Here is a 259161-nt window from a genome sequence, read left to right as displayed (position 1 = left end):
TCTTGTCTGAGGTAATTGGAGTGTAAACATAATTGCCCTTTTAGGGATCAATAAAGTTGTCTGAAAACGCATTTAATTATGGTGAATTACTATAATTTGTTGATTTTCAATTCAACAGATTTATAGACAACAGTACAATTAAAGGTGATTAATGGTGTATGTCAACATTCATGTTTATTTTTTTTGTAAATTGAAAACTGGATCTGGTTTGTTTGCTATTTGAAAGTATTCCATTTATTTGTGAATGTTAAAATCAATTTAGGGTTGTAATATACACCATCTATTAATATAAAGAGGAACAATGGACCTTAGGACTAGTGTGGACCCTCCCTGGCTGGGAAAGTAACCTGCATTGGACTGACATCTTGTCCAAGTAGAGTCAGACTCTTACCCACTTAATGATGCTACAGAATCCAGGAACAAACACTGGAACCAATTATGGGCCTCAGCACCTGTATAAGACTTAAGAGCACTTCTTGTATTTGAAAAGACCAGAAATTCATTTAAAACTGCTGACACTTTGAAAACAAACTTATGAAGAAGGCAAGCATCTTACTTAAAACAAAACAGGTCTCACTCCTACAAAACAATTTTGAGTGGCCTAACCTCATACATAGATCTGTCAGTGTATGCGCCCATCTTGAGCTGACAGCAGTCAGGTGACAAAGGTACACAGGGTTTGTGTGAAGATGCAATTGCAGATTAACAGGCTAAAAGTGAGTCACCATATCACAGGAGAAGTATTATGCAGAATCTGTGAAGTGTTGACGGTTCAGCAGCTGAAGCAATTAATGCAGATGGAAATGACACAGTTATGTAAAACCTGAGTGTATGTACCTTGGTTCTGTGCAAGCAGCCTGACAGATATTTTGGCCAACAAACACTAACACCATCTGCCTGTTGCGCTACGGCCTGAGCGGACAAAAAGGATACTTCTTCATCTCTGAACGTTACCTTGGCAACACATTTAAGATTAAACCGAGGCTGTGATGTGAGCTGTCGGAGTCTGAACACGATGTTGAAATCTCACACTGTGATCTTGACCTCTGATAAGTACCAAAACAGTTGTAAATGTGTTCAAGTGAGTTAAATTTATTTGTAAAAAGTTCAACTTTAATGTCACCACCTAACTCATCTTTCGACAGCTCAGTAAGTGGCTGTTAAACTGCAAGTGTGTCTCTTTTGTCTGAGCAGAGTCGTACACAGACTCTCAGTATGGTTTAAATAACAGAAAGAACTATTTTTTAAAATGGGAAAATAACACTTTATTCGAGTAAGCAACATTGGAATTATGTAAGAGCATTGGCGGGCGCAGTTCAGCTAACAGCCAATTAGCAAAGCTCCGTTCTTTCTTTATAACAGCTAATTATCAAAGCTAACTTTCATAAGCTGATTAATTTTCCAGCGAACTTTGAAAGCTATTAGCAGACCAATTAGCTTCCAATATATAGTTCCACTAACTTTAAGTCGGCTAACTTTTGCTTTTTTACTAAAGGTTAATGGTCAAAAATATTTGTAGATCCTCAAATTATTATTATAGGTTTGTTCCTGTTGGAGCTCATACGCTAATCCAGTAAGCGAAATGTATGCATCATTTGAAGGTATAAACATAACCAAGAAAATGGATGAACATTAGGTCAAGACAAAGTAAATACATTATGTTAATTAGAGCATAACATTTCTATATGTATTTTTTATTTATTTATTATTCATTTAATACTTTCTGTAATTGTAAAATGTATGTTGACTATTACTGTATACTTTTATTTGTTAATTTAATTTTATTTTTATCTTTATGCCAAATATTAAAATAACACCCCCCACCCCCACCCAGGGTTTTTACCATCATAAATTCAACATGGCTAAATAAAAGTTAGCTGTTAGCAGTTGCATCAGCTACACATATTAGCAGTTTAGCGTGATCACATTTAGCTTTTCAGCTAGCCGACTGGTGGCTAATGAAGCTAACTTTTAGCTTAGCTGTACCCACCACTGCTGCGAAGTACATTAAATTATGTAAGAAGTCATATTTATTCACAATAAGTAGAAAATACAACATATCATAAATAAAAAGAAAGTAACTACTTGATCGTAACAAACAAAAAAATTTTAAAGAATACGTTTTTCGTCGTCACTATTTTACAACTGGTGAACTTAGCACTTGCGCTCAACAATTTGACAGGAATGAGAACAAAAGAAACACAGATGAGGAAAGAGAAATGTGCAACACATATTATGACTGTTCAAAAGCAGAAACACATTTTGTCAGCTGGTGTTCTGTTAATCTCAGACATTTGTACTGCACAGATTTAACATCTGTGCAACAGAAACTGAGGCCTCATTGTCCAAATCTCCAAAGAGTCTCATTCAGAATGCTGGTGGCGACTGTGCTGGTGATGAGGTATGAACACAGTGAGAACCGGCTTTGAACCAGCCATCTGCTAAAAGGCCTTTGGCTTCTGGCACATGTCCATATGTTGCAACTGCTGCGCAAAGCCTTAAAACACGAATGTGTTAAGTTCCTACAGTACAGAGAGATTATGGCAGGACTTTGACTTCAACCAGAAAGCCATACTTGGATTGTTCTTTGCCACCATCTTGTTGAGGAAACGCTTGGCCTTCATAGGAAGGCTCTCTCGGCGTGAATTAGAACTGATATATTGCCGGCGCTTGTTGGCTTCCTTAGAGTCTCTTCGCAGACGCAGCTGGCGCACTATGCCATGGAAAGCTTCCCAGACATTGTGCTGCATGGCGGCGGAGGTTTCAATAAACTTGCAGTCGTACACTGCAGCGCATGCACGACCCTCTGAAACAGGCAGAACACAATAAAGTCGCACATCTGCAGGAGTATCAAAGTTCAACAGTGCAGAAAAATCATCTGCTGCACTCACCGCTGGTAGACACCTCTCGGCGTCGCACCAAATCACACTTGTTTCCCACCAAGATGATGGGTGTGTGGTGGGCAGGGTGGTAACGGCGCAGGGTTATCCGAAGCTCTGATGCCCGAAGGAACGAGGCTCGGTCGGTAATAGAGTACAGCAACAAGTAGGCGTCGCCCGTCTGCATGTAGTGTTCGAGAGCCCACTCGCTGTCAGCCTGTCATGTGCAAACAGGAAACACATACAGTACTTACACGTGCATACAGGCTGACGTGAGTCACAGCATTTTTATTTATTTTTTTATGTCACCTCTGCATCCCAGGAGTCAAGCAGAGTTAATGTTGCCAGCTCGCCATCCACTTCTACTGACTTTTCACTCACTTCATCTGAAATGATGTAAAAGCAAGCATGAGAACAACTGGAGGCCAATAAGAAGCAAATCTGTGGTGGCTCAAAAGATTTTTTCTTTTTTTTTGCTGGCTGGGATGGGGGGGGGGGGGGGGGGTGTTGGTGTTCAGTCCATGGCTATCAATGTAAACTTCAAGTGCCTACTATACTTATGTTGCCAAATCACAGAAACAAGATACAACATATAGAGCTATCAAGCAAAATGCTGAGCAAATGTTCAAAATTCATAATCACCTTGTTGACATAACAGAAATGCAAATTTGGAAAACTTGCAGGCAGAAAAACAGAAGGAAAAAAAAAAAATCACACTGCTAACAAATGACAGCTACTCTCCTGTAGGCGGGGCTATTCTCCTTTACTCTTTCTGAATATTTGGAATGTAATCCACATCATGTTTCTCCAGTCTGGATGAAACCAGAGCCTGAAATGATCCACTTTAATTATACTAGCAATAACGAAGTAAACAGCATAATGGGAAAAATATAAACACATCTCGTTTTTTGATCTGAACTCTATCAGCTGATCCCATTGCTATGCATTTAAAAACAAACAAAAAACACTCTAGTGGCAGCTGGGGGTGCTGTAGAACCAGATTAGTCAGACATTGTAACAGTGAATTTTTGTGGGGTTGTTGGGGGTTTATCCCCATGTAGACTCACCTTAGAGCAGTCTATGCTCATTAGGCTGTGTAAGTTTGGCAATGGCCAAATTTATTTTAAAATGTTTATACATCTGGCTGCAATATCGCGAATTTACCCCAAAATTTGATAGTTTTCTATTCAGGTTAGATTTACATTTTATCAAGTTTTGTTACCAGCTAACAATCTAAAGATGCATGTAAACATGAACTCATTGGCAGCAGTAAAAAAAAAAAACTACGAGGTCTGTCAATAAAGCAACGGTCCTTTTTATTTTTTTCAAAAACTATATGGATTTCATTCATATGTTTTTACGTCAGACATGCTTGAACCCTCGTGGGCATGCGTGAGTTTTTCCACGCCTGTCGGTGACGTCATTCACCTGTGAGCACTCCTTGTGGGAGGAGTCGTCCAGCCCCTCGTCGGAATTCCTTTGTCTGAGAAGTTGCTGAGAGACTGGCGCGTTGTTAGATCAAAATTTTTTCTAAACCTGTGAGACACATCGAAGTGGACACGGTTCGAAAAATTAAGCTGGTTTTCAGTGAAAATTTTAACGGCTGATGAGAGATTTTGAGGTGATTCTGTCGCTTTAAGGACTTACCACGGTGCGAGATGTCGCTCAGCGCTCTCAGCCGCCGTCGTCAGCCTGTTCAAGCTGACCTTAACCTCCACATTTCAGGCTCTATTGATCCAGGACGTCGTGAGAGAACAGAGAAGTTTCAGAAGAAGTCGGTTTCAGCATTTTATCCGGATATTCCACTGTTAAAGGAGATTTTTTTAATGAAAGACGTGCGGACGGGTCCGCGCGTCGGGACGCAGCCGATGCGGTGCGGCGGCACAGGAAAAACACCTCCGTGTTGATAACCATTTGTAAAATCCAGGCGGCTTTTGATGGCTTTCAGTGGAGTGAGTATATGAGAAATTGTTCAACAGCAGGACATGTTCCAACTTGTCCTTAAGGCTTTCAACAGAGGTGTTTTTCCTGTGGCGGAGCGTCGCGTCGCGACCCGTCCGCACGTCTTTCATTAAAAAAAATCTCCTTTAACAGTGGAATATCCGGATAAAATGCTGAAACCGACTTCTTCTGAAACTTCTCTGTTCTCTCACGACATCCTGGATCAATAGAGCCTGAAATGTGGAGGTTTTCAGCTTGAACAGGCTGATGACGGCGGCTGAGAGCGCTGCGCGATGTCTCGCTCCGTGGGAAGTCCTTAAAGCGACAGTATCACCTCAAAATCTCTCATCAGCCGTTAAAATTTTCACTGAAAACCAGCTTAATTTTTCGAACCGTGTCCACTTCGATGTGTCTCACAGGTTTAGAAAAAATTTGGATCAAACAACGCGCCAGTCTCTCAGCAACTTCTCAGACAAAGGAATTCCGACGAGGGGCTGGACGACTCCTCCCACAAGGAGTGCTCACAGGCAAATGATGTCACCGACAGGCGTGGAAAAACTCACGCATGCACACGAGGGTTCAAGCATGTCTGACGTAAAAACATATGAATGAAATCCATATAGTTTTTGAAAAAAATAAAAAGGACCGTTACTTTATTGACAGCCCTCGTATATTGTTAGTAAACTACACAATATGAAACAATAACACATGAATGAAAGTGCTTTCAAAAGGCATCACATTTTAATTGTACTAGTGCTTTGTACTAGGTACTAGGGGTCCACAGGTTCGAGATTAGGTAAGTGATATGTCTGGTTGATTAATGGTTATCAATGTTCATTGTTCACTGCCGTTAACTAATATCCCTAATTAGTCCTATCAACCTTCTGTTTTCACAGCGTTCATCCTTGACCCAAAATATAAGTATACCAAATGGAAAATGTCAGCTCTCCCCAGTTTCTCCGTGATTGAAGTTAGACACCTATACACCTAGAGACCACTTCACTTTTAATATATGGAGTTCAGTAGATTGTTGAAATTCAATTTACACTTTACTTATAAATTAATAGTGACTTCAAAAATATATCAGAATCAGAATAGCTTTTAATTGTCAAGTATCCACAGAATGGGAATTTGACTTGGGTTTGAGTGCACTCATATAAATATACACTAAACACTGAATAATTCACAGTAATAAAATGTGTAAGAAAAATAAATGTGCAATAAGAGAAAAAGAAAAGGATGTGTGAGACAGACCAGATTGACGTTAAACTGCTATGGTAGATGAGTTAGTGAGTTTTGATATAAAACAAAGTCTTGTTTTCTAAATAAATTAAAATTATATAACTTTTGTACTGTGTTTCTCACCTCCACAGAGCTCGCAGTCATCACTGTCCATGCTGTCCGCGGCGCCGGCAAAGATGCTGACGAAAGCCGTCTTACCGACCCCGCTGGCTCCCAGCAGGACCACCCGGTACGGAATCCCGCCTCCCAACGGCTCCCCGGCGGAGTCAGTGGAGATGACCGAGTCTGAAGACGACCAGCAGCTCCCGTCAGACTCCCAGGCGGAGCTGGCGCACGACTTGGAGCGGGAGATGCAGGCGGGGACCCGGGCGAGGAGACTGTCCCGGAGGAGGTGGCTGCCCGGGTCGCAGATGCTCCACCGATGAAGCTCCGTGTGCAGGCGGAGGCTGTGCCGCCGCACGCTGGAGAGCATGGCGGCGGTTAAACAACGGGACGGGATTTAACGGTTATAACCAGTAACCTCCACGGAGGAAACCGTTCAGGAGAGGAAAAAAAAAAAAAGTATTTTCTCGCTGCTTTACATCTTAAAAAATATGGAATTAACAGACCTTCCTAACGTCAGTTTGCACAACTAAATTATTCCCCCCAAAAACACAGCTTTGCACGATGAGCATCACTTTAAAATACATACATACATATTATCTATCTATCTATCTATCTATCTATCTATCTATCTATATATATATATATATATATATATATATATATATATATATATATATATATAATTTAAAATAATAATTATGTTGTTAATCCAAGAACAACATTCTCGGTGTTTTTACGATACAAAGTCAGAATAATATCCAGAATAATTTTGGGGTTTCATGCTGTTTATATACAGGAGGTGGAGGAGGAGGAGGAGGAGCAGGAGGAGGTCATAAACCATCAAACACATTTGAAGACATTAGTTTACATACACCAGGATAAAATCTTTTCAACTTATTTCTCCCAACTCCACATATTCCGTTTTAACAAACAATGTATGTTAGTCAATTATAATTACAAAAAGTAGTGACAGAATCTTTTTTTTGTTCTAGTTTTTCTTCACCATGTCAAATTTTCAGTCGCTCAACAGTATAGACAGAATGGAAGGTTTCAAAAATTTTTAATTGAATTCAAAAATAAAAGCTAACTGGGGAATCTTTGGCTGTATTTAAATATCGACCCCTTGAACCTGCAGTGCCTGCTGTGAGGAGCTGGGGGATCTAAAGAATTAAGCCAATAATACCCAGAACAAAATGTTGCATCTCTACAAGGTTCCTCTTAAAAAGGCACCTCTAAAAGATTCATGGGACCACAAGCAGTGGGACAAAAATATAAGCAGCGTGGGATTGTACAGACATCACTGAAAAATGAGGCCCAAATTAACAAACCTAAAGGTCCAACAGAACCTCAGGATCACAACTAAGGAACTGATGAAGTTGTTGGCGTTAGTTATTTTCCCTTTCGTATGGCTAGCATACTGGCATAGTATGTTTCTATGCTTTTTACTCTTTTAATTAATTTTATTAGGAAAAGGAGCGGGCCGCGGCCTCAACTTTATCTAAATTGTGGGTCCTTTAGTGAAGCTTAGGGCTAGTGGCTGGCAATCACCTTAGTATTTCTTTTGTTTTTCTTGTTACTTAATGCTGACAAATTATACTTTATTTGTTGCCTTTCTGATACCTGATGGCTTTTTTTTCTCCCTCCATTTGAGGTGCAGCTCCATCCAGAGATGGGTGTGGTGTCTGCTTTGGAAAACCTCCTGTCCTGTGCACCAGCAACATTTCCTCTATATTTTTTTTTTAATAGTTTTGTAATTCGTGTCTGTAGCACGGCCCAAGCAGAGGGTCACACCTTTGAGTCTGGTCTGCTTGAGGTTTCTTCCTCAGAGGGAGTTTTTTCCTTACCACTGTCACCTGTGTGCTTGCTCTGGGGGTTAGTAAGGTTAGACCTTACTTGTGTGAAGTGCCTTGAGGCAACTTTTTTGTGATGTGGTGCTATATATATGAAAATAAATTGAAATGAAAATAAACTGAAAAAGTTATCAGAGAGAAATGTGACATTGTAAACCATTAACTCCAAATTTACCAAACGCTTATTAAGTGTTGTTAGAAGGAAAGGTGATGTAACACAGTAGTAAACATACCACTGTCCCAGCTTTTCTGAAACGTGTTGCAGGCATCCATTTCAAAATGAGCAAATATTTGCACAAAAACAACAAAGTTTATCCGTTTGAACATTAAATATCTTGTCTTTGTGGTGTATTCAATTGAATATAGGTTGAAGAGGATTTGCAAATCATTGTATTCTGTTTTTATTTACATTTCACACAACATCCCAAGTTCACTGGAATTGTATTAACATTTGATCAAACAGATTATGTGTAGGTAGGGTAAAATCTTTCACTGAAAGTGTATGTAAACATACGAGGTCTGTCCATAAAGTATAGGTCCTTTTAATTTTTTTCAAAAACTATATGGATTTCATTCATATGTTTTAACGTCAGACATGCCTGAACCCTCGTGCACATGCGTGAGTTTTTCCACGCCTGTCGGTGACATCATTCGCCTGTGAGCACTCCTTGTGGGAGGAGTCGTCCAGCCCCTCGCCGGAATTCCTTTGTCTGAGAAGTTGCTGAGAGACTGGCGCTTTGTTTGATCAAAATTTTTTCTAAACCTGTGAGACACATCGAAGTGGACACGGTTCGAAAAATTAAGCTGGTTTTCAGTGAAAATTTTAACGTCTGATGAGAGATTTTGAGGTGATACTGTCGCTTTAAGGACTTCCCACGGTGCGAGACATCGCGCAGCGCTCTCAGGCGCCATCATCAGCCTGTTTCAAGCTGAAAACCTCCACATTTCAGGCTCTATTGATCCAGGACGTCGTGAGAGAACAGAGAAGTTTCAGAAGAAGTCGGTTTCAGCATTTTATCCGGATATTCCACTGTTAAAGGAGATTTTTTTAATGAAAGACGTGCGGGCGGATTGCAGCGTCGGATCGCAGCCGCCGCGACGCTCCGCCACAGGAAAAACACCTCTGTTGGAAGCCTTAAGGACAAGTTGGAACATGTCCAGCTGTTAAACAATTTCTCATATACTCACTCCACTGAAAGCCATCAAAAGCCGCCTGGATTTTACAAATGGTTATCAACACGGAGGTGTTTTTCCTGTGCCGCCGCACCGCGCCGGCTGCGTCCCGACGCGCGGACCCGTCAGCACGTCTTTCATTAAAAAAATCTCCTTTAACAGTGGAATATCCGGATAAAATGCTGAAACCGACTTCTTCTGAAACGTCTCTGTTCTCTCATGACGTCCTGGATCAATAGAGCCTGAAATGTGGAGGTTTTCAGCTTGAAACAGGCTGATGATGGTGCCTGAGAGCGCTGCGCGACATCTCGCACCGTGGGAAGTCCTTAAAGCGACAGTATCACCTCAAAATCTCTCATCAGCCGTTAAAATTTTCACTGAAAACCAGCTTAATTTTTCGAACCGTGTCCACTTCGATGTGTCTCACAGGTTTAGAAAAAAGTTTGATCAAACAAAGCGCCAGTCTCTCAGCAACTTCTCAGACAAAGGAATTCCGACGAGGGGCTGGACGACTCCTCCCACAAGGAGTGCTCACAGGTGAATGACGTCACCGACAGGCGTGGAAAAACTCACGCATGCGCACGAGGGTTCAAGCATGTCTGACGTAAAAACATATGAATGAAATCCATATAGTTTTTGAAAAAAATAAAAAGGACCTATACTTTATGGACAGACCTCGTATGTCCACAACTGTGGCTACTGCTAAAATATTAAAAGGTAAAAAGGAATGGTTATTTAACAAAAGTCTATTTAAATTTTTGGTGAACTTGTGTGCAATTTTTATGATTTGTTTTTAAGTATTGTGCTTTTACAATTGAGATTTCCATGTTTTATTATAAAGCACTTTGAGGCTAATGTTTAGGAGGCGTTACATTTACTCAATGAATAAAAGGAACCCAAAGTTCTGGAGCCATCTAGTCAAAGTCATGACTTGAACCCTATTGTGGTGCTGTGATGAAGCCTTTAACAGGCAGTTTCTTGCCAAAATAAATTATTCAAAAATTGGACCAAAATTCCTCAGCAGCAATGTGCAACACTGACATCAAGCTGTTGGATGTGTTTGGTTGCTGTTGTTGTTGCTTCCAGTTATCACGCTCTGAATTTGTTTTGGCATAATCCAGGCAGTTTTTTGTTGGTGATGCAGTACCCGGACCACATTAACAATAATCAGCTCAGCACATTTGAGAAAAAAAATGCAGGACATTGTTTCTTCTGCAGAAAGGTAAGTAAGTAAAACACAGAAACCAGGAGTGCATCTTTAACAGAAAACTAATAGTTTTGGGAGAACTTAACCCGTGCACGCTCATATTCTGATCTCAGCTCAGTGCAGTTAAACATCAGATTTTAATTTTCAAAAGCACTTTGTGCGAGAGGAAGCGAACAGCAAGAGTTATTATAGCGATTGTAGGATTATGCTGTTTTTCAGAACTTGTGGCGTTTTGGCCTAAATTGTGGGATCACAGCTTTGATTTGATCTGTCTGACACATGACTGAGCAATATTAAATCCTTGTTAAGTGCTGGAGCAGTACCATGGTCGGGGTGGGATAGCTGGGGGCTGGGCTCCAGTTGACTGTAGTTCAGTAGGGTGATGATGGCAGATATACTGGAGATGGTTGCTGAGGGTAAAAGACCCTTTTCTTTTTACAATCGCACTGCTCAAATGCAGGAATAGGGTACTGTGACCAGTTCCATCTGTGCAAGTCCCCCAGCTCAAAACTTAAAAACTATTAATTGGTTTGAAAATTTTACATAGGTAGTCACCATCCTCTTAAGAGGCAAGAGGACTGAGGCCCCAGTCAAAAGAAATGACAATGGTACCATCTTAATATAATCTCAGGTCTCAGAAGGGAAACTGCATTTTTAGGTAAACAAAAAGTACCTGGTAGTGACTCCTGTCTCCAGGAGCTTATCCAATGATGTCAACACACATGGACCACATTCAGACTGGGTTGGCAATCCATCTTGAGTGGGATTCGAACTGGATAAGTTTTTTCCTGATTCTCAATGGCACAAATTAGATTTGAGCCAGATTTGAATGGGACTGGCTGAGGTCTGAATGCAAATGTGGCTCAAATCTGGCTATCTTGGGGATCATGATGTCAAACTTCCTCACTATGTTCATGCACCCACAGCATCCTCTCCACTGTGGTTGCACTCAATGGGCTGCAACAGCAAGGCCAGCAAACAACCTTCAAACACGCCCGCCAGGTGCATTCCCTTTCACATGTCACATCCAGATCTCACACACCACACCGTCATGTCCAGATCCACATGCACAAACTCCTACGTTCAAATCACACACCCATGCTCACAAGTCCAGATACACACGCACACACACCACGGTGTCATGTCCACATCCACAGGCACATCAACACCCTTGCTTCCAGACATCTTTTTCAGCTTGAGCCGGATTGAGTTTGGATGCATGTGTAGGATGAGCCGGATTTGAGAAACAGGTCTGAACACCATCTGGCTAGAAAGCAATCCGGATTGAATCCAGCCTGAGCCAGATTGCCAACCCCAGTCTGAACAGGGGTACAGAGCTTGGAGGAGCTCATGGAGTCATAGGTCACTTGACAGAAGCATTTGGTGATGCCGATACTTTTACAGGAGGCCACAGGACCAAGTCTTTTCGCAGTGCGTCCAGTCTCACTGCATAGCTGTGAAACCTGACAATAGTCAGTGATCGAGGTTGAGGCTGGAATGACTATCAAATGAGAAGTTAAGGAGACCCAGATGAGGAATATCACTTGCATTGTGAGGGAAAGCCAATTACAGCAGTGCAGCCATGTTACGCATTTTCCTGAGCATGATCCAGCACACAGATACCTCAGAAACCCACAGCAACTGGATGAGGTCAAGGCCACACCTGTGCATCGCTTAAGTACTACAGACTGCAGTACTGTGGATGGATAGTTGGTCCATCTGAGTGGTGCTAATCGGGACTCGGGCTTCTTAAAGTGGAAGATGCAGTATTAGCTCAAGCTCCTAGACCTGACCACTGAAATCCAAAGTGTGGAAATCAGGACAAGGTAAAGAATTTACAGAGACAAAGACTGTCTGCAAAGTTCTACAACAGTCAAGAAGAAGAAAGGAGACAAGTGCGGGAAACATCAAGACATCTATGAGAACTCTGAAGCAGCTATATTACTGAGACTGGAGAAACTGTGCACAGCACAACGTTTTTTGTTTTGCATCAACATACAACTTCATAAAGTGACATGGAGGAGTTTCTTTTTTTTTTTTTCCCCCAATGGAGGAGTCTCTTAAACTGAAGACATGACATTTCAGTTACAGTTCACCAGAAGGCACAAGACAGACTTGAACGTAGATTGGAGCTGGTTTGTTGTATGAAAGTCCTCTGCTGTTCTACGCCACCATGAAGCTGCGTTTGGTTTTGCAATTCATAAATGTTGCACTACAAAATCATGGCAACAGAAGCCTGTAACTCCTTCAGAGTTGTTCTGGGTGTCTTTTTGTAGCTTTCCTTGTGAGTCTTCTTGCATGGTCACTCGGTTTTTGAGAACTCCCTCCTTCAGACAGAATGACCATACAGCATTACTTTACTGTTTGTGTTTCTTAATAGTTTGTTGCCCCTGATTTCTGCTGTTAGTGATTCTGAGACCACCAATGAAGTATGAGAACTGTGACTGTTCATACTACAAGCTTTCACAAACTGATTTCAGTGTTCAGTTATTCCACAGATGTTCTGAGATTGCAGCGAATATACGTGCAACCTGTGAGGCAGTCTCGCCATGAGAACATCAGTATGTCTTTTTCTCGATCCTGCAGTGTAATGACATTTATTCAATAGCTACGCCAAGTTTTTGAGCTGTCAATCTGGATTGCAGGGTTTAACAGCAGGATTGAAAATATGGCTGGTAGGAGCTTAATATACAGACAGATAAATTCCTCCTCATGCACTCATGTCCACTGAGACTATTAGATTTGGATCAATATTTGCTTGGCCATGTGACATGTGTCTGTCAGACACGTGTCCACTATCAGTGAGTGCTGCGAGACAAAATGCAACCAATCTGGAACAACAAACAGCATTGTATAACTCCCAAGGCAGTAGATTTAGTAAGTTGCTTGGTGACAGTTGCTATGTCACCGCTGGTTTCTGTCTGAGCTACACATGATCCCTTTTAATCACTGGACTCGCACCCAAAAATGCACTAAAACAGAACTGAAGGTCTACTGGTTTAAATACCAACAGCAAATATGCCGCATCTACACAACCACAGAAATCTAAAATTAATTATCAAGTCTTTTAACCAATTGGAAATAACATTTAAAATGCATCTGCCTTTATGCCTCAAATTTGTGAGACATTTAAATGTTGTAATGAAATTGTAGTGACCACAACAAAGAATACTTAAGTAACAGTACTACTTGTACAGAACAGCATCTGATAACTACAAAAGACTGAAAAAGCATTTGGTAAAATTACAAACATTAACTTCTTATCTACTCAGGGATAATTGTGGCCTTTGATTGGACTGCCAACCTGGAGAGCACTGTACCTGCTGCTGAATTTACAACCCCAATTCCAGAGAAGTTAAGATGTCGTGTGATATGTAAATAAAAACAGAATACAATGATTTGCAAATCCTCTTCAACCTATATTCAATTGAATACACCACAAAGATAAAATATTTAATGTTCAAACTGATAGACTTTTTGTTTTTGTGCAAATATTTGCTCATTTTGAAATGGGTGCCTGCAACACATTTCAAAAAAGCTGGGACAGGGGCAACAAAAGACTGGGAAAGTAGATGAATGCTCAAAGAACACCTGTTTGGAACATTCCACAGGTGAACAGGTTCATTGGAAACAGGTGAGCGTCATGACTGGGTATAAAAGGAGCATCCCCAAAAGGCTCAGCCGTTCACAAGCAAAGATGAGGCAAGGATCACCACTTTGTGAACAACTGCGTGGAAAAATAGTCCAACAGTTTAAGAACAATGTTTCTCAATGTTCAATTGCAAGGAATTTAGGGATTCCAACATCTACAGTCAATAATATAATCAGAAGATTCAGAGAATCTGGAGAACTTTCTACACGTACGCAGCAAGGCCGAAAACCAACATTGAATGCTTGTGACCTTCGATCCCTCAGGCAGCACTGCATTAAAAACCGACATCATTGTGTAAAGGATCTTACCGTGTGGGCTCAGGAACACTTCAGAAAACCATTGTCAGTTAACACAGTTTGTCGCTACATCTACAAGTGCAAGTTAAATCTCTACCATGCAAAGTGAAAGTCATACATCAACATCCAGAAACGCCACCGCCTTCTCTGGGTCCGAGCTCATTTGAAATGGACAGATGAAAAGTAGAAAAGTGTGCTGTGGTCTGATGAGTCCACATTTCAAATTGTTTTTGGAAATCATGGACATCGTGTCCTCTGGACAAAAGAGGAAAAAGACCATCCAGATTGTTACCAGCACAAAGTTCAAAAGCCAGCACCTGTGTTTCATATCAACCCCAGAGAAACGGTTACATATTTACATAGACACTGGTGGGGTAAACTGTGGTTATGTGACTGCCGAGTTGATGGTAAGTACTCTGTGCATGTGAAGAGTAGGTTGTAGAGACAAAACAGCAAAACAAATGAGCGGTGAAAACTGGATCATCCTTTGACCCAGTTCAGCAACCTAACGACAGAATAAAATGGTAACCAATGGTGCACCAGGTGATAAAGGAAGACATTCGCAAGCGTCATCCCTGGACTTCCATGGGAGTGCTCATTTTTCTAAATACAACAGTGTATTGTTAACAACAAAGGAAAACCTGAACATCCCAGAGACCCAGTTATTAGATAATAATGTTGCCTAAAGATTATGCAATAATCATAAAATACAGAATAGTTACAATGCTTATTGAAATGCCACATTGTACTGGAGGTGACTCAGACTGAGAGATCTGTGCACAAACAATACATCAATTCAGGACACTTAGAAAGACACAAACACAACTCCATAACTCTCACGCAGCAGCTTTGTGCCTAAGAGCATGAACAGACCAGTGTTATCTAAACTAACAGACAGGAAACAGACTGCAGAATGGCCCACATCCAGACCTCAGCTGATTCTCTGGTCAATAATGTGCAACATGACCATGTCGAATACGCACAGTACATCTAGAAATTATTCACAGTGCTGCACTTTTTCCACATTTTTAAAATATGTTACAGCCTTATTCCAAAACGGATGAAATTCTTTTGGTCCCCTCAAAATTCTACAACAAGACCCCATAATGATAATGTGAGGATATGATGGTCTAGTGGTTAGCGCAGCCGCTGCTAAACTACAGACTGAACACCCGGAAGAATTCATGATCATTACAGGTGACTTTAATCATGCCTCACTGGACAAACATTAAATAACTTCCACCAGTATGTTGATTGCCCCACTAGGGAAAACAAAACATTGGACTTACTGTATGCTAATGTCATTGATGCATACAATGTCACAGCCCTTCCCCCCCTTGGCAGGTCAGACCACAACTTAGTCATGATGACTCCTAAGTATGTCCCCCTTGTGAGAAGGCAGCCCGTGTACACCAGGATGGTGAGGAGGTGGACACAGGGGGCGGCTGAGGCACTGCAGGACTGCTTTGGGTCAACGGACTGGGAGGTGCTCTGTGAGCCATATGGGGGGGATATCGACGATAAGACTGACTACATCACAGACTACATTAGATTCTGTGAGGACACCATCATGCCAGCCCGGACTGTGCACTGCTTCTCGAACAACAAGCCCTGGATTACAAGTGACCTGAAGGCCCGTCTAAATAAAAAGAAGATGGCGTTCAGGTCGGGAGACAGAGAAGAGCAGAGGAGAGTGCAGTGTGAACTCAGAGAGATTCTGAGGTCATGCAAGGACAATTACAGGAGGAAGGTGGAGTTCAAACTCCAGCAGAACAATGTGAGAGAGGTGTGGACAGGAATAAAGCACATCACGGGGATGAAGGGGAGAGACAGGCAGACTCCGGGGAGCCTGGATAGGGCAAACTAGTTCAACCTGTTTTTTAATAGGTTTAGCTCAACTCCTACTACCCCCCTGACACCCCCATCCCCCCACACACCTACACTGTCTCAAACTGCTCAATCCATCCAGCAGTGCTCTCCTGTACAGCACCTCTCCATCTGCACCCCCTCTCCCTCCCCCTCCCCCTCACCTCCTCCCCCTCCAGTGTAGACAACTGTAAACACCTCCAGCTAACGGTGACGACAGGCCAGGTTAAGAGGCAGCTGGAAAGGTTACATCAGAGGAAGGCAGCAGGCCTGGATGGCATCACACCCAGGATCCTGAAGACCTGCGCTGACCGGCTGTCCCCTGTACTGGTACAACTGTACAACCTGAGTCTGAGTCAGGGGAAAGTCCCGTTGCTGTGGAAGACATCCTACGTGGTTCCAGTTGCCAAGAAGTCAAGGCCATCGGACCTCGAAGACTACAGACCAGTCGCCCCCACATCTCGTGATGAAGGTCTTGGAGAGACTGGTCCTAGCCCAGCTGAGGCCATAGGTGATGTCATCTCTGGACCCTTTGCAATTTGCCTACCAGCCCCATTTAGGAGTCGAGGATGCCGTTATCTACCTGTTGCAATGAGCCCACATGCACCTGGATGGTGGAGGAGACAGTGAGAATCACATTCTTTGATTTCTCGAGTGCCTTCAATACCATTCAGCCTTTGCTATTGGGTGTGAGGCTGCGGGGGATGGGTGTCCATGACTCAGTGGTCTCCTGGGTCACTGATTACTTGACGGGCAGGCCACAGTTTGTCCGTCTGGGCAGTGTCCTGTCTGATGTGGTGGTCAGTGACATAGGAGCTCCTCAGGGAACTGTGCTTTCCCCTTTTCTCTTTACCTTATAAACCACTGATTTTCAGTACAACTCTGAGTCATGTCATCTACAGAAATTTTCTGATGACTCAGCTGTTGTTGGGTGTGTGTGTGTGTGTGTGGGGGGGGGGGGGGGGGGGGGGGAGTACAGGACATTGGTGGACAACTTTGTGGAGTGGTCTGAAAGAAATCACCTGAGGCTGAACATGAGTAAGACCAGAGAGATGGTGATTGATTTCAGGAGGAAGAAGACGACTTTACAGCCACTTAGGATCAGGGGGGAGGTGGTGGAGGAGGTGGAGGACTACAAATACTTGGGAGTGGTGATCGGCAACAGACTAGACTGGGCATCTAATACTAACGCTGTGTGCAAGAAGGGGATGAGTAGACTCTATTTTCTGAGGAAGCTGAGATCCTTCAATGTGTGCAGCAAGATGATGGAGATGTTCTACAATAGTGTTGTTGCCGGTGCCATTTTCTTTGCTGCTGTGTGTTGGGGCAGCAGCATCAGAGCCAGGGATTCAGATAGACTGAACAAGATCATTAAGAGAGCTGGCTCTGCACTTGGTCAAGGGCTGGAGTCGCTGGAGATGGTGGTGGATTGGACACTGAGGAAGTTGTTGTCCATCATGGATAATGAACAGCACCCTCTCCACCGTACAGTGGTTGGACAGCGGAGCAGCTTCTCACATAGGCTGCTTCAGTTCCACTGTCGGAGGGACAGATACAGGAAATCTTTCCTGCCACATGCACATTGTATAATAAAAGCTGATCCATCCTTTATTAGTATATTGAGACACCTCATGAAATCTGGTGTATGCTAATCCATATATCGGCTCTAATATACTGTTACTGTACAATATAACTGTACACTGTATATTATTATTGCACACTTTGCTGTACATATTTATTTATTTTTCTTTATTTCAAATTTTAATTTTATATATTTAATTTCTATTTTATTCCTTTTATTCTACTATTAATAGTGGGAACAAGGGTGCACTGTTTAAGTGTAAATGCTGCTACTGCAAAGAAATTTCCCAGCCTGGGATGAATAAAGTATTTCTATTCTATTCTATTCTATTAAATGTTGGGCTTGAGACCAGAGGATCCTTGGTTCAAATCCCAGCCTGACCGGAAAATCACTAAGGGCCCTTGGGCAAGGTCCTTAATCCCCTAGTTGCTCCCGGTGTGTAGTGGGTGCCTTGCATGGCAGCAGCCTGACATCGGGGTGAATGTGAGGCATTTGATGTGTAAAGCATTTTGAGCATCTGATGCAGATGGAAAAGCGCTATGTAAATGCAGTCCATTTATTTAAAGTGATTTTTTAAAATTATTTTTGCAAGTTTATTAAAGATATAAAAACTAAGAAATCACATGTACATGAGTATTCACAAGCTTTGCGATGAACCTCAAAATTGTGCTCAGGTGCATCCTGTTTCCACTGATCATCCTTGAGATGTTTCTACAGCTTAACTGGAGTCCACCTGGGGTAAATTCAGTTGATTGGACATGATTTGGAATTGCACACACCTGTCTCTATATCAATCAATCAATCAACTTTTTTCTTATATAGCACCAAATCACAACAAACAGTTGCCCCAAGGCGCTCCATATTGTAAGGCAAGGCCATACAATAATTATGAAAAACCCCAACGGTCAAAACGACCCCCTATGAGCAAGCACTTGGCCACAGTGGGAAGGAAAAACTCCCTTTTAACAGGAAGAAACCTCCAGCAGAACCAGGCTCAGGGAGGGGCAGTCTTCTGCTGAGACTGGTTGGGGCTGAGGGAAAGAACCAGGAAAAAGACATGCCGAGAAGGGGGGCAGAGATCGATCACTAATGATTAAATGCAGAGTGATGCATACGGAGCAAAAAGAGAAAGAAACAGTGCATCATGGGAACCCCCCCACAGTCTACGTCTAAAGCAACATAACCAAGGGATGGTCCAGGGTCACCCGATCCAGCCCTAACTATAAGCCTTAGCGAAAAGGAAAGTTTTAAGCCTAATCTTAAAAGTAGAGAGGGTATCTGTCTCCCTGATCTGAATTGGGAGCTGGTTCCACAGGAGAGGAGCCTGAAAGCTGAAGGCTCTGCCTCCCATTCTACTCTTACAAACCCTAGGAACTACAAGTAAGCCCGCAGTCTGAGAGCGAAGCGCTCTAATGGGGTAATATGGTACTACGAGGTCCCGAAGATAAGATGGGACCTGATTATTCAAAACCTTATAAGTAAGAAGAAGAATTTTAAATTCTATTCTAGAATTAACAGGAAGCCAATGAAGAGAGGCCAACAAGGGTGAGATATGCTCTCTCCTGCTAGTCCCCGTCAGTACTCTAGCTGCAGCATTCTGAACCAACTGAAGGCTTTTTAGGGAACTAAAAACTAGGGAACTTATAAGGTCCCACAGTTGACAGTGCATGTCAGAGCACAAACCAATTATGAAGTCAAAGATTTGTCTGTAGACCTCTGAGACAGGATTGTCTCAAGGTACAAATCTGGGGTAGAGTACAGAAACATTTTTGCAGGTTTGAAGGTCCCAATGAGCACAATGGCCTCAATCATCCATAAATGGAAGAAGTTCTGATCCACCAGGACTCTTCCTAGAGTTGGCCGCCCATCTAAATGCAGCGATCGGGAGAGAAGGGCCTTAGTCAGGGAGGTCACCAAGAACCAGATGGTCACTCTGTCAGAGCTCCAGCATTCCTCTATGGAGAGAGGAGAACCTTCTAGAAGGACAACCATCATTGCAGAAATCCACCAATCAGGCCTGTATGGTAGTGGCCAGACGGAAGCCACTCCCTAGTAAAAGGCACATGGCAGCACACCTGGAGTTTGCCAAAAGGGACCTGAAGGTCTCTCAGACCATGAGAAACAAAATTCTGTCATCTGATGAGACAAAAAGGTAGATGCCCAAAGGTAGATGCACCAAGCTTGTGGCATATTCAAGAAGAGCTGAAGCTGTAATTGCTGCCAAAGGTAGTCAACAAAGTATTGAGCAGAGTGTGAATACTTATGTACACCTGATTTCTTAGTTTTATTTTTTAACAAATCTGCAAAAATTTCAAAAAACTTTTTTTGATGTCATTATGGGGTGTTGTGAGTAGAATTTTGAGGGGGAAAATGAATTTACTCAACTTTGTAATAAGGTTTTAACATAAAAAAAATGTGAAGTGGTTTGAATACTTCCCGTTGCACTGGAAACTGGTGATATAGCCAAAAAAAAAAAAAAAAAAGAGAGCCACACTAAATAGACTTACCTTTGCTTCTCCATGTAAAAGTGCATTTTTTCCCTTGTATTAAATGTCGTTCAAGATAACTTGGTCGTACATGTCAGACAACGCAAAATAATTCAATTCATTGTTGTACAACCCCAATTCCAATGAAGTTGGGACATTGTGTAAAATGTAAATAAAAACAGAGTACAATGATTTGCAAATCCTCTTCAACCTATATTTAATTGAATACACCACAAAGACAAGATATTTAATGTTCATACTGATAAACTTTATTGTTTTTGTGCAAATATTTGCTCATTTTGAAATGGATGCCTGCAACACGTTTCAAAAAAGCTGGGACAGTGGTATGTTTACCACTGTTTTACATCACCTTTCCTTCTAACAACACTCAATAAGTGTTTGGGAACTGAGGACATTAATTGTTGAAGCTTTGTAGGTGGAATTCTTTCCCATTCTTGCTTGATGTACAACTTCAGTTGTTCAACAGTCTGGGGTCCGTGGTCGTATTTTGCACTTCATAATGCGCCACACATTTTCAATGGGCGATAGGTCTGGACTGCAGGACTGGTACCTGCACTCTTTTACTACGAAGCCACAGTGTTGTAATGTGCAAAATGTGGCTTGGCATTGTCTTGCTGAAATAAGCAGAGACGTCCCTGAAAAAGACGTTGCTTGGATGGCAACATGTGTTGCTCCAAAACCTGGATGTACCTTTCAGCATTAATGGTGCCATCACAGATGTGTAAGTTGCCCATGCCATGGGCACTAACACACCCCATACCATCACAGATGCTGGCTTTTGAACTTTGCGTTGGTAACAATCTGGATGGTCTTTTTCCTCTTTTGTCCGGAAGACACGACGTCCATGATTTCCAAAAACAATTTGAAATGTGGACTCATCAGACCACAGCACACTTTTCCACTTTGCCTCTGTCCATTTCAAATGAGCTCGGGCCCAGAGAAGGCGGCAGCATTTCTGGATGTTGTTGATGTATGGATTTTACTTTGCATGGTAGAGTTTTAACTTGCACTTGTAGATGTAGCGACGAATTGTGTTAACTGACAATGATTTTCTGAAGTGTTCCTGAGCCCACATGGTAAAATCCTTTACACAATGATGTCGGTTTTAAATGCAGTGCCGCCTGAGGTATCGAAGGTCACAAGCATTAAATGTTGGTTTTCGGCCTTGCCGTTCTCCAGTTTCTCTGAATCTTCTGATTATATTATGGACTGTAGATGATGGAATCCCTCAATTTCTTGCAATTGAACATTGAGAAAAATTGGCGATCTTCGCCCCATCTTTGCTTGTGAATGGCTGAGCCTTTTGGGGATGCTCCTTTTATACCCAATCATGACACTCACCTGTTTCCAATTAGGTGTTCTTTGAGCATTCATCAACTTTAGTCTTTTGCTGCCCCGTCCCAACTTTTTTGAAACGTGTTGCAGGCATCCAATTCAAAATGAGCAAATATTTGCACAAAAACAAAAAAAGTCTAACAGTTTGAACATTAAATATCTCGTCTTTGTGGTGTATTCAGTTGAATGTAGGTTGAAGAGGATTTTCAAATCATTGTATTCTGTTTTTATTTACATTTTACACAACGTCCCAACTTCACTGGAATTGGGGTTGTATAGACATTTATTACATACCAACCATTTTTATGAAGCTTCAAGATATGTCAGAAAAACCCAAGTCCCCTCACTGGACATAAATAATACGAGGACAGTAAATTTCACACAGTGAAAGTTTCCTGGCAACTTTCTAAAGATCGAAGGACCATTGGTGTGCCTGAGAGGTCAGGGTCCGGGGTGATTCCTTAGAGTGGGAGAAATGGGTATGCGTGGAAACTAACAAAAAAAAAAAAAAAAAAGATTACCGTTAAATTGCTAAGATTCTCCCAAAACATAATTGTGGCAAGTGCATTTTCTTATTTTTTGAGTTTGCAAAAGGTGTTTCTGTGCTTTATGTTACATATTCATGATATTGTTTTGGTCATTAATAAGCTTTTGCCTTTGTTGCCGTTATCTCATTTTCTATTTAAGCATAAAAATAAAAAAATAATGTACACTGTTCATTTCATTTATTTAAAGGAAATATACAAAACTTACATTTCTTTTAGGAAACAAACTCCACAAAAAAAGTGGGATGAAGAGAAAAATCTCACTGCGATGTTTGAAACTGTTAGGAACTTTACTGATGTTGGCTAGAGACATGTGTTTGTGTGTTTAGTCAGATGTTGGTAACCAGGCTGCAGTCAAAGCCCAGAGTGCCTGAAAACAAACAAGCAGTAGAATTATGCGTGCCGTACATGAAGGTGCAGCGGATTTTGAAAGTTAGTCCACAGACCTCTGAATCGGTGTTGTTTAGTGAGCTGTGTGAGAGATGGTGGTCTGGAATGCAAAGGTGATGTGGTTTCGTGCATGATCGAGGTAGGGGTCTGAAAACGTGTGGGTGTCACCAGAGAAATGTCTCCACTGCATCAGCTCGGACATGCTGAGATGCTTCTGCACTGCCCCGCTTCTGTCACCCTGACGGCCGAGCTGACATGGCCTATCGACAGTCTGTTCTTCCACGACAGCTGAGAATGAAGTTAAAAGTGAACATGAGTCTCTCTTATTCACGTACTGCATGTATGTATGTATGTGTGTGTGTGTGTGTGTGTGGGGGGGGGGGGGGGGGGACTATACGTCTACCGTGGGCCGATCCATCCATGGCACAGGTGCAATCCAGCAAGTCATGAGTCAGACAGAGCGTGTCCCTCAGACTGAAGAGATCTCGCAGCTCATTGGTGGAGAAGCTGATGTGCTCCGCCCTTTTGCCCAGGTCAACCACTGACCCAGAAAGCCCCTGTTTGGACACTTGTCTCTGGAACATTCGCTCCTCAATGGTGCCTGAGATGAAACAACAAACAACGGTAAATCACTCTGATCCAGAGCGTGTTGAATTTTCTGGCTCACTGCGTGCGTTTGTGTGGTCTTGCCTGCAGTGAGGAGACGATAAATGTGCACAGACTTCATCTGGCCATCTCTCCATACTCGAGCCATGGCCTAGTCAAAAAACAGAAGGCAGCCACACTGCTGTGAAGAATGACATGTAGACACTGCCATCTACTGGACAATCAAGCGTGGCTCATGTGTGATAGATGTGATGCTTTTCAGACTAATAAATATGACAGTTCAAACCCTCATCTGCAGTTGACTATTGACAATATTCATCATCATTCACCTTTGCAACCTTTCTCCCTAGCGGAGTTGCACTTTAGACTGACCTGCTTGAAGTTTTCATTTAAATGGGTGACAGCATAGGTTTTAAAAGCAAAACCTCATTGGTTGATTGAAGACATTAACCAGTAATTGTGAACATTTTCTCAAACTCACAATTAGGAAACATTTATTTAACTGAATGCAAATGTGCAAGAATTGGCCTTCTGTTCCGCTGAATGGAGAAGTGTGTTCAATCTTTTGAGTGATAGTGTGTATGAGGTGTAATCAAATCAGTGTTCATAATTGTCCTACTAACAAATAGCAGTGGCTTTAGTGACCATCAGACGTAAGATTTGGAAATGACAGAAAAGGATGAGCTCATTTCAAGCTACATGCAATGTCAACAATGCACATTGACAGGAAAGAAGTCTTTTTTGGCTAAATTCATGCAAAATCCTTTCAGCAGGGTTGTGTGAACATACAACTGTGTTTTTTGAGTGTTGGGATCATCTTGCCTATAAGATTAGGTAGCACCAGCCAAGCCTTGCAGCCAGCTCACAGTATTGGTTTAGGTTGGGCACTTAAGGATGTTGGCCGCTCAGTCTGTTCTGCAGCTCCACATATGATGGAGTTGGAGATGTGTTAGAATGCTACTGCTGTAAAACAAAGTATCCAATTTCTCTTCTGATTTCATATTACGTTCACAGGCAAAACAAAACTGATTTTTGAGTGATCTTGTGAATAAAAGTTCACCAGATTTGAAAGATTTTGTTCTGATTTTACACCCTTTTAATCAGGTGAGATATAAGATGGTACCATTTATTGTTTTTGAGGGGATGAATTCAGCTCACTGCAATTTAGATGATATATGCTTTCCTAAATTCTGGAGAAAGTAAAACAGTGAGGTCAGCTACAGCGAAACAGCAAGACAATGACTGAAAGTCAGAGGCGACCAACATGTTTAGTTAGCTAAAACTGAGGTGTGCTCTGACACCTTCTATGCAATTGTATATGCATGCGTCTTACCTGAATGTCATTGGCAGGGTTCCAGTCAATGTCGTACAACACCAGGTGGCAAGCACCAATCAGGTTCAGCCCCACCCCACCTGCCTTGGAGCTCAGCAAAAAGATGAAGTTTTGAGAATAGGGGCTGTTGAAATTGTCAACTAGCCGCTGCCGCTGGCTGATGGGGGTCTGTCCGTCGAGTCGACAGAAAGTATAGCTCATGCTCACACACAGGTCCTGCAGCAAGTCCAGTGTCTGTGTATAGTTGGACACTACAACCACCCTACAGGGAACATATACAATCCTCATCAGAATTACTGTCATACCTGAATTTTACTTCCAGCACAGAATTTAAAAAGGCAATTTTTTTTTTAGTTTCAAAATATTTTCTAAAATGCTCAAAGTTATTGAACAACAAAACAAAATGGTTTCATATTTTGAAATTGAAAAAATACAGGAAGGATATATACACAGTAGTTACTGATACACATTAATGAATTTACTGTAAGTCACTCCTTTAACTGGCAGATTCTTTAGACTAGTCAGGGGATGAATACATGAACATTTCCAAGTCACTGAATAGGGCAGTGCAGTCTCGCTTGAACCCCTGCATGATATCGTGGGATTTGACCACTTCCGGGGACAGCCTCCCATTGCGCAACACAAATGCAGCATCACTTCTAACGGAAAATGGTGTACAGTTTCGTTTTTGGCTGCAATCACCAAAGCAGTCATGAAAAGTGCAGCTTTTTTTGGTTCCCAGTGGAGAAGGGAAGACAAAGCAAATGGGAGAGGTCATGTCAGTAAGTGTTAGCCTACACAACTAACCAGAGTAGCTGTGTTCTCTCACCTGCACAACCACCTCAACATGTTTGAGCTCCAGGTCATAAACAAACCGCAACACATCAGAATCAGAGTCACCTTTATTGTCATTGTAATTTGCATTACAATGAGATTTGAGTGCAACTCCCAAAAGGTGCTTTCCATGGTGCGAGTAATTTTTAGCCAATATAAAAGATAGTGAAATTTAACGGTAAATTATTCAGAGTATATGTACAACTAATATAAACATAAGGTAAAAACAAAATAAAATAAAATGTGGACCAAGTAAAATGTAAAACGAGAATTATATACAACTGTGGAATCATATTGCATGGGAATATTGCACATGGTTTACAGATATTGCACAAGAAAGTTGAAAGGTGCGGATTAGAGTGATTTGTTATTGTTCAGTGCAGTGATCGCTCTGGGGAGAAAGTTGTCCCTGAGTCTGTTTGCCCTAGTTTTGATTGACCTATACCATCGGCCGGAGGGTAGTAGGTCAAACAGGTGTTTGCTGGGGTGGGATGTGTCTTTGCTGATGCTGGCAGCTCTGCTGAGGTAGCGAGAGCTGGCAATGTCTTCCAGGCTGACAGAGAGCAACCAGTGATCCCCTGGGCCGTTTTGATCACCCTCTGCAGTGCTCTTCTGTCTACTACTGAGCACCCCCTGTACCATGCTGTGATGCAGTACGTCAGGATGCTTTCGATGGTGGCTCTGTAGAACAACACCAGCAGCTTCTCCTCCAGATTGTTTCTCCTGAGCACCCTCAGGAAGTGGAGTCGCTGCTGGGCTTTCTTCATCACCACTCTGGTGTTGGCAGTCCAGGAGAGGCTGTCAGAGAGCTGCACTCCCAGGAACCTGATGGAGCTGACCCTTTCCACACAGTCCCCTTGTATGTAGAGCGGGACTGGGTCAGCCCTGTTCTTCCTGAAGTCCAGGATTATTTCTTTTGTTTTTGTGGTGTTCAGCGGCAGGTTGTTAGCTGAACATCACGCTGATAGTCGATTGACCTCATCTCTGTAGTCAGTCTCATCCCCCCCTGAGATTAGCCCAATCATGGTGGTGTCATCCGCAAACTTTATGATGGTGTTTGTGGGATGGGTCGGAGAGCAGTCGTGCGTGTAAAGGGCGAACATGAGGGGGCTCAATACACAGCCTTGAGGGGAACTGGTGCTAAGTGTGATGGTGGAGGAAAGGTGGGGGCCAAGTTTCACGGACTGTGGGCGGTTTGTGAGGAAGTCCTTGATCCAGGCAGAGGGGGGTGGAGATGCCCAGATGTGTCAGTTTCTGGACCAGGATCTCCAGGATGATGTGGTTGAAGGCTGAGCTGAAGTCCAGGAAGGGCATCCTCACATAGCTCCCCTGGTGCTCCAGTTGGCTCGGTGCGGTGTGGAGAGCTGTGGTGATAGTGTCCTCTGTGGAGCGGTTTGCCCTGTACGCAAACTGGTGGGGGTCCAGAGGGGGAGGCAGACAGGCCCTGATGTGCTGAGAGACCAGTCTTTCAAAACACTTCATGACCACAGGTGTAAGTGCAACAGTCAATCAATCAATCAATCAATTTTTTTATATAGCGCCAAATCACAACAAACAGTTGCCCCAAGGCGCTTTATATTGTAAGGTAAGGCCATACAATAATTATGTAAAACCCCAACGGTCAAAATGACCCCCTGTGAGCAAGCACTTGGCTACAGTGGGAAGGAAAAACTCCCTTTTAACAGGAAGAAACCTCCAGCAGAACCAGGCTCAGGGAGGGGCAGTCTTCTGCTGGGACTGGTTGGGGCTGAGGGAGAGAACCAGGAAAAAGACATGCTGTGGAGGGGAGCAGAGATCAATCACTAATGATTAAATGCAGAGTGGTGCATACAGAGCAAAAAGAGAAAGAAACAATGCATCATGGGAACCCCCCAGCAGTCTACGTCTATAGCAGCATAACTAAGGGATGGTTCAGGGTCACCTGATCCAGCCCTAACTATAAGCTTTAGCAAAAAGGAAAGTTTTAAGCCTAATCTTAAAAGTAGAGAGGGTGTCTGTCTCCCTGATCTGAATTGGGAGCTGGTTCCACAGGAGAGGAGCCTGAAAGCTGAAGGCTCTGCCTCCCATTCTACTCTTACAAACCCTAGGAACTACAAGTAAGCCTGCAGTCTGAGAGCGAAGCGCTCTATTGGGGTGATATGGTACTACGAGGTCCCTAAGATAAGATGGGACCTGATTATTCAAAACCTTATAAGTAAGAAGAAGAATTTTAAATTCTATTCTAGAATTAACAGGAAGCCAATGAAGAGAGGCCAATATGGGTGAGATATGCTCTCTCCTTCTAGTCCCCGTCAGTACTCTAGCTGCAGCATTTTGAATTAACTGAAGGCTTTTTAGGGAACTTTTAGGACAACCTGATAATAATGAATTACAATAGTCCAGCCTAGAGGAAATAAATGCATGAATTAGTTTTTCAGCATCACTCTGAGACAAGACCTTTCTGATTTTAGAGATATTGCGTAAATGCAAAAAAGCAGTCCTACATATTTGTTTAATATGCGCTTTGAATGACATATCCTGATCAAAAATGACTCCAAGATTTCTCACAGTATTACTAGAGGTCAGGGTAATGCCATCCAGAGTAAGGATCTGGTTAGACACCATGTTTCTAAGATTTGTGGGGCCAAGTACAATAACTTCAGTTTTATCTGAGTTTAAAAGCAGGAAATTAGAGGTCATCCATGTCTTTATGTCTGTAAGACAATCCTGCAGTTTAGCTAATTGGTGTGTGTCCTCTGGCTTCATGGATAGATAAAGCTGGGTATCATCTGCGTAACAATGAAAATTTAAGCAATACCGTCTAATAATACTGCCTAAGGGAAGCATGTATAAAGTGAATAAAATTGGTCCTAGCACAGAACCTTGTGGAACTCCATAATTAACTTTAGTCTGTGAAGAAGATTCCCCATTTACATGAACAAATTGTAATCTATTAGACAAATATGATTCAAACCACCGCAACGCAGTGCCTTTAATACCTATGGCATGCTCTAATCTCTGTAATAAAATTTTATGGTCAACAGTATCAAAAGCAGCACTGAGGTCTAACAGAACAAGCACAGAGATGAGTCCACTGTCCGAGGCCATAAGAAGATCATTTGTAACCTTCACTAATGCTGTTTCTGTACTATGATGAATTCTAAAACCTGACTGAAACTCTTCAAATAGACCATTCCTCTGCAGATGATCAGTTAGCTGTTTTACAACTACCCTTTCAAGAATTTTTGAGAGAAAAGGAAGGTTGGAGATTGGCCTATAATTAGCTAAGATAGCTGGGTCAAGTGATGGCTTTTTAAGTAATGGTTTAATTACTGCCACCTTAAAAGCCTGTGGTACATAGCCAACTAACAAAGATAGATTGATCATATTTAAGATCGAAGCATTAAATAATGGTAGGGCTTCCTTGAGCAGCCTGGTAGGAAAGGGGTCTAATAAACATGTTGATGGTTTGGATGAAGTAACTAATGAAAATAACTCAGACAGAACAATCGGAGAGAAAGAGTCTAACCAAAAACCGGCATCACTGAAAGCAGCCAAAGATAACGATACGTCTTTGGGATGGTTATGTGTAATTTTTTTCTCTAATAGTTAAAATTTTGTTAGCAAAGAAAGTCATGAAGTCATTACTAGTTAAAGTTAATGGACTACTCAGCTCAATAGAGCTCTGACTCTTTGTCAGCCTGGCTACAGTGCTGAAAAGAAACCTGGGGTTGTTCTTATTTTCTTCAATTAGTGATGAGTAGAAAGATGTCCTAGCTTTACGGAGGGCTTTTTTTTATAGAGCAACAGACTCTTTTTCCAGGCTAAGTGAAGATCTTCTAAATTAGTGAGACGCCATTTCCTCTCCAACTTACGGGTTATCTGCTTTAAGCTACGAGTTTGTGAGTTATACCACGGAGTCAGGCACTTCTGATTTAAAGCTCTCTTTTTCAGAGGAGCTACAGCATCCAAAGTTGTCTTCAATGAGGATGTAAAACTATTGACGAGATACTCTATCTCACTTACAGAGTTTAGGTAGCTACTCTGCACTGTGTTGGTATATGGCATTAGAGAACATAAAGAAGGAATCATATCCTTAAACCTAGTTACAGCGCTTTCTGAAAGACTTCTAGTGTAATGAAACTTATTCCCCACTGCTGGGTAGTCCATCAGAGTAAATGTAAATGTTATTAAGAAATGATCAGACAGAAGGGAGTTTTCAGGGAATACTGTTAAGTCTTCTATTTCCATACCATAAGTCAGAACAAGATCTAAGATATGATTAAAGTGGTGGGTGGACTCATTTACTTTTTGAGCAAAGCCAATAGAGTCTAATAATAGATTAAATGCAGTGTTGAGGCTGTCATTCTCAGCATCTGTGTGGATGTTAAAATCGCCCACTATAATTATCTTATCTGAGCTAAGCACTAAGTCAGACAAAAGGTCTGAAAATTCACAGAGAAACTCACAGTAACGACCAGGTGGACGATAGATAACAAATAAAACTGGGTTTTGGGACTTCCAATTTGGATGGACAAGACTAAGAGTCAAGCTTTCAAATGAATTAAAGCTCTGTCTGGGTTTTTGATTAATTAATAAGCTGGAATGGAAGATTGCTGCTAATCCTCCACCCCGGCCTGTGCTACGAGCATTCTGACAGTTAGTGTGACTCGGGGGTGTTGACTCATTTAAACTAACATATTCATCCTGCTGTAACCAGGTTTCTGTAAGGCAGAATAAATCAATATGTTGATCAATTATTATATCATTTACCAACAGGGACTTAGAAGAGAGAGACCTAATGTTTAATAGACCACATTTAACTGTTTTAGTCTGTGGTGCAGTTGAAGGTGCTATATTATTTTTTCTTTTTGAATTTTTATGCTTAAATAGATTTTTGCTGGTTATTGGTAGTCTGGGAGCAGGCACCATCTCTACGGGGATGGGGTAATGAGGGGATGGCAGGGGGAGAGAAGCTGCAGAGAGGTGTGTAACACTACAACTCTGCTTCCTGGTCCCAACCCTGGATAGTCACGGTTTGGATGATTTAAGAAAATTGGCCAGATTTCTAGAAATGAGAGCTGCTCCATCCAAAGTGGGATGGATGCCGTCTCTCCTAACAAGACCAGGTTTTCCCCAGAAGCTTTGCCAATTATCTATGAAGGCCTGTAGTTATTTATGTTCTCCACTGCTGACTTCGTTGGGACTGGAATGATGGTGGAGGATTTGAGGCAGAGTGGAATGATGGCCTGCGATAGGGACAGGTTGAAGATGCAGGTGAAAACTCCAGCCAGTTGGTCAGCACACGCTTTGTGTACCTTTCCTTGTACACCATCAGGGCCAGCAGCCTTCCTGGGGTGCATCGCCTTCAGCACACGTCTCACTTCGTGTTCCTGAAGTGTTAGCGTGCTAGTGCTGGAGGGTGGTGGGTGTGGGGTTGCTGCTGGTCTGTCTGCTTCGAAGCGGGCAAAGAAGCGGTTCAGCTCCTCTGCCAGCGAGGCGTCAGACCTAGCATTTCCTGGGTTGCTGCTTCTGTAGTTGGCTATATAATTTATTCCCTGCCACATCCTTCTGGGGTTATTTGCAGCAAAGTGGTCCTCTACCTTTTTCTTGTAGGCAGCCTTGGCCTCTCTGATGCCTCTTTTCAGATCGGACCTGGCCGCGCTGTACAGGGCCCTGTCCCCTGAATTAAAGGCGGTGTTGCAGCTTTTTAATAGGGACTGGACTGCACTGTTCATCCAGGGCTTCTGGTTTGAAAAAACTCTGACCCTTTTGAGGACGGTGACAGTGTCAACACAGTTCTTAATGTAAGAGAGTACAGTGTCGGTGTACCCCTGCAGGTTGTGGCTGGAAAATGTCCACTTTCCACCATATCGTCACTTTTTCTTTGCATTTTTACTTTGTTTGCTGTGTAATTTGCCAAGAAACCCAGAAAAAGTGCCATGTTTCTGATGGGGACAGATGAGGGCTGTCCCCGGATGTAGGATTATTGCATCATATGCGTCATATTTTAACCCTTTAGCGCCCACCCTCAAATGAGACTGCGCCGCCCAATTATGTTCTTGGAGTTTATATGTTGTAAATCGATCATTCAGAAATACAAACATGTATGGCAAGTCTGTCTGGAGCAAACAGTCCTCAAAAACAGAGTGTCCGTGCAAGAAAAAAGCCAAGAGAGGGAAGTCACCAAGACGCGTATGATAATTCTGAAAGCATTATAGGCTTCTGTTTATCTGACTGGAGAAGCTGTGCATAGTGCAACATGTCTGTTGCATTACCAGTCATGCAGCTTCATGGTTGAGTGGAACAAATATGGATTTTCTTAAAAAGAATACTATAAATTATGGATACAGTTCATCAGAAGGCTCCTGGGAGACTTCACCTTAATCTGATCTGTTTTTCCCATATTTAAGTCCTTCTCTTCTCCTCTCCACCATGAAGCTATGACTGTTGACGCAACAGACAAAACCTGCACAATGATCCAGTTTCAGTTTTTGTTGTTGTTCAATGACACAGAACATTTTATTAATATTCTGATTATACAAAATTTGACCATTTGAAATTATTTCTGAACATATATATTTTTTTAAATGCTGGACTTACAATACAGTGTGGCAACAGTTCTCACGAGAACTGTATGCACTGATATATTTACAGAAACACAGTACACAGGGCCAAACTTTAAACACATATTAACCTGTCTGAAGAACTGAGTTGTCTGATGGCGACCAGTAAATCCGACAGCACCAGGAGTTTTCCGGAGTCAGCAGTGCTGAATCTACCTGACGAGTAGGATTCTGGGAAGAGATTTGCCAAGCCCTCATATAAAGTGCTCTCCACTGAACCATTGTCAGTTTTCTCCTGAAAGCATAACACACAGTCAGGACTTGGATGCAAAGTCAAAAGTAGTGTGCATGTGTGTATATATAATTGCCTTGACAGTTGAGTAGAGCAAGCCTGGGTGGTTACAGAGCTTTTTTAGTGCAGTAATGCAGACAAAGTGTGCGTGAGTTTGCATGGAGCCCTGTAGGCACGCTCTGAAGACTCGATGGCACAGGAGGTGCTTGTACAGGTTACACTGGAGAGTGGAGGGCTCACAGAACAAAGTCCAGTCGAGGCGTGGCGGCAGGTAGTGATTGATGATCTCTTGTGTCCGTCTCAGGATGAACATACCAGTCAAGCGGGAAAGCTCAGCTGCCCGCTCTTCTCCCAGAATTCTCTCTTCCTATTCACAGAGGTAGACCAAGTTTAATAACAGATGTGGGAGGCTGTATACAAGGGAATAATTTTTATATATAGATAGACAACCACAAATCACACAGGAAACTTTACTTCATGACAGGAAGGCTGTCTGGATCGCAGTATCGGCTCCTCATAAACTTTCCTATATGCAGTTGTTGACCCGAGAATCCCAGGGTTCACAAACTCTATAATAGCGTAGAACTCCTGCAGGTCATTCTGTACTGGAGTTCCTTTCAAAAACCAAGAAAATTTCAAATAAAGCATTTGCCAGACCTTGTAGTTGTAACTGTAAACTCATTTATCACCGTCTCGCAGCACATCACCGTACCTGTAAGTATGACTCTGCGATTACAGCTGAGGCTGCTGAGGGCAGAGGAAGTTTTGATGTTGCTGTTCTTTAGTCTGTGACCTTCATCACAAATCACTAGTCCAAACTCCATTTTCTGCACCTGAAAACACAAAATTTAATATCAGCTGATGGATGCATTTGCAACTCGCTGCACACAACTGATAGACGATTTTAAAACAGAATACCTGCTCCAAGCTGCGCAGCAGCATCTCATAGCTTATTACGAGAACACTGTGCAGAGGAGAAACCACAAACTGCTCTACCCTGTGGTCCTACAAACGCAATAAAAAAAATTCTTAATACAGGCCAGATTTCAGAACTGAGTAAATCAGCTATTTACAGAAATGGAAGCAACACAATGAAAATGACCTGGAATCACTCACCTGTCAAGTTTTTTTTAGTACAAAAACAGAAAAACCCATCTTCCTCACCTGATCCACAGTGAAAACGCTGATCCTCTCACGGCCCAGCCATTTGTTAAATTCTGCACTCCAGTTCTTCACTAAACTGCCAGGAGTAACCACAAGGACACGATTAGCAACTGGCTTTCCACCGTACGGCCCCTGCCTGAGTAACGTCCAGGCCAGCGCCACGCTCTGGAGGGTCTTTCCCAGACCCATTTCATCAGCAAGGATAGCCCCGTAACAATCCACAGCTCTAAGGAACACATTGCACCACATTAAAAAAAATTCATTACAGGACACCTAATGAACATGTCATGATGTGTCACAACTCTGTCACCTCATGCCCATGACACACTCATAGAGAAATAACAAGCCGTCTCTCTGGTGAGGACGAAGATGAGCGGTCATATGTGGGTCCACAACAACATCAACTACAGGAAGCCCCAACTTATTATGAGACCACTGGTGATTTGGTGAAGGACGTGGCATCACCAGTGCACCTAAAAAAATAAAAAAAGCGGATAAAAAATATGAGAAAACATCAATACAGAGTGTGTCTTTGTAAAAATATGTCTTTAGATGTTAAACAACATGTACTAGCAAGATTTCTTCTTCAACTAGATCAAAAGTGCTGAAAGAGCACAGTGACACCCCGTAACCACATACCCAAGTATCAGGCAAGCAGCAAAAATGTTATATGAGCTTTCAAACAATCAAAAATAACTGAAGTAATTTCCATAAAATTAGCCAGTATTCTATATAACAGTATGAGGTTGAAAATCTGACCTTGACAGCTGACCGACTAACAAAAATAAATAAAAATTTATAATCACTTATTTAGATGCACAGGTCCAAGCTTGATCAAAATCAGATTGGATGTTCATAAAATATCTTACTAACATGCAGACATACGAACATGGTTACATGTACATGGTTACATGGAGACTAAGGCGATCACAAGATACTGATAATATCGAGACAGATATAATGAACAAATGAGTGTTTCTCTTTGGAAGATAAACGAGAGGTAATAAAAGGATCTAATGTATAGCGTCTTGTAAACTAATGACGTAACTTTGAAATCTAACTTGAAGTAGTTTTAAAATGGTTAATATGTTTCAGTCAGTCACCACTTGTGCAGCAGAATTTTGAATTAACTGAGAATGGGTATTTTTTTTTGAGGGGGGGGGGGTCCAGATAAAACAGTATTTCATGTTCTAAAGATCATAAAGTGTTGGTTCTGACATACGTCTGCATAATAAGGCCCCACAGTTTAATTTTGGGTCAGTGATTACTCTGAGGTTTCTACAACCCCACTTTCAATGAAGTTGGGACATTGTGTAAAATGTAAATTAAAACAGAATACAATGATTTGCAAATCCTCTTCAACCTATATTCAACTGAATACACCACAAAGGCAAGATATTTAATGTTCAAACTGATAAACGTTGTTGTTTTTGTGCAAGTATTTGCTCATTTTGAAATGGACGTCTGCAACACATTTTAAAACAGTTGGGACGGGCAACAAAAGACTGGGAAAGTTGATGAATGCTCAAAGAACACCTAATTGGAAACAGGTGAGTGTCATGATTGGGTATAAAAGGAGCATCCCCAAAAGGCTCAGCTGTTCACAAGCAAAGATGGGGCAAGGATCACCAATTTTTCTCAATATTCAATTGCAAGGAATTTAGGGATTCCATCTACAGCCCATAATATAATCAGAAGATTCAGAGAATTTGGTGAACTTTCTACACGTAAGCGACAAGGCCGAGACCAACATTGAACGCTCGTGACCTTTGATACCTCGGGCGGCACTGCATTAAAAACCGACATCATTGTGTAAAGGATCTTACTGCATAGGCTCAGGAACACTTCAGAAAATCATTGTCAGTTAACACAGTTCAAAAGGGATTCAAAGGATTCAAAAGAATTTTATTGTCATATGCACAAAAGAACATGTTCCCTGCACAATGAAATGTGTCTACTGCATTTAACCCATCCTAATTGCCAATTAGGAGCAGAAGTCGCCATTAGGCGCCCAGGGACCAGCTCCAGATGTACATCCCTGCCTTGTTCAACAGCAGGGCTGAGCAAACCAAGACCGACCCATAACAAACGACACACACATAACACACAACACACACAGGCCGGTCCGGTACATAAACACATATAAAAAAGCACACACGAGGGAAGAAAGAGAAAAAACCCCTCATAGCCGCTGCGTTACACAGCAGCAATGAGGAAAAAAAAAACCCCCATCAGCACAGAAAAACAATAATCACACAGACAAACAAAGACGCAGGACGACAACCGAGATTTGAAGGTCCAGTTTATCACAGTTCGTCACTACATCTACAAGTGCAAGTTAAAACTCTACTATGCAAAGCGAAAGCCATACATCAACAACATCCAGAAAAGCCGCTGCCTTCTCTGTGCCCGAGTTCATTTGAAATGGACAGACGCAAAGTGGAAAAGTGTGCTGTGGTCTGATGAATCTACATTTCAAATTGTTTTTGGAAATCATGGACGCTGTGTCCTCTGGACAAAACAGGAAAAAGACCATCCACATTGTTACCAGCGCAAAGCTCAAAAGCCAGCATCTGTGATGGTATGGGGGTGTTTTAGTGCCCATGGCATGGGCAACTTACACATCTGTGATGGCACCATCAATGCTGAAAGGTATATCCAGCTTTAGGAGCAACACATGCTGCCATCCAAGCAACATCTTTTTTCAGGGACGTCCCTGCTTATTTCAGCAAGACAATGCCAAGCCACATTCTGCACGTGTTACAACAGCGTGGCTTTGTAGTAAAAGAGTGCAGGTACTAGACTGGTGTGCCTGCAGTCCAGACCTGTCGCCCAATGAAAATGTGTGGCGCATTATGAAGCGCAAAATATGACAACGGAGACCCCGGACTGTTGAACAACTGAAGTCGTACATCAAGCAAGAATGGGAAAGAATTTCCCCTACAAAGCTTCAACAATTAGTGTCCTAAATTCCCAAACGCTTATTGAGTGTTGTTAGAAGGAAAGGTGATGGAACACAGTGGGAAACATACCACTGTCCCAGCTTTTTTGAAACGTGTTGCAAGCATCCATTTCAAAATGAGCAAATATTTGCACAAAAACAATAAAGTTGATCAGTTTGAACATTAAATATCTTGTCTTTGTGGTGTATTCAAGTGAATATAGGTTAAAGAGGATTTGCAAATCATTGTATTCTGTTTTTATTTACATTTTACCCAACGTCCCAACTTCATTGGAATTGGGGTTGTAGGTTATTTCCTTTGGGTAAATCAAAATATGTTTTGTGAAATTTTTCTCTCTGTGAGCTATGTTGATGACACTGAACTCTACATGTCTCGATCACCTTATGATATTGGGCCAAATTAGTCAGTTTTTAACCATATCTGTGACATAACCTCAACACCACGTTTTTTACAGCACAAAAATTAAATAAATAAATAAATATTCTATAATAACCAATAATGATTATATACTTATTGCTTCAAATGCTAATGGAAAGCAATGTCACATGACAAGCTGTAAGGTAACATATCAAAATGCAGCAGTCCTAAAATTAAACCTTGAGGTACTTCACAGGTTACTGCATAGAAGAGGAACAGTAGTCTCTTGCCACAAAAATAACAAAAGTCTTTCTGATGAATAGTAAACTATTTCAATACATTTCCAGACTGGTCTACATTTATTACAAGGATCGGATGGTCCACAGAATAAAAGAAAGCATGCACACCAAGCAGTAACAAAAGTTATGGTTTGGTATTTGTTATTTTCTAGAACAACAGTATCCATTCCCATAATCATGTCTGTTTCACTCTACATACCTGGAGCTAGAGGATCATAGCGAGGTCTGCATGTTTGTTGCATCTCTGGTTTGGATCTTGGCTGCTCTGCCCTGCCCACCATTGTTGGAGGGCAGAAAGGTTTTGATGCTATGCGATGGCAGGGAGGTTGAGCTGGTCTTGTATTTGACTCCTCTGTCTCTATTTGGACTTGTTGGAAACATCTTCCTTTCACAAAATCCTCTGGAGAAATGACTCCCATAACTTCCACCTCCTTCCCACCAATCATCAGCGTCTCACCCTCACACAACGAGGCCAGTTCTGACACCTTGTAACCACTACCTACACACAAAAGATTCGCAAAACTATTCTAATGATTCTCAATTCAAGCCACAAATACAAAACTACAAACCATATATGGAAGAGTGTCCACCCCACCTTTGCCAATGTCCTTGCCCTCCATGTCTTTGAGCGTGGCTGTACGTCCTCTTGTTACCAGGACTGCATCACCCTCCCACCGCTTGTGTTTCTTCTTACTGGCCTTACACCACATCACACTGAAGTAGTGCACTCCATCCTGACTGCAGCCAGAGTTTGAGCCCGCTGCTCCAGAAACACCAGCTGGACTTGAAGCCCCCAGTGGGAGGTCAGGAGACCCAGGAGTCAAATGAGGGGAACCTGGAGCTCCTGAAAAACAAAAACATACAAAACAGTGGCTACAGTGAAAGACACCCCCCACCACCATCACCAATTCCAAAGGAGGTCATCACTGCTGCACTGAGCCTCCATGTAAGAGGTCATACATGGCACCATCACCTCCACAAAAAAAGTTAAAAAAAATTCCATAAACACACACAGACACTCATCTTCAACCGCTCTTTCTCTTTTCTCTTTTAATTTTTTTATATAGCGCCAAATCACAACAAACAGTTGCCCCAAGGCGCTTTATATTGTAAGGCAAGGCCATACAATAATTATGTAAAACCCCAACGGTCAAAACGACCCCCTGTGAGCAAGCACTTGGCTACAGTGGGAAGGAAAAACTCCCTTTTAACAGGAAGAAACCTCCAGCAGAACCAGGCTCAGGGAGGGGCAGTCTTCTGCTGGGACTGGTTGGGGCTGAGGGAGAGAACCAGGAAAAAGACATGCTGTGGAGGGGAGCAGAGATCAATCACTAATGATTAAATGCAGAGTGGTGCATACAGAGCAAAAAGAGAAAGAAACAGTGCATCATGGGAACCCCCCAGCAGTCTACGTCTATAGCAGCATAACTAAGGGATGGTTCAGGGTCACCTGATCCAGCCCTAACTATAAGCTTTAGCAAAAAGGAAAGTTTTAAGCCTAATCTTAAAAGTAGAGAGGGTGTCTGTCTCCCTGATCTGAATTGGGAGCTGGTTCCACAGGAGAGGAGCCTGAAAGCTGAAGGCTCTGCCTCCCATTCTACTCTTACAAACCCTAGGAACTACAAGTAAGCCTGCAGTCTGAGAGCGAAGCGCTCTATTGGGGTGATATGGTACTACGAGGTCCCTAAGATAAGATGGGACCTGATTATTCAAAACCTTATAAGTAAGAAGAAGAATTTTAAATTCTATTCTAGAATTAACAGGAAGCCAATGAAGAGAGGCCAATATGGGTGAGATATGCTCTCTCCTTCTAGTCCCCGTCAGTACTCTAGCTGCAGCATTTTGAATTAACTGAAGGCTTTTTAGGGAACTTTTAGGACAACCTGATAATAATGAATTACAATAGTCCAGCCTAGAGGAAATAAATGCATGAATTAGTTTTTCAGCATCACTCTGAGACAAGACCTTTCTGATTTTAGAGATATTGCGTAAATGCAAAAAAGCAGTCCTACATATTTGTTTAATATGCGCTTTGAATGACATATCCTGATCAAAAATGACTCCAAGATTTCTCACAGTATTACTAGAGGTCAGGGTAATGCCATCCAGAGTAAGGATCTGGTTAGACACCATGTTTCTAAGATTTGTGGGGCCAAGTACAATAACTTCAGTTTTATCTGAGTTTAAAAGCAGGAAATTAGAGGTCATCCATGTCTTTATGTCTGTAAGACAATCCTGCAGTTTAGCTAATTGGTGTGTGTCCTCTGGCTTCATGGATAGATAAAGCTGGGTATCATCTGCGTAACAATGAAAATTTAAGCAATACCGTCTAATAATACTGCCTAAGGGAAGCATGTATAAAGTGAATAAAATTGGTCCTAGCACAGAACCTTGTGGAACTCCATAATTAACTTTAGTCTGTGAAGAAGATTCCCCATTTACATGAACAAATTGTAATCTATTAGACAAATATGATTCAAACCACCGCAGCGCAGTGCCTTTAATACCTATGGCATGCTCTAATCTCTGTAATAAAATTTTATGGTCAACAGTATCAAAAGCAGCACTGAGGTCTAACAGAACAAGCACAGAGATGAGTCCACTGTCCGAGGCCATAAGAAGATCATTTGTAACCTTCACTAATGCTGTTTCTGTACTATGATGAATTCTAAAACCTGACTGAAACTCTTCAAATAGACCATTCCTCTGCAGATGATCAGTTAGCTGTTTTACAACTACCCTTTCAAGAATTTTTGAGAGAAAAGGAAGGTTGGAGATTGGCCTATAATTAGCTAAGATAGCTGGGTCAAGTGATGGCTTTTTAAGTAATGGTTTAATTACTGCCACCTTAAAAGCCTGTGGTACATAGCCAACTAACAAAGATAGATTGATCATATTTAAGATCGAAGCATTAAATAATGGTAGGGCTTCCTTGAGCAGCCTGGTAGGAATGGGGTCTAATAAACATGTTGATGGTTTGGATGAAGTAACTAATGAAAATAACTCAGACAGAACAATTGGAGAGAAAGAGTCTAACCAAATACCGGCATCACTGAAAGCAGCCAAAGATAACGATACGTCTTTGGGATGGTTATGAGTAATTTTTTCTCTAATAGTTAAAATTTTGTTAGCAAAGAAAGTCATGAAGTCATTACTAGTTAAAGTTAATGGAATTTTGGAAATGGAATGGAAGGTTAATTGGACCGCTTAGTCCAATTAAGGGTCGCGGGGTGCTGGAACCTATCCCAGCGGTCATAGAGCGCGAGGCAGGGTACACACTGGACAGGACACCAGTCTGTCGCGAGGCCACATATAGACAAACACATTCACACCCGCACATCATTCCATAAACAGTGTCCACTAATTCAAACCTTTGGAGTATTAGAATAAAAGCAGAACACAATTTAAAGCCCTCACAAGGGGACATTTTAACTTTGAATAAATTTGATTGTGTGCTCCTTTAGCCTTTAAAACTCCACTGTGGATTTCACATAAGAGTACAGACATAAGATGACCTGTCAGCCAGAAAGTTCCACTAATACAAAAGAAATTTGACAACTGGATCCATTTCTTTCAACTGGTGAAAATAATGATCTTCGGAAACACCAGTCAAAATAATGCAGGTGGTTCCTCTTATTACCAAATTTTGGCCCAATTCCAACATTCCAGTCTGTGAAAAATGTAGATCAAAATTCAAAATTCTGGCTCCAGTAGTTTGTAGCCCAATATAAAGGTAGAAATTTCAGAATGATTAAAAAAAAAACAAATTCAGAAATGACAATGGAGAATCAGTAATACTATAAGCTACACTGATAATGCAAAAATAAATATAATGTCTGCTGACTAGGGTGGTCCATAAAAATGGTCAAATTTTTTTTTCAAAAAACTTCAAGTCTCACCCTCTAAATTTGTTGTACCTAACATAAAAACACATGTACAATTTCATAAAACTCTAATTATTTTTACTGGTAGCACACAGCCCTTAAAGATTTTGCTGGCAATAACTTTGTCATATAGTATGGTCATTTCCAGATATTTCCAAATTATTTCTGTCAGTTTAATATTGATATGTCAGGACAGAAATTATGGCAATACATTGGAAAATCAAATCTTTTCATATCCCATAAAATAGTTAACACTAAAACATGAATTGTGAGATGCAGTTCTTCTCGTACATGTATCATGCTCCTACAATACCTACATACTGGGGTAGCGAAGATTTTGTAACAAACATTGCATTTTCATTTTATTGATGAAATACTGTTTCATTATTGATAAATTTAAATAAGTCTATGCTTTATATATTTCCACATATATTTTGATCTAGCTCCAAACAATAATATTCTTTATGCCTTGCAGTACTTAATATTCAAAAATGTATGAATCAGCACAAGAACCAATTATACAGCTGTGTAACATAAGAGAACATCCTTTACATGATAATGATATTTAAGTTGCTTGCATCATGACCAAGACTTGCTGCCGTTTCAGTCAGAATATAGGTGGCACTTCTGTGTGTTGTTTTGGTCCTATCCAATGCTGCTGCAAGTCCTGGTGTTACAACAGCTTTAATTTTACTGGCTTTTTGTGGCACTGGCATAACAAATTCTTCATCTGGACTTTCTGTGTTCTCTTCACTCTGGCTGGAGACAGTGTCAGGTAGTGAGACATTAGATGGTCCAGGCTCCTCCAGTTTCTCTTTGTATTTTGCTTCTGCAGCTTTCCTTTTTTCTGCTCTTTGTTCTTTGGCAGTTTCTATTTTATCTATGCCTGCCATGCATCCCCTTCTACCTTTCTCTCGCTGAGCAAGTAGGAACTGTCTGTCATCTTCAAACTTTATCATTGTTAGGACATCCTGATGTGCCATGTCAAACAAGTCCTCCAAAGATTCACAAAACACTGTTTCATCTTTCTTCTGCTTGTCTGTATTGCGATTCTTGGTCTTTTTCAATGTTTTCCATTTTCCGAACACCTTTTCTAACTTTGTGATCAGATGCTGCTTTGCCCTCAGTGGGATTCTAGCTCTCTCCCAAAAAGGAATTGCCATGTCTATAGAGGTCACAGCAGCATCATGGACAGTTTTCTTCAAATCAGTGTGTTTGAAGAAAAATACCTTGAGTATTTGCCCATTTGAGGGCAATTTGTTTCCCTTTATTTCAGTCGGTGGAACCAATAAGGTATACAAATGTTCTACTTCTAGTAGCTGACATGTTTTACTGAAGTTTCCAGTTAATGGTTAAGCATGTTAAGTCAGCAAGTGTCTCTTTTTACATTTATCTAATGTTAGATTCACCATCACCAAAGATCTGAAAGAAAAGAAGCTGTGAATTGAAGCAAAATTTTCAGCTTGTAGCCTAAAATAACATTTTTGAAAGTATGTTTGTGAGAAATATTTAAACCCAGGTATAGTTTTAAATTGAATATAAAATTATACTTTAGTTACACTCAGGTGGTTAACTTCTATCCTCTTTATAAGTGATGTGATTAGATACTGGATAATGGATAACCTATTGCACGGGCACTCGGGCAGCGATAACATATATTTACAACCTTCAGCTATGATGTGCTACCTCTAAATATTAATGTATGACAAAAATATTTGGCAGGCTTTCTTTTTTCCCAAAGCATCATAAAATGAAGGGGTGAGAGTAATGAATTTCCAACTTTTATTTTTTTGAACCCTACTGCTGTGTAATAAACACAAACATTTTATTAACCCCACTTTTAATGGAAAATGGATATGTGAACACACTGTAAAAGACACTGAAAAATATTTATACACCAACAATTACATCACAAATGTAAAAATCATAAATTCAGTAATTCCCTCTTTTAGTCCTTTAAAGGGTCGTCATTTTAAACAAAGAGGATTCTTACTTGTTTACAAGTCATTTTCCCCATCTCAGTTAACAGGCTCTGTCATCATTATCATCATGTGTGAGGGCCTTCCAACAAGTACCTAAATATGCTTTAGTTCAAGGTACCTATATTTCCAAGTTATTTTACAATAACTTTGTTTTAAACTGCTGGATAATCTGAAATTTTTCTTTTAAAATCACCAACAAGAGAAGTATGATGGCAGCAAAATCAGTTGCAATCTGCAATATAGACAAAAAGGCCATTAATGTTTGCAACAGGCACAATGATTTGAAACGACTCTGCAACATGAAATGAACTAATGAGTGAACTTTCTTCTCAGTCACATCTCTTTAATGCATAAAGATTCTCCCTTAATGCTCACAATCATCTGCTGTGCATGTCGTTATTTGCATGCACACGCGTTTGTTACAGAGGAATCGGCAGCCCATGTCTAAGCCGAGCAGCCTTCATTTTCTCCACTTTGATCTTTGCTCTCAAAAGTTCCTCCTCCAGTTCCTGCTTCCTTTTTAGCCCCTCCCTCTTCTCATCAAGGTACAAAGACACCTTCCTGTGATTGGCCAACACCAACTCATGCTCCTCTCTGGTCAGGCGCAGTGGGCGAAACCTGTCTGACTCAGGATGAGGGTAGATGTCATTAGAGTAGAGGTCATGCCGTAGGTTCAGCGGTGAGGTGGATAGGGGGATGTTGACGGAGGAAGCAGCAGGAGACAGGGAAGCCTCATAATCTTGAGCACTGCCCAAGTCCTGCTCCACTTCATGCTCTTGGTCTCCCTCCAGCCCTGTGTGTGTAGAAAGCGTGGGAAGATCTGGTGGGGGTTTAACGTCCTCTTCAGCGTCCAGCTGGACCACCTCACTGGGGATATTAGGAACTGCTGCCGAGTAGTCTTGAAGTCCAGCAAGAGAGGAGCTACTCCCAGGATGGTCGGTGGGAGAGTTGTGCTTGTTGTATATTAATCTACAGAGGGAAAGAGATATGAAGTATAATGACTGAAACACATTAGAAGAATAGTAGGTGGTACAAGCACTTAGTTTAATTGCATACATGCTCAGTTTGTGGATGTGAGCTGCTGCTGATAATTCACTGGAGATTAAAGGTCTCAAACCTTTTCCATAAATGACTCAAGTGCGCCCATTTTCATTCTAACCATAAATTCCATCAAATGATTCAACTTTTTTACACTACTTTATTTAGCGGTGATGTGAACATCACCATGAAAACCAGCACCCTCTTGCCCCTTTATGGAAGACGCTATCGAGCCACGCTGTATACAGTCAACTAAGTTAAGGTGCCCTGACACTTGCACGACTTTGATCCATGCACTTGCACGCACTTCGTCGTGACGATCTCACCTGCCGTGTTCCCAGCTGGATGCCGTCCTTTGTTCCACTGGATGCCACGCGTTGTGCGCTAGTGGATTAATCAATTTATCTCTGAGGTGGCTGTTGAAAACGCCTCTAATCGCTTCCAGAATAACAGAGGACTGTTCTAGCTGCCGCTTTTCTCTCTCTCACTCTCGAGCGCTTAATGAGGTGGAGAACGAATGTGGAACAGTCTAAAAAGGTAATTACTTGTAATGTTTATATTGTAATAGCTTGGTAAAACAGTTGCATGTTCATTCCTTCTTGTGAGCACCTGTAAAAGCACATTTATGATAGATTTAACATCTCATTATAATCGTTCAGACAAGCTGCGCTGTGACGCGGTGCACTGACGCAATCACTCGCACTCACACGCAGTGTTTTTGAATTGTTTGCGCAATGTTCACTTGACGTTCATGTAATTAATGTGTGATGGAGATTTTGAACATTTCAAAATTTTCTTTGCACACATGCATGAAGCCACGCAAGTTTACAACAGTTTACAATGAGTTTCCTCTCCTGCAAGGCAGAGTGCGTGCAAGTGCGCGGATCAAAGTCGTGCAAGTGTCAGGGCATCTTTAGTTGAATAACAGACAAACAGCTAACAAAACAAAACGGCTCATCTTTGCTTGTTAATGAGTCTCGTAAATGTTTGCTCATCAGAATGACAAATACACTTCATAACTATGGGCTCCAAGTTATGGGAGGAATTTGTCCTAAAACATATTTTGCACTAAACAATGAAAACCAATCAACAGTAACGAAAGTCAATAAATTTGTAACTCAGCAAAAAAAAAAAAATAAATAAAATATATATATATATATATATATATATATATACGAGGGCTGTCAATAAAGTTACGGTCCTTTTTATTTTTTTCAAAAACTATATGGATTTCATTCATATGTTTTTACGTCAGACATGCTTGAACCCTCGTGCGCATGCGTGAGTTTTTCCACGCCTGTCGGTGACGTCATTCGCCTGTGAGCACTCCTTGTGGGAGGAGTCGTCCAGCCCCTCGTCGGAATTCCTTTGTCTGAGAAGTTGCTGAGAGACTGGTGCGTTGTTTGATCAAAATTTTTTCTAAACCTGTGAGACACATCGAAGTGGACACGGTTCGAAAAATTAAGCTGGTTTTCAGTGAAAATTTTAACAGCTGATGAGAGATTTTGAGGTGATTCTGTCGCTTTAAGGACTTTTCACGGTGCGAGACGTCGTGCAGCGCTCTCAGGCGGCGTCATCAGCCTGTTTCAAGCTGAAAACCTCCACATTTCAGGCTCTATTGATCCAGGACGTCGTGAGAGAACAGAGAAGTTTCAGAAGAAGTCGGTTTCAGCATTTTATCCGGATATTCCACTGTTAAAGGAGATTTTTTTAATGAAAGACGTGCGGACGGGTCCGCGCGTCGGGACGCAGCCGCCGCGACGCTCCGCCACAGGAAAAACACCTCTGTTGAAAGCCTTAAGGACAAGTTGGAACATGTCCTGCCTGTTAAACAATTTCTCATATACTCACTCCACTGAAAGCCATCAAAAGCCGCCTGGATTTTACAAATGGTTATCAACACGGAGGTGTTTTTCCTGTGCCGCCGCACCGCGTCGGCTGCGTCCCGACGCGCGGATCCGTCCGCACGTCTTTCATTAAAAAAATCTCCTTTAACAGTGGAATATCCGGATAAAATGCTGAAACCGACTTCTTCTGAAACTTCTCTGTTCTCTCACGACGTCCTGGATCAATAGAGCCTGAAATGTGGAGGTTTTCAGCTTGAACAGGCTGATGACGCTGCCTGAGAGCGCTGCACGACGTCTCGCACCGTGGGAAGTCCTTAAAGCGACAGAATCACCTCAAAATCTCTCATCAGCTGTTAAAATTTTCACTGAAAACCAGCTTAATTTTTCGAACCGTGTCCACTTCGATGTGTCTCACAGGTTTAGAAAAAATTTTGATCAAACAACGCGCCAGTCTCTCAGCAACTTCTCAGACAAAGGAATTCCGACGAGGGGCTGGACGACTCCTCCCACAAGGAGTGCTCACAGGCGAATGACGTCACCGACAGGCGTGGAAAAACTCACGCATGCGCACGAGGGTTCAAGCATGTCTGACGTAAAAACATATGAATGAAATCCATATAGTTTTTGAAAAAAATAAAAAGGACCGTTACTTTATTGACAGCCCTCGTATATATATATATAATGGAATGACTGATAACTGATTATTTTAAGTTATTTAAGGCCATATACCTCAATTTATCTCTGCTTCTGTGTTAATAAAAAGAATTTCTCTCTATTTAGTGTAAAAAAATGAAAACGTGGTAATTCGAGTCATTTGAAGATGTTGCTTTTACTCAATAGTCAACAATCAAAATGGATAGTTGTAGTCCTGCTGATCAACAGTATTCAGCATCTTTTTTTAGTTGGAATGACAATCCAAACCTTCAAACTCTATTTGCTGTAATTACAATATTCAAATTCATCTAGTTTTTCATATTTATTTGTTTCGTTATGACATCTTACCCTGCTTTAATTTTATTTTTATTTATTGTGCTTTAGTTGGCACACTAAATGTTCTAATCATGTAAACCTGGCCTGCAGTGTGTGCCTGAGCTTGACTGGCGTTAGAAAACTCCTCCCCGTCAGATGGCTGACCCCGTATTGTGAATAAACAGTGTTTTGGCGCTCACTCAGCTCTTGCCTAATCACGTGCCTTCACTTTTACAGTGCAATGTGCTGAGTCATGCTGTACCTGCGCAGTGCCTGGTCCTTTTCGTGGATAGGCACGTGTTGAAACAGGTGAGGAATCATTTCCATAATCCTCCTGGTTGGCTCCGAGATGCTCGCTCTGTACTCAGGCTGGGCGTGTCTCCGCTGCATCACTTCCTGCTTGGCTGATTCTTTCAGTCTCTTGTAGAGGGTCCTAAGGCCCTGCGCCGTGCGGTGGGGTCTGTCCCCTCCCAAGCTGTTGTACTGCTCAGCCACAGTGTCCCAGCATTTGTTCTTGTCCACAATGACTGCGTGCTTGTTGGTGTGCTCCTCCAGGATGCGAATGTGAGGCCGAACGAGTGTCAACAGGTCTAACTTCTCGGAAAGGGTGAAGTTAGATGACCGAGCTTTACCCACCATACTGGACAGAAAGACCGAGCTGGATGCCATCGTAGCGCATAGCAGAGTCGCACAGACTAAGTCAGGCCTAGAGCTGTCGCACTCCGCACTGTGGCTCCTCACTTGTCGTTTCTTTTTGTCCCTGCTGATGGCTTCTCTTGGCCCACGCTGATACAGATTACACTGGCCTAACTGTCAAACTATTCTCATTTTCCTTCCCTAAATCAGCCATATGAAGCTGTGTATAACATGCATGGGAGCCAGTCACCGCACCTAGGTTCCCTCGCAGCTATGTTGCACAACAAAAACAGGCTGTGCACACAATAAGAATCAGGCTTAACTAGGCCAGCCTCGTTTAGGCCCCCGCCTACCGCGGAGGGCTTTGGCTGAATTCCTCCCAGCTTAGGCTGACGTAGCTAAGCCTCTTAAGCCCAGCCCGACCTACTTACAGCTCAGTCTCTCTAAACCCCAAACCAGGCACAGCACTGACACACGCAAATTTAACACAAGCAGCTCTTTGTGCTGCACAAATGAGAAAAGCACTGTCCAAACATTTGTTTTTAGAGGGTATTTTGGGGTCAACAGCCTGTTTTACTAAAAGTGAGTGACGCTTTGAAATAGTGCAGGCTTAACTAACTGAGTGGGGGAGGGGACCTTTGTGCATGCTGCGCATGCCTGTCAAAGCGGAGCACTACTAATCCTCAGAGAAGAATAAAATATCAGCTCGGTGCTGATTCATATTGCCGAAACGTCAGAGAGCAGGGGACGAAATGCAGAGAGCAGACTTAGTGAGACGCGTGTCTGTGGGAAGGAGAACAGAGGAGGCACTAGTTGCTCTTTGAAGAGGAGGAGGCAGCTCAGTGATCCTGAGTGGAGCTGCACCACCCTACTGATTTGCATTAATGCTGGACCTGCTGCTGTCCAGCCCCAGTCCGTCTGGTTTAACAGACATCTGTATGTGATATTATTAGACACAAACAGCAAATGAAAGCTTGCCAACTACTCTTAAATCTAATCAGGGTCACATGGTTATTATTATCTCTGCAAGAACAAGGACACTTTTGTTTCCCTCATTGCCTGACTGCTGGTAGGATCACTTCAACTAGAACAGCACATGCACTGAGTGCATACCTCCATCATGAAGACCAACAGTTATTAACCTCCACCAACCAACAAAGGACAGTAGTCAGATTTCTTAACTTTTTTGGAAGAAGTTTAGATCCACCAGGACTCTTCCTAGAGCTGGCCGCCCGTCTAAACTGAGCGACTGGGGGAGAAGGGCCTTAATCAGGGAGGTGACCAAGTACCCAATGGTCACTCTGTCAGAGCTCTAACATTCCTTAGTAGCAAGAGGAGAACTTTCCAGAAGGACAACCATCTCTGCAGCAATCCACCAATCAGGCCTGTATGGTAGTGTGGCCAGACGGGGAACCATGAGAAACAAAATTCTCTGGTCTGATGAGACAAAGACTGAACCAGGCACCATTCCTACAGTGAAGCATGGTGGTGGCAGCATCATGCTGTGGGGATGTTTTTCAGCAGCAGGAACTGGGAGACTAGTCAGGATTGAGGGAAAGATGAATGCAGCAATGTATAGAGACATCCTGAATGAAAACCTGCTCCAGAGTGCTCTTGACCTCAGACTGGGGGGACAGTTCATCGTTCAGCAGGACAATGACCCTAAGCACACAGCCGCGATATCAAAAGAGTGGCTTCAGGACAACTCTGTGAATGTCCTTGAGTGGCTCAATCAGAGCCCAGACTTGAATCCGATTGAACATCTCTGGAGAGATCTGAAAATGGCTGTGCACCGACGCTCCCCATCCAACCTGATGGCTGCTTGAGAGTTGCTGCAAAGAGGAATGGGCAAAACTGCACAAAGATAGGTGCGCCAAGATTCTGGCATCATATTCAAAAAGACTTGAGGCTGTAATTGCTGCCAAAGGTGCATCAACAAAGAATTGAGTAAAGGGTGTGATTTCTTACTTTTTTATTTTTAATAAATTTGAAAAAAAAAATGTAAAAAAAAAAAAAAAAAAAAAAAAAGAAAAGAAGAAAAAAAATGTTTTCATGTTGTCATTATGGGGTGCTATGAGAATAATTTTGAGGCAAAAAATAAATTTATTCCATTCTGAAATAAGGTCGTAACATAACAAAATGTGGAAAAAGTGAAGCACTGTTAATACTGTCCGGAGGCACTGTAGCATTGTTGTTTTTGATTTATTGCCTAAACAAGCTGCCTGGGATGGACTAACTTACTCATTCACTCATCTAGATTTTGGCTGTCCAAGCCCTACGCTGTTCCCAGCACAGGGAACAATGTACAAGTCATAAAAAACATCCACAGGGAAGAATAAGACAAAGATCAACACCCAAAACGTGATCACAGAAGACCAACTGCTAATCATAATGGCCAAAAAAGGGGGGTTTTAAGTTTAGTTTAAGTACTTTATCCAACTGTAATTTCAAATGGCAGAAGTATACTTATATTTGTTATATCTGTAGTCATCTAATATATAATATACTGGATAATGGTTAATATACTGTAGTACAGTAGTGTTCAGAATAATAGTAGTGCTATGTAACTAAAAAGATTAATCCAGGTTTTGAGTATAACTCTTATTGTTACATGGGAAACAAGGTACCAGTAGATTCAGTAGATTCTCACAAATCCAACAAGACCAAGCATTCATGATATGCACACTCTTAAGGCTATGAAATTGGGCTATTAGTAAAAAAAAAAAAAAAAAAAAAAAAAATAGAAAAGGGGGTGTTCACAATAATAGCAGCATCTGCTTGTATAACCACAGTTTTTCATGATTTCTTCACATCTGCGAGGCATTAATTTTTTTGGCTTGGAACCAAGATTTTGCTCGGTTACTAGTGTGCTTGGGGTCATTGTCTTGTTGAAACACCCATTTCAAGGGCATGTCCTCTTCAGAATCAGAATCAGAAGAAGTTTATTGCCATTGCCAATGAACAGGATTCACAGACTAGGAATTTGCTTCGACATAATGGTGCAACATTAAACAGAGAGCAATATAAAATGCTAAGATAAAATATAAAATATGTGCCAAAATAAGACAAAATATAAGATAAAAAAATGACATATGAAATATGAAAGGCTGTGTGCAACAGAAAAACAGAAAGAAAGAGAAACAGAAAAAACAGTGCAGTGGGAGGAGTGCAATTAAAACCAAAGTACATTGTCTAAAGTGACCCGTGATAAAATGATAAAGTGACAGAGTTAAGGTTAAGGTGACTGAGTTATGAGGTGTTCATGAGTCTAACGGCAGAGGGGAAGAAACTGTTCTTATGGCGGGAGGTTCTGGTCCGGATGGATCGTAGCCTCCTGCCCGAGGGGAGTGGTTTGAATAGAATGTGTGCAGGGTGAGAAGGGTCAGGTGTGATCCGACCTGCTCGGCCCAGAGTCCTGGAGACGTGCAGGTCATGGAGAGATGGAAGGCTACAGCTGATCACCTTCTCAGCAGAGGCTACAATGCGCTGCAGTCTGTGTCTGTCCCTGGCTGTTGCCCCGGCGTACCACACCGTGATGGAGGAGCAGAGGATGGACTCAATGATGGCCGTGTAGAACTGCACCATCAACTGGACAGGCAGCTTGGCCTTCTTCAGCTGCCGCAGGAAGTACATCCTCTGCTGGGCCTTCTTGATGAGGGAGCTGATGGTTGACTCCCACTTGAGGTCCTGGGTGATGGTAGTGCCAAGGAAGCGGTGACAGTCCACAGTGGTGATGGGGCTGTTGGTGAGGGCGAGGGAGGGCGGGGGGGCTGTGGCTTTCCTGAAGTCCACGATCATCTCCACTGTTTTCTTGGAGTAGAGCTCCAAGTTGTTGCTGCTACACCAGGTCACCAGCCGGTCCACCTCCCTCCTGTAGGCAGACTCATCCCCATCCGAAATGAGTCCGATGAGGGTGGTGTCGTCCGCAAACTTGATGAGCTTTACGGAGTCGTGGCTGGAGGTGCAGCAGTTAGTGTACAGGGAGAAGAGCAGAGGGGAAAGGACACAGCCCTGTGGAGATCCTGTGCTGAGAGCCCGAGTGTTCGAGACATTCTTTCCCAGCCTCACATGTTGACTCCGGTCCGTCAGGAAGTCTGTGATCCACCTGCAGGTGGAGTTGGGCACGTGGAGCAGAGAAAGCTTGTCCTGGAGCAAAGCTGGAAGGATGGTGTTGAATGCAGAGCTGAAGTCCACAAATAGGATCCTAGCGTAGGTTCCTGGGGAGTCCAGGTGCTGCAGGATGGAGTGCAGGGCCAGGTTTATGGCGTCGTCTACAGACCTGTTGGCTCTGTAGGCAAACTGCAGGGGGTCCAGGAGGGGGTCGGTGATGGATTTCAGGTGGGATAAAACCAGGCGTTTGAAGGTCTTCACGATTACAGACGTGAGAGCCACAGGCCTGTAGTCATTAAGTCCAGTGATGCGTGGTTTCTTGGGGACTGGAACTATAATGGAGGACTTGAAACAGACTGGAACATGGCATGACTCCAGGGAGGTGTTGAAGATCCCCGTGAAGACTGAGGCCAGCTCATCAGCACAGTGTCTCAGGGTGGCAGGAGAGACACAGTCTGGGCCCGGGGCCTTACGTGGATTCAGCCTTTTGAAATGTCTTCTCACGTCCTCCTCTTGGACAGAGAGGGCAACGGGGGGAGGGCAGCGGTGAGAGGGGGGAGGTCCAGGGTGTTTGAATATCCAGTTGTGTGGGGGGTGGGGAGGTGTGAGTCTGTGTTCAAAGCGTGAATAGAAGACGTTTAGGTCATTGGCTAGCTTCAGGTGGTCAATAGAACGAGGTGCTTTGGGCTTGTAGTTGGTGATCTCTTTCAACCCCATCCACACAGAGGCCAAGTCGTTGGCAGAGAACCTTTGCTGCAGACGTGAACTGTACATGGATTTAGCCTTTGCCACCTCCGTGCTAAATCTGTACTTTGCACCTCTATAGCTGTCTCTGTCTCCTCTGAAAGCCACCTGTTTCTGCTGACGGAGCTGCCGCAATTTAGGTGTGAACCAGGGCGTGTCATTGTTATATCTCACCCTGGTGTGCTGTGGGATGATGCTGTCTTCACAGAAATGAATATATGACGTCAGTGTCCGTGTAGTCATCTAGACTGTCTGTTGAAGCCTCAAACATATCCCAATTCGTAGTGCCCAAGCACGCGCGTAGCTCCTCCACAGCTTCATTGCTCCACACTTTAGATGTCCTCACAACAGGTTTAGAGAGTTTTAGTCTCTGTCTGTATGCGGGGATCAAGTGGACCATCACGTGGTCTGTGATCATAGTATCATCAGCATAAAGCAACATGACCTCTTCAAGTATTCTGACATATCCAAACTGATCCATGATACCTGGTATGCGATATATAGGCCCAACACCATAGCAGGAGAAACATGCCCATATCATGATGCTTGCACCACCATGCTTCACTGTCTTCACTGTGAACTGTGGCTTGAATTCAGAGTTTGGAGGTCGTCTCACAAACTGTCTGCGGCCCTTGGACCCAAAAACCTGTTTGTTCCACAAAATTGACGAACTCACTGATGCCACACTACTATTATTGTCAACACCCCCTTTTCTACTTTTTTTTTTACTAATAGCCCAATTTCATAACCTTAAGCGTGTGCATATCATGAATGCTTGGTCTTGTTGGATTTGTGAGAATCTACTGAATCTACTGATACCTTGTTTCCCATGTAACAATAAGAAATATACTCAAAACCTGGATTAATCTTTTTAGTCACATAGCACTACTATTATTCTGAACACTACTGTATATTATCCATCTCCTCTGTCTACCTGACTCCTAACTGTACACATTACTCAACTGCACCTGTACTCTGCACAATGACAAAGTTGAATCTAATCTAATCTATGCGCTCTCTGAGTGCCTTTTAGTTTGAAGAGTTTTAATATTACTATCAAGATATGTCAGAAAATAACACTTAGCAGTCATCAATTCTTGAAGGCACAAAGGCAAGAATCAATATCAATCACTGACAAAAACCAGTCTAATCATAGCAATACTATGCAGGTTAAAGTGGCACTTCTAGTCACCTCTCGAATAACCAAGCCGAAAGACAGAGAATGGGTAAAACATGATACCAAGATTTGTTAGCCCTTTCACTGTGTTAAATTCTGAAAATATAATCTCTTTGGCATGTGACCAACCACAAGAAAGAAAAATCAAGCTGTTAAAACTCAGTGGGGTGTAAAGATTGTTTTATAACAAGGCTGATAGAAAATTTGAAGTTAAACCACAAAATATGTCAAACCCTTTTCTTAAGAGCTATGTGAAAATTCAGTAAGGTATATCTTATATATTATATTCCAATTCTAAGGTGGAACTATGCTAGTATAGGTATGCTAGTATAGCTATGTTACATATATCTAAATATCTAAAAAGGAAGAGTAAAATAGAAGAGTAGAGTAGAGCCACTTAGGTGCCTGGTCTTGAGAACCACTACCGCCAAAGAAGTTGGGCGTAGAATAGAATAGAAAACTTTATTGCCCCCAAAGGGAAATTTGTCCTGGGCACACTGCTACATATTGCTTAAAACAGTACAAAAAAACAATAAAACAGATACAAACAACACACATTCAGCCACAGAGTTGGTAAAGTGCAGGTTAAGTACTGTGCAGAGAATCTGATGTACGTGAAGATCTAGTGTTCAGCAGTTTAATAGAAGATGGGACAAAGGACAACTTAAATCTGTCAGTCCTACACTGTGGCACCCTCAGTCTCCGTCCTGAAGGCAGCAGGACATATTCACTGTGAAGAGGATGCTCTGGGTCATTTGAAATGATTTTCCCTCTTCTTACCACTGCCTCTTCATATAAGGCTTGAATAGGCAGGTAATCTTTTAGCCCTACTACTTTCATGGCTGTTTTATGGATGTGAGCAAGCTTGTTTTTCAGCTGGACAGACAGGGTACCAAACCACGCTGTAGGTCATGTTTTTGTCTGTTTGTGCACACCCTGGAACCCAAAATTCGTCATATCTCATTGTGGATTTTTTTTTTTTAACAGAGGGTTCATATCCTGATAGGCAAAAACTGATTAAATTTTCAAGGTCATAGGTCAAAGATCAAACTCAGGAAAAGTCTTGGAAATTTGGAAAAATCCCTGTCATTTAACACTGAACAATTTTTCAAAAATTCATAACTATCAAAAAAGATCAAATTACTTTCATATTTGACAGCGTTATGTAGGGTGGTAACCTTTACTGACTAACAAAGTTTGATCCAGATCTGTTCTGGATTACAGATTTTGTGGGCATTTAAATTTAACATTGAAAACCTCATTTAATCTATATTTTACATTATATCTTATTCAAACATGCTCCAATCACTCTTATATTTGAAAATGAGGTGCAGACTGGCACTCACTATCACCTGACAAAGTTTGATCCAGATGGGATCTGGACTGTGGATTTTGTGGACATTTGAATTTAATATTGAAAAGCCCATTTGGTGTACATTTTGCATTATATCGCAATCAAAAGTGCCTCAATCACTCTCATTGTTCTGTTATAGATTTACCTACACCACCAAAATTGAATGGAGGTTCCAATTTTATGCCTGTTTGTCTTCCAGTTATCAGTCAGAAACCAAGTGCCAAAAAGCAAAGACAAATTGTGCATATCAGAGATAACCAATGTTCTGTGAACATCTAAAAAACAATTCAGAAACCGAAAAAAGCCTGACAACACCAAAAAAAACAAACAAAAAAAAGTAGATTCATGTGCATGAACTAAATACGTACTCTGACATTTGATCACATCTAATTTAGCTTATGAAAAGCCACTTCTAACAGTTCTTTGACCTTGAAAGTTTTTTCCAAGGTAAAACTGTGTGGAATTGGAGACTAGTGTTGGCAGAGATTTGCGCTCTACGAGCGCGGTGCTCTTGTTTTTAATTGCCATTGTCCTTGTCATTCGTTCTGTCTTACCTGCTGTTGTGTCGTGTTCAGTGAAGTCTCTTGTAGTAGTATGAAAACTTTCTGCCTCAGCCTCATTTTCTTTACTCTCTGTAGCACTGAGAACAAGAGCTAGAGCTCGAGACAAGGCTGGAGCAGCCTGACCAGGTCTGGGCTGGACATCACAGTCCAATGTACTGAGAGCAGGTGCTGCGGGACTTCTATGGACCTACAACATTACAGTAGAACTACTGATCTGATGTGTTTGAATCAACACAACATGCAGTTAACAGGGAATAAGTCTGAGAATAATTTACCTTTTCTAATGCGTTGTCTAAACCATGTTTAAGGGTCAGGGGTGCAGAATGAGCAGCAACAGGATGAGTAGTAGATGCTCCAGGAGGTACAAATCGAGGCTTTTTCAGCGCATTTCCAAAGAGCTGGCTGGGAGCTCCTGAACGTCTCATTCTGATTTCTGTTGGAAAACCACAACTAATAAGCAACAGGTAACGCCTCTGGCTAACAGGTACCAGGTAGTAGTACATGTCAGAATACAACAGGGGATCTTTAATGGAACGGTCCTAACATTTGATAAAAATAAATAAAACTCAGCTTAATTCAAAACTTATTTACTTGTTTGAACTTTCTTCTATAACAAATGCAAAGATGCAGAGAGAGGATGCTGCATGCAAGCACATGAAATACTGTGCATATGGCGACAAGAGTGATCATGAGATGACGTATCCCCAGTCCCCACAAACCAGAATTACAAAATGTTGGGGGATCACCCAAGTACATCCTTAAGATAAACATGAATGAAATTGGTCAACTAGTTCTTGAGCTATCACGCTAACAGGGGTAGCAATGACAATATCTTGAATATCTCTCAGTGATCTTGAAATTGACCCCAAGGTCACCATAATCAATGTATTGGTGGATCACACAACTGACCCAAGTACACACTTGTGTTAAATATGAATTAAACTGGTCAGCTGGTTCTTGAGATATCACACTAACAAGGGTGGCGATAACACTTGAATCTTACTGTAACCTTGAAATTGACCCCAAGGTCACCATAATCAACTGGTGTCAGGTGATCACGCAACTATACCCTTGTGCTAAATATGACTTAAACTGGTCAACTGATTCTTGAGGTATTGCACTAACAACCGAAAACAGATGGACAGACACGCTGATCGCTATATGCCCCATATTTCATACCGGGGGGTGTGTTTATTTCATACAGTATGGTTTGGTAACACCGCAAACAAAGAAAAACGAGCACTGCACAAAGTTGTCTGCTCGGCCAGCAGGATTACAGGTGTGGAGCTGCCTGATCTGGAGGCCTTTTTAAAAAAAAAGACTTCTTTCTCGGGCATTATCGATCATTAATGACCCATCTCATCATCCGGCTAGTGACTTTTTTGACCTGCTTCCATCTGGCAGAAGGTATTGTACCATTAAAAGCACAACATCCCGCCATAGCAGGAGTTTTTTCCCACAGGCTGTGAAAATTTTAAACAATGCACTATAGTAAAGCATTTTGGATCTGCACGGGCACTTAAGTTTTTGATATTTTAAACTACTATTTATTGACTTTGAATTACCTTCTTTTGAGATTTTTATATGGCTTGGGGGGTTTTAATCATGCTGTATATGTTGAATGAATGGCTTGTGTTTATGTGTTTGATGTGCACTGAGATCTGCTCGCAATTTTTTAATTCCAATGTGGTTTTTCTACTGCAAATGGCAATAAACTGAAACTGATAAAACAAGTGAGCTTTTAAAATCTAAAGCATTTGTTTTCCCTCAGTTGAAATTCTTATTCATAGATCATCTAGTAATTAAAACCAGACATATAAGCTCTCAGCAAATTTGACATGAACACATTTTTTATTCAGACATTCAAATGTTAAACAAGCATTTTCATGTATGTTAAAAATTGAAATAAGGAAGCTAAAAGTTTGAATGGAAGACTAGGCCTACAACCTGCATAACATTGACATTTTTTTGCGGCTGTGGTAAATTTCTGAGCAAAAACGCATGGTAAGGTTAGATCTTACTTGTGTGAAGCGCCTTGTTGTGATTTGGCGATGTATAAATGAAAGAAACTGACGTGATATGGACTATCAGTTTTGAATATTAAATGTTTATTTTTACTAAGCGCTCAGTCCTGCAGCAGCTACGATTCACAAATTCAGACACTAGAGGGCGCCATGGTGGATGCTTCGAGTATTTCAAAACAGTGAAACATTTCTTCCGACTCCGAGACTCGACACCGGTAATGATGTGATATGAACCAATTCTGAAGTGAGTGATTCGAGGTTTTAAACAAACATAAGGATGTATTTTTTTCTTTCCCCGTTACCTAAGATGACATCTTTCTCATTATCAAAACTGATGCCTCACTTTCGTTAACACAGTTGAGACGGTTTAATGTCGGCTGCCGTATCGTTTTTAATAACGGGTGACAACATGACATACATACCCGAAGGAGATTAAAAATCCAATGAAACTGTTTTAAAACCGACAAAATTATAGCTCTTTTAACCATAGAATATATCTAACTCTTTCCTCGTCTGGGTCTCCCGCTGAATGATTTACAGAAAGCGATTGGCTGTGCCCTGGGTTGTGGGCGTGGTAAGAATAGACAGGGGTGTGTTTGATTTTAACATCAGAGCAGTTTGGGGCCCGACTAGTTTCCGTGTTCGATATGTAGCCGGTGATTACTGATGAACAATTCGAGTTTACACACAGTTTTGTGTCAGCGACACAGTTTACAAGGGGGGAAAAAAACTACTAATTGTAACTGTAAATTTGCTTCAATTTGCAAAAAAATTGCAAAAATAAATAAAAATAAATAAAACCATGTCCACAATTAGTTTGACAATGACAGTGAATTTGAGCTCTCTATCACGCCACACTGGAGTTGTAAGCAAATGAAGACTATGAGGTCAAAGTGTAGGCTCTCAGCTTTCATCTGAGGGTCATTAACATCAAAATAATTTGAAAGGTGTAGAAAAACAATTTGTGAATGAACTCCATTTTTATGGGACCAGATATAATTGCATAATTCCCAGGAAACTGTTAATCATTTTGAAAACAAAAAGTCATCACCCACGTGTTTGCAGTTATATGGGTGGATATGCATGCACAAAGTGATGAGGAAGCGTTGTTAGAGAACTTTGCAAACGGTGCAATTCGACTTGACCGTGTATTCAGGAAACACAAGGATTTTTTGCAAATGATGATAATTGACTCATAAGCTGATTTCGATTACCAAGGCCACTGTTACTGGAGTTGTGTGCACAACTGTGGCCGGCCCTGGAGCGCAGTACGGTGAGGTGCCAGGGGCTGTTTGTGCCCACACAGGGGCATTCCAGCACAAGCTGGCGGATCAGTCAGGAGTGTGCCAGTCAACCTTGAGCTGGGCCATGCCAGCTGTGTGGAACGCAATCATTCGAATGTCTTCCAGGTACATCGCATTCCAACATTAAAGTGCAGTTTGCAGCAACAGTCGGTTTCCCTAATGTAATCGAAGCTATTGACTACACACATATTGCTAAAAAGGCTCCATCACATGATGAATTTGTTTTCGTTAATAGGAAACATTTTCATTCCGTCAGTGTTCAAATCATATATGATGTGCAAATGCATTGGGTTGAGAACAGGCTACAGGCTGGCATGGATGCATGATGGGTGGCTGCTTGGTGAGTAAATAGTTTATTTGTGTAATTGTTCCGAATGAAAACCACCGCGGCCACATTTGGGCATCTGCACATTCCAATATGTTTTTGTAATTATTATTGTAGTTTTTTTCCTTGATGGTGAAACTGGAGCTGTAGAGCTTCTTAACAGGCCCCAATTGTCTCCTTGTGTTCAGTATTTGTCAATAAACGTGTGTAAAGTTGTGAATGTTACACACTGTCAGCCGCGGTGCACCTCTTTTTTTATGCTGAATTCAAGTTGCTGTTGGTCTTTTTAATAAAACTGGTTTTAAATTATAAAAAATGTATTTTATGTTGTATATTGCCTGTGTGTGTCAATGAACAGACACATAATTTGCTGATAATTTTAACATATTTTTTGTGGTATCAGAAAACATGTTGTTTTGGAGTGTCAGAAAAGGAGATCTGTGATCCATTTGCATATAGCAGCATATTCAAAAAGAGAGAAAGATGTGAGAACAAGAGTTATTAAGAGACACAAATAGCTGATGGCTTCTTCATGACATCCTCATTGGAATGGCGGTGAGTAAAACGTATACAGTAACACTTTAGGTTTCTTCTGTCTGACAGCTGCCTCCCTGTGTGCTGATCTCATGTTGCCAAGGATACCTCTCTATAGAGATGCAGTCTCAAAGGCTTTGTGGAAACTCTTACCTTTATGATGCAAGAAGGAAAGACCAAAGTGAAGCAAACCACTCAGCCAGCACTCACCTGTTGGGGAAGGAACTGAAGACAGCAGAAGAAGAAAGAACAGTTTCACAGAAAAGGGAAAGTTATTGCATCAGGTAGGAATATGAATGAGTTTATAATCTGTGGCATGTTTGTGCAAGCTTTGTTTTTGCCATGCACCAGGCACCACAGTGAAGGTAATGAGCGTGTTCTCAGTTGTAAAAGACAAAAAAAAAGAATATTTATTTTTTCACTTGGTATGTAATGCCAAATTTAAAATTTGAAAGCACTTAGCAATTTTTAAGTGTTTTTTTAATAGCCTAATTTGAGCAATCATGCACAACTGCTACAAATACTCCTGAAAAAATTATATCCAGTATTTTTAAACTTAATATTTTTAGGCTTTGCTTTTTACAGTAGGTAGCATTAATCTTATATCCTTCTGACTACCAGGACACACACACACACACACAAATATATATATATATATATATATATATATATATATATATATATATATATATACAGTGAGGAAAATAAGTATTTGAACACCCTGCGATTTTGCAAGTTCTCCCACTTAGAAATCATGGAGGGGTCTGAAATTTTCATCTTAGGTGCATGTCCACTGTGACAGACATAATCTAAAAAAAAAAATTCTGGAAATCACAATGTATGATTTTTTAATAATTTATTTGTATGTTACTGCTGCAAATAAGTATTTGAACACCTGTGAAAATCAATATTAATATTTGGTACAGTAGTCAAACTTTTCCTGTAGTTTCTCACCAGGTTTGCACACACTGCAGCAGGGATTTTGGCCCATTCCTCCACACAGATCATCTCTTGATCTGCCAGGTTACTGGGCTTTCGCTGAGAAACACGGAGTTTCAGCTCCCTCCAAAGATTTTCTATTGGGTTTAGGTCTGGAGACTGGCTAGGCCACTCCAGAACCTTGATATGCTTCTTACGGAGCCACTCCTTGGTTATCCTGGCTGTGTGCTTCAGGTCATTGTCATGTTGGAAGACCCATCCGTGACCCATCTTCAATGCTCTAACTGAGGGAAGGAGGTTGTTCCCCAAAATCTCGCAATATATGGCCCCAGTCATCCTCTCCTTAATACAGTGCAGTCGTCCTGTCCCATGTGCAGAAAAACACCCCCAAAGCACGATGCTTCCACCCCCATGCTTCACAGTAGGGACGGTGTTTTTGGGATGGTACTCAGCATTCTTCTTCCTCCAAACACGGCGAGTGGAATTAAGACCAAAAAGTTCTATTTTGGTCTCATCTGACCACATAACTTTCTCCCATGACTCCTCTAGATCATCCAAATGGTCATGGGCAAACTTAAGACGGGCCTGGACGTGTGCTGATTTAAGCAGGGGAACCTTGAAACACTTATTTGCAGCAGTAACATGCAAATAAATTATTTAAAAAAAATCATACATTGAGATTTCCAGATTTTATTTTTTTTTGGATTATGTCTCTCACAGTGGACATGCACCTAAGATGAAAATTTCAGACCCCTCCATGATTTCTAAGTGGGAGAACTTGCAAAATCGCAGGGTGTTCAAATACTTATTTTCCTCACTGTGTATGTGTGTGTGTGTGTGTGTGTGTGTGTGTGTGTGTGTGTGTGTGTGTGTGTGTGTGTGTGTGTGTGTGTGTGTGTGTGTGTGTGTGTGCGTGTGTGTGTCCTGGTAGTCAGGAAGATAATAGACTGTAATATGATGCACACAATATCCAGTATTTTATGTACTAAGAAAATCGAATTGAATTCGAATTCCTTGGACAGCATACATGTGGCACTTAGGGAAATACACTATATTGGCACGGCCAGCACGAATGTAGAGAACAGGCACACTACTGTCGTGCTGCATTCAAACTGGGGAATATTCCTACAGCGGTCGTACTGCTATGTGACTGCTAGCTCAAATGGCATTCGAACTGGCATATGAAGTGGCATCTGAAATGGCAACCCACCAGCATTCAGAGCAGTCTGATCGTGTCGCAATTGTGCCCCGATGAGCCGGACACCTCCCCGCGCGCATCCTGTTTGGGATGCACAAAGGAAATATTGTAATGTGCAAAGTCTTAGACACACAATCATCATGTGCACTAGATGTGAACGTTGGGCAATCACACCGAATACACCATGTGTCAGTAGGTCTCCGTGACACATTGACGAGCGCTGCCGCCATCTGGACGGGGTCTAACAGCTATGGGAACATGATAATACAGGTACATCCTCTGACACATGAGATGGACAGATAATGGATGTACTCATTCTGGACATTATACCGTGATCACAGGTGATGCGTCAGCAAGTCAGTGCATCTCATTGTCGGGTGACCGGGCTGTCACTGTGACGCTGAGCATCACGTGCCGTGTTTGACTGTGACATAAAACAAGTTTGAAAGACAAGAAAATAAAAGATGACAGGTTGAATCTGCTCCTCCACTGAGGAAGAGGAGACCGTGGAAGGTGAAAATGGGGCCATCTGTGCTCTGGACTCCAAATGCACACACGCTGACGCACACACACGCACACAGATCGCCTCCTGCTGGAGTGGAGCACATGTTAACACACACTTAAGGGAAAAGTTCAGTACCGACAACACTAGCCAGGGTGGCTGATTACTTTTATTTATTTTATTTGAAATTTTCAGAGAAGTGCTGAGTAAAAGCAGCGTTGCATTTATGATTTGAGAGTGCAAAGAGCGCTGTGTTTGGTTGCTTTGCAGTGGTTGGTGGTGATGCTTGCAAAGTTGTTTATTTTATTCCTCAAATCTGGCACAACTGTGTAGCTATAAATGACTGTTCTCCACCCTTCTACGCCAAATGCCACCATTAGTTTTACCAGCTCCAGGTTCCCGTCAATGACGGACTGGTGGAACGTTGTGTGTCTTTGTGGGCCGAAGGAGTTGATGTTTAATTCGCAGTTTGTCATGTTCTGCAGCAACGAGTACACCTCCTTGGTGCTGCCTCTCTTTACCGTTTCTTGGAAAACCCTCTGTGGTGTCACCGCGACCGCCTGGCTCATGATTGCAGCTCATCTGGAAGGTGTTGGGCAGAGTAATCCTGCCTGCGCCGTAAAACTAATAATATCATCTTCCCCTGTTGAGTGTCTCTGCTCAATGCCACAGGTGGGTTAAGAGCAGTCTTTATATCCTTAATATGATGCCACTGCAACACCCAGCACTGTGACATGACAGGTCTTCAAAAGAGCGGACCACAGCGCTTGCCGTACCACGCCCCCTCTCCCCCCCACGCTTGCTTTGCGCCCAGACCTCGGGTGCCAGCATTGTGGGGTTTTGTGCTGTGTTGTTTTTATTCCTTTTCTTTTTTATTTTATTCTGTTTGTATTTTTTCATGGGGCGGTGGTGGCTGGCCCATAGGGGGGCGCTCAGGCGCTGCCCTCCCAGATGTGGAGAGGGAAAATTATAAAATATATATATATATATATATATATATATATATATATATATATATTCCTATATATATATATATAGGAAAAACACCTCCGTGTTGATAACCATTTGTAAAATCCAGGCGGCTTTTGATGGCTTTCAGTGGAGTGAGTATATGAGAAATTGTTTAACAGGCAGGACATGTTCCAACTTGTCCTTAAGGCTTTCAACAGAGGTGTTTTTCCTGTGGCGGAGCGTCGCGGCGGCTGCATCCCGACGCGCGGACCCGTCCGCACGTCTTTCATTAAAAAAATCTCCTTTAACAGTGGAATATCCGGATAAAATGCTGAAACCAACTTCTTCTGAAACTTCTCTGTTCTCTCACGACGTCCTGGATCAATAGAGCCTGAAATGTGGAGGTTTTCAGCTTGAACAGGCTGATGACGCCGCCTGGGAGCGCTGCGCGACGTCTCGCACCGTGAAAAGTCCTTAAAGCGACAGAATCACCTCAAAATCTCTCATCAACCGTTAAAATTTTCACTGAAAACCATCTTAATTTTTCGAACCGTGTCCACTTCGATGTGTCTCACAGGTTTAGAAAAAATTTTGATCAAACAAAGCGCCAGTCTCTCAGCAACTTCTCAGACAAAGGAATTCCGACGAGGGGCTGGACGACTCCTCCCACAAGGAGTGCTCACAGGCGAATGACGTCACCGACAGGCGTGGAAAAACTCACGCATGCGCATGAGGGTTCAAGCATGTCTGACGTAAAAACATATGAATGAAATCCATATAGTTTTTGAAAAAAATAAAAAGGACCGTTACTTTATTGACAGCCCTCATATACACGAGGTCTATTAGATAAGAAACTGACACTTTTATTTTTTTTTTTAACTATATGGATTTGAATGACGTGCGATTACACCAATCATGCTTGAACCCTCGTGCACATGCGTGAGTTTTTTTCACGCGTCGGTGACGTCATTTCCCTGTGGGCAGGCCTTGAGTGAGATGTGGTCCAGCCCTCTCGGCTGAATTCCTTTGTTTCACACGCTGCTCAAGACGGCGCGCGTTGCTTTATCAAAATTTTTTCTGGACCTGTGAGGAATATCCGAGTGGACACTATTCGAGAAATTTAGCTTGTTTTCGGTGAAAAGTTTAACGGCTGATGAGAGATTATGGGGTGTTTCTGTCGCTGTAAGGACTTCCCACGGAGCGGGACGTCACGCAGCGCTTCCAGGCGCTGTCGTCGGCCTGTTTCGACCTGAAAACATTCTAATTTAAGGCTTAATTCACCCAGGACGTCGTGAGAGAACAGAGAAGATTCAGAAGAGGCCGGCATGAGGACTTTATGCGGACAGTCCACTGTTTAAGGACATTTTGTAATGAAAGACGTGCGCGCAAATTCGCCGAGTCGTCACGGAAACGACTTGGCGAATTTTGTATGAGATGAACTCAAAGATCTAAAACTTTTTCCACATACACAATATCACCATTTCCCTCAAATATTGTTCACAAACCAGTCTAAATCTGTGATAGTGAGCACTTCTCCTTTGCTGAGATAATCCATCCCACCTCACAGGTGTGCCATACCAAGATGCTGATTAGACACCATGATTAGTGCACAGGTGTGCCTTAGACTGTCCACAATAAAAGGCCACTCTGAAAGGTGCAGTTTTGTTTTATCTGGGGGGGATACCAGTCAGTATCTGGTTTGACCACCATTTGCCTCGTGCAGTGCAACACATCTCCTTCGCATAGAGTTGATCAGGTTGTCAATTGTGGCCTGTGGAATGTTGGTCCACTCCTCTTCAATGGCTGTGCGAAGTTGCTGGATATTGGCAGGAACTGGTACACACTGTCGTATACGCCGGTCCAGAGCATCCCAAACATGCTCAAGGGTGACATGTCCGGTGAGTATGCCGGCCATGCAAGAACTGGGACATTTTCAGCTTCCAAGAATTGTGTACAGATCCTTGCAACATGGGGCCGTGCATTATCCTGCTGCAACATGAGGTGATGTTCTTGGATGTATGGCACAACAATGGGCCTCAGGATCTCGTCACGGTATCTCTGTGCATTCAAAATGCCATCAATAAAATGCACCTGTGTTCTTCGTCCATAACAGACGCCTGCCCATACCATAACCCCACCGCCACCATGGGCCACTCAATCCACAACATTGACATCAGAAAACCGCTCACTCACACGACGCCACACACGCTGTCTGCCATCTGCCCTGAACAGTGTGAACCGGGATTCATCCATGAAGAGAACACCTCTCCAACGTGCCAAACGCCAGCGAATGTGAGCATTTGCCCACTCAGGTCGGTTACGACGACGAACTGGAGTCAGGTCGAGACCCCGATGAGGACGACAAGCATGCAGATGAGCTTCCCTGAGACGGTTTCTGACAGTTTGTGCAGAAATTCTTTGGTTATGCAAACCAATTGTTTCAGCAGCTGTCCGAGTGGCTGGTCTCAGACGATCTTGGAGGTGAACATCCTGGATGTGGAGGTCCTGGGCTGGTGTGGTTACACGTGGTCTGCGGTTGTGAGGCTGGTTGGATGTACTGCCAAATTCTCTGAAACGCCTTTGGAGATGGCTTATGGTAGAGAAATGAACATTCAATACACGAGCAATCAATCAATCAATTTCAATCAATCAATTTTATTTATATAGCGCCAAATCACAACAAACAGTTGCCCCAAGGCGCTTTATATTGTAAGGCAAGGCCATACAATAATTACGTAAAAACCCCAATGGTCAAAACGACCCCCTGTGAGCAAGCACTTGGCGACAGTGGGAAGGAAAAACTCCCTTTTAACAGGAAGAAACCTCCAGCAGAACCAGGCTCAGGGAGGGGCAGTCTTCTGCTGGGACTGGTTGGGGCTGAGGGAGAGAACCAGGAAAAAGACATGCTGTGGAGGGGAGCAGAGATCAATCACTAATGATTAAATGCAGAGTGGTGCATACAGAGCAAAAAGAGAAAGAAACACTCAGTGCATCATGGGAACCCCCCAGCAGTCTAAGTCTATAGCAGCATAACTAAGGGATGGTTCAGGGTCACCCGATCCAGCCCTAACTATAAGCTTTAGCAAAAAGGAAAGTTTTAAGCCTAATCTTAAAAGTAGAGAGGGTGTCTGTCTCCCTGATCCGAATTGGGAGCTGGTTCCACAGGAGAGGAGCCTGAAAGCTGAAGGCTCTGCCTCCCATTCTACTCTTACAAACCCTAGGAACTACAAGTAAGCCTGCAGTCTGAGAGCGAAGCGCTCTATTGGGGTGATATGGTACTATGAGGTCCCTAAGATAAGATGGGACCTGATTATTCAAAACCTTATAAGTAAGAAGAAGAATTTTAAATTCTATTCTAGAATTAACAGGAAGCCAATGAAGAGAGGCCAATATGGGCAACAGCTCTGGTTGACATTCCTGCTGTCAGCATGCCAATTGCACGCTCCCTCAAATTTTGCGACATCTGTGGCATTGTGCTGTGTGATAAAACTGCACCTTTCAGAGTGGCCTTTTATTGTGGACAGTCTAAGGCACACCTGTGCACTAATCATGGTGTCTAATCAGCATCTTGGTATGGCACACCTGTGAGGTGGGATGGATTATCTCAGCAAAGGAGAAGTGCTCACTATCACAGATTTAGACTGGTTTGTGAACAATATTTGAGGGAAATGGTGATATTGTGTATGTGGAAAAAGTTTTAGATCTTTGAGTTCATCTCATACAAAATGGGAGCAAAACCAAAAGTGTTGCGTTTATATTTTTGTTGAGTGTATATATATATATATAAAATCTACAAATAGATAGCTCAGGTACTCTACCAGAGGCCTGGTAATTTGAGGGTTCTGTGCAGTATCTTAGCTCTTGCTAGGACTTATAGTCCTATAGGACAGAGATCTCTGATGTTGCGCCTGGAATGTGCTGGAGCCCCTCTTCCAGTTTGCGGGCTACAGATCCTAATGCTCCTGTTACCATTAGAGCAGCTGGATCATGTAGTGGTAGAATTACAGTATTTTGTAGAACAGATCAAGGGTTCAATCTCTTATCAGGATTTATCCAGTAAGGGTCCCCAGGCTACACACTACCCCCCACCCCACATTTTAACATTAGCAATAAGCTCTACAGTTAATTAATAAAAAGCCTCAAACTGTGATATGGGCCTTTGAAACAAAGATGTGCTCAGTGTGTGTGACTGTGTAATAAAACTACATAATGATCAGTTTTTTGCCTTGACTGTTTATACTAACCACAGACAGTTTTTACAATAGATGACGTGCTGTGAGCTTGTATGAGTGTTGCACTGGGTAGCTTATGTCTCTCACGCTTGCTCTGTGATGTCATAAATGTTGCGTTTATGTGTTCATAGGACATGGGCTATGATCTGGAGAGGTTTGTGTGTTACGTGAACGATGGCCTGCTTTGCTCAGTGTGTCGAGGCGTATTGGAGCGCCCCCTCCAGGCACCCTGTGAGCACGCATACTGCAGCATCTGCATCAGCAGCTGGGTGATCCAGCATCACTACTGTCCCGAGGACAGACAGCCATTGGAAGTGAGCAGCCTGAAGCCCCTCTGCAGGTCTGTGCTCCCCCTTTTTTGTTTTTGACTCCACGCTTGGCTCCTGCTCTGTGGTACGAGTGTCTGCCCTTTGTGCATTTTGTGGCAGGTACATGCGTAATGACTTGAACCGTCTGCAGATCCGTTGTGTGAACGCAGCACAAGGTTGTAAGGTGATCTGTTCCTTGGAAATCCTGGAGAAACACGAGGATGAGTGTGAGTTTGGCATCATATCCTGCAGTAACCCAGGTACACAGCCCACACAGAGATGTGTTCCATTTGTTTGACTCTACTTACAGTGATACGGCTGTGCATGTGAATGAGTGATATTAAAATAATGTGACACTCGTGTGCAACAGGTGGCTCTCACGTTGCTATAGCTACCTTATAAACCATCACCTGCACAGGATTGGCCTTGCAGGACTGAAAGCTCACACAGATGTCTCACAGAAGATCTGGGGGTCGTCTTTCCATTATTCTTTAATAAGCACACCAAGCCTGTATTCTGTGTGTACGTGAATGTACACATGCAGCCTTGTTCTCGCCATATGAGTATGACTTATCAGCAGGGAGAGAATACATGTTAGTCCCAGCATGTAAGCAGGCCCGCAGCCGGGGCTGAAGGTTCACTTTTGACAACATGCTTTAAAGACATCTTTGCATGTTAAAATTAAAAAGAATGTACTTGATGTGCAAGCAGATCAGAAAAATTATTGTGCATTTTTGTGACTAAAACATGAAATTTGGCACACATTTTCTAAATTAACTCATGCTTATTTTCAGATGTGGAGGCATCTTGGAGCTGACCTCTAATGACCTACAGGGGTCAATGAAGAATTGCACAGGGGTCAAAATTAAAAGATGCTCCAATCATATTGAAAACTATACCACTTTGTGTGATCACAGAGATTCCAAAAAAGTATAGTTTGTACCATGTATGACTAAATGTTATGAGGTAAAAACAGTGAGAATGGTGACAAAGGTCAATTTCAGTTTGTACAGGGGTCATAAGTTAAAGTTGCTCCAATTTTGGTAAAAAGTGGTGCACATTATTGGTTGAGCTAATAGGATTAATAAATAGAATAGTTTAGTCTGTGTTATATGTTTGGTCTACAAGGTAAAGGTCAAACAACGTTGACGTCCATTGGATTCTATAACATATATGTTACCCTGTAACATGATAACTAACATGATAACCCATTAATTCAACCAATAATTTGCATCACTTTTTACCAAAATTGGAGCAACTTTAACTTTTAACCCCTGTACAAACTGATATTGACCTTTGTCATCCTTTTTGCTGTTTTGGAAAAACCATAAATCCATAACAATCAGTCACAGATAGTCCAAACTATATCTCTTTGGAATCTTTATGATCAGACAAATAATATGTTATACAATTTAAATTTTTTCAATTTATTTTCATTTATATAGCGCCAAATCACAACAGAGTTGCCTCAAAGCGCTTCACACAGGTAAGGTCTAACCGTACCAACCCCCAGAGCAACAGTGGTAAGGAAAAACTCCCTCTGAGGAAGAAACCTCAAGCAGACCAGACTCAAAGGGGTGACCCTCTGCTTGGGCCATGCTACAAACATAAGTTACAGAACAATTCACGGACGAATATACAAGAAATGCTATTGGCGCACAGGACAGGAGGATCGCCAACACGAATACAACTCCCATCTCTGGATGGAGCTGCACCTTAAACGGAGAAAAAAACTGAATCAGGCATTAGAAAGACAAAAATACTGAATTGAACAACAAGAAAAACAGAGAAATACTAAGGTGATCGCCAGCCACTAGCCCTAAACTTCACTAAAAGACCCAGAATTTAGGTAAAGTTGAGGCCGCAGCCCGCTCCAATTACTAATAAATGAATTAAAAGAGTAAAACAAAACTGTACCAGTATGCTAGCCATATGAAAGGGAAAATAAGTGCATCTTAAGTCTGGATTTGAAAATCTACACAGAATCTGACTGTTTTATTGACACAGGGAGATCATTCCACAGAACAAGGGACCGATAAGAGAAAGCTCTGTGACCCACAGACTTCTTATTCACCTTAGGGACACAACGCAGTCCTGCACCCTGAGAACGTAAAGCCCGGGCCGGTACGTAAGGTTTAATTAGGTCAGCTAGGTAGGGAGGTGCCAGTCCATGAATAATTTTATAGGTTAGTAGCAGAACCTTAAAATCTGATCTCACTGGGACAGGAAGCCAGTGAAGGGATGCCAAAATGGGTGTAATGTGGTTGTACTTTCTGCTTTGTGTCAAAAGTCTGGCTGCAGCATTTTGAACCAACTGGAGACCCCTAATGCTAGACTGCGGTAAACCAGAAAGTGGAACATTGCAGTAGTCCAATCTAGAAGAGATAAATGCATGGATCAGGGTCTCAGCATCAGCCATAGAAAGGATGGGATGAATCTTCGCTATATTTCACAGGTGGAAGAAAGCAGTCCTAGTAATGTTTCTAATGTGGAGGCCAAAGGACAATGAAGGATCAAAAATTACCCCAAGGTTCCTCACTTTGTCAGTGTGATGTATGACACATGAGCTGAGGCTGAGCATTAACTGGTCAAATTGATGCCGATGTCTCACTGGACCAAGAACCATCATTTCAGTCTTATCAGAGTTTAAAAGTAGGAAGTTTCTAGACATCCAACTTCTCACTGCTGCAAGGCAATCTTCTAAGGATTTTATGTGAACGAGATTACCAGCAGTTATCGGCATGTATAACAGTATCATCTGCATAGCAGTGAAAGGTAATCCCAAAACGCCGCAATATGTGCCCAAAGGGTGCTATATAAAGGGAGAAAAGCAGGGGGCCTAAGACAGACCCCTGTGGATCCCCAAATTTCATGTCACTAAGGTTAGAGGTAGTGTTACTGTACAAAACACAGTGTGAATGACTGGTCAAGTATGACGTCAGCCATGCAAGGGGACTCCCAGTAATCCCAAAGTGATTTTCCAGCCTATCAAGTAGAATATGATGATCCACTGTATCAAATGCAGTACTGCGATCTAACAGCAACAGAACCGTAGTGGTGTCTGAATCCATTGTAAGCAGAAGATCATTCACCACTTTAGTGAGAGCCGTCTCTGTGGAATGATATTTTCTAAAAGCAGACTGCAGTGGCTCAAAGAGATTATTCTCAGTAAGATAGTCTACGTACGAGCTGCCATGACACCATTTTTCCAGAATTTTAGAGAAAAATGATAGATTTGATATCGGCCGATAGTTTTTCAATACACTGGGGTCAAGATTAGGTTTCTTAAGTAATGGTTTAATCACTGCAGATTTGAAACATTTAGAAATAGATCCAGAAGTTAAAGAAAGATTAATAATTTCCAGCACAGTCGGCCCAAGAGTGGGCCACAGGTCCTTAAACAGTTTTGTTGGTATAGGATCAAATAAACAGGTTGTGCTTTTTGTTGACATTACAAGTTTTGTCAGTATGCCTAGTGAGATACTATCAAATTCTGTAAATCTAGGTAATATTTCAGTAGTGGCGCGCACCTCAATAGCAGGGTGTAGTGGCTGGGTTAAGGCATGCCGGGATATGTTTAACCTGATGTCTTCTATTTTCTTCCCAAAGTAATCCAGGAAATCTTGTGCTGTAAAAGGAGCGCAAACTACAGGTGGTTGTCCATGAAAAAGTGTTGCCACCGTGTCGAACAAGATCTTTGAGTTATGCTTGTTTTTGTTGATCAAATCAGAGTAGTAGGTCCGCTTTGTAGCCAATAATGCATGCTTATAGTCAAGATAGCATCACGCCACGCAAGGTGAAATACTTCTAATTTTGAACGACGCCATTTCCGTTCTAGACCTCTTGCTTTATGCTTGAGGTCACGCAGATAATCATTGAACCAAGGTGACTGTGATTTGGGGGAGCGCGATTTTCACACAGGTGGTGCAATCATGTCGAGTGTAGTTTTGAGCACTGAGTTTAAACTATCCACAAGTCTGTCTACTGACTGGGTATTTGTCAAATGTGAAGCTAAGACATCAAGCAGTCTAGCTTCGAGTTCAGTCTTAGTTGAGGAGTTGATGCATCACCGTAATGATATATAAGGTTGTTGTTCCACTAAACACGGCAGCGAAACTGTAAACTTAATAAGTGAGTGATCAAACACCACTGATGTAAGAGGCATGATGTCAATATTCATGACAGCAATACCACGTGTGAGAACCAGATCCAGGGTATTTCCACTAATGTGCGTCGAATCCCGAATGCATTGCCGAAATTCTAATGCATCCACAATTTCCATAAATGATTTGCAGAGGGGATCAGAAGGCTTATTTATATGAATATTAAAGTCACCAATGATCAGAATGTTATCTACACTAGTTGACAAGTTAGAGATGAACGCACCAAATTTATATAAGAATTCAGAATATGGGCCAGGAGGCCTATATACAGTGACAAGGTAATACGACTATTTTTATTCTTCTGACCTTGGCAATGTGTAATATCCTGAGCAGAGTGGAGAATCAGATGCTCAAATGAGTTATATTTGTAACCCCCAACAGCTAATAAGCTAAATCTAGATTTATAAATAAGAGCAACACCCCCATCTTGCTTCGCATCACGAGGGACGTGACTAAATGTATATGCTGGTGGGCAGGCCTCATTTACTCACTCTAAGTGATGATCAATAATTAGATCATTGATCAACAATGATTTTGAGGACTGTGATCTTATGTTAATGAGACCCAGTCTAAGGACCTCTGTGGGGTTGACAGTTGAACTGTTTGGGTTTAGGGGTGGTTCCAGAGTAGCATATATAAGATGCCTAGAAGTAGGTTTAGGTTTAGGTGAGACATTCCACGCGCGTTGTAGGTAGCAGACACGAAATCTTTGCTATTGCTGGAACAACCACTGGGCCATCCTCAATTTCAACATCATCCAATATAGTAATGGGTATTAAGTTTGGAAAGCATATCCCTCTATGATTTTTATGGACACGACGACAGAAGTAGGCCACAGTCTCAACTGGTTGAAATTCCCTCCCTGGCAAATAAACTGCAATATCACCATAGTGGATACTGTTCAGTATGATTGAAGCATCTTTTAATTTTGACCCCTGTATAATTCACCACTGCTAGTTTTTAAAGAAACTATACTGTTTATTGGCAAAGAGGTGTGGGTCTTTCTTTTTCTCAATCTGGTGTGGTGATTCGATACAATGAAGCACCACACCAGCACACAGTCCCAGACTTGACTTTACACACGCACACACACAGACATTTTGTTTCAGGCTGTTCTGTGCAGGTGGAGAAGTGGCGTTTGAAAGCCCATCTGTCAAAGTGCAACTTGCGCTGCGGTGACTGTCGCAGTGCCTGTGGCCTCCTCTCCATCGACAGGTCACAGTATGACAGTGTTGTCAAGATGGACACTATTAGGTATGTTCCTAGAGCCAGGTCCATATATATTTGGACTTTGACCATGTTTAGTATTTTAATTCTTGAATAGAAAATGTAGACAATTTACTGCTGATCTGTTTCACCTCCAGGTGTTATTTCTTCATTATGAGATCAGTTAAAGAAGAGCTAGGGCCTAAGTATTACATTTCTCTTAGAGTTCTGTTAAATTGATCATTTAATAATGTAAATAACGTGTCAAAGTCAGAATGGCCCGGAAAAGCTAAGTAAGAGCATGAAGACGACAAGTGAAGGAAGCCACCAAAACACCATGCCAACTGAAGAAGTTACAAGCTTCAGTGGTTGTGACTAGAGAGACTGTACAGTACATTCTTGTTGCTTCATTAGACGCAGCCTTAATAGCGGTGACAAATGACACCGATGTTCTCACATGCTTCAAAAGCTGTGGCAAACAGCAAAAATAGACTCTGTCAATGTCCAAATATTTGTGGATGTACTGTAACTGCATATACAGCTGTTCCTGATACAGAACACAGAGATAATTCTATGTTGCATTGGATTCATTTTGGTGTTATTAATTGTACGTGGTAGAGCAGAGATGCTGTGTGTGGTGGAAGAGATGAGTCGAGCACTGGAATCTCAATTGGACTCAAACAGGAGACACATGATGCAGCAACTTCTGCAGCTGAAGAACGAACTAGACAAGATCAAGGTGAGAAAGAAAGCAAACCGCATTTAACTACGAGCTGCACTGAAGAAGAATCATGAAATAGGTGGCTTTACCAATTCACTCTAAAGTTCCCAAAAAAGTTTATATACCTAAAAGAAAAAGACGACACTCTGTTAAGGAAAAATATTAAGAAGCCTTTAATTAAACATAGCAAAAAGATTATTTTCACCTGCGCCTAAGTATTGCAGCCATATTCGCCTTCATCAGGGCACCAATGATGTAGGCCAATGTGGCCGCAATTCAGAACTAGAGCACCGCGTTCGTAGAGAGCAAACCTCTGCCAACACTAAGTACCAATTCCACAAATTTTTACCTTGGAAAAAATTTTCAAGGTCAAAGTCCTGTTAGAAGTGGCTTTTCATACAAAATACAAAACATAGACCAAAAGGGCTTTTCAATGTTAAAATGAAATTTCTGTTAAATCCACAATACAGATTAGATGCAGATCAAACTGTCTACTCATTGAAAGTGCCAGTTTGCACCTCATTGTCACAAGTGAGAGTGATTGAGGCACTTTTGATTGAGATATAATGGAAAATGTGTTGTGGCTGGCGTGCCTGGCTGGCTTTTGTTTGTCTTCTGTTTCTGTCTTTTGGTTTTCCTCCCAGGTGGTGCGCATTTGGGACTGAGTGGCTGTGTAGCTGAGTTTATCAGGACCTCACCCTGATCACCTGAGGCTGATCACGTGCAGCTCGTCAGGACTCACAGCTGTGGTGCATCTACACGGATTGGAACATGGTGGCATTTAAGTCTGGAGTGCACAGTGTGTGTTTTCCAGAGACTCGACCTTGTGACCAGACGGGTGAGATAGTCGTCTTGAGAGCCATCTCATCATCAGTGGATGCAGAGAACGTCCAGGTTTGATGCATGGTCTGTGAAAGAGGAGAGGGTGAGGTCTCACGCTCGTCAGCACACTTCCTGAGGTACGTTGGGTTTTGTGACTAACATTTGTACAGTCAGTAAATGTGGTGTCCCTCACACCTTATTATATTGAGCTGTTATGTTAGTCGTTTTAATCAGCTTCCACTGCAGTGAGTTTGTGAACAAGGTGTTCCATGCCTGCAGGGTGGGAAGCTGATTAGTAATTAAGCCAGGAAGTGTTTGCTGTTTGTACACCTTTGAGCGGTCCCTCTGTGTGTAGAGTGTGGACTCACATGATGATTTCTTCATTCACAGACTCGGTTTGTCGCGGCCACCTGGGGGGTGTCGGCGGGGTCCTTGGGTCCGAACTGGTTCTGGCTCCGGACCGTTAGTGCTGCTGGGAGCGCACCGTTTACCACCTCGCCAGACCGCGCACTTATTTGTTTGTATATTTATCACATCACTGTTATGTTTATTAAACTCAGTTATCCTTTGTACCGTGCTCTGCTTATTTTATACTGGGTCCTTCAAACGCTGGTCGGTTCTCCGGGCTGCGTCCGACACATAACAAAATGTACATCAAATGGGCTTTTCAGTATTAAATTAAAATGTCCACAAAATCCACAATCTGGATCAGATCCGGATCAATCTTTGTCACACGATAGTGAGTGCCAGTCTGCACCACACTTTCAAATATGAGAGTGATTGGGGCACATTTGTTTAAGATATAATATAAAATATACATTAAATGGGGTTTTCAATAAATTTAAATGGCCACAAAATCTGTAACCTGGATCAGACTTTGTCAGTCGATAAAGGGTGCCATCCAACATAAATATGAAAGAAATTTGATCTTTTTTGACAGTTATGAATTTTTGAAAATTCATTCAATGTTGAAGATGGGGATTTTTCCAAGATTTTTCCTGACTTTGCCCTTTGACCTTGAAAATGAAATCAATTCTTGCCTATAAGGATATAAATCTTCAGTAAAAAATTCATAACTATATATGAAAAACTGTGGGCACCAGGCTGTTCATAAACAAACAAATATGGGCGTAAACATAACGTCTTCCAACTTCGTTGGCAGAGGTAAAAAGTATATAATGTGAAAGAATGTCCCAAGCAGATGTCACAACACTGAGTTTGGTCTGCCTGAGGTCTCTTCCTGTAATCAAAAAACAATGAGGGAGTTGTTCCTCATTGCTGTCACCAGCATGCTTGCTCATGAGACGAGGAAGGTCCAGACCTTACTTGTGTATAGTGCTCTGAGGTAACCTATGATTGGGGCTTTACAAGTAAACTGAACTGTGTTGGTGGAATCATGTGGATCTGTGCTCTTACCCTGCAGGATCAGATCGCTCAGATGAAGTCTGACATCCGTTTGATGTTGGCAGTGGGATGTTTTAAGAAGCAGGAGTGTCCAGTAGCAGAGCTGCAGATAACCAGAAACCAGAATTCTGCTGAACAGGCACCCAGGGAGTAGCAGCCAGCAGGATGGGAACACAGTGAGCCAACAAGACTTCAGCAGAGAGTGGCATCCTTGTTAGCCCACATCAACTGTGAATGTTATCAGACTCACACTGGAGGATCAATCCAGAGCAGATCAGTGCTGGACAGACTCTTGGTTGCACCTTCATTTGTATGGGCAGTTTAATTCCCCCCTTGGATATTGTATTCGTAATTTCCAATTTAAATAAAACATTGCTTTTAATTATAGTTCTTAATTTCAGCATAAGATAATTTCAATTATCCTCATTAGTTATGTTTTCTAGTTTCAACCTCAAATATCTGAGTATAAATATTGCAGAGTGTCTTACAAAAACATTACTTCAACAAATGCTAAATGTTGTTTAAGGGCGGTCTCCCTCTGCAAATTTTTGGCCCCAATTCATATTACATATTACTCGTATTACCATAAGACTATTTTTACAGAGTACACCAGAGTATGTACAATTTTCATTACACGATTGCTTTTGCACATGCTGGCACAAAACTCTACTTTAGTCTTTTTCCCCACTTTCTTGAAGAGTTAAATTGTCTGTTAACATCTCAAAACTTGCTTTTCATGGGTTTCACATTGCAGAGGTGGACCAGGACCAGGTCCTGGATGCCACCCCTGACCATTTTCAGACAAGTTCTCTATTGGGGAATTGCTGACGTAAAGGCAAGATATGTTGCCTTGTCACTAAAAGGTTATAGGTTCAGCCCACTACTGGATGGACAAAATGTGGGTCAAAAAGAAAAAAAATACAGCACTTATCCTTACCCTTGAGAAACCCCAAAGTCCCCAAAACCACACCTTCCAGACACCAGTGTGTGTAAGATGCTATACAGAGTATCTGCATAATTAAGTTTATCTTTTAAATTTTGCATTGTTGTGTTTTGACACAGGTATGCACTCTGAGTGCCCTTGAGTCTGTGTAACATAGCTGAAGTAGGATTATTATTAGTATTTTTTTTAATGTACTTAACACATTCACTGTGTTCACATCAGGTTCTTAGTGGTGATTTCACTGAAGACACGTAAAACCTAGTTTTACTATAAGTTTTATTACAGGGCATGATAACAAAACATAAAACATCAACAAGAAATCTTTGCATCAAGAACCACCATGGACATGTTCCCATGGAAACTGAATATATACTATTGCGATTGGTCCATTTGTTGCCATGAAAGACTGCAGTCATTGCTGAGGTGAATTTATCGAGTGAAGGAGCGAACATGCCTGCCCCTCCCACCTCCACTTCCTCCTCCACTGCCGAACTTGCTACCCTGAGATCCTCTCCCCCCACCACCTCCTCCAGCATTTCCGCCACCTCCTCCCCCTCCACTAAGCCATGAAAGTCCAGTACCTCCTCTACCCCGAGGTGCACGGTCCCGTGGAGCAAGGCGATATGGACCTGGGCAGTAAGAGAGAAAGCACCACATATGTGTGGTTCAGTGCCTGGACGGTCACACAGCATAAATAATCCCTGAAAAAGTTTGTACATACTTGCAGGAGGTTGTCGGGAAGGAAGAGGTCCACGTGTGAAGTTGCTCTGGCCCCCGCGGGGCTCACTGTAGGTACCTCTGTGAGTGACAGCTGGAACTTGACCACTCCATGAAGACCCACGACCACCTTCTCTACGAGCATAGTTCCCTAACAAAACCAAAAATAAATAAATAAAGGCTTTAGCACCCTCTGCTGGACACCTCCTATTCTAGACAAGGGATATACTCCATTCTAAAACAAATAGCAAAACCCTATGCTATGTTCTCATCTTACTTGTGAAATGATTTGTGAATTACTGCCTGAGGTGTCACATACACAAGTATGTTGCACTGTATGAACGGTGCTTAAAAAGGACAAGATTTATCTGATGCTGCAAAGCTAGAAAGATTTCTCTACTTTTAAGATTAGGCTTAAAACTTTCCTTTTTGCTAAAGCTTATAGTTAGGGCTGGATCAGGTGACCCTGAACCATCCCTTAGTTATGCTGCTATAGACGTAGACTGCTGGGGGGTTCCCATGATGCATTGTTTCTTTCTCTTTTTGCTCTGTATGCACCACTCTGCATTTATTCATTAGTGATCGATCTCTGCTCCCCTCCACAGCATGTCTTTTTCCTGGTTCTCTCCCTCAGCCCCAACCAGTCCCAGCAGAAGACTGCCCCTCCCTGAGCCTGGTTCTGCTGGAGGTTTCTTCCTGTTAAAAGGGAGTTTTTCCTTCCCACTGTAGCCAAGTGCTTGCTCACGGGGTCGTTTTGACCGTTGGGGTTTTACATAATTATTGTATGGCCTTGCCTTACAATATAAAGCGCCTTGGGGCAACTGTTTGTTGTGATTTGGCGCTATATAAAAAAATTGATTGATTGATTGATTGATTTCATTAATCAAAATTTTAGCAAAAATAATATTTCCTGTTTAGTAGATTGTGGATAAGGAATAAAATAAGCACATCAATCAAAGCAATCAGAAAAGTGTTTCCTCCTTTCAGGCTCTCTGTCCTTGCAGAAAGCCTCAAATTAAGCTTTGTATCTAAAACCTGGTTGTTTGGACAAACTTTAACTTGTGAAGATACAAAAATGTACAGGTTCTGTACTTGCCCAGTATTATTTCAATCAAATATATTCTAATAAATGTTCCCATTTTTACAACTATCAGTTGTTCAAAATTTAACTTCTTTAATTTATGGACAACACTTTCTGGATTCCAAATTTAAGGAAACTTAAATTAAAGGAAACTTGAGGAACCGGTGAACTGCAGTGGAATTATTTTGGAGATTAGCAAGATGGAGATATTTTATTTTGCACAGCCACAACTTTACGTTTACAAGTTCAGAAAATGTGAGTTTCTAGTCAAATCTGACAAAAGGCAGTATGATGTGTATCTGTGTTTACATACCAGACAGCAGTACACCTTTAGGCTGTGGTGGAGTGAAGAAACGTGTTTGGCTGTGAAATGTTGCTCTGCCTCTGTTACCGGTGAACAGTCCTCTGGTTGGAGGTTTGGGTGAGTTCTTAGGGATGCGTTTGGGGGGTAAAAGTCCAAGAGGAGTTGCAATGTCTTTAAACTCAGCTGCAACAAAATCATCCACGTGCATACTAGGAGGACGAGAAGTGTTCTGTTTACGCTGGCGGAAAATATCATGTGGTCGTGAAACATTCTGTCCAAACCCTCCTCGTCCTCCGCGGCCACGTGGAGCAGCCATGATGTGCGCTCTCTTAGCAGGTTCCACGTAGTCTGATTTCCCACTGCAGAGACATGAATAAGATGGTGTTCACTGAGGTGATTAAAATGAGTAGAAGACTATTGCACAGTTTTAATTTTGCAAAGACAGACTGCACCTTGATGTAATAAAAGTCTCGTGCTTGTGTTTGCCCAGTCGAAAACCTTTAGGAGCCTTGGCGTGACCAGGAGATGATGGCTCCAACAGAAAGGAGCGCTCTAGCTCTGCCTTTAAGTCCAGCTCAGGACAACACTGCTGGGCCAGACCCATCAGGTCCACCTTCACCTACACTCATGGGGGGGGGGGGTAGTTAGCAGGATAACAGATGATGCTAGAGTTAAAAATAAACAGTTACAGCATTTTTAATGTGGGTTCCCTCATTTTTAAGATTGCAAAAGTAATGGGGCAACTGAACCCTCAGCTCTTTCATTGTTGGTGTGTTATTACTTCATGATTCATAATTTTCCATTTACAAATAAGTGTGTCAATGGTAAATCAAGATCAAACATTTGCATTTTTTTTACAGAAGGACACTGCTGTCATATGAAGGATGTCACTGTTGTAATAAAGTAAATGTGCAGCAATTTTTAAAAAACACAATAAGCATTTCCATATAAACTGGCACTTATGTCTATTTATATTTGCTGTGAATTACAAATATGTTTACAAGCGTGTGTGTTAAGATTTTTCTGAAATTGCGCCATACAGTCTTTGCACATGCCCGCAAAATTGACATGACGGATCTGTGACATGTAATACTTCCCACAACCACAGCAGCACAAAAAAGAACAGCACACATAATTTTAAAAAGGTTCAAAGAGACACTATGAGCTTTTTTGTCAAATACTCATGTTTGTATAACACCACTCGATAGGAACAATTGTGCTTCTTCAAATAGCTGGAGCACATGAAAACTACATACAATAGTGTTCAGAATAATAGTAGTGCTATGTGACTAAAAAGATGAATCCAGGTTTTGAGTATATTTCTTATTGTTACATGGGAAACAAGGTACCAGTAGATTCTCACAAATCCAACAAGACCAAGCATTCATGATATGCACACTCATAAGGCTACGAAATTGGGCTATTAGTAAAAAAAGTAGAAAAGGGGGTGTTCCACCATCGTTGCTACATCTACAAGTGCAAGTTAAAACTCTACCATGCAAAGCGAAAGTCATACATCAACAACATCCAGAAACACCGCCGCCTTCTCTGGGCCCGAGCTCATTTAAAATGGACAGACGCAAAGTGGAAAAGTGTGCTGTGGTCTGATGAGTCCATGTTTCAAATTGGAAATCATGGATGTCGTGTCCTCCGGACAAAAGAGGACAAACACCATCCAGATTGTTACCAGCACAAAGTTCAAAAGCCAGCATCTGTGATGGTATGGGGGTGTGTTAGTGCCCATGGCATGGACAACTTACACATCTGTGATGACACCATCAATGCTGAAAGGTACTTCCAGGTTTTGGAGCAACACATGCTGCCATCCAGGCAGCGTCTTTTTCAGGGACGTCCCTGCTTTTTTCAGCAAGACAATGCCAAGCCACATTCTGTATGTGTTACAACAGCGTGGCTTCATAGTAAAAGAGCACAAAAACAATAAAGTTGATCAGTTTGAACATTAAATATGTTGTCTTTGTGGTGTATTCAATTGAATACAGGTTGAAGAGGATTTGTAAATCGTATTGTTTTTATTTACATTGTATGCAACATTCCAAGTTCATTGGAATTGGGGTTCTACAAAGCACCAATCAAATGACAAGGATCCACTCAGCCGTTATACAACCCCTGGCAAAAATTATGGAATCACCAGCCTCGGAGGATGTTCATTCAGTTGTTTAATTTTGTAGAAAAAAAGCAGATCACAGACATGACACAAAACTAAAGTCATTTCAAATGGCAAGTATCTGGCTTTAAGAAACACTATAAGAAATCAGGAAAATAAATTGTGGCAGTCAGTAACGGATACTTTTTTAGACCAAGCAGAGGGGAAAAAAATATGGACTCACTCATTTCTGAGGAATAAATTATGGAATCACCCTGTAAATTTTCATCCCCAAAACTAACACCTGCATCAAATCAGATCTGCTCATTAGTCTGCATCTAAAAAGGAGTGATCACAACTTGTAGAGCTGTTGCACCAAGTGGACTGATATGAATCATGGCTCCAACAAGAGAGATGTCAATTGAAACAAAGGAAGGGATTATCAAACTCTTAAAAGAGGGTAAATCATCACGCAATGTTGCAAAAGATGTTGGTTGTTCACAGTCAGCTGTGTCTAAACTCTGGACCAAATACAAACAACATGGGAAGGTTGTTAAAGGCAAACATACTGGTAGACCAAGGAAGACATCAAAGCGTCAAGACAGAAAACTTAAAGCAATATGTCTCAAAAATCGAAAATGCACAACAAAACAAATGAGGAACAAATGGGAGGAAACTGGAGTCAACGTCTGTGACCGAACTGTAAGATACTGCCTAAAGGAAATGGGATTTACATACAGAAAAGCTAAACAAAAGCCATTATTAACGCCTAAACAGAAAAAAAACAAGGTTACAATGGGCTAAGGAAAAGCAATCGTGGACTGTGGATGACTGGATGAAAGTCATATTCAGTGATGAATCTCAAATCTGCACTGGGCAAGGTGATGATGCTGGAACTTTTGTTTGGTGCCATTCCAATGAGATTTATAAAGATGACTGCCTGAAGAGAACATGTTAATTTCCACAGTCATTGATGATATGGGGCTGCATGTCAGGTAAAGGCACTGGGGAGATGGCTGTCATTACATCATCAATAAATGCACAAGTTTACGTTGATATTTTGGACACTTTTCTTAGCCCATCAATTGAAAGGATGTTTGGGGATGATGAAATCATTTCTCAAGATGATAATGCATCTTGCCATAGAGCAAAAACTGTGAAAACATTCCTTGCAAAAAGACACATAGGGTCAATGTCATGGCCTGCAAATAGTCCGGATCTTAATCCAATTGAAAATCTTTGGTGGAAGTTGAAGAAAATGGTCCATGACAAGGCTCCAACCTGCAAAGCTGATCTGGCAACAGCAATCAGAGAAAGTTGGAGCCAGATTGATGAAGAGTACTGTTTGTCACTCATTAAGTCCATACCTCAGAGACTGCAAGCTGTTATAAAAGCTAGAGGTGGTGCAACAAAATACTAGTGATGTGTTGGAGCATTCTTTTGTTTTTCATGATTCCATAATTTTTTCCTCAGAATTGAGTGATTCCATATTTTTTTCCCTCTGCTTGGTCTAAAAAAGTAACCGTTACTGACTGCCACAATTTTTTTTCCTGATTTCCTATAGTGTTTCTTAAAGCCAGAAAGTTGCCATTTGAAATGACTTTAGTTTTGTGTCATGTCTGTGATCTGTTTTTTTTCTCTACAAAATTAAACAACTGAATGAACATCCTCCGAGGCCGGTGATTCCACAATTTTTGCCAGGGGTTGTATAATGATTAACGGTTCATGATTCTTAGAAGTGTGTACACATACAGACTTACCATGTCAAGATCTGTTTCTATGTCATCAGTTTGGAAGGGAGAGAACCACAGGGCTTTTAGCTGCTCGTCCAAAGCCTCTGACAGAATGAATACTGTCCTGCAGATAAAATGCATATAAGCATGATATAACAAGTTTTACATGCAATGTCACCATTTATTTTATGTGGTAATGCTCGAGGCTTATTATGGTTCACCTTAACTTTGTGCCATTCTAATTTAACAGCTGCATTGCTAAATATCATGCACACACCATAGGGGAGGTGATGGTCTAGTGGTTAAGGTGTTGGGCTTGAGACCAGAAGATCCTCAGTTCAACTCCCAGCCTGACTGGAAAATCACTAAGGGCCCTTGGGCAAGGTCTTTAATCCCCTAGTTGCTCCCGATGTGTAGTGAATGCCTTGTATGGCAGCACCCTCAGATCATGGTGAATGTGAGGCATTACTGGTAAAGCCTCTGATGCAGATGGAAAAGTGCTATATAAATGCAGTCCATTTACACCATTCAGTGATGAACATGTTAAATGTATATTTGCACGCAATGAGAAACCTATGATTTAAAAAAACAATCAAACAAAAAACAAAACTAGAAGGCATTCAAAGAGAGCATACCTCCACCAAGGCCACATATTGATTAAAATGATTACTATTATTAAAAATTACTGAATCCAAAATATGTTCCAGATCAAATTCAAAATAAAAGCCCTCATTTTCTAGGACATTATTCATCTGCTCATGAAATTCCATGAACTTCTTTTTACAACATTTTGAGTTAAATGTTATGTGCCAAATATTATTCTGGGTCTCACTTCCAGAATATATTCTGGATCACTTTCAAAACTGAATCACTTTTTTCCTGGAATATTATCTGCTCACCAAATATTACTGCAATCCATTAACCCCCTACCAACCACCTCATTTTGGCTTGTCAGTATCTCACAAATAAAAAGTAAAATTTCCCATCGATGGGATATACAGGCTTAGACGGGGTTAATTACTTTCTGAGTTATCCAACTAACAGCCAAACAAACAATTAAATGCCTGTGAAAAAATTTACCTCCTTGGCAGAGGTTATAAAAACAACAACAAACATCCCCCACAATGTAATTATGCCTCAAAGCAATTATGTCCTAGAGCCTGTACCTGTGATTAAACAGGGCTCCTAGGGTTTCAGGTGCTGGCAAAGTGGGCTCAGTGTCAACTGCAGGAGGCGTATCTGTGGCAGTCTCCAGCGTTTGCCTCAGAAAAACCACAGTCTCCAAAATCGTCTCCAGAGAATCATCATCTTTACATAGTTTCTGCACACAAAACAGGTGTCAGGTAACTGCCACAAGACTATACACTCCAAATTTGAACAAATCAACAAGGGAAAAAATAAATAAAATATGTTCACATAATTTGTACCATAATCTGTTTCTCCAAAGTGGGAAGTGGATGTGAATCTGAGTCCTCCCACTGCAGCAGAGATTTCATCTCAGAGCCCGTTAACAGCCGTGGAGGAGCAAATGAAGAATCCTCACTGGAACCACGATCCTCTTCACCACACTGGATTCAAACACAAAATCAGGATGCAATTGTTAAGAAAATAATCTGATGGGCAACATCATCTAAACATCCTATAATGTCATTTCTTGCTATAGTTGTCCATCTACCCATCTTCTATACCCACTTACTCCAATCAATGGTCACAAGGGGCCGTGAGCCTATCTCAGCAGACAAAGAACGACAGGCAGAGTACACCCTGGACAGGACGCCAGTATATTACATAGGCTAATACAGACAGGCAAACAGGTTCACACCCACAGTCACTTTCAAGTTTCCAATGCACCTAACCTGCATTTGTCTTTGGAAGTGGGAGTAAGCCAGAACACCCAGAGGGAACCCATGTGAACACAGGGAGAACATGCAAACTCCACACACAGAACAGCCCAGGTCTGAAGAAAACCCAGGATTTATCACTGTGAGGCAACACTGCTAACCACTAATCCAGCTTGCCACCGTTGTAAAAATCCTAATTAAACAAAATGTTAATTCGGCCTTGAAGCAGCCAGTCCTCATTTTACAAAGTAATACATATAATACACTGCTGTAACTCTGTAAATACACCAATATAGCTCTTTGAAAAAATTATGATGTTGATGAATGTGATAAAGAATGTTTAAGTGCATCAATCAATAAGAAGAAACTTCAAAATATCACCTGTATTCTGAAGACAAGATTTTTTTTAATGAACAATCACTTCCATAGTTAGTATGACAGCCTTTGCACATATACCTGATGTAAAACCTTATCTGAATTCTTCATCTAGTGGCTGCTCCCATTAAGGGATGCCACAACAAATCATAAATCTTCATCTATACAGAACTCCAATTTATGATGCACCTATTTGATTTGGCACAGGTTTTATACTGGATGCCGTTGCTGATGCAACTCCAGATCTACAAACACAATCTTAGTCAAAGACACTGACAAGAGCTTGGACCTTTGATGGTGTGAGAGAACCAGTATCTGGAAGTAACCCATACAGTCACATGCAAACACCATACAGAAACAAACTGGGCATTGGTGGGCCTGAACTAAAGACCTTCTTGTTTTGAGGTAAGTGTGCCAACCACTGTGCCAATGTGCTGCCCAAAACCTTACTTAAAGCATAATTACAGAAAATAAACAAGAAAACATCTGTAGATGATACTTACCACTGAGTCAGTGGTCAGGATTTGTCTGAGGAAGTCCAGCAAAGCTGAGATTAACTCTGCTGAGTCTTTGTTGAAGGGAAACACCAGCCTCTTCAATAGTGAGCTCAGCACTGCAGCATGTTTCTTCAGCGCTCTGGAAACAATGTTAAACATTTAAATAAAGCACTCCTAAACCAAACCACACGTAGACGAATGAGAGATCTATAAATAACAGCTTTTACACTTTAAGGTGGTACAGTCCAAAATCATGTTCAGTGAGGAATGACATTGTCCTGATACAGGTGAGGAGGAGTGGGACGCTGCTATCTGCACTGCCCAAAACCTCCAACAAGGAAAAGCACACTGATGACATCATCTCTCGCCCAGGAAGCGCATTGGCCAACTGTTCAGCTTCTGACACACAGCCTTCACCAGGGGGAGTGATCAAACAAATATCCTAAGGGAGAGTTACATATTCAGGGCTTCGTTTTCTGTTTTCCTCTCTCATTACAAGGACTTTTACCTTCATGCAAATAAATGACTTACCTGGTCACAAAGTGACTGTAGTATTGTTCCTACTATTTCACTGCACTGCTGCTGCTGTAATGAGTGGTCAGCTGGAGGAATCAACAGGGCCAACACAGAGGGGAAGAGATCTGACAGCTGTTCATCTCCGGTCACAGACCCAGAAAGCAGGTGTAACGCTGCACTCTTACAAGCTCTCTGTGACACCAGGGCGTCCGTCAAAGACAGTAGACGGAGGACCTGTCCCCAACAGACACTTTTCCCCTCCGCCCTGCAGTCAGGGCGTGATGTTAAATATATTACGACAAAATCAAAACCCACAAACAATGTCTTCACTCACGGTTGCAGATCTTCTAGCAGCATCTCCAGCACAGCCTTCATGATGAGTATTGCAGTGGGTGAAGACAGGTCTGCCAGCTGGACACACACTCTCCTCAGCATGGCCAGGAGTGGAGGGCAGCTGGTAACGCACACACACTTCAAAGCCTCGGAAAATACTTTCCACTGAGCCCGCAGGTGCATGCTCCACAACTTCCTAGTGTTTAAGGCCACTGCCACATCCTGGACTGATATCACCTGTGGAGGCAACAAGCGCTTATGACAACAGGTTGAGCTTCAGCTCACATCAGCTTGTGCAGGTATTGCACAAGCTGATCTGAATGCCATCATGCAAGTGTCTCAGCATGATCTCATGTTGAGGCACTTGCATACTGGAATTTTCATGCCAGTTGCATTAGGTAACTCAGTGGATAGACACGTACATTTCAAAGTCAATGAATATGTTCTGGACTTCATTTACATCAGTCATTAATAGATACAAACAGTTTGTATGGTAATCTGTCTGGAGTAGGCAGTTCTCAAAATCTGAGTGAACGTGTGAGAAAGAAGCGAGTGAGGGAAACCAAAAGACACCCAGACAAGTCTGAAGAGGTTTCTGTGGTTAGGCCTTGAGAAATGGTGTGTAGTCGATGTTTGTTTGTTGCATCACCAGTTATACAGCTTCATAGTGGATTAAAAAGAAGGTGTGAAATGTCAACTATACTTTGCCAATGGGTGCATGGAAGACATGAGCCTAGATTTGGTCTGGTTTGTATGATTGCAAATCCTTTTCTGATCCACACCACCATGAAGCTATAAATGGTGGTGCATCAGGTCTCATACTTGTGAGCTCTGGAGTCAAACCAGTAACCTAAGACAACATGTGTACATCATTGAAACAAAGTCCCTCTGGAGAATATCTGGCTACTACTGGAATGACCTTGTATCAAATACATGGTTACAATGGGAGAGTGGCATTAGCCATACTACTTTCATTGTGAGGAAACAGTGACTACACAATAGCCACTGAAACATGACTAGTGTTGAGGATGATAGCAATTGGAAAATGCTCAAAGTGATGTCCACATATCACCTGGTTGTGGCAGATGAATGGCTTTCTGGGGGTGGGGATGAATGGGCTGCTGGGTGGTTGCCAATCAAGAACTGGGGGCGGTCTCATAGCGTGGAAGATATGCTAATGCTTTGCATCAGGGCATATTCCCCACCTGACCTGAGTTAGTACAACCACTCAGGCAACACAAATTGGCAAAACTGTCTTTGTTGATCTATAAGGACACTTTATATTCCTTGATTCCTTGATTGATATTTGTAAATATAAAAACTGATGTGCAACAATAGCATTTCTTCCCAGAAGATTTGGCTTTGCAATCAATAACACCAAGTTATGCATATCCTGCATATAAACATTATATCAGAATGTGGCACTGCTGACTATAGTTACATACAAGTGATTCTTTTCTGCCTTGAGAATTTTTATTGCTAGGTATCGGTGTGGCATTTCAGCCTTTTCAACATTGTGTACACATATATGCCAAATAGGGATGTCCTGATACTGATATAGGTATCTGTATTGGGGTCATCACTGGCATTTTGACAGGATAGGTGTCAGGTTTGTCTGCCCCAAGACCTTCCTGAGTCTTTGTTTCCTTATCTTGCACATTCCAGCTGTCACACATGCTTTCATATAATCTAGCATTTGCTAATGTAGCTTTAAAGTAACTTGATTCTCAGCTGTTTTAACCCAGACAAAATGTATCATTCTAGGCAATTATGATAATACTGCGGGATTTAACCATGCTGAGGTCCTGATTTCTGCACCAGATACCAGAGCTGACACGACATGCTCGGCTTAACAAATCCTACAGGATGAGGGCTTTATAGCCACATAAAAGTCAATGTTATCCCGTAAGTTCTCCAAGAATATGTGAAGGTGCTACATTTTGTGAGCGCAACAGTTACACTTATTTAAATCATTGTAATATGATCTTAAAGAATATTTATGAGTGTACTGTGCAACCCCAACCCTACAATTAAATAGGAAAATAAATATTTTAAAATTACTACATCAGACTCGATATCAGTTAATACAAAATTTTAAGACTCATTAAATTAGACACTTTAAAAAGGGGAGGGGGGGGAGTGAGATGCAATCAGGACATCCGTAATGTAGACACAATTATCAGACAGAGAAAAGTGCAGAATATACTTGTGACCAGGGAGATATAATGAGAGAAGGTACCTGAGTGCTATGCATGGGCAGAGGAAGAGGCAGTAGCTCAGACAGCAACATAAGGCCAGAAAAAAGACCTTCAGGGGCTTTTAGCAGTGAGCTCAAAACTTCCTTCAGCATCAGAGACCAAGTGTTATTGGCCAGAGTCTCCTCTGTATGAGTCACCTGCACCAAACACACACTCATTCAGAATAATGACATGATTTCTTGGCTAAGCAGACATGCTGAGCTTCCACTGATTTACAGACCTCTTCATTGACACCCTGTGTGAAGGTGAGCAACACATCAACAATAAGCGCCTGCACTCTGGTCTCCTCCCCATCCAGACGTCCAGATGCCGGGATAGAGCACACTATCATGTGTAGTGTGACCAAAACGCTAGCCACACGAGTATCCCTGAATTGAAAAGACCCCCCACGGAGCAATTCTGTCAGCATGGTGCGCAGCAAACGCAGTGTGCTGATGCATATACTCAGGATCATGCATCGTTGTGGTGTGGGACCCATGTGTCCATGCATACGCCAAGGCTGCAGCAGTACACTGCACAACTTCTGCAAAACACGCACACACGTATCTAGACCCTCGCCAGAGAACAGCTGGACCCCTGCAAGACTCCACTTCAAATCCCTCTGTTGGCCTACAGAAAAGAGGGATGGAGAAAGTAAAGCTCCACAATGTAGGCAATATTTTACAAAATCTGTGGTCTGTATAATTGTTACACTCAACATTAAAATAAACATAAGTTTATGCTATAATTTTGATAATACAGTGAAAGAATTATACAAAACAGGTAGAGACAGATTGGATGAGACATGAAGCAAAGGTCACTCAGCTCAGGAATCAACTGCACGGTTTGTACTTTGACCCCCATATACACCACTACACCCTTAAGATTACATATAATATCAATTTTCAAGAGTAAAAATATCAATAATAATGATCAACCACATTTTTGTGAGGTAAACTAGTGCTAAATTTGTGCCTTGCATCATTACCCTCTACTGCAGACGGAGGGCAGGCGATGTGACAGAGGACCCTGAGAGCAGCAACCAGTCCAGTTCCCTCAGCAGTTAACACATTTTCTACATTCTAAAGTAAAAAGAAAATATGCTTTCAAAATAGCACGGAATACTGTGAATTGCATAACAGGTTTGAATACAGTAAATTACGCAGTAAAGGAGCTGTATGGCTGTGCACTGCAAGCAAAGATACTGTAGATTTCATTCTTATACCTTCATATATCATAGTAAATTATCTATCTTTATTTCCTCCACCGCGGAGGCTGCATTTTCATTAGAGGGTTTTTTTTTTAATTTGTGTGTTTGTCTGCCTATCAGCAAGATCATGTAAAAACTACATAGCCATTTTTCATGAAACTTGGTACAGGGGTGGAGCATGGACCAAAAAGAACCCATTGAATTTAGGAGCAGATTTGATTCAAGGGACAGATCATGGACGGCCTCCCAACTTTCTTCAACATTTCAAAGTAAGGCTCTCCCCTATTTAAACAGTTTAAATAATTCCTTGGGAAATATATATACTTTACACATACAACAAGAAGCTGTGCATCATACGGTTTGAATGTACGACGCAGAGCCTAAAACACCACGACGCAAAGTGCATTCAAACCGTATAATGCACGGCTTCGAGTTGTTTAATCAGCTTATACCATGGTCCCACACAGTGAGCTAAAACACAAATAGTTATTTAACTTTTTTCGTGTTCTCTTCTTCTTTCCCGTCTTCAGTCTTGTCCAGCTTGTCCGATGTTAAATCTTTATGCTGTTGCTTTTGCTGTTCTTCTCGTTTGCTCTCCTCCTCTTCCCATTCCTCAAATGTTTTATTTTGGCCAAAAATATTAAAATTCACTTGGAAATCCATGTTTTATCACATTTCTGACATTCACCTGTCAAAACACAGCTGATCTGCGCCAAGTGATTTGCATGGTGCTATGGTGATGACCAGAGCGAATATTACAGTGACTTAACTCGCCGAACTACGTGTGCGTATACACGAAAATAATGCACGCCAGTTAGACATGGAATTCTCACTGACCATGGTATATATGTGTGTGTGTGTGTTATTAGCAAGGTGTATTTGAAGATTCTAAGATTACTATTTACACAAAAATACACACAGATCTATAAAAAAAAATAACAACAATAAAAATAAGTGGGATTTCTGTACCTGTTTGATATAATCAATGAGGCTGGGAATGCTGCCAATCTCAAAATGTAATTTTTCCAGAGGCTCCAACCATTTACTAAGCTCTAAAATACAAATCAAGTGCAGAACACATTTTAGTAAAGTAATGTACACACACACACACACACACTTCAAATATATATAAATAAAAGTGTTACCATCAAGTATGTAAGTATTTGGGCAGAGACCATTTTTTTCTCATTTTGCTTCTGTACTTTATCACAGCTGAAATGAAATGACAAGCAAGAATGAGACACTAGTGTAGACTTTCAGTTTTTATGCAAAGTGGGGAAGGAAAATCTTGCATATTTTCATACAGTCCTTTTATTTTCAGAGGTCATAAGTAACTGGAGAAACTTAATATGAGGATTAGCGTTCACCAAAATCATCGCTTTTACAGCCAGTTTTCTGGTGCAAAAGTCGGAGGATGGATACATGAACATTTCAATGTCAATGAATGTCTTGGACTTAATTTTCATTAATCATTAACGTCTAAACTCCGCCAGGTAAGGCTGTGTGGCGTCATGGCTGCAGGTACACAATGCAGTTTGCACATCAACAGCAGCAGCAATTCCAAAAGTGGCTCTCTAACCTGTGGAGAATATGGGTTGAGTCTGTATTTGATGGATGCCACGTTCTCATATGCAGCTGATCGGCCAGTTAGGTTGTGTTGTCCACGATTCATGACATTTTCATAATCATTATCCTGTCTCATCACTACAACATGTTTTTAACAACTAAAACACACATGTTGTTTAGAAGTGAACTTTTACTGTATGAATTTTAAAGTGTAGGTGACACCAAAAAATGTGCACAAATAATCACTAAAAATGCTTAAATGTTGATATTTTAAAAAATCCTGAACAATAAAAGTTGATGATAAATGTGCAGGTGAAGGATAAACTACAGCTGTCTGAAGCATGCACTCTATTTCAGCCCTCAGCCGCGGCAATATTGTTGCTACGTCATCACCAGAATGGCACCTGCTGATTCAAGCTGAAATCAACTGTAAACAGGACAGAGGTCGAGCTGTTTTCGGATGATTTTTTTTCTAGCGTGGAGCTTTTTTAAAGTCCAGTTTGAAGGTGTTTTTGAAGCAGCTGTGGAGGACACAGCCTTATGGTGTTGAGCCTTATTTAGATGACAGTGAGGGAGAAGAAACCTTGGAGGAAAACCTTCAGTCTGACAATTAGGATAATGGATCTGGCGCTGATATCACTTCCCTTTCTTCTCCAATGTCGGGACTCGCCAGGAAGTTCTTGGTTTTTAGTGGCACGCAGTTCAAAATCGGAATATTTAACTCTTCAGTAACTGTGCACCAGGAAAGGATAAATTTCAAACTGTTGTTTAATTATAGTCTTAAATATACACACACACAAAAAAAACTACCCATCGTGTCACATACACTTTAAAGGCTACACAAAAATGAAGTAGAAAATATCCCTATTATTCATTAATTTTCTGAACCCTCTTATTCCAAAAAAGGGGCACTGGGGTGATGAAGTCTATCCCAGTGGTCACTGGGTGAGAGGTAGGGCCGACAAACTCATTTATACTCTCATTCACACCGATGGTTAATTAAAAGATTCCAATTCACCTAACCAGCATGTCTTTAAACGTGAAAGCAAACTGGAGCAACTGGAGGGAACCCTTGCAAACACAGGGATAACATGTAAATGCCACATAGAAAGGACCAGATCGAATGAAAACCACACTGCATTTCTTAAATTCATTGATGTGGAAATGTTTATGTATCTATTCCTTGACTTCTCTAAAGACAACTGGTTTCAAAAGTGAAGATTTGTATTTTAATTTGTCCAATTACTTTTGGGTTCTGAAAACAAGAGGGACTATGTATAGAAATAGTTGCAATTTCTTTACAGCTAATGCCACTTTTTTTTGTAGAATCCTTTGATTTAAAGCTGAAAGTCTACACTTTAACTGCATCTTGAATGTGTCATTTCAGCTCCATTGTGGTGATGTACAGAGGCAAAAATCACAAAAACTGCATTACTATCCAGATACCAATGCACCTAACTGTATATGAGATGACATATTTACCTTGTAACTTGGCATTAGTGTCATCTGCCTTGGCTAAGGACATCAGTGGCACAGCATGCTGTTCCATCATCCTTAAGTCATTAGAATTTTGGACCACCAGTAACAACAGCATACAGGCATAGTTATATGTCACAGCTTTACGAGTCTTAGCTTCTCTGCAAGACAAAAGTATAACAAAATGTCAAAACCCCAGCATACAGGCAAGTACAAGAAGAAGATGGTGACTCTATGACAAACATTACCGTACCCTTGTCCATCCTTGCTGTGGTGCTGGAGCAGCGTTACAAGACAGGACAGATTGTTTTCCAAGCTGAAAACATGGGCCACAGCGCTGCGGCCCGTTTGAGTGAAGGTCATCTGGTAGAGGGCATGAAGCAGGCCTAGCACCTCTGCATTGTCACCTTCTTCTAGCCCTGCTCCTCCCTCACCTCCTGTGGCTACATGATTCATAAGCTCTGACACACCCTGGAGTGCGTGCAGTGCCTGTATGAGCCAAACACCAAAGCCCTCTTCACCAAAACATGGCCCCGTGAGTCCTCCCTCTCCACCTGTAAAGACGGCCTCCTCACCCTCAGCCTCAGCCACAGATGCAAGGAGGCGCAGCAGCAGGTTGGTGGGAGTGGGCTGGGCGAGAAGGAAGAGCAAACCTGGCTGGGTGAGCGACAGGAAACGTAAGAGCTCTCTAACAGCTTGGGTAACACCTAAATGTCCGGCAGCTGCGCCCGCCGACAACACCACCGTCATACTCTCCAGGAAATGGCACGCATGCATGTACCTGAAAAACAACACATTGAAAAATCAATGAATCACAACTAATTTCACTTACACATTGATAGATGTCTGGCTTTGGATTCAGTCTGAGCTTCTACACCACACCATGGAGTAAGAGACTGTGTGCATTAATCCACTACCTATAAAGCGTTGGATAAGGATCGTCTCTCTCCTGCGGTCCTGTTATTCGAGAACTGGTAGGGAAAGCTTTCACCGGAGGCTGGACCATAGCGTGAGAGGCCGTCTCCAGCAGGTGATGCAACTCTTCTAAAACCCCTGCCAGTCTATCAAGTTCTGCCTCACTAACAGGTGAGGAGCTTAATGATTGCTCCTCCTCCATGGGGCTCTCAGCATCCTCTATCTCATCCTAAGGATGAAAAATAACCATGATGAATAAATTATAGTACAGTATAGTATGACATTCGAAATACACGCGTGTACCTGCTGAGGCTCGCTCCATGCTCCCGCTGCACGCTGTAGATCCATCAATACCTCATACATGTGACTCTTCTGTAATATGGCGTTGCCAGCTGTTATGACCCGTACTGTTTCTTCCCGCAGGAACTGCTCAACTAAACGCTGTTGCAGAAATGACAGTCAATGTTAGTCATTGTGAAAAATGTGATGTTTCCTTAGTGTTTTCTGAAAAATAGACAGTGGAATGTGGATCTCTTTTCTTAATCACATACTACAAGACCATTTCCACCATGCACTGTAGTTTAAATGTGTGTCAGATTTTCATGATATTTAACCAAATAATTTCTCAGTATGAGAACTAATGTCAGATGATGCGTTTGTTGCACTATATTCTTTATCTGTGGGAGCAATTTTGTTCTAAGGAGGTCTTCCTGAGAATGGAATGCAAAAACACTACATTAAAAAAAACAAAACTGTATGGTTTGTGTTGCTAACCTGATAGCCACTCTTCTCAGAATCATCAGCATGTAGGAAAGCCTCCACACCAGCTGGCGCACTAATCAGAGCATCTAGGGTCCTCAGAATACTTAGCTTCAGAGTGGAGGACACATGGTCCCTACAGAGGAGCTCCAACAGCAGGCCAAGGACGCTTTCACACAGCAGTGCTGTAAGACCCTGTGGACACTCAGCCAGGGATGACGCCAACTTGGCACCGGCTTTTAACTGTCTCAGGTTAAGAGCAATTGGTTGAGTGAGTGCTACCTCCATACTTAGAGCCTGGAGGGTCCACTGGACCAAAATTCTTACAGGCTCATTTCCCTCCCCCTGTCTAATTAAAATTGGCAACCCTTTAACAAGTAGTCCTGGTGCCTCTTCAAGAGCGGCCACCCAGCGGGCATCTCTGTCGCTTCCAATGCTAGACAGCAGCTCTCTCAGCTGTGCAACTGCTTCAGCCTCCTCTCCGCCCGTTGCTCCCTCTGTCCCATCAGAATCTTTGGGTTCCTCCACACTGGGTTTCTCAAGCTGGGCATCAAATCGAGTCTTGTATGGAGGGGTAAAGTAGACTAATGGTCGAAGTTCTCGCTCATATGGGTCATACTGGACTGGTGGAACAGATGCCAGGTCCTCAGGAGTGTAGTCCATATCAAAGGTGGGCAACTTAAAGGTACCATTATCCAAATCGTCCTCATCACTGGAAATTTGTTCATAGCCATCATCGCCTAGCAGGGAAAGAAAGGTGGGATATTTGATTATAAAGAAAAAAACTTAAAGCAGCTTCACACCTTTTTAGAGGCAATAAAAGATGAAGGAGAATAAAACAATAATTTACATTCCCTTACTGCTTTACTTACTGAGAACACTGACAAACCTATTAGCATCACTCCAAACATGCAAGGTTAGTTGGACATGCAGGATGTGACTACAGCACAAGCATCAGCCATGACTGCTGCGTGAGGTACACTTGCACACGTCAGCTTACGGATCATCACCATCATCATCATTATCATCATCAACAACCTTCAGAGCAGCGGGCTAGCTGGGGTCAGCAGCATCCAGTGGTTGTAGATGGAGGCAGCATGCCAGAGCACAAACACTCTCGAGCTATCACTCAGTCTCAAATGGACACTGCTCCCGTATCTCCCTGGGACATAACACGTGCAGATGTCTGTGACAACTGCACGTAGTGAAGCATCGACAGCACCCAAGGATCGAGGGCTGGGTATCCATTTGGGACTGTGGACTATCCTAGCCTCACAAAAACACTGCCCTACCTTCATCCATCTCCTCTTCCTCGTCCTCACCCTCATCCTCCTCCTCCTCTTCTTCCTCCTCCGGTGCACTCCCCTCGGTCCGCACATCTTCTTCTTCCTCCTGCTCCTCCTCCTCTTCCTCCTCATCGGCCTCTTCCTCTTGCTCGGCATCTGAATACGTTTCGTCAGCAGGCAAAGATCTTTCAGGTGACACAGCCTCCAGGTAATCATCACGACTCTCTCCTGGTTCAGCTTTGACGATACCGACTGTAGGCGTCACAACAGAAAGAGAGGGCCCATGACAGTCCACATGCACAGAGATCATACATGAATATGCAAATTATATAGTCATCAACATAGGTGTATTTATTTTCTGCTGTTTATTAGTTTGTTTTAAATATATCTGGTGTCCGTATGTTTTGTTTGAAATGAACACTGAATCTTAACTGTTCTTATACGTAGATGTAGAATTTTGTTAGTTGTTGCATTGTGATGTTTTATTATGATGAGCACTCTGTAAATGGGCAGAGCTAAATGTATGAGACATTTCCACAGTGCTGCTCCGATTACGCTGAGTGGCTACAAAAGAACTCAGCAGCGCCATGCAGTGGTTAACAATGTACTGCAGTACAACTACTAATTCAGGTTTCATAAAAATAAAAAAAATCTGTCGCAATGTAAACTTGTCATTTTCTGGGGGAATTTGTGTCGCCATGTTGAATTTTGACAATAATCCTGTGTGACATGAAGGAAATCCCACAAGATCATTTTTGCCCCAAGTGAAAAAGAAAACAAAACACAAAAACATCTAAAATTGAGCACAGGTTGAAAACTACACTAAATCTATTTTATCTAAAGCACAACCTTTGTCAATGCTGAGCAAATCAGTACCAACAGGTACTTATATACTGACCTGTAACTTGGACCTGCTCCTCTTCATCATCATCTGATGGTGGTGGTCCAGGGGGAGTACGAGGCCCTCTGGGTGCTGGCCTAGGTGGACTGCCATTGTACTGGTCATCTTTTTCCCACTCTTAGACAACAAACCAAACGGGTATAGCGTACAAGAAGAAATTTATTGTGAGGTGATTTAAGAGTATAGAATACAGAGCCAGTCAGCATTAATCTCTTCAAAGGATTTTTAATTTAAGGAACTGAGAATCTGAGGAAAGAAAGTGTTCTTTTCTTACCTTGTTTAATGATCCTCTTGGGCCCGCTTGGTTGTTGAGGGGGTGGGGGTGGTGGGGGAGGGGGTGACTCATGGTCATGGCCGTGTGAGCGCTCTGCTGTCCCATACACTGCCACAGTCAGACTGGTGTACCAGCCACGCAGCACCAGGCCATCAGTGTTTATCTGTACACATAAACCTGTGAAGTTATTATCAGATCAAAAGGGGGCAAAATGTACACATTTGAGCAGCTATTTACCTTTCCGCTGGGTCTGAAGACAATGGACTTGTTCTCATCATATTCCAGACTAAAGGAAAAAAGCAAGTATAGATTAGAACTGTTTCACTGCACCATTCTAAAGCCACTCACAGAGGATATTTAAAAAAAAAAAAATAAATAAATTGGCACAAAAAACAAGAGGGTCCTTCAACCAGCTTCGCTAGTGCTCGGACCCTAAATAAAAATCTGCGAAATCCTCTGACCAGCTTCGCTGACGCTCGGACCCAAACAATAAATAAATAAAAGACAATAAATACAAATAAGCACAAAAATAATAGGCTGGTGCTTGCCAGCCTATTTTTTTTAATTCAAGGATGAAAATGAAAAATCCAAATTTCATGCAAACATGAAAATTTGTGATGTAAAATGTAATAACTGGATTTTATTTTAAATAATAAAGAAATCTATACAGACACGAGTATCTGCTTTGCTTTAACAAAGCTGTGGCAGTTCCTCATCCTTTCCAGTATGCTTTATTACTAAATCTTTAATGACATTAGGAATTTCTCACTGCACTTCTCAGGAAGATTCAAAATGAACTGAAGTGTCAGCAAAATGTGACATTTAACCTAATTCTTCAAACTAATACAAGTACTTTTATTATTTTTCTTAATGGAAACACAATGACTTTTTACAGTAGTACCTTCCTATCCCATGCCCATTATCTTCAAATTCACCTAGCGCAGATACTGAAAGGAGCACTTGATACTAATTTTAAACTAAACAGGCACTCCGCGCACACATACCTCTTCTAGTTTCAGTCAAATGTAACAAATCCCCACCCCTGCCACATTTCTCCAAGTAATCTGGCAGAAAACGTGTGCCAAATCAACATGCAGATCCTCACAAAAACATGAAAACATGGGAGCAGCCGAAGGGACTTACTGACCAAATTTCTAGGTTAATTGTACAACCCCAAATCAGAAAAGATTGGGATTGCATGAAAAATGAAAATAAAATTTAAAACCCTGCAGTGATTCTTACATTTATATTGACTTCTATTTCCCTGCAGACAATATGAACCCCAGGTATTTTATGTTCTGTGGTGAACTTTATTTCATTTATACATCCATTCCTGTGTTTCAGGCCTACAACACATTCCAAAAAACGTTGGGATGTTCAAGTATCTACCACTTTGTAATACTGCCAATTCATCTCACAGTGCTTAAGACATTTTGGCACTGAGGATATGAAGCAATAAAGTGTTTTCATGCCAGCCCAACTTTTTCTGATTTGGGATTGTATGATAGGCGGTATAAGGGATGTGTCTGGCAGGCACTGTACAGTGGTAAATTTTTCTAGCATGGAACAGTTGGTGCTCTGTGGGATGTGTGACACACTTGTTAATTTTAAATTTGTTTTGACATGGTACATCAAATGTTTGATCAAATACAATTTTTTGACATTTTTTCATGAGGTTCCTAGGGGCACATACAGCAGTCCCTGGCAGGTAAGGTCAAGAAGCATGCACTGATGCCATACGTCTCTGCACCCATCACACCACACCATCACCGTGGATCCTCAATGGCACCCCACCAGGCAGACAACTGGTCCTTCCCCCACCTCTCAAAAATAGCAATCTATCTGCAGGTGAAACATGGTCATTTCTTTGGTCTTTTCACATCCAGAGAAACTCGCCACATGGCAAACAGTTCACCATTCCAGTGGTATCAAAGAGACTCTGAAGAGACCTAGTACCAAAGACATCCAGTCAACACTGGTAAACACCCGCATCTACACATTAGGTTACACAATAAATGCGCCTGTGTTTACCTTGTTGGTTTGAGCCAAACACATATTCTATGCTGTAGGCCTATAAATATATGCTGAATTAATTTCACTTTAACATCTTCTGAAACCAGACAATTCCTGAACTTGCTGATATTTATTTTTTCTTCATCAACCAAAAATACATCAATATATTTTTTTTAAACAATGAACACAGTCGTGTAGAATTCTTTGACACACCTCTTTATCACAGGCACATATTTACAGCATAACTGTTAAGTCTTAAAAATGATGATCAAGCAAAAATTGGTGATCAACCAATCTACAGCATATGAAATATAACCAACATGCTGGGATCTAAGAACAAATCTCTGTTCTTATATTTCCTGTCACACTTACTATTGTCTTTAAAGCTCCAAAAAGATTCTTAGGGCAACATTTACAGCATTAACTTTAATGGCAATCCTACTCTCAAAAAAATAAAATTCTCCTTCTAAACGTCATTCCCAGCAGACAAAATAAAAAGGGTGTGCCTTTGTATTTCCAACTGTCTATCATTGTTACACAATGGACTCTTCTAAATACAAGATGATCTGCTGCTAGTACACACACCTCTGTTATTATAATAATAATAACGCATGATGCAAACAATCTGCTTCACGAGAACCTCAAGGTTAGTGTCGCTTTCAACCCATATGGGTGGGGTTCAATTACTGGAGAGACCTGTTAACCAACATAAGAACAAAGACACCCAAGTATGGTTGGGGGGGCATGCACACAGCCGTGGCCCTGTTGTATGAAATGTCGTCAGATGTTACCATGACTGGTTTTGCAGGTGGAACAGAGATCTGCATCTTACTCACTTTTGACAACTACAAAAAAAAAAAAAACACACACACCACAAGAGCAGGACATGCTGTGATAGATATTGGAAAAAATGTAGGGGTGAGGCTCAAATGAACAGAGAAAGAAAATAATAAAGAACGGGAAGCACTCTAACCTGCCCAGTCTGTTAAAGGTGGGGCTGTTAGGTTTGGTCACATTATTGAAGAACATCTCCAGCTGGAAGGCATGAGGTGAAGTCTCCCTGAAGAAAAAAAGTGAAAAAAAAAATGTGTGTGTGTGTGTGTATATATATATATATATATATATATAAAAAACATACACACAATAAATCTAATGAGGCAGCTATGACTCAACTAGGAATGAGCGATAGGTTCATCAATGTAGTGTTCACACACACAAATCAATATTATGAAACTACAGTAAAATACAAAGAGAATGAGAATAAAGATATTCCATCAAGAAAAAATATAATTTCAGATATATGAAATAATAACTTTGCAAGAAAATTATGGAAAACCTTTGGGCTTCTCCCTTCAAAACAAATGCAGTTTTTCTTTGTCTCAGTATTATAGTAAATATGGTTGATGTGATGCTAATGTGACAACATATAGGACTTCCCTTATTTTTGAAAATAATATTGCAATAATTTCCTCCATTGTTGCCTTATAAGATGTATTTAAAGTCATACTGAAATGAAAAAATCTAATATATATATATATATATATATATATATATATATATATATATATAAATTAAACTAAGATTAACTATATACTGTATTTATAGTTTAAAAGATTTTGCATTCTTTATTTAAACAGCCAGTTGTTTTTAATATGTGCTCTGTCATAGGGGTAATGTCTGAGTTTTTGTTTGCCTTTGGTCGTGATTAGTCAATTAATAGAGTATCTACCATCGGTGAGCCCCAATCTGATGCTTGTATTTTCCTTGATATTTATTTATTAAGAAAAGTAAACAGACAGAATGTTTTCATATGGTTGTTATCAATTTCACTTAATTCAGTATTGTACTAGTAAAAGCAGAACACTATAATAAGTAAGCAACACTGATTGAACAGCATGGTTTAAAGACATGGCTGTGTTGTAGATGTTTAAAAAAAAAAAAAATCAGAATTAGAATTTAAAAAAAAAAATCAGAATTATTTCATTGTTATTGGTGTAATAGTAATAATTTATTATCACCATCATCATTATTATTAGGGGCAGCACGGTGGGTTAGTGGTTAGCACTGTTGCATCACAGCAAGAATGTCGTGGGTTCAATTCCCACCTGGCGCCTTTCTATGTGTAGTTTACATTTTCTCCCCATCTTTGCATGGGTTCCCCCCGGGTGCTCCGGCTCCCTCCCACTTCCACAGACATGCATGTTAGATGAATCGGAAACTTTAAATTTACCCTAGATGTGCATGCGGATGTGAATGTGTTTCTTTATCTATGTGAGGCCCTGTGATAGTCCTGGGTGTACCCTGCCGCATGCCCCATGACTGCTGGGATCGACTCCAGCCCCTACCCCCCCACCCCATGACCGAAGAGCCAGAAACATGAATGTCACTGTTGATCTGCTCAGGTTGTGCATGCCATTTACTCAACAGGTTCTGGAAGCAAGGACATGATCAACAATGGTGTCAGCCATTCACTCTTTCAGCTAATCACTCATTCCCACAGTACAACTCTCCAAATCTTGAAGACATATAGTACATCTCATATATCTGTAGAAATTCTGCACTGTTTTTGTGTTCTGTATTACAAGAAATTATGTGTGCTCCTCAGTGTTTGTGTGTACAATATAAAATCTCTTACCCAAAAGCTCTGTTGTCAGGTAAATTGCTATGAGCTTTGATTCCTGGAGGAATGACCCGCACCTCTGTGATCAGTACACCACAAGGGAACCGCACCACATCTATGTTGGTTAACTGAAGGACATTGAAAAAATAAAACCCAGTAAACCAAATATTCATTACATTACAGTTTTAATACAGTAGTGGTAAACAATCCTTCCTCTACTGACCTGAGGCCAGACCAATGTGGCCTCATGTAAGTAAGGCAGCACAGACATGCTCCTCAGCCACATCTCACACTTATTCTGTGGGAAATCCTAGGACCTAGGGCATTCCCAGGCCCAACAGAATATTTAAACTCTTCAGCATATTCTGGGATTTCACCAGGATTTCTTCCCAATTGGAGGTGTTCAGAAAAGCTCCACAAGGAAGAGCCTCAGGGGAATCTTAATCAATCACACACATACTTAGCATATGCAAGCTATTCGTTTGCCAAGTCAAGTCTGGAGCTAGGGCTGTAACTAATTATTTTCATAATCAATCAATGAACTGATTATTTCATCGGTCAGTCAGTTATTTGCTTGGTCTGTAGAATGTCAAAAAATGTCAATCAGTGGTGTCCAGAGCCTAAGTAAATGATGTAAATAAATGGTAAATGGACTGCATTTATATAGCACTTTTCCATCTGCATCAGACACTCAAAGCACTTTATAATAATGCCTCACATTCACCCCGATGTCAGGGTGAATGTGAGGCCTAAAATAAACAACAAAATTGCACATTTAAGATGCTGGAATCAAATGTTGGAACCACAAGATATCCCTGATGAAAACCATTTTTCACTGGTAAGGTAGCACAGATGTTTTTGTCTTTGGTATTTTTATTTGCTTTCTAAAATTAAGTAGATATTTGTTTTCACTGGGGGTTTAAAGGGCTAAATAAAAATAATATAAACAAATATTATTTTATGTCAAAAAATAAAACGCGTATGAAATTTGAGGGAACAAACTTTTTCACAGCACTGTAGCCAGATAATTTGAAGAATTCTTTCTTCAAATGTCAATATGACTGCAGTCTGTCTCTGAGATAAACAGCTCGACTGTGACTTTAACTTTAGCACTAGCCTGCTTGCCAACTAGCCAACTAAGCTTACAAATACCAATATAACCTTATATAAACATTTAGTCACGTTCCCGTGCGCATTCGTTAGCGCCACGTAGCCATATATAATTGTGTGTGCAAAGTAAGAAAATATAGCGTAACATTGTCAAAACAAGAGTACATCAGCTAATGTTAGCTTCAGCTAAATTAGGCACGTTAGCTGGGAAGTTGCCTGCCACTGTAGCATCTTTCTGGCTGACACCTGCGTAAAACAGATCTAAGCGGTGCATGCAGACATCTCTGAAAGTACTATACAATAATTTGAGCCATCAAAAAGTTACCTCTGCACTCTGATGCTTAAAAGTATCCAAAAAAAGAAGCTCCGTGGAAGTGTCAGCCGCCATCTCTGCTGAACCTGCGAGAAGTGAGAACACTTCCGGGGCACAGCGAGCCAGACAACAGCGGGTCACAAACGAAAGTACTACACACAGATAAAACATAATTACATATTTGTAATAATTATATTAAAGTAAGGAAAACCAATGAGTTGGGTAGACTGGTAGTACTAGCAAGATGTAAGAACGGTCACGCTCAAAAAACACTTGAGTGGTAGCCAGAACAGATGCGGAGCATGCTGCCTTCAGGGTTCATTACGGAAATGTCACGTTTCCGCACAAGATAAACTGCATTATTTACATTCATGTTACACACACACATATATATATATATATATATATATATATATATATATATATATATATATATATATATATATATATATATATATATATATATATATATATATATATATATTCCTTCCCACTGTAGCCAAGTGCTTGCTCACAGGGGGTCGTTTTGACCGTTGGGGTTTTTCATAATTATTGTATGGCCTTGCCTTACAATATAAAGCGCCTTGGGGCAACTGTTTGTTGTGATTTGGCGCTATATAAAAAAAAAGTTGATTGATTGATTGATATATGAGTCCTTCTCAATGTCCTCATTCAGATCTCTGCCAAACAAGTGACTTTTATCATACATTGCTCTAGATGACATTTTATTAAAAACATAGACTGACTGAGACTTTTGGGGTAATTTAAGGTAAGTTTGTACAACATTGTCTTGTTCAGATATCTGCTTAAGTATTTTACTCAAACCACTTCTTATTTGCAAATATATTCAAAATTTAGATTTATTTCATTAAAGACAATTTTTATTAATTTATTATGACATTATGACGTCAAAGTTTTGAAATCACAGTGCTATTTAATGCGAGCCTCAATAAAAATAAAATAAACGCAAATACTGGATATGGATGAAGAGAGCCGCAGGAATAGGTGAGTGGACTTTGGATTTTTTTTTTTTTTTTGTGCTGTATCCACTATAACCACCCTGGGTTCCTGATCCACACCACTTGTCCATCCCTACTTCCCAAAACTATAGTTTTTGTTGTTGTTTTTTGTTGTTTGTTTGCTTGTTTTTTGAGGTGATACGTCATTTTCTAGTTGCTGGGGTCCACACAGTGAACTTTACAGTGGGTCCACATCCAGCTGTGGTGGAATCTCCTCCGACCTCTCATGAAAACAATTCAACATCCGGTTTACGGTCGGCTGAACACCTGCACGCGCCGCGTGGCCGTGGTGTCGCGGTTACCTTCCACTCACAATGCCACTAAACCTGCTCCTGGAAATTATTATTAAAAAAAAAAAAAAAATTTCTGCTCCGCGCGGAAGGCGCTGCCACGTCTGTAAGCCACCTGTAGGAGGGAGGGGGCAGGTAGAGTGTCACGTGTTCAGACAGGTAGTTGCACTACACAAAAACGGGGAACATTTTCAGCCATTACTCCGCGATGGTTAGCGTGCGAAGCTTAACGCCCCGAGCCTGTATTTACTGAGCTCACCTTGACCCTCAGGTGTCAAAGGTGGTTATTCCCGTCTACTCCCGCAGCCAGCTCCTTTCCGCCGTGTCTTAACGCGCTGTTCTTTGGGTTTGGTGTGGTTTTGGCTCGGTTTTTTTCGCTTGAAGTTGCGTTTAGATGACGGCGCAGGTAGACTACCTGGTGGTGGTGTTCACCGCCACATCTGGCGCCAGCGGAGAGCTGCTGGGATCTGACGAGAAGGAACTTGTGCAGTTGGTTTGGCAGCTAGTGGATGTTAAGAACAAAAAGGTAAAATAATCCCTTACCAAAAAGTAGTATATGCAAGTATGTTTCAAGTATACTTCTAGTTTACTTTTTATATACTTATCAGTACTATTTTTTGGTAAGGGATATCCTGAGTTGTGGTGCAATTCCCCTTATGTTTACTCTAAAACTGCGGTTTTAGTGATAAATAAAGGCGTGGGTATGTTTAAACCGACCTCCAGTCAGTCCAGTAAACATTGCTCGGGTGTCTGTCTTTCTAGAAAAGTTCTATATTGTAGAATATCAGCTTATTTAGTCAAATGTTTGTCTCAGGATGTGACCTTTTCTTCAGCTACAACTTTTGTGGCCAGAAAAATAGACACACTTGTGTTATGAAGTGCAATCCAATAATCCTGCATTTAACGCCCCATCTAAAATGGATTTCGTTCAGACAGCTGTTTCAGTTGTTTGTGTGCTGATCTAGAGGTGCTATACACTTTAACAACTATTTTTTTTTTAGAGGTGTTGAGTTTAAAAGGTGTCTAATATTATGTTCATTGTTCATTGAGGGAGACAGACACCCTCTCTACTTTTAAGATTAGGCTTAAAACTTTCCTTTTTGCTAAAGCTTATAGTTAGGGCTGGATCAGGTGACCCTGAACCATCCCTTAGTTATGCTGCTATAGACGTAGACTGCTGGGGGGTTCCCATGATGCACTGTTTCTTTCTCTTTTTGCTCTGTATGCACCACTCTGCATTTAATCATTAGTGATCGATCTCTCAGCATGTCTTTTTCCTGGTTCTCTCCCTCAGCCCCAACCAGTCCCAGCAGAAGACTGCCCCTCCCTGAGCCTGGTTCTGCTGGAGGTTTCTTCCTGTTAAAAGGGAGTTTTTCCTTCCCACTGTAGCCAAGTGCTTGCTCACAGGGGGTCGTTTTGACCGTTGGGGTTTTACATAATTATTGTATGGCCTTGCCTTACAATATAAAGCGCCTTGGGGCAACTGTTTGTTGTGATTTGGCGCTATATAAAAAAAATTGATTGATTGATTGATTGTCATTTACAAGTAAGAGTAAAAAAACAAATGTATGGTTGCAACTAGTAAATGTTTTCATTGGTGAGTAATCTGGCTATTCTGTCACAATTAATTGTTTCCACTATAAAATGTCAGAAATTGTTAAAAATGGCTATTGCACATTTCCAGAATCCAGATGTCTTTAAATGATTGGTTTTCATTTTAAAAATGGCAAAAATCCAAAGATGCAAAGTTGTTTTTAGCTCCTAAAAATATTTAAAAACTATGGGCTGACTCAATAAAGTAGGTTAGTGGCAGTTTAAAACTGCCGCTGTTTTAGAACAGTTGTAACCAAGTTATGTCTAACTTATCCATATTTAAACTTTGTAATTTTAGTCTTATTGGAGCCATTTAAAGCTTTTGGAAGATGATTATGATATACCATAAATATAAAGATAATAATAATAAAGAAATGTCATTAAACAATGACATGTTCAAAATGCTTTTGAAGTGGTTTAAAAGCTGTTTAATCTGTCTTCCTTGTTGTGAAAATTAGACCAGTTGAAAACAAGATTATCCTGAATTAAACAGGAATGAAATACAATTCTCAATTGAGAAACTGGAATAAGTCAACCTAAGATTGAAAATACAACTCCAATTCAGAAAAAGTGGGAAAATGCAGTGATTCTGACATTTACATTGATTTCTATTTCATTGCAGAGAATATAAACACAAGATCATTCATGTTTTGTGTTTATTAATATACATCCCTTACTACACTCAACAAAAATATAAACACAACACTTTTGGTTTTGCTCCCATTTTGTATTAGATGAACTCAAAGATCTAAAACTTTTTCCACATACACAATATCACCATTTCCCTCAAATATTGTTCACAAACCAGTCTAAATCTGTGATAGTGAGCACTTCTCCTTTGCAGAGATAATCCATCCCACCTCACAGGTGTGCCATATCAAGATGCCCCCCCCCGTTATCCCAATCTGCTTTCTGGGTGATTAAATGACTAATGAGCTTTAGAAATAATTTTACACAATAACACATTTCATTTATGACAGCAGAGCTGGTTAACCTTCCTAACAGTGTCAGCATCTAATTACTACTTTAGTAAAGTTAGTGTTTATTGCAGTGGTGTTGTAGTGGATGTCGTTTTAAGGTACACAGGTGATATCGTTATGTAGGTAGAGCAACATGGAATCCTTTTCAAACTGTTCTATCTGTCTGGCAGTTTTTGTGAAGGTGACTGATTCAAGCCTGACATGTTTTGTTGTCTCTGAACCAGTTGGGCAGGGTGAATGAGCTCGTGCTTAAGCCCGATCTCTCAGATTTGTCAAGGGAAAAAGAAGAGGAGGAGGAGGAGGATTTGGTTGAGGAGAGTGTGGAAGAGGAGAATGGATCTGGAGCAGATTGTGTCTCTACAGCAACAAACCTTGAGGCTGCTCTGAACCAGGTAGGGGTTTATCTAAAATCAATGATGATAAGCATCTTGCGCTTGTATATTTGCAAGAACCTACATCATCAGAAATTATGTCAATGTCTCAAATGTAGCAATCCCCAGGAGTTCCCATAGCTGAGGCTAGACTGTGATTATTTTAATTGTTTAATTTGTAAAAGCTTGATGTCTCTCTTTGAAGTTTCATCTGCAATTGACGAATGAGGTGAACAACATGGGCGCGGGCACGTCAGTGTGTTTGTGTACACATGGGCAGCTCCATATCCGCCAAGTAATTCACCCTGAGGCAGCGAGCAAGGTGAGTGAACTGGGTGGGTTAACACCTTGGAGGCAGGGTGGAGGCTCACTGCTTCAGGAACTTTCAGAGCTACAAAGGGATGTGCTGCGTCAGCAATGTGCTGCCAGTTGAATGTAAAGTTCAGGTGAACGCTGGGATTGTCTCCTGCAAACCTGTCTGATTAGATGCATACACACATTTGGCATTGGTGCACACCTAAAAAAAGCCACACAGTGCTCGTGATGAGATTTTCTCATGTGTTTAAAATGGCGTTAAATATTATTGTGGTTACATGGAATGTGTATAACTTCTGTGATGTAAAAAAAATTCTCATCTGTAACAAGATTTTGCATAAGACTACTTGCTGTGCCTGGTTTGCTTGGACAGTTTGAAAGTAGGTGTGTCTCAGTGAGCACAGAGAAACATGGAGATGTATACCGTCCTGTTTGAACAGTGAAGTAGTGTTAGTGCAGCATCCTCCCAGTTCAGTTCAGTTTTTCCATATTTGCTCCATTACAGATGAGGTAACCAAAAATATGGTTTTATATGATTGCACGGGGGTCACCTGACCTGTAAATCAAAGGTGATTGGTTAAATAATAAAGGATTATTAACCGAGCGCGAGTTCTGTATGAGAAAATATCAGGCCGAGGTCTTAAATTTGGCTGTTCAGAGCTGTGTTTTCATCTTGTTGGTCTTCATTTTGCATGTCCACTTCGAGCTTGTTTGCTGTTAATTCCTCCAATTCAAACTCGTCAGTGTAATAAAATTCACTCGGAGAACCGTCCTCTTCCGTGCTCCTAATTTCTTTGTTCGCTTTTTGTTTTGTTTTATTTCGCACTGTGAAACTTGTAAACAAAGTCGCAAATCGTATACGCGATCCGGACTGATTGTCATGGTAATGGTCTGATATGGGAAAACATCAGACTGGAAATCAGCCAATCAGAGCGCGCGTACCATCATAGCCATATAATAATGTGTAATATTTGAGCATGGCGACTCAGGAACAATACATGGTAGGCACTTCATATTTACAACATGGATACCCTAAAGGGTGTAGATGAGCTGATTAGATATTAGAGGAGTTCGCTGCATAAATCTGCATATTAATGTCAATGAAGTCAACACAATAAATCATAAAGAGCGTGTGGTGTAAACAAGGTATTATTAAAAGGAAAAACTTACCTTAACGTGCCAATTTTCACACTACTGCATATGCTAGGGTACACAGGTTCCAGTGGTGTAGGGATACACAGTGCAGCATGTGCCATCGTACTGGGGCCTGGTACATATAGGGGCCCGTGAATTTGTCTGAACTAATCCACATTATCACATTATCCCAGTGACGTGCACTGTGCACATCGTGCACCTTACGCAGCTGATTCATTACCTTATAGCCTTGAAGCAACCCTATCTCTGTCATGTTTCCGAAATGGTGAAATAGTTAAGCACAATATATTCCAAAATTATGTTTTTTTTTTTGTTTGTTTGTTTGTTTTTTATGAATAATAGGCTAAATGTACAATAAAGAATACTCAGTTAAAGGAATAATGTAATGTCTGTTGGGGTATTTTATAAAATGCTATGCAGTGATGCTGGGTAAAGTAAACACTGCCTCCATGTCAACCAATGACATAGCTAGATTTATGGCAACTAGTGACACCAAAGACCTTGTGGAAAAAATGTCTTCCTACAAACATAAATCTGGCAGTAATAACAGAAAGGACAGAAGAGAGAAGAAGAGAGCAAAGCAGACTAAATTAGACAGTTTTTTTTTTTCCCCCAGCACTGTCAGTAGCCATCGCCAACAGCCCACTGACAAGTCCAGGCCCGGGCCGCTCCTCTTTCTGACGTTGCCGATGACAGTGAAGTCAGCTGAGAGATTGTTTTCCAAGTTAAAAATGATCCAGACATACCTGAGGAGCTCCATGGGGCAGGAGCAGTTGAGTGGATTAGCTATCCTCTCCATTGAAAACTCAAGAGCCAGGGAGTTGGACATTGGGGATGTAATAGAGGATTTTACCCAGCGCAAGGCTCACAAGATGCCCTTCCACTGAGCCAAATATTTTTCAGGGAACTTGGGGTATCTTATAATAATGTGACTGTGGTGGGTTGCCATGCCCCTTCCCTGTTTGATCACCGCTGTGCGCCGGGGGGGGGGGGGGGGTGTCTATCGGAAGATCTTTAAATAAAGCGTAAAAAACCCCCAATAATATCTCTCTTCTTCTGTCTTGTCATGCCGTAGGCTTTCATTTTCTTATTATCTGTTCTTGCCTTAAAGTTTATCATGCAGGGGTGCACTTTTGACTTTGCAAGAAAATTATTTAGTAATCATTTCAGCACTGCCATGAATTAGACAGCTCCTCTCCTGCTGTCTGAGTGATGATGAGGTATGTTGGCTGCTACAGACTGTTGTGCACATGTGATTCAGAGCTGGGGTGTTAAAGTAAGATTCTTGACCTTCTTGATACCATAAACCAAGTAATTTATTTGATTGTAAAATCCAGCACACTGTTGGAAAAAATCGATATAGACCTCATAGTGTCAGTGGGTGTGTGCATGTGCGTGATTGCACGCAATTACGCATGTACACCTAATAACTCGTAACATGCTCATAGGGTCCGTCAATATGTCTTTCACTGGGGCCCATGCTGAGGTTGCTATGCCACTGACAGTTGCACCTGTGTGCCTTTATCTGCTGATGTAAAAAAAAAAAAAACCAAGCACATAGACTGCACAAAGCGATTCAGTGATTTTGACACTAAAATCAATATGCCTTTTGGGGCTACCATGCAAATTTGGTGACAGTCAGGGATTGAGGAAAGAAGTTATTATACTCACAAGATTTTTTTTTTTATTTTTTTTATTTATTTATTTTTTTTTTGTACAAAATACGCCCCAGTGACCCTTTGACCTTTTGGTCCAAAGATCAGTAGGCTTCTTGGTTCACTGTGTATAATGTGTATCTCAAGTTTGGTGACAGTAACATGACACATGACTAACTCACCGACTCCCAGCACATAGTATCTAGCCTATTGGCTACCCTGTGGAAAAAACAAAGCGACAACAAAAAATTGTTTTGGGGAGTAGTCCACTGTATCACCACCACACAGGGTGACTGTTGTTAATGTAGCATGACAAAGGATTATAGCATTTCAGTCAGTAATCAAAATAAAAATGGGGAAAATTGGCAATTAATATGAATTGACTTACTCACGAGTCACGAGTCAAAATACACTCTAATTCAAGAAAAATAAAATGAAATGAAAGAAACTAGCAAACAAGATCAGTTCAAGCTACATGTAACTTCAACAATACCTGCTCCTAATTTTCATCATGCATGTGATAAGATTAATCCCAGACATGTCCAGCAGGTGGCACAGGTTTATGGTATATTGCATAAGCAAAACAATGGGTATTTTTTGTTTGTTTGTAATCAAGTTTGTCCCCATTATGTGCACTTGCAATTTACAGTAGAGATGTACAAGATGAGAGCATTGTTTCTGGGTTATCATGTTAGCAAACTAGAGATGATGAACTCATTCATCTGTGTATTAATTTACTGCATTTTATGGTGTACACTCCTAGGCTTTGGAAAAGCTGAGGAAACTCATATTGCTCGTATTCCGAATACAATCTAAGGGCCCTGTCCCACTGGCGTTTAGGAGGATTTGCGTATGGATTGCGCACAAAATTGGCCCATATTCGCCAAACATCCGCAATATCCGTGTAACATGCCTGTATGAGTCGGCCGTCATCCGAACACGCCCGTGATCATCCACAGAGGCACGCATGTCCGCAGCCAGGATTTGAGCTGTTCAAAAATGTGAATGCGGATGACATCCGCCTTACATACTCCATATATACTCAGTTCATACACAATACATACTCACTCTATGCGCTGTATATCTGCCGTTAACTGCTGATATCCGCAACTGATGGGGACTTGCGGTTTGGCAGCGGACAGGGACAGTGTGTAAAACAGATATATTGCGTGCCCATCATGTCAACATCACAAACTAAAATATGTTGTAGCGAATGCATACAAATTGGCCACGAATAAAGCGTTTTTATTACATCTGCTTTGCAGCTGATTTGCGGACAATCTGTGAATGCATAACAAACATGTCACGTAAACCCAAAGTACTATATGTAACCAGTGTCTAAATGTAAACATATTTCACAAAATCCAGGTGCCTGTCTGTTTGTATGTTTTTTTTGTGTGTGTGTGTCTTCATATTTGTTTCTGTATTTATTTTGGGGGGCTTTTATTTTGACAAGATGTATCTCTGTTGCGTGACCTTTGACCCATCCGCGATGTCATATGATGTAGATTCGTGCTATTTTCCTCAGTCGTCTTCCAGGGGTCGTTAAATGTGGTCTATTAAACATTAGATCTCTCTCTTCTAAGTCCCTGTTAGTAAATGATATAATAATTGATCAACATATTGATTTATTCTGCCTTACAGAAACCTGGTTACAGCAGGATGAATATGTTAGTTTAAATGAGTCAACACCCCCGAGTCACACTAACTGCCAGAACGCTCGTAGCACAGGCCGAGGCGGAGGATTAGCAGCAATCTTCCATTCCAGCATATTAATTAATCAAAAACCCAGACAGAGCTTTAATTCATTTGAAAGCTTGACTCTTAGTCTTGTCCATCCAAATTGGAAGTCCCAAAAACCAGTTTTATTTGTTATTATCTATCGTCCACCTGGTCGTTACTGTGAGTTTCTCTCTGAATTTTCAGACCTTTTGTCTGACTTAGTGCTTGGCTCAGATAAGATAATTATAGTGGGCGATTTCAACATCCACACAGATGCTGAGAATGACAGCCTCAACACTGCATTTAATCTATTATTAGACTCAATTGGCTTTGCTCAAAATGTAAATGAGTCCACCCACCACTTTAATCATATCTTAGATCTTGTTCTGACTTATGGTATGGAAATTGAAGACTTAACAGTATTCCCTGAAAACTCCCTTCTGTCTGATCATTTCTTAATAACATTTACATTTACTCTGATGGACTACCCAGCAGTGGGGAATAAGTTTCATTACACTAGAAGTCTTTCAGAAAGCGCTGTAACTAGGTTTAAGGATATGATTCCTTCTTTATGTTCTCTAATGCCATATACCAACACAGGGCAGAGTAGCTACCTAAACTCTGTAAGTGAGATGGAGTATCTCGTCAGTAGTTTTACATCCTCATTGAAGACAACTTTGGATGCTGTAGCTCCTCTGAAAAAGAGAGCCTTAAATCAGAAGTGCCTGACTCCGTGGTATAACTCACAAACTCGCAGCTTAAAGCAGATAACCCGTAAGTTGGAGAGGAAATGGCGTCTCACTAATTTAGAAGATCTTCACTTAGCCTGGAAAAAGAGTCTGTTGCTCTATAAAAAAGCCCTCCGTAAAGCTAGGACATCTTACTACTCATCACTAATTGAAGAAAATAAGAACAACCCCAGGTTTCTTTTCAGCACTGTAGCCAGGCTGGCAAAGAGTCAGAGCTCTATTGAGCCAAGTATTCCTTTAACTTTAACTAGTAATGACTTCATGATTTTCTTTGCTAATAAAATTTGAACTATTAGAGAAAAAATTACTCATAACCATCCCAAAGACGTATCGTTATCTTTGGCTGTTGTCAGTGATGCCGGTATTTGGTTAGACTTTCTCTCCGATTGTTCTGTCTGAGTTATTTTCATTAGTTACTTCCTCCAAACCATCAACATGTCTATTAGACCCCATTCCTACCAGGCTGCTCAAGGGAGCCCTACCATTAATTAATGCTTCGATCTTAAATATGATCAATCTATCTTTATTAGCTGGCTATGTACCACAGGCTTTTAAGGTGGCAGTAATTAAACCATTACTTAAAAAGCCATCACTTGACCCAGCTATCTTAGCTAATTATAGGTCAATCTCCAACCTTCCTTTTCTCTCAAAAATTCTTGAAAGGGTAGTTGTAAAACAGCTAACTGATCATCTGCAGAGGAATGGTCTATTTGAAGAGTTTCAGTCAGGTTTTAGAATTCATCATAGTACCGAAACAGCATTAGTGAAGGTTACAAATGATCTTCTTATGGCCTCAGACAGTGGACTCATTTCTGTGCTTGTTCTGTTAGACCTCAGTGCTGCTTTTGATACTGTTGACCATAAAATTTTATTACAGAGATTAGAGCATGCCATAGGTATTAAAGGCACTGCGCTGCGGTGGTTTGAATCATATTTATCTAATAGATTACAATTTGTTCATGTAAATGGGGAATCTTCTTCACAGACTAAGGTTAATTGAGTTCCACAAGGTTCTGTGCTAGGACCAATTTTATTCACTTTATACATGTTTCCCTTAGGCAGTATTATTAGGCGGCATTGCTTAAATTTTCATTGTTACGCAGATGATACCCAGCTTTATCTATCCATGAAGCCAGAGGACACACACCAATTAGCTAAACTGCAGGATTGTCTTACAGACATAAAGACATGGATGACCTCTAATTTCCTCCTTTTAAACTCAGATAAAACTGAAGTTATTGTACTTGGCCCCACAAATCTTAGAAACATGGTGTCTAACCAGATCCTTACTCTGGATGGCATTACCCTGACCTCTAGTAATACTGTGAGAAATCTTGGAGTCATTTTTGATCAGGATATGTCATTCTATGCGCATATTAAACAAATATGTAGGACTGCTTTTTTGCATTTGCGCAATATCTCTAAAATTGGAAAGGTCTCAGAGTGATGCTGAAAAACTAATTCATGCATTTATTTCCTCTAGGCTGGACTATTGTAATTCATTTGTCCTAAAAGTTCCCTGAAAATCCTTCAGTTAATTCAAAATGCTGCAGCTAGAGTACTGACAGGGACTAGAAGGAGAGAGCATATCTCACCCATATTGGCCTCTCTTCATTGGCTTCCTGTTAATTCTAGAATAGAATTTAAAATTCTTCTTCTTACTTATAAGGTTTTGAATAATCAGGTCCCATCTTATCTTAGGGACCTCGTAGTACCATATCACCCCAATAGAGCGCTTCGCTCTCAGACTGCAGGCTTACTTGTAGTTCCTAGGGTTTGTAAGAGTAGAATGGGAGGCAGAGCCTTCAGCTTTCAGGCTCCTCTCCTGTGGAACCAGCTCCTAATTCAGATCAGGGAGACAGACACCCTCTCTACTTTTAAGATTAGGCTTAAAACATTCCTTTTTGCTAAAGCTTATAGTTAGGGCTGGATCAGGTGACCCTGAACCATCCCTTAGTTATGCTGCTATAGACTTAGACTGCTGGGGTGTTCCCATGATGCACTGAGTGTTTCTTTCTCTTTTTGCTCTGTATGCACCACTCTGCATTTAATCATTTGTGATTGATCTCTGCTCCCCTCCACAGCATGTCTTTTTCCTGGTTCTCTCCCTCAGCCCCAACCAGTCCCAGCAGAAGACTGCCCCTCCCTGAGCCTGGTTCTGCTGGAGGTTTCTTCCTGTTAAAAGGGAGTTTTTCCTTCCCACTGTTGCCAAGTGCTTGCTCACAGGGGGTCGTTTTGACCGTTGGGGTTTTTCCGTAATTATTGTATGGCCTTGCCTTACAATATAAAGCGCCTTGGGGCAACTGTTTGTTGTGATTTGGCGCTATATAAATAAAATTGATTTGATTTGATGTAAATGTGTTTTGCACAGAGAGAGGTGGTGTGGAGAGAGAATAAATCCCCTGGGTCCGCAAGGCAGAAGTTGTCCTCGACTCCTTCTTTATCGTACACAACACAACGCAGAGTACTATTCAAACCAGGGTGTCACTTCAGACCGGTTACAGTGGTGCCGTGACCCAGATTGGCACTGCTCCAGGCTGGTTCAGTATCACTTTTGGAGCCATGGGTTAACGTCAGTTTGGTCACCAGAGGTTGCATTCATAAATTTTAGTACCAAAAAAAAAAAAAAAAAAAAAAGAAAGAAATAATGACTTATGTGACGGGAATAATGGATGAGGACACGGTGTCAGCTAGCAATGTTGGTTTTGGTATTGGAAGGGGGAAATTTATCCATGACTTACCTGTTACTCCTGTCCGAGGTGCAATTAATGTAGATTCACCAGCTTTTTGTTCTACCCACATACCTGTTACTGCAGCTTCTGGTTGTAGTCAGTCACTTTTAAACCTTCCAGATACAAATGATCCAGCTCTCAATAATCTTATAATTCATATTGCCCAGCAAGTGGGACAGTCTTTAAAAGAACATTTGAGGAATGAGTGTGAAGAAAGGGGTGTAAGCAGTGCACAGGCTCAGAGCAGTGCAGCTCGGCTACCCAGTGATGCCACTTACCTCAACCTGACTGGTGCAAAGCTTGTCCTACAGTCAGATGTGAAAGAGCCTCCAGTCTTCAGGGGGGATGGGTCCGACAAGAATACAGTTTGTGAGTGGGAAGAGCTAATGGAAGTATATTTCAGGAAGCGAGCCATACCGCTGAAAGTACAGCATATTGAGATAATGTCTAAGTTAATGGGAAAGGCTAAGGATATAGTGAGGGTAACTTTGAGAAGCAGCTCATCCATGAATCCTCAAGAAAATCCAAAGATCATTTACGACATCCTCCGACAACATTTCAGCAAAATAACCTACTCATGTATGCCCATGGCTGATTTTTACAGTACAGTTCCAGTGGTAGGAGAGACCCCTGTAGAGTACTGGCTCCGCCTTAACAAAGCAGTTGATGCTGCAGAGGAAGGCTTGAAAAGGCTGGGTCGACATATGGAAGATCCTTGCCAAGAAGCAGCCATGATGTTTGTTAAACATTGCCCAGATCGTGCCCTTGCTGCAATCTTTAAGTTCAAAGCACCAGATAGGTGGACAGCCAGTGAGATTCAAGAGCACATTGATCGCCATCAAATTGAAATGAAGGAACAGGCACTCTCCAAATCAAAGCACCTTAAGCCTCTAACAGTTCACGCTCAGACTCCTGCATTGGAAGACCCGGGGACAGCTCGCCACTCAGTAGAGTCACCTGTCCAGGGTGAAAGTAGTGTAACATTCAGGCCCTCTTGTAATGATAACTGCCTTAAAACATTAGTCAGTCTCTTTGACCGTGCACTATCGCAGAATAATCAAGTTAGACATAAGCAAGCCCCTTCTGATCAGCTTCAGCGGAGAGCCTGTAGAGTCTGCCAGTCTTTGGAGCACTCCACTCTTGCTCACTGCAGACAGGGACGCTTGTGTCTGGCATGCTTTGAACCAAACCACATTAAAAAGGATTGCCCCAACCCCCTTCCTGGCAGGGGTCAGCAGGTCTTCCAGCTACAAAACACCCAGCCGTTAAACTACCTGGCCCGCATTTGGTGGAGGGATGTGTGGGCGATAAAGAAACCCCAAACAATGACATTGAACAACAGTATTTAAAAGCATGTGCAACTGCATCAGCTGGTGTCAAAGTAATGGCACAAAACACCCAGAGAATGGGTTGTTTTGATGAATTGTTTTACACCCCTGTTAGCATAAATAATACATTTCAGGTGCAGGGGATGCTTGATTCTGGTTCTATGGCCTGTACGTTCAGCGAGCAGGCAGAGCTAAAGATGTTGAGTGAGAACATGCATTCAGCTCCAATTCCTATCAGTCAGGAGGTTGTGTTAGTAGGTTGTGGGGGGACATTGAGTAAACCAAAATGCATGTATGAGGTGGAAATGAAATTATATGGACAAAGTTGTATTGTACCTGTTCTTGTGGTGCCTGGCCAACGTGATGACTTGATCATTGGCACAAATGTTATCAGATTCCTCATACATCAGTTAAAGGTGACTAATGACTACTGGTGTCTTACGTCCAGTGGTGGTCTTGTCCCGGAGTGTGAGCAGTTCCTCAACCTCTTGCTAACTCATCCCGGTGGAGAGGTGAAGAGCTTCCAGATGTAACAGTTGGCGGTGTTATTACACCGTTGTGGGGTGACTGATGGATTCCCATGAGAGTCACTAACCTGACAGACAAACCTATTACCCTGAAGAGAAATAGTAAGTTGGCAGATGTCTCTCCCTGTCTGGCTGTGGAGGATTTTGAAGTTTTTCAGGGCACCAACCAACCTGAAAGAGCCGAACAGGAAGATGATGATCTAAAAGAGCGACTACGACAAGTTGGGCTGGCTGACATTGATATTGATCAGTGTCAGACTGACCAATTGGGGAAGGAAAAGTTGGTTGAAATGCTGGAGAAATACGACATCTTTTCCAAACACGCGCTGGACTGTGGTGAAGCAAGAGGTTTCAAACATCGCATCAGACTCACTGATGACAGACCATTCCGCCTCCCATATCGGCGCGTACCACCAGCACATTACCAGAAATTACGGCAGGTCCTGTCTGAAATGGAAGAGCAGGAGATTATAAGAAAGTCAGTGAGTGACTATGCCTCTCCTCTCGTGCTTGTGTGGGAAAAAAGATGGCAGTTTGAGACTTTGCACAGACTTCAGGTGGCTAAATGCAAGGACTCTCAAGGATGCACACCCATTACCACATCAGTCAGACTGTCTGGCTGCCTTGGGTGGGAACACCTATTTCAGCACAATGGACTTGACCTCTGGATTTTGCAACATTCCGATGGCAGAAGAGGACAAGAAATACACGGCATTTACAACTCCTGTGGGGCTGTATGAATACAACAGGATGCCACAGTGTTTGTGTAACAGTCCTGCCTCTTTTATGCGCATGATCCTCAGCATATTTGGAGATCTGAATTTCAGCAGTCTGTTGTGCTACCTTGACAATGTTCTTGTGTTTGCCGCCACCGAAGAAGAGGCTTTGAGGAGGTTGGAAATGGTTTTTCAGAGGTTACGACTTCATAACCTTAAACTGAGTCCAAAGAAATGCCACTTGCTAAGATCTTCAGTCAAGTTTCTTGGTCCTACTATCAATGGCGATGGGGTGTCGGTGGACCCTGCAAAAATTGAGGCCATAACAAAGATGTCAAAAGCAGACTTGATGGAGGATGATGGCTGTACTCCATCAGTGAAGAGGATAAAATCCTTCCTTGGGATGGTTTTTTATTACCAACACTTCATCCCCAACTGCTCCTCCATGGCCAAGTTATTGTTTGTTCTTACTGCCAGACAAAAGAAACGTGGAAAGGTCAAGCCAAGTTCCAACGGTGGTTCCTATAGTAAGCTCAGACCCTCTGATTGGACAGATGATTGTGATATAGCCCTGAGAAGCCTGAAACAGAGTCTGCTAAACTGTGTCATCCTTTCACATCCAGATTTCTCTCGGCCTCTGATTCTCTCCATTGATGTATCATTAGATGGCCTTGGGGCTGTGTTGTCCCAAATACCAGCAGGTGAAGGGAAAGCATGTCCCATAGCGTTTGCCAGCAAAACTCTAAGCAGTTCTCAAAAGAAATACCCAGCTCACAGGCTTGAGTTTTTAGCTTTGAAATGGAGCGTGTGCGAGAAATTCAGTCACTGGTTAAGAGGCCATTCTTTTACTGTGTGGACTGATAACAACCCTCTAACTTATATCATGACAAAACCTAAGCTTGATGCATGTGAGCAATGCTGGGTATCCAAACTCGGCCCTTACACATTCGATCTGAAATATATACCCAGCACCAAAAATGTAGTGGTTGATGCACTCAGTAGAGACCCTTTTGCAAAAACAGTCAGTCACAGGCTCATCACAGAGCAGTACAGTCGTCTTCTTGCTGAAGCCGAAGCCGTCAGCCAAGATGGTATTCAAGACACCTTCCGGTTGAAGGTTCAGTGTCACCGGGTAAAGAAATCAAGTCGTGGGGCAGTGGCGATTCAGCCTGGCTCTCTCAGATGTCCTTCTGATGCTATGGTTGTTAAAGCTGTTTTGGATGTTCATGATCAAGGAGAGGTTGCTGCTGAGATGAGAGCTGTGGAGTTTATCTAGTCTGTTCAGGATCTGTCGCCACCAGGGCAAGACACACTGCCTATGTTCACACTACTGGATCTTCAGCACAGTCAGGAACTGGATCCCCTTATTTCCACGATTATACCTTTTGTCATTCACAGGAGATGCCCTTCCCGACGCGAAAGAGTGGGACTTAATGTAAAACCCATGGTGCTTATCAAACAGTGGGACAGACTCAAGGTTCGAAACGGTGTCCTCTACAGAGTTACAAAGGACCACGTTAGTAAGCAGAAAAGACTGCAATACACTGCCAGACAGCCTCAAGGAAAAAGCATTGCATGGCATACATGATGCTGCTGGACATCAGGGGCAGGCCAGGACTCTGCATCTCGCAAGGCAGCGGTTCTTTTGGCCAAAAATGGAGTCTGATGTTAAAGAGTACATCAAGCGCTGCCAAAAGTGTATTCTGGCCAAAACACCTGACCCTTTTGCTCGAGCCCCTCTTGAAAACATCAGAACTTCCGCTCCTATGGAACTGGTGTGTTTTGACTTCTGGAGTGCTGAGGATAGCAAGCAGCATTCTGTGGATGTTCTTGTCGTGACAGATCACTTCACTAAATTGGCTCATGCTTTCCCTTGTACAAATCAGACTGCTAAACAAGTGGCTAAGAAACTGTGGGATCACATTTTCTGTGTGTATGGTTTCCCTGAGCGTATTCATTCTGATCAGGGTACCAGTTTTGAAAGTGAGCTCATAGCTGAACTGCTCAGATTATCCGGGGTCTCCAAGTCACATACTACAGCATACCATCCAATGGGAAATGGTGGGACTGAAAAATTCAACTGGACACTGAGGCATGCTGCGATCCCTTCCTCTAAGAGAGAAACACAAATGGCCCCAACAGATACAGACATTGACATTTGCATATAATGCAACAGTTCACAAAACTACAGGGTATGTGCCGTTTCAGCTTATGTTTGGCCGAGTCCCAAGGCTCCCTGTAGATGTGATGTTCAAGCAGGTGTTGCATGATCCAGTGGTTGTTGATCACAAGAGCTATGTGAAAACACTCCTGTCACATCTCCATGAAGCAGTCGGGATAGCTCAAAAACATGCTATGTAAGAACAGGACAAACAAGCAAAGGGTTACAACAGAAAACTGAAAGGCACTCACTTGGACATAGGGGCCAGAGTACTTGTTGCAAACAAGGGTGAAAAAGGAAAAAAGAAGTTGGCAGATAAATGGAGTCCAATAGTGTACACAGTCAAAGACAGAAATCTGAGAACTCACACTTACAAGTTGGAGGACAGCGAAGGCAACGCAAAGATAGTGCATCGCAATCTAGTGCTTGATATCACTTTTCTGCCTGTGGAGACCACTGAAGGGGTATTGTGTGATGTCAAGTCAGAGGAAGGAACATGTGCGGATGACTCCATGGATGCTTTTGCAGAAGAGGATGCGGACGAAAGGACCAGCGCATGGGTAATGAGCACTTCAGAGAATGCTGAAAGTCAGGAGATTGAGTGAATTACTGCCTGAGATAGATGAGTTGAATCAAGATGTTCCAGAGCTAGACCACAGGGAGCAGTGTGTTTATGATCAAATCCAGTGCCCCTCAAGTGAGCACAGCCTCTCAGTCAGGAACAATGACTTAAACAGTTTAGCTGCATTGCCTGATCCAGATTCTCCATCTATGTCAGATGTGCTTTCATGTGAACGGGAAACTTGCTCACATCCAGCAAACTCAGTTGGGAATACAGTGACACAGTTGCAAGAGGCAGATTCAATTCATGGCTCAGGTGCACAAACACACCCCCGTACGGACACAGAACACGTTAGAACACGGGGTGGCAGGGTCAGCAAAAGTGTCAATAGACTCATTGAATCTATGGTTCAGAAGCATTTAAGCTTCAGGGTTTTGGCAAGTTCAGTTAGCAGAAGGTCCCATTCTCTTCTCACACTGTTTTAAAGGGACAAGCATTTTTTTTTGTGTATACCTGTGGTTATGTGAATATACATTTAAGGGATACAGTGACCAATTTAAAGTTTGAAGTGCAGTATGTTTTATGTATTTGGAATCAGCAGGTGATCTGTATGGTGTAAAAGGAATCATATTAATCTAAGGGGGACAGAGGCCTGATCAACCTTATGCTTTCTCTGAACCTATATTTTAGGTGGCTTATATAGCTGATGGTAGAGCTAAGAGTTCTAATGTGAATCCCGGTCAGGTTTCCAGGCTTTGGTTGATAATCCCGGTGCAATAGTTGGTTACATCAAGAGGTGGTCTGGATTTTGGTGAAATCTAGGAGGGGAGGATGTAACCACTGTCTAAATGTTTTTTTGTGTCTTCAAATTTGTTTCTGTATTTATTTTGGGGGGCTTTTATTTTGACAAGCTGTATCTCTGTTGCGTGAACTTCGACCCATCCGCGATGTCATATCCTGTAGATTCGCGCTGTTTTCCTCAGTTGTCTTCCAGGCGTTGTGAGAGGTTTGCTGTGGAAAGCTGGATGTAAGAAGTTGCTGAACTGATGTAAATGTGTTTTGCACAGAGAGAGGTGGTGTGGAGAGAGAATAAATCCCCCGGGTCCGCAAGGCAGAAGTTGTCCTCAACTCCTTCTTTATCGTACACAACACAATGCAGAGTACTATTCAAACCAGGGTGTCACTTCAGACCGGTTACATATATGTGGCAGAAAGCGACATACCTGCCAGTCAGTGCCGGTCCAGCTGTGGAAATCCACGACGACGTAATAGCTGCTGCACTCCAGGACTTTTATTTAACACCAACAAAAGGAAGAGTTGCTGTAACGTCTCACACCCCGAGCGGATTCCCCCTTCCCGCTCCCCAAACTCATGAACAGTTAACCCTCGCATGACAAAATGAACATTGACTCTGTGATCAACTTGTCCAAGTCCAGCAAATGGGCCAGAGGCTGTATTGTTGGTGTGAATAGTGATGCCGACGGCCTGAGTGCGCTTCTTTTATGACCGCAATGCAGATGCTGTGCACGCGCAACACGTGCACGATGCATTCATAATACACCCGTAATACTGCCGTGATAATCTCAATGTGTCGGATCAGTTTTCTCACTACATGCGTTATATAACCGTGATTGTTCATCATATATTCGCTATATATTATTAATATATCCGTAATTCATACTGGGACATTTGTCATTTTTGGCCATTTTTGTTGCGGATGACAACGAACGCCCGTACTTTGTATACTCAGTTTATGCGCAATTAATCCTCTCCCCAGTGGGACAGGGTCCTTAGAAATCACAGTTGAACTGAACAGCGTCAGATCTGCTTTGAACAGTTATGACTCACATATTATGTAGTGCATTATAAGAAAAATAAGAAACGTAAATCTACTGATACTTGATAGAGTATTGGACAGAAAGCAGAACATAATTCAAAGTGGCTTGAGCAAATGGCCATATGAAAGTTGTAAAAAGGCAGCTGCTGCAATTTCATTTTGACACAGCTGTCAGTTGGCCATATGTTCACATCCTTCTTCCTGTTCATTTTCTTTTTAATGCTGTCATTTAACTGGAATTCTCTTCCATCCCCAGAACATCCTGGTCCCAGACTGTTTCTACTCTTTCTTTGACCTTCGCAAAGAATTCAGGAAGCACTTCCCCACATCTGACCTCAGAGCTTTGAATGTACATATGATGGCAGAGTGTATCCTTTAACCCCTGTGTGATCGTAACTGTTCTCCGCAGTGTATATGTCATATGTTGACTGTTGGACGCGCTGCACTGCATTGTAAGTTTGACTACTAGTCCACAAGTTCCACTTCTGAATAATGCATCACACAAATGAGAAGTTCACAAGCCATGGAGTGGTAGCAGCAGAACTAGAGGGTTTGAAATGCAAATGGGGAAACGGTGGCAGCACCTTACTCAGTTGTTGGTGAGAAAGTGTTTGTCTAGCTTCCAGGGCAAACATCACACACAAGTAGAACAGAAAAAAAATATCATTTTTTTTCTTCTACTGTCTTTCATAATTTGTTGTTTCTGCCATTTTCTGTTTCTGCATCTTATCTCTATCTTCCATTATCTGACACTCAGACATGCACATGTATCGATATGGTTTGATCTTGCCAACTTCTTAGACTATTTTGTGGCTTTTCCACTGTTTCCTTTCCTTGACTGCCTCCCCTCAGCTCTTAGTGTACCTGTTGATGGCACTGCCATTTTGGATCCATCAGCTGTACTTCTCCCAGAAGTAGCAGTGCAGCAGGTCCAGCTAATGTCCAACATTGTTCTTGCCCTCCTTTCTGAGCCCTTGTGTGAGTTCCTCTTACACATCTTGCATACAAGTGATTCCACTGCAGTTTGACATGTTCTCTGTACAGATATAGCAGTTCTATAGTGCACAGTTTAAAATGTATGGTGCAAGTGCATTTGAGGCATTTCCTGCTACACTTTGCTATTCACGGTTAGTGAATAGCAAAGTGCAAATACAGAGTGCAAAATAACAGAGTGCAAAATCAGGAGCAGAGTGTAAAGGGGTTCAGTTATTCACTGGTGTGTTTTGGGGAAAACATAAAATAAAACAAAGTGTCACCTGTCATTGGCTTTAGGAGATAGGTGCACCAGTGACTGATGCATGGTTATTTAGATGGGAGATTAAGAAGTGAGATGTTTAGCCAACTGGCCAAGAAAGGGTTCTGCACACAAAGCTTCAAAGTGCACAAAGCGGGAGCAGCAGTCATCCACCACAACTTCCTAAGAGGAAGCATTTAAATGCCTCCTGAAACCTGTCTTCGTCCTTTGACAAGCTGATGTCCTCCATGTCCCACCAGGCGCAGGCACCCCCCACCTCATCTTTGCCACACTGTGATCAGCCCCGTCTTGGGGTTACCTGCCTGCAAACCCAGGTGGGAAGAAATCCAGTGTAAAAATATGTTAGGAAACAGACCAGAGTTATTAAAGTTATGTGTATTTTCCTTTAATTTTTATTTTTGTTTTGAATTCACCTTTTTGTAGTTTGGTAGGTAATGACAAGGAACCTGACTGCTAATGCTCATCTCTGTTTGTGCAAGCAGAGTTTAGACACAGCTGTGTGTCTCGGTTGTAAATGACACTAGTTTCCAACTGACACAGTCGTTAACTTCATAGGGCTAGTCCGCTTTCACTGGGTGTTCGGACTTGAAGCTGTTTGAAATGAAATTATAGACTGTTGATAATACATCATTAAGATGTGGAACAGCCAGTGCTGTGATACAAAACTACATTACAAACAAACCTTCCAGTCTGAACAGGAAAAAGACAGTTAACACCATCTGCATCACAAGCTGCACAATAGTGCCCTCTTTTTCTTCCCTTATTAACCCATTGTCTCTAAATACAGTATCAGTCCAATGTGAATCACAGCAGCCTTGAATCATAAAAATACACAATTTTTAATATACCAGTAGTGATTTGCTGTTCCCTTTCCTATTCCCAAAGAATAAGTGGATGAACCAAAGTAGCACCATTAAAGTGACAGTAACCATAACTGTCAGCAAGACACACAACAAAGATGCCAACAGGTACTGTGAAGCGCGCTCTTGATTACAAGTGAACTAGACTTGGTGCACACTGGCTTAAAGGCAAGGACAGGTGACACTCTGATTGGATGAGTGTGCACAGCAACATATCTTGCCCTGAGATTTAGCACAATCTAAATTATAATATGATGTCAAACATACCCAAAAGCATTTGCACCCCATGTTTTGCATGGTGCACATAACACTATGAAGACAGAGCCCTCACCATTGATTTCTAAGCTTGGTTCTTACTATACGTAGGTAGGGAAGTATTCCCCTCCATGTATGTTTGGTGGTTTGTTAGTAGGATTACTCAGTAAACAAGAAGCGTATACTAATGGGGCCAAAATTGTACATACCATTAATACCTCCACTGCCCAGCAAAGGAAGGTGGGCATGTTTAGTGCGATGTCATAAGTTACATTCTTGGAATAATGATTTACAAAAATTATTTTGGAGGCAGATCCACATCATCATTATAATCATTTGTTTTCTGACCATTTCTCCACAAAATATATGATTACTATTTGAAAACGTCCACAAACAGACAGAGGTGATCAAATTATCTCTGTTCTTTCTCATTCAGTAAGACGGAGTAATGAGGAAACTATTATTACATTTTACGGAACTGTTGGACCTAACATAGAATAGATGACATTATATTTTCATGTAGATCCAGGAAATTTGGGATATAAATAATGCTTATTATTTATTATTGATCAGAATGTCAGTTTGTTATTAAGATCAGTCATTTAATCGTGTTGCCTCTTAAATGTCAGAAATTGGAAGAAATGCCTGTCACAATTTCTCAAAGCTCAAACACTTGTTTTTAAACTAAAGTTCAAAAAAAAATCCTCAGATGGTTTTTAGCAAATAGATTATTTAAATCTAATTTGGCAAGTTTAATTACAGTTTAAAATTAATTACTACTGGTTTGGCACTGATTAAAAAAAACAATGTAAAGATGCTAAGATATTTAATACCATTCTTTTATTTCTAAATACTAAATTTACCAGATTAAAAGAAATATAAACATTTTGCTATAAGTTTAGAGCTGTTTAATGTGTACAAAATGACCTATTATGTTTTAAAATAGTTTAAACTATTTTATGATTGGAGACATGAAGTGTAAAATTAGTGGATGCAACAATTTAAAAGCAGTAGCAGGTTATCTGAAATTAAACGGAAGGATGTTGCACACGACCATCTTTGGCACATTGTTTAAACAATTTATCAACTCTTAAAATAGCTGATAATCATTTTTATGTTGATCATCTGATCACTTTATCAACTGAGCTTTCCACTGGGTAGTTATCAAATTTTGGAAACTACACTCCTGTTACAGGTCACACGTTTTCTCATCCTGAGAGAGTTAGCGAAAAGTTTGAGACTGGCACTTGGTAAGTAAAGTTTGCTCAAGATAAAATATGTGTGCACGGCCTCTGGGGTCAAATCCAAGAGCACTCCTGCAGTGGTAATTTCTGTGCCTGTTTGTGTGTAGCAGTAAGATGGAGAAAGTGTGCGACAGCACTGTGATCAGAGCTAGAGGGTTGCCATGGCAGTCTTCTGACCAGGACATTGCTCGATTCTTTAGAGGACTAAACATTGCCAGGTATGTTGCTTGCACACATGCTGTTTTTCACATCAACCCATGCTGCATGAATAGTGTTAATATTTCAAATATTGGCTGTTAATTGCTCTCTTGTTGCATAGAGGGGGAGCTGCGTTATGTCTAAATGCTCAAGGGAGGAGGAACGGAGAGGCTCTTGTTCGTTTTGTCAATGAGGAACACAGAGACCTGGCACTGCAGAGACACAAACACCATATGGGCAACAGATACATAGAGGTAACCTGCCTGAACCTAGGAAATCAGACAAAATATCTCAGTAACTACACTCAAAAAATGGCTCTTTGCATGAACTCAATTCAGTTATGTGCAGGATTCCATCTAATAAATATATGTAGCCCCAACTCAAATAAAACACATCCATGCAAGATAATTGAATTTAATTGAGTTGGGGACTACATATGTTTATTAGATGGAATCCAGTCCAGTGAGTCAGTCTTTTGAGTGTATCACACAAACAAATGACTCATTGGATGAACTCAATTCAATTATGGGCAGGATTTCCATATAATAAATATATGTAGTCCCAACTGAATTAAATTAAATTATCTTGCATGGATGTGCTTTATTTGATTTGGGGCTACATATATGTATTAGATGGAAATTCAGCACATAATTCAATTGAGCTCATCCAATGCATCAGTTTTTTGAGTGTACATTAACCAGCTATGAATTTCTGATAACCCACTGCAGCTACATCAGATGCTGAGCCTTTAATAATGGCAGTGCTTGATTCAGTGACCTTATTTCCTTATAATGGCAGGTTTACAAAGCAACAGGAGAGGACTTCCTGAAGATAGCAGGAGGTGAGGAATTGACACTTTTATATATGTCTTGCCATGCCACCAGTAATCTCTGGATATAGCAAACGTTTTCTCATACATCTTCAGTGATCATGAAAAATTACCTTTTGTTATGTTCTACAAATATGCAGAGAATTTCTGGATATGCCCATTTATCTGGGTGTCCTTTCTCTGAATGGATCAATCTCATTTATGACGTTGGCAGATGTGTTAAAATCAGAATCCTTTCCAGACACAAATGCGCAAGGTCTGGCCTGAGAGCATGTGCTAGATCCACCACACTGTAGAACCACCATGGGTCCTGATTGGAAATCACATAGGTAGATATCTGGTCCATCCCCATCTCCAAAAAGTAGCCAAATATGTGCCACAGCCAGGTGAAAGGTTGGAGTTTCAGGTCCCTTTTCCAGTTGCTGTGGTCCTCAAAACGATAGCATCTGGACAGTTGCTCATGCACAGGGAAGCATGGCACATGGCCATAATGTCATAGTTAACATTCTCTCACAAGCTTGGGACAGTTAAATCCAGGCTAGACTCAACCCTTTCTCCACATTTAAGGAAACGTCCACTGAGACCGTTTCTTTAAGAACATCTAAGATGGTGGCACTTTTTCAACAAGCAACAAGTTATTCTCTCTGCTAGTTGATGGAAGAGGACAGAGATTATGTGATCACAACTTATGCAGGGTAAATGTTAAAAAAAAATCACATTTCTGAGTATTGGTTGTTGGAGGTAATAATGGCATTGTGTCTGTTTGCGATTGTTCTGGATCAAAACTAAGATCCAGGTTTTCAATGACTTTCTCGCCATCAGTAGTTTATCTACATGCTGTGAAAATGTCAAACATGGAGAGAGGTTGAGTGACTTCCGCAGTGACATTCATGTCTCTGGGTCCTTTAAGGTTGAGAGAGATCTCTGAGTCGTGACGTCCCTGGTCAGAGGTGTTGGGTGATGACAGTACCTCTTGTAAGAGAGCAAAGGTCAACTTCTTTAAGGTTCTGGTGCTTCGTGTCTTTCTATATTGTTGTGAAACTTGAACATAAACCAGTGACCTAAAGTGATGATTGCATGTCCTGGGTACTCCAGTACTGTAGGTCTCTTTGGAGAATCCTTGGGTATCGCTGGAGTGACTATACTGTACGAGGTCTGTTAGAAAGTATCCGACCTTATTATTTTTTTTCAAAAACCATATGGATTTGAATCACGTGTGATTACATCAGACATGCTTGAACACTCGTGGGCATGCAGGAGTTTTTTCACGCCTGTCGGTTACGTCATTCGCCTGTGGGCAGTCTTTGAGTGAGGAGTGGCCCACCCTCTCGTCGATTTTTTTCATTGTTTAGGAATGGCTCAGAGACTGCTGCTTTGTTTGATAAAAAGTTTTTCAAAAACTGTAAGGCACAACTGAGTGGACACCATTCGATAAATTCAGCTGGTTTTCGGTGAAAATTTTAACGGCTGATGAGAGATTTTGGTCTGTTAGTGTCGCTTTAAGGATGGCCCACGGCGCCTGACGGCAATCGGAGCTCTGAGGCGGCGTTGTCTCGCTGTTTCAAGCTGAAAACTTCCACATTTCAGGCTCTGTTCACCCAGGTCGTCGTCAGAGAACAGAGACGTTTCAGAAGAGGTCGGCATGAGGAGTTTATGCGGACATTCCACTGTTAAAGGAGATTTTGTAATGAAAAAACGTGCGGGCAGATTCGCATGTCGGGCCGGACCCGACCGCGGGGGGTCGCGACAGGAAAACACCTCCATTGGAAACCTTAACGGGCAAGTTGGAACATGCTCAGCTGTTAAACAATTTCTCAGATACTCACTTGTTGAAAGTCATCAAAAGCCGCCTGAATTTTACAAATGGTTTTCAACACGGAGGTGTTTTTCCTGTCGCGGCGCAGACGGCTTTGCGGCATCGTCACGGAACCGACTCGGTGAATTTGCCCGCACGTTCTTTCATTACAAAATCTCCTTTAACAGTGGAATGTCCGCATAAACTCCTCATGCCGACTTCTTCTGAAACTTCTCTGTTCTCTGACGATGACCTGGGTGAACAGAGCCTTAAATTAAGATGTTTTCAGCTTGAAACAGCCAGACGGACGACACCTCCGACCGCGCTGCGCCGATCCGCTTTGTGAGCCGTCCTTAAAGCGAAAGAAACTCCACAATCTCTCATCAGCCGTTAAACTTTTCACCGAAAACCAGCTGAATTTCTCGATTAGTGTTCACTCGGATATCCCTCACAGGTCCTGAAAAAATTTTGATAAAGCAACACGCACCGTCTCCAGCAGCGTCTCAGACAAAGGAGTTCAGCCGAGAGGGCTGGACCAGTGCTCACTCAAAGCCTGCCCACAGGCGAATGACGTCACCGACACACGTGAAAAAACTCACGCATGCGCACGAGGGTTCAAGCATGTCTGATGTAATCGCACATGATTCAAATCTATATAGTTTTTTTTTTTTTTATAAAACTGCCCGTTAGTTTTCTAATAGACCTCGTATGTCAAATGAACAGTTACTGAGGTAGACTATATGTTACTGAGGGAACATCAGCCATGACATTTTGGCCACGTGGCACGCGTCTCTGTGTATGAAATAGTGCGCAGGTGCCTTAGGACACCCACATATCACGTAGCTGTGGCAGATAGTTGGCTACTTTTGAAAGATGGAGATGGACTGGTTATATGCCTGGGTGATTGCTATCCAGACTCTGTGACAGTTCTGTAGTGTGGTGGGTGCAGTGCCGCCTTGGCATTGGTGCATAGTTCTAGACCTGGCTATACAGTATTGCTCTGAAGAATGTATGTGCTTTTTGAGTGCTCTTCTGATTTACCCTACACCCTCATACTATGTACAAGAAGCGAACTGAAATTCTTTGCACTTGATAATTGACAGTTGCATTGAAAGAATACCATGTTACATTTAATCATTATAATGAGCCCCAGTGATGACTAAAAACCACAGAGATTACAGTAACATATTTCACATAAGACGGCCAAAATACCCCTTTAACAGAGTGCAAACGTAATGTTGGCAGTTTCCAAAGGTGATAATTGAGTGCTATTTCCTCTTGGGTGTAAATACATGTCTTGTGTGATTACAGGTACCTCTAATGAGGTAGCAGTGTTCTTGTCACGAGAAGACCAAATCATAGTGAGGATGCGAGGTCTTCCTTTTACTGCCACACATGAACAGGTGCTCATCTTCTTCTCCCCTGGGGAGGGCCTGAAAGAAACGTGTCCAGTCAGCGGGGGAAAGGACGGCATCCTGTTTGTACGGTACCCAGATGGTCGTCCGACGGGCGACGCCTTCGTTTTATTTACCTGTGAGGAACATGCCCAAAATGCCCTGAAGAAACACAAGGAAATCCTCGGCAGAAGATATATTGAGCTGTTCAAAAGCACTGCTGCCGAAGTTCAACAGGTATGTCAGCATATTTCCCTAGATTCTGGCATGTATATATGTTGAAATTTTTTATATATATATATACAATGCCCTTAAGATTTGTATATTGAAACTGCAAGGTTTTTTTTCTTGTTAATCTGTTTTTGTGAGGGTATGTGTGTGTTTTTGTAAGTAATTGTGTGTTTGTGTGTGCACAGAGTGACAGTGAAGGGGTGTGCTACTTCTCTTGTCAGTTACACAACTTAAGGATGTTTACCTAAACAGCAAGGCGGATTTAGGTGTCAGTTTCCATTTATTACACATTTACACAGGGATATTCCACATTGTAAATGACTACCACTGTGGGGGGTGTTAAGTAAAGATTTTATAGCACCAGCTGTGCAGACTTTCTTAGAAATTTAGGCTAAAAGTTCACTCAGTGATCTTAAAATGACTCATAATCGCACTAAAAATAAAAAGTTAGTTATTGACAAAGATGAAAAATAATCTTTGTTGGTCTTGAAGCCACCAAACCTACTTACTTACTGAACTGTGGCAGCTTCTTTGCGAGCACTTGGAAAGTGGGAGGCTAGATAGGATGTGGACTCCTGGCCAATATTAGGGCCTGGTCCCACTGGGGAGAGGATTAATTGCGCATGAATTGAGTATACAAAGTACAGGCGTTCGTTGTCATCCGCAACAAAATTGGCAAAAAATGACAAATGTCCCAGTATGAATTATGGATATATTAATAATGTATTGCGAATATATAATGAACAATCACGAATGTATAACGCATGTATTGAGGAAACAGATCTGATGCATTGCGATTATCACGGCAGTATTACGGGTGTATTGTGAATGTATTGTGCTTGCGCGGCATCTGCATTGCGGTCATAAAAGAAGCGCACTCGGGCCTTTCGGCATCACTATTCACACCAACACCACAGCCTTTGGAGCAATAGCTGGACTTGGACAAGTTGATCACAGAGTTGATGATCATGTTGTCATGCAAGGGTTAACTGTTCATGAGTTTAGGGAGCGGGAGGGGGGAAGCCACTCATTGTGAGATGGTGTGTGTTTTTTTTTTTTCTCAAAAAGAGAGATTTCAGCGTGAATTGCGGCTAAACAGCAACTCTTCCTTTTGCTGGCATTAAATAAAACTCCTGGAAGAGAACCGAGGTCCATGGCTGACTTCTCTGCAGCTGGGAATTTACAGTATGTTGTTGGATTGCAGCAGCTATTACGTCTTTGAGGATCTCCACAGCTGGACCAGCACTGACTGGCAGGTATGTCGCTTTCTGCCTCATATAGTACTTTGGGTTTACGTGACCTGTTTGTTATGCAGTCGCAGATTGTCTGCAAAGCAGACGTAATCCAAATGCTTTATCCGCGGCCAATCTGTATGCATTCGCTACAATCTATTTTAGTCCATGATGTGGACATGATAGGCACGCAATATATCCGTTTTACACAATGTCATCCGCAACCAAAATTTTGTGCAGCTCAGAAATCATGGCAACAGAAAAATGTGCCTCTGCGGATAATTGTGGACATGTGCAGGTGTCGGCTGACTCATACAAGCATGTTTCACGGATATTGCGGCGGATGTTTGGCGAATATGAGCCAATTTTGTGCGCAATCCATGCGCAAATCTTCCTAAACACCAGTGGGGCTGGGCCCTTACTCTCAGAAAAGTCCCAAAACTCATTGGAATTTGTCTGATCAATTTGCAGTCATTGTAGGTCTGGCTGCAGCTACTGCTCACAAAATATTCAGAGGAAATGTCTTTGAATTTCACATTCTGGCTTTCCTTTTTTTCATTCTTTTAAATATTTCCTCACACCTCATCTTTGAGTTTTATCTGGTCGAGAGTAAATCCTTTCCAACCCGAGGCCAGTACCCATTTGCAGTTGGGGGGACTGGGATGGTGCAGACAAAGAGACAGCCTCAAGCAAAGACACCTGGAATCAAACCCTGGTCTTTAATTTGGTAGCTCAACTAACTATGACCTGATGATCATTTGCTGAAGGCAAATGCGTGTGATGGAAACTGGAAAGCAGGGTGGACAGAAACTGTATTAAGCCACCTTGACACTTGGACAACTGAATTTTGGCTCCGAACTGCCGTGCAATTCATCGTGTCAATGAGAGTCATTAGGTGGTACGTTTGAAAAGCCACCTTGACACTTGCATGAATTTGATCCCCGCACTGGCACACCATCTTGCGTGCCAATGAGTAAACTTGTCGTAAACTGTGCAAGGCCCTGCGCACAATGACACGCATTGACACAGTGTTTGCCTTGAATAGGTTGCACAATGTTCATGGCTAGTTCACGCAAGTGACACGAAATTTATGCATGCCAGAAATTTTGAACATTTCAAAATTTTCTTTGCGCACTGACACGCAGCTTCACAACAGTTTATGGGGAGTTTACTCATTGGCATACAAGATTGCATGCCGGTGCGGGGATCAAATTTGTGCAAGTGTCAAGGTGGCTTTACAAAGATGAATGCATATGAAAGGCATTGCAATGAATGACAACACTTGGAAGCGTGATGCTACCAAATACCAGTAGTCAATCCCGGCAACTGAAGATAAACAGAAGTTGGAGTAGATTAAATCTTACAAATGCAGACATTTTATGACAAATCAGACAGCACACAGGTGCAACCAATGCAGACAACATAGTGGATCCAGCAAGCTCGACAAAGATGAACTCAAAAAGCACAGTCTGCATTGAACTGCCAAAGAAGCAGCTCAACTCCACACTGCAGAACCACCTGCTCTTTAATCCCAGTAATTTGATGTGTGCTATTTTGCTCAAGTGTACTTTGAAATGGAGGAATAGTCAGAGAATAACTCACAAATGTTGGCTTAGAGATTCTTAGATAACCTGCTCTACCACTTGAGCAACATTCTTCCAACAAAGGAACATTCGTGGGACCATTTATCCACTCATCTGCTTTCTATTGCTTATCCTGATAAGGGTTGTAGTAGAGCGGAACCTATCCCAGTATATCAATAATGTTATAAACTACATTGTAATTATTCAAAGAAATAAGACAGAAATGAGTACCCCTCCCTCCCAACAAAAAAACAAATAAAATAAAGCAAATGGGGAACTCACAAAGTGCAAGTTGCACTCTTTGTTTGACACTGAGTCATGCAGATTAATTCCTTGTTGGTTCTGTGTGGCCTTGACATTTGAACATTTCTGTCAAAAACTAAGCCACCACCAGCACTGACAAATGCATAGTGCTTCCACCGTGTTTAAACCATATTAACACCCATCTCTTTAAATAAAACCGTTTTCATACTTAGTTTGTCCTTTCAAGATCACTCAAGGGTCAAAGATCATGTGACCAATAGAAAGGTAATATATGACTTAATATTATTAATTAATTGGAACCAGAGGTGGGATGAGGTCACTGTCAAGTCATGAATCTGCAAGTCCCACGTCAAGTCTCAAGTCATCTTGCAAACAGTTGGTGGTCATTATGACTTGGGACTTGCTGGTGACTTCGTCCCACCTCTGATTGGAACCATGTGTATCTTTAATGAATTCCTTGGAATTGCCTTACTAAACTGTCTCTTATATGTAAGGATATCATATGTAAGGACTGTGAACTTGACTTTTAACCAATTATTCTCAAATTCAAATTATTTTGTTCTTAGTTGGCCTATAATCATTCCGCCACATTTGATTTAAATCAAACCAAAACTCTTTGAAATATTTTGTTTGTACACTGAGGGACGGACACACAAGACCAAAAATGATAACCCCCACATGTACTACCACACACAGGTGTAATAAGGTGAGTGTAAATAAGATAATGTTGGCAACTGTGGCTGGGGTGTTGGCGCAGGTTGTCCATAAACCAATACACTAAACGGTGTGTGGATCAAATGATGACCACTCCTTTTTTTTAATCAAAGTGTGATCCTTAAATCACTCTCAATCCCAACCTGATAAAACTCAGAGCAGGTTGTGCAAGGAAGAAATTTTTTAACCCAGTCTGCAACACTATCAAAGTAAATTTGCACCCACTTTATTGTTTTAAGTATATTGAACTTGAGAACTTGGGTTGATCTGATTCATAAATTTGGTCCACCTTAACATTGCACTATGAGTAAGTTAGCTAGTCCCAAAAAAAATACATCAGTTTGTGCACTACCTTTTTTTTTTTCACCTTATATTTTTAATTTTCCTTAATCTGTCCTTTTTACAAGCTGATTTTCTTTAGTTTTTCTATTGTCATTTCCTGTTCTTTTCCTCTCTTCTAAGATAACCACATGGACTCATTTTCAGATCTTTGCGGACAGTTATGCCCACGCTCACAGCGATGCAGAGACATTTCACTGTTCTTTTATTTCTAACTGATTAAGACGCTTTATTGGCCGTCTTCAGAAATGCAAACACGTTGGTGTCCTGTTGGCAGCAAGCCAGCACTGACATTTAAACAAAACGGGGGACTCACCAAAGGGATGGCTTAAAATTCTTAAAAGTGCTGTGTGTGAATTGTCACCAGTGATACGCAAATATGAGTTGTTGGGCTTGATGGTGTAATGTAGTGAAAAGAAATGTTTTGTGTCGCATGTGGGATATTATGTTGCCATGCTTACCTCACCTGTGTGTGTGTGTGTCTGAGTGTGCAACACCGTGTTTGAGTAGCTGGGTTTCCATTAACGTCCAAATTGCGCAATTTGAAGAAGTAAATTAAAACTGTGCTTAATGAAAACACGTTTGTGGAGAAAAAAACCTCAAATATCATACACACATGCACTCACAAGTTTTTACAGTTGCATGAGCCTTATTTTGAAAGAGCCACATGATATTTTAAAATGCACGATACAGTACATGTGGATGCAGTAAGAGACAGCTTGTTAAACATTATAAGAGATGACGTTATAACAATATTGTATTTTTTTTTTTTAAAAACCTCAAAATGCCAATATTTAGCAGGACCTTACCGATCTGTCGCTCTGACTTTTGGACTTACAGTTCTCGAGAGAGCCTCACTAAAGTGACAGTTATTACGAGATGACAGAACGCACCAGTGGTACTCAGTCACTTGATGGAAATGCTGTAATTTTGCAGTTTTTTGTTGACATTCTGAAAATATCACTTAACCTTTGTGCAAATCTGTAATAAAAACCCAGCTATGGTTCGCGTGTACATTCGAGTTCATGTGCGGATATGCTAATTTGGAGTCCTCAAGTTCAAATACTATATTTTTATTAACATTGTACGGCACCTCAAAACTGGTAGGATGTGAGATAGTGCAAGTGCCTCTTCAATCAATCAATCAACTTTTTTCTTGTATAGCGCCAAATCACAACAAACAGTTGCCCCAAGGCGCTCCACATTGCAAGGCAAGGCCATACAATAATTATGAAACACAGTCTACGTCTAAAGCAACATAACCAAGGGATGGTCCAGGGTCACCCGATCCAGCCCTAACTATAAGCCTTAGCGAAAAGGAAAGTTTTAAGCCTAATCTTAAAAGTAGAGAGGGTATCTGTCTCCCTGATCTGAATTGGGAGCTGGTTCCACAGGAGAGGAGCCTGAAAGCTGAAGGCTCTGCCTCCCATTCTACTCTTACAAACCCTAGGAACTACAAGTAAGCCCGCAGTCTGAGAGCGAAGCGCTCTAATGGGGTAATATGGTACTATGAGGTCCCTAAGATAAGATGGGACCTGATTATTCAAAACCTTATAAGTAAGAAGAAGAATTTTAAATTCTATTCTAGCATTAACAGGAAGCCAATGAAGGGAGGCCAACACGGGTGAGATATGCTCTCTCCTGCTAGTCCCCGTCAGTACTCTAGCTGCAGCATTCTGAACCAACTGAAGGCTTTTTAGGGAACTTTTAGGACAACCTGATAATAATGAATTACAATAGTCCAGCCTAGAGGAAACAAATGCATGAATTAGTTTTTCAGCATCACTCTGAGACAAGACCTTTCTGATTTTAGAGATATTGCGTAAATGCAAAAAGGCAGTCCTACATATTTGTTTAATATGCGCTTTGAATGACATATCCTGATCAAAAATAACTCCAAGATTTCTCACAGTATTACTAGAGATCAGGGAAATGCCATCCAGAGTAACGATCTGGTTAGACACCATGCTTCTAAGATTTGTGGGGCCAAGTACAATAACTTCAGTTTTATCTGAGTTTAAAAGCAGGAAATTAGAGGTCATCCATGTCTTTATGTCTGTAAGACAATCCTGCAGTTTAGCTAATTGGTGCGTATCCTCTGGCTTCATGGATAGATAAAGCTGGGTATCATCTGCGTAACAATGAAAATTTAAGCAATACCGTCTAATAATACTGCCCAAGGGAAGCATGTATAAAGTGAATAAAATTGGTCCTAGCACAGAACCTTGTGGAACTCCATAATTAACTTTAGTCTGTGAAGAAGATTCCCCATTTACATGAACAAACTGTAATCTATTAGACAAATATGATTCAAACCACCGCAGCGCAATGCCTTTAATACCTATGACATGCTCTAATCTCTGTAATAAAATTTTATGGTCAACAGTATCAAAAGCAGCACTGAGGTCCAACAGAACAAGCACAGAGATAAGTCCACTGTCCGAAGCCATAAGAAGATCATTTGTAACCTTCACTAATGCTGTTTCTGTACTATGATGAATTCTAAAACCTGACTGAAACTCTTCAAATAGACCATTCCTCTGCAGGTGATCAGTTAGCTGTTTTACAACTACCCTCTCAAGAATCTTTGAGAGAAAAGGAAGGTTGGAGATTGGCCTATAATTAGCTAAGATAGCTGGGTCAAGTGATGGCTTTTTAAGTAATGGTTTAATTACTGCCACCTTAAAGGCCTGTGGTACATAACCAACTAACAAAGATAGATTGATCATATTTAAGATTGAAGCATTAAATAATGGTAGGACTTCCTTGAGCAGCCTGGCAGGAATGGGGTCTAATAAGCATGTTGATGGTTTGGATGAAGTAACTAATGAAAATAACTCAGACAGAACAATCGGAGAGAAAGAGTCTAACCAAATACCGGCATCACTGAAAGCAGCCAAAGATAACGATACATCTTTGGGATGGTTATGAGTAATTTTTTCTCTAATAGTCAAAATTTTGTTAGCAAAGAAAGTCATGAAGTCATTACTAGTTAAAGTTAATGGAATACTCAGCTCAATAGAGCTCTGACTCTTTGTCAGCCTGGCTACAGTGCTGAAAAGAAACCTGGGGTTGTTCTTATTTTCTTCAATTAGTGATGAGTAGAAAGATGTCCTAGCTTCACGAAGGGCTTTCTTATAGAGCAACAAACTCTTTTTCCAGGCTAAGTGAAGATCTTCTAAATTAGTGAGACGCCATTTCCTCTCCAACTTACGGGTTATCTGCTTTAAGATACGAGTTTGTGAGTTATACCACGGAGTCAGACACTTCTGATTTAAAGCTCTCTTTTTCAGAGGAGCTACAGCATCCAAAGTTGTCTTCAATGAGGATGTAAAACTATTGACAAGATACTCTAACTCCCTTACAGAGTTTAGGTAGCTACTCTGCTCTGTGTTGGTATATGACATTAGAGAACATAAAGAAGGAATCATATCCTTAAACCTAGTTACAGCGCTTTCTGAAAGACTTCTAGTGTAATGAAACTTATTCCCCACTGCAGGGTAGTCCATCAGGGTAAATGTAAATGTTATTAAAAAATGATCAGACAAAAGGGAGTTTTCAGGGAATACTGTTAAGTCTTCTATTTCCATACCATAAGTCAGAACAAGATCTAAAATATGATTAAAGTGGTGGGTGGACTCATTTACTTTTTGAGCAAAGCCGATAGAGTCTAATAATAGATTAAATGCAGTGTTGAGGCTGTCATTCTCAGCATCTGTGTGGATGTTAAAATCGCCCACTATAATTATCTTATCTGAGCTAAGCACTAAGTCAGACAAAAGGTCTGAAAATTCACAGAGAAACTCACAGTAACGACCAGGTGGACGATAGATAATAACAAATAAAACTGGTTTTTGGGACTTCCAATTTGGATGGACAAGACTAAGAGACAAGCTTTCAAATGAATTAAAGCTCTGTCTAGGTTTTTGATTAATTAATAAGCTGGAATGGAAGATTGCTGCTAATCCTCCGCCCCGGCCCGTGCTACGAGCATTCTGACAGTTAGTGTGACTCGGGGGTGTTGACTCATTTAAACTAACATATTCATCCTGCTGTAACCAAGTTTCTGTTAGGCAGAATAAATCAATACGTTGATCAATTATTATATCATTTACCAACAGGGACTTAGAAGAAAGAGACCTAATGTTTAATAGACCACATTTAACTGTTTTAGTCTGTGGTGCAATTGAAGGTGCTATATTATTTTTTCTTTTTGAATTTTTATGCTTAAATAGATTTTTGCTAGTTATTGGTGGTCTGGGAGCAGGCACCGTCTCTACGGGGATGGGGTAATAGGGGGATGGCAGGGGGAGAGAAGCTGCAGAGAGGTGTATAAGACCACAGCTCTGCCTCCTGGTCCCAACGCTAGACAGTCACAGTTTGGAGGATCCCAAAAAATTGGCCAGATTTCTAGAAATGAGAGCTGCTCCCTCTAAAGTGGGATGGATGCCGTCTCTCCTAACAAGACCAGGTTTTCCCCAGAAGCTTTGCCAATTATCAATGAAGCCCACCTCATTTTTTGGACACCACTCAGACAGCCAGCAATTCAAGGAGAACATGCGGCTAAACATGTCACTCCCGGTCTGATTGGGGAGGGGCCCAGAGAAAACAACAGAGTCCGACATTGTTTTTGCAAAGTTACACACCGATTCAATGTTAATTTTAGTGACCTCCGATTGGCGTAACCGAGTGTCATTACTGCCGACGTGAATTACAATCTTACCAAATTTACGCTTAGCCTTAGCCAGCAATTTCAAATGTCCTTCGATGTCGCCTGCTCTGGCCCCCGGAAGACAATTGACAATGGTTGCTGGTGTCGCTAACTTCACATTTCTCAAAACAGAGTCGCCAATAACCAGAGTTTGATCCTCGGCGAGTGTATCGTCGAGTGGGGAAAAACGGTTAGAGATGTGAACGGGTTGACGGTGTACACGGGGCTTCTGTTTAGGGCTACGCTTCCTCCTCACAGTCACCCAGTCAGCCTGCCTTCCCGACTGCACGGGGTCTGCCAGGGGGGAACTAACGGCGGCTAAGCTACCTTGGTCCGCACCGACTACAGGGGCCTGGCTAGCTGTAGAATTTTCCACGGTGCGGAGCCGAGCCTCCAATTCGCCCAGCCTGGCCTCCAAAGCTACGAATAAGCTGCACTTATTACATGTACCGTTACTGCTAAAAGAGGCCGAGGAATAACTAAACATTTCACACCCACAGCAGAAAAGTACGGGAGAGACAGGAGAAGCCGCCATGCTAAAACGGCTAAGAGCTAGTAGCTACGCTAAGCTAGCGGATTCCCAAACAGGGAATCCGACACTAGACAGGCTGTGGAGCAGCACAGGTAACGCACGACAACAGTGCTAAAATAAAATAAAAATCCACTAGACAGGCTGTGGAGCAGCACAGGTAACGCACAACAACAGTGCTAAAAAATAAAATAAAAATAAAAATCCACTGGACAGGCTGTGGAGCAGCACAGGCAACGCACGACAACAGTGCTAAAACAAAATAAAAATCCACTAGACAGGCTGTGGAGCAGCACAGGCAACGCACGACAACAGTGCTAAAACAAAATAAAAATCCACTAGACAGGCTGTGGAGCAGCACAGATAACGCACGACAACAGTGCTAAAATAAAATAAAAATCCACTAGACAGGCTGTGGAGCAGCACAGGTAACGCACAACAACAGTGCTAAAAAATAAAATAAAATAAAAATAAAAATCCACTGGACAGGCTGTGGAGCAGCACAGGTAACGCACAACAACAGTGCTAAAAAATAAAATAAAATAAAAATAAAAATCCACTGGACAGGCTGTGGAGCAGCACAGGCAACGCACAACAACAGTGCTAAAACAAAATAAAAATCCACTGGACAGGCTGTGGAGCAGCACAGGCAACGCACGACAACAGTGCTAAAACAAAATAAAAATCCACTAGACAGGCTGTGGAGCAGCACAGATAACGCATGACAACAGTGCTAAAATAAAATAAAAATCCACTAGACAGGCTGTGGAGCAGCACAGGTAACGCACAACAACAGTGCTAAAAAATAAAATAAAATAAAAATAAAAATCCACTGGACAGGCTGTGGAGCAGCACAGGCAACACACAACAACAGTGCTAAAACAAAATAAAAATCCACTAGACAGGCTGTGGAGCAGCACAGGCAACGCACGACAACAGTGCTAAAACAAAATAAAAATCCACTAGACAGGCTGTGGAGCAGCACAGGTAACGCACAACAACAGTGCTAAAACAAAATAAAAATCCACTAGACAGGCTGTGGAGCAGCACAGGTAACGCACGACAACAGTGCTAAAACAAAATAAAAATCCACTAGACAGGCTGTGGAGCAGCACAGGTAACGCACAACAACAGTGCTAAAACAAAATAAAAATCCACTGGACAGGCTGTGGAGCAGCACAGGTAACGCACAACAACAGTGCTAAAAAATAAAATAAAAATAAAAATCCACTGGACAGGCTGTGGAGCAGCACAGGCAACGCACAACAACAGTGCTAAAACAAAATAAAAATCCACTGGACAGGCTGTGGAGCAGCACAGGCAACGCACGACAACAGTGCTAAAACAAAATAAAAATCCACTAGACAGGCTGTGGAGCAGCACAGATAACGCACAACAACAGTGCTAAAACAAAATAAAAATCCACTAGACAGGCTGTGGAGCAGCACAGGCAACGCACAACAACAGTGCTAAAACAAAATAAAAATCCACTAGGCAGGCTGTGGAGCAGCACAGGTAACGCACAACAACAGTGCTAAAACAAAATAAAAATCCACTAGACAGGCTGTGGAGCAGCACAGGTAACGCACGACAACAGTGCTAAAACAAAATAAAAATCCACTAGACAGGCTGTGGAGCAGCACAGGTAACGCACAACAACAGTGCTAAAAAATAAAATAAAATAAAAATAAAAATCCACTGGACAGGCTGTGGAGCAGCACAGGCAACGCACGACAACAGTGCTAAAACAAAATAAAAATCCACTAGACAGGCTGTGGAGCAGCACAGGTAACGCACGACAACAGCGCTAAATAAAAATCCACTGGACAGGCTGTGGGGCAGCACAGGTAACGCACGACAACAGCGCCCAAAAAAATAAAATCAAAATCAAAATCCACTGGACAGGCTGTGGAGCAGCACAGGTAACGCACGACAACAGTGGTAAAAAATAAAATAAAAATCCACTGGACAGGCTGTGGAGCAGCACAGGTAACGCACGACAACAGTGCTAAAAAATAAAATAAAAATCCACTGGACAGGCTGTGGAGCAGCACAGGTAACGCACGACAACAGTGATAAAAAAAATAAATAAATAAATAAATAAATAAACTAAAATAATAAAATAAAAATCCACTGGACAGGCTGCGGAGCAGCACAGGTAACACACGACAACAGTGGTAAAAAATAAAATAAAAATCCACTAGACAGGCTGTGGAGCAGCACAGGTAACACACGACAACAGTGCCAAAAAAAATAAAATCAAAATCAAAATCCACTGGACAGGCTGTGGAGCAGCACAGGCAACGCACGACAACAGTGCTAAAACAAAATAAAAATCCACTAGACAGGCTGTGGAGCAGCACAGGTAACGCACGACAACAGTGCTAAAATAAAATAAAAATCCACTAGACAGGCTGTGGAGCAGCACAGGTAACGCACAACAACAGTGCTAAAATAAATAAAATAAAAATCCACTAGACAGGCTGTGGAGCAGCACAGGTAACGCACAACAACAGTGCTAAAAAATAAAATAAAAATAAAAATCCACTGGACAGGCTGTGGAGCAGCACAGGCAACGCACGACAACAGTGCTAAAACAAAATAAAAATCCACTAGACAGGCTGTGGAGCAGCACAGGTAACGCACGACAACAGCGCTAAATAAAAATCCACTGGACAGGCTGTGGAGCAGCACAGGTAACGCACGACAACAGCGCTAAATAAAAATCCACTGGACAGGCTGTGGAGCAGCACAGGTAACGCACGACAACAGCGCCCAAAAAATAAATAAAATCAAATCCACTGGACAGGCTGTGGAGCAGCACAGGTAACGCACGACAACAGTGCTAAAAAATAAAATAAAAATCCACTGGACAGGCTGTGGAGCAGCACAGGTAACGCACGACAACAGTGCTAAAAAAAAAAAATAAAAAATAATAATAATAAAATAAGCCTCGTCTTGAGGACGAGGCTTATGTAGCCTCCTTTGTACTCTTTGCTACAGGCAGGGTATGTAATCTGTAACTGTATGTGTATGTTTTAGGTGCTGAATCGATACTCGTCAGCCCCTCTCATCCCTGTGGCCCCCGCCCCTCTGGTGTCAGTACTGCCCACAGTGTCTCTCCTGCCCCCTCCTGGCAGTTTGAGAGATTGCCTACGGCTAAGGGGCCTACCATACACAGCTAGCATAGAGGATATCCTCACCTTTCTGGGCGAGTTTACAAATGATATCAGACCACACGGCGTGCACATGGTCCTCAATCAGCAGGTATACGCAGGAACCACACAGGCGAACACAAGCAGCTCTTTATGACACTACTTGGAGATGCACAGTGATTTATTTCTCTTTTTTATAACCTCTCTCACCTTCTGTCTGTGTTCTGTACTCACAGGGCCGTCCATCAGGGGACTGTTTTATCCAGATGACCTCAGCAGAGCGAGCACTCCTGGCCTCGCAGCGACTCCATAAGCATATAATGTCCAGTCAGCGTGGGGCCAACAGCCGCTACGTGGAAGTGTTTCCCTGCAGCGCCGAGGAGATGGGCCTGGTGCTGATGGGAGGCTCGATCTCACACACACATGCACATACACACAACCGGAGCAGGAGTGGGACAGGGCTCAGCCCGCCGCCATGTAAGTCCAGACGTAAGTGCTGCTGGGAGCTGGGGGTGCTTCGGGACTGCGGGGTAGGTTGGGCTCCTGCTGTGGCGGCAGGGTTGCTGGGTTTTCACCAATCATACTGTAGGGAGGTCGGGGGATCTGGTCTGACCAGGAACTGTGCGTGTGAATGTGGTGTCTTTGTTTGACTCTTTTATGATTTAAAAGTGATTGTCGCCAGTCTGCATGCGCAGAAGAACTTTTACTGTTTAGTCTAAAATGTAATTTCCTTATCTGTGGTCACACATGCCTTAATAAGGTTTTGTCCATTAATTTTAAATTTTTTTTTTTTTACTCCCTTCACTGGAAAAATGCAAAATCTTACCCAGTTACTCAATTGTGCAATTTCTAGTCCAGATATCTAATCTGCATTTAATATAACATGCAGTCATGTGACATGTAAAATTTCAGTAAGATACAAAGACTTGTTTTTAGAAAATACATATTAAAAATGTTACTGATTTCCTGCAACAGCTTTAAGTGAAACAGCTTTAAGTAAAAGCCTTATTTTGTTCTCAATCATATCAGAGATGAAACGGGCTGCTTTTTAAAAACTTATAACATTTTTAAGCAGATGTGTTGTTTATAAAAGTTACAACACTTCATAATACAACCCCAATTCCAATGAAGTTGGGACATTATGTAAAATGTAAATAAAAACAGAATACAATGTTTTGCAAATCCTCTTCAACCTATATTCAATTGAATACACCACAAAGACAAGATATTTAATGTTCAAACTGATAAATGTTATTGTTTTGTGCAAATATTTGCTCATTTTGAAATGGATGCCTGCAACACGTTTCAAAAAAGCTGGGACAGCGGTATGTTTACCACTGTGTTACATCACCTTTCCTTCTAACAACACTCAATAAGCATTTGGGAACTGAGGACACTAATTGCAGAAGCTTTGTAGGTGACTAACACACACCCCATACCGTCACAGATGCTGGCTTTTGAACTTTGTGCTGGTAACAATCTGGATGGTCTTTTTCCTCTTTTGTCCGGAGGGCACGACGTCCATGATTTCCAAAAACAACTTGAAATCTGGACTCAGACCACAGCGTACTTTTCCACTTTGAGTCTGTCCATTTCAAATGAGCTCGGGCCCAGAGAAGGCGACGGCATTTCTGCATGTTGTTGATGTATGGCTTTCGCTTTGCATGGTAGAGTTTTAACTTGCACTTGTAGATGTAGCGACGAACTGTGTTAACTGACAATGGTTTTCTGAAGTGTTCCTGAGCCCACACGGTAAGATCCTTTACACAGTGATGTTGGTTTTTAATGCAGTGCTGCCTGAAGGATCGAAGGTCACGGGCAGTCAGTGTTGGTTTTCAGCCTTGCTGCTTACATGTAGAAAGTTCTCCAGATTCTCTGAATCTTCTGATTATATTATGGACTGTAGATGATGGAATCCCTAAATTCCTTGCAATTGAATGTTGAGAAACATTGTTCTTAAACTGCTGGACTATTTTTCATGTAGTTGTTCACAAAGTGGTGATCCTCACCCCATCTTTGCTTGTGAATGGCTGAGCCTTTTGGGGATGCTCCTTTTATACCCAATCATGACACTCACAATTAGATCCCTCAGTTCCCAAATGTTTATTGAGTGTTGTTAAAAGGAAAGGTGATGTAACACAGTGGTAAACATACCACTGTCCCAGCTTTTTTGAAATGTCTTGCAGGCATCCATTTCAAAATGATCAAATATTTGCACAAAAACAGTTAAGTTTATCAGTTTGGACATTAAATATCTTGTCTTTGTGGTGTATTCAATTGAATATAGGTTGAAGAGGATTTGCAGATCATTGTATTGTTTTTATTTACATTTCACATAACGTCCCAACTTCATTGGAATTGGGGTTGTATTACTACACTATAGCGCAAAATGTTTCTCAGATAATTTCAAGAAATCACAAGTGAAGTTTTACTTGTAAAAAAATGCCAAAACAAGTCCTTATCTTACTGAAATTTTATTTAAGTCATTGTGTCTCATATTAAGTGTATATTAGCTATTTTCATGAGAAATGGGATAAATGTTCTTGATGAGTTTTTGTGTTTTGCAGTGTTATCACTACTCAAATGACTCATAGTTATCTGAAGGGGTTGGATAAGTGTAAGCAACAATGCTCGAGTTCGAAAGAGTCTGTTCAAAAGCAAAGTGGCTTACAACTCTCCAATCTTATCAGATTGGTAGTGGTGGCTGGGGGCCTCCACCTCACCACACATAAGGTGTGTTTGTCCGCTGTGCTTGTCCAATCAGAGGTGCTCTGGGTGAGGTGGGCGGAGCTGAACGCTGGTGTTTAGAGGTGGGTTTGGCTCTTGGTATCTGTAGTGCTTGACCGTGAATGTGCACTTCTTGTTTTCCATACAGAACAGTATAAAGAGTTAATGCAATGAAGATGTTGTAGTCTAAAAATAAAGAATAAATATGTTTGATGCTTAAGTGCACTGAATACTCCAGGAAACACAGCTGAAGCTTTTGTAGCTCTTATTTTCATGCCATAATTCATTTTGATGGCAATTAGGTTTTAGTATCAGGGATAGGGTGCGGTTCAGCGCAGTTGCACTCCTTGCTGTGGACTTGACAAATAGCTTTTTTCCAGTTCAGCTACTTCTTGCACTCATTAGTTCTTGTTGTTTACCACTCTCTCGTGCTGAATTGTAATGTGGTCATTGTTTGTCTGCATGAGCGCCTCTCTCTGAAACAAACAATGATCATAGTTGACGTCGTGACTCTGCGCCCTTAGTTCCTGTTTGTCTGCCTGTTAAGTTTCTTGTTCCTGCCTTCTTCTGTCATCTCCAGGTTTATCTCCACCTTCCTACTCCTTCACCCCTGCTCCTGCTGTCCTACCCGCAGAGGCTGCTGCTCTCTATCCACCAATTGGCCAGGTGTTGCTGACACCACGCCCCCTGCCAACAGGTCACGCCTACTACCCTTCATCAGCTCAGCTGTACATGAACTATACAGCCTACTACCCCAGGTGAGCATGACCAGCTACACAGGCACGTCGGTGCTATGATATCTGCCTCAGGATTTATTACAGTTCTTCAGTAATTTGTCATCTTGCTGCATTTTCATTTTTTTTATTATGCAGTGACAGAAATTATTTAAATTAATAAAAAAAAATATTTAAAAATTGCTTTTTTCTTTACACTTGGAAAAAAGTCATCTGGTTTGGTAATAGAGCTCATTTTTAATACATTAACCCACATCACCGTTTAGGGAAGTGTAGATATAATTTTTTAACTGCTGCATTTTCAGTCACTGTAACATTGTCATGTGGAACAATATGATTGTGCTGAAATTTGTTCATAATGTAGGGACTCTGTGATGCAGTTTGACTCCAAGACCAGGATCTGCATTTCACTATAGTCACTGTATAACAGAGGAGGCCCGTTTTATCATTGTTTATGTTCTCTGTTGCCTCATCCTGAAATATAAAGCTGTACATCTGTTCCGTCATTTTTACCAGTCTACTTAGTCTACTGTAATGATCTCTGTCTAATCTGGATCTGGTGTCATGCTAATTGTAAGTCCCTTCGGCTGCTCCCTTGTTTTCACTCGGGGTCGCCACAGCAGATCCAGTGTGGATTTGCATGTTGAATTGGCACACGTTTTACACCAGATGCCCTTCCTGATGCAATTCCACATTACATGGAGAAACCGGCAGGGGTGGGGTTTGAACTGGAAACCTTATGCATTGAAACCAAGCGCACTCACCACTTGGCCACCACCTCCGGTGTCATACTAATTGAACCTTTGTAATTTCAATCTTATAACTGGTCACAAGTCTTATTTGTTGTAGCACTATGTAATTCAGGCTAAATTAAATTCTGTAAATCTGCTTAGACAACATAAGCCCCCATCCCAACCCCCCCACCCCAGGCACTATACTCAAGTAAGGTTTAACCCTATGTTGGTTTTTCTAGTCACCAGGATTATTCAGAGCTGTACTGACTAAATTTGACAACACGTGGTGGAGGAGTGGGTATAGTATGAGCCAAGATTAGAAATGTGGTATGAATCAGGGTTTGGGGTAAAGTAATGCAGTGTTTTTTTTGTTTGTTTTTGTTGTTTTTTTTTGGGGGGGGGGGGGGGGGGGGGGTTGGTTGGGAGGGGAGGAGAGGGGGGAGGCTTTTGTCTATAGTGAAATACAACAAACTCATTTTAGAGCAGGTAGCCAAGTGGTAAGGAGCTGGTCTGCCAAAATGTAGACCTTGGTTCCATTCTCACTCATGCTACCTGTCTGTGTCCTTGGACAAGACACATAATCTATATTGGTTTAGTCCACCCAGGATGGGAAGCAACCTATGTCGGAGTGGTTTCCTATTCTCATCTACTTGATGCTGCAGAATATGGAGATAAGCACGGGCACAATGGGCCTCAGGGCCTATATAAGACTTACTGCTTTATACACATAAGAGATTTTTCAGCAGTGATTTGACAGGTATAGTCTAGTTATTACGGGTAGTATGGAGAGAAGCAGCAAATGTCACCGAGACGAGGATTCAAACCTGGCGATGCTGCAAGACACACTCTATAGTCCGTCCAAGGGTAGTTAATAACTGAGCACTGTGATAGCAGAGTACTTTGTAAACACCAGTGACCTCTACTTGCCTGCAGTCAAACAGCTCGTGTTAGAAAGCACTTATTTTTGATTGTGTCCAAAGTTAATGTTAGTGTAGATTTGGTTGCTTTTTAGAAATATATGGCTCAGTGGTTAGCATGCTTGCCTCACAGCAAGAAGGTCCAGAGTTGGATTCCACCCATGCCCAGTTCCTTTCATTGTGGAGTTTACATGTTCTTCTCGTGTCTGTATGGGCTTTCTCCAGACACTCCGGTGTCCTCTTACTATCAAAAATATGCAGATTATGGTCACGCTGCATCCATTACTCTTGACCAAGGCAGAGTTTCAACATGTGGAGTGGGTCCCAGGGCACCGGGCTGTGGCTGCCCACTGCTCCTAGTGGTTGGATTGTGTGTAACTATATTTGGGAAGGGTTAAATTCAAAGGACAACTTTTGCTGTTTGTGTCCATGTACAGCAATACATGTACAATAACAATAAAGGTCTTCTTCCCTTCTTCTTCCCAGTCCACCTGGTTCCCCTACCACCCTAGGTTTCTTCCCTTCCCCCGCCTCCCTTTCTTCCCCAGGGGGGTTGGTGCGCATGCCAGGTCTTACCTACAACAACAGTGGAGTCAAAGAACTCATCAGCTCAATGCAGAGTTACCAGGTAAGCTGTATGCAAATGTACAACACAAATGTAACACACCTGCTCCTATGCGTGCAAAGTGTCTGTCTTCAGTGTTTGTGCTATTCCACAGGATCTAAGTGTTGTATTCAGATCGTTTTTATTGTGGGTGTGTAGTGTCAGGCATCCACAGTGTTTGCCCACAGGCCATCAAACTAGTTTATCTTGTCTACTCTCCCTGCTCTGGCACACACACCGCTGCTACTTGCTTCGACTTGACTGGATGGAAATAAAGTCTTATTCATACCATGAGAATGAAGGAACCCAGGAATTTGTTAAATAAGTGGACTTCTTTATCTCATGCTGAATCAGGGAGGACAAACAAATTACAAATGAAACAAGCATGTCTCTGCTTTGACATCTGTGTTGGACTTTATGGGTCTGTCAAGGTTGGCCCATATGGTTGCTCGTGTCTCAGCTCTCCTCTCTTCCCTGTCTGTATCCCCTCCTCTTCTTCCTCACACCACAGTACACCCCCGATGACGCTCTCATGCATGCCCATGGGTCCGTGCACGGTCACGACCCAGCCAGGACGTTGCTTACGCAGCCCAAAGAATGGGTGTGTATTTAAGGTCTCTGAGGCGGGTGGCAGGTAAGGATTGGCTGAAGGCTCGGTGAGGGGATTTGGATGGCGGTTGTAGCTGTGGCTTTGGTCTGAGTGTTCACCAGGGGTTGCCGGATTCATTCCTGGGACAGCAATGATGACCCAGCTGTAGCCATATTATGATTGGACTGAGAGGAAATTGCTTATATTCAGGTTGTTTCTTTGGCTTCTCTGGTGGATCACTGGTCTTTCTGCCCTCTCAGGAAGTCTAATCTCTTATGGGATACGTCAGTAGTCCAGAGGTTAATTGGTCGTTATTTAGTGGTGTTGTAGTGCACTGGAGCAGTATTAGATGGGTGATCCAAGGTGGGTGAGAAGGTGGTGGGTAACATTTGGTGCTGGTGCAGGCTGTGTCCACTTGACGTCGTGAAATTACTCATTTGTCTTTCTCTGCCTATTTTTCCCCAGCTCCAAAACTCTCCCATCTCTTTCTCCCTAGAGCCCCATGGAGCCTGTTTCCCTCCTGAGCAGCAGCCTGATTGGTCAGCCCAGTGGAGGTGATGCTCCTCTGTTGTCGCTCCCCTTTGTCATGACCAAACCTGCAGGGCAATACCTGGATCTGACCCTGTTGTAGGGTCTCACACACATAACGAAGGTCATGTGACTTGTAATGTGTTGCTAGTTTATATATTTATATATCTATCTATATCTCTATATATAGATATAGATATATATGTCTTTTAGATGTGCTATTTATATCTTAAAATACAGAAATTAATGTATTTTATACCAAATTGTGGCCTTAGCCAAAATAGCAGTTTTGTCTTATATTGCACATTGTGTATTTTAAAAGCTTTATAGTTTTTTTTTTTATGATAAAATAATCACTGTTGTGTATTTACCTGCAAATTTAGAGCAGAATGACCTAGTGACAACTCAGCTAAATTGTTTAAGCTTCTCTGTGAACGAGAGAATGTGTGTCAGTGTGAAAGAGAATGAGTATTATGCATGGCTGTGCCGAAAACTTTTAATACTTAATTTGTTTATGCAGTACTTTGTTTATATGCATTTGATACAGTACACAGTGATTGTATTGAAATCTTTAGTGCATGAAGAAGTTGATAGTAAAACTTTAAAATGTTTACATGATGCCAAATAATGCACTGCTATGTAATGAGATGACTAAAGAATATAATAGTGGTATCTTTGAATCATGCCACATATGTTACACTGAGGGTGTTTAGCAGATAGTCCGCATTAACAAAAATGTGATATCTCACTCTCGTTTCCTTTATGTGCCCTGTTCGGGTCTGTTTCCATGTTGTGTAATGTCAAAGTTATCTTTTGTGTTGGACACAAACCTGAAGCAAGGACAGTCCCAGCTCTCTGTAACCTAACCACAGGGACGTATTCATCGAGAGGGCTCTCAGCTTACTGAGTCAACCTCAGGAGCCATGGGGCCTTTCTGACAGATTGGTTTTTATTACAGATTTAACGCACTCATCAGTCTCCTTCATTTTTTCCTTGGCTTCTTTCCTCCACTCTGATGTTTGGGAATGGACCACGGCAAGGGGAAAGAAGTTGGTCATATCTCACCCTGCAAAATTTGTAGAGGTGTTGTGAAGGACACTGTTGACATTAACTTGTGATTATTAGTTTTTTTTTTTTTTTTTACACTTATGCCCTGTGGAGTTGTTGTTTGGGCTCCACATTGCTGTACACAAGTCCTACAGTAGGACTTCAACCTCCTGCTCAGGACACCAAAGCTGAAAATATAATACATGTAACGTGAAGTTTGTCAGCCTGTGGTTTGGTTTCAGCATTTGCCTTTTGTCCACTGCATTTTAGGTTTGTTTTTTTTCTTTTTTCCTTGCGTATTTATGCTGTGCTGCCTGTACATCAGCAGTATTTGTGAAGTGTAGGTGGAGATGGTGATGACAGAATTTGGCTGCAGGCGAAACTGTGGAAACACCCTTACCCTGTCCTCAGCCATTCTCTCTCACACACTCACACACACACTTTGGTAAAGAAAGTATTGTCATTCACATACACTGAAAACATTATCTGAGAGGATGGCTTTTTTTCCACAAGGAGGAAAAGTGAAGAATAGAGAGTGCAAGAGGGGGAAAGAGAGAAAGCTTTTTTCCACAAGGAGGAAAAGTGAAGAATAGAGAGTGCAAGAGGGGGAAAGAGAGAAAGAATGAGGACAAAAACCATGTTCGACCTCCTGAGGGTAGATCTGGTATTGTGTAATACAATCCTGTGCACCCCACCCAGCTTGATCCTTTTAAACACACTCAGTTCTCCCACTCACAAAAACATGGTCTAAACCAGAAGAGCAACGCCATTAGTTTCCATGCAATTCCCAAAATACATTTTGCAGCCCCCCTCCCTGAGAGTTTATTAGGAGATACATTATAGTTCAGCATTAATGTGTACAGTCTTTTTAAAATGGGTGATATTATCAAACTTCTCGACAAACTAATATAGTTCGCCAGGTGTCTTAAAAACCAATATTAACGTTTTGAGCCATAAATAAATAAACACAAATAAATAAATAAATAAATAAATAGCCCCACAGTGGCGCTACATTGTGTTTTCAGGTCTTGAACAAACCTGTTTCTGTCCTTGTTGCTTTAAAAGGAGAGAAGGTGCTGCTGACGACGCCCTCTATCCTTTTGAAAAGGGTGTGTGTCTTCTCCACTTAGGTATGTTAAACTATAGACCCAGTTTTGCCAATTTAGCAACTTTGTCGCTAAATTTAGCAACTTTTTGACCTTCCCTAGCAACTAAAAAAAACTTATCTAGTGGCTAGTGACAAATCTAGTTACTTTTATTCCACACAAACTGGTCAGTTTGTAAATAGCAGAATATAATAAAACTGAAAAAACAGCAATAAATAAATAAATAACCACTATATAGTCCCAAGCATCTTCCCCCACACCCACTACACCACAGAAAAAATACAAAAACAAGCAAACAAAATAATTAAACCTTCAAGAGAACATATAATCTACAGACTTTTATTGACATTTCAGGAAGCCAATGGTGCTTTCTGGTGAGTTTTGTTTTTTTGTTTGGGTTTTTTTTTTTTTGTTTTGTTTTTTTTTGTTTTTTTTTTGGCCAACACTGTAGACTGGCTCAGTATGTGTGACTCAGAGTGGAAGCAGGTGTCCAGACATGAAATAATGTTGCATATGCAGCAAAACTCAAAAACTAGCCAGTTCAGGTTTAAATATTGCTTACATCTGCCTGGACAGATGTAAATATGGGACTTAAAGGATGTTTAACATGATCTCCAACCATAGAATATAACTAGTAAAAGTAAGTCCCTTCAGCTGCTCCCTTGTTTGCACTCGCGGTCGCCTCAGCAAATCCAAGGTGGATCTGCATGTTGAACTGGCACAGGTTTTACACCGGATGCCCTTCCTGACGCAACTCCACATTACATGGAGAAATGTGGCAGGGGTCAGATTTGAACCCAGAGCCTTCTGAAATGAAACAAAGCGCATTAACCACTTTCCACCACCCCTGCAACCATAGAATATAACTAAAATGTAAATAATAATAAAAAAAAAAATCACACTGGCTAACACAGTTTTGTTACAGTGACTGAAAAATCTAATAACTTTGAAAATGCAGTTATGATTTCATCACTCAAACTTTTTTCCTTTTTGAAGCCGAATCCTGAGATACATATGTTTTAGCCTACTAAAATGGCATAAAATAGATTTTAGTGGTGGGCACAACTAACCTAAAAGTTAGCTTTGATAACTGCTAATCTGCTAACTGAAAAGTTAACTGTGATAATGCTAAACTGCTAAAACATGTATTGGAAGCTACTGCTAAGTTTTATTATATGACTTTAGGTTTGGTTTGACCCCCCCCCAAAAAAAAAGAAAAATGTGAAAAACATACCTAAATCGTTGAAAATTTAAAGCTATAGGCATAGGTGTCAGACTGATTCCAGAAAGGGCCAAGAGGGTGCAGGTTTTCTTTGTAACCACCCACTGCACCAGGTGATTTCACTGATTAACATCACTTTGAGCAGATGGAATCAGTTAATCAGTGAAATCACCTGGTGCAGTGGGTGGTTACAAAGAAAACCTGCACCCTCTTGGCCCTTTCTGGAATCAGTTTGACACCTATGCAGGGCCTTTCAAATTTAACAAAACTGAGGAAAATTTAGTTTCTACTGAAATCCAAGCATTATAATATAGGTTTATTTTCGTAATATGCTGCAAAATTACAGCTCAGTTTAATGAAGAGCTCATATGTATCTGGGGGGGAAATTTCGTAGTGAATATTGTCTTTTCCTTCATCGCCGTCATGCAGACTACAGTGAGAAGTGCATGTGCACATGCGTAATGTTTTAAGATACCTGTGACCCATCTTGCGTTAACATCTCTAAGATTTTTTTGAATACTTCCAGATTTATCAAATGTTGGTCGTAGCATCTGATCGTTTGAATTTCTCCCCCTTAGGGGATGAAATTGTAAATTTTTCCAGACAGCATGAATTTTGATCATATTGGCAATATCATATTATGAATCCCTCATCTAAATGCTAAGGAATAAAATGATAGTGGTGCCAAAGAAAATTATTTTTATAACTTAAATCTTAAAAAAAAAAATCAGTGGTACTGTATAGATGTATGCGAACGTTTGGGCACCCCTGATAATTTTCATGATTTTCTTTTATAAATCATTGGTTGTCTGGATCAGAAATTTCAGTTAAATATATAGCAGACGAACACATATTTGAGCAGTGAAATTAAGTTTCTAGTATTTACAGAAAGTGCAATAATTATTTAAACAAAATTAGGCAGGTGCATAAATTTGGGCACCCTTATTTTATTGATTTGAATACATTTAGCCCTAATTATTGGAACACAAAATTGGTTTGGTAAGCTCAATGACCCTTGACCTCCTTACCAGAGGCGTCAAATCCAGCTTCAGAAAGTAAAACTCCAGCCACATATTTGTTCCATCTTCCCAATAAAACAGTTGACTGTAATTAGTTCAGCTCTTCAGGCAGGTGGATGAGCTAATTATTGAGATCATCTGTTTTAGGTGCACAGGTAGACGCAACACATGGGAGGTTTTTTACTTTCTAAAGCCGGATTTGACACCTCTGCTCCTTACACAGGTGAATCCAATCATGAGAAAGGGCATTTAAGGTGCCCATTTGCAAATGTTTCCCCTCTTTGCATCTCTTCTAATGAGTGGCAACATGGGAGCCTCTAAACACCTCTCAAATAACTTGAAAACAAAGACTTCAACATCATGGTTTAGGGGAAGGATACAAAAAGCTATCTCGGAGATTTCAGCTGTCAGTTTTCACTGTGAGGAACATAGTGAGGAAATGGAAGACCACAGGCACAGTACTAGGTAAGCCCCAAAGTGGCAGGCCAAGAAAAATCTCAGATAAGCTGAAGCGAAGGATGGTGAGAACAGTCATAATCAACCCACAGACCTGCTCCAAAGACCTACAACATGATCTTGCTACAGATAGTGTCTCTGTGCATCGTTCAACTATACAGCACACTTTGCACAGATGCTGTAATGCAGAGGAAGTCTTTTCTGCGTACACACCACAGTCACTTGAGGTATGCTAAAGCACATTTGGACAAGCCAGCTTCATTCTGGAATAAGGTGCTGTGGACTGATGAAACTAAAATTGAGTTATTTGGACATAACAAGGGGCGGCAGGGCAGAAAACAAACACATCATTCCAAGAAAAACTTGCTATCTACAGTAAAATTTGGAGGTGGTTCCATCATGCTGTGTGGCCAGTGTTAAAGTTGAAAAACAAACCTGAGATGTTTTGTAAATGCTCCAAAATACCTTCAACCAGAATCCAGACTGATCATTGTAAGCTATAGGAAGCTTTTAGAGGCTGTTATTTCTGCAAAAGGAGGATCTACTAAATATTGATGTTTTTTTGTTTTTTTCCCTGTTGGGGTGCCTAATTTTGTTTAAAGAATTATTGCACACTTTCTGTAAATCCTATAAGCTTCATTTCACTTCTCAAATATCACTGTTTGTCTGCTATATGATATATTTAATTGGAATTGCTGATCCAAACAACCAATGATTTATAAAGGAAAATCATGGAAATAATCGGGGTGCCCAAACTTTTACATACAACTGTACCTTTTAATATGTTAAAGCATAAACATTGAGCTTCCCAAAAATGCTCAGCATGACAATATCATGATGATCAAGATGTACATAAATAATGAAATGAACAAATGAGATTAAACCATTTCAAGTCAACATACAGTTTATTCTCAGTACCGAAAGTATTAAAAAAAATGAGAAATAAAAATACACATGGAAAATCATTTTAATGATATAATTAATGCATTTATCTTGGTTTGCTCTGGTACTTCATCTCCCCAACGTGATGCTTGTTGCTTTTGCATGATTTGTTGATTTCACTTACTGGATTAATTTATAAACCCCAACTGTAACAAATATATGTGATTTTAGGATTTACAATGGCCCTGCGTGGCCATTGTAAATCAACTTGGCCAAATACTTTAGTCTTAGAAAAGATTGTATTGATGTGAACCTTGACAGAAAACATATGAGGGTGAGTCCATAAACAAGTCTGGCCAACTTCTACAAGGTGGCCAACTTCTACTGTGCATGCATGCCAGGAAGTTAAGATGTGCATGTGCTGGATGTTGAAATTAATATGCTTACGTGCCCATGTTAATGTCCTGGCACACGAGCAGATCAGTCCAAGATGGCTGCCTAGTTTGTAGTCTGTCTCAAATATAACTTTTTTTATTATTATTATTTTATTTAACAGCCACACAAAGCAATGACAAGATAAATGGAAGTTTTCTGTGAATATTTATTGACGTTATGGATGTGCACGCACAGAGGAATGACCACGCTGAATTAAAATGAAAGTCGAAAGACAAGGTAAAAGCAGGGTGCTATTAAAAGGAAGCAGGAGTGACTTCGACTAAGTTTTCAAAAGTTTTGACTGTTAAATGCATACCTACCAACTTTTGAACTTACCTATGTGGGACACCTGTGTGGCTGTGAGCGCTAAGGGTGAAAAGCGTAACTAGGAAAGACCCACACAAATGTGGGACTAATGGGTGTCCCGCCCAATGTGGGACGGTTGGCAGCACTGTAAATGTAAACAAAAAAAAATATTAGCTGGCTTAAAGTTAGCTGAACTAAATATGGTGGATGCTAACTGATCTGCTAATGATGATCAGTGTTAGCTGGAAAGCTAAACCACTAATTAAAAATTAATGGTAATTAGCTGTTAGCAGATTAGTTGAACCATGGCCACCAATGGATTTTAGTATGTTGTAATTACAGGAAGTAAAGTAAGTGAAATCTGTTGATGTTTTTTAAATAAAGTTGCTGATAAATTTTGAGTTAAAAGTGGCAGATTTAATGTCATGCTATATGGCTTGAAAAACTTGTTTATGGACTCACCCTCATACGTTTTCTGTCAAGGTTCACATTGATACAATCTTTTCTAAGCCTCAAGTATTTGCAACACATTCCTTTATTCACACCGTGAATCTCACTGTTGCTTTGCCATAAATTATCAAATACTGAAGTGTTCCATTGAAGGACATCACAGTGGTGCAATTATATGCTGACTCATTGTGGCTAATAGGTGTGTAGAGGCAGATAAATCAGTAATATCCTTTGTAACCACATTCCCACAGAGGGTGGGGGAGGGTAGCATACACACACACGCACACAGGGCGAAGCCAAAGCCACATTCTCGTATCAACGCAGACACCCAAGAAGCCGCTTGACGGTTGTCGAACTGACAGTGACCTTTATTAAGCTCCAGCCAAAGGCAGATAACTAGATTAAGTATAGTGAGAGTTGGAGCGTTCCTGATGCTGTTTAGCAGCATAGTTAATCATGTCTTAACATCTAAGAGTTCAGCCATGTCAGACCAATTTTTCAGTGCCCTCTGCTGAGCACTCAAAGCGTGTGAAACTGATCATTAATCTGTTTCTCCTAATAACCTGTTATACAGGCTGAACGTGTGCAGCAGTAGCTACAGCTTTGTCTCCGTCTAGTGGATACAACTGAGACGGCGACATCTCCCTCACCTCAACAAATTGCGCCATATATCAAAGTAATGCAATTAAAATGGAGCCATATTTATCAATTTGAGCGTTCCCCAAGATAAGCAACGCCTGCTGAATGAATAATAAGCGGTGCAGGAAAACGTCTGTAAAGTGCAAAATCAGGTTTGATGCTAATCAGCTGCACAATGAAATCGAAGCCACATTCAATTCACTTTTAATTTTTGTACTTCTCTCTGCTCCTCCCATTCTGGGTCACCATGATAGGTCATCTATCTCCATCTCTCTATGTCCTCGCTATTCTCTGTCAGACCAGCCGCCTGCATGTACTCATCACATCTATAAACCTTCTCTTTGGCCTCCCTCTTCTGCCTGCTGTGTTTGTCTGTCTAAATGTGCACCTGTGACAGATTGGGCATCCTGTTCAGGGTGTACCCTGCCTCACGCCCCATGACTGCTGGAATAGGCAGTCGTCGTCCCCCATTACCCTTATATTGGAGTAAGCAGGTACTGAAAATGGATGGATGGATGCATGTCTACAGAAGTTGTGAGGGAGCACCATCTTCAACATTTTGGGCATGTGGGGTATTTCTCTATGCATCACCCAGCACAAAAATGGAGCCACCCACGTTTGACCGGTTGTCTGCCTGGGTGGTTGCCACCCAGAACCAAGGGGGTTGCTACAAACTGACACCAATGCATGCTCACACTTTACTTGACCTTCACCACCTCTACTCCTTATAACCTCACTATTCCACTGTGCTCCCTCTCATTCATATGCATGTACTTTATTTTGCACCTACTAACTTTCATTCCCCTTCTCTCCAGAGCATAGTGCCACCTCTCCAGGCTCATCTTAACCAGCTCCCTACTCTCACTACAGATCACAAAGTCAGCTGTAAACATCATAGTCCATGTAAACGCCTGCCTGATATTGTCCATCACCACTGCAAACAAGAAAGGGCTCCCACCTCCACTTTGAAGGCATATGTCATTCCTCCTGTGCATCCTGTACATATGCTGCACCACCATCACATACTTCTCTGCCACATCAGTCTTCAATTTATGTAGTTCAGGATCGTAAAAACAAAATGGTCCCATGTTCATGGCATTTTAAAATACTTGTGTGAGACTTTAAAATAAATACAGCAAGGGCATAAATTATGATAAGCAATTTCTGTTATCTGAATATTAATAATATCTACATTTTGAACAAAGTGAGTTGAAAGTGAACGGACATGTTGGCCTGACGCCTTTCACAGTCGATGTCTAAAAACAGTTTGAGCTTCAATATGGACACAGTGTTCATGACAGTGGTTATAAAGCAAATCATCAGCATTGCATTTTGGAACACATTTATCATGCAGACAGCACCAGTCATGTCAGTCATGTGTCAATATTGCGTGAATCAGTTCATTAATTAATTCAGTCTGGATTAGTGTGATCATCTGTACAGGATCATTGTGACGGATATAAAGAGCTGTCCTTTGAAATAATTAAGCAATTATAAGAGTTGTCTTTATGCAAATATACAAATGCTGCATGCAGCCAACAACTTTGGGATGTCCGCTTCCACTTAACAATGGCTCTACTGTGCACAATGAAGATGTCAAGGAGGTCCAGGTTCACGTTCTCAGAGCTCGGTCATCAGAAGGGCTCTCAGTATCTTCTCTCTGTCCAACCTCATTTCTTCCCCACTGTAAATAGAGACCTCATGTCATGTTTAAAAATATAAATGTGCACAATTTATTTGCAGCATCCATCACTGTAGTTGCTAATCATCCTTGGTTACAAATTAATAAAAGCTACAGTGTGCAGGATTTAGAGACATCTAGTAGTGAGGTTGCAGATTACACTATCATCACCGGTCATGCATTTGTTCCCCTTCATGTTTTTGCTACTTTGGTGACAGCGATTAATGGTATATACACAGGAGTATACACAGGAAAATATTTAAAGGGGAAACTATGCAACATTTTTACCTAAATTTTACAGTTTGGGAGTAAATGTAATCGCTAATGACTTGTTTTGGGGAGAATGGGGGCTCTAATCCCCCACCAACCGTCTCGTAGCAGAAAACCAGCCTTCATGACACCGACCTGGTGTCCTCTGAATGAGAGTCTCATGTTTCTTAATGAAAGGAGAGGAGTTTAAGGCCCACACCCGAAACAGCTGTTAACGTCTGCTTACAACATTCTCACTGATGGATCGTTGATTCGCTGAAAACCTTGAAAATGATATGTCGGCTGCATATGAAGAGTTCAGAGAGAGTTCGTGAATGAAAGATGGAATGTTCCATTCAACAGGTATAGCCAAGTTGAATGGAACATTCCATCTTTCACCTCATGAAATATTCTTACCATTGCATTCATAAACATTCATTATTTGTTTTATATAACACTTAAAATAGATCCTTGTCATTTGATATCATTAATTTCATTAATTTGAGAGAAAAGGGACTTACATTTTGGTTTGCATCACTGGTCCTTTGAGGTCAAGCTGTTCCAAATGGTAATACATAAACTTTAAGTAGCAGTCCAGTCCAAAACTGTTCTCAGCCATTTGCAAAAACAGATAGTTCAAAAACAATCCTGACGATGTAGTCCATATCTGATGCCGTGCATTGATTTCTTCATGTACAGACTGCCATCTGCTTTCCTCAATCCAGCAAAAAATCATGACAATAAAAACCCCATGTTTGTTTTGAAACTATGCACTGTCGCCGCTAGCATGAGTGTGCAGTGGTCCTGGCGGGCAATTATACAAAACTTATAAAACCAAAATTGCACAGTAAATGGAACAAAATACCAAATGGGACGAATGATCAATATCACATGGCATGCAAACCACCAATCAAATGACAAGGATCAATTCAGGCATTATATAAAGTGCTCTATGGAACAGACAGGCTTGTAGCTCAAACCAACAATCGTGGCGCATTTGGGTAAATTACTCAGTAATGCAACTGGGCATGACATCAACTCTGTAAGGTCTGTAAACGCCAACAGGAACAAAAATGATTTCAGGATTTACAGATGTTTTTAACTGTTAAAACTGTATACAAAAAAATGTTAGCTGACTCAAGAGAACTCAATTACGTGCAAGCTAATTAATCTACTAATGCTTTTCTAAGTTTGCGGAAAAGCTCATTTGCTAATGAAAAATTTAGCTTTGCTAATTAGCTGTTAGCGGAACTGTGCTCACCACTGGGTAACATGTTCTGCTTTATGCACTAAGTGAAACAGTTCACTAACATGGTTTATCATCCAAAAAAATATAGAAAATACAAAGAGAAGAAAGAATGCTAACACTACAAATAGCTAAAAGTCAGTGCGGGTCAGACAGAGCTCCACCAGTGTGATCACCCTCAGTATAGGTTCCCCTCAGGGCTCTGTCCTGAGTCCTCTGCTATTCACCCTGATGACGCATGACTGCGTCCTCAGTGCTGTCACCAACCACTCTATGAAGTATGTGGATGACACCACATTGGTGGGCCTCATCAGGGATGACAATGGCCTGGCCTATAGAGAGGAGGTGGAGCAGCTGGTGGCCTGGTACAAAGTCAACAACCTAATCCTGAACATGGACAAAACCAAAGAGAACATTGTTGAATTCAGGAAGAACTAGCCCAGTCATGCTCCACTTCAACAACGTGGTTGTGGAGGTGGTCAACAGAGGACCTCACATGGTCTATAAACACTGCGTCACTGGTCAAGAGGGCACAGCAGTGTCTGTACTTCCTGCGCAGGATGAGGAGAGCCCACCTCTCCCCATCCATCCTCACTACATTCTACAGAAGCACCTTAGAGAACATTCTGACCAGTTGACCAGGTGTGCTAGAGCCTAAACCAGCAGTCACTGACTGGGCAAAAGACAGAGTACAATCTGGACAGGCTGCTAGTCTATCACAGCACAGACAAAATCATTCACGCTCCCACTCACACCTACGGTCAATTTCAGAGTTTCCAGTTCATCCAGCGTTCATGTCTGCTCCCTCTGGAATGGAGGGAACCCACGTAAACACAGGGAGAACATGAAGACTTCACACAGAAAGTACCAGGTTGGATTCTCACTGTAAGGCAGCAGTGCTAAACACTCAGCCACTGTGCTGCTTTTGCCATGCAGACCCTCACCCACTCCCATCTCTGTTTGTTAACACGATTACTCAAAAACTACTGAACCTATTTACATGAAACATGGTGACACCGTTGATACAGACCCTTAGTAAATCTCAGTGTTCATCCCAATAAGGATGTTTTGAATCTTTGTGGAGGAATAGCTTCTTGTTTCAGTTTGAGAACCCAATGGAAGCGAATTGCACAGATGAGTGAGGACATACGTTACCTGTCTGTGTGGGCAGCGAGGTAAGGGACCAGGTGAGGAATGGAGGAATGGTAGTAAGGGGAGAGGTGAGGAGAAGGCAAAGGAGAAGGACAGCAAGGACTACCCAGTTCCAGTGTTGGTATATTATCCACCTGAAATACATATGCATGTATTTTGAATGACAGCCAAACAGCTATATTCCCCTCTGGAGTTTCAATTGGTGCACGAAAAACCTGTTGATATTGTGAACAGGTTACCTGTGGGTATATGGACGGCTGTATCTGTTTGTCCAATGAGCTGTTTGAGCATGACTTGGCTGTGCTTTCCAAGGAGATGGCTGCAAGGGCTTCTGGGAGATTATCTTCATCTTCGTGGTTACTGATAATTAGCAAAGCGACACACTGTGTGACTTATGTGCCAGGCAGACTATAGTCATTTTGAAACAGCAGAAACAGCTTTGATTTTGCTTCTATCACTCTCAGGAGTGTACTAGCTTAGTAGACAAGTAGCTGGCTTGCCAATATCTAGATCTAAGTTTGACTCTTGCTCACACTACCTGTCTGTGCCCTTGAACAACACACTTAATCTGCATTGTCTCAGTCCACACAGCTGTAAATGGGAACCAGTCTTGGCTGGGGAAGTAACATGCATCAGACCAGTGTCCCTTCCAGGGAGGGTCGTAGACTGTCATCTGCTGCATGCTATGGAATCCTGAAATTAGCTTGGGCACCAATGGCCTACATATGACTAGACTCACAGGAGTATTCATTTCAAGACAGTTGGGTGCCAGCTGGCAGCAGTGTCCTTTGAGGATAAACATTCAAACTTAATCAGTACTCACAAACTGAACTGTCTGACCAGACGTTTTCTGCGGTTGCTCATGTTGACTTTGGGTTGCAGCCTCTCAGGCGTCAAGTTGAGTTTGGGTTGCATCTTCTCAGGTGTCAAGTTGACTTTGGGTTGCAGCCTCTCAGGCGTCAAGTTGACTTTGGGTTGCAGCCTCTCAGGCGTCAAGTTGACTTTGGGGTGCAGCCTCTCGGGCATTGGGTAGACTTTGGGTTGCAGCCTCTCAGGTGTCGGATAGACTTTGGGTTGTGACTTCTCAGGCGTCAGGTTGATTTTGGGTTGCGACTTCTCTGATGATGGGTTGGCTTTGGGTTGCGACCTCTCAGGTGTCAGGTTGCGAGCTAGTCGTTGCGGCGTTTTGTCTGCGGTCAGGCTGGAAGCAGCAGAGTCTTGAGATGAACTCTGATTCCTTAAGACAGGCACACGTCAGAATTGCAAGAGAAAGAGTAAATCATCAACACTTTTGCAGGCAGATACGAGAAAAGCACTGACCTGCCATTCAGGCTCCCATTTAAATTCTTTCCTCGAGGTGTAGTGGGAGTTTCCTTCTTCAGAGGGGAGGAGAAGATGAAAATAAAATTCTAGCCCAAAGTGCTCTAAGATACAATACATGTGCCACACAAAACTACAATGAGTGCAAATTAACTTCAGTACGCACCCTGAAAGCTGCCTCCATCTGGGCCTTGAGGATGTTACACTTGAGATGGTCGGGCAGCACCGCTGGAGAGGAAGGAGGGTGCAGAGACTTTTCGGACAGCTGCTTCTCCTCTCCCTAAAGTGAAATCAACTTTATTTCAACAGTGTGAACAATATAACCCCCACAACACTTACAGTACATGAGGAAAGTATTCACAGCGCTTCACATTTTCCACATTCTGTTATCTTACAGCCTTAGTCCAAAATGGAGTAAATTCATGTTTTTCCCCTTAAATTCTACTCACAACACCCCATAATGACAACATGAAAAAAGTTTATTTTTGCTAATTTGTTTTAAAAAAAACAGGGAGAAAATGTAAGGAGACATGGATGACATCACGTGTGGGCACAATGAGAGGTCAGGGTTTGGGAACATGTCTGACCTTATCCATGTTTATGTGTAGGGAAGGCCAGGGTGGAGAATCGCTCTCTGACTCCAGAGCCGTGAACAGAGTGATGTCCAGCTCATCTGCTGGGCAGGGAGCAGCTCTGCGCTCTAAAAGGTTTGTTAAAAAAGAACAACAAAAAAGACTTTCAAAGTGGAAGGGCAGCACATAGCGCCACTGAAACCAGCAATCATGGAACTGTGCATCAGAACTAAAACACTGCATGTTTGTAGACCAACATTACCCCTCAAAAAAATCTCCAACACAATCAGCAAAAAATCCAGTTGATTGTCTGCAATGGAATACTGTATGTATAACTAACAGCTGTCAGGAACATCAACAATTTTGTTTTTGAGAAATTACCAATTAATAAAAAGAAAGGCAGCATCTGGCTGTGCTAACAACAGTTTTAAAAAGTGAGAAAGAATACTCAGCCATGTCATAATCAACTTCAAAATGTAATGCATTTTTCCTGCATCTAAAATTGACCATTCGTCCGCGTTTCAGTGTGATGGGCTGTAAACTTACTACAGGTGGAGACACACGGTTACAACCATCTTGCCACAGGTTTATCACAAAATGTGGCAGGTGTGCACATCACTCAAAAATCACAGAAAAATGGGTGTCATGATGTGTGATGGACAGAAAATCAGTTGTAGAGTATTTCCTGAACATTTTAAACTACACGTGGTGACTCTAGACTGCAGGAATGGTTTGTTTTGGTGTGTCACAGTGATACCATCTCTATGCTGCAGAGGCGCATATGTCAACAATGCAAAAATGAAGTTGGAGAGGAAAAAACACTCTGAGGAGGAGGATGTGAGAAGAAGAAAAGATGAACAACACTGGGGCTGGAAATGGGAAAGCAGTGCTTATGAAGAGCATACATATAGACATGTTTGGATGAATTACTTAATTAGTTTTTAACCTGCTTTCAGAGTTGTGGACTATTTTGCGTGCAATAACGTAGTTGAGCCAAAGACGCAAAGTGTGTTTATCAAATGCATCTTTTTATGTGCTCAGTGCCAGGACATAAACAGCAGAAAACTCCTTTCACAGACACTTGTGTTCATATAATGTTAACATAATCTGGGGTAATTTCTGATCATTGTACATAAAGATAAAGGTGCAAATTACATGGATTTGTGCATTTCGAATATGGTGCATTCCAAAGCAGCAAAATAAGGAGAATTTCAGGCAATCACTCCACCTTCCTATATAAAGCCTGTGTCACTCGAATAATTTATGCAGTAAGGGATTTATTAATGGGTCATACTGCTTGCATGATAAGGAAGAGGAAAATTTTTGCGGCTTTGGTGCTTTAGCGGCCACGATTCTCATCTGTCAATAAGGCCAGAAACCAAAGCTGTTTGTAACCCAATTGTTGCTAAATGAAGACTGTATTATCCAAGTAGTAATAATAATATAACATTAAACAGTCGTATCAGTGATGTTTGGTCAGTGTTGTTTTGTTTATATGGAGACTTAATGTGGCCTTGCCTCTATGCACCTCTGTGGATCTGTGATCTGTGCACCTCTGCACCATAGACACACTGATTTTAGAAATCTGTCAATTAGGAAGCTTAATATAAAACAACCTTTTCATCAACAGTGAATAAGCCTTTGCTCCAAAAAGACTAGACTCATCTTTATTTTATCTTTTCTACACTTGGTCACAATACCCTGCAAGTTGAACCAGATGTGTGCTAGCAGCCCGGTGCCGCCCACGCCTCAGACCACTCACCCTAGCCAAACAAACCAGACTTTGTCTGTCTATGAGACATATATATATATATATATATCGTGGTGCATTGTGAAAGAACTGTTTCAGAATGTGTCTGTATGTGTGTATTTCATAGCGTGTCCACCAAAAAAAGCACGACTGGCACTAGCATGTGTTGCCACTGACATGCACGTTTTGTGGCAGACACATCATCTTTTCTCTTTGACAAAAACCACTACAGTCCAGAACCACAGACAGCTCCGTCACGAGTGACGGCAAAAAGGATGACAGTCCTATAAATTCATGCCACATATACACAGCTGTCACACACCAACGTTGCCACCATTGTGCATATCTGTGTGCATCAGTACCTTTTGCAAAAGACTCTTATACATGTGGCTGCAACTGTATTCTTAAGGGCGTTGCGACAGAGTGTTGGCGAGTCTTCTAAAGCGCCGACACTTATCTCTGTGTGAATGGGCTGAAGTACAACAGATGGTGCAGACTGTTCCCTTTTTAATCCAGTTGCGTCAACCAATAATTTGCATCTTTTTTAAAACTAAAATTGTAGCAACCTTAGCTGTTAACCCCTGTACAAAGCGAAATTGGATTTTGTCACAATTTTCCCATTTTTACCCCATAACCTTCAACCATATATAGAACAAACTATACTTCTTTGGAATTGTTATGATCAGACAAATATATATATGCTGTAATACAACACGTTTCTGTATGATCCTGCCATAACACGCATTTGTATCACATAATCGCATAGTGTCAGGCTGGCTTAATACTGTCATTAGAAGGAGATGTAAAAAATTAACTTTTTAAAGTCAGTTATGACATTCAAACATCAAAATGTTGGCTTTCTACATGATGACATATTATTCAAATAATGAACGTTTTTTCATTTGTGCAATGGAAAGAATATTTCATGAGGTGAAAGATGGAATATTCTTTCCATTGCACAAATGAAAAAAACATTTGTTTTTATAACACCTTTCCATTATTTCCATTGAAATATTCTTTCCATTGCATGAATGAAAAAACATTCATTATTTGTTTTATATAATGCCTCAAATAGATTCTCATTATTTGATAATTTATTCATTTATAAACAAGAGAAAAGTCACTTACATTTTGGTGGGCGTCACTGGTCGTTTGAGGTCAACAGGTTCCAAACAGTCCAACACAAACTTGAAATAGCAATCCAATCCAAAATTGTTCTCAATCAACTTGCAAAAACAGTCCTGTCGATGTAGTCTGTCGCTGATGCTGTGCATTGACTTCTTTATGTACAGACTGCTGTCTGCTTTTCTCAGTCCAGCGAAAAATCATGCCAGATATTTGTTGAGCTCTTCATCTGACAATGCTTGTACTTCAGCTAGAGATGTCCCAGCAAATACTGCAAATGCCTCCAGATGGCTTAGGGTGTACTGGATTTGTTTTTGTTTTTTGTGTATTAGAAGAATGAGCACAGTCAATAAGCTTGTTCAAACTGTTGTCTGTCACCAAAACAAACTCCGCCATGTTTGTTTTTAAGCTAAGTGCCATCTCCGCTAGTGTGAGCGTGCAGTGGTAGCGGCATGTAATGGCACAAAATGTATGGAACCAAAATTGCACGGTAAATACTGTACAGCAAAATAGCAAATGGGACAAATGATTCATATCACATGACATACAAACCACCAATCAAATGACAAGGATCTATTTAGGCATTATATAAAGTCATAATTTTTATAAAAAGATGAAATAATGACCTTTTAAAATCATAGTTATGCAATAAAAGTCAAAATTCTGAATTTCTAAATAAAGGATATAAACATGGTATAAAAATCATGAGATACAAAGTTGAAATTTTGAGGAATATCCATCTATTTTCGAAACCAGCTTACTCCAATTATGGGTCATGGGTTGGGGGCTGGAGTCCATCTCAGCAGTCATAGGGCAAGAGTTGGGCTTCACCCTGGACAGGGCAGCAGTCTGTCGCAGGGCCACAAATAGACAGACAAACACAATGACACCTACGGACAATTTAAAGTTTCCAATCCACCCAACCTGCATGTCTTTGGATGTGGGAGGAAGACAGAGCACCCAGAGGGAACCCACGCTAACACGGGGAGAACATGCAAACTCCACACAGAAAGGCCAAAGGTGGAAATCAAGCCCATGACCTTCTTGCTGTGAGGCAACACTGTTACCACTACACCACCGTTTTGTCCGGTTTGACTATTATGATTTCAGTTTGGTATCTCATAATATTTTTCATATTGTTCAGTAATACGAGGTCTGTCCATAAAGTATAGGTCCTTTTTATTTTTTTCAAAAACTATATGGATTTCATTCATATGTTTTTACGTCAGACATGCATGAACCCTCGTGCGCATGCGTGAGTTTTTCCACGCCTGTCGGTGACGTCATTCGCCTGTGAGCACTCCTTGTGGAGGAGTCGTCCAGCCCCTCGTCGGAATTCCTTGTCTGAGAAGTTGCTGAGAGACTGGCGCTTTGTTTGATCAAATTTTTTCTAAACCTGTGAGACACATTGAAGTGGACATGGTTCGAAAAATTAAGCTGGTTTTCAGTGAAAAATTTAACAGCTGATGAGAGATTTTGAGGTGATTCTGTCGCTTAAAAAGGACTTCCCACGGTGCGAGACGTCGCGCAGCGCTCTCAGGCGCCGTCATCAGCCTGTTTCAAGCTGAAAACCTCCACATTTCAGGCTCTATTGATCCAGGACGTCGTGAGAGAACAGAGAAGTTTCAGAAGAAGTCGGTTTCAGCATTTTATTCCGGATATTCCACTGTTAAGGAGATTTTTTTTAATGAAAGACGTGCGGACGGGTCCGCGCGTCGGCTCGCAGCTGCCGCGACGCTCCGCCACAGGAAAAACACCTCTGTTGGAAGCCTTAAGGACAAGTTGGAACATGTCCAGTTGTTAAACAATTTCTCATATACTCACTCCACTGAAAGCCATCAAAAGCCGCCTGGATTTTACAAATGGTTATCAACACGGAGGTGTTTTTCCTGTGCCGCCGCACCGCCTTCTGAAACGTCTCTGTTCTCTCATGATGTCCTTGGATCATAGAGCCTGAAATGTGGAGGTTTTCAGCTTGAAACAGGCTGACGACGGCACCTGAGAGCGCTGCGCGACGTCTCGCACCGTGGGAAGTCCTTAAGGCGACAGTATCACCTCAAAATCTCTCATCAGCCGTTAAAATTTTCACTAAAAACCAGCTTAATTTTTCGAACCATGTCCACTTCGATGTGTCTCACAGGTTTAGAAAAAATTTTGATCAAACAAAGCGCCAGTCTCTCAGCAACTTCTCAGACAAAGAATTCCGACGAGGGGCTGGACGACTCCTCCCACAAGGAGTGCTCACAGGGCGAATGACGTCACCGACAGCCGTGGAAAACTCACGCATGCGCACGAGGGTTCAAGCATGTCTGACATAAAACATATGAATGAAATCCATATAGTTTTTGAAAAAAATAAAAAGGACCTATACTTTATGGACAGACCTCGTATCTTTTTCTTTGATATTTCCTGGTGGCGTAAACAAGCTTCCACACAGATGTGAGAACATTAAGAGTGAAGCTCCGAGGTCATGCTGGGAGTTTTGATGGGATTGTGAGCCTGCACAAAGACGGATACGAGCAGAGTACTCACTGTTCTTGCTGTGCGTGTGGCAGAGCGTTTCCTGGCTGTGTGTGTGGCGACGGTTGATGTGATGGATCCGCCACGAAAACAACGCCTCAGTTCTCTTCAACACTGAACTGATGGTCTGAAGCAGGACTGCTCAGGGGAAAACTGAAGGTGACACGTGTAGTCACTCACACACTGTTGTCCATTTCTCACAGGTTGTATTATTACTGTGATCGCCACAAGTCAAAAACATCATCATGTTGTAACACAATATAAGATTAAAGTTTTATATGTAAAACACTGGAGGACACATTATTGAGATTGCTGCAAAAACAAACGTGTTTATTTGACACAGCAACATGACTAAGGCATACTGTGATTGGAGCAAACATTAAAACAGCATTACAGAGGCACAAAGCATGTAAACAAATATCTCACCTAGCAAATCCATAACCTGAATTAAGCATAAACTTCAAAACTCACATTGAAAACACAGCATCACTATAGAGGAATATAACTCGCTTTTCTATTTCACACTGAACTACAAGTTTCTGCACATTGCAAAGCAGCTTTTAACCCTAATCCAGCATTTGTAAAGGAGCGGGACATCTTTCACCTCACCACCAAATTAGTGACTGCTCATTTTGCCGTCAAACTTGTTTTAAGGCAGGAGGAAATGTGATTGTCAAGGCAATGAACACATTTTAAAGGGGTCATATTATGCATATTGTCTCTAAAACGTTTTCACAAGTCTCAAGCCCAAAATACATCCTTAACACTTAAAAGCTCCAGTTTCAGGTCTGTAATAACAAACGACCTGTTTTTGGGCGTGTCACTTTAAATCTCCTTTCTGAAGGAAGGGGGAGGGACAACATCATGTGTGCCGTCACCTGTTTAGTGGGTGTGTCTCAGAGGAAGCACATGTTCAAATATGAGAGATATCCCACTGAATAATTATGTACACATTTTGTTTTATTAATTAGGAGATATATAAAGTAGAAATTCTTACTTTTCATGTCATAAACATTACATGGTATAATGTTGGAACTTTGAGTTTTAAAGTGATGATTATGAAATAAACAGTCATAATTTAGAGTTTTAAGTCTTAATTATGATATAAAGTAAAAAAAAAGAATCTGACCTTCTAAATCATAATTATGAGATATAGAGCTAACACTTTTGACTTTCAAAGTAATACTGAAATAAAGAATTTGAACGCTGTAAAATCATAATTATTTGTTTCTAAGTCTTTCCGTTATGAGATGTAAAGTCATAATTTTTACTTAAGTCATAAATGTGGGATATGAAGCCATGATTAAGAGCTGCAAAATCATAATTCTGATTTAAAAACTCAATATATCAACTGTCCAAATCTTAATTAGACAAAGTAAAGTCATAATTTTGACTATACGCCATAAATGATAAAATCATAATTAAAAGCTGCAAAATCCTAATTATGATAAAAACCCACCATTTTCTAAGTCATAACTACAAGGACAAAATGTCAAAATTATGACTTTTTAAATTTGTAATTCTGACCCTTCAGCTTCTCCCTTGTTTCACTCAGGATTGCAGCAGCAGATGTGAGGTGGATCTGCATGCTGATTTGGTGCACGTTTTACACTGGATGCCCTTCCTGATGGAACGCCACATTACATGGAGAATGGGAAGGGGTGGCCTTAAACCAGGAACAATCCACACTGGAAACAAGCACACCAACCGATATGTTTTAATGCTGATGTAAATTTATAATTTTGACCTTCTCTAAAACATAAATATGGCATATAAAGTCAGAATTATCTGATATCAAGTCAAAATTGTGACTTTTTAAATTACAATTTTGATATGTGAACTTTTTAATTCTTAGTTAGATTAAGACAAAAATATATTGTATCATATAAAGTTATAATTTAGATTTTCTATGTCATATGTCATATTAAAATTTTGACCAGCTTAAAGTCACAGTTCAACTGAAGTATTTCCAGTTTCTGTGGGATTTTTTCCCCCCTATCATTACTGGTGCTTCCACACAACTTATTATGGACTTCCATGACATACAGTAGTGTCAGAATAATAGTAGTGCTATGTGAGTAAAAGATTAATCCAGGTTTTGAGTATATTTCTTATTGTTACATGGGAAACAAGGTACCAGTACATTCAGTAGAGTCTCACAAATCCAACAAGACCAAGCATTCATGATATGCACACTCTTAAGGCTATGAATTGGGCTATTAGTAAAAAAAAAAGTAGAAAAGGGGTGTTCACAATAATAGTAGCATTTGCTGTTGATGCTACAAACTCAAAACTATTATGTTCAAACTGCTTTTTTTAGCAATCCTGTGAATCACTAAACTAGTATTTAGTTGTATAACCACAGTTTTCATGATTTCTTCACATCTGCAAGGCATTAATTTGTTGGTTTGGAACCAAGATTTTGCCCATTTACTAGTTTGCTTGGGGTCATTGTCTTGTTAAAACACCCATTTCAAGGGCATGTCCTCTTCAGCATAAGGCAACATGACCCCTTCAAGTATTTTGACATATCCAAACTGACCCATGATATCTGGTATGTGATATATAGGTCCAACACCATAGTAGGAGAAACATGCCCATATCATGATGCTTGCACCACCATGCTTCATTGTCTTCACTGTGAACTGTGACTTGAATTCAGAGATTGGGGGTCGTCTCACAAACTGTCTGCGGCCCTTGGACCCAAAAAGAACAATTTTACTCTCAACAGTCCACAAAATATTCCAGTTGATGTGTTCTTTGGCAAATTGTAACCTCTTCTGCACGTCTTTTATTTAACAGAGGGACTTTGCGGGGGATTCTTGCAAATAAATTAGCTTCACACAGGCATCTTCTAACTGTCACAGCACTTACAGGTAACTCCAGACTGTCTTGATCATCCTGGAGCTGATCAATGGGTGAGCCTTTGCCATTCTGGTTATTCTTCTATCCATTTTGATGGTTGTTTTCCGTTTTCTTCCACGCGTCTCTGGTTTTTTTTGTCCATTTTAAAGCATTGGCGATCATTGTAGATGAACAGCCTATAATTTTTGCACCTGTGTATAGGTTTCCACTCTCCAGTCAACCTTTGTAATCAAACTACACTGTTCTTCTGAACAATGTCTTGAACGTCCCATTTTCCTCAGGCTTTCAAAGAGAAAAGCATGTTCAACAGGTGCTGGCTTCATCCTTAAATAGGGGACACCTGATTCATACCTGTTTGTTCCACAAAATTGACGAACTCACTGACTGAATGCCACACTACTATTATTGTGAACACCCCCTTTTCTACTTTTTTTTACTAATAGCCCAATTTCATAGCCTTAAGAGTGTGCATATCATGAATGCTTGGTCTTGTTGGATTTGTGAGAATCTACTGAATCTACTGGTACTTTGTTTCCCATGTAACAATAAGAAATATACTCAAAACCTGGATTAATCTTTTTAGTCACATAGCACTACTATTATTCTGAACACTACTGTACGTATGTTTTTTTTGGGGGGGGGGGGGGGGGTCTACAGACAAAGTCATAGAACTGTGGGACTTGGAGCATGCTCATCATATTTAACTGGAAAAAGTTGAATAAAAAAAAATAAGTACAATATGACCACTTTAAGGGATTAAAACACTAGCAGTGATTACAGGCAAATTTTCAGAAGCAAACCAAAGCACAGAGAGGTTGGTTTTGTCTTGAAGCTTTACGACTGTGCAAGAGTGGAACACATGGGGGGTGTGACACAGGGACCATGACTGTGATGGAGACGACAAAAATAAAAGATTGATGAAAAGATTGATGATGAAGGATGGAGGCACTGTTTCTTTCCCACTGAGGTCATCGACAGAGCTTCTCTTTTTTTGGGGGGGTGTTTCCACCAGTCTGTAAGTGTCAGTGTTACGATTCTGGGTTTTAGAACAAAGCCCAGGTCAGACAGACGTCAAAGTGCGGTCATGACCTTGTCCTTGTAAACCGTGCTGATGGATCTCGGGAGGTTGCTGCCGGTCCTCTCTGGCACAGGAACATGACTGGCCTCAGGACTTGCAGCCTCACCAAAAGGCCTGAATATAACAAGAAGATGAATGGTCACACAGACATGCATGTGCACACAATGCATGTAGACTGACCAGACAAACAGGCAAGCAGGGAGGAAGCGGACAGATGAGGTTTATGAGTGACATGATGGAAACATATCGACCATAAGGCGCAAAGAGCAACTCTAAAAATAGAAGTGTGCCCTGCAGCCAGCATGTGATCAAGAACCTCAAAGACAGATGGCACACGTGCCATCCAGACTCACGTCTGTGTGCACGTTTGACCCCTGCTGCCGGCCGCTGCGGTCAGCGTGCGTCTAGTCTTACCTGTGAGATGGCGTGTGCCCGCTGGGATGCAGGAACATAGGAGGTGTGAGAGCAGGGTGGGCCGGATGCCACGACTCATGACCAATAGGAATGTTGTGCTGATACTGAAGGGGAAGAGACAAGACATGGAAATGTTGCTGCCAAGGTGAAACCAGTATGTTTCCATGTGTGGAAATAAAGTGTGCTATCTGAATTCACTCACTCGATGTAGGCTGGGATCGGGGCTGGCATGAGAGCTGCAAAAGAATGGCAATTATAGAAAAGAGTGTTTTCTTAACAAGAAGGAATTTTTAGTCCTTTCCAGGTTGTTGCATAAGGATTATGGCATAAGGAGTGAGCCTAATTAATAGAATATCCTCAGACATGGTGTAATATGAGCATGCACAACTCTATCAAGTGAAACACATGATGCACACTTCAGTAAATGTGTTATGATGTAAAGTGCATGGATGTATTATTACATGTAATAGATTTAGTTGCTGTTTGATTATTTACCTGATATGTAGTGGCTTTGTCGAAGGAATGGCTGCGTGCACGCACACACACACACACACACACACACACACACACACACACACACACAAGTTAGAAATAGAGGTTTTCTCACAGAAGTCCGGCTTCTAAAATTCCTGCTGTGAAATACGGTGTTCCACAGAAGTCTTTCCTGGGCCCTCCAGTTTTCACTTTATAAGGTACCTTTAGGTCAAATCATGTGTAATTTTCAAAAAATGGTCACTGTCACAGTAAGGATCCTTTTAGAACAGATGATCACTTATGTTAAGAGACTAGACATTTTCTGATTATTAATAGAAACTATTAATGAAGCTTAAGGCTAGTGGCCGGCGATCACATGAGTATTTCTTCTGTTTTCCTTGTTGCTAAATGCTGACAAATTATACTGTATTTGTGGTCTTTTTGATGGCTGATTTTGTTTTTTCTCTCTGTTTGAGGTGCGGCTCCATCCAGAGATGGGAGTGGTGTCTCCTTTTGCAGGCCTCCCATCCTGTGCACCAGCATATAATTGTAATGTCAAGTGTGCCGGTAGCATGGCCCAAGCAGAGAGCCACCCCTTTGAATCTGGACTGCTTGAGGTTTCGTCCTCAAATCATCAGAGGGAGTTTTTCCTTACCACTGTCACCTACGTACTTGCTCTAGGGGTTGGTAAGGTTAGACCTTACTTGTGTGAAGTGCCTTGAGGCAACTTTGTTGTGATTTGAATGAATGATGAAATTATTAACACAATGGAACCAATCATTATCATGCATGGTTTTAATTTCTGCACACTGATTTGACCCGCTCCTTAACTGCATAAATCTTTTGAGAATTCTGTGATCTTACAGTATGACACAGTTGGTCTAATCTATTTACCCAACACTGTCTTTTGATGAACAAAAATTAATTATTTCATCCAAGAAACTGCAATACTAAAAGGAATTGTACTGTGTTAGTAGGCAAATTTTCTGCAGCTACATGAGCAGACTGTTTTATTATTTTTGCACTCATTAAATATTTTGTTAGTATGCTGTGGTGTGCTGAGCGATATCTATCTCATAGGGCGTGCTGATGCACAAGTGTAGCTATTCATGTGGCTATCTAATGTTGTAGTTAGTAGCAGCCAGTAAGTCTGCTTTGCAGGTGAAAAACGGGGTCAAGTCACTAAGTGCCTCCTTTCTAGCGTACAGGCTCTTTGTCAAGATTGTTGCAGTGACTTCCAGTTAATACAATAACTCGAGACCCTGCGGCTCCAGGATAAAGTACAGCAGATCTAGAAGGCTGGTCCTCGATCAACAGCCAGCACACATCCTGGAGATGGCAAACCTCTCAGTTACAGTTATAGTCAGTTACTTGAGGATCCCACTGGAACATCCAGTGACCGTAACCCTAATTCTATGGACTCTGGTGCTAAGTGGTGTAGTATTTTGAAGGCATGCGGTGACTGATCAGTGCTCCAGCAGACAAATGCATCTAGATAGAGAACCAGCCATCTCTGATATTTTCTCCATACAGTCAAGAAAAGTGGTGTTTGTTGTGTGACTGTGCACCACCTTCCTCACCCCAAACTACTCAAACACAGGCGTCAATCTGCAAATGATCACAAGTTGTACTGCATTTGATGTTGGTTGTGGTTGTGTGAGATAGAAGCCTGCATGGCAACAAAGATACTGTTGATGTCAGAATGCTAGAGCATTTGGAGGACTATAGTATGACTGGTGCGGTGGATAAAGCCGGATAATGGCTCAAACCTTTCTTTAACGAACTTTACAAAATCTGTCTTTAACACACAGAAGCACTCAAAACTCAACACAGGTAGCAGCTTTCTGTTAGTCACCAACATTCAGTATTTACTCATAAGACTCACCTTTGCCCAGTGATTGTGAGCGTGAGGGATAACGCTTGCTTGGCCTCCGTTCAAATGCACTGGCCCTCCTCATTCTGCCCCCATGAGTGGCCTGATACTCTGTTTTACCACTGAGATGCACAAAGAGACGAGAGGGAACAAAGAACAACAAGTCGTTACAAGCAGATAATAAAGCAAGATATAAAAGCGGACACACACACACACACACACAGCGTTTAACGTCTTTATATCAAAGACAAACTACTACAAGGTGGGCAGAGATTACAGACAAGCACATGACCTGCTCGGTATTCAGCAAGTGGCTGACAAACTACATGAAAACTGAACTACATCTGTTGGTAATTTTCCATAATCTATCCAGCATTCCCAAACCATCCAGCAGGTGGCAGACACATCTATGGGATATTACATAGACAAAACTAAGTGGATTTTTCCAGTGATGCCGCGCCTGCAGCATCAACCACACCGCAGATCTGCTTTGGGTCCTGAATGGCAACCATGGAGACAGACACCTGGTCCATCCCCACCTGCTAAAAGTTACAGTCATCCTGCCGCCATCAGGTGAGAAGTGGGCGCCACTTTGATTTCCTCTAGCTGCTGGGCTCCATTAAAGATGACCACAAATTATTATCATGTAATTGGTCCTATTAATTTGGTGAGTTACAAGATAATGACATTTATTGTTTATGAGTTATTGTCTATACAAGCTGGTTTGGGACGGGAAAACTAACTTGCCCACACGTCCACATTTTTGCTGCCTGAACCCTGGCCTACACTCTTACCAGTGCAGCCGACATCATTGTAGTTGCTTTTACAAAGAAAAGATAAATGATGTGGTGAATTGAGTCCATTGGAGTAAATGACACAGTTATTATGAACTGGACTGACTGTATCTTTGGTTATTTGCTGACACCAGCGTAACACAGATTTCACACCGCTTTGTTTTTGCATTTCCGACAAAGGGCACGCAGCGTCCTTCAGCTGTGAGAAATTGCTTTGACTACCTCAGATAATTGTCTGACAAGAAAATGAACAATATGAAAGGAATATCTATCACCATAGGAACAGGTCCATGTAACCATAGATACGAGTACTCTGTAACCATAGATACAAAAGCTCTGTTCTGTGTATCCCTCTATATATGGCTTTGCAGAACACAGTGAGCCAACTTTCATGTTCCAGCGTTCATACAGTTGCCACACTGAGTGATGATCAGCAGGTCTGAGTCTACCTGAATCTGAAGCGGGACCCGAGGCGGGTGAAGTCGCTGCGGCTGGCCTTGCCTGCAATGGGCTGGCGAAGACGGAAGAAGGCGTGGCTCTCCACGGCGCATTTCCATAGGTGTTTGCAGCTCTTGGCGCTCGCCAGCTGGAACACAAATGTGTGTTCCTGCTCCCGACCCTTCACAGTCACAGAGCAACAAAGTGCCGTTAGCGGCTTCACAGCCGTGCACCCCGAGCTGTAGTGCACACGCGACAAATACACAAACCTGATCATCATCTTCCACCACGACCAGCGTGAGCCTACTCTTTTTAAAGTCCAGCCGAGTGATTTTGGGCCTGAATAACACATACAAATACACAGACAGGAGTATCAGATGCTGAAAGGAACAGTTACGTGTGTGGCAGAGGTAGATTGGTGGCTAAAGTGGATGTACTGTGCAGAATCGCTTTTTTCCTTCATTCTGCAGTTTGATGCTGCTGGGCTTTCATGTTAAACATTCGGGTCGTGTCACAGAAGTGCATATCTGGACTCTTGTTTTCTCTGAGATGATGAGTGCAGTGTGTCTGACCTGCGTACAAGACACCGACAGGGTTGCAGAAAGACGGCCCCCTGTGGAATGTACTAGTACAGGAGTTGTGGGAACCAACAGCTCCTTTCCAATTAAAGCAACAGGCGGTTTCTGATTGTCCCGATAATTGGTTGTGATAAGAATTCACCGCCTCACTATCTGTGAGCATTTTTGGCTACAAGCGTTATCTGTTTGTAAGACACCTTGTGACGTTTAATAGCTTGTTGAAAAGTGTATCATATGACCCCCTTAATCGAGTGCTGTCCCACAGAGCAGTAGTTCAATTCCATGCATGACCACTTGACTTTGCTGGTTTGTGTTAAGCCAGAAATTCACTCTCAATATAACATATAAAGGACAAATTAATAATCATTCATTAATATTAAATTATTCTATGAGAAGAAAGTTCTAAGTCACAATAAACACATTTGTCCTACATCTGTGAAATTAACAGTGAAATCTTGTGAAATCACAACATAAAAAAACACTGCAAAAAGAAAAACAATGCAATGATGTTTAATTTACAGCAATAATGTGTAAAATGTGGAACAAAATGGAACTGTGAATTTAACAGTACAAAAATGTTAAAATAATCATATACAATTGTAGAATTTACAAATGTTTGTAGTTTAAACACAGACAAACCATAATACCAAAAACTGTACAATACAGTTAGATTTTACAGATAAGAATTTTCGTAAGTACAGTAAAATACTGATAATTAAGGGTTTGAAAAAGAGGTGATGTGTCCGTTTAAACTACATTCTGAGGATAATTTAGATAATTTAGATTTTATTTTCTAAATAGACAATGAAATTACAGTTTACACTGTAAAATTTACATATTTTATGTAAAACCATTTACATATTCACCATAATTTTTACAGAATTCTCCTGGTAACCACGGCTGCCAGAATTTTTCCGTTAAAAACAAGGGAATTTTTTTTTACAGTGTAAAAGTAATTTCATTCATAAGTTGAAAATTCAAAATGGTGCCTGAAATGGCAGACAAACATCCCATTTCCATTAAAATGCCCATAAAGTGCATCATAACTTCATCATTACAGAACACTCTATTTTGGTGCCCATTTTGGATGCCAGTTTTTATGTTTGGGAACATCCTGATTGCGTTTTGGGGTCATCGGAGAAACCTAAAACGTTAGTTTGTGTTTTTTTCCGGGGGTTTGTAAAAGGGGTGGTTCTAGAGTGACAGCAGCCTACTTTGTTGGAACTTCCTGGAATTAGTCACTAAGAGCAAATCGTCCACAAAAATCATTTCACAATTTGATCTGGAGTGAGACCACTTCTTATAGTCTGACCAAACACTGTCTTTTAGGACCAGACCGCACCAAAGTGAAAAGAGCAAACCAAGCAGGTTTGGACCAAACAGGCTCGAGCAAATGTTTACCATCAAGTGTCAAACATGTTTATGTGTACATAGCTATTTTGCTCAACATAACCTTTAATAGACGGAAGTAAAACTGCTTTTGACATATTTACCAAAAGAAGAGTCCGATTTTATTGGAGCCCTCAAACACCAAGATACCAGTGGGAGTGAGACCCAGCGCATATTCTCCACCATCTCTGCCCTGATAAGTCAACAAAACAACAGCGCAATTATCCTTCACTAAGCAATACTTTTAACGCAGTGACAATGACTGATATTTGCATTTGCCTAATACCAAAATAGGTCTACGATTGGTGGATTGTCTGTCACATGACATTGATTACACTGGTCAACACGTTTTTCAAGTTTTTCAACGGATTTTGGGTCATTTGGGGGCACTGAATCCAAATCTGGTGTTAGTTTTGCCAATCACATCACATTTTTGAGATATGAAAACATATTTCTCGTATCAAGCATTGAAGCAAAAGCTGCAGTCCCACACACCTCTTCAGCGCCATAAACGATATTACAGATCTTGGTCACATTTTGCTTCTTTTGAAGCTGCTTCTGTGCATGATTAGTGGCCAAACTCAAACAAACATGATGTGATAGAAGAAATCTGAGCTCAGATTCAGATTCAGCACCCCAAAGTTACCCTAAATCAGTTCTCAAAGTCCATGCAAGAAAACATTTTTTTTTTTGTTGACCTAGTGGTGCAGCTTAGCTAAAATTTCCATAACAATCTTTCAGTTTGTGATAAAAGCATGAAATGTGGCACACATATTCTAAATTAACTAATATTTATTTTCAGATATGGAGACATCTTGGAGCTGACCTCTAATGAGCTACAGGGGTCAATAAAGAATTACACAGGGGTCAAACTTTAACAATGCTCCAATCATATTGAAAAGTATACCACATTATTTATCTGATTACACAGCTTCCAAAAAGGTATAGTTTGGACTATCTATGACTGAATGTTCTGGAGTTATGGGGTAAAAACAGCAAATATGGTGACAAAGGTCAGTTTCAATTTGTACAGGGGTCAAACGTTAAAGTTGCTCCAATTTTGGTAAAAAAATTATGCAAATTATTGGTTTAGTTAATAGTATTTTAAAAAGGAATAGTTTGCACCATCTGTCACGCTTAGTTATGTTATGAGGTAACATATGTCATGTTATAGAATCCAATGGACATCAACCTTGTTTGACCTTTACTTTGGAGACCAAGCATTCAACATAGTCAAAACTATTCCATTTATTAATCCTATTCACTCAACCAATAATTTGCATCACTTTTTACCAAAACTGAAGTAACTTTAACTTTTCACCCCTGTACAAACTGAAACTGACCTTTGTCACCATTTTTGCTGTTTTTACCCCATAACTTCAGAACATTCAGTCATGGATAGGCCAAACTATACATTTTTGGAATCCTTATGATCACACAAATAGTGTGGTATAGGTTTCAAAATGATTGGAGAATTTTTATATTTTGACCCCAGTGTAATTCTTTATTGACCCTTGTAGCTCATTAGAGGTCAACTCCAAGATGTCTCCATATCTGAAAATAAACATGAGTTAATTTAGAATATGTGTGCCACATTTCATGCTTTTATCACAAACTGAACAATTGTTTTGGTTATCTGCTGCACTAACCAGTATTATTAGTCCCACTGTATAGAAACATATTCCATTGTATGGTTTACATACTTTTTTGTGCAATTGTGGTTACATTTATGGTTAATTTTGGTTCTATACATTTCACTCCATTGAATTTTCATTCCACTACGTTTTTTTTTTTTTTTTTTAGTAAAAACGCATACATGATACAAGGAAGCTATTTAGGTGTCATACAAAACAAATAATGAATGTTTTCCATTCATACAATGGAAAGAATATTTTAAATAAAATACACTCACCTTAACAAAGTGCATGTCCACTCCGTAAAGCTCCAGCCACTTACATTTGTTGAGGAAGGAAATTTCTGCTTGGGATGGACTCTTCCCCCTTAGAACACAAAATCAAATTTCACAGCACAAATATCGCTTACAGATCTCTCTGTGACGCCTGCTGATTACCTACACTGTACCGAGATGAAATACTCCAGTAACCTCCTGCCTGTGTGCGCGTGTGTGTGTGTGTGAGAGAGAGAGGCTAGTTTAGCACAGGCCCATCCACATACGTCTCAGCCTGCTCAGGGAATGTGCATGTGGATGCATTCTAATCCGAAATAGGAGCAATCAAATGATGACGGGGTTAAATACTGCCCAGAATCAATCAAGACCCTCCACAGATTAATCTCTTAATCTTTTTCCCCAGAGGAGAGGCAGCAATGCCGACACAAAGCAAGAGAGAAAACGCAGGGGTGGAGGAAGCTGGACAATCTCCTAAGTGGCATTGAAAGACAGTGACTGAATGATTTGTGTTCCCACTTAGTGTCAGTATGAATCAGCTAAGGTCAAATCCCTGCATCCGGATCCTCCAATACATTATTTCAACACCCAAACACACAAGAAGCACAAGAAGCAATACAACAGCTAATGATTGTGAGCAAACATTACAGAGCCCAGCAGTGCTCCTTGATAAATCAATGACTTTTTAATCTCACCTGAATTCCAGCCACTTGCTAAAGATGTCAGCCTCCATAGTCTCAGTCTGTTTGGGAGTGAAACGGAACTCCGACACCAGAACTGGAGAGTGCTCCAAGGGATCGCAGTCTCCCAGCTCACCTGAACGCAGACAAATGTACAAACCAGGACAGAAGAAGATGGAGCTGCTGCAAATAATGAAGTCCAAACATTCACAAGTAGACATTTAGCTCAGAGAACGACAAGCTTCCTGCATCTTTACAATCGATGCGTCATAACTTGGGTCAGTCCACATGAAATCACCCGAGTACTGCCAAGGGGGCCATTTCTGACTGGCTTGACATTTTCAGTAAAATATGTTATAATTACCAGGAAACACCATATGAAATTTCACCTTTATATCTTCCTTAGTTTTGGAGATATTTAGGATCCAAGTTGAATGAGTCATTAATTTTGAACTATTCCTGTTAGATTGATGCCCTGTCATAGACTGGCATCCTGTCCAGGGTGTACCCTGCCTCACACCCTATGACTGCTGGAATAGGCTCCAGCCCCCCGGCGACCCTTAATTGGAGTAAACGGGTATAAAAAATGGATGGATGGATGTTAGGTTGTTGAACTTTACAGGAATCCTTCCATCCATACAAGATGTCTTGTATGGATGGAAGATCCACGGTTGTCAGTTTGTAGCTTCCCGAAAATGTGCCTTGGTTCAATTTTGGCCCTCTGTATCACCACACTGAAGCAATTCTGATCTTTCAAATTTTGCTATTTATTTCTGATGTTAGAGTATAATAAAAGAAATGAAATTATCTGATTTATCAGGCATTAAAAATGAAAATATATACTCATACATCTATATCCAATCCATATTGCGCATGGATGACAAGGTCTGCCATAAAAACAATTATACCACTGGAAAGAGCATGTTTTCATTAATATAAGATGATGAGCAGTCAGGAACATGTTCAGAAATCTGGGGATATGAAGTGGATTTACCCCATAAAAAGGTTTGTTTTATGCAATCAATTAAAAATTTTGTACAATCAATTTTCTTTCATTCTTTATTTTTTTTTAATTTCCTTAAAACTCAAAATGGAAAAAGTCAATATGCTGTAATTTAAATACAAATACAAACATAAAATAAAGCCGTTTATATATTAAGCATTTAGCTTAGCAACTGGAGAAGGCCAAGAAAACGGCCACGTTTTAGCTGGCTGCAGCAGATAGTTGCTACTTTCAGGAGGTAGGGGTGGACCAGTGAGCCTGATGGCATGGTTGCCATCCAGAGCCAAGGCCATTTCCATGGTGTGATGATGCGGTGATGCACGGCACCAGCACAGACCTAACCTGACCTGAATAATCACTTCTACACACAGATCTGCATCGTCTCCGTCCACCCAGCAGTAAATGGGTGAAGTGACCCATGTCAGACTGATCCCGTCCAGGCTGAGACGTAGCGTCTCACCTGCATCATGTTTCGGAATCTTGGGATAATCTCCGACACCAACAGGCCTCAGGGCCTATATGGGACTTACTTCATCCCCTGACTTTTGCTTTGTTTTCAGTCACATTTTCACGAAGCTATTAAGAGTATTCTGTTGTCTTTGTGGTCTACATTTTGCCACAGTGACTCATCACATATGAGGTCTCTTAGATAATAAACCAACCCTTTTATTTTTTTTTAACTATGTGGATTTGAATGACGTGCGATTACACCAATCATGCTTGAACCCTCGTGCGCATGCGTGAGTTTTTTCACGCGTCGGTGACGTCATTTCCCTGTGAGCAGGCCTTGAGTGAGATGTGGTCCCGCCCTCTCAGCTGAATTCCTTTGTTTCACACGCTGCTCGAGACGGCGCGCGTTGCTTTATCAACATTTTTTCTGGACCTGTGAGGAATATCCGAGTGGACACTATTTGAGAAATTAAGCTGGTTTTCGGTGAAAAGTTTTAACGGCTGATGAGAGATTATGGGGTGTTTCTGTTGATGTAAGGACTTCCCATAGAGCAGGACGTCGTGCAGCAATTCCAGGCGCCGTCGTCGGCCTTTTCGACCTGAAAACATTCTAATTTAAGGCTTAATTCACCCAGGACGTCGTGAGAGAACAGAGAAGATTCAGAAGAGGCCGGCATGAGGACTTTATGCGGACATTCCACTGTTTAAGGACATTTTTTAATGAAAGACGTGCGCACGACGTGTGTGCGCCGCGACAGGAAAAACACCTCCGTGTTGAAAACCATTTGTAAAATTCAGGCGGCTTTTGATGGCTTTCAACAAGTGAGTAACTGAGAAATTGTTTAACAGCTTGGGCATGTTCCAACTTGCCCGTTAAGGTTTCCAACGGAGGTGTTTTTCCTGTCGCGACCCCCGCGGTCAGGTCCGGCCCGACATGCGACTCTGCCCGCACGTTCTTTCATTACAAAATGTCCGTTAACAATGGAATGTCCGAATAAACTCCTCATGCCGACTTCTTCTGAAGGTTCTCTGTTCTCTGACGACTTCCTGGATCAACAGAGCCTGAAATGTGGAAGTTTTCAACTTGAAACGGTGAGACGCTGCTGCCTCGAAGCGCAGATCGCCATCAGGTGCCGTGGGCCGTCCTTACGGCGACACTACCAGACCAAAATCTCTCATCACCCGTTAAAATTTTTACCGAAAACCAGCTGAATTTATCGAATGGTGTCCACTCAGTTGTGCCTTACAGCTTTGAAAAAATTTTGATCAAACAAGCACAGCAGTCTCTGAGCCATTCCTAAACAATGAAAAAATCGACGAGAGGGTGGGCGACTCCTCACTCAAAGACTGCCACAGGCGAATGACGTAACCGACAGGTGTGAAAAAACTCTCGCATGCCCACGAGGGTTCAAGCATGTCTGATGTAATCACACGTGATTCAAATCCATATGGTTTTTGAAAAAAATAATAAGGTCGGATACTTTCTAATAGACCTGTATTCTAATATCAATAATTGCATCATTGAAAAGCCAACTGGTTGTAAAAGTGTTGATTAGCTGTGTTGTACAAAATGGGGCATTATGCAAGGTATTATTTTGTGTTCTACCTTTATATTTAAATACTTGGTTTTGGGGGTTTGACATTAAAATGCAGAAGTTTAAAAATGATTTCATGAAGATTTTTTTTAGCAACACACTACAATACAATTGCACCATTAAGCAATAAAAGTATGAAAGCGCTAAGGCGGTGAATACTTTTTACAGGCCTCATTCCTTATTTTCATTATCTCATCGAAGCTTTACTGCCATTGTGTGTTCATACACTTGTAATCATTAACAGTTTTCACTACTTTTCCATGTTTGGCGACTTAAGGACACGTTCACATCTGGGATTTGAAATGTGCTTATAGAAGGGAAAGTGGTTTAATGCAACAAAACAGAAAATTCAAAACGAGTGGCTGTTTATTCTCAGACAGTGAATGCGACACTTTTAAGGAGACCAACCCGAGGAAAAGGTTGAAATAATCACCTCCTCATAACTGTAAAATTTACTTTGGGAAAAGTCAACACATTGTTTGACTCAAGCAAGGTTTCAAATCTAAAAGAAGTCACATTCAGCTTAAAAGGCAGAATTTGAACCAAATATAACTGGGAGTAATTGGCAGCATACAGTGTTTAATAAATATGCTTAAATGTGCAAAATGAATTTTACTGGCAAAAAATCTCTGAACTACAACCACATTCATTAGAGTGTATTGTGCAGTTCCAATAATACAAAACTACATATTTATCCATCTCTGTTCCAGTTTAGGTGGAATTTTAATGACAAGATTCCATGAAACTCAGTTGATTGTTTTTGGATAACCTGCCAACAGTACAATAAAGATATGTGGAAGATAACATGTAACACCTCCCCCCCCCCAGCCTCCATTTAGGTAATACATGTGTTTATACTACTCAGACTTACTTTGTAAACCAATACGCGCCCAGCTCCACAGAGACGTCGTACGGACACTTCAGCCTGATAAGACAAAAACAGCAACCATCAGCAGCTCATCACTGATGTGTGTAGAGGAAGTGTGTGTGAATGTTGTGCACTATGAGCGCGCGCACGTCAAGGAGGACAGGAGCAACCGTTTTCCTAAAATAAGCAGCCCTCCGCTGTTCCTGATCTTCGGCTTTATAATAGCTCGGCTCAGGGGATCCGTGGCCCAGATAGAGGGTGAAGACAGCTAAGGTACTGTGTACGTTCGTGCACACTCGTGTTTGTGTGCACGGACATCCCCCAGATTCTGGGGCAGGTAACCCGAGTTTGCACTCTCACAGGTGAACGCCCATCCTGAAAACTGAACGCAACATATGACGACATCTCATGTCCTTTCACGCTCACATTCACAGTTTGCAAATGTTTTCGATTTTATTTGTCGTAACTCGTTGACTTGTTACACCTGCGCGTGGGTGTACTGTTTTCTGACCTCAATGTGTGTGTGAACAACATTTCTCACAACATTTGATCCAATTTGACCCAACTTGGTAGAATGATTTAATGTCAGCTAAGGACAAAGTGATATTAATTTTGTGAAAAATCAGTGTAGAGACATCCTCACAGGCCCAACAGCTCCAACATTTTTTTTTGCAGGGTCTCCTTTTTTGTAGGAGCCTCTCCAACTTTGCCTTCTACACTTCTACTGGAAATTCTTTAAAATATTGTAATTTATACAAAACTACAACTTCTTATGAACAAAACAAAATAAATAAAGTGACAAGTCACCTTTACAGTGGATTATTAAAAGTGACACGTTTCACAAAACATTTTTGCAGACTTGTTCTTGTTGTGCTAGCAGTGTTCAAATATGATCATCAGATAGTTTCCAGGCCAAAAACTACCAAACGCACACAAAATTAGATAACTATAAAAATATTAGTTACAAATATATAGATATTATATGTGCATAATATTTAACCCCTTCTAAGCCTGTATATCCCATCGATGGACATTTCACTTTTTATTTGTGAGATACTGACAAGCCAAAATGAGGCAGGTGATAGGGGGTTAACTAAATAGTATACAAATAATGAATGTTTATGAGTTCAATGGTACGAATATTTCATGAGGTGAAAGCTGGAACATACTATTCAATGAGGCAAAACCAAGTTGAATGGTATATTCCAGCTTTCACCAAATTAAATATTAGTTCCATTGAAAGAATGTAAAAACATTCATTATTTGTTTTATATAACAGCTAAAATAGATCCTTGTCATTTGATATTTTATTAATTCATAAACAACAGAAAAGGGACTTACATTTTAGTGTTCCACTGCTGCTAAAGTCCAAATTGTGACGTGTAGTCCAGTGATGCTGTGCACTGACTTCGGACTTCCATTAAAACAAAAAAGACTTTGTGTAGTTCCTCAGTCCAGCCAAAAATCATGTCAGCTTTTCATCTGAACAGTTCTTCATGCGCCCAGGCGGCTTACAGCGGAGTGGATTGGGTGTGTGTGTGTGTTACAAGAATTAGCAGTGTCAGTTAGCTCAATCAAATCGTCTCGGTAGAGTTGTTGACCGCTGCGTGCTTGTACACACACACGCAACCGGGTCAGCACTTGTGCGTGCGTGTACTACCTAAAATAAGACTGTGTAGTAGTAATTAGTCCAGCTTTTCATTCCAACTTCTTGCCTCCAGACAGCACAGTGGATTTGTTTGTGTGTGCGTGCGCGTTTTGTGTGTGTGTTTGTGCACGTATGTTTGTGTGTGTGCTCGTGCGTGCATGAGCACGTGCGTAAATGTGCGAGCGCGAGCACGTGTGCGCGCATGCATGTGTGCGTGCACGTGTGCAGAGTGCAATGGTACCAAACGTATGGAACCAAATTTGCACTCTAAATGCAATGCAACACAAATGGGATGAATTAATCCATGTCATTTGACATACAAAGCACCAATCAAATGACAAGGATCCACTCAGCCGTTATATAAAAATAAATATTTCAACTGTCCCAGTTGCTTCGTATATCATGCAGCTGAAGCATACACAAAAAGGATACAGCAACAAACTGTGCCTCATTCATGTTAAAGGCCCTGAAAGTCCAAAACGTCTATAGTTACACATGCAGAAACTCACCTGCTCTGATCAAAATTCAGACCCGAAAAGCTCATTTTGGCTCAGGTGACACATATAACAGAATATACAAATGATTGTTTTTTTTAACCCCACTAAGAGCTGTTGCAGGTCACACATATTCTGTTCTATTCTAATATGTGTGACCTGCAAAAGCTTGGAACACAGTTTATAATGGACCCCTTTAAATTGCTGGGTTTATCCTCTTTAAATGGGTTTTAAAACCAGATTTTTGAGCCATTAATTATTATACAGAAAACAAATGCACACAAACGTGATGAGATGTGAACATCTTAATGCTAACGCTAACATTGAAAATGCCATAGACACGCTAATGCGTTAGCATCGGTCCCGTTTTTAAGTTATAAAATACATCTATCAACTGTTTCAGAAGACAATAACAGGTCGGTTTAACATAAAATGGGTAAATATTACTCCCACACGTGCTCTTTAGAGTTTTAGTGGCAAAATTAAACAAAGAACCAACGAATCAGCAGATCGAAGCACTTCTTCATTGGTTCAAGGTTTAAAACAAAGCCACGCTGCAGAAATGGTTGATTACAGACCCGCTGCAGGGTCTGTAATCAATGTAGAGAAATGATCATTTTCCTGACAAACACCCCCAAAAACAACGGCCACTCTGAATGACCGATAAGGGAATTGTTAAGAAAAAAGGCTATTGATGTCGATGCATCGAATAATTTCTTAACGATACCCGAAAAGAACTGGTTCCCGATACAGAACCCTACTCATGATTATCAATATCCTAAAAGTCTATTTTTTAGAGTCTGACATTTTATTAAATGACTGCTTAATTAATTGGTCAACATAAAATATTCAACACATCACAAAATTAAATAGTAGTTACCATCTTTAATTGTTACTGAACAATTGTGATAGGCATTTAATAATAATAATTTAATAATTTTAATAATTTTTCTATAGCGCCAACTCACGACACAACATAATACCAAAAACAGAAAAAATTGGATAAAAAATTAAAAAAATTAAAAAGACAAAACATAAAAGAGCACAAGAATAAAAACACATAATAACACAACAAAACTAATGACAAAACAAGAAAAACAATGGGTTTTCAGTCTCGATTTAAGAGTCTCCACATTAAATGACTGCCGTATATGTTCCGGGAGATCATTCCACAGAGCTGGGGCACGGTAGGAGAAAGCTCTGTGATTAGCAGACTTTTTATTCACTCTAGGAACACACAAAGGTACATAGGGCTTGACCAGGTCAGCCAGACAGAGAGGTGAAAGTCCATGAACAATTTTAAAAGCCAAAAACAGAACCTTAAAATCTGATCTTGCAGCGACAGGAAGCCAGTGAAGGGATGCCAAAATGGGCATAATATGGTCAAACTTTCTGCCTCGAGTCAAAAGTCTGGCAGCAGCATTTTGAACCAGCTGAAGACCCCTAATGTTGGACTGTGGCAAACCAAAAAACAGATCATTACAATAGTCCAGTCTTGAAGAAGCAAATGCATGTATCAAAGTCTTAGCATCAGCCATAGACAGGATGGGACGAATCTTTGCTATATTTTGCAAATGGAAGAAAGCAGTCCTCGTAATGTCTCTAATGTGGAGGTCAAAAGACAACATAGGATCAAAAATTACCCCAAGATTCCTCACTCTGTCCATATGATGTACAGCACACGAATCCAAGCTAAGCACCAGCTGGTCAAATTGATGCCGATGCCTCGCTGGACCAAGAACAATCATTTCAGTCTTATCAGAGTTAAAAGTAGGATGTTACGAGACATCCAACTTCTCACTGATGCAAGGCAATTTTCTAAAGATTTTATGTGAGTGAAATTATCAGCAGTTATCAGCATGTACAGTTGAGTATCATCAGCATAGCAATGAAAGGTAATCCCAAAACATTGCAGTATATTCTCAAGGGGTGCTACATAAAGGGAAAAAAGCAGGGGGCATAAATGGATCCCTGCGGAAACCCAAACTTCACGTCCCTAAGGGCCCTTTCCCACTGGCATTTTGGAGGATTTGCGGATGGAATGTGCACAAAAGTGGCCCACATCCGCCAAACAACCGCAATAACCGTGTAACATTCCTGTATGAGTCGGCCGCCATCCGAACACGTCCGTGATCATCCGCAGAGGCACGCATGTCCGCAGCCAGGATTTTTGAGCGGCTCAAAAATCCTGCTGCGGATGAGATCTGCATCACTGCCTGAACACATACTGAAGACATATGCAGGACATACACAACCAACGCGCCGCATATCCCCTGTCATCCGCTGATATCTGCAACCGAAGGGTTGGCGCGGCTTGGCGGCAGACCGGGACCGCGTGCAAAACAGATATGATGCGTGCCCAGCACGGCCACATCACGGTCGCAAATGGTATGACGCGCATGCAGACAGAGTGGGCACGGATGAAGCGAGTGCATCACAGCCACTGTGCCCCTCATGGGGGCGCCTCCGCGGTCACCTTCACTTCTGTTCCCTGTTATATCCGCTTTTCTTCCTCATGTATTCGCTGATCCACCCCGGTACATTTGTCATTTCCGCCCACCTTTGTTGCGGACGCTCAGCTTTTGTCTCCTCATTTCATGCGCAAATCCTCCTAAACGCCAGTGGGACAGGGCCCTAAGATATGGCGTCAACCACGCAAGGGCAGATCCAGTAATCCCAAAATGATTCTCCAGCCTCTCAAGTAAAATGTGATGATTCACAGTATCAACCGCTGCACTAAGATCCAACAGTACCAAAACCATAGTGGTGTCCAAGTCCATTGCTCGCAGAAGGTCATTCACTCCTTTAGTGAGAGCTGTCTCTGTGGAGTGATATTTTATAAAAGCAGACTGCAATCGATCAAAAAGATTATTCTCACTAAGGTAGTCTACGAGCTGCTACAAAACCACTTTTTCCAGAATTGTAGAACAAAATGATAGATTTGATATCGGCCTATAATTTTTCAATACACTAGGGTCGAGATTGGGTTTCTTAAGTAATGCTTTAATCGCTGCAGACTTGAAACATTTAGGAACCGATCCCGAAATTAGCGAGAGATTTATCATTTCCAGCACATTCGGCCCAAGAATGGGCCATAGATCCTTAAACAATTTTGTTGGTATGGGATAATTATTTTTTCTCTTTATAATAATGGTAAATAAATGGACTGCATTTATATAGCGCTTTTCCATCTGCATCAGACGCTCAAAGTGCTTTACAAATAATGCCTCACATTCACCCCGATGTGAGCGCGCTGCCATACAAGGTGCCCACTACACACCTTGCCCAAGGGCCCTTAGTGATTTTCCGGTCAGGCTGGGATTTGAACCGAGGATCCTCTGGTCTCAAGACCAATGCTTTAACAACTTGACCATCACCTCCCCTAATAATAATAATAAGAAGAAGAATTTGTATTTTTAAACTGTCTCTGACATTATATAGACTGAATGCTTAATTGGTAATCATAAAAATATTCAACAGATTATATAAATAATAAGCCCTGTGACTGACTGGCATCCTGTCCAGGGTGTACCCCCACCTCATGCCCCATGACTGCGGGGATAGGCTCCAGCTCCCCGTGACCCTTAACTGGAGTAAGCGGGAATAGAAAAGGGAGAGATGGATGCAAATAATAAATATGATAAATAGGTTCAGGGTAAAAAAAAGAAAAAGGAGCCATGCACATTGCTGTGTTAGTGTGTCTCTAAATGTAATATGTGTGTGTGAATATGTTCAGTATCTGTGATTCGTTGACAGACACTTACTTGCCAGACAGAATGTCTTGTCGAAGCTGCAACACAAACAAATACCTGTTGAGATTAAAAAAAGAAAAAAGTGAGAACTGCAAAAACACCGTAACTCAACTAACGTATCACACATCGGCTGTCATCTCCCGCATACAGTTTACGAGGTCTGTCCATAAAGTATAGGTCCTTTTTATTTTTTTCAAAAACTATATGGATTTCATTCATATGTTTTTACGTCAGACATGCTTGAACCCTCGTGCGCATGCGTGAGTTTTTCCACGCCTGTCGGTGACGTCATTCGCCTGTGAGCACTCCTTGTGGGAGGAGTCGTCCAGCCCCTCGTCGGAATTCCTTTGGCTGAGAAGTTGCTGAGAGACTGGTGCTTTGTTTGATCAAAATTTTTTCTAAACCTGTGAGACACATCGAGGTGGACACGGTTCAAAAAATTAAGCTGGTTTTCGGTTAAGGACTTCCCACGGAGCGAGACGTCGCGCAGCGCTCTCAGGTGCCGTCGTCAGCCTGTTTCAAGCTGAAAACCTCCACATTTCAGGCTCTATTGATCCAGGACGTCGTGAGAGAACAGAGAAGTTTCAGAAGAAGTCGGTTTCAGCATTTTATCCGGATATTCCACTGTTAAAGGAGATTTTTTTAATGAAAGACGTGCGGGCGGATTGCAGCGTCGGCTCACAGCCGCCGCGACGCTCCGCCACAGGAAAAACACCTCTGTTGGAAGCCTTAAGGACAAGTTGGAACATGTCCAGCTGTTAAACAATTTCTCATATACTCACTCCACTGAAAGCCATCAAAAGCCGCCTGGATTTTACAAATGGTTATCAACACAGAGGTGTTTTTCCTGTGCCCCAGCACCGCGCCGGCTGCGTCCCGACGCGCGGACCCGTCCGCACGTCTTTCATTAAAAAAATCTCCTTTAACAGTGGAATATCCGGATAAAATGCTGAAACCGACTTCTTCTGAAACTTCTCTGTTCTCTCACAACATCCTGAATCAATAGAGCCTGAAATGTGGAGGTTTTCAGCTTGAAACAGGCTGACGACGGCGCCTGGGAGCGCTGAGCGACGTCTCGCACCGTGGGAAGTCCTTAAAGCGACAGTATCACCTCAAAATCTCTCATCAGCCGTTAAAATTTTCACCGAAAACCAGCTTAATTTTTCGAACCGTGTCCACTTCGATGTGTCTCACAGGTTTAGAAAAAATTTTGATCAAACAAAACGCCAGTCTCTCAGCAACTTCTCAGACAAAGGAATTCCGACGAGGGGCTGGACGACTCCTCCCACAAGGAGTGCTCACAGGCGAATGACGTCACCGACAGGCGTGGAAAAACTCACGCATGCGCACGAGGGTTCAAGCATGTCTGACGTAAAAACATATGAATGAAATCCATATAGTTTTTGAAAAAAATAAAAAGGACCTATACTTTATGGACAGACCTCGTATTTGAACAAATCTCTGTCCATTTGGCCTTGATTTCAATCTGCCAGCAGCAGCAAACTAATTAGCCCGACGTCCTCTCTGGACCTCTTCGTTAGGCTCCAGAGAAAACCGCGTGCGTGCATGTCATCTTTTTTTTTACCTTGTAAATTCCTCACGCAGGTTATTTGGCTCTGATGAGTAAAATTTGACTCTGAAGAAGAGCCTGTAAGGGGGACCATCTACAAGAAACAACAGGGCAAAACGATAAGAAAAGACTGAGTGTGAGAGAAGAAAAACAGTGCAGAATGTTTCTCAAGAAGTCAATCATACAAAATCTTCTCGTGATCTAATTACACATTTTAACCGACATTCAGATCCACAAACAGTAAATGAATGTGATCTCAAAGCGCAGACTTTCAAACTCAGTGTAAATACTGTTTTTATCCTGTCGCTTATTTTTCAAAGCCCAGTTAGTCGTCAGTTATTCCCTCGTTGTTCCACTTAAAGCCAGCAGATAAAAGCTCGACATGTGATTTCACCTGTTACAGTTATCTGTTGCTGTTAACCGTCTGCAGTCTGAAGAACTGTTACTGCAAAAATGCTTCATGTGGTAGAACACATTGTGAAAAAGAAAGAATGTACCTCTGAACTTGGAAACAACAAATTAAATATAAGACCACAGATAAGTGCAGTAAATGACAGTACAACTTTTGCTAGGACAAAGAACAAACCCTTCTCAACAGCTGGTCAGCTCAAGAACACCCTGCAGGAGATAAGTGCATCTTCGTCAAAGTCAGCAAACAGGAAAAGAGTTCAGCAAAGTAAATACAATGAACCTGTAATCCGCTGGTGAGCCTCAAAAACAGGAAAGTTCAAGATTTTTATTCTTGGGAGCACATGCCTCTGCCAAGGGTGATCCTTCTGTCTCCTACTACAACCTATAGATTTATCACCGGTTAATCAGGACAGTGTACTGCGATGGGTCTGTAAAGAACTCATGCCTTTAACGGAGGTACCAACCTGCGTCCTCGGTTTTATCATGTGGTGTGTCTGTACATCTATTGGCCAGTGTTTAATTCTCCCTGAAATTGTTGCAAATAAACCTCTACAAGGTGATTTTATATCTTCCATCCACCACAAACAGTTACCGACAGCCAGCACAGAGAAAGCATCCGCTCGAAACTGACCAATCGTGTCTCACAATAACCATTCCTTTCGTCAATTCATTTCCAGAACCCACTTATTACTGTTAAGGGTTACAGGGTTGGGGTGGGGGGTCTGGAGCCAATCCCGGGTACATTCCCCTTCCATCATGTTCGGCAATTCCCTTTCCATCAGAATCTGTCATTTGTAAATTTGTTTCAGAACTTCTTGTAAAAGTGTTTTTGCACTTCCCAGCCACCGTACTGGACAGGCTGCCAGTCAGTCACAAGACCAACACATATAGACAGACAAACCCATTCACACTCACACCTACAGTCAATAGGGAACCGTAGTCTCGTTTAAGGGTGGGTGCTAAAGGGGTAAAATGAAAGAGCATAATTCTACTTCCCATCAGAAACATGTCACTTTCTGAGTTTTTTTGGCAAATTACACGGCAAACAAAGTGATAATGCAAAGAAAAAGTTACGATGCGGAGGAAGTGGACATGTGTTGCAGTTTGTTTATGACCCGGAGCTCAAACATGTCGAGGAGGTTGGGCAGGTGAGAGGACGCAGCTACTCTGGTTAGATGTGTAGGCTAACACTTACCGACACGACCTCTCCCGTTTGCCTTGTCTTCCCTTCTCCATTGGGAACCAAAAAAACCTGCACTTTTCACGACTGTTTCAGTGATTGCAGCCAAAAACAAAACAGTACACCATTTTTATGTTAGAAGTGATGCTGTGTTTGTGCAGGCTGTCCCTGGAAATTTTAATTTCAGTTTATTTTCTTTCATATAGCACCAAATCACAACAGAGTTGCCTCAAGGCGCTTCACACAAGTAAGGTCTAACCATACCAACTCCCAGAGCACCAGTGGTAAGGAAAAACTCCCTCTGAGGAAGAAACCTCAAGCAGACCAGATTCAAAGGGGTGACCCTCTGCTTGGAACATGCTACAGACACAAATTACAGAACAATTCACAAAACGAATATACAGGAAAAGCTGTTGGTGCACAGGACAGGAGGGTCTCCAGCACAAATACCACACCCATCTCTGGATGGAGCTGCACCTTAGACAGAGAGAAAAAAACAGAATCAGGCATCAGAAAGACAAGAAATACTGTGTAATTTGACAGCATTAAACAACAAGAAAAACAGGAAATACTAAGGTGATCGCCGGCCACTAGCCCTAAGCTTCATTAAAAGACCCAGAATTTAGGTAAAGTTGAGGCCGCGGCACACTCCGTTTCCTAATAAAATGAATTAAAAGAGTAAAGAACATAGAACTATACTATGACAGTATGCTAGCCATACGAAAGGGAAAATAAGTGCGTCTTAAGTCCGGACTTGAAAGTCTCCACAGAATCTGACTGTTTTATTGACGCAGGGAGATCATTCCACAGAACCGGGGCACGATAAGAGAAAGCTCTATGACCCGCAGACTTCTTATTCACCCTAGGGACACAAAGTAGTCCTGCACATTGAGAATGCAAAGCCTGGGCCGGTACGTAAGGTTTAATTAGGTCAGCTAGGTAGGGAGGTCCCAGTCCGTGAACAATTTTATAGACTAGTAGCAGAACCTTAACCTCTTAAATCGTAGAGTCCCCAAATTTGGGGACTTGCCCTGTTTTGGAACATTTGAACACTCATAACTAACCAATGCTGACACCAGCATACACTTATTATACATCAAAATGTCAAGCGACGTCTCCTCTACAAAAGCATCCACTTCAATCACATATCAACTAACAACAGCTGCAACGCCAAGCAAATAAAGACATAAATTGGAATTCTTTTTTTTAGGAAAAAACCTCATTTACTCCTACCAAGTATTATTTACTTTCAATTTTTTGCATCCACAACATCCCCTAGGACCTGTATTTTAGCTGATCCAAAACTTTGCATTTTTGACCTTGCACAAGCTGAGAAATAAATCATAATGTATGGGTATACGATTTTGGTGAAATAGGCTCTAGGGCTTAAGGGGTTAAAATCTGATCTCACTGGAACAGGAAGCCAGTGAAGAGATGCCAAAATGAGTGAAATGTGGTTGAACCTTCTGCTTCGTGTCAAAAGTCTGGCTGCAGCATTTTGAACCAACTGGAGAGCCCTAATGCTGGACTGCGGTAAACCAGAAAATAGAACATTGCAGTAGTCCAATCTAGAAGAAATAAACGCAAGGATCAGGGTCTCAGCATCAGCCATAGACAAGATGGGACGAATCTTCGCTATATTTTGCAGATGGAAGAAAGCAGTCCTCATAATATTTGTAATGTGGAGGTCAAAGGACAATGTATGATCAAAAATTACCCCAAGGTTCTTCACTTTGTCCATGTGATGTATGACACACGAGCCAAGGCTAAGCGTTAACTGGTCAAATTGATGCCGATGTCGCACTGGACCAACAACCATCATTTTAGTCTTGTCAGAGTTTAAAAGTAGGAAGTTTCTAGACATCCAGCTTCTCACTGATGCAAGGCAATCTTCTAAGGATTTTATGTGAATGAGATTACCAGCAGTTAACGGCATGTACAGTATAACTGAGTATCATCAGCATAGCAGTGAAAGGTAATACCAAAATGCTGCAATATGTGCCCAAGGGGTGCTATATAAAGGAAGAAAAGCAGGATGCCTAAGACGGACCCCTGTGAAACCCCAAATTTCATGTCATTAAGGTTAGAGGTAGTGTTACTGTACAAAACACAGTGAGAACGACTGGTCAAGTATGACGTCAAACATGCAAGGGCACTCCCAGTAATCCCAAAATGATTTTCCAGCCGATCAAGCAGAATATGATGATCCATGGTATCAAATGCAGCACTGAGATCTAACAGCACTAGAACCATAGTGGTGTCTGAATCCACTGCAAGCAGAAGATCATTCACCACTTTAGAGAGAGCTGTCTCTGTAGAATGATATTTTCTAAAAGCAGACTGCGGTGGCTCAAAGAGGTTATTCTCAGTATGATAGTCCGAGCTGCCATGAAATCACCTCTTCTAGGATTTTAGAGCAAAATGATAGATTTGATATTGGCCAATAGTTTTTCAATACACTAGGTCAAGATTAGGTTTCTTAAGTAATGGTTTAATCACTGCAGATTTGAAACCTTTAGGAACAGATACAGAAGTTACAGAAATATTAATAATTTCCAGCACAGTCGGCCCAAGAGGGGGGCCACAGGTCTTTAAACAGTTTTGTTGGTATAGGATCAAATAGAGAGGTTGTGTTTTTTGTTGACGTTCCGAGTTTGTTCAACATGCCTAGGGAGATACTCTCAAATTCTGTAAATCTAGGTAATACCTCAGTAATGGTGCCCACCTCAATAGCAGGGTGTAGTGGCTGGGTTGAGGCATGCTGGGATATGTTTAACCTAATGTCTTCTATTTTCTTCTCAAAGTAATCCAGGAAATCTTGTACTGTAAAAGGAGAGCGAACTACAGGTGGTTGTCAATGAATAAGTGTTGCCACCGTATAGAACAAGAACTTTGAGTTATACTTGTTTTTGTTGATTAAATCAGAGTAATAGGTCCGCTTTGTAGCCAGTAATGCATGCTTATAGTCTAAGATAGCATCTCGCCACTCAAGGTGGAATACTTCTAATTTTGAACTACGCCATTTCCGTTCTAGACCTCTTGCCTTATGCTTGAGGTCACGCAGGTAATCATTGAACCAAGGTGACTGTGTTTTGGGGGAGTGCGGTTGATGTAAGAGCCATGATGTCAATATTCGTGATAGCAATACCACGTGCGAGAACCAAATCCAGGGTATTTCCAGTAATGTGCGTGGAGTCCCGAATGCATTGCTGAAATCCTAATGCATCCACAATTTCTATAAATGATTTGCAGAGGGGCTCAGAAGGCTTATTTATATGAACATTAAACTCACCAATGATCAGAATGTTATCTGTACTAGTTGACAAGTTAGAGATGAACGTATCAAATTCATCTAAGAATTCAGAATATGGGCCAGGAGGCCTATATACAGTGACAGAGTAATACGGCTGATTTTTATTCTTCTGACCTTGGCAATGCAGAATATCCTGAGCAAAGCAGAGAATCAGATGATCAAACGAGTTATATTTGTGACCCCAACAGCTAATAAGCTGAACCTAGCTTTATAAATAAGAGCAACACCCCCCGCCTTGCTTCTCATCACAAGGGACGTGACTAAATATATATGCTGGTGGGCAGGCCTCATTTAAGGGGAGGACAGCTGTAGGTTTAAGCCAGGTTTCACATAACCCAATCATATCTAAGTGATGATCATTAATTATGTTAATGAGACCCAGACTAAGGACCTCAGTGGGGTTGACAGTTGAACTGTTTGGGTTTAGGGGTGGTTCCATAGTAGCATATATAAGATGCCTAGAAGTAGGTTTAGGTTTGAGACATTCCACATGCGTTGTAGGTAGCAGACACGAAATCTTTGATATTGCTGGAACAACCATTGGGCCATCCTCAGTTTCAACATCATCCAATTAAGTAATGGGTATTAAGTTTGCAAAGCATATCCCTCTATGTTTTTTATGGCCACGTCTACAGAAGCAGGCCACAGTCTCAACTTGTTGAATTTCCCTCCCTGGCAGATAAACTGCACTATCACCATAGTGGATTTTCTGCACTAATTTCCCCGCTAAGCTAATGGATTCCACATCCACATTTATCATAAGCCTTGCAGGGTCTGTAATCACCTGCTCCGTGGCCTGCTGTAAATTCCTAATGTTACCCTCCCTGTAGAGCTCTATCTATGTTTACAGACAAGCTGGCGGGGCCTTCCCCAGTAGGGTGGATGCTGTCCGGCATCAGCAAGCCACAACGACCCCAGAATGAAGGCCAGTTATCAATAAAGCTAAAGCCTTGCTGTCTGCAAAATTGCGCCAGCCACCTATTTAACGATGTCAACCTGCTAAACGCCTCATCAGTACCCCAGGAGGAGAGGGGACCAGAGACTATTAATTGATGCAGACACATCTTTCTGGCAAGGTCACAAGTCCTCTCTATGTCCATTTTTGTGACCTCTGAGTGCTTCATCCTGGCATCATTGGTGCCGACATGAATAACTATGTGACTATATCTCATGTCATGTTCCACCCTGGAAGTGGTCAAATTCTGCAATATCATGCAGGGGTTCAAACGAGACTGTGGTTCCCTTATAAACTGCATGTCTATTTCTTGTCTGACAAGTTTAGGAATAATTAGAATCCATTTGAAAAACACATACAGAGGTTTCTTGCAATTGAAAAAAATGTCTTTACAGTGCAGATGCTATGTGGAGTTCTGGAGCAGAGCTGGATAACACAATGAACTGAGATCACCTGCAAACAGGAAATGAAGAAACCCAACTGTGGTGCGAAAACCAGTAACAAAGTGATACAGACGACCCCGGGAACTGAGTGACACCCAGTGTGTGAACAAAAGCAGAAAAGCCAGAATGAAGTGACATACCCACTCACACAAACACAGACAGAACCAAACATCCCACAAGACCAGACAACAGACAGTGAATCCTGACATCAATGTTATTTTCAGCAATGTTTTAGCTGGTCATCGTGGCAACCATTTCTATAAATGAAACTAACTGTTTATGATGAAATAATTTGTTAGCTTTGTCATGATGTACAACAACATTTCTTAAAATACATTTTTAAATAATGCTATAACCCACAGTTTCTGGATGAATGATTCACTTGTAAACTGAACACGAATATTGTTTTGGCACAACAAAATCAAAACACAGCTCGATCTTGGTTTGTTTTGTTTATAAATACCTGTAGGCATAACATTAGTTATAATTTGTTAGTTTGATTACTGCTTGTGCACATTTAATACAATGTACCACTTAATGCAGCATTCAATGCAATATTTAATTATGTGTATGTCGATACCCACATTTATTCATTTGAAAATCTTTACTTGAATGTATGTAGGTATATTTTGTATTTGTTGTTTTACTCAGCCATTATTTTTGGCATCAATGTTATTTTTCATTTTCAAGATAAGAGCTATGTCAGCCATGGTGAATCCTTATTCAAATTTATCCCTTAGTTTAAGAAAACAGAACAACAGCAACAACAACACACTATCTTGAAATGGGCAGGTGAAACACCAGTCAAATTTCGGAGCAGATACAGACATGGAGTCAGACTGAGGAACAGCTATTCAGTTTCCTGAATAGTATTAACGGGTTTATTTTTAAACATTTTCATCAATTTCACAAAAAACTGCCGAACTGAAGGAAAAACACATTCAATCTGGGAGAAGATCCAGATAACAGGTTAGATCCAGAAGTTTGTTTTATTTCTTCAAAATGGATGAAAACATAGGAAGGGCATGGATTTGGATTTGGATAATAGAGGTGTCCCAGGATTTTTAACAGGGCATCTTAAAAAACCAAAACAACAACAAAATCATGAATAGATTTCATTAAAATGTGGTTGAGAGATAGGTACTGGTTAAAGGAATAGTCTGTTAGATTTGGAGGCTGATAGACCAGCATCTTTTTTCATTAACATCCTTTGTAATGTGACCTTTGGATTTCAGTGATGTATTTTGGCATAACGTCAACTGCACCTGTACTTGAAGGTCAGATAAAGCGTCAGACGGTGGCAGGGCATGTGCTCTCTGTCCTCTAGTAGTTATTTATTTTCAGCTCCAACATGCTGTGGTACATTGCTACATGTATAGACCAAACTGTACTTTATTATTTAGCTCCTGTTTCACATCAGCACAGATCAGACATTATTATTAGCTGGAAAGAATGGACGAAATTAAAGCCTCTCTTTTTCTTCTTTCACTCACCCCTTGTTACAAGCTGCAGAACAAACAAGGGTACGGCTCCTAATGCACATGCTAAATCACAGTGTCAACATTTAATAATGCAACACCTGCTCCCCAATTACCTGCCTCCACGTGCACATACAGTGCTGTGCACAGTCAACTGTACAGTGTAGCTGTTAAGCACACATACTGTATATATAGAAGGTATTGTGTATTTTGTGATAAAAGCACCAAATTTTCAGAAGTAATATTATATGGCATGAAGTTGATTTTCAGACATGTCTCGGCTTTCAATGCTTACCAGTCCAGTAAGTATCAGTGAAATTGTGGAAAGCTGGACATGTCCAAACTTGTCCTCTGACACGCCGAAACGGAGGTGTTCCTTTGTCTCGCTTCCAAAGCGAATCGGTCGTGACGCGCGAAGCCTCCGCGCGGCTTTCCATGACAAAATCTCTTGTTAAAAGTGAAATCTGCCGGAAAATGGCTGATGTCCAGCTCTTGTGATAACCAGAGAAAGAGCACACGACGGTCTCATATCCACAGAGCTATCAGCTCAGAAATGGTCCGGTGGCTTGTGCCGTGTCATCGTAGCTCGGAGCGCGGCGCGCTGAGCGTCCTTAAAGGGGTCCTTAAAGCTGTCCTTAAAGCTGTACTAACAGACCTTATTCTCTGTGAAGCCCGTAAAATTTTCACCGAAAGCCAGATAAATTTTTCGAATGGTTTCCAGGTGCCAGTCTCTAACAGCTTCTGAAAAAATTCTGATGGAAAAAACCCCCAAATCATTCCGCCATTTCCAGACAATGAAAATCCAATGACGGGGCGGGACCACTCCTTCCACAAGGCGTGCTGACAGGCGAATGACGTCACCGACAGGCGTGGAAAAACTCACGCATGCGCACAAGGGTTCAAGCTTGTCTGACGTGAAAACATATGAATCAAATCCATATAGTTTAAAAAAAAAATAAAAAGGTACGATACTTTATGGACAGACCTCGTATGTTAGCCTGTAGCATGATAACTAAGCATGACATATGGTGCAAACTATTCAGACTTTTGACACTGTTTTTACCCTTGACACCATAAAATTCCATCATAGATAATCCAAACTATACCTTTTTGGAATCTCTATGACAAGACAAATAATATCATATGCATTTTAATATGACTAGAGCATTTATTATTATTATTATTTTGACCCCTGTGGGTCATTAGAGGTCAGCTCCAGGATGCGTCCAAGTCTGAAAATAAACTTTAGTTCATTCAGAATATGTGTACCAAATTTCATGCTTTTATCACAAAAATGCACAATTATTTTGCCTACCTGTTGCAGCAGTACACTCATACAAAAATTTGCTGAACTGCAAAAACAGTCTGACTCGAGCTTACCTCGGATCTGTTTCTTTATGAGCTTGGTCATATCCAGCCAGTGCTGAGAGAGGAGGTTAAAAAGAGTGATATCAGCATCTCAGGCTGCAGAGGCAGACGTGATCATCAGGGTGTGTGTGTGTGTGTGTGTGTGTGTGTATACTTACTGAGACTTGATCTGTGTCCATGAACTGTAATCCAAAGTAGTCTGTCTCAATCAGATCTATGTGATACATAATCTGGTCAAAGAGGTCCTGACCTTTGGACTTGCTCTACAACAGAAGGATGGAAATTTAATTTTATTTTATTTTTGTAAAATATAGTAAGTAAGTATAGTAAGTAAACCACTACCCACTGAAAATCTAGCATAGTGAATAAAAACTGAACTAAATCTATTATTTTAAAAATAACATTATATGGAAATATAGTGCATCTGGAAAGTATTTACAGCGCTTCACTTTTTTCCACATTTTGTTATGTTACAGTCTTATTTCAAAATGGATGAAATTCATTTTTTGTTCCTCAAAATTCTACACACAACACCCCATAATGACAATGTGAATTTTTGTTTGAAATTTTTGCAAATTTATTTAAAAATACAACAACAACAACAAAAACCTAAGAAATCATATGTACATAGTATTCACACTGCATTCAGTGTGAGTTAAGAGTGTCACCATCCAGTCATCTTCTGAGATAATTTAGCGACTAACATAAATTAGAAGTGTGCGAGGAGCAGTATTTGGATCAAAACGACAAGGACAAGCCCCAAGGGAAAGGCCTTTAATCAGGCCTTTGTCACCAAAAACACAACCAAAACTTCTTTTACGTGCACAAAATTAGCGGCAATAAAATGTTTTAATAAAAAAAAAAAAAGAAAAAGAAAAACAATGATTAGCCTCACTGAGACAAAATTCCTGCGGGTTTACAGGGCGTGCAGAGGTGTGGAGATGAAAAAGCAAACAAAAAATGATGACATCTGTGCACTTTGGATCCTGATAACCTTTGCAAACCTTGTGGTTTGAATGCATCAGAAAATCAGTGGTATGAAGCTAGCGCTCTGAAACTTTTATTGACCACATAAAGAAAGAACACATTATTGCATTCTCTAACTGTGCTCCCCCCCACCACACACACACACACACACACACACACACACACACACACACACACACACACACACACACACACACACACACACACACACACACACACACACACACATACTTTTAAAAATATTTTATACAGCCACACACTGTTCAAAGAATAATACAACCTGATTAGTCTTCAGTACTTGCAGCATGCTGTCAATCAAATTGGTATGAGGTCAAAACTGATTTCTTTAATGCCCTTTCAGGAATGCTGCTTGAATGCAAGTGACTTTCTGACAAGTGCTGCATTTTTGGATAGGTGCTGTTGATTGTGATGTCTTCATCTGGATGTGTTCTTATGAGTTTTATTATTTGTGTTGTTATGAGTATTTTTCTGATATGACAGGACATATATATTGTTTTTATTTACTTATTTATTATTTATGAACCACCTTGAGGAATGCCAACCAATTTTATTGTATCCTGCACAATGACAAAAAAAAATTCTGTTCTATTCTATTCTATTCTAATGGTTTTAAACTTAAAAGGGTCATGAATAGAATAGAATGGAATAGATGTTTATTGTCACTGAATTTCTGCAATGAAATTCTGGTGTCACTTTCCACACAGCTATACACAAAAAACAGCGAACAGCTTCACAGGACAAGACCTTCTTAAAATACCCCCCCCCAGAAAAAGTGCCAAATACATTTTTAAGGTGCTAATGCTTCGTGAGGTAGGATAGTTTTAGATATGTAAACAGAGTGTATTATTTATTGCACATTTTGATATCTGTTACTGAATGTCTGTGTTTGTGGGAGGGGGATGAGGTGGGGTGATGGAGGCTACAGCTCTGGGGAAAAAGCTGTTCCTTAGCCTATTAGTCTGTGTCCTTATAGTGTGGTACCTCTTCCTTGATGGCAGAGGAGCAAACAGAGAATGTCCCGGGTGGCTGTTGTCCGTGAAGATGGCTCATGCTTTCCTCTGCAAGCACGCAACATACACAGATTCTAAGTCCGGGAACTTAGATCCTACAACCCTCTGTGCTATCTTCACCACCTGGGACAGATCTTTTCTGTCCTCTGCCATGCTGCTGCTGTACCACACTGTGCAGCCCTGGCAGAGAATGCTCTCGATGGTGCTTCTGTCGAAGTTCCTGAGCATCTGTGGTGCCAGGCCAGCCTGCTTCAGCTTCCTCAGGAAGAAAATCCTCTGCTGAGCTTTTTTTCACCAGGTTGTGGGTGTGTAATGTCCATGTCAGATCTTTGTTGATGTGGGTGCCAAGGAACCTGATTGAGTCCACCCTCTCCACCTCTTCTCTGCTGATGTGTCGTGGGGGCTGTGAGACTCTGCTGGTCCTCCTGAAGTCTATGATGACCTCCTTGGTTTTGGTGGTACTGAGGACCAGGTTGTTGTCTGTGCACTGCTCTGTCTTGTGTTTGACCTCCTCCCTGTACCAGGTCTTGTTGTTGTCCCTGATAAGGCCTACCACCGTAGTGTCATCAGCAAACTTTATTGGGGTGTTGGAGGAGTGAGTCAGAACACAGTCCTGGGTGAAGAGAGTGAAAAGTGCCAGACTGAGCACATACCCCTGCGGTGTGCCTGTGTTCATGGTTATGGTACCAGATGTCAGGTTCCTCATCCTGACATTCTGAGGTCTGTTGGCCAAGAAATCCATAATCCATAAACAGAGTGAGGTGGAGAGTCCAAGGTTGATGAGTTTATGGACCAGCTTATGAAGGATTACAGTATTAAATGCACTGCTAAAATCTGCAAAGAGCATCCTGACATATGTATTTGGCTGCTTCAGGTGGGCCAGGACTGTGGGAGGTGCAATGGAGACAGCAAATCTGTTTGCCTGGTATGCAAACTGATGGCTGCCCAGGTCTGCAGGGATCCTGTTTTTGATGTGTGCAAACACCATCCTCTCAAAGCAGTTCATAATGACCGGGGTGAGGGCAACTGGGGTTGTGACAGCAGGCTTTTTGGGCACAGGAACAATAGTAGTCCATTTGAAGCAGGTGGGTACAGCAGCTGGTCAGTGCAGGTCTTCAGTAGGCGGCCTGTCACCCCATCTGGTCCAGCTGCTTTGGTGGTGTCGATCCGTTTCAAAGTGGATCTGACCTGGTGCTGGCTCCTTCTCAGGCCGGGCTCTTCACTGCTGCTTATCGAAGCGAGCAAAGAAGAGGTTCAGGGTGTTGGGGAGAAAAAAAAATTGTTTACGGTTTCTGTACTCTGGCAAAATAATTTCCTTCAGGATAAATAAAATCCATCTTATCTTATTTTATCTTATCTTAAAATCTATCGTCCTGTCCAGGGTGTACCCCGCCTCACGCCCTATGACTGCTGGGATATACAGGCTCCAGCACCCCTGTGACTCTTAAGTGGAGTAAGCAGTTGAAGATGAGTGAGTGAGTGAGTGAGTGAGTGTTTTTAAACTTCCTTGTGTCTGTTTGCTACACGTCCCCCCAAAAAATAAAAGACCATGATGACAAGTGTGTCATTTTATGAAAAGTGGTGCAGAAATGGTTTTGTGGTACAGGTGAACCTGAACTAGCAATTTGCACAAAGGGACAGTGAATATTCCACTCTTCCATTTCTACAGTGTGTTTAGTATTCCGCCTGAAGTGACAGATGAAAGGGTTTTTAAATGGCAGTCTGTTCACAGCACCTGTATCGACGCCTGTGGGAAAACAGGCATGAACAAACTTGTTCTAACACACCTGTGGCTACGCCACCAGCTTTTTTTTGGCCTTTATGCTGGAAGTTGCGAGGCCTAAACAGCAGCGCCAGCTCTGCTATTGCTCTGATCTCCCAGTAGAACAACAGACAAAGACTCTCAAGCTGAATAACTCACTCCAACAGTCTGAGGTGACGCATACTCGCAACAGCTTCTGTGACACATGCAACCTTCAAGCTGAAAACATCTTACAAGAACTGACTTGCACATGCATGCCCACACGCTCGCTGCTCAAACCCGGCCAGCCCTCGCACACTTGTAGCACTCATCTGTGACACAGAGTCCCCAGAGTGACAAATCAGATCAGGGGATTGGGGAGTAGATGGAGACAACGAGGAGGAGGAGGAGGAGGAGGAGGAGGCGTAAAAGATGATGAGCAAGGGAGCAGGCCACAGAGGGGGTGTAATAGAAGATTATGAGACGGTGTGAGGATGGGAGCTGGAAGGACGGAGGAGACTGCATGGAAATTAGGTTTGGTGCAAACAGAGAGATGAAGTGGTGAGAGGAAGGTAGAGGCGGCTTTAGGTTGGCGTTTGTTCTGCAGTTAGAATGAGGAAGTGATGTGATGAAGCGGCTCCTTATAACACCATCTGGAGCTGTGCGTCCACCGTACAAGACACACACGGCCGCTATCACACCGCCCGTACAGATCACTCTCACAGCCATGAATTTCAAGCGGTCGTGCTGCGCAAAATCTCTTTTTATGGGTTGAGGTTTCATGCTAAGCAGCCTCACAAAGTCCCACAGTTCTACACCTGTGTATGTAGAAATGACAGATCTACATGTATATAAGCTACAAGGCTCAAAAAAACTTGTTTTGTACTTCCGTGACATGTGTCATAGATAGGGATGGGTATCGAGAACCAGTTCCTTTCGGGTATCCTTAAGAAATGATTCGATCCACCGACATCAATAACATTTTTACTTAACGATTCCCTTATTGGTCCTTCAGAGTGGCCGTTGTTTTTGGGGGTGTTTGTCAAGAAAATTATCATTTCTCTACATTGATTACAGACCCTGCAGCGGGTCTGTAATCAACTTTTCTGCAGCGCGGCTTTGCTTTGAACCTTGAACCAATCAAAGCAGTGATTCACAGATCGAAGCAGTGCTTCGATCATTGCTTCGTTGATTAATTTTTTTTCTTTCGCTTTCCCCCGCTAAAACCCTAAAGAGCATATGGCTGTGAGTATTATTTACCTTTTTTATGTTAAACCAACCTGTTATTGTCTTCTGAAACAGTTGATAGATGTATTTTATAACTTAAAAACGGGACAGATGCTAACATATTAGCATGTCTATGGCATTTTCAATGTTAAAATTAGCATTAAGCAGTTGCAGCTGTCAAGCGTTTGTTGTCGTAAGAGTCAAATGTATTATAAATTGTAACATTTTTTAAATTTATTTTTGTTTATATATTAATAATAATAGCAAGCACAACAATAATAGTAATAATAACTAATCTAATGATTACATACAATTTTAGAGAAAGAGACAAAAAGAACCTAATAAAAACACAACAGAAAATATAAAACCAACTAACAATGAACATACATAAAGAAATAAATACATACATACATATAGAAATAAATAAGTGTTTCCTGTGAACACCTAGTGACTCACACACCTCCACTTCATCCCTGTTTTATTTAAGTTTAATGACAGTTTGTTTCAGCCAAACCATATTTTTAATGTGTTTATTTCTTCAGTGATTTCCTCCAGAACTATCTGCAAAGCTAGAAAACTGCTGCATCATAGTAAGAGCAGAATACTACTGGAATGAATTTGAATAAGGAAAGTTGTTTTGTTTTTTTTCTCACCAAAATGGATGCTGCACTCACTCCAGTTTATTGTCTGGAATAGTCCCAGATTGCATTTCAGAGCTTCTAGAATTCAAACATTTTTGTACACGTGGTGTTGGGGGGTAATTTTGGGTTTCAGTTTTTTTTGTTTTTCACTACTTTCATCCCTGAATATGTGAAATCGTGAGTCACTTTTGTGCGGATTAAAGTTACTAACTGGGACTCCTGTCTTGTTGCGAGAAAGAAACGAGAATCGTCCTCCGTTCTGTTCACACAGTTCCAAACGTTGCGCGGCTCTCTGACAAGTCAAGTTAGAACGACAGAGTCCAGCCGGAATTAATAACTTCAAAGCAAAACATTGTTTTGTTTATTTTTATTTATGTCCAGAGATCAAGGATACAGGGACCAATTTCATATTTATTTACTTTAAGACTCAATGAAATACATAGAAAACTTGTAAAGCCTACTTTTAGTACAAAATTCACAAGAGGTATCGATAAGGGAATCGATAAGGAATCGGATCGATAAGCAGAATCGATAATGGCATCGATATCGATAAAATCTTATCAATACCCATCCCTAGTCACATGTGATATTATTTCTTTATTACTTTGATGACGCTGCATGCCTACATCGCTTCTGTTTGACAAAGAGAAAAGAATTAAACACAATCAAACCACACAGAGGGCCGTCACCTGCTGCGACCAGGTGACGGCCCTGAACGAAAACAACAAAGCAGATGACAAAGCTCAATGTAATAAACAAAGATTATTTTGGTTTTCAGCATAAGCCCAGGAAATGACATGTTGTTGCAACTCAGTTTCGGTGTTAGTAACAACACGCTCTGTTACACTGGGCTATCAGGGTGAAAAGCATTTCCACTCCGGGCTTCTTAACGGCCATGTAACACTGCCCCTAGTGGTGATGCAACTGGTAGTGTGGTTTCAGTTAGTATGCCTAGATAGAGAGAGTTGCGACATGACAAGCCAAAAAAATTGGTTACGTGACTCCTGATGCCATCTTGGGTTCAAAATAGCATTCGCTGTTAATCTATCTGCATGTAAATCCAGCTATTTTTCTTTTCCTGCTAATAATCCAGCCCTGAAAATGCCAGGTTGCTGTGCATTTGGATGCACAAATAGACACAGCAAGGGCTTCATGGTGTACAGGTTCCCTTCAGATCTGAACAGAAGAAAAAATTGGGAAAATAAAGTCAGCTGTGTGGGATGGAAGCAAATTCATTGTCAAAGCTTTGAGAAGTAAATTTATTGTTCAGTCCCATGTACAGTAGAACTCACCTAAACAGTCATCGAATAAACCAGATATTCGCAGACACCAGCCAAAAAAGTCCCAAAGTCTTTGTATTGTTTTGTGTTATGTACAACAGATTTTTTGCTCACATCGGATAAAATGTCCAGTCCGATTGCAATGTATTTCCATTAAACCCCTCGCATGTGGAACCGGAGTCATTTCCCTGATAAAAAGCCAGACCGTTAATTTTTTTAACACTGTCCTCAGACACAACTTTACAGCACGAAGTTCATAAAAGAGGAAAATGTACAGCTTACCTTTGATTTGGAGGTGATGATTGTTGAAAGAAAAGCTTGTTGAGGGTCAAATTAGTCCAGAATAAAGCATAACCCAGAGACAGAGAACTTTAAACTGTCACACACATCATTGTATGACACGGAGTCACAGAGCTGCAGCTGCATCAATCAGGCTTTAAATTAATTAAATAAATCATCATAAATTGTAAATTTATGTAAATTTGGCAGCTTAACTATTTTTATATTTATTTTCATAGTACCTGTACATGGATGTGTTGCTGTATGTGGTTAAATGATTTTAAAAAATCTTGAAAACATTAAAAGGTTAATTCAGTAGCATTCAGTAGTTCAGCGCAGTTGGGCCCAAATGGCGCCATGTTCGGAGTTGACGCCACTCTCTCTGTCTACGCACACTAGTTTTAGTCACAGCTTGTTAACTAATACACACACACACATATATATATATATATATATATATATATATATATATATACATGTATACATATACATATACACATATATATATACGCATATATATACACATATATATATACGCATATATATACACGCATATATATACGCATATATATACACGCATATATATACGCATATATATACACGCATATATATACACATATATATATACGCATATATATACGCATATATATACACATATATATATACGCATATATATACACATATATATATACGCATATATATACGCATATATATACACATATATATATACGCATATATATACGCATATATATACACGCATATATATACACATATATATATACGCATATATATACGCATATATATACACATATATATATACGCATATATATACGCATATATATACACATATATATATACACATATATATATACGCATATATATACACGCATATATATACACATATATATACGCATATATATACGCATATATATACACATATATATATACGCATATATATACGCATATATATACACATATATATATACACATATATATATACGCATATATATACACGCATATATATATACGCATATATATACGCATATATATACACATATATATATACGCATATATATACACATATATATATACGCATATATATACACATATATATATACACATATATATATACGCATATATATACACGCATATATATACACATATATATATACGCATATATATACGCATATATATACACATATATATATACGCATATATATACACATATATATATACGCATATATACACATATATATATACATACATATACATATATATATACATACATATACATATATATATACATACATATACATATATATATATATATATGTATGTATATATAAATGTATATATATATACGAGGGCTGTCAATAAAGTAACGGTCCTTTTTATTTTTTTCAAAAACTATATGGATTTCATTCATATGTTTTTACGTCAGACATGCTTGAACCCTCGTGCGCATGCGTGAGTTTTTCCACGCCTGTCGGTGACATCATTCGCCTGTGAGCACTCCTTGTGGGAGGAGTCGTCCAGCCCCTCGTCAGAATTCCTTTGTCTGAGAAGTTGCTGAGAGACTGGCGCGTTGTTTGATCAAAATTTTTTCTAAACCTGTGAGACACGTCGAAGTGGACACGGTTCGAAAAATTAAGCTGGTTTTCAGTGAAAATTTTAACGGCTGATGAGAGATTTTGAGGTGATTCTGTCGCTTTAAGGACTTCCCACGGTGCGAGACGTCGCTCAGCGCTCTCAGCCGCCGTCGTCAGCCTGTTCAAGCTGAAAACCTCCACATTTCAGGCTCTATTGATCCAGGACGTCGTGAGAGAACAGAGAAGTTTCAGAAGAAGTCGGTTTCAGCATTTTATCCGGATATTCCACTGTTAAAGGAGATTTTTTTAATGAAAGACGTGCGGACGGGTCCGCGCGTCGGCTCGCAGCCAACGCGACGCTCCGCCACAGGAAAAACACCTCTGTTGAAAGCCTTAAGGACAAGTTGGAACATGTCCTGCTGTTAAACAATTTCTCATATACTCACTCCACTGAAAGCCATCAAAAGCCGCCTGGATTTTACAAATGGTTATCAACACGGAGGTGTTTTTCCTGTGCCGCCATATATACATACATATATACATATATACTCAACAAAAATATAAACGCAACACTTTTGGTTTTGCTCCCATTTTGTATGAGATGAACTCAAAGATCTAAAACTTTTTCCACATACACAATATCACCATTTCCCTCAAATATTGTTCACAAACAAGTCTAAATCTGTGATAGTGAGCACTTCTCCTTTGCTGAGATAATCCATCCCAGCTCACAGGTGTGCCATATCAAGATGCTGATTAGACACCATGATTAGTGCACAGGTGTGCCTTAGACTGCCCACAATAAAAGGCCACTCTGAAAGGTGCAGTTTTATCACACAGCACGATGCCACAGATGTCGCAAGATTTGAGGGAGCGTGCAATTGGCATGCTGACAGCAGGAATGTCAACCAGAGCTGTTGCTCGTGTATTGAATGTTCATTTCTCTACCATAAGCCGTCTCCAAAGGTGTTTCAGAGAATTTGGCAGTACATCCAACCAGCCTCACAACCGCAGACCACGTGTAACCACACCAGCCCAGGACCTCCACATCCAGCATGTTCACCTCCAAGATCGTTTGAGACCAGCCACTCAGACAGCTGCTGAAACAATCAGTTTGCATAACCAAAGAATTTCTGCACAAACTGTCAGAAACCGTCTCAGGGAAGCTCATCTGCATGTTCGTCGTCCTCATCGGGGTCTCGACCTGACTCCAGTTCGTCGTCGTAACCGATTTGAGTGGGCAAATGCTCACATTCGCTGCCGTTTGGCACGTTGGAGAGGTGTTCTCTTCACAGATGATGCGAAGGAGATGTGTTGCACTGCATGAGGCAAATGGTGGTCACACCAGATACTGACTGGTATCCCCCCCAATAAAACAAAACTGCACCTTTCAGAGTGGCCTTTTATTGTGGGCAGTCTAAGGCACACCTGTGCACTAATCATGGTGTCTAATCAGCATCTTGATATGGCACACCTGTGAGGTGGGATGGATTATCTCAGCAAAGGAGAAGTGCTCACTATCACAGATTTAGACTGGTTTGTGAACAATATTTGAGGGAAATGGTGATATTGTGTATGTGGAAAAAGTTTTAGATCTTTGAGTTCATCTCATACAAAATGGGAGCAAAACCAAAAGTGTTGCGTTTATATTTTTGTTGAGTGTACATATATATACATATATATATATATATATATATGTGTGTGTGAGAGAGAGAGAGAGAGAGAGAGAGAGAGAGAGAGAGAAAGCGTGTTGACTATCCATCACTATGTGACAATAAATGCTGCTATTGATCATAACTATTAAAAAGAGAAAGAGAACTAATGTTATCATGTTAAAGTCTCTTTATATATTATATTTTTTGTTGCATTGTCTTTCACCTAAGAGCTGCTGACAGGCACTTCTGGGATTAACCTTTTCTTTTCTCAACTTGGATGCCCTTTCTCTTTTATCCTGCAGGAGCTCTCCTTTCTCTTCCGTCTTCACCAGTTTTTGAATGACATTACTTTTTCATTCTTTCCCTTGGCTTTGTCAGTTCTTCCTTTTCTTCAACTGATAATTTTCTTCCTTTTAGTACATCCACAAACTTTCCTTTACCTTCCCTACTAATGTACGTTTCTACAACCCCTGGCAAAAATTATGGAATCACCGGCCTCTGAGGATGTTCATTCAGTTGTTTAATTTTGTAGAAAAAAAGCAGCTCACAGACATGACACAAAACTAAAGTCATTTCAAATGGCAACTTTCTGGCTTTAAGAAACACTATAAGAAATCAAGAAAAAAAATTGTGGCAGTCAGTAACGGTTACTTTTTTAGACCAAGCAGAGGAAAAAAATATGGACTCACTCAATTCTGAGGAATAAATTATGGAATCACCCTGTAAATTTTCATCCCCAAAACTAACACCTGCATCAAATCAGATCTGCTCGTTAGTCTGCATCTAAAAAGGAGTGATCACACCTTGGAGAGCTGTTGCACCAAGTGGACTGACATGAATCATGGCTCCAACACGAGAGATGTCAATTGAAACAAAGGAGAGGATTATCAAACTCTTAAAAGAGGGTAAATCATCACACAATGTTGCAAAAGATGTTGGTTGTTCACAGTCAGCTGTGTCTAAACTCTGGACCAAATACAAACAACATGGGAAGGTTGTTAAAGGCAAACATACTGGTAGACCAAGGAAGACATCAAAGCGTCAAGACAGAAAACTTAAAGTAATATGTCTCAAAAATCGAAAATGCACAACAAATGAGGAACGAATGGGAGGAAACTGGAGTCAACGTCTGTGACTGAACTGTAAGAAACCGCCTAAAGGAAATGGGATTTACATACAGAAAAGCTAAACGAAAGCCATCATTAACACCTAAACAGAAAAAAACAAGGTTACAATGGGCTAAGGAAAAGCAATCGTGGACTGTGGATGACTGGATGAAAGTCATATTCAGTGATGAATCTCGAATCTGCATTGGGCAAGGTGATGATGCTGGAACTTTTGTTTGGTGCCGTTCCAATGAGATTTATAAAGATGACTGCCTGAAGAGAACATGTAAATTTCCACAGTCATTGATGATATGGGGCTGCATGTCAGGTAAAGGCACTGGGGAGATGGCTGTCATTACATCATCAATAAATGCACAAGTTTAAGTTGATATTTTGGACACTTTTCTTATCCCATCAATTGAAAGGATGTTTGGGGATGATGAAATCATTTTTCAAGATGACAATGCATCTTGCCATAGAGCAAAAACTGTGAAAACATTCCTTGCAAAAAGACACATAGGGTCAATGTCATGGCCTGCAAATAGTCCGGATCTTAATCCAATTGAAAATCTTTGGTTGAAGTTGAAGAAAATGGTCCATGACAAGGCTCCAACCTGCAAAGCTGATCTGGCAACAGCAATCAGAGAAAGTTTGAGCCAGATTGATGAAGAGTACTGTTTGTCACTCATTAAGTCCATGCCTCAGAGACTGCAAGCTGTTATAAAAGCCAGAGGTGGTGCAACAAAATACTAGTGATGTGTTGGAGCGTTCTTTTGTTTTTCATGATTCCATAATTTTTTCCTCAGAATTGAGTGATTCCATATTTTTTTTCCCTCTGCTTGGTCTAAAAAAGTAACCGTTACTGACTTCCACAATTTTGTTTCTTAAAGCCAGAAAGGTGCCATTTGAAATGACTTTAGTTTTGTGTCATGTCTGTGACCTGCTTTTTTTCTACAAAATTAAACAACTGAATGAACATCCTCCGAGGCCGGTGATTCCATAATTTTTGCCAGCGGTTGTATATCATTCTGAATGTCTGAAATGAAGTAAAAACATTTTTTTAAAGGATATGTAAGATGTAATGCATCGGATACAAAATGCACTTAAAAATGAAGGGAGCTTTTAGAATTGATTATTTTGAGATGCGAGCTGTAAAAACTGAACATATTTTTATACTGGAAGACTCTTTAAATGAATCAGAATTCTTACCTAATAATAGGACTTAGGATGTTTTGTCTGCATCAACCAATAGCCCATAAAATTAAAATGGGATGGAATCATAAAAATAGACAGGGAAGAGTATTGTGTGCATCTTAAAACGAAATGGTGAATGGCTGGATTATTAGCAATGAATATACCATGCCATGCCATGGCCTATGTTTTCCATAACTTTCTTTTATTTTTGTTTGTTTATTGCTGGTGAAGTGAAGTACCATGCCATTGGTCTACTTTTTCTAAAAGAAATGGTCCATGCCTTTTCCGGAAGAAAAAAGTCAAGCTAAATCAGTAGCAGGCAACAGGAAGATTTCTGTTAAGGCTAGAGAATCAAAGCACTTAACTCGGTATAATCTATCAGACATAGTGATCCTTGACTTCCCCTCCCCTTATAGTCAATTTCCTGTGTTGTTTCTTTTTTCTTTTCTTCCTTTGAAACCCAAAAGTGAAAATGGTATCTGCTTTGTTGTTGTTGTCTGTCAGAGCCAAGTGGTTTCTGGGGAATTCCCTTTGGCAACAGAATGTAAAAACCAACCCCACCCTCACTTTTGCATCATAAGAATAGTGGGTTTTCCCATAATGGATGCCAGCATTGTGAACAGTTTGGGTTTAAATCTCCTAGAAAAAAGACTAGTTCTGCCAAAGGTACATGGAATTATTTGCTATAAGTCTGGTGAATGATCCTATAAGTATCATCATCTGTCAACACATTTGAAGGATTTTTCACTCAGAAAGGATCAAAATGGAAAAATTCTGTGAGGCTTGAAGTGTCTGACATTTTGCAGTCTAAGTATGTAGACTGTCAACTGGAGTGAAGCGGCAGCCTGCATGCAAATTATAAACTGCCTGGAGTGTGTAACAGCTGAGATAACAGCAGCCATAGAAACCTTCACTGGTATATACGTATATATATATATATATATATATATTTTATATTAAGGATTCATCAGCTGAGTATTTGTGGGGTAATTTTCAACTAAAAACTGTAATATCTGTCTATAGGACACTTCTGACCTGTGTTGTCTTGTTGAAAAGCTGTATAATATAGGGCTTTAAGACCTGTCACATTATTTTATATTCATGACAAACAACTTTTTTTTATTTGTGGTTGTAAACACAGTGTGTTATTGTTGTTTATATAATGGCTGAGTGGATCCTTGTCATTTGATTGGTGCTTTGTATGTCATGTGACACAGTTTATTCATCCCTTTTGTGTTGTGTTGCATTTACCATGCAAATTTGTTTCAATACGTTTGGTACCATCGCACGCTGCAACCATCGCCCACGCTAGTGGGGGTAGCATTTAGCTAAACACGGCAGAATTTGTTTTGCTGGTGGATGACGATTTGAAGGAGAACAATTTTGGACTCCTGTTCAAAGTTCATGTTGGGCTGTTGATGTCAAAGCACCAGTGATGCACACCAAAATTTAAGTCCCTTTTCTGTCGTTTAGAAATTAATAAAATATCAAATGACAAGGATCTATTTGAAATGTTATAGAAAACAAATAAATGTTTTTTCATTCTTTCAATGGAATGGATAATTCATGAGGTTTCACCTCACTGAATGGTACGTTCCATCTTCCACCTCATGAAATATTCCTACCACTGAACTCATAAACATTCATTATTTGTATAGTATTACTGTACATTCAGATGACACTGTTAGATTACTAATTGCCTTCCTGTGTTACATCAGCTCAAGGCTTTTTCTTTTATTATTGTGCACTTTCTTTGTCTGTTGCTCTTTTGAGTCTGTTATTTGTGTATTTCTTCACCATTTGATTAAAACCCAAACCATAATTCATTTAGTTCACTGACAAGAAAGCAACAACTACTTTAATAAGTGATTATTTAATTTTGTGATTATCAAGTAAAAATGTTAAATGTTCTCTCATTCTCACCTGTCATCTTATGGTACGCTTTAATGTCTTTTAAAACTAAATATTTTTGGATTTTGGATATCTATAGACAGTCACTGTGGTGTTAGTATAATCATGTTAGACATTTTACTTCATACACTACAGAAAGTGATAAATCAAAATAACAAACATCATTCAATAATAGAAATACCCTTAGCAATCCTTAGTACCGGTAATTATGCTATTAGTAGCTGAAACTATTAGCTGTTTGATGATCAATTAATCATTTAAGTAATGTATTAAGGCAAACAAAGTTTGTTCTTTTCAAACATGAAGATTTGCATTTTACCTCTGTTTTATATTAATGAAAACTTGACAGTTGATCAAATACACAGAATTTAAAAATGTCCCATTGGATTGTGGGAAAATGACACAGTGACTCATAACAATATTCAGAATAGTAATTGAAATAATTAGCAGATACCGTCCTACCTGTTGGTGTCATTTACATATCTATATTTGTATTATTACAATTATTAACCCTCATCCTCTGACACCAGATGTTTTCTTTTGTGTGCTACACAAATACCATATGTCATACCAGGGTAATTTTTAAATGACTTTCTCATAAAACACACAGGAAAAAAGTTTTCTATGTGAAGTGACCAAAAATATTTTTAAAAATGTATTTTTTGGTGCACCACCTTTATCCATTTTTATCAAATAATATATTCGTGAAAAGAAATGACATTCTCAGACAGTGAAACTATATTATTGAAGAAAATAACAGGAAAACTCAGATTTTGATGTATTTGTGTGACTTTGAAGGCACAGGGAACCATTATTTTAAATAATAATAAATTCTAATTTCATGTTGTACTATGTGCAAAGCCATAAAATATATTCATGTTGATCATTTTTAAAATATTGCTTTATTTGCACTTTATATGCAAAAATGACACCACAGTCCAATGGGACCCCACAAGGTAAGATTACAACGGAAAACTGAACATCTATATTATCACGGTTTTACAGACACTGTGTGTCTTTGCGGAGCGTCATAAACTGAGGACAGCTGACTTTTGTCTTTTGGTGTGCTTATGTATCTCGATCCAAGGACAAACCTTGTGAAATCTCATCATCAATCAGACATTTATTTGCTGAGATAGTGGTGTATTTTGTCCCAAATGGGCTAAAATTTTGTTGGTGGGCACACAGTTATTTTATTACTGTAGTAACAATCCGAACAATTGGGCAATATTGTTATACAACACTACATATGTTAATTATGTGTCCACCAACATCATTTTAGCCTATGTGGGACATAATGATAACTCGGCAAATAACGGCCTGATCAACTTGTCCTTTTCACAAGGCTTGCCAAAGGGCAAAAGCCAGGGTCAAATCTGTTTTTGCGCAATGCTCTGAAACAGGCAGACTGACACACAGAGTGCAAATATATCTATCCATTTTTAATACCTGCTTACTCCAGTTAAGGGTCACGGGGGCGTTGGAGCCTTTCCCAGCAGTCATAGGGTGTGTGGCCGGGTACACTGTGGACAGGACGCCAGTCTGTCGCAGGGCAGGCTATTATAATACAGCTTATTTATTATATTTTCCTGTGTGTGTTTTAAATATTTTTTCTTAAAGTAATTATTTAGTATGATGTATTTAATCTGGAACTTTTCTGTGATTTTCAAATTTGTGGCTTGAGTCAATATTTGATATTGTTTTTCTGTTTTGATGCCAGTTCAATTTGTTAGTGGAGGTGATGGTCTCGTGGTTAAGCTGTTGGGCTTGAGACCAGAGGATCCTTGGTTCAAATCCCAGCCTGACCGGAAAATCACTAAATGCCCTTGGGCAAGGTCCTTAATCCCCTAGTTGCTCCCGGTGTGTAGTGAGTGCCTTGTGTGGCAGCACCCTGACATTGGGATGAATGTGAGGCATTATTGTAAAGCGCTTTGAGCATCTGATGCAGATGGAAAAATGCTATATAAATGCAGTCCAGTTCTTATATAAAGGATATAAATGTTGAAAACAATCAAAACACAAACTTAAACAGTCTCTTGATACTATTAAAGTGACATCTCTGCTGTCTCCAACGACGTGATAGGTTACAAAGGCAAAAAGATTAAGAGGGTTTAATTTGGACACACCCTCTTGGACTATAACGTTACTTTGTGACCAACAATCTCACAAATGAGCTACAACACTTAGTTCTTTCCAAGAACAAGACAACACAATTATTTATATAATACATTTTAGACAATTGCTGCAAAATGCTTCACAACATCAATACAGAATATAATTCAAAACAAAACTGTTTTAATGTGAAGTGAAATTTGGAATTTTTCTTTTAGGGAAATAATAAAAAAGCACAATGGACACGAGCCTAAATCACAGATACTAAAACTACAACAACACAACAGCTTTACTGTTGTCAGTTTCTTCCCAATATCAAATGTAGCCATTAATGCAGATCCTTTATCAGTGCCGGTGTTGCAGACCGAACGTTTCGCCCTAAAAACTGGTCCTCCTGCCTTCACTGCGCATGCGTCATCAGCAGCGATTCACAGATTATCACCTCGTTTCTGCTTCAAACTGCACTCCAGTCATCATCTATCTCAGTGACAGATATCTGAAGCTTTTGTACAACAATCATTTCCACATAAATTCACCATTATTTCATCATAAAAGAAGGAGGAAGTGATCAGAGCGCCGCAGCCACACGAGCTGCTAGCTGCTGCTCCATCATTTCAAAGCATCACTAATTATTGCCTCGTTTCTGCTTAAAACTGACTTTAGAATGATTTAAGAGGTTTTGCATTGTCATCTGATGGTTAACATTCACATTACATCATTTGATCGCTTTGGGTGAAGAGAGTCTTATTCGGTCTGCAACACTGGTGTCACAGACTGAATGTTCCCCCCCTAAAAATTGTCCCCCCTGCCTTCACTGTGCATGTGTCATTTCGGAGCATCAGCAGCGATTCACAGATTATCACCTTGTTTCTGCTTCAAACTGCACTCCAGTCATCATCTATCTCGGTGACAGATATGTGAGGCTTTAGTACAACAATCACTTCCACATAAATTCAGCATTATGTCATAGGAGCAATTGGAGCATGACAGCAGCACGTCTGAGTCTGACTCTCTGAGTCTGACTCTCTACACCCAAACTGATCAAAGGAAATAATGTGATTATTAACCATCAGATGACAAAGTAAAACCTCTTAAATCACTGTAAAATCAGTTTTAAGCGGAAATGAGGCAATAATCTGTTAAATGCTGCTGACGCATCTGCAGTGAAGGCAGGGGGACCGATCTGCAGTGTGTGGGGGGGACCATTCAGTCTGCCACACTGGTTTTTATTGGACTTAAGTGCAACCTTTGATAGAGGTTATCACTGTATTTTGGTAGAGAGAATTAAGAGCTATTTTGGTATTTCTGGTACTGTGCTTTTGTGGCTGAGATTTTGCAAGTCTGGGTGATCACATTGTGTTTTTTGATTAAAAAAAAAACAACTATTTCATTTTTAATCACAGTTTCAAAAGGATGGTTTATCTTTATTATATTTTAGTTTGAAAAGAGTTTGTATGTTTGAAAGTGCTATATAAATGTATTATTAATAGCATGCACATTAGGTTGTGCTTCTTGCCAAGGCTCTGTGTGTATGAGTTCATTGCAGAAATAATCTCCCTGAGAGGATGAATAAAGTGTGTATTATTATGACCAATTATTATTACACATTAATAACTAATGACTGCATTCAGTCGTCATATTATATTTTAAAAGTTAAACACACCGTGGTGTACCACACTTTCATCCCTAAAGAGACCGCCCTGGGGCCGCGGCCCGCTGGTTTGAACCAGCCTCACGCCTGCCGTGGCCGTGTGCACACTCACAGACAGATCCACGCTGACGTCCGAACCGTCCAACAGCAGCACGCGGCACGTGATGATGCTCCTCGCGCTCCCTGCCGCCGGGATGTGCACGGACGTTCCCCCGGTCACCACGGCGGGCGCGTGCACGACCTGCTGCTGATGGGCCAGGAGCAGAGGGCTCCCACTCACCCCCACTCCTCCTCCTCCTCCGCCGTCCCGTTCCTCCTTCTCTCTCGCCGCGAAACGGCTCCGTGAGCGGCGGCTGAACGTCCGGCGCAGAAAGCCCATCATCTTCCTGCTCCACAAGGTGAGGAGGTCCGTGCTGACCGGAAAACTGTTCCCCACGAGAATCGGTGCCGCCTCCGCCTGCTTCTCCTCCTCCTCTTCCCCGAGGCGAGGAGTCACTCCGCTTCTGGGCTACCGATCGCTCGTCTCGGTCCGGAGGTTTCCAGCCGCATATTGATTAAACCAGCGCCAACCAGTTGATTTCCGATCGGTGGCTCCGGTCAGACCTCCTCCCGTGTCCTGTCCGCTTCCGTGCACCTGCCTCCTCTGTTGCGCACCGACTTAAAATCCCGGAGAAAGCCCGTCCGGCGCTCCGCAGGGGGAGTCCGTGCGTCAGGCGGGCCGGCGGAGGGAAAGTCCGTCAGATGTTGGATCGCTTCGGATCCCGGTGATGGATGTGTTCTAATCAATCGCCGAAGCGAAACTACATCACAGGTAAAAGTCAACCAGCGAAACAGGACAAACGGCACGATCTGCGCCTGCGTAAAAACACAGCGCACAACAAACTTCTTTTTCCCAGCGAGCGGCCGACCCACCCGCGCCGGCGAACCAGCGCCACCTGTCGGACAGACCCATCAGCAGTTTTTCCTCAAAATCCTCACGAAGCCGCGGCGCAAAACACACACGCTGAGTGGCACATGTTCACAAACCGTCGGTCCTGCAAAATGTGGCGTGTGGCATGAATTATTTTTGTCATTCAGAAGTGGGACTGCAACTAATGATTATTTTAATCATTGATTAATTGAACCATTACTTTCACAGTTATTTGACTGGTTGTTCTGTCAAAAAAAAAAAAAAAAGAAGAATGTTCACCGGTGTTTTCCAGAGCCCAAGATGATGCCTTCAAATGTCCTGTTTTCTCACAGTCCCAAAAATATTCAAAACTAGTAAAATGAACCAGAAAAGTATTCACATTTAAGACGCTAAAATCTGAAAATCTGGTCATAAGAAGGCCATCAATGTCTGAATGTGAGACATCATTGTAAAGCTCTGAACATCAGCTGGAAAAGCACTGTAGTAATACAGCCCACTTAACACATAGGTCAAGTACAGGCCAAAAGCTACAGTAAGTGTATAGATTTGAATTAAAAGTCTTTGCGATGGTCAAATATGTATATTTAGGATCAACGTGACTACGTTTTCCCCTTTGCACAGACATTTGATCTGACCTCAGTGAAATCAATCAATTCAATCAATTTTTTTTTTATATAGCGCCAAATCACAACAAACAGTTGCCCCAAGGCGCTTTATATTGTAAGGCAAGGCCATACAATAATGATGTAAAACCCCAACGGTCAAAACGACCCCCTGTGAGCAAGCACTTGGCCACAGTGGGAAGGAAAAACTCCCCCCTAACAGGAAGAAACCTCCAGCAGAACCAGGCCCAGGGAGGGGCAGTCCTCCGCTGGGACTGGTTGGGGCTGAGGGAGAGAACCAGGAAAAAGACATGCTGTGGAGGGGAGCAGAGATCGATCACTAATGATTAAATGCAGAGTGGTGCATACAGAGCAAAAAGAGAAAGAAACAGTGCATCATGGGAACCCCCCAGCAGTCTACGTCTATAGCAGCATAACTAAGGGATGGTTCAGGGTCACCTGATCCAGCCCTAACTATAAGCTTTAGCAAAAAGGAAAGTTTTAAGCCTAATCTTAAAAGTAGAGAGGGTGTCTGTCTCCCTGATCTGAATTGGGAGCTGGTTCCACAGGAGAGGAGCCTGAAAGCTGAAGGCTCTGCCTCCCATTCTACTCTTACAAACCCTAGGAACTACAAGTAAGCCTGCAGTCTGAGAGCGAAGTGCTCTATTGGGGTGATATGGTACTACGAGGTCCCTAAGATAAGATGGGACCTGATTATTCAAAACCTTATAAGTAAGAAGAAGAATTTTAAATTCTATTCTAGAATTAACAGGAAGCCAATGAAGAGAGGCCAATATGGGTGAGATATGCTCTCTCCTTCTAGTCCCCGTCAGCACTCTAGCTGCAGCATTTTGAATTAACTGAAGGCTTTTTAGGGAACTTTTAGGACAACCTGATAATAATGAATTACAATAGTCCAGCCTAGAGGAAATAAATGCATGAATTAGTTTTTCAGCATCACTCTGAGACAAGACCTTTCTGATTTTAGAGATATTGCGTAAATGCAAAAAAGCAGTCCTACATATTTGTTTAATATGCGCTTTGAATGACATATCCTGATCAAAAATGACTCCAAGATTTCTCACAGTATTACTAGAGGTCAGGGTAATGCCATCCAGAGTAAGGATCTGGTTAGACACCATGTTTCTAAGATTTGTGGGGCCATGAACAATAACTTCAGTTTTATCTGAGTTTAAAAGCAGGAAATTAGAGGTCATCCATGTCTTTATGTCTGTAAGACAATCCTGCAGTTTAGCTAATTGGTGTGTGTCCTCTGGCTTCATGGATAGATAAAGCTGGGTATCATCTGCGTAACAATGAAAATTTAAGCAATACCGTCTAATAATACTGCCTAAGGGAAGCATATATAAAGTGAATAAAATTGGTCCTAGCACAGAACCTTGTGGAACTCCATAATTAACTTTAACTTGAGGTCAGTATTTAAATTTTTTATTTTGTGTGTGTGTATTTTTTGTCAACTGTTGCTCAGTTATTGGCTACATTATAGAGATTTCTTTTTTTTTTCAGTTTAATATATTATCTTGTTAGGAATCTTTAAGATATCTTGTTGGATGAATTTTATATATTTAAAGCCATTTTCTGCAGCTTGGTTGGCTTCACCTTGGAGGGCAGGAAGCTACAAACTGTACATGCCACCTTATAATAAGACTATAGTGTTAATATCAATACCCTCAATGTTATGGAGTCACTCTCAGTGTCAATAAGTTTGTCATCATGCACTTGGAGCTGATTTGCTGAGATGGTCTCGCTGATGGGAGGACAGTTTCAGAGGCACACGAAGATTAAAGGAGTGGTTTCTTTCTGCTCTGTTACAAGGAATAGGTCAGTGAAACAGATCACAGTGATAATAATAAGCCACATTACATCAATATTAAGTGACATCTGCTCATTAATTATCTTATAAATGACACTCAAATAGACGGCACATCATTGAATCAGTGCGTTTATTCAGTGTGTTTCAATAATTTAAAGAGTGATGAACAGTAGGTTGTGTTCCTCTAGCAGACAGCATGTGATGCACAGCGAACTCATCTGCCATACAGATCTAAAGCCCGCCGTGCTTCTCGCTTAAGGACACGTAGCTGAAGCACAGATCACACTGATCCACCTCTGCTGCCCCCTTTTCTTCCGTAGACTACGAGGTGTCAAAGGCATGTTTCCGCAGAGGGTCGCACAATCAGCAGAGGCGTCGCTTCTGAGTGGCCTCTTGGATAAAAATTAGCAGCTCAGATCAGTCTTATCTCGGTCTCTATGGAGACCGCAGCTTCTAGAAGCTTAATGCAGGATCAGCAAAAACTGAGGCCGACAAGGCGTAGGTTTCATATTCTGTCCGTGAATATAGGCTGCACAGACACCAGACAGCTGTGCTCCGAAGACATGCTCGTTATTCACTCTATTTGATGGTCCCGTAGGTGTGAAACTACAGCGTGTCCTCTGGGAGTCGCTTGCAGCTCTAGTTGTGTTTACATAGATGATTAGGACGACGGCGGCGCTGCAGATCCCTCCAGCTTCTCTTTGTAGACTCGCAGAATAGCCTCACACACAAACTGGAACTGAGACTGAAACAAACACATGCAAAGTGTCAGTTACTGTATGTTTCGCCACGATGGACAAAACATGGAGGACCTCACACAATGATAACTGAAGATCATTTTAGACACATCAACATCACAGCCAGAGAAAGTACCTGATCAGTTTTTTGGGGGCTAAGATACATGCATATATTTGCAAACTAATGAGGGATCCTCAAGTTATATTCATATGAATGTACAATGACAATAAAGGAAATTATTATCATTATTATTAGTTCTGTCTACATCTCACAGGTGAGCAGTGGAGAGAGTTCATATTTACACCATAAGCAGATAAGTGAATATTTACAGAGGTGATGCAAGCACCAAATTTAGCACAAATACTCCTTAGACATTACACTTTTGAAAAAGCTATGGGGAAAAATAGCAAAAATGGTGAGAAAGGTCAATTTCAGATTGTACACCGGTCAAAAGTTAAAGTTGCTCCAATTTTGGTTAAAGTGGTGCAAATTATTGGTTGAGCTAATAGGATTAATAAATGGAATAGTTTTGACTTGCTCTGCTTGGTCTGCAAAGTAAAGGTTAAACAAGATCAACATCCATTGGATTCTATAACATGTGACATATGTTACCCCGTAACATGATGCAAACTATTTATTTTTAAAACCCTATTAACTCAACCAATGATTTGCATCAATTGTGTCCAAAATTAGAGCAACTTTAACTTTTGACCCCTGTACAAACTGGAATTGACCTTTGTCACCATTCTTGCTGTTTTCAGCCCATAACTCCAGAACATTCAGTCACAGACAGTCCAAAGTAAACCTTTTTGAAATCTCTGTGTTCAGACAAATAGTTTGGCATAGTTTTCAATATGACTGGAGCATCTTTTAATTTTGACCCCTACCTGGCTGCCTATTGAAAATTCAAGTGGACAGCCTGCCTTTTCAAAAAGGGTGATGTCTAAGGTGTATTTGTGCCCAATTTGCTGCTTGCATCACCATTTGAATTATTTTTTTCAGTTATCCGCTGCACTATGTGGAGACGATGTTGCTTTGCATTCTGGACCTAACAGCCTCAAAGTATGAAGTATTACCTTCCATGCTACATTACCTCAGCTCAACATATCGAACAGCCACAATGCCTGTGTTTTTTCACAGAGAAACTGAGATCATGTTTCACCTCAGCATCTTAATGGGACATTGCGCACCACAAGTACTTCTTGTTAAACATACAAATGATTGTTACAGGTCTCATCACTGAAGAGGTTAATGGTGCATCAGGTTCTCACTTTCTGAGACACAAACTGTGTGCAGGAACTAAGGGGAAGAGTTCCATCAGTGCAGCTTCCTCAAAGACAAAACTGCAGGGAAGATATCTCATTTCAAAATCAGGGTGATAGAAGTACCAGCAGTGGCCCAGAAACAGGCTAGTGATTGGAGAGTTCTCCTAATCCCAGTTTCTATCAAAGTAATGAGAAACACTCTCCTGTGTGCCAGTGAGGTCCCACAGATCAGGGCATCAAGCCTCCAACTGCATGGGACAGCTCTGTAGCCAAACGTACACTACTGTAGCAGCCACCTTTGTGTCGCTAGAGGAAGGAAATATGATAAAACCTCACATATGTCAGAAAACAGAGACATCTGCTCCAGTTGCTCCTTTGGCTCTGTCAATGACATCAGTAGCTAAGCAGAGGAGGCTCTGGGTTAGCCCAGCAGTTCACTCTGTTGAGCAGAGCCAGAGCCACTGAGGACTGAAGCAGTGCATAACTGTTTTCCTTTATATGTCGAAAAATCGCAGTAGGAACTTGTCCAAATCTTCATCCAACAGTGCTGCTACAGCCGCTTAAGATGTCCCAAAGACCACTTCACAGGATTCTAATTGGCCTATGGCGTGCAGGATTTAGTTTTCTTGTATCATGGATACATTTTTATGAAAAGGTATTTGTGTCATTCAGTGGAAGGAAACGTGGAACCAAAATGCATGGTAAATGACATGAGTCATACAGTACTGTATTTCTCTATACAATGCAACAAATGATCAATGTCACATCACATAGAATCCACCAATCACATGAGAAGGATGTAACTAATGTACACACTGTCAGGACAAGACCTAGGATCATGTCTGCTTGTGTTCCACGGGGTGAATTTGTATGGCAAATAATTTAGTTACAGTGGTAACATTTAATGGCATCAGATACCTGCTTGCCCTGCAAAAGACTGGTGTCCTGTCCAGGGTATACCCTGCTTCACGTCCAATGACTGCTGGGATAGGCTCCAGCCCCCCGTGAACTTTGACTGGAGTAAGCGGATATAGAAAATGGAAGGATGGATGGAGGTACCCGTTCTAGGAGCAAGTCTCATTTCAGATTTCTACTTAACGTAATTTAGTTCAGTTTATACAGAACAGAGCCGGTTCAACAAAATTTGCAGTATCAAACAGTTTGAAGTTAATTCATTCATTCATTCATCTTCTACCGCTTTGTCCAATTAAGGGTCGCGGGGGGGCTGGAGCCTATCCCAGCAGTCATAGGGCGTGAGGCGGGGTACACCCAGGACAGGACGCCAGTCTGTCGCAGGGCCACAAATAGACAAACAAACACAGACACACCCACACGCACACCTAAGGACAATTTAAAGATCCAAATCCACCTAACCCGCATATCTTTGGACGTGGGAGGAAACCGGAGCACCCGGAGGAAACCCATGCAAACACGGGGAGAACATGCAAAATCCACACAGAAAGACCACGGGAATTGAACCCACGACCTTCTCGCTGTGAGGCAACAGTGCTAACCACTAAGCCACCGTGCTGCCCCAGTTTGAAGTTAACAACCCTTATTTAAACGTTTTAATAAGCAAGAGGAGTCAAATCCTCTTATTAGTCATGTTGGTTATAATTTCATTTCTGGGGTGCCCCAGGGTTCATTTCTGGGACCGTTGTTGTTTCTTCTGTACATTAATGACATATGTTCGGTTTCCAAGTCCATCAGTTGTATTTTGTTTGCAGATGATACAACAGCGTTTTGTAGTGGAGATCACTTGGGACAGACCTTGGACATGATGGAGAAGGAGCTACAGAAGTTTAAACAATGGTTTGATTCAAACAAATTATCACTCCACTATGGTAAAACAAAGTGTATTATATCTGGAAACAAGTCCAGGAATTCCTACAGAGATTTATCATTAAATGATATTGAAACTGTAAGTGATACAAAATTTCTTGGTATTGTTATTGATGATAAACTGTGCCGGAAAATGCATATTAATTTTGTTAAATCTAAAATGTCAAAAGCCGTTGCAAATTTTGCATAAAGCGTGAGATTTCATTTCCCAACACTCATTAACTATTTTATATCATTCATTGCTCATTCCATATATGACCTACTGCATTGAAGTTTGGGGAAATACATATAAAACTAATACTAATTCAATATTTTTGTTGCAAAAGAAAGCTATAAGAATTATTTGTAACAAATCATATTGAAGATCCGAACTACTGCAAAGAGTCACTGTGTCTCTGTTAAAGAGGTTAACACCTGGAACAACTGCCCTGACAACATTAAAGTACTTGGTACTTTGGTGGGCTTTAGGTGGCATTACAAGAATTATAAAATTTCTTGTTATAATTGAAGACTTGGGTTTATTGTTTTTGTTATTGCTTCTGGGAGTGTGGGTTGTGTGACAGTGTTTGTCTGGTAGTATTCTGAAAATTGTATTTATGGTTGCATGCTTGTATAAATGTGTGTATATAATTTTTATTTTTAGTATAAGTGGTGGGCATTTATAAGCTTTGCTTCTGCCCTCACCCTTTCGGCCACAACAGGATCTTTGTAAAGTTGTTTTGTTATGAGTTTGTTATGAGAGTTGTTGAACTGTGTGCCGAATACATTCATTCATTTATTTTTATCTTTCAGCATTTTGCATTACGTATTAAAGCTTCATAACAGTGTTTAGAGATTTAATTTCAATGGGTGACAATGGAAAGAAGTCCTTGCCCATTTTTACTTTGTGAACTTATTTAAACTAATTGACTGATATGACAAGTATTACGGGATAATTTAATTCAGACGAGCCGTATTTATGAAAAAGCAGGTGACATACCTTTGTAGCCAATGTTCAATTGTCTTTACGAGCATTTTCCAACTTATTTTAACAACTGTTTTCTATATTTGCAGCCAACGTTATCTACCAAATAATGCTTCTAATGAAACAAACTAAAATAGGTAAATGCTATATTGAACTTGTAGTTTTATCGGTCAACTTGACACAATGACTAATCAAGAGACAGTTGACTTGCCTAATGTCCCGCCAACAGTTTCAGAGGCTCTAATTAGTAACTCAAAGTATGTCATCATACCTGTGTGGCTAATGTACACAGTCCTGTGTAAAACTATTAAGCACTTTTAAGATGAGACCAACAAGCTCATCTGCTCCTCAGGTGGTACCTACGTTATGAATACACAGTGCCTCCCATGTACAGTTCACTCGCTCACTCAACTCCAATCTCTTACTCCAATTAAGGGTCATGGGGGCTGGAGCCTATCTCAGCAGTCATAGGGTGTGAGGCGGGATACACCCTGGACAGGATGCCAGTCTGTCGAAGGGCCACATGCAGACAAACAAACACACACCCGCAAGCACACCTATGGACAATTTAAAGTTTCCAATCCACATAATCTGCATGACTTTGGATGTGGGAGGAAGCCGGAGCACACGGAGGGAACCCACACAAACATGGGGAGAATATGCAAACTCCACACATAAAGGCCACAGGTGGGAATCAATCCCATGACCTTCTTGCTGTGAGGCAACAGTGTACAAAACCACACAAGTGTCATCTTATGATTCATGATATTCACAAATTAAGAAAGTAAAATTATTGAAAAGAGACTATTCACAATATCCAAAAGCATCCTTTCATAAAACGAGTTGAGACGTTCAGCCTAAATCTTTGCTGTTTCACTGTACCGTGGTCTGAACCATCATGGCTCGCTGGTCTCTCAGTGTTTTCACTATGTCCAGTGGGAACACTGGCCGACCCTCATCCAGCAGAGTCAGAGCTGCTTCCGTGGTGATGAGAACACCTGTCCGTCCAATCCCCGCACTGCAAATATAATAATAAATAAAAAAAAACAAACAAAAAAAACAATGGGCACCCTAAACAAGTACAGCACATATACAATACAATACAGCATATCAAGGTTCTAGCTAGGACCATTTTAGTGCTGGGTAAATTATGTGATCGTGGCTCATAGCTTCGGGGGACCGTGGGCCCCTGGACCCGCAGCCCCCCCACCCTCGAAGCTATAGCATTTTTACCAGTATAACATTATTGGCAAGCCCTATTTTAACTAATTTTGGGTGGGTTTTTAGATGCATTGAAAGCAAGACTAATAAAAAAAAAATTATATTTATGTTGTAATATTTGTAAGTTTTTTGAATGTTTCTGTCAAAGTCCAAGTTAATAAATTAAATAATGTTGAAAATGTTAAACACACATTAATATTTGATGTACATAGGATTTACTCTCTTCTTCAAAAATGACACAGTAGCTTTTAATTCAGTGAAGCAGGCAGTTTTTCTGTCATCCTGACAGTTTTGGGGTTTTTTGTTTAGCTTTTTTTTCAACATTTTTGAGTGGAATTGCATTACTTTTTCTTTTTAAACAATATAACACCAAATTGCCTTATTTGAACAAGAGCTGAACCTGGACTGATTTGTCAAACCTGCTCTTTCAAATGAAAAACTTTGTGAATCAGTTTTTCACCTCTTTCACTGATGCTGTGCCCACCTCCTCTCCACCCTCCTCCTCAGCTCTCTCTCTCTCTCCCTCTCCCACACCGTCTGCTGTTTTTCAAACTTGGAGCTTTTTGGAAACACGAATCCTGTAAAATAAACTGTAAATTTCTGAATGTATCATCAGATACAGAAAGACCTCTGGATTATTTAATGTAGAATTTTCATGGCAGGTTTTTTTTCCTTCAATTCAGAGGAGACGTTCACAGCTCTGTGGCCACAGAATGTGCTAACTCACTGATCTCTGCTGTTTGCAATTTGAAACAAAGAAAATGAGAAATATATTTCTTATTACTTTAATTATTGGTTTAAAATTGCAAAACTAACTCTATACGCTTGAAATACAATTGAATTGGTACATTTTCAGCAACATTTCAGTTCATTTTTCAGAAATTCTGTGCTGGGTGGCACAGCCAATTTGAACCCGAGAGCTGGGTGGAAGTTTGCAGTACCGGGTGGGGCCACCCGGTGCCACCCGCCGTGGCTAGAACCCTGCTGCATACTGTATGTGTTACCTGCAGTGTACCATCAGCGGCTCTTCAGCTATCCTCCTCTCCCTGACAGAGCTGATGAACAACAGGAAGTCTGAAGGGTCATCGGGTACGCCGTGGTCCGGCCACGCTACATACTGCAGGTGTGTGACTGCGCGTTCTTCGCCACGCTAAGCATGCACAAGCACATAAATACACAGATACAGAATTTCACAAACATGTTTTCAAGATGGTAAACACTTGGTAAAGAGAATAGCCACATTATTCAGTAGAAGAGGACCGTGGAGTCTCAGTCAGTAATGCATGGCCTCAAAAAGACTGCTATTTTTTACCAAGCAAAAACATTTCTACAGTTCATTAGAATGCAACTATGTATGCTAATATTAGCATTTTTATCGGGTCAGGGTAGTAAAATCTTCTCATCAGCATATTAGTAATTGAGCTTAGTTATGCATTAGCATGCTAGCACATTGTAGCACATAATGTGCTAAAATTATCATGTTAAAATACAAGACAGGTTTTTTCTTTTTTTTCTGGAATAGGAAGAGAATATAATGTTCATTAAGGTAGAAAAAATCACAATGGAAATAAAAAGAATTGTGTCTTGTTCATGGGTTATTTTGTCTATTTTCTGTTTATGAGTCTCAAAAGTCTCATAATTTGGGCAAACTGTACATTGCATTTTCATGTGTTCAATACCAAGACAAAAACTGACAACACCAAAACATGTGCCTGTCAGTTACTTCAGTACAATTAAACCTGAGATGTTTTATGTTTGCTAGCATCTTCATCTAAAGGTTGATTCAAATACACATTGGTTTATCATGAGTGTGGGGTTGGTGGGAGTCTTGATTGTTTTGGCTTTTAAATCTGGAGACAGTGTTGCAACTATTGGCTTCTGCTATATCCTAAATGGTTTCACTTGAACATGTGAACAGTAGTGTGTTACTGGCTCCATTTCATCTGAATTTTCCTCAAAATGTAGTGAATCCTACATGTCATTTCTGTCCCTCTGGCACAAATGGGTCAAATATAAAAGATGGGACATCTACCCATAATGCCAGTGAAAACTGCCATTTGAAAGGATGTGTTATGGCTCCTAATGCTGGAATGGACTGGATATCGGGTAGGGTTGTGGAAACCAGCGGCTTATAAGCCTTTATTGGTGAAGAAAGGTTTAGTGAACTTGACCGTATAGACAATGCTGTGATCTTTGCAGAATCAGTGGATACAGCAGCAACTGAGAAGCTGAATGAGAAATCAGAATGTCTCAGCATGTGAGTATCCTGGATGAAGACCAGGATCCAGGCTTTCAATGACTTCATAGACTCACCCACCAGAAGTGTATTTGTATGTGGTGAAAGTGACAAACCTGTAGAGATGTTCACTTATCTCCACAGTGACATTCATGTCTCTGAGTCCTCAACCTTTGAGCTTGAGAGACACCTAGGAAGAGGTCATGGAGTCATGAGGTGGCTGGACAGAGGTGTTTGGCGATACCAATATCTTTGAAGGAGAACAAAGATCCAAGTCCAGGGAGACCTGCTGCTTGCAGTCTTACTGTATGGTTGTGAGAGCTGAACGCTAACCAGTGATCTAAGGTGATGACTACATGTTTTTGCTGTCAGGTGTCTTTGAAGGATCCTTGAGTACCGCTGGAATGAGTTTTTGCCAAATGAATGGTTACTTTAGTAAGATGAAGAGTATCACAGTATTTTGACCATGTGATGCATTCCTCTGGCTATGAACCAGTATGCAGGTGCCTTAGTGTTGAGGACCCCCAGTGACTTGAGAAGGCGAAGTGGACAGCCACGTTTCACCTGGCTGCAGCAGACAGATTGTTAAATTCAAGAGGTGGGGATGGATGCATTGGCTGCCATCCAAGACCCAAGGTGGTCCTGTGGTGTGGTGGATGCAGCAACACACAGTAAAAGGGAATGATGCCAGGCGTGACCCGACAATCTGTGGATGTATGACCACTCTATTCTTTGGGCTGTTATGCCACCCTGTAGTCCACCTATCTGAAATTTTGCATGGATACATAGAGAGAATGAGTTTCAGTAACATTAGTAAATCTGCAAAAGTTATCACTGTAGAAGAGGGTGAAGGCTGGAAAAACAGAAGTGAGGACAGCCAAGTTGCACGTGGCCACTCGGTGGAACTGAGATTATGCGGTAAAGACGGGCAAAACCGTAAAACAGGTGGTATAGACAGACAGCATTGAGGAAAATACCAGAACTGAAACAAATTGGAGGCAGGAGAATTGCTGTGTTTATAGTTTACAGTGGGCATATAGCCGTGACTCCATGCAGGGATTAACAAGGATAGCCAGAGGAACAGATGGGCCACACACAGTCATATCAGCGTTTGAATGCGTGCATGTTCATATTTCCTGCCTTTTTAAGCATCATCGGTTATTTACCTGTTTGCTTTAAAAAAAAAAAAAAAAAAAAAAAAAAAAAAAAAAAAAAAAACAAACACACACACACACAACAACAACACTCTTTGAACTGATAATGGGCCATATAAAGTCTGTTAGAGTCACATTTATCCAGAAAAGCTTCACGATGAGAAACAACCCAACAGGCTAACACACACACACACACACACACACACACACACACACACACACACACACACACACACACACACACACACACACACCTGATTACTCAGATGATGCAAAACAACTTTGTTCACACTCAAACCCACTCACATGGAAGTGACTGAATGTTGGCTGATAGTTTGCCCCACAGTGGCAGTCACCTGTGGTGAGCTTTGCGTATGACATATGGCTCAGACATATTACACACCACTGAAAACATACAGACGCAACAAAAAAAAGCTCCTCATTGTGCAACTGTAGTCACGTACCTGTTTGTGGGTCAGGGTGAACTGTCGCACCACATAGGCCAGGTTGCACTCCTCTGAATGACACTTTACCTGCATGTGCTCATAATTCTTCACTTCCGGTGGATGTGGCCAGTACTGGTGGCACTTGGTCTGCAAGTGTTTGACATCACTTAGATATTACATTAATTTTGACATGAGTCTTCAGTCAGGAAACAGATTAGTCCTGCTTTTACATCAGCCACACTCTTAAAAATGAAGCTTGCTCTGAACAGCATGGTTTGTTCCTACCAGAAAACTGAAGAATAATGACATAAGGAGCAGGATGAAGACTCTGTGTGTGTGAGTGCGAGGTCGAGTGGAGAGAAATGCAGGTCACTTGACAAATAAAGAAAATCACCAGTTAATGGAAACATCTGGTTACCAAGCAACACGCAGCTCAGACAGCGACTGCTTCATTTAATAAGTCCTTGATATCTGTCTGCCTCTGTGTTGGTGCATCTTTGCTGTCAAATCATTTATTTCATTAGCATCTTGCTCACACTTTAATTTAGCTATTCCCAAGGCTATGAAACCATGTAATTATGGACAACTGTGTTCATTTAATTTATTTTTATGTCGACATCGCTAGCAAACCTTGTAATCACAGTAATCATAGTCTGAAAAACAACAACAACATGAAAAACGGTGTAAGTCTGCAGCTGCTGCAGTAATCGTTGTGTCATGCATCAGTAACGCTGGTCACTCGCTATGCAATGATTCAGTACAAATGTGCTTTTTGTCAAGCTCGTACAGAAATGTAAGTTCTGCATTACGAACGTGTTTCAAATCTAAGGGCCCTGTCCCACTGGCGTTTAGGAGGATTTGCGTATGGATTGCGCACAAAATTGGCCCATATTCGCCAAACATCCGCAATATCCGTGTAACATGCCTGTATGAGTTGGCCGTCATCCGAACACGCCCGTGATCACCCACAGAGGCACGCATGTCCGCAGCCAGGATTTTTGAGCTGTTCAAAAATCTGAATGCGGATAACATCCGTCTTACATACTCCATATATACTCAATTCATACACAATACATACTCACTCTATGCGCTGTATATCTGCCGTTAACCGCTGATATCCGCAACTGACGGGGATTTGCGGCTTGGCAGCGGACTGGGACAGTGTGTAAAACAGATATATATCGTGCCTATCACATCCACATCACAAACTAAAATATGTTGTAGCGACTGCATACAGAATGGCCATGAATAAAGCGTTTTTATTACATCTGCTTTGCAGACAATCTGTGAATGCATAACAAACACGTCACGTAAACCCAAAGTGTGGCAGAAAGCGACATACCTGCCAGTCAGTGCCAGTCCGGCTGTGTAAATCCACAAAGACATAGCTGCTGCAATCCAGGACTTTTATTTAACACCAACAAAAGGAAGAGTTGCTGTTTACCCACAACTCATGCTGAAGAAAAAACAAAAAAAAACAAAACACCGTCTCACACCCCGAGCGGCTTCCCCCCTCCCGCTCCCCAAACTCATGAACAGTCAACCCTCGCATGACAACACTTTGTGATCAACTTGTCCAAGTCCAGCAAATGCTCCAGAGGCTGTATTGTTGGTGTGAATAGTGATGCCGACGGCCCGAGTGCGCTTCTTTTATGACCACAATGCAGATGCCGTGCACGCACAACATGTGGGCGATGCATTCATAATACACCCGTAATACTGCCGTGATAATCTCAATGTGTCGGATCAGTTTCCTCACTACATGCGTTATATAACCGTGACTGTTCATCATATATTTGCTATATATTATTAATATATCTGTAATTCATACTGGGACATTTGTCATTTTTGGCAATTTTTGTTGCGGACGACAACGAACGCCCGCAATTTGTATACTCAATTCATGCGCAATTAATCCTCTCCCCAGTGGGACAAGGCCCTAACGTGCACTGAGCAAGTTCAAAACTTCTGCAGTGCCAACGGTGCCGTATTTCCCGTACTGCATCATAGCGTGTTGCCTGCTATTAAAATCAATCAATCAGACACACACACACACACACACACACACACACACACACACACAAGAGGAGCAGCCAAAAGAAACAAAAATAATGACACATTCACCTGTGGCTAAACTCCACCAGACTTGCGTAAAAGAGTGTGTGAGGAGGAAAGGCAAGTTTCTGTTGTTAAAACCCGAAATAGGATCAGCCAAAAGAATGTGGGAAAAAAGTAAAGTTGCGCTCCTTTAAAGAACCCGTCTTCCGTAGTGTGCACTGTGTCATCAGAGTGTTTGATTGGTCGCAGAGATGGCAAAACAGAGTATTGTGCCTGAAATCCTATTGCGTACACACATGACATGTAATTAGTTTCCAAGTTTTGATTAATTTGTGAGCGTGACTTACTTAAATACTTAAATAATTCAAAGCGCATGCGGCCACTGGAAAAGGCAAGGTGGCGCACATCATACATCAAAACTGTTCCACACTCAATAAACGTACATTTCAGTAATTGTTACTATTCACATAAACACCCAATAATTACATCCATCATGCATGGAGTTATTTTCTATCTCAAGCCTCTCTGTGCACACTTGGCAATTTGACAGTGCGCAGACACTCATGTGCATAATCTAATCAAAAGTGGGGAATAACTATCTTGTGCACACAGGTCAATTTTTTTTTATTTCTCTCTCAAAAGAGTATCATCAGTCAGAGGTGGGAGAACTTCAGCAGCGTTTGCGCATAGTTCACAGCCCCTGCTTGCATGGACACAGGCACACACTGCACTGTGCATGCCCTGTTATACATTTCTTCTGACATATGTCTCTGCATTGTGTTGATACGATAACACGTTATGGTGATAAGGTATGAGTGCATCATATCATGGTGTAGCGAGTGGGCGGTTCAACACTGAGCTTTGGGGTTTTAGGTGCTCTCCTGGCAGTTTACTTATTTCATTCCAGAGTAAATGTGGCTGTTTATAGTATCAAAGCACAACAGAGCAGAAGTATGTATATACCCGTCCCCTTTCTGTCAGAGTTGTAAGCATGATGATGGTATGTATTTGCTGCTCCCAGATACTCTGCCAAAAGTGAGTGCAGGTCTGTGGCAATGGACCCTGAGCCGCAATATAACGTAAACACACACCAGACACTGGGGGCGCCACCTGAGAGACGGACAAATAAACAAACAAACACACGCCACACGGAGGGTGAGTTTACATTAAATGTCAGACAGGGACAAAACAAACAATTCCACATCAGTGATGCACACCGTGATGTGGCTGGCGTTGATGTAGTCCTGGCCCTGAAGCACGACTCTGGTAGTGTCATCTGAAAGAGGAGCAGGAAAGCAGCGTAAGTGTCGTAATAGAGCAGTCAATACAACTGAGACTTCTCTAATTAAATTTCATGTGGGCCAATTCAGTTTAGCTACAGAGCTAAGGGTCACAAGGACCAATAGGGAGCAAGTTGGGCAACAGAGGAGCCCAAGAAAAACAATTATATTCTGTGCAAATTAGCATATCGTATCTGTCATGCAGTTAGGATAGATTCTGAATACAAGTCTATTTTCAAGCATTTGTGAGTTGGAATGATTTCTCCAAATTAGTCTCTTAATTAACAATACACATAATCATATGTTTGCCACCATAGTATACACACATGCTGAGTGGAAACTTTCTATCATAAACCATTTTTGATCCTCACTCATACAAAGACATATATGCATGAAACAACTTTAAAATATTCAGCTCATCTACTCCTCAGGGGGTACCGATGGTGTCTACCATATATTCTCCCTATTGTATATAGGCAAAAAGCAATCCGGAATGCACTGTGTCAACATTCTGCCCCCCCCAAGCCAGCTGAATTTCTACATGTGTCTATGAGAAAGCTATGCAAGTTTATTTGATTTTGCAAGAGTCTGACCATGAAGGCTTGGAATGAAAGTGTCAATGGGAGGGCTGTGCCGTGGACACGGGTCTTTAAAGTAGTTAGCACAAGCAGATGTTAGCAATGTCTATGCTTACCGGTTTACTGACTTTAGTAATGAAAGAATCAAGAAACACAAATGCTATGATGGCAATCAGATGTCTAATGGCCGCCATGTTGAACTTCTGTAACTTGGAATTATTGAAGCTTACGAAGCCCTGTGAAGCCAGAAGCAGTATTGGATAGGAGGATAGTATTCTCCGTGACTGCTGTGTGCCTCTTCAAGAGTCGAAAAAAAAAAATCAGCGAGATGTGGTTGTGTTGCAAGGTTACAATTTACTATTTGTTACTTGGTTTGTTCAGCCTGGCTTACACTCATTTGATGTATTTTTAACAATGGCTGTGCCAATTACAGCTTGACCAGAAGTACAGCTGACTGTAAATCTCGCCAAAACAAGGCAATAATAGTGTGCCCCCTACAGTGCCTTGGATGTGACTATATGCGATGGGGAGAACTGTTAACCAGGTAAAACCAGAGTGACAGTGGGAGTGGCCCAGCAATCTGGAAGTAGCATTTGTGATGCTTTATAATTGCAGACGGCCAACAAAATGGCAATATATGATCATCTGTGGAAAACTTATCTTCTCCAACACAAAATCAGCCCTGCAGTGCACCAGCAGGGGCTTGAAGCATTAAATTTTATGGCCATGCAATGCTGAGATAAAGCCACCAATAACACTGGGCTGCAGCTTTGTCACTTCTTGATGACTTCTGGGGCCATTTAAATTTAAATTCAACAGAGCATCAGAAGATATTTTGATCGGTGTGTCAGTGTCCATATCAGGGTCTGTTTAGCCATAATAACAATTCTGTACAAAATAACAGCTGTCACACAGGGAGACAAGGCTGCCTAGAATGCAACAACATAGAAGGCTTTTATTTTTATTTGTTCAATAATTACAACTCTTTCTACAGTTAAAGTTTATATGTTGAACAGCACCACAAAAGTGAATGAAAGGAGCTAAAATAACTATTTTGAAAACATAAATCTTGGAAATATAGTCCTCTGTTCCTTTAAATATTTTAGTGCGTTATTATTATTGTTGAATGTAAGAATGTCTAAAATTGAAGTTAATTAATTTTTCCTGAAATTATAAAACGCTTTCCATCAGTAGATACAAATCCCAGCCTGGTCATTCTCCATGTACATCTAGAGTTACGTCACGACTCACGAAGGTCATCAAGCATCAACACGTGCCTAATGGATATACAGATTTAAACCAAATTTGCTGGGGCAAACCCAAGCAATGGACCAAGCCAAAATAAATTACTTTTAATTCTGTCAGTTGGAACAAAGCACATAATGCACATTTTCTGTACCCATTTTAGAAATGTACGAAAAAAGGAGTTTAAATTACGCTGTACTTTCACCTCATGTGAGATAGTCTGTTCAGTCGCTTAAAGAAGCCATTTGCATTTGCAACAAAAACGCTGATTAAAGCAGTGTTTGTGCTGGAAATATATAAATGATGCACCAGGTTCTCAAATGTGTCATTGTGTCGTACGTTCACCTCACATATGACTGTCTGTTCAGTGGCAGAAAGAAACAGTTTACTCACATTTTGTGCCCTTATAGTGACATTAATTAGCTCATTAGCTGTGCTCTTTTACACCGTGTGTGCCTTATAAATGAATTATACAGCAATTTAATCCATTTTGCTTCTACCTGCATGAAGTGATAAATGCAACAAATAGTCCAGTGTGACTTCTATACATTTTTTTTCCTCTTAAAGAGGCATTTTTGGACCAATGCGACTTATACTTCGGAAAATACGGTAAAGGCCATTTAGGCAGAATAGTTCAAAAACAAAACACTTACACGTAATAAAGTGTTAATTAGCTACCACGTAGAACCACGTAGAAGTTTAAAATATAATCAGTTCATCTACTGTCCAGGGGCTACCTATGATGTAAGTATCAAGTGCTGTGTATTGATACTGTGCATAAAGACACATCAGAGAGACATACAACACAAAACGAGTATGGCAACATAATGTCCTGTATACTGCGTACGTAATGGCAGGGCACTCGCACTTAGCATTAGCAGTACTTACAAGGTAAAACATCCCTGTATCGATTCTTGTCTGTGTTCTCAGGAAGCCGAGCACAACTTAGTGACATGCCGGGTTTCCTCCTGTATAAGTTCTAATAATTACAGACACACACACAAAACAGTTACACATAACAGGTGAGACACAACAACTTTGTTTCATAATGTTGGGAAGCAAGTCCAAGTTGAGCAAATTGCAGCTAAGAACCGTCTTACAATTTATCCATTCATTATGGCTGGAAAAACTAAATCCTGAACACGTGTGTGGGTGTTTTTGTTTTACTGTCAGCTTCCACCTGCATTTTTTAAATACCTCAAAGTGGAAACAGAGCGTGCCGGACTGTATTCCTCTCTCCAGCTGTCGCATTGATTCCTCCAGCGTTGTGACCTGCTCTGACTGGCCAGGTGAGTGCGGCTTGTCCCCCTGGGATTGGCTAGTGAGTGAGAGGGCGGGAGGAAGCTGCAGCAGGGGTGCCACCCGTCCGGGACCTGAAAGACGAGGATATAATGCGCACAGTGCACAGGCTGTCAGTGTCCGACTGTCGTTTTAGTTCTTTTATTTTTCAGCCATGCGCACCTTTACGTCTGATAAGCAAGGCCAGCTCTCTGGAATGCGACTCTCTGCTGGCTCTAATAAACATCACAACTTGGTCATGTGTGTGTTCAGAAATGTCTCGACCGTTGATGAGAACAACCAGGTCTCCCTCCATAAGTTTGGGGTCACATCGACCTGCCTGGAATAAAAAGCCGAGGTCATCTCACTCAATATGCATCAGTGCATCCAAGTAACCCAAATAATCATCAGTCCCAATTAAAAAAAAGGTCATTCAACAAAAGATGTAGATATCAAACTGTTAGAAGCACAAGAGAATCCATTCTTACTGGGGAGTCAGGCTTAACATGTGATATGGCCAGAGGCATCTTCTGATCAACGCCACCCTACAAGAGAAGAACAAAATGAAGTAACAGCAATGAAGAGACGCAACAAACCTAATGGGCCTCATTTGTGAGAAGCTAGTACTCACAGATTTGATCTACACTCAATCAGTCAAACTATGAACTTTCATGGGATTCAGTGTTTTCAGGTTTCCTCTTTTATGTGTTGGCAATTTCTCAGTGTTTGGGACCAATCATGAAATGGTAATTGTGATTTGTTGTGATCTCTGGGCTTCAAAAACTGGATGACACAAGTGCCATTTTGCACATAAATATACAAGCAATACATTCATCATGTTTCAAACTGGTTTATTCTGTAATAATTCTTTCATTACTTTTTTTGCATGCTTTCCAGTGCAACATTTATTTCATACAACACCTTATCACTGACATGAGATAAAATGTGCTTGTTTAGCAACATTCCAGTACAAACATCCGTGTCATATACTCAACAAAAATATAAATGCAACACTTTTGGTTTTGCTCCCATTTTGTATGAGATGAACTCAAAGATCTAAAACTTTTTCCACATACACAATATCACCATTTCCCTCAAATATTGTTCACAAACCAGTCTAAATCTGTGATAGTGACCACTTCTCCTTTGCTGAGATAATCCATCCCACCTCACAGGTGTGCCATATCAAGATGCTGATTAGACACCATGATTAGTGCACAGGTGTGCCTTAGACTGTCCACAATAAAAGGCCACTCTGAAAGGTGCAGTTTTGTTTTATTGGGGGGGATACCAGTCAGTATCTGGTGTGACCACCATTTGCCTCATGCAGTGCAACATCTCCTTCGCATAAAGTTGATCAGGTTGTCAATTGTGGCCTGTGGAATGTTGGTCTACTCCTCTTCAATGGCTGTGCGAAGTTGCGACGACGAACTGGAGTCAGGTCGAGACCCCGATGAGGACGACGAGCATGCAGATGAGCTTCCCTGAGACAGTTTCTGACAGTTTGTGCAGAAATTCTTTGGTTATGCAAACCGATTGTTCTAGCAGCTGTCCGAGTGGCTGGTCTCAGACGATCTTGGAGGTGAACATGCTGGATGTGGAGGTCCTGGGCTGCTGTGGTTACACGTGGTCTGCGGTTGTGAGGCTGGTTGGATGTACTGCCAAATTCTCTGAAACGCCTTTGGAGACGGCTTATGGTAGAGAAATGAACATTCAATACACGAGCAACAGCTCTGGTTGACATTCCTGCTGTCAGCATGCCAATTGCACGCTCCCTCAAATCTTGCGACATCTGTGGCATTGTGCTGTGTGATAAAACTGCACCTTTCAGAGTGGCCTTTTATTGTGGGCAGTCTAAGGCACACCTGTGCACTAATCATGGTGTCTAATCAGCATCTTGATATGGCACACCTGTGAGGTGGGATGGATTATCTCAGCAAAGGAGAAGTGCTCACTATCACAGATTTAGACTGGTTTGTGAACAATATTTGAGGGAAATGGTGATATTGTGTATGTGGAAAAAGTTTTAGATCTTTGAGTTCATCTCATACAAAATGGGAGCAAAACCAAAAGTGTTGCGTAGTTTTTCATCAGTGTGCTAATGTTCGTTTCAACAGATTTGAAGTACTTTTGAAGCACATAACCAAGGATGGTTATACCAAGCAAAAACAGGCTAACAGAGCTAAGTCCTTCCCATCTTTTACAATAAAAAAGGGATTTTATTTATATATATATATATATTCTTACATATCTTAGAATTGAGTGTTTAAAATTTGGTGCTATCAAGAGTAGCAACAGCATCAAACAGTCACAATCAAAAACACAGTTTTAGCTAAATGGGTTTGTTTTTGTCAGCCCAAACTGTGAAAATCAACAGTGTCCATTCATCTTTATAGCATCCAGAGTCACAGGTGACATGGCACGCCTTCTTGATTTGTTCAGGATTTGGGCTAATTTCTTGTGAGCCCACTCCCCACTCTAGCAGCTTACGTTCATGTCATAGTGAAGTGAGTGACGGGTGTCATGGCAGGCCTGCTTGATCTGCTGAGCTTTTGTACTAACTTCAATCAGGCCAGAGGCCTGAAATTCAGTGAATGACAGAAAACGTTCTCAGTTTTCTGAGAGTGTGATTAACGGTGGGTGGCGGACAAGACTGATTATTCATTTTTACAGCCTTTCATTGAATAACTGTGGATGCATAGATTTTTCTGAAAGGTTGGAGAGAAATGTGACTGTGAGGATAGTGCCAGCATGTACAAGGTGGATTATTAATTTATAACCAGCTGTTCACCAAATGACAGCTGACATGAAGGAGGGTGATTAACCCATATGGATCCCAGAAAGTTCATGATATGATCTTCAAATGAAGTAAGGCTAATGTGTGTGTGTGTGTATGTGTGTGAAGCTTTCCTGTTGCCTGTCTGATGTGCAGGTCAGAGTTTTTATTTTATGTTTTTGTAACACCAGCACCCACCCGAACAGTTGTGAGAGGCAATCCACACCACCCAACCCACAGACACGTGGTGATTAATGACACAAACCCAAACAGATAACATTAGATGCTAATGGGTCTCTGTTTTGATGGAGTCCATACCATTTAAGTAGAATATTTTTAATTGTAATTGGTGTTAAATAAAATCCCAAATGCAATTAGTCAACCACATGGGAAATGTCGGAATAAATAGTTTATTACTTAGTGTTAAAAAAAGAAAAAAGAGAACCCTCTACAACATAAGGAATGCAGAAGGTGTGCCATCAGCACAAAGTGTCAGAGAGCCGATGAATAACACAAGCTAAGAACGTGAAACAACACAATAGACACAAATGATATATCCGCTGTAAAGTACACCAGGTAACAAGACAATGGCTGCAAACACACACAGAAACAAGCTGACAGACAGGTAAGAGTAGGGGGGAAAAAACTACAAAAGAACCCGTAGTGAGTACAACTGAGAAACTAAAGCAGAACTTGTTAATGCATAAAAAAAGGAATAATGACAAAACCCCCAAAAACAACAATTAACTGACAGAAGACAAGGACAACACAATGATAAGATGAGGACAAACAGTGGATCATGACAGTTTTCTTACTTAATCCACAATGTAAAAGGGACAGACACTGGTACAAACCAGAAGGATTTGGAGCGTAGCTATAGGTTACACTACTTAATGCAGAAAATATCAAGTAGCACAGAGCACACCCTCTGGCCTGAGCATGTCTGAGAGGAAGAGAAATTGGAAGTAATCACATCTTAGCCTGTACCATATCTGTAAATTATTAATCACTTAGAAGAAACTCTGCCTCCCAACCTGTGGGGGCCCACAGGTTACGGGGTTTACCTGTGCATCAGTGTTTCCCTTCAGTAATGTCCATTATTTTTGCTGTTGATACCAAACTGTTTTATTCAGGACATGGAGGTTTGACTCAATATGTTGCAAAATGGTTGTGATAAATCAGCTGCAGTATCTATTGGCAGTTGTTACAGCTATAATAGACTTTATTTTCCATCCTGAGCTGCAACCACAGAACTTCAAAATTTTTTCTGACATGGCTGCATCCTGGCCATTCACCCTATCGTTCTTGCATGTTTTGTTTTTGTTCAAAATGCCATGTGCTAATATGTACAGAAAGTAGTTAAATGTGTGAGTGAATTTTTGGCATCAGATCATTTTGGGTACTTCTCTATAGTGTTATAGAGTACTTGCTATGAAAAGGTTGTGTTGCTGTAACTTGATACTGTATGTCAGATGTGATGCTTCTTCTGCAATGTCAACTATACCATAGATTGCTGTTATTGTTTACGTTCCATTTTTCCTTTGTGTACTGCCAGATTGGCAAAGAATCTGTGGTAGCAGCACATGTGAACAGACATTCATACTGTCACTTGTTGGTGTCATTTGGCAGCACATTTTGCTGTGTAGTAAAGACATTTATTTGTATTTGCTTGAAATGAGCACAACTTAACTGAATTTTATTAATAACTAAAAGTAGTGACATCATCACAATCACTATTTGTTAGCCCACTCACTCAATATCACCACCAGCCACCACTACACATAACAATGAAAAGCATCATGAGTAAAATAAATAAAAAATTTGCGCCAAATGGACTGTGACGGACTGAATTCAGCTGCCCATTTTAACTGTTGTATAACACCCATTTTTTCTGCAGCTTTGTATAATACAGTATTAATGAACAGTAGTGTGAAAATTATCTTTATAAATAAAGCATAAAGCATTTGATTATGAATGAAAGTTTGTTTTTTAAAAAGTACTTGACAAATTTGAAATATTTCCCTTTCAACAAAAATCAAATTAGATTTTTTTTCTCTGTCGTGAAAGAAACTAGCCAATTCTAAAGTTGCAAGTGTCCTTTTGAAGTTAAAAAAGTAAACAATAAAATGTAAATTGACTGCATTTATATTGTACTTTAATGTTCAAAGCACAACTAGGGGATTAAAGACATCAGCCAAGCACCACACACATCCCTGTCTTCCTGTCTGACAGGGATGTAAACACAGGATACTCTGGTCTCAAGCCCACTGTCTTAACCTGTTTACCATTACCTCCCCACATATAAAGACACTTACTGATGCTCACCAAAACAAACACATTATTAAAATGTGGTTAAATATAATCTGATTTTTTTTTTCCAAATTGCAGTTTGTGTGTTCAAAGGATGCAATCTGATAATGAAATTATTAATTTAATTTTGTTATTATAATATCAGCATATTTTCATTATTTTTTTAATGCTTTGACATATTAAACCTGACTAAATCATTTGTATATCTGCATGTCTGTGTAAACCGTTCAAAGAAAGTTTACATTTTTATTGTTTTTGGAGGAAATACTTTTATTTATTTTTAAATCAATTTCTTCCAATAGTACCAATAATCACTGATGTGTAGGTAGAGCCACCTTTCCCCATTTTATTGCATTATTATTATTTTTTAATTGGTTTTGGGGTTTTTGCTTGCTAATCATGTCTTAACCAAGTATCTGATTTCTAAGTATGACTCCTATTGGTTTCTAATGTTACATCACTCTTTGTTTTTTCTGCCGTGTTTGTCTAGTATTTGTAGATTTAGTTTTCTGTGCAGCAGACACATTTCTCTCAGTTATTCATCCATCCACACCAGCTACCAAATCTTTTCATGGTCTTGGTGGTTATGAGTACAGTGAAGAAATAAATATTTCCCTCCAACTTACTTCAACTCCTCATGTCATCTTCAGGTCACTCGGTTGTTCAACTCTCTGTCGTGCTGCAAACTGTTATTTATGTTACTGGTAATATTGGCAGTGGTATACTTGTGCGTTCTGATGTTTAGATTGCAGTTAGATGAAAACAGTTTTCTTCTTGTAAAGGATGATTTGTGTGGATTCATGAAGACTCATCGTTCATAAATGTCTCATGTGGTTATAAATAAACACCTGGTCATCTTTTAATTTTAATGTAGAAATCTAAGTGGAAGACAGTACGGTAGATTAGTGGTTAGCAATGTTGCCTCACAGCAAGAAGGTCATGGGATCAATTCCCACCTGTGGCCTTTATGTGTGGCGTTTGCATATTCTGCATGCCCGTGTCTGCGTGGGTTCCCTCCCGCTCCAGCTTCCTCCCACATCCAAACACATGCAGGTTAGGTGGATTGGAAGCTTTACATTGTCAGTAGGTGTGCATGCGGGTGTGAATGTGTTTGTTTGTCTATATGTGGCCCTGCAACAGACTGGCGTCCTGTCCAGTCTGTCCTATGACTGCTGGGATAGGCTCCAGTCCCCCCTTGCCCCTTAATTGGAGTAAGTGATTAAAGATGAATGAGTGAGTGAAATCTAAGTAGAAAAATCTGAACACATGCATTTGTAGGCCAGTATGTGTGAATCATCAACATCAAACTTTAAATGATAAGAAAGACTCACTTTAACATTGAAGCCAAACTTGCCGTCATTATCTGGAGTAATACGTATTAGCAACAGGTCACCGTCACCAAGGGCACCCTGCACAAACACAAGCACTCACATTCAATGCAGACAGACTCCTGTCTTTAGAAAATGCTTACTTAGAATACAAGACTCTGAACAAATCATGCCAATAGACATGGAACATTATTAGCCAGTATATCAAAGTGGTTCCAATCAGTTCTGGGACGATATTCTTAAGGGGAAACCCAAAACCGTAAGTGTTAAAATATATATTGCACTTACAATGAACTAACTAACTAACAAAGTATTCTGGTTAGAAGCCCTGGTTTATAACTGACCTTTTCATAATAGTGTGAACTAGTATCACCATCTTCCTCTCCTGTGCTGATATCATCAACTGGCGACAAGGACTCATCCTGGTTATATGTGCCAGAAAGCCTAAAACACATTAAATCAGTTACCTTTTTTACCAAATTTTTGCCTTGCAGATGACTTGAACAAATTAAAAGAAATTATTATTATGTTGTAATGTTTTCATCTTACAGCCGATACGACTGACATCATGCTAAATCAAGCCCACTGAACTGACTGACACTAACTTGGGTGCTGAGGCTTCTCCTTCGCTGTCCTTGCTGCTGACAGAGGCTCTGTAGGTGTAGAAGACATCCTCTCCCTCCACCATGTCTTTCAGATCACTGATCAGTTCCATTGAGGAGGGGCGGGGTTTACTGATGCCATGGCGAACTCGAGGACTTCGCCTGCCAATAACATAAGACACCAGTTTTGCTTAAACTCTGTACAGTTTGACATTTTCTTGAATAAGAAACACAAAAAGAGTCAAAGAGAACAAGTTGCTGCAACACACTGCAGGTTTTACCAGTTTGGTGTGGTTGGGGGCGATCTGGAGGGCAGACTCTTGGTCTCAAGATTCTCTGATGACAACGACCTATGTTGGACCGGATTCCACACCATCCCGCCCACTACACGCCGACAAACTGGACCACTGACAATTAGTGAGGACAACAGAAGAAAGTAAGAAATGTTTGGTATTTATATTGAGAATGTGCAGCAGTCCTTTGCATTGTTACCAGCAAAGTGGACACAAGTTTGAATGTGATCTGATGTACGGAGTGTGCATGTTTCCACATATGTGCAAGTATTTAATCCACATGTGTCAGGTCAGATGGTGACAGTAAGTGTGAGTGTTTGTCTGTATTGCGCTTTGATGGGCTGCAGTTCTGGCTCAGGCTGTAACCTGCAGGTTACAAATGGCTCCAGCATCCGTGACTCTCCACAGGAAACGGACGGACACATGGTGTGCATGCTCACCTCTCTGTTTTGCTGTTACTCAGGCCCAGGTGCTGCGTTATCATCTTGCTGTAAAACTGAATGGTGCTGTTGTTGTCTTTGGGGATCCTACTGGTCCGATTGGAGCTGAAGAAGGAGTGATGATCCACACAGGACCTCCACAGGTTTTTACAGGTCTTGGGGCAGGGCAGATCCAGAGACACCACACAGTCCTGTGTCTCTCCCTGCAATACACAGACTTTACGTTACATTCTGTTTTCATTATGATTATCACTTAAAATAATAAAAAACAAAACCTCACACTGTATTTTCATTGTTACTATCTTTTTCTAAAGCATAGAAGTCAAAGTAAGACATATTTTGACAGTTTTTAATTCAGAGTCTTCAGAGTTGAGAGTGGTACATTGTGTCTTTCAACAAATGAAAATATTCTTTCCACTGGATGAAAGGATAACATTCATTATCATCACTTTACTGGGGCGTTGCTAGGCCCGTATCGTAGATTTACGTCGACGGCATCTGGCTATACCAGCCCGCTGTGCATAAACAAATGACGTCATAGCGCGCGCAGCCCAAGAACTGTCCGCAGAGGAAAAGATGAAAATGCGAGAAGTGTGTTTTGGTCCCAATATGGATATTCCGGATGATTTTCTCATGGATAGTACGACAATGAACAGCAGCTAAAGCAGCCAGCTTGATGAGGACGCACTGGCTAAATTGGAGAGCAGCGCGTACCAGCTAGCCGACACGACAAAAGTTAAGTGAGCCAACTTTTTATGTACGCGTTACGTGTTGTGTAACTCAATAAAAAGTGATAATAATGCAAATAACATGCTGTTGTCATGCGGCATGCATTTTCTGAGTCCCTCCGTTCACGGCCAGTCGCCCAAAATGACAGATATTCACCCTCCTCTAACTCGGGCGAATATCTGTCATTTTGGACGACTGGCCGTGAACGGAGGGACTCAGAAAATGCATACTGCCCTCCAAAAGCATGCTATTGTATTATTATTTGTTTTATATAACAACTAAACAGCTCCACGCCATTTTATTCCTATTTTACTTCAAATTAGAGCTGTGTTATTTCTTAGAGCAGTGCACTCCAGCCAGCAGTAAACTTGGCTGAGACACTGCTGAGCAAAGCGAGAACCTGAGGAGCTTATCGCAGTGTGTGCGTGTATGTGTGTGTGTGAGAAAACACACATTTGCTTTCTTAAATCCAGTGAAAAATCTAGACAAGAACAAGACAAGAATTCTTCAGCTGACAGGGCTTCAGGTCCCTACAAATGCAGCGGCTGCTCGATTTAACTTCTTTGTTGTATTATGGACGCTTTTGTACGAGAAGCTGAAGGAGCCATGGAATAGTACGAAATAGATGGGACAAAAATGCTCAATGAGACACATGGTATAGGTCACGTGACAGAGTGCACCATTAAATGACAAGCATTCATTTAGGTGTCATATAAAGCTCATCACTGTCAGTATGGAATCATACAGCTTTTACATTTTGTAACAAAAACAGGTCCTTCTAAAATTTGTAATGAGGTAATACTCCTCACAAAAGCTTAGAAAACCTCTCAAGTATGCATTTACATTAATGTTATCCTGCTGTGATCATGTGACAGTGGATCTAGGTGGAAAAACTGTTTTTTATTCCCCCCTAAAAAAAAGAAAAAAAATCCTCTCCACATTTTAGCGTTTAATAATCAGGAAAAAAGACCAAAGTGCCAATTCTGAGTTGTCAGTACGTAGGTGACAAACAACAGACACCTTTAAAGACAAATATAGAGGGACTTACATGTTTACGTTTTAGATGAATAAGAAAGCGTTTCCTCTTAAATGAAATCTTGATGATGTTCCCCCTGCATGGGAAGACATCAAAGGGTTGAAGCCTTAAAAAAAACAAAAAACAAACAAAAAAAAAAACACTGGAACAATCTATAAAATTCTTGGAATCATCTCTCACCAGGGGAAAAAACTGGAACAAATCATATTGCAAAACACTGCAACACCACTTGAAGCCAAACCCACCATCAGAGGGGCATCGTTAGGATCCTGAGCAAGATGATGGGACAGAGAACATTCATAAATGAAAGAAATAAAAATTCTATACACGAACTTTAGAGAATTAAAGGAATGAATGAATGAAAACTGTTTATTTCGAACATTTGATACAACAACAATTACAAGATAGATCAGTAAAGACAACAACAAAAAAGTTCCTACTGTGTACCCAACATGTCCGAAAAGGGGTAGGGTGAAGCATCAGCTTATTTATCCCTACCCCTTCTTCCCCACAACCAGTAATACCCTTTGCCACATATACACATAGATTCCTACACACCTAAACCGATATCAATATATATATATATATATATATATATATACATATACATACACATACACAAATATATATACATACACACGTCAACATACATACACATATACATACACATATATACACATATACATATATACACAAACATAAATATACACCTTCACATACCTACTTACATACAAAATACTATATATTTACAAGCCGAAGCAAAAAACAAAAACACCCTAACCCTCATTACCCTTCCTCCTCCCTATACCCAGAAAAAACCATATTTTTGTACCGCTGTTTGAACTGGTTCATGCTTGGACATTGCTTGAGCCCCACTCCCAATCTGTTCCACATCCTCACCCCACAGACAGAAATACAGAAACCTTTTAATGTTGTTCGTGCCCACTGATGCTTTAAATTAAATTTCCCCCTCAGACTGTAATCCCCTGATCTGTTAAAAAACATATTTTTAATATTTGCTGGAAGTAAATTGTTTATTGCTTTATACACAATTTGTACTGTTTGAAAATGAACCAAGTCTGTGAATTTTAAGAATTTGGATTGTAAAAATAGTGGATTTGTATGATCTCTATAGCCAGTATTATGAATAATTCTTATAGCTCTTTTCTGCATTACTGATAGTGATTGTGTTGTACCTTTATAAGTATTACCCCATACCTCTGCACAGTACTGTAAATATGGTAAAACCAGTGAGCAGTAAAGAATGCGGAGTGAGTTGTGGTCCAGAATATGTTTCGCTTTGTTTAGAACTGAAATGCTTCTTGACAGTTTACTTTGTATATGTTTTATATGAGTCTTCCAGTTTATCTTATCATCTATTATCACCCCCAGAAACTTATTTTCATGTACCCTTTCAATATCTACCCCCTCGACTTGTAACTGAACCTGTATGTCTGTATTACAATAGCCAAATAACATGTATTTTGTTTTACTTAAGTTTAATGATAATTTGTTTCTGTCAAACCATATTTTCAATTTTCCCATTTCTATACTGATCCTCCTCAGTAACTCCTGCAAATCCCCCCCTGAACAAAAAATGCTTGTGTCATCTGCAAATAATACTAATTTTAATATTTTGGAAACATTGACAATATCATTTATATAAATTAGAAACAGTTTTGGACCCAATACTGACCCCTGTGGGACGCCACAAGCATTGTCCAAGCATGATGATGTATATTCCCCCAACTTCACAAACTGTTTTCTGTTACTTAAGTAGCTTCTCACCCAGTGCAACACCAACCCCCTAATCCCATACTGTTCAAGTTTATTGATTAATATGTCATGATTAATTGTATCAAAAGCCTTTTAAGGTCTATAAATATTCCAACTGAATGTAATTTGTGGTCTATGGCGTTTGTAATCTCCTCAACTGATTCTATTAATGCAAGTGATGTTGAACTATGTGCTCTGAATCCATATTGACTATCAGTAAGTAATTTATGTTTATTTATGAATTTGTCTAATCTATTATTGAATAACTTTTCTAATAATTTGGAAAATTGTGGAAGCAAAGAAACAGGTCTATAATTTGTGAAGTGGTGTCTATCCCCAGTCTTATACAGCGGCACAACCTTAGCTATTTTCATTTGATTGGGAAATTTACCGGTTTGAAATGATAAGTTACAGATGTATGTTAATGGTTCTACAATCCATTCAATGACCTGTTTTACCACCACCATATCAATTTCATTTAAATCGGTAGATGTTTTATATTTACAATTATTCACAATGTCTATAATTTCATTTCCATCCACTGCTGTGAGGAACATTGAACAGGGATTTCTTTCTATAAGATTATTATCCCAATCCTCAGATTGGGAATCGGGAATTTTTTCTGCCAAGCTTGGTCCAATATTTACAAAAAAATTATTAAAACCGTTGACTACCTCATCCTTATTTTCCTTCTTGACATTATTATCAATGAAATACTGAGGGTAACTCTGTTTTTTATTACCATTTTTGATAATGCTATTTAATATATCCCATATTCCTTTAATATTGTTTTTGTTATTATATAATATGTTACTATAATATTCCTTCCTACATACCCGTATAATATTAGTTAATCTATTTTTGTATTTCTTATATCTATTTTCTGCCTCTTTAGTCTTTAGTTTTATGAATTCTCTATACAGTGTATTTTTCTTATTACATGCATTTCGTAACCCTTTCGTCATCCATGGTCGAGCTTGGATTTTTGTTTCTGTAGTCTTGTTTAATTGGACAATTTTTATCATATAATGATGTAAATATTTGTAAAAAGTTTCATATGCACTATCAACATCACTTTCACTGTATACCTTTTCCCAGTTTTGCTCCTGTAAATCCTTCTTTAGTGTGTTCATGTTTTCCTCTGTCCGCACTCGCCTGTATTTTATTTTCTCCTCTGGCTGATTCCGCCGATGGTTTCTATTATAAACGATGAAAACTGGTAGATGATCACTAATGTCATTGATTAATAATCCACTCACAGTGTTATTCTCAATATCATTGCTGAATATATTATCAATTAAGGTAGCACTATGGGATGTAATTCTGCTTGGCCTGGTGATTTTTGGATATAAACTCATACTGTACATTATACTGATAAATTCATCTGTTATTTTATACTTATTTGGATTGAGCAGATCAATATTTAAGTCACCACAAATGAACACAGTTTTTTGATTAGTTTTTGAGAACATTTTTCCCATACAGTCAGTGAATGTTTCAATACTAGATCCTGGTGCTCTATATATACAGCTGACTAATACATTTTTGCTTTTTTCTTCACATATTTCAATAGTTATACATTCTAATAAGTTATCAATCACAGTTGTCATATTGTCTACTATTTTATAATCCATGTTCTTATCCACATACACAGCCACTCCTCCTCCACTCTTATTTTTTCTGTTTACACAATTAAATTCATATCCATCCAGTTCAAAATCCATTCCTTTATCTTCATTGATCCATGTTTCTGATATAGCAATTATGTTAAATATTTTTTAAACTGACTTAAATATTCTTTAATGTTGTTAAAGTTTGCATATAGACTTCTGCTGTTGAAATGGATTATTGATAATTTGTTATCCGTTTTAATGATCCGATTAAACTGTTCATCTGTATAATAGCAACAACTGTCATTGATATTTGAGAAGAAATTATTGTCCGGGTCTATATCGTGCTCCAAGTCCAGTACATTGTGGTCTGTGTATTTAAATGTTCTCAGTTCTACTTTTCCATGATCAGCAATCCTTTGAGTTATATCCTTCTTGTCTCCAGATGTAGATGAATAGGTAGTAGATGAATAGGTTCCTCTGGTCTGTGTCATGGTGTTGTGATGTGTTTGTGTCCTCATACCTTATTGGTCATATTTGTCCAGATCCTCGCTTTAAGAAACACTATTGTTCATATTTGTCCAGCTCCTCGATGTTCCTTATTGCCATGACTTTTGCTTGTTCTGGTGATCCGTTCAGTTTGATGAATATTTTACAGTTTGAAGTCCATGTGTGCTGGATTTTTCCCTGTTTCTTCAAGAAGCGTGCTTTCCTGGCGATGTCGGCATTCCGTTTGGTGAGATGTTCATTGATGAATACGTTTGTCCCTTTCAGTTTTCTTCCTTGTTTTAACAGTGCTGTTTTGTGTTTTCTGTTGATGAATCTCATGATGACGGTTCGCTTATCACCGTCATTTCTCCGGGGCAGAGGGTGGCACGCTTCAATGTTATTTAAATCCATTTCTATACCTTTAGATAGGAGGAAATCAGCAACCTGTTTTTCCACAGAGCTGACCTCCTGTTCACTGGGCTCCCCTCCGCTCTCATCTGTTACCGCCCGTGCGTAGGACCGTGGTTTGATATGAAGACCTGTGATGATGACGTCGTTAATTCTGGTGTACTGCTCCAATTCAGCCACTCTATTTTCCAGCTGCACCAGATGCCGGTCTTTCTCGGCATTCTGGAGCCGTAATGCCTTCACCTCCTCCACCAGATCCATGATTGATTTCTGTTGCTGCTTCACAACAGAAATCTCCTCTGATAGAAAGTCCAGAGATTTTTTAATATCGTCACCTTCCTCCGCTGTCAGAACCTTCTTAGGCCCCATGGTCGGCTTATGAGCAGCTTGTCGATCGCCGATGTTAACAGCCTGCGTTGTTTGTCACCGGGATGGATCTGCAGTGCGCTGGTGCCGCGCGGCCTCGGTGTTTCCGCGCTGATGGATCCGCGGTGGCTGCACGAGGCCTCGGGGAAGCGGCACTCGTGACGCGCGGCTCTAATGACGCAGCGCGCGGCCTCAGTGAATTCACCACGTTGGGCCTCGGACGTTGTTGCTGTCCAGTCGCGGGACTAAGTTGCCGGTTGAGGTGGTATTCCCACTGTCCGGGTTGGCATTGGTTTTAATGTCTCCATTATTATTGTATGTCAGAGATGAAATTTAATCCAAAATATTTTCCACTGTCTTGTGTGGGGGTCTGATTAAAGCCCCCGTCACACATAGCATGTATGGTAAATACTGCCATAATGCGATGCAGTTGGGAGGAAAAGAGGTGTGGTCTGCAGTGTCGGCGAGCAGACTACCTCATCCACACCTGTCAGATTGCATCCAGAGCGTATGTAGATGACACAGACTGTTGTCAGATGGCCATAAAAGGCATGCAGACTGCCCGATCTCCAAATGTCTGGATGGCAGACCGGAGTACTGTTTTCCTCATATATATATATATATATATATATATATATATATATATATATATGCATAACGCTGCATGGGCCACTAAGCTATTTTCTTTTGGGTGAAAGGATTCTAACCGCAGGCAGCTGTCCTGGCTTCATGTCCATGTCGGCACTGTGAAACACCCCTGGACTGCTGTTGGAGGTAAGATGCATGTTTATTAATGGTGTAACAGCCTGGCACAAGTTCCATGTTATATCTCCTCCAGAGTTAGAAGGTGAACATTTATTACCGCATGAGGTCTGTCCAGCTCCGAGCCTGACGCATGCAATGACGCGTTACATTATTATACGTGGCATGTGCAGGTCATATAGGCAGGCATACCGTGCCAGATCTATCTCAAGGTTCACTCATATGCACTCAAATCATTTCGGAACCTGTTTTGCTGCCATCAGAATATGTAAATTGCAGTTAGATGGTCGTCAGATTACACATGGACCGCCGTCGGATAGGTGTCCCATCTCGACGCCACCCAGAGAGTTTTGAACATGTGATCACACTCGGGGCTGCTAGCCAATTTTGACAAACTGTGTCGACTTCCACAAATGGCTGTCACAACATTTTGGAACTGAAATCCGACACCTTTTGGATGCGTGCCAGTTCATAAGTCCGACGCTCTTCTGCATAATTCCGGCTATGTGTGACAGGGGTATTAAGTTTCAGGATGTATCAATTAGAAAATAATGGTTTATTTCTCTGATTTAGCACATTTCTGTAGAAACTGTCTGTCTCACTGACTGATAAGCACAGCTACAACTAATCCATCACCAGTCCAGTATGCACTAATGATCTTGCAAGTACAAAGCACGCCTTTAGGCTATTACATAGACAAAGCAAAAATTATTTTCTGATTAATGTAATGCATTAAAGTTCACCAGATGCAAAGGGGGTTATTGTTATTATATTATGTCCTTTTAATTTGGTGACAGCATTTGTTGTTTTGAGTTATGTTAATCTGGAGGGGATGGACTCCTTCATCCAGTCATTCACTTGCTCTATTAGATGGTACATGCTTTTTCAAAGCCTCAAAATTTGGTCTTTTGACATACAAATAAAGAAGAAAAAAATTTATTCATACAGAAACAGTACGGTGCTAAGACTATTGCACATTACTCTATAATGGTACCAAGAACCCCAGACACACAAACATTTTATTGTCTACTGTCTGAACATCTCAGCAATATGAGGTCAACAATCCTATGGTGTTCTTAGACATACTACCATGGCAGCGTGTAACTCCACTCCGTACAACTCCAACGTGCGTGCTGTGTTAAGAAAACACAGTTCTGCCTCACTCTGCTTCAGTCCCCTTGGTACATATATGCACATGCACACACACACACGCACGCACACAGTCAACAACAACAGCAAAAGAATTATTTATTTATTTCAATTTTTCTTTTAATAGCAGTCATACTGAAAAGTGTGTCTGCATTACTTGTGGTGTGGATGCAGATCCTCCACTTTGGACAGAAAATCTTCATCCTGCTCAGGGATGAAGTGGCACTTCGACAAGTAACCGGGAAGCTGAGATGCGCAGTGATCCCCAAACTCTGCTACAGTGGGCGAAAAGAGACACTGAGGAGCCACACATACACACCATCCAGACCCACTGACATTGAAGGTAAGAGAGCTGTTGTCATCGAGAGCATTTCAGCAGAAATAATACACAGTTGAAATGAGGTCATTAATCATCCTGCTCCTCTAGAAAGAGAAGAAGAGCAGACTTACACTGCACAGCGTAAGAGGCCAGCACCACAGCTGCACTCATCGGACACTGCAACCTGCAAGCAGGGTCACACACACACACACACACACCAAAAGCTTTATGGTGTGTTTGTTTCTGTTTATATGTTGAAACACTATGTGTGTTTGAGCTCTAACCTTCCTTCTCTAATGTCACTCCTGATTTGGAGGAAGTAAGGTGCCTGCAGAGACGAGAGAAAAGGAACTTCAACATGCAACCCACGTACTGTCCACATCCCAGGAACCTCCAAAAAGAGCTTCTTATCAAAATATTAACAAGAAATTTTTAAAAAGTCAAATTAAAATATATATCAGATAAATAAAAAAAGTATGTTCCCAATATTTGTTGTAGTCTTTTGATAAAATACAGTGTTCGATTCGCCCACAACACCTTCATCAGTGGCTCTGAAGCCTCTTGGATGAGTGGTAAAATGTTTCCCAGCTAAACAAGAAGTCCAGTTGCCTTGACTAAACTTCAGGAAGCTTTTTATTAAATAGTTACAAAACTCATTTTCAAATCTAAAACCAAAACAACAAATAAGGTGTGTTGTTGCTGCTGATGATGGTGATCATTCAAAAACTGTAAAAACACCACATATGTTCAATGTTTAAATACAAATCGTAGCCACACATTGTATGTACTGGCTAAATAAATTGTTAAAAAAATTGTGGAGAAAAAAAAACGTGTTTCATTTTCTTAAAGAACAGGTTAGCATATTGAAATTACTTGTTCTGTCTTTTAGCAACCCAAAATATAAACATACTGAAAACATAATGATAAAAAACAACAAAAGGTGCAAATTATGTTGTAACTAGTCAGATTTTAACATTATTCTTTAACAAAATGACATGATAATTTGAGTGTTTTGCTGCTGGTGAATCAAGATACGAATCATTTTTGCTTAACAGTCGTACAAAAACACAAAGGACAGGAAAGCACATGGACTCACCTCGTCTGCTTGTGTTGCAAAGAGTTGGGATCAGAGATGAAGAAACGTACTCTGAAGTTCAGGTAGAAGGGCGATACAAGACCTGCAGAGAGAGGTCAGCTTTTTAAAGAGCGTAAACACACAGGACATCCATGATTACATGTTCACATTAAGGTAGACAGCCACAAATAATAAATAAAAATGCAAAACTAAAAAAGTACAAAACTTTTACTCAATAAAGACTGAATTCTTTAAAGCCACGAGTCATACACCTTTAATTTGCTTCTTCAAGGGTTTCTTTGGCTCCAGCCATCTCTAACACAAGAAGGAGAAAAAAGTAATTAAGCACAACAAAAAAAGTGAAAGCAATAAAAGAATTCATGTGAGTATACCCTGTGGTTACTGCATCTAAACAGCAATCAGTGAGTGCAGCAGATTAAAACGTGAGCCCAAATGTGCAGCAGATGAACAGTCAGCTCACAGGAGAATGTGTGTTGGCTGTGATGGAAGTGATGGCCGTGCTGGATTCTCTGATCTGCAGACTGAAGAACTGCCTCTCTTGCAGGCCCAAGTGGTCACACACCAGGTCCAACAGAACCACACCTTCATCCTGCTTCTGAGAGAGGAAAGAACATACAAAATTATTTTTAATCTCATACGAGAGAACGCTGTTTTTGTTTACATCCAACTTTCCCGCACATGCGCACAGAGTGGTAGGCAGAAAACTCTAGACTCCAAGCAGGTGCGGTGAAAAAACGCATGGGAAGATGACTTCAGACTACTTGTCAACCGTTGATCCTGACGATCGAAAGCAATATTCAGAGAAATTAAATCTTGGAGACGACCACCACGAAGTCTTTCAAGTCTTTGGTGGTGTACAATTATTTTACAGCTTATCGCCTAAATCTGGAGCTGCACAGAGGAAACCAAAGGAAATAATAATAATAATTTAATATGATGAGTTCGAACACATGGTGAGCTCATGTGATCCCATCTTCACTTCTGAGCCAAACCACATCCGATCCTCCAGACTAAAATGCTTGTGGAGTGAAAATCTTGGAAACAGATTTGTCATCCATCTGGATGTGATGTATTTTTTACGTACGGTACTGAGCTGATCCGTCAGCGTGTGATGGATCACAGAGGCCACGCTTTGAACGGTGACATCTTCAATTATTTATTTATTCTGTCATGTAATTTCATTCACTGGTTCATTGCCTACTTACATAAGCATTTTTCATGGACAAAAAGGAACACAATGAAGATAAATCTTGTATTCTGCTCCTC

At 41.1% G+C, this 259161-nt stretch overlaps 8 protein-coding genes across 21 annotated transcripts; 2 read left to right on the top strand and 6 right to left on the bottom strand.

The window, feature by feature from the left end:
- Positions 1-2097: 2097 nt before the first annotated feature.
- On the bottom strand, positions 2098-6626 carry gem (GTP binding protein overexpressed in skeletal muscle). The gene is made up of 4 exons (XM_034173554.1): positions 6186-6626; positions 3189-3265; positions 2892-3096; positions 2098-2806 (listed from the first exon to the last, which is right to left on the bottom strand). The coding sequence occupies exons 1-4, from the start codon at positions 6532-6534 to the stop codon at positions 2523-2525; spliced, it is 915 nt and encodes a 304-aa protein (XP_034029445.1). The 5' UTR covers positions 6535-6626; the 3' UTR covers positions 2098-2522.
- Positions 6627-22376: 15750 nt separating this feature from the next.
- rad54b (RAD54 homolog B) lies at positions 22377-57809 on the bottom strand. Its single transcript, XM_034174874.1, has 16 exons — positions 57714-57809; positions 55543-55700; positions 55259-55454; positions 37559-37807; positions 37163-37462; positions 33655-33817; positions 33345-33570; positions 33099-33185; positions 32893-33013; positions 32655-32794; positions 32257-32547; positions 32020-32183; positions 24510-24771; positions 23261-23327; positions 22974-23171; positions 22377-22858 (listed from the first exon to the last, which is right to left on the bottom strand). Exons 2-16 carry the CDS (start codon positions 55690-55692, stop codon positions 22644-22646), a joined length of 2829 nt encoding a protein of 942 aa, XP_034030765.1. The 5' UTR covers positions 55693-55700; positions 57714-57809; the 3' UTR covers positions 22377-22643.
- Positions 42702-47573, bottom strand: LOC117514419 (fibrinogen silencer-binding protein). Its single transcript, XM_034174873.1, has 2 exons — positions 46946-47573; positions 42702-43798 (listed from the first exon to the last, which is right to left on the bottom strand). Exons 1-2 carry the CDS (start codon positions 47350-47352, stop codon positions 43249-43251), a joined length of 957 nt encoding a protein of 318 aa, XP_034030764.1. The 5' UTR covers positions 47353-47573; the 3' UTR covers positions 42702-43248.
- Positions 57810-59325: 1516 nt separating the features above from the next.
- Positions 59326-76209, top strand: rnf41l (ring finger protein 41, like). Its single transcript, XM_034174872.1, has 6 exons — positions 59326-59738; positions 67408-67616; positions 67705-67844; positions 72857-73001; positions 73572-73692; positions 75920-76209. The coding sequence occupies exons 2-6, from the start codon at positions 67411-67413 to the stop codon at positions 76052-76054; spliced, it is 747 nt and encodes a 248-aa protein (XP_034030763.1). The 5' UTR covers positions 59326-59738; positions 67408-67410; the 3' UTR covers positions 76055-76209.
- An 895-nt stretch (positions 76210-77104) lies between these two features.
- Positions 77105-103126, bottom strand: virma (vir like m6A methyltransferase associated). 3 transcript variants are annotated; one of them, XM_034174868.1, is made up of 27 exons: positions 103037-103126; positions 101617-101729; positions 99955-100041; positions 97206-97254; positions 96969-97131; positions 96692-96811; positions 95800-96045; positions 94523-95247; positions 94052-94189; positions 93751-93977; positions 93087-93614; positions 92840-92994; positions 90761-90843; positions 89570-89663; positions 88823-89211; positions 88584-88739; positions 86346-86581; positions 86027-86276; positions 85723-85937; positions 85502-85634; positions 84210-84350; positions 83949-84103; positions 82810-82906; positions 79398-79564; positions 78955-79304; positions 77565-77711; positions 77105-77472 (listed from the first exon to the last, which is right to left on the bottom strand). In XM_034174868.1, exons 1-27 carry the CDS (start codon positions 103097-103099, stop codon positions 77273-77275), a joined length of 5427 nt encoding a protein of 1808 aa, XP_034030759.1. In that variant the 5' UTR covers positions 103100-103126; the 3' UTR covers positions 77105-77272. The 3 variants fall into 3 exon arrangements, with proteins under 3 accessions (XP_034030759.1, XP_034030760.1, XP_034030762.1); XM_034174869.1 differs by having other exon boundaries at positions 78955-79306; positions 79403-79564; XM_034174871.1 differs by having other exon boundaries at positions 95830-96045.
- A 1391-nt stretch (positions 103127-104517) lies between these two features.
- Positions 104518-151419, top strand: esrp1 (epithelial splicing regulatory protein 1). 11 transcript variants are annotated; one of them, XM_034174860.1, is made up of 16 exons: positions 104518-104859; positions 107131-107298; positions 107483-107599; positions 122993-123104; positions 123589-123714; positions 126302-126356; positions 126458-126568; positions 126670-126802; positions 127347-127389; positions 130484-130803; positions 143212-143436; positions 143561-143801; positions 146632-146809; positions 148923-149064; positions 149552-149641; positions 150126-151419. In XM_034174860.1, exons 1-16 carry the CDS (start codon positions 104728-104730, stop codon positions 150258-150260), a joined length of 2328 nt encoding a protein of 775 aa, XP_034030751.1. In that variant the 5' UTR covers positions 104518-104727; the 3' UTR covers positions 150261-151419. The 11 variants fall into 11 exon arrangements, with proteins under 11 accessions (XP_034030751.1, XP_034030750.1, XP_034030749.1 ...); XM_034174859.1 differs by having other exon boundaries at positions 143561-143813; XM_034174858.1 differs by having other exon boundaries at positions 143212-143457.
- A 7625-nt stretch (positions 151420-159044) lies between these two features.
- On the bottom strand, positions 159045-221616 carry epb41l4b (erythrocyte membrane protein band 4.1 like 4B). The gene is given in 26 exon segments (XM_034174856.1): positions 159045-159403; positions 162051-162181; positions 162287-162407; positions 162871-162930; positions 162997-163284; positions 163368-163423; positions 163534-163647; positions 163955-164067; positions 169347-169434; positions 169436-169487; positions 173692-173795; positions 173894-173927; positions 174187-174217; positions 176051-176160; positions 177282-177451; positions 177540-177609; positions 179342-179430; positions 181150-181237; positions 181839-181959; positions 184218-184231; positions 185758-185796; positions 191646-191690; positions 193219-193297; positions 202364-202406; positions 202510-202614; positions 220868-221616. Coding segments are annotated over 26 exon segments (2499 nt in total). The 5' UTR covers positions 221138-221616; the 3' UTR covers positions 159045-159339.
- A 2598-nt stretch (positions 221617-224214) lies between these two features.
- On the bottom strand, positions 224215-257977 carry ptpn3 (protein tyrosine phosphatase non-receptor type 3). Of its 2 annotated transcripts, none has more exons than XM_034174853.1 (22): positions 257896-257977; positions 257084-257127; positions 256931-256983; positions 256638-256755; positions 256418-256508; positions 250101-250189; positions 249933-249996; positions 248156-248358; positions 247704-247829; positions 247426-247584; positions 247165-247264; positions 246824-246901; positions 240895-240951; positions 240590-240746; positions 240326-240501; positions 240017-240107; positions 237243-237301; positions 236989-237135; positions 233986-234114; positions 231136-231281; positions 229793-229928; positions 224215-224846 (listed from the first exon to the last, which is right to left on the bottom strand). In XM_034174853.1, exons 3-22 carry the CDS (start codon positions 256968-256970, stop codon positions 224763-224765), a joined length of 2250 nt encoding a protein of 749 aa, XP_034030744.1. In that variant the 5' UTR covers positions 256971-256983; positions 257084-257127; positions 257896-257977; the 3' UTR covers positions 224215-224762. The 2 variants fall into 2 exon arrangements, with proteins under 2 accessions (XP_034030744.1, XP_034030745.1); XM_034174854.1 differs by having other exon boundaries at positions 256421-256508.
- Between the last annotated feature and the right edge of the window lie 1184 nt (positions 257978-259161).

The sequence above is a fragment of the Thalassophryne amazonica genome, chromosome 7 (assembly GCF_902500255.1).
Source record: "Thalassophryne amazonica chromosome 7, fThaAma1.1, whole genome shotgun sequence".
NCBI lineage: Eukaryota > Metazoa > Chordata > Actinopteri > Batrachoidiformes > Batrachoididae > Thalassophryne > Thalassophryne amazonica.
The sequence above is the reverse complement of the archived record's forward strand: the minus strand, read 5'-3'. Positions and strand labels throughout refer to the sequence as shown.

What these genes read in the sequence shown, in the direction of transcription:
- LOC117514419 (XM_034174873.1), bottom strand. Translation starts at nt 47,352, where the DNA reads ATGGCATCCAGCTCGGTCTTTCTGTCCAGTATGGTGGGTAAAGCTCGG. An exon ending in AAGGACCAGGCACTGCGCAG is followed by an intron (nt 43,799 to 46,945) that starts GTACAGCATGAC and finishes TTCCCTCTGTAG; the next exon opens with ATTAATATACAACAAGCACA.
- virma (XM_034174868.1), bottom strand. Translation starts at nt 103,099, where the DNA reads ATGGCGGCTGACACTTCCACGGAGCTTCTTTTTTTGGATACTTTTAAG. An exon ending in TTAAGCATCAGAGTGCAGAG is followed by an intron (nt 101,730 to 103,036) that starts GTAACTTTTTGA and finishes AATGTCCTTCAG; the next exon opens with TTAACCAACATAGATGTGGT. An exon ending in GGAGCAGGTCCAAGTTACAG is followed by an intron (nt 96,046 to 96,691) that starts GTCAGTATATAA and finishes TGACGCCTACAG; the next exon opens with TCGGTATCGTCAAAGCTGAA.
- esrp1 (XM_034174857.1), top strand. Translation starts at nt 104,728, where the DNA reads ATGACGGCGCAGGTAGACTACCTGGTGGTGGTGTTCACCGCCACATCT. An exon ending in TTGAGGCTGCTCTGAACCAG is followed by an intron (nt 107,299 to 107,482) that starts GTAGGGGTTTAT and finishes CTCTCTTTGAAG; the next exon opens with TTTCATCTGCAATTGACGAA. An exon ending in GCTCAATGCAGAGTTACCAG is followed by an intron (nt 149,065 to 149,551) that starts GTAAGCTGTATG and finishes CTCACACCACAG; the next exon opens with TACACCCCCGATGACGCTCT.
- rnf41l (XM_034174872.1), top strand. Translation starts at nt 67,411, where the DNA reads ATGGGCTATGATCTGGAGAGGTTTGTGTGTTACGTGAACGATGGCCTG. An exon ending in GTCAAGATGGACACTATTAG is followed by an intron (nt 73,002 to 73,571) that starts GTATGTTCCTAG and finishes TGTACGTGGTAG; the next exon opens with AGCAGAGATGCTGTGTGTGG. An exon ending in ACGAACTAGACAAGATCAAG is followed by an intron (nt 73,693 to 75,919) that starts GTGAGAAAGAAA and finishes CTTACCCTGCAG; the next exon opens with GATCAGATCGCTCAGATGAA.
- rad54b (XM_034174874.1), bottom strand. Translation starts at nt 55,692, where the DNA reads ATGAGACGTTCAGGAGCTCCCAGCCAGCTCTTTGGAAATGCGCTGAAA. An exon ending in TCGCAGAGTCATACTTACAG is followed by an intron (nt 32,795 to 32,892) that starts GTACGGTGATGT and finishes GGTTTTTGAAAG; the next exon opens with GAACTCCAGTACAGAATGAC. An exon ending in CAACTCAGTTCTTCAGACAG is followed by an intron (nt 24,772 to 32,019) that starts GTTAATATGTGT and finishes TGTTCCCTGTAG; the next exon opens with GGTGGTTGTAGTGTCCAACT.
- ptpn3 (XM_034174853.1), bottom strand. Translation starts at nt 256,970, where the DNA reads ATGAGTGCAGCTGTGGTGCTGGCCTCTTACGCTGTGCAGT. An exon ending in CTCTGACAGAAAGGGGACGG is followed by an intron (nt 234,115 to 236,988) that starts GTATATACATAC and finishes AAACACTTGCAG; the next exon opens with ACCAAGTGCCACCAGTACTG. An exon ending in CCATGATGGTTCAGACCACG is followed by an intron (nt 224,847 to 229,792) that starts GTACAGTGAAAC and finishes TGTTTGTTTCAG; the next exon opens with TCTCAGTTCCAGTTTGTGTG.
- gem (XM_034173554.1), bottom strand. Translation starts at nt 6,534, where the DNA reads ATGCTCTCCAGCGTGCGGCGGCACAGCCTCCGCCTGCACACGGAGCTT. An exon ending in TGACTGCGAGCTCTGTGGAG is followed by an intron (nt 3,266 to 6,185) that starts GTGAGAAACACA and finishes ACATCATTTCAG; the next exon opens with ATGAAGTGAGTGAAAAGTCA. An exon ending in CCGAGAGGTGTCTACCAGCG is followed by an intron (nt 2,807 to 2,891) that starts GTGAGTGCAGCA and finishes TGCCTGTTTCAG; the next exon opens with AGGGTCGTGCATGCGCTGCA.